Source organism: Schistocerca piceifrons, chromosome 1, assembly GCF_021461385.2.
Source record: "Schistocerca piceifrons isolate TAMUIC-IGC-003096 chromosome 1, iqSchPice1.1, whole genome shotgun sequence".
Taxonomy (NCBI): domain Eukaryota; kingdom Metazoa; phylum Arthropoda; class Insecta; order Orthoptera; family Acrididae; genus Schistocerca; species Schistocerca piceifrons.
This window is the reverse complement of record NC_060138.1, coordinates 1,083,897,332-1,084,185,572: the sequence shown is the minus strand read 5'-3', so window position 1 is coordinate 1,084,185,572 and position 288,241 is coordinate 1,083,897,332. Positions and strand designations below refer to the sequence as shown.

Sequence of the window (288,241 nt, the reverse complement as noted above, 5' to 3'; positions counted from 1 at the left end):
AAGGAACCCAACGGACACACACCTTTGAGTTCTCCAACTTGTGAATGAGTGTGTCAACACTACAGACAGAGACACCCAGTAGAACAACAAGGTCTTTGATTGTGGTTCGTCTTCTTGAATGAGAATCTTTGCACATTCCAGCATCGCAGGAGTCACAACTGTGTGCGGCTGGCCAGGACACTAGAGATCAGACGGGTTTTCGTGCTCATGTTGCAAGAACGATAGAACCATTGCCCAGTGACCCACAGTGCTTTTGTTCACTGCCAGGGCTCTGTAGACATTCTGCAATTGCCTATGAATGTGTGCAATGCTCTGGTTTACCACCAAAAGAAATTGAATGACAGCTCTCTGCTCGGAATGTACATCTGTTACAGATGCCATTTTGAAGGCTACATATAGGACTGCCACCTATCAGAACTTCATGAAACTGTAGGTGCTGAAGCTTGAATATTCCACTATGTCCCACAACCAGTTCCGAATTTTTTCAGCCAAAATTGGCTGAAAAAAAGTGTATTGCGTTACTTATTGTAAGCTGCTTGTAAATCTCTATCAGTTATCACCATTGAAATGTAAGTATTTCTGCTGGTACCTTTTGACTACAAACTTTGATGGGTTGGTATTATACTGCTGAAATAAAAGTAAAATGTTTATGAACTTTTCAGTATGCAGAATGAAAACTTTGACTCTTCTGCTCCTAACCTAAAACAAATAACACAAAAAATACTTACAACATGTTTTATCCCTGACCACTTTAATGTGTTGTACTTTGATCAGGTCAACTTAACACACTTTATAAAATTAATTACAGATGACATTAACTATGAATAGAATTAATTGCGAGAACTCTTTTAATTAATGTTTCAGATGTCTACTCAGTGATTTGTTTCGCACTGTTAGAATACATTTCAAAATACTGAGTGTAAGACTGGCATCATGCTGGGAAAAAAAGTGATATGCAAAATAAGGAAACTGCCACAAAGCTCATTCAAGAAAGAATGATGACTGTTGCCGAGTCATCAGGGTCCTTTAATTTAACGAAGTATCTTGATTTTCCACCTCAAAACAGTCAAACAGTTAGACATTTTTATGTATATGTATTTAAAAAAAGTTTTCATTTACGAAAAGGCTCAATTATTACTCAAAATTTGATAACTATGGCTAATATGTTCTATGACCTTACAAAAAGCCAAGTAATGTCTTTGGTTTATGACTTTGTAATAAAAAGTCATGGATTCCTCTTGAATTGGCCAAAAAAGTGTAGGTAAACAAAGGCTGAAGTTTAAGGCAATAACTATCATGATAAGCTGTCCCTTTGGAAACCTCAAGCAAAAATTTTGCCTTGGGATATTACTTTCAATAAAGAAATTGTGCAGATATCTGTAACAGCTACAAAAAGATCCTTGACTATCATCAATGCCAACAAAATGGCATACAGAATTATGATGGGACAAGATTAAGCTCATATGAGCTTTCAGAAGTCATGGTACCAAAATGCTGAAGGAACTGCACCTGATGAGAAAGGTTTGTGCTGTGACTGCTGCTGGCAGTAAATTCTCAGATCTATTTATTTTTCCCAGGGTAAATTTCATGACTCCCAAGCTAATTGGGACTCCTACAGCATTAACTGGAGCTACCAATTCCTAAAGTTGGTCTAATGCTTCGATTTGTCCTACAAGTTTTCAAATTCCACCATGTGCTTTCTATATCATGGGCAACCATAAAACCTTTGAACAGGATATGCACATTAACTTGGACAAAGCAAATTATGTAACATTATGATCCTCCCTCCCCCTTTCTGCTCCAGCCACAAATTGCAGCCTCTGTACATCTGCGCATTTTTTAATTATTTCTCCATCCCATACACCACACTCCCCAGGTTCCATGAAATATGGCTAATTTAATGTAATATGTGGTTCATACATTTAAAACTTGTGACAACGGGGTTGCAAATAACTTGATGTTTGTTTGTGATTCACATAACAGAACCTTGACACCATCAAAAATAAAATTAAAGGTTTCATGTTACAGATTTTAACTCACTAAATGAGAATATCTTTGCACAAGGTATCTGCCTTCCATAATGAGTTATCAATGGATTAATGATGGAGCGATTGGAAGTAACCAAAGATGTCTCACTGTATGTATTGTCCACTGAGGACACTAGGTGTGGCACAGGAGGATGCATCCATTGGCACCAGCTCACATGTAAAAATATCTGCAGCATATTACATGGTTGCCATGGACCACCACAGTCTCACTTCTTACAAACAATTGATGTTGATGCAACCTCTCTGGTGGGCCTGCGCTAAGTGGTTTTCTCCTCTTCTGTGACCTGGACTTTGTTGGTACCTACCATCGATATTTGGCTATCATATGGAGTTACCTGTGAACCTGATATGTAACTGTCTTCACTCACTGTCCAACAAAAAGTTGTGATCTCAGTGTATGAACTTATGCCATATGGATGCACCAGGAATGTAGTTCATTTTCAAATGCTTCGCAGTCCAGTCTCAAACCTTGCTACTCGCATTTACTACTTTATCAAAATATAATTTTATAATAAACTTCAGAAATTGCTTCTTGCATATGTTTGCATAATGTGTTCTGCCACTGAGAACAAATACAAACACAGGTCAAATTGTTCATAAAATAAAGATTATGATAAAAATTAATTTAGTAATTTTCATTACTTATCTCACTGTCAAAGTTTGATGTATTTTGATGTGTTTGTTAATTCTGTAGATAGAAGTATGATTTCTGTTTGTGGGAGAATATTCAGGTTTTAATTAAAAATATGTATGGGAAATAACTTGTTAGAGCCACTATATCTCCCACACAGATCATTTAATTCTCATCTCTTTGACATATCACAATTTCAACTTTCAGGCAAGTCTCAAACTTAGAATATGAAATGACACAATCCTCACAGGAACTTCTTGCCATCTTCCAGCCAAATTTCCGACTAACTCCTAAGAACAATGAGAATGCACTCACGAAAGAGTCTAATACATATGAAATGGGCTACTTATCAATCACCTTTTCTGGGGTTATTTTGTAAGTCTGTTATAAACAGTTGCAAAGTCACTGTTTTAAAGTGTAAATACAATTGGATAACTTTTTAACCAAATTCTGAACTGAATATATGAAGAAAAAGAAGAACGGAAGAATGGAAAAATGAAAGGGTAGCCCAACAGGCTAATTGGCCATTTTCATAATTGGATAATTTTTTTTACTTTTAATCTTCAACAAAATTTGATAAATTTAACACAACCACAGTGACATTACATACTGTCTACACAGTAGAGCGAGTTGTCAAGAGAAATAATTTCTGTTAATTTTTAAAATTTCATTATCTGCCAATAGATAAAAGAGGTGGTCAATGGTCAAATGTTTTTAAGGTAGCATTTTTGCTCCTTTCTCTACAGGAGAAAGTGCCAAAGTGAGATGAGCAGTGTGAAGATTTAGGCCTTCCTTTCAATGAAACTAATTTTGATAAAGCGGGTTATATTCTCACAAGTTTATCAAGTAAGGAAACATTTAAGGTGAACCAATCTCACAGACAGTGAAATTTGGCTAGGCCATAGTTTTTTTTTGGTTCTCTGCTGTTTTTGTGGAGTTACTTTTGGGGTAATGCACCTAAAATAATATTCAGCAGACGCAAGCAGCAAGAATATTGTGTAAAGTGGATATTGGTGCATCTTACAGGGACATGTATAAGGATCTTGTAATTTTTACACTTACATCTACAATTTAGATCGGAGTTACATAATCTGGTGAAAAAGTATCCAACAAGTTCCCATCTAATGTTAAATAAGAAATGGAATCTCCCTGCTAATTAAAAATAAAATAAGAAAACGTATTTGATTGGCCACTCCTACAAATTGTCTGGTTATCTGCATTCAAGGACTGAAAATCCTATTTGCTGCACAGGAAAGGTAAAGGTGCATGACAAGTAGTACACTGTAAACATACCTTAGTTGTTATAGTCAAGTAAATATTAACCTACCAAGAGAAGAAAGAACTGAGGAAGAAGTAAATTTCTTTTCCTTCGAAGTGGCAACTCGTATTCTAATTTATAATGTTAGAATTGGCCAGCATAGACACAAACAGTATTAAATAATAGAGTTTGGTTTCTTTTGTTAAAGCAGCTTTCCATTGCTTTCCACTTCTTATCATTGGCAGTTCTGCTTCTTGCTATGATTTATGGAACACAATGAATGAATTAAGTCCCTTTTTTGTTACAGGTACAAACAATTTTCTATTAAATATCATTGCATTCATGTAAAATAAATAGATAAACAGTGGCTATTTAATATGACTAAAATGTAGCACCAGTGATTTCTTTCCCCAGAATAGCAGTTCTCCTTTTAATTTACTAGGCTTTATTCATAAATAATATTGAGCATATAGTCAGAGTTCATTGTCCATAATTAAATTCCTAAATGTTTTTCTTTTGTTAAAGCCTTAGCTCATAACCCTGAAGGTCCACATTCTTAATGGGTTCTACAGAATACCATGAATGATTAAATAAAAAGAAGGAAAAGTGACACATTGGAGTTTTAATACAGGTGCAGTACTTATTTACAATAGCATATTTGTTCAACTGGGCATTGTCATGGCAGATTTAATCTTTGCAATGGTATTTAAATATGTAACATCCCAACAAATATGCAACCACTTCATACTACCTAAAATACACCTTATCCTTATCCTATCCATGCTTCTACTTTGAAAGGAATCGCAGCTCATATAATGATTTCTCTCCAACAAGCTCTTATCCTTCTGCTTTATGATGCAGTTTATAGTGACTTGCTGGATACATACTAAAATATGTATATGTGAGTCTGATATTTTGCCCACCCTTGGTTGCATAGAAAAAGTTTACAACAATAGCCACCAATTAATGCAACAAACATATGCATGTGTTCTGTGGTACACACGCCCTTTGCATTGCCATTTGTCAATGATGTGGAAGAAGAGCTTAGATGTTAATCTAACTGCTGCGAAATGTTCACATTACTTGTAATAGGTTCATATGTTACTTTTGTGTATAAGTGTAACACAAAATCACAAGGAATGAAGACTGTCTATAGTTCAAACATAAATCTAATTTTATATAAAATTCTACCTGTGAGAGGTAAAACAGATTATTTTGTGTAGCAATCTAGGTTAAGGTATTGGTACAATGTACAGCTACAAATAAGCCTACTTTCTGTGATCTGTCTAAAACATTTGACTGTGTGAATCACAGTATTCTCCTAGATAAATTGAAGTTCTCTTTGCAGATGACACTATTTTTGTAATAATTCCAAGCATACATACAGAATCAGAAGAAATGGTAAACAATGTTCTTGAAAGTGTCAATGAATCAAGCAATGGAAAATAAATTATGGAATTATGACAATATTATGAACAGGACAGATTGCTACTCACCATATAGTGGAGCTGTTGAGTCACAGAGATTAGATTAGATTAGATTAGATTAGATTAATACTAGTTCCATGGATCATGAATACGATATTTCGTAATGATGTGGAACGAGTCGAATTTTCCAATACATGACATAATTAGGTTAATTTAACAACATACTTAAGTTAATATAACAACTTTATTTTTTACTAAACACTCAAGCTTCCAGGCAGAAGGCTTTCTTCTGAAATAGGCAAAATACACACACACATTCATGGAAACATTGCTCATACACATATGACCATTGTCTCTGGCTGCTGGGGCCAGGCAGCCAGAGACTGATCATGTGTGTGTGAGCTGCTTTTGTGTGAAAGTTTGTATATTTTTAGTCTATTTCAGAAGAAGGCCTTCTGGCCAAAAGCACATGTGTTTAGTAGTCTTTTTGTTGTGCTTGCCTGTGACTCAATATCTCCGCTATATGGTGAGTAGCAATCTATACTTTCCTAAAAGTATCATTGTCTGGTTTTCTGCAAATGGTCTACCCTCAGTTTTAAAAAGACACAGAATATTCAGTTCTGCATATCTATGGGTACTACATCAATCATAAAGAAATAATAAACAGGGTGGAAACTTCAAAATTCTTATGTATTCATACTGATGAGAATTTGAACAGGGAAAAACACATGTTTGAACTCTGAAAACAACTTAGTTAGCAACATTTGTACTTATAATCACTGCAAATCTTGGGGAGAGACAAATCAGTGAGTTGACATGTTTTGCATATTTTCATTCAATATTGTCGAATGGCGTACTATTTTGGTGTAACTCATCTTTAAGAAAGGAAGTCTTCATTGCTCAAAAAGTGCTGTAAGAATAATATGTAGTGATCACTCATGACCATTTTGCGGATATCTGTTTAAGGAGTTGGGTATTCTGACTACTGCCTCACAGTATATCTATACCCTCACAAACTTTGTTGTAAATAGTCCACTAGAGTTCAAAAGGAACAATTATGTACATAACTGCACTACCAGAAGGAAAAACCGGCATTCATTACTTCACATCTAGGTGGTCTTTAGCTCAAAAAGGGGTGCACAAAGCTGCAACAAAAACGTTTGGTCACTTACCAGGTGATATAAAATTTCTAACAGACAGTGAAGTAAAATTTGAAAACAAACTGCAAAAATTGCTCTTTGACAACTCTTTATATTCTGTACAGGAATGTTTTATTAAATCACATCTGTGTGTGTGTGTGTGTGTGTGTGTGTGTGTGTGTGTGTGTGTGTGTCCCTACATTGACAAATTAATTTGCACTGTGAATGTAAAATGCTTTGTTCCACATCACTACCAGTTATCATGCAAAATGATCCATGGAACGTGAAACTAACTAACTAATTAACTAACCAACAATAATTGCATTATTAGTATGTGTAATGTTTCACAGTGCAAACCTTTCATGGGCAGATAAAAAACCCTGATATGTTTGGGCAGATCTGTCAAAAACTATTTTTAGGAGGAGGGTAAGTCACACTCTCTCTTTGAATAAACTAAAAGACCTGTGTATGCAGGGCACCACAGTGAAGTTATATTGCATGTAATGAGACACTAAAATAATGTAGCTGAGCATTTGTGATGTTCATCGATCAGTGTGCACAAATCAAGCTGATGTCGAAGTGGTGGGACAGTTCATTTGTTTTTTGTGTCTGTAGTTGGCAAACAGATCTGAGAGGCAATTGATCTAGTTGTTGGTTATTCTGTGTTTGTGTGAATTCTGAGAATGTATGTGTTGACCGTGCTCTTGACTGGAAAGTGGGTGTGCTTGAGAAGTTTATTGAGGTGAACTGTGTAGGATGTATGTTTTATACCAATGGAGAGATCCATGCTTTTGAAAAATGGAAGAGTTGATTGCAGAACTTCTGAGCAAGCCAAGAAGTGCCTCTTGCCACCAGTAATCTTCAGGTGTTACAAAATGTAAGTCAAGTCTCTAATTTCATTTTCTGCTAGAGATTTAACGCATCTTCATTACAGAATTGTTACTTTGTTATTTTCCACATATCTCCCTCAGCTGAATTAAAAATTAATGTAATTAAATGTTTATTTGTGCTAAAATATAATGTTGCTTGTAAAGCAGATTCTTTTGCCTTTCTGGAGCTAAATGTATTGTATCTTACGTCTTTTGATTTTCTCAATACATTAGGCCTACACTTTTAATCCTCAAATGATTTATTTTTTAAATTGCATGAACAAAATAATGTTTGGGATGGGGAAGGAAGCAAGCCATGTAGCACATATGAAACATTTCCTAAGCAAACTTAATGGATGTACAGCAAAAGAAAGAAATTTGTCAGAGGGGGTTAGAATGAAGTTACAAAAAAGACTACAGCTGCTTAAGATCATACAAATGAGATTTGTTACTGTAGTGTACTTACAACGAATCAAGTAGTTTGTGTTTCTTTTTCTTTTTCTAGGCCTATACTGTGAGAAACTTACTGACCAGAACACGGGAGAAATGCCATTAATTTCCACACAGATGCAGGCTGCCATAGTGGAGCGAACAAAGGGGTTTTGTGAATGGAGGAAATAAAAAAAGGGGGTATTAATCCTTATAGGCAATAAGCTTTAAAGTGCATTACTATGTGGCTCAAGTGTAGATACTAATATACAATAGCTACTAGTAAACACTTTTTCATTAACTAAACTAGATTTATACAGCTGAAATGTACTGTAGATACTGATACATCTATTTGTAACTGAATGTTTGTAATTAGAGTGTCCATGTTTGAAACTTCCATGATCCTGTCTCTATCACCCCAAATTCTTTATGGTGTAACGTAAATTTAAGTGACTGTTTATGACTGTCTGTTGTGTATTGTCTGTTATGTATGTAACTGATTTATCATTATATCAATTAAATTTACAAAACTGTATGCCAATTAGTGTGTGAAAATGCTGTAGCTAAAAAGGGGGGTGGCCAAGATGTTGAGATCACGGATTTACTTCAAACTTTGTACAACTTTAGTATGCCATTAAAACAACATAATGTGCAATTAGTAAGGTGCACTACTGTGGCAATTCCGAGAAAATCACAAGAGAAGTTCTACTTATCTATTATGTAGCTGATGTATCTGTGCACATGTGCCAGAGATTAGAGTTCATGGTAGTCAAGTGGGTTGTGTTCAAGTTTCGTAAAACAAATGGGTATGAGGCAACGGTTCAACTCCCGCTAAAACCTTCATTTTTGGATTACAAGTGTAAATTATTTGATATTCAGAAAATTTGCACCTACACTATTTGTTCTTGCTACCTTAGCAACGTCTCGCTGCTACGTAGGTAAACTGCCAAGAGGGCCTACCTCTGCGTCTGCAGCTTGAAGTGTCAGGGTGCAAAGTACTTCAGATACCTTATCAGATTACATGTATAAGGGATTTTGCAAATCATAACAGGCATACATATTCATGAAAACTCTATGCGATTCTTCAAGAACTTATTGATAGTTATAAATATATTTGTTCTAGTAATTAAATTCAATTAAAAATAGTAAGTAGTCAAATAATATGAAATTTAATAAAACTTCATGCAAATACATGTATTTTTTAAAAATTATATTAACTCTCAAGTGTCATAAATTAAATAATATGACCAGTGATGAAAAAAATATAGATTAAAAATTAAGTTTGAGCGGGAGTTGGACCATCGCCTCATTCATACCCTTATTCACTCGATCACTAACCCCTTTTTTCTTTTTTAATCTCATTTTGTTCTACACTGTTATTTTATTTGTTTGACGCAGACGTCCCATGATACCCATTCAGGTCTTTTGTTGATCTGTTCACTCAGTTTTTTTTTTTTTTTATTACAGAGGGCTGCTATCCCTCTGACCAAACACACTGAGCTACTGTGCTGGCTATCACTTGACCACCATGAACAATGACATTTAGAACCTACACACAGTTACGTCCATTACATACTAGACATGTAAAACTTCCCTGGCAATTTTCTTAGAATTGCCAGAGTAGTGTAACATAATACTTGCACATTATATTTTTTAGTGGCCCACTAAAAGTGTACAAAGTTTGAAGTAAATCTATGATCCCACTTTCATGGCCTCCCACCATACTGTTCGTATCTTTGGGCCACGCTAACTACTTGCACTGAAAAATAAATCATTTCCATTTGTGGATGACTATATGTGGGGGTGATAAGATACACTGGATGGTGTATAGTTGAAAATTGTAGAGGTGGGCTGGCAAGTGGTGGGGCTACCATTGTGCCAGTTTGTGGTGGCACCAGGAGTAGAAGGTAGGAGGTGGGTCATACATTGCAGAGTGTGCCAGTGTTTTGATAAGTTAAACTAGTATAACTTTAGGATATCAAAATAAAACGAATAGTTATCAAGAAACATACTTTAATGTACATCAAATCAAGTTTAATATTGAGTTAAATGCTTAACATTTTATTATGACAATGAGAAAGCTTGAAATTATTAGGAATTATGGTGTCTTAATACAAATCAACCAACTTTAATCACTGTCCACATGCAAAGGATCAGCACAGTTATAATACACATACAATAGTCCACGGATTTCGTTTTTCACGCATATCTTATGAGCCCAATGCTTGCAGTTTGTGCACTGAATCCATTGTGCTCCAGGTTGACTGTTTGAAAAAGGCTTGAGACACCTTAGGCACAGTGAATCTTCATCTTCCTCATCGTCAGCATCATCTTCAGCATTGTCATCTTCCATTGGCTTCTTCTTGCATTTTAGGCCTACTGCAGTTGATTTAGATAATTTCATTCTACCATTGCTCCTACTTTCTTTTTGATAAAGTGCTTTTTTAGCCTGTGATTTAAGTTTTATTTCCAATGCTTTTGCCTTCTTTTCTTTTGCACCTTTTTGTTCTTCCTCGAGGGCTTTTTTTACTGGAGTGTCTGTCACTTTGGCAGAAACTCTTTTCTTTTTCCCTGCTCCCATACTTTTTCTGGGCTCTGCTTTTTCAAAAGGACTGACCTCTTCTGGAGTTGGAAATGGTCTCACGTTTATGTCTGCTTGAGTTGATGGACTGTTTTCAGTGTTTGGGTTTGGCCTATCCAAAGTGTAGGAAGGCATAAAATCACTGTCAGTAAAAATATTTTTGTTAAATGGATTGATCCCAGTTACCTTGAATCCACTGGTTATGTTATTGGGAGTTGCAGCATTTGGCAGTGCTATTCGCACTATAGATGCGATGTCGTAAATAGTCATAGGCCGTTTATTATTGGTAACCCATGCATTACTTGCTGAGTTTACAAACTTTTTAAAAAGCGCATAAACACTTCTGTCTAAATGCTGCAGCTTGTGGCTACAATGCGCTGGAAAAGAGGGAAAGATGATTCCACTATCTTTACAATAATCAAGAACTTCAGAGTCGAGATGTGAGCTGTGATTATCAATCAGAACCAAGCAAGGGCGTTCTTTTGATCAGCGAGCGTGTAGAACAAAACGTTTCATATATTTTGCAACGTAAGTCTCCGTCATCCATCCCGAAGGATGAGCTGTTCCATCACACCCAATCGGGCCGTCACGGATAAAATGAGGCTTGAAGTTGACCCTCGGGAAGATGAAGAATGGAGGCACACCATTACCCAACGCACTAACTGCAAAAGCGATCGTAACAAGTGACCCTCTCTCAGTCAATGTCACTCACCCTATTTGGCGAAAACCTCTTCGAGCGACTACATGATCAGGACACTGGACGGTAGTTACTCCAGTTTCGTCAATGTTCCAGATGTTCGCAGAGGTCACTTTTAATCTTTTTAAAACTATGTCGAGATTATTAAAAAACAGTTCTACATTATGCTTGTTGAAACTGGTGCACTGGGCTAAACTAATTGCTTGAGGAGTCCGAATGGAGAGTTGAGGGTGCCTCTTCAAGAATTCTGTGAACCAATCACTTCCCGCCATTTTGGTCTCAGTCGATGTTTGGGGTGTTTTATTGTTGCATGCAATAGCATATCTATAAGCAAACCGCCTGACTTCTTTCGGGGAAAGACCATAATATATGTCACTTGCCTTCATGAGGTATTGTTCAAGCATATCTTCTTGTCTGCAATTAAATATCTGAAAATAAACAACTCTAGTTAAGTTGCCCATAGAGGCACAGTTTTTCTTTTCATGTGTGTTTGTATGTGTGAGTGTGTGTGTGTGTGTGAGAAAGAGAGAGAGAGAGAGAGAGAGAGAGAGAGAGAGAGAGAGAGAGAGAGAGAGAGAGAAATCAGTAGGCCTACAGTGCACAAAACGACACAGAGATAGACACAATAACAATGGCAGGGATAGAGAAGAAACATTAGAAATAGAAAAATAGCTTTGCAAATAAAAATAATTTTAGTTAATAACATTTCATACCTGAAATCTTTTATCATAACTAAATTTATCCCAAGGCTTCTTTTTGTCATTAAGTATTTGTAGGGCTCCTCCAGGCTGAGGGTTTTGGTCCATGGGTTGAGGTTCAGTTTCAGTTTCCTGAAGTTCAATTGACTGTGCAGGGTGACATGAGGTCTGTTTGTACTTAGCACAGTACCTCCCCAAAGTTTTTCTTGGAATCACAAATACCTCGCTAGTAGCCCTCACAGATCTTCTCTTTTCTTTTACTTCTAAAACTGCTTTTAGCATCGTATCTTCAGAAATCATTCATCTTTCACTTTTTCTTTTATAATTTCGCACTATTTTTGTGTTCCTATAGATAAAACAAATGGATTAACCTAAGGCCATAACTCTGTTGTCCTACAAACAAAGAAATGAACCAGATTCTGACTACTCAGATCACTATTTAAGATTATAACAAAATTTACAGGTTTGTGTTTTCTTTTTAAAACGCTTTTTATCTCGTGAATATGACGATGTTTTGACCTCTGAATCATATAGAAGAGATAGAGAAGATCCAACGGAGAGCAGCGCGCTTCATTACAGGATCATTTAGTAATTGCGAAAGCGTTACGGAGATGATAGATAAACTGCAGTGGAAGACTCTGCAGGAGAGACGCACAGTAGCTCGGTACGGGCTTTTGTTAAAGTTTCGAGAACATACCTTCACCGAAGAGTCCAGCAGCATATTGCTCCCTCCTATGTATATCTCGCGAAGAGACCATGAGGATAAAATCAGAGAGATTATAGCCCACACAGAAGCATACAGACAATCCTTCTTTCCACGAACAATACGAGACTGGAATAGAAGGGAGAACCGATAGGGGTACCCTCCTCAACACACCGTCAGGTGGCTTGCGGAGTATGGATGTAGATGTAGATGTAGATCAAAATATGTTTAACTTCAAAAATTATGTTAATAATTTCATAAATTCAATGAATTATAAATATTATTATCATTAAAAATAACAAATGTTTCATCGAGTTTAAAAAAATATATAGGACAGGGCAGGTTGGCCCGGGTGGCCATCATGCCCCATTGTCTCTGGGCCAACCTGCCCCATCACCATGTGTACAATAAATTCTATTTGTCACAAAACCCGCTGAACCAATTTAGATTGTATGCCATATAGAAATAATCCTTAAACTACGACGTTTAATTATACTACTCACCTCTTGTGCCTAAAGTAAGCAAACATTACATAACACACATTTAACCGACAAGTAGAATTTTACTCACACACGCACAAAAACAGTTAATCAACACAATTTGTTGAAAACTGCTCCTCTGGCAATATTGCTCCTGTAGAGGGAGCAGGACAGTGCTACCAACCTGCTGATTGATTCCCAGCACGATCTAGTGTCTATTGTATGAACTAACTCGACTGGGCCATCCTGCCCCTCTGGCCAACGTGCCCTGGTCTCCCCTATAATTGTTGATAGTCTTATGGTGGAACCAGTTGATGGATGTTCTCAATACGCAATACATTGTGGTGTCAGCCTAATTCCCCATGCACTTATAATCTGTCGGAGAAAGGCGACTTCTTTGTGACAAAGTTGATATTCATGTATTGTGACACCATTGTGAGAGAAGATGTTGAAAACTTGTTTGAAGTGATTGTTGTGTGATTCCCTATTGGATGAAAAAATTAAGATGTCATCTAGGTTGGCATAAGTAACTGGGAGCCTGAAGAGTGGTCCATCAATGAAGTGTTACTAAGTTTGAGCTACATTTTTAAGTTCATATGGCATGAACATAAATTCAAACAGACTGAATGGCATGATTATGGCTGTTTTTTGGGATCAGATTTGTAGATACATCATTTTACAATCAATAACGCCGAAGACAAGTATTAGCCAAATGCTCGGTGAAGTTCTGTATGTTTGGAACAGGGTAGCTCTCTATGATGATGTGAGTATTAAGAATTCTGTAGACCTCACAAAGGCTGTAGAAATATTTTTCTTTGGGACCATTTTTATTGAAGACAAGGAACTGTTGGAGGGGCAGAATATTCCCCTTTGTAAAAGCTCATTCACTGATTCCTTGGCAACCCTTAGTAGGTTGGGTGGCAGTCGATATGGTAGATGACATTCAGGGGAGCCAGGAGTGGTGATGATTTTATGGACTGTTCTGTTTGTAATGGTACACTGTCTGATACATACTGGTGGAGGACCATGCAAAAAATCAGCAGGGATTGAGCAAGCAAGCTGCGCTGCATTAACTTTTGAAGTGTCTGATGGAAGCGATATCATGGGCTTCTTCCTGGATGGCAATAGAGGTGTTGCTTTGGCATGTCATGGGTATGGCTGCAAGGAGGAGGCTATGAGCAGAGACAGTTGATGTAGACAGTCAAGATGCTGCTGTACCCTGAGGAGCTCATGTTTTATGTCTTTAACCTTGTCCCTGATGGCATCATTGTTGTGACATAATTGAAGATTTGTTTCACACATGTCGGAAAAAAGTTGGAAGACGTGTTGCTACTGTTGGATCACACCGATGCACTCCTGAAGTCTCTAATGGTTGTTGAGAGCATCCTTGGGTGGAGGAGATTGGGGTGCAGAGAGGATTGTGCCATTATGCTGAGTTGTTGAAGGGACATGGCCAAAGACACCACAGATAGAGTGGCCACTGGTCATGTGGATGATCCTGTTGCTGGGGAGATCTGGAATCTTGTTGAAGTGTCATAGAAAATTGGCACCAATAACAGGTTCTGCTATGTCATACGTGCAGGAGAATTTTTTAGTGAGGCTGAGGTCAAGTGTGAGAACCTGTGAGCCATAAACATGGATAGTTGAATTGTTCACTGTATGGAGATGAACAGGTGTGTACATGTGCTCATGCTGCCCATAGCACTCAACTCAGAACCTGTGTCTATGAGGTATAGTCAACTGCCGGTGTTGTCATGCCCCGAAAGTTTGTTATTATGGAGTAGACATGATGAATGTGATCTGTCACCACCTCCACGGGTGTTGGAAAGCCATGAATTTAGTTTGGGAAATTGCATGTTTGTCTGCGTTTGCAGTTTGTGGTAGTGTATGTTGCATTATACCAGTAGAAGCAGTTCTGCTTGGGTGTGGTGTGGTCAGCTGCATGTTGTGGCTGTGTGTGTGCATTGTGGTTGGTGGCATTTTGAGCAGATGTGCATGAAGTGAGGTAGATGGCGTGTACACATGGGCATGGTGTGAATGGTAGGCAGGTGGAGGCTTGTTGATGTCGTGAGGAGGTCACTGCTCTGACTGGTCATGGTGATGTCAGAGTTGGTTAGGGTCAAGAGAAGTTGTCTCAGCTCATGGCTGGCAGGCTATTACGAATGCAATCGTAGGAACTGCATGTCAGCCCACTGTCATTGTTGCCTACATGATTCATACAATGTTTCTGAAACATGATTGAATGTATCTGGTCTGCTAGTTTAAGATGAGCATCCAGAAGTCAATGCTGATGGGCAACTATAGCCAGTTGTACTTGCACAGGAAATTTCACAACCCAAAGAGTCCATAGCATGTGGTCCAACGTGAGATGAATGTCAATCTGTGTAGAAAGATGGCTCCATAATTGTGGTGGTGTTTTATCACTAACCACATTGTCATAAATGACATGATGAATTTGTCCTCTGGAAAGTGACTGAAGTGACAAAGTAGAGCAGCTTACAAAGTTTTCATTTTACTGACTGTTGGTGGTACAAGGATGATATCACTTATAGTATCTGTGGTGTCTCCTAAGTGACTTAGGGGCATAACGAACTTGGTGGTATCACGGATTGCTTCATTCAAAGTGGAGATATTGTCCATGATGGTGAACCACAGCACTGGTTGGTCTGGTCTCAAAGGCAATAGTTTGAGATGGATCCTGTAGTTGATGGGTTGCCTTGATGATATTTGCATTGGGATTAAATCAGGGCACATGTTACCTGACCGCAGCACATTAGACAGCGTAAAAAGTGATGCAGCCAGCTGCATGAATTTCAGTGTGGTCTTATTAAAACATGGCACGGTTGACTGTTCAAATGTGTTCATGCATATGTGCAATCAGTTGGGTTGCCTTTATTTGGGTGTGACTTGATTGCCGAAAGGACTGGAGTTCCAAGTGAAATCACAAAGCTCATTGTTTAGCACATTCCATTGTTCAAGTTGTTGTACACTGATGTAGCAGTATCCAAAAGAATGTCACTATCACTTTTTGTCACATGGACTGCATTGCTATCCACACTGGCAGGGACCGTGCATGAAGAGATTTTGTATGTGAGTGAAATCTCAGAGAGTCTCTTGCACCAGTCAAGTTGACTGACAGCGTTCCCATAGTTTCAAGCAATGGAAAATCCAGGATGGAATGTAGCAATATAGAGAAGGGAAGTTGCTACTCACCATATAGCGGAGATGCTGAGTCATGATAGGCACAACAAAAAGATACTTCCACCTATAAACCTTGCCACAGTGACCCCATTCCAGTAATCCAGCAGGATTTCCAGTCACTACTAAAATCCTTAGGCCCATCCCAGGACCTCTCACCAGAGTCCATCTGTGTACTTGCCCCTACCACTCCTCGCACCCCCCACCTTCTACATGTTTCCTAAAGTCCATAAACCCAACCACCCAGGATGACCCATTGTGGCCAGTTACTGGGCCCCAACTGAGAGAATCTCTGCTCTCATAGGCCAATATCTTCAACCTATTACCTGGAACCTATCCTCCTATATAAAAGATACCAACCATTTACTTCACCAACTCTCCACAGTTCCTGTCCCTTTACCACAATGTGCCATGCTAATCACTGTTGATGCCACCTCCCTGTACACTAACATTCCTAGTGCCCATGGCCTTACTGCTATTGAACACTACCTTTACAGACACCCTACGGATTCCAAACCAACACTCTCCTTCCTAGTCGCAATGACCAACTATATCCTCACCCCAATTACTTCTCCTTTTGAAGGCATTACCTACAAACAGATCTGGGTTACAGCTGTGGGCACCCGCATGGCACCATCCTACACCAGCCTATTCATGGGCCATATAGAGGTATCCTTCCTAAAAACCCAGAATCCTAAACCCCTCACCTGGTTCACATTCCTCCAGAACCTCAACAACTTCTCCCCCATTTGCTTCACCTGGCTATACTCAACCCAACAAGCCACCTTCCTAGATGTTGACCTCCACCTCAGAGATGGCTACATCAGTACCTCCATCCATATCAAACCTACTAACCACCAGTAATACCTCCACTTCGACAGCTGCCACCCATTCCATACCAAAAAGTCTCTTCCATACAACCTAGCCACCCATGGTTGTGGCATCTGCAGTGATGAGCAGTCTCTCTCAAAATATACCAAGGGTCTCACTGTCACCTTGTACAAAAACAAATCTCCCATGCCTTATCTATCCAGTCTCCCACCACCTCCCTAAGTTCCACAGTCCGGCCACAGAGGAGCATTCCACTCGTAACTCAGTACCGTCTGGGACTGGAGCAACTGAATTACATTCTCCACCAGGGTTTTGATTACCTCTTGTCATGCCCTGAAATGAGAAATGTCCTGCCCACTATCCTTCCCACCCCTCCTACAGTGGACCTGCATTTGGGAGGATCACGGTTCAATCCCATGTCCAGCCATCCTGATTTAGGTTTTCCGTGATTTCCCTAAATCACTCCAGGCAAATGCTGGGATGGTTCCTCTGAAAGGGCACGGCTGACTTCCTTCCCTGTCCTTCCCTAACCCGATGAGACCAATGACCTCGCTGTCTGGTCTCCTTCCCCAAACAACCCCAACCCTCCTACAGTGGTATTCCGCAGTCCACCGAACCTTCACAATATACTCGTTCATCCTTACACAACCCCTGCTCACAATCCCTTACCTCATGGCTCATACCCCTGTAATAGACCTAGATGCAAGACCTGTCCCATGCATTCTCCTACCACCACCTACTCCAGTCCGGTCACTAACATCACCTATCCCGTCAAAGGCAGGGCTACCTGTGAAACAAGTAATGTGATTTACAACCACTGTGCTTCGTTCTACGTAGGCATGACAACCAACAAGCTCTCTGTTCTCATGAATGGCCACCGACAAACTATGGCCAAAAAACAAGTAGACAATCCTGTTGCTGAACACGCTGCCAAACATGATATCCCTCATCTCAATGACTGCTTCACAGCCTGTGCCATATGGATCCTTCCCACCAACACCAGCTTCTCTGAATTGGACAGGTGGGAACTTTCCCTGCAATACATCCTACATTCCCATAATCCTCCTGGTCTCAGCCTTCATCAGTCACTGTTCTGACCCATCCAGCCCCCTCCCTGTTCCCATTCCAGCCCTACACAGATGTCATTTCACCATCTCACCCAGTCTTTTAATTTCTTTTTATTTCTCTCCTTTCCACTACTTCCTCCCCCCCCCCCCCCCTCCCCACCTTCTCTCCTGCCCTCCATCCCTGCCCCAGCCTCCTCCTTACCCCCACCCAGTCACCACTCCCATCATACACTGGTGCGGCTACTTGCATTGTGGTTTCTGTTCTCTGAGACTGCATATGCGTGTGCAAGTTGCGTTTGTGTGGGAGTGTGTGTGTGCGTGTGTGTTTGTGTGTCTATTGTTGACCAAGGCCTTAATGGCCGAAAGCTATAATTGTGTGAATCTTTTTGTTGTGCCTATCATGACCCAGCATCTCCGCTATATGGTGAATAGCAAATTTCCTTCTCTAAAACTGTTACTCACATAGTTTGACACTTATTGGTGAGACTCATCACACACCCTTCCCTTGTTAAATTTAAATTTCCGATTGGGTAAACTGAACAGTTATTGACCATTTAAAGAAACTTTTCACATTTCATACAACAGAAGGGTAAGATTTCATTTGAAAATATTTCAAATTCATTTTTAGAAAGCCTATTTATTCACCTAAACATGTACAGATAGGAGATGCATTAAGAAATTTTAAAAATAAAAACGAAAGCTAGGATGATACATGCTAAAAATATACAGTTATTTGCCACTTTAGACAGTTATTGGCCACTATAGTTATGGTTCTGGGCCACTATGAGTTTTTCATAACAAATGCATATTCTGATAAAATTTACTGCACCAGGATCTTTGTCACAAGGTTGAACAATTGTGATCGCTCATCATTATCATCATCTTCATCTTTGTCTTGTGCAGTGCTGAAATGTGCCTCTATTTCTCTGGCATTGATGTCATTTGGCCTTACCTTGTAGCAGTCGTGACACAAAATTTCACCTCCATCTTGTCAATCAGGGATGTGTACTTTGTGATGCTCAGGAACACTCTTTTGATGGAAGACTCTCTTATATTTATCACAACATAAGCTGTACTTAACCTTAGCAGCTATAAAACAAGCTGAGCAAGAGTTAACTGTCTGTAATTGTGTGAGTAACTCCCGCTTTGCAGTTTTAGTTGAATAAAATGCTACGTTTGCCATTTATTTTGCTTCAAGTGGCTTTATTTTCCTTTCTTTCAGTTTCTTCTTCCACACTGTGTTTCTCTTGCTTTTTTACTCACATGTATTTTGGTGCATTCCTGATGTTGCAGCATAAGATTGTCTTGGAACTTGCCTTTTCCCTTTGCACTTTGGCATGAAAGTTCACATGAGGAATTCCTTGATAGGCCTCTGTTTGTTAAGCCTACTTGTACTGCTGCTAGTATAGGGCTCAGGACGTAGGCTCAGTATCTAGTAAACCATGTTCATTCTACAATTTCACAGGGAAGTAAATTTTCTCCTATTGGCATGGAAAAGCTGAATACTCTCTCGAACACAGTCACTGTATCCTAAAGTCACTAACACATCTCTGACTTGAATGGTGAGCCATCTGTTCTTTTGAAACGTCTCCCAGAGACAGCAATAAGTAAAAAAAGTCTCCATTGTCATTAATACATCTGATATCCTCTCTGATAATACTATTATTAATTCTTTTGAACCTCTCCACTCTCTTCTTCATGGCAATGCTGACCAATGTGCTGTAGCCATGGGAGCAAGTGCTCCTTCTAGCACTTCTGTCATAGAGGCATCCTTACTATTTGTGCTGGTAGCCATGTTTTCACACATAAATTTAATGTAATCCACAGTATTAGAATTGAGTGGGTACAGACCACATGCCTAGAAGCTACTGACTAACGTTTTGGTAGTATGGTAGGTGCTATTAGTTCTTTAAGGAATGGTGCAAATGATTCCTTCTCTAAAACTTCATCTGGGTGTTTTGTATACCAATCTCTGACTGCTTTGCACCAACCTAGTTTTACTGGCTGAAATACAACTACAACTGCGGGTTGCAGTATCCTTGTTGTGTTTTGATACAGTGCTATGATTTCTTTCTGGAGATCACTGCACAGACCACCTAACTGTATGTGACATGCGATTTATGATCATCAACAAACAGAACCATGGGAAATTTTATTTCTTGAGAAATAAGATATGGGTGGAAAACACTGGCAATGTATTCATTGAATACTTCAGATGTCATCCGTCCTCTGTCACTTTGAGCAAGTCCCCATTCAAATGGAACTGTCTGGGAAATCCTCTCTGGGATTTTTTTTTTATAAATATATACTATCATTGGACAGCATCTGCTGAAAACATAAATATCACTGTTGCATTTTCCTTTGAAATTCCTTTGTCAACAGGGTATACGTTGTTTACCCCTTTTCTTGTGAAGACATGAGCTGTGGATGGAAAAATCTGAAACCTTGTTTTGAGTCCATTATTTATTCATGATGGGTTGTTCAGCACTTCCTCCAAATTTTTCTCTTTGACATAGTCTTGAACTTCACTGAACCATTTCCTAATATTTTCTTGTGAAACACATACACTCGCTGCTGTTATTGCTTCTCTTGTCCTTCCTCATATTTCAGGACGATGCCACAGTAAAGCCTGTGATGAAAGAACACAAACGTACTCACAATTTGCAAGTTGTAATGACAGTAATAGGTTTCTCTAGGCCATATTTCCAAATAGGAGTGCAATGTCTGTATGAAACATAAACAATTTTCTTCTCCTTTACATTCATCCAGTCATCACCAGGTCGATTATTTTTGAATGGGTTTGGTGTAGGTTGCAAAATCAAGAAATTCTGAATGCTTGAAATTACATTTTCTTTCCTCCTCCTGTGAAAACCTAATCTTGCCATCTCTTGTATGCCCCTTCAGTGAAATGCGCACACTCATTAGCAGTGACATAGTCAATACAAAATCAGCTTACAAGGTAGCTCTCCTAGGCAGTAAAGCATGTGGTCGCAACAGGATACAATCTTACCTAATTAATGTCTGCTATTCGTATGTGAGAGAACAGGATTTGGAACGTAAGATCTCTTGTGCTGTGGACTGTTTATTTGAACTGCAGACTTGTCCTTGGGATCATATATTTCGTTGCAGCTGGCCTTAATTATATTCTGGAATTACTTATTTCTTGACTTGCTGCCTCCAAAGTAGCAGAGCCACAAGGAACTCATTTAGGCATTTTGACTGCCTACTGATAATAAGAAATAAGTAAGGTAGTATAGAGCATAGTAATGGGCCGCAGGCCATCTCGTTATCGGCCACCTGGCCAATAACTGCTTACATCACCCACAAAAGATAATATCTAAGATAGATATTTCAGAATAATAAAAGGGTGTAAGAAAATCAATGGTATTCATATCAACACATAGACTGTTACTGGCTGTGGATGGGAAGGGGGGGGGGGAAGGGGGGGAGGGAGGGTCAATAGCTAAATATTCATCATTATCACAGTCAGTTATTGGCCACACACAATCTTACAATGAATCAGTATATAATTACTTGAAATTCATTGTCTACGAATACATACAGCTTCCACTTACATACTAAACTATTCACAGGCCTCCAACAATAAATTTTCAGCTACCAGAAAGATTCAAACTTTTTGTATCCTTAATGATTTAACAAGAATCACAATATCTACAATCAGTGTTATGCACTGGCAGCTATTAAACTTCTCAGAGTAAACAATGCAAAGATAACACGATGAGGCAGTTGGAGGGAAACAATGCACTGCCATCTGGCAGCTGAAATAATAAATTTCAATAAACCACTTCCTTATTTTGAAATGTTATGTGCCAGATGGCAGTAACTGGCAAGTGACTAATAATTGTATGGTTTACCCTAAGTCTTCCTAATTCTTAAACTCACATTTTGTCCTCCAAAAATCTACTGGAAAAGGGTCTCTTCAAAAGATTATCTACAGAATTCGTCATGTTCCTTGCGCAGTACCTTACAAGCACTTTCAGAGAAAAATACTGACCTGGTGCTGTGAGCACTGGAGCACCCTTAGAGCCAGCAACAATGATCTCACATTAGAGCATGTGCAGTCTAAAACAGGCAGCTGTGTTCCTCCTCTGAGATGATTGTAGAAGGCTGATCATCATTTCAGTACTTGACAAAAAAGAAAAAAAAACCCAACAACATAGGGCTGTAGATGAAGATATTGAATGACACACATTTCACTGTCAAGAGAGCAGCACATGAAGCCTTCAGTGATTACTATCAAATGATCTTTCACAAAATCCAAAGAAATTCTGGTTGTACATAAAGAATTTTAGTGGCACCAAAGTTAGCGTCCAGTCACTTTACAAATGAGACAGAAACTGAAACTGAGATCTACAAAACAACAGCAGAAATGCTTAATTCTGTTTTCAGATGTTCAGTTACAAAGGAAAAGCTAGGTGAACTGCTCCAATTTAAGATAAGTGAAATATGTCAGGTCAGTGGCATTGAGTAAGAGCTGAAAATGTTAAACAGAGCAAAGCTCCAGGGCCAAATGGAATCCCTATCAGATCCAATATTGAATTTGCAGCTGAATTAGCCCCTCTTTTAACTATAATCTACCATAGATCCCTTGAGCAAAATACTGTGTCCAGTAGTTGGTACAAAGGTCAGTTCACACCCATCTACAAGAAGGGTAGTAGAAGTGATCCACAAAACTAATGCTAAATAGCCTTGATATCTGTTTGCTGCAGAATGTTTGAACATATTCTGGGTGAGACATAATGTGGTATCGCAAACAGAATGACCTCCTCCATGCCAACTAACATGAATTCTGAAAACATCGATCATGTGAAACTCAGCACATTTTTCACACAGCTGACTGAAAGTTTTGGATTAAGGTATTCAGGTAGATGCAGTATTTATCAATTTCCAAAAAGCATTTGACTCAGTACCAAATCTATGCTTATTGTCAAAAATATGGTCATATGGGGTATCAAGTGAAATTTTTGACTTGATTGAGGACTTTTTGTTAGGGAGATGCAGCATGTTATCTTGGATGATGTAGAGGCAACTTCAGTTGTACTCCAGGGAAATGTGTTGGGACCCTTGCTATTCATGTTATGTATTGATGACTGTGTAGATAATGTTAATAGTAGTCTCAGACTTTTTGCAGACGATAGAGTTATCTACAATGAAGTACTATCTGATAGAAGCTGCAAAAAAAGTCAGTTATATCTTGATAAAATTTCAAAGTGGTGAAAAGATTGTCAATTTGCTTTCTATATCCAGAAATGTAAAATTATACACTTCACAAAACAAAAGAAAAAAAGTACTATACTATGACTATAATGTTAATGAGTCGCAGTGGAATTGGTCAACTCATACAAATACCTGGCTCTAACACTTTGCAGGGGTATGAACTGGAATGATCACATAGGCTCAGCTGTGGTCAGTTTGTTTGTAGAATACTAGGGAAATGCAATCAGTCTACCAAGGAGGCTTCTTACAAATCACAAACATGGTCCATTCTAGAATGTTTCTCAAGTTTGTAAGATCGGTGCTAAATAGAATTAACAGGGGATATTAAATGTCGACAGAGAAGGATAGTACAAATGGTCACAGGTTTGTATGACACATTGGAAATTGCCACAGCGATGTTGAAAGAATGGAACTGCAGATGCTTGAAGATAGATGTAAACTATTTCAGAAAGCATACTGACAAAGTTTTGAGAATTGACTTTGAATGATGAATCTAAGAATAGACCACAACCTCCTATGTATTGCTCCTATAGGGATTGTGAGAACAAGATTATATTAGTTACAGCACACACAGAGGTATTTTAAAAAATCATTCTTTTCACATGACATATGTGAATGGATCAGAAAAATACCCTGATAACTGGTGCAATGGGACATAAGGGTATGCCATCCATTTCACAGTGATTTGCGGAGTGTAGATTTAGACGTAGAATAAATGGAAAATGAATGTGTTACTGCATGACCTTTTGTGATACATGAGTTGCCTTTTGCATTAAATTCTGTTGATCGTTTTTCATAAGACCATTACTTATATTTTATGTAGGACTATTCCATAATATGCATATGAAAGGCACTGCACCAACAACATGTTTTGGAATCAACTTGCTTGTGTGGGACATTTCCTGCAATGGCATTAATCAAGACAAAATATCTGCCTTGACTGCAGCTGAAGTGGATCTGTGAATTGCTGTTTCAGATATACAACCAAAATTTTAAAAACCAACCAAAATATATAAAAAAATGTTTAATGTACTCAAAGAACACTATCTAACTATTATTATTATTGTAACTGATAGCTGCAAAGTTTAGAGAGAAGTAAATCGATATCATGGGCCATTTTTGTGCCAAGTGTGAGATGTGCTAAGGACAGAAAGAAAAGTGTGTGTGTGTGGGGGGGGGGGGGGGGGGGCAAAAAATTATTATTATGTTTCACGAGGGGGGCATGACAGAAAAAGTTGGAGAACCTCTGTCCTATTTCACCCCATTAGGGATGGAATTTTGAAAAATCCCTTCTTAAACGATGCCTACAAAATAGGATCAACACCCTCTCGAATAGTGATTAGTGCTGTGAGATAATGTGCCAGTGAATCAGTCAGGACATTTTCTTTTACATATGGAGATTATAGAGCTGTAATTCTCTGTGATGGGTAGAATGTGTTAATGTTGTTCATGTTTACTATTGTTGCCAGACCCAGTGAGGTATATAAGGGGCGTAAACAGTGATCATTGTGAAAAACACAGAGATGCCACGTGTATTTGCGAGACAATGTTATTGGTATTGGACAGATTTTGAAAGGGGCTTCATTGTGGGTCTCCATTTTGCTGGCTGGTTGAATTGTACAATATTCACTTTGATTTTATCCATACTGGATCAGAGGCCGTGGTTGTGAATGGCAAAGTTAAAAAATATATCATCTCAACCACTTGTTTATAGTGTTAAACACTAAGATTGACGCGTTTCGGAAGTCAAGCTTCCATCATCAGAATAATAAAAAGTTTAAGAACCTGTTAAAACTCGCTAAAATGGAACATGCACCAGGCACAATAAAAATGATAATAAAATTAAAACATCATGGCTACTTCTCTTGTTGCAGCCATGTCTTCCAAGGTGCATCTCCACATAGTCGCCTGGTGCATGTTCCATTTTAGCGAGTTTTAACAGGTTCTTTTACTTTTTATTATTCTGATGATGGAAGCTTGACTTCCGAAATGCGTCAATCTTAGTGTTTTACACTATAAACAAGTGGTTGAGCCGATATATTTTTTAACTTTGTACAATATTCAGATTTTTGTGATTTCAGATGTAACGGTGGCCCGATGTTGGACTATACGAGAACTTGATAGCAGTCGTACCCATTATCAAGATTCTTGCTGACCACATCTAACCACCACAAGGGAGGATCACTGTAGTGTGCATCAGGCACATTGTAACTCCTTTGTGTCTGCGTCTGCCATCCAAGAATAAGTAATGAACTCCCTGCGACATTCAGCCTCACTGTGCACCATTTGTTGATAACTAACTAGCATCCGGATTAGGGAGTTAACATCCTACATGCAGGCTGCCATTAAAGTCAAAACACAAATGGCTGCAGTTGTAATGACACAGTGACCTGGAAGCATGTAGGTCAGGTGAATGGCACTGCATTGTGTTCAGCAATGAATCACTGTTCTGTGATACTGTGGATGACCATCTTCAGTAACCGGGTGAGAGGTCCCATTCTTCCAATGTTTTGGAAAGGCACAGTGGTGTTATTCCTGTTGTCATGGTGTGGGGAGCCATGGGGTATGTCTTCATGGCCTTAACTGGTAGTGATTAAGGGAACTCCAACGGTAAAATAGTATGTTACAGACAGCCTACATCTTCATGAGTTACCTCTCATGTGACAGTATTGTGATGTGATTTTTCAACAGGACTGTGCTCATCCATACAAGATACGTAACTCTGTGAACTGTCTATGTGATGTTAAGGTACTCTTGTGGCCAGCAAGATCCCCAGATCCATCCCTGATAGGACGTGTGTGTGTCAGCTCGGACATCAGTTCTGGCCCACTGCCTAGGAACAGTTACAACAGTTGTGGGCCACTCTGCCTCAGGACAGGATGAAACAGCTTTATAATAACCTTCCAAACTGATTCAGTACATGCATTAAGAGTGCAGAGTGGGTGCAACATCATATTGGTGAGTGGGATCATACTGCCAAGTTCTTTGTAAATTTGTCTTTATTTTGCAGTCAATGAAATAACATTGCATACCCACTCAACCCATAAAGTTTGATTTTGTTTCTTCCTCCCTTTCTGAGCATTTCACTTGTCACACAGTGTACTTTTTGAAGTGGTATACACCTGTGGGCATTTGCATTACTCACATCTAGCTTGTTTGTACCACTGCTTGTTATGGGGTCATGCCAGAGTAGGATCTGCAGCATGTGCCAAAAGCACTGAGAAACTATAATGCCCAACCCTCACAAACAACTCAGAGAATATCACTCAAATGTATGATACCTACAAGATATATGGCTGTCAGGGGCACTGAATGTACTGTATACAAAGAATGACAGCATGCATGCTCACAGGTTTGATTGACCCGTGGGAGAACATCATGGAGATGTTGAAAAACCTGGGCTAACAGAACACGTGGAGACAGACATGAAGTATTCCACAAAAGTTCTGGGAATCAGCATTAACTGAGGAATCTAGTAATGAGCTCAGCCGCCTACACATCACTCTCATAGAAATTGTGAAGAGGCACTTAATCAATCAATCTTCTTGTACTCCACATGCAAATGGAATGGTAAGAAGCTATAATAATTGGCACAATGGGAAGTACTATCTGCCATGCACTTCACAGTAGTTTTTACAACCTAGATGTACTTATAGACTGATCAGAGCTGGGTTCACAGTGTGCAGAATTTGCTCTATGGCGTCCAAGATATTTTCAATGGCAATGTCAATTTGCCCTGGGGCCATGTACTTGGAAGCATTCCGAAAAGTCTGTGGTGTTCCTCAGATCATTCATGAATAAGGCTGATGGAACAGCCTCTTATCCTTATTTACACAAATGTAGCTTGGATCTCAGCACTCAAAGAATTGTATCTCTCCTTACAAGTTACAGGAAACCCTGCACTCCATCTTTGCAAATCCTATACATAACATTAATGTGAAAACAAAAAGTCCATTGTCTACCAATTCCTCTCCAATCTTGGACAGCTTTAGCAGCTATACCAACATACTATTCCCATTTTTTCCCTCACATACCCATCATATTCTATCCCAAGAAAATTCCAATCACTTCCTCTCTGTTGCTAACATAGAACACCAAGCTCACTGTTACCTATCTTCCCAGTTATATTCCTAGCCCCACATCCTCTATTTAGATCAAGGCTCCATTATCGCTTGTAGTCTTCTGACCACTACAGCTCCTTCTTCCCTCCATAACCTTATGACTGTAAGAGCTGTAGACTTTTCAGAAGAAGTTTCTTCATCTACACTGTATCACTTGTGTTTCTGTAGTAATATCCAATAGGTTTAATCTTTTATTCCATATCACTTTAATGATTTTGTTAGTTTGAACTGTATGAACTATGTGAATGTTCTTAATAATGTCACATAGAAGGAGGTGTAATTAGATGAATGACAAACACTAACTTTACTTAATGAAGGTTTATTCAGTACTTGCACATATAACAGCTCAAAGTCAACTGCCTCCAGCCACAACACATATGTATATACAAGGTAGTCCATTGATCGTGAGCGGGCCAAATAACTCACGAAATAAGCATCAAACGAAAAAACTACAAAGAACGAAACTCGTCTAGCTTGAAGGGGGAAACCAGATGGCACTATGGTTGGCACGCTAGATGGCGCTGCCATAGGTCAAACGGATATCAACTGCGTTTTTTTAAAAGTAGGAACCCCCATTTTTTATTACATATTCGTGTAGTACGTAAAGAAATATGAATGTTTTAGTTGGAGCACTTTTTTCACTTTTTGAGATAGATGGCGCTGTAATAGTCACAAAGTATAAGTACGTGGTATCATGTAACATTCCGCCAATTCGGACGGTATTTGCTTTGTGATACATTACCCGTGTTAAAATGGACTGTTTACCAATTGCGGAAAAGGTCAGTATCGTGTTGATGTATGGCTATTGTGATAAAAATGCCCAACAGACTTGTGCTATGTATGCTGCTCGGTATCCTGCGCAACATCATCCAAGTGTCCGGACTGTTCGCCGGATAGTTACGTTGTTTAAGGAAACAGGAAGTTTTCAGCCACATGTGAAATGTCAACCACAACCTGCAACAAATGATGATGCCCAAGTAGGTGTTTTAGCTGATGTCGCGGCTAATCCGAACATCAGTAGCAGACAAATTGCTCGAGAATCGGGAATCTCAAAAACGTCAGTGCTGAGAATGCTACATCACCATCGATTGCACCCGTACCATATTTCTATGCACCCGGAATTGCATGGCGACGACTTTGAATGTCGTGTACAGTTCTGCCATTGGGCACAAGAGAAATTACGGGACGATGACAGATTTTTTGCATTCTATTTAGCGACGAAGCGTCATTCACCAACAGCGTTAACTTAAACTGGCATAATATGTACTATTGGGCAACGGAAAATCCACGATGGCTGCGAGAAGTGGAACATCAGCGACCATGGCGGGTTAATTTATCGTGTGGCATTATGGGAGGAAGGATAATTGGCCTCCATTTTATCGACGGCCATCTAAATGGTGCAATGTATGCTGATTTCCTACGTAATGTTCTACCGATGTTACTACAAGACGTTTCACTGCATGACAGAATGGCGATGTACTTCCAACATGATGGTTGCCTGGCACATAGCTCGCGTGCGGCTGAAGCGGTATTGAATAGCATATTTCATGACAGGTGGATTGGTCGTCGAAGCACAATACCATGGCCCGCACGTTCACCGGATCTGGCGTCCCCGGATTTCTATCTGTGGGGAAAGATGAAGGATATTTGCTATCATGATCCACCGACAACGCCTGACAACATGCGTCAGCGCATTGTCAATGGATGTGCAAACATTACGGAAGGCGAACTACTCGCTGTTAGGTGGAATGTCGTTACACGTATTGCCAAATGCATTGAGGTTGACGGACATAATTTTGAGCATTTATTGCATTAATGTGGTATTTACAGGTAATCACGCTGTAACAGCATGCGTTCTCAGAAATGATAAATTCACAAAGGTACATGTATCACATATGAACAACCGAAATAAAATGTTTAAACGTACCTACGTTCTGTATTTTAATTTAAAAAACCTACCTGTTACCAACTGTTCGTCTGAAATTGTGAGCCATATGTTTGTGACTATTACAGCGCCATCTATCACAAAGCGAAAAATGTGGTCCAACTAAAACATTCATATTTCTTTACGTACTACACGAATATGTAATAAAAATGGGAGTTCCTATTTAAAAAAACGCAGTTGATATCTGTTTGACCTATGGCAGCGCCATAAAGCGGACCAACCATAGTGTCATCTGGTTTCCCCATTCAAACTAGAGCCGCCCGGAGTGGCCGAGCGGTTCTAGGCGCTACAGTCTGGAACCGCGCAACCACTACGGTCGCAGGTTCGAATTCTGCCTCGGGCATGGATGTGTGTGATGTCCTCAGGTTAGTTAGGTTTAAGTAGTTCTAAGTTCTAGGGGACTGATGACCTTAGAAGTTGAGTCCCATAGTGCTCGGAGCCATTTGAACCTTCAAACTAGACAAGTTTTGTTCTTTGTAATTTTTTCGTTTGACGCTTATTTAGTGAGATATTTGGCCCGGTCACGATCAATGGACCACCCTGTATACAGCTACAGAACATTACAGTACAATGATTCTTGCCATTTGTGGATACATCTAGAACATACTCAAACCGAATATAGAACTTAAAATTTTACAGTTTAGGTCAGTTTTGAACTCACGACTCTCAATGCAAGAGTCATGTATTATAGCCACTACACTACAGTGACTGTGCTTCTCAATTTCTTCTGCGACATTGGTGCCTCCTTAAGAGAACAGCGTTTCGGTGTTACATCCTCCTAGTTTACATCTACATCTACATCCATACTCCACAAGCCACCTGATGGTGTGTGGCGGATGGTACCCTGAGTACCTCTATCGGTTCTCCCTTCTATTCCAGTCTCATATTGTTCGTGGAAAGAAGGATTGTCGGTATGCTTCTGTGTGGGCTCTAATCTCTCTGATTTTATGCTCATGGTCTCTTCGTGAGATATACGTAGGAGGGAGCAATTTACTGCTTGACTCTTCGGTGAGGGTATGTTCTCGAAACTTTAACAAAAGCCCGTACCGAGCTACTGAGCGTCTCTCCTGCAGAGTCTTCCACTGGAGTTTATCTGTCATCTCCGTAACGCTTTCACGATTACTAAATGATCCTGTAACAAAGCGCGCTGCTCTCCGTTGGATCTTCTCTATCTCTTTTGTCAACCCTATCTGGTACAGATCCAACACTGTTGAGCAGTATTCAAGCAGTGGGTGAACAAGCGTACTGTAACCTACTTCCTTTGTTTTCGGATTGCATTTCCTTAGGATTCTTCCAATGAATCTCAATCTGGCATCTGCTTTACCGACGATCAACTTTATATGATCATTCCATTTTAACTCACTCCTAATGCGTACTCCCAGATAATTTATGGAATTAACTGCTTCCAGTTGATGACCTGCTATTTTGTAACTAAATGATAAGGGAACTATCTTTCTATGTATTTGCAGCACATTGCACTTGTCTACACTGAGATTCAATTGCCATTCCCTGCACCATGCGTCAGTTCGCTGCAGATCCTCCTGCATTTCAGTACAATTTTCCATTGTTACAACCTCTCGATACAACACAACATCATCTGCAAAAAGCCTCAGTGAACTTCCGATGTCATCCACCAGGTCATTTATGTATATTGTGAATAGCAACGGTCCCATGACACTCCCCTGCAGCACACCCGAAATCACTCTCACTCAGGATCGAGTCATCAGTCCTGTATACTTTGACTCCTGATGACTGATGTTCGCCCTGGCGGTGATCTTCTTAGAACTTCTCTTGCCGCTACGTTCTTCATCACCTTTCTGCTTGTTGTCTGTCGCTGGAGCTTCAAATTTACCCTGGGTTGCAGGATCCTTATAGGACTTCATTCAAAGGACGTAGACCGTATCTCTGACCTTTCGTCATCTTGTGTTGGGGTCGAAATCTTACAGCTTTATAAGGTCCAAGGTAGTGCCTGAGGAGCTTCCTCAGAGAGACCAACGTTCCGAACAGGAGTGAAGATCCAGACGAGGTCACCAGGCTGGTAAACAACAGGGCGGTGGCTCGCGTCATACCTTCGGCGATCGTTTTCTTGAGCCTGCAGCGTGTGGAGTCGAGCTCACTGCTGAGCTTCCTCAACTATGGTTAACACCTGGCTGATGTAGTCATCGTCCATGTCATCAGTATGTACTGGAAGCACAGTGTCCATCGTCGTTGTCACCTCACGCCCATGGACCAGGAAAAATGGCGTAAATCCTGTGGTGTCTTATTTGGCAGTGTTGTAGACAAACGTCACGAAAGGTAGAAACACATCCCAGTTGCTATGCTCAACATGTTGATAGCATGTTGGCCAAGATCTTATTAAGGTGTTCAGTGAGAAAACTAGTGTACAGATGGTAGGGAGTTGTCATGTGATGCGTAATGTTGCACTGACGGTTCATCTCTGTCACAAGATTCGATTGAAAAACTTTCCCTAGATCCGGACTTAATGACCTTGGGGCACCGTGTTTTAATACAATGTCTTCTATGATGAATTTGGCTACCTCGAATGCTTCAGCTGTTTTCATGGCTTTAGTAATGGCACAGCGTGTCAGACAATCAGTGCAAACAATAATCCATCTATTGCCACTAGCAGATGTTGGAAATCGTCCGAGGATGTCAATCCCAACACGCTGGAAAGGCGTTTCGGCTGGTGGAATTCATATGAGTCGGCCAGGTGGTTTCTGAGGAACTGCCTTCTTCCTCTGGCTCTCTCGGCAGTGCGGCACATAGTGACAGACACTCCTAAATAAACCTGGCCAGAAAAATCTCTTGCGGATTCTATCGTATGTCTTAATAAATCCTAAATGTTCGGCCTCAGGTGTGTCATGGAATTTCTGTAGAACATCTAAGCGCACGTGTTTAGAAATCTCTGGTAGCCACATCTTTCCAAATGGATCAAAGTTTTTCTTGCAAAGTAATCCATTAACTACCTTAAATTTTCCTTTCACATCCTCTGACCGATTTGAGGCAAGCATAATTTGAGATATGTTGGCGTCCTTCTTCTGCTCAGCAGAGAGATCCTGGAGTGCAGCGAGACAGTCACTATCTTCATCAAAGTCTTGATGGTAATGCACAGGGTTTCTTGAGAGATAGTCAGCATCTTGGTGTTTTCTTCCACTTTTGTACACTATGGTATTGTCATACTCTTGAAGACATAGTGCGCACCTGGCGAGTCATCCTGTTGGACCCTTAAGACCTGTTAACCAGCAAAGTGAATGATGGTCTGTAACAACTGTAAATGGCCTTCCATACAGATACTGTCGAAATTTGCACATGGCTCAGATCACAGCAAGGCATTCTTTTTCTGTAGTTGAATAGTTTCCCTCGGCTTTTGTAAGTGTCCTAGAGGCATAGTCTATAACCTTCTCCTTTCCATCCGAAGTCTGCACCAGAACAGCACCTATCCCATACCCACTGGCATCTGTGCGTAGTTCTGTAGGTGCTCTCTCATCATACATACCAAGCACACGGTCAGTTGTCAGAGCTTTTCGCAGCACATCGAAAGAATCTTGTTGAGCACCACCCCAGATAAATTTAGCACCGGCTTTAACAACTCCTGGAGTGGCCTTGCGGCGGCGTGGTTCCTTCCGTCCCTTTACGACTAACCTGCACCTACCTGTGAACAATGTCTCAGCATATCATCAGTAGGGAAGCCGAGCGAAACCTACTGTACTTCAACGTGAACAAGGCTGCAATTAAAGTCACTAATTTAAGTTTTGGGAGAAAGTTTTCACATGAAATGAAAGGTTGGAAATTTTGCCCTCAATTAATATATTCTGAAACTTAGGTGAACAAGTATCACTGCCAAGCCTGTGCAAGTCTTAACACAGTCACTCACAATCCCTTTCACTCACGTTAGCAAGTTTTTGGTGTTGCATTTCCCGAAAATGTAATAGCTACAAAAATACTGATTGTTTTTGATTGATAATGCTAGCCAAATATTAAGTTTGTCAGTACCTAATGCAGTCACAGTTTTTAGCCACCGACCTGCTCAATACGCCACGCGGAATATACGTCTTTTCTCGTCACCAAATTCACTTAAAAAATTCCGAAATTTCTACACACCCATCGGAATAATTATGCCGTCACTTCACAACACTTTTGATGTATGAAACACTGCTAGATCCGGCAACTTATCGTTTCCATCGGAACTAGTACTACACACGTCCGAACTGTTTTATGGCTAGGCTCCGACTCTTCCCTAGAATACTCTGTCTTCTCTACCAGCAGAGAAAGGTGCGCGAAGAATATTGCTTTACAATTGGTCAGTTTACTCAACAAACAACATTCTCCCGCGTCAGTCCGCGCTTTTCATCAATAACCAATCGCAAAATAGTAAACCTAACGGCTGCACTTTTTACCCACGTAATTATCTAATATGCGAAGTTTTGCTTATGAATAAAGTTATTTACTATTGTTACTTATACCTGAATTAACTTTCCCTTTACCATAAACTTACTTTACAAATCTATTCTACAAAAATTCCCTTTGTCCATATCCATACTTCTTCGAAATGTTCCCACCACACTACATCCCACTACATAGCTCGTTAAACAATTATCTTCATATTAATCTTAAACCACACTCACGCATCATTCATACTGCTAAAACACATTTATAACATTTTACATACACAAAAGACATAATACCGGTAACACTTTATGAAAATACTAGAACAGTTTATGAAAAACATTCTATTACTTTAATGCACTCTAGTGGGCACAATCGAAACTAAAATCACAGTCCCCCTATCCAATATTGTCCTCTATCGGCTGATACATAAACTACGTGCACGTCCAGTCTCGCGCCACCATGTCACTATCCAGCTCTGAGACACATCTCCCACTTAACCGCCTCCAAGGCAAGACCGGTATGCGGCGCTACGCCTCAGCCTGGCTTTGATACAGAGGTCTTTGATAAAACGACGGTAATAAGAACATAATCCGACGAAGCTTCTCACATATGTAACACTTTTAGGAGTAGGAAACTCCGTTATAGATCTCATCTTTTATGGGTCTTGCAGCACACCTTCGTTTTACACAAGGTGTCCAAGTATTTTGATTTCTTTTGCTCCAAAGAGACACTTTCTTGGTTTAAGTTTCAGTTCGGCTCGTTCGAGACACTTAAGAATGGCCCTCTGTCTTTTTATATGTTCATCAAATGTCTCTGAGAACACTATAATGTCATCTAAATAACAAAGACACATCATCCACTTCAGGTGACTTGGAAGATTGTCCATCATCCGTTTAAAAGTTGCTGGTGCATTACACAAACCAAACGGTATTACCTTAAACTCATACATGCCCTCAGGGGTGATGAATGTAGTTTTCTCACGATCAGCCTCGTCTACTTCGATTTGCCTGTATCCCGAGTACATGTCCATGGTTGAGAAAAACTTAGCCCCCTTCAGGCAATCCAGTGTATCCTCAATTCGTGGAAGAGGGTAAACGTCCTTTTTAGTTATCTTATTAAGCTTCATGTAATCAACGCAAAAGCCCCAACTGCCATCCATCTTCCTGACGAGAATTACTGGAGACGAACATGGGCTCTGCGAAGGCTGAGTGATATCATTCTTCATCATTTTCTCTACCTCGTCGCGAATTATTCGACTTTCCGTTGCTGACACACAGTATACTCTCTGGCTTATTGGTTGGTGGTCTCCAGTGCTAATCCGGTGCTTTACCGTCGATTTGTCTAAGTTGCTCTTCTTCTGTGGATCGAAGCCGTCAGAGAACTCCTGAAGAATGGCAAGTAGCTCCTTCTGTTGTTCCTTAGTGAGATCTGGTGATAGTCGAGCTAGAAGATCTTGTCTTGTAGTGTTAGCGCAAATTTCGCCCATAGACTCGGCAAGGGACGTTTCTATGACCCTCAGATATTCTGCAATTAACGGCTCGACGTTTGCTACGCACATGTGTCTTGGAAGGATCTGAGGTTCTCGGCGGCAGTTAACTATCCACAATTCACAGAATCCGTTCTTAAACGAAGCGACAGAGGCTGGGACGACGAAGTTATTCTTCAGTGGCATGCTTCTCTTACATTCCACTACAAGATCCATGGGTTGACGTATGGCATGGCACATGATAGGTACCTTTCTAGCACTGACTGCAGGAATGATCACTTCATCCAACACACATAGTCTCCACACACTCGGATGAGCATCTTCCTGTCCACAGTATCTCATCTCGTCTGGCATAATCTTCGAGTGACCACAATCTATAACTGCCTGAGAAACTTTCAACAAGTCCCATCCGAGAATGACGTCATGACTACACTCTTGTAAGACGGTGAATTCTAAGGACTGTATATGGCCACTTATACCCACACGAATGACACATCTTCCTGTAGGTGGTCTGCTGCTGAGCTCCATGTTCAACAATGTACGGTAAATGGTGTGTTCCGAAACACTTGTGCGTGCACCAGTAGTGTGTTCTTTCGGCAGACATGCCACAAGTCACAGTCCATCGTGCTTTGCAGTGCGGATAAGCCTCTGAACCACATTATGTGAAGAGTCGTTGATGTCCAGCCATTTAGCTCCTAGTAGTAGTTTCACTGTCCTTCTGCCCCTTCCCTAGGTGCTCACAACAGTAGCGCGTGAACATTCGATCAGCTTCACTGTTTTCAAGGTACTAATTCACAGGCTCTGCGTAACAATAATCTGCGCTTTGTCAAATTCACTTACCTCAATGGATTTCCCAATTTGCATCCCATAGTTTCGTTAGCGTGATACTCTGCTTACATACTTTCGTTACCGCGTCACGTGTCCCCAACGGCACCTGGTGTCATCCAACGTTGCCATTGGCAGTGGTCATAATGTTTTGGCTTATCAGTGTAGAATGGATTACTTCTGCGACGACTGGCGCACTTCACTGTCCCCGGACGTCCCTGTTTTCGCTGTTTACGATACCTGCTATCGGGTTAATTATGAGAGGAAACCGACACGATTTGGCTAGAGCGTTATTACTGTACTCAATACACAAACTGAAAGCTTTGTATTTATTTTGTTTGTTTGTTGTTGTTGTGGTTTTCAGTCTGGGGACTGGTTTGAAGCAGCTGTTCATGCTATTTTATGTGCTGGCCTCTTCATCTACAAATAATCACTGCAACCTGCATCTTGCCGAATCTGCTTACCGTAGTCATCTTCAGATCTCCCTCTAAGATTTTTACCCCCTACCCACACACTCAATTTCGTTCAGTACTAAATTGGTGATCCCTTTATGTCTCAGAATGTATCTTACTTACTGATCTATTCTTTTAGTCAAGTTGTGACACAAATTTCTTGCCTCCCAAATTCTGTTCAGTACCTCCTCATTACTTACGCGTTATATCATCTAAATCTTCAGCATTCTTCTGTAGCACCACATTTCAAAAGCCTCTATTCTCTTCTTATCTAAATCATTTATCGCCCATATTTCACTTTCGTATGTGGCTGAACTCCAGACAGATTCCTTCAGAAAAGAGTTCCTAATACTTAGATCTATACTCAATGTCAAGAAATCTCTCTTCTGCAGAGGCGCTTTTCTTGCCATTGGCGGTCTACATTTTATATCCTTTCTACATTAGCTGTTTACTGTTTCAATAAAAGTAGGCAGTGTACCGACAGAGCAAATCTGACTGTGCGACGAAGAAAGGAGAAAAGCCACAGGGTAGATATTAAAACACTTAGCCTGATCAAAGTAATGGAGGTGCAAACTGAAACTAACGTACTAGTGATGTTGCCGAAGCAACTTAACGCTTCGACTGCCGATCACGTAAACCTCCCCGTTTCTTAGAATACCGGCCGTTTTTATGATTTTTTTCCTACCTGTCCCTCGCAACGCAATGTCGACGTACTTGATTTTGTATTTAACAGCGGAAACAGTCGTACCCTGACAAATGAAGGGATCGGCGGTCTACTGAAATTTTCAGTCGTAGCCTGTCAAATGACTGGATCGACAGTCTCTGAAATTTTCGCGTCCCATCGACTGACGGGATTGGCAGTTCGCGTGTTAAGTAAAGTGGACAGATACAGTAAATCATGGAATAAGAAAGTACTGCAAAGAAAAGATGAGGAAATAAATTTGTCAAGAAATGGCATATCGGAATAAGAGACAGGTTAGTGTGAATATACGATACAGATGAAGGAACTTAGCGTTGGTAAGAACTGTCAACCAGAAAGACAGTGCTGGGGGAATCAAACATTAGAATATGCCGAACAGATTGCCAAAGATATTGGGTATGTAAATGAGAAAAAGGGGAACCAGTCAAAATATTGCTGATTTCTGTAAAAAAAAAAAAAATAAAAGAAAGAGCAGCGAGAGAATTGTGGAGGTCATGGCACTGTGTCACTAAGATTTAACAGTCAGTCTCAGGTTTAAAAATAGCCATCAACTGAGAGACGTACAGTGGAAACAGCATTCTTCCGTCAGCTCAAAGCTGAGATTATACACTCCTGGAAATGGAAAAAAGAACACATTGACACCGGTGTGTCAGACCCACCATACTTGCTCCGGACACTGCGAGAGGGCTGTACAAGCAATGATCACACGCACGGCACAGCGGACACCCCAGGAACCGCGGTGTTGGCCGTCGAATGGCGCTAGCTGCGCAGCATTTGTGCACCGCCGCCGTCTGTGTCAGCCAGTTTGCCGTGGCATACGGAGCTCCATCGCAGTCTTTAACGCTGGTAGCATGCCGCGACAGCGTGGACGTGAACCGTATGTGCAGTTGACGGACTTTGAGCGAGGGCGTATAGTGGGCATGCGGGAGGCCGGGTGGACGTACCGCCGAATTGCTCAACACGTGGGGCGTGAGGTCTCCACAGTACATCGATGTTGTCGCCAGTGGTCGGCGGAAGGTGCACGTGCCCGTCGACCTGGGACCGGACCGCAGCGACGCACGGATGCACGCCAAGACCGTAGGATCCTACGCAGTGCCGTAGGGGACCGCACCGCCACTTCCCAGCAAATTAGGGACACTGTTGCTCCTGGGGTATCGGCGAGGACCATTCGCAACCGTCTCCATGAAGCTGGGCTACGGTCCCGCACACCGTTAGGCCGTCTTCCGCTCACGCCCCAACATCGTGCAGCCCGCCTCCAGTGGTGTCGCGACAGGCGTGAATGGAGGGACGAATGGAGGCGTGTCGTCTTCAGCGATGAGAGTCGCTTCTGCCTTGGTGCCAATGATGGTCGTATGCGTGTTTGGCGCCGTGCAGGTGAGCGCCACAATCAGGACTGCATACGACCGAGGCACACAGGGCCAACACCCGGCATCATGGTGTGGGGAGCGATCTCCTACACTGGCCGTACACCACTGGTGATCGTCGAGGGGACACTGAATAGTGCACGGTACATCCAAACCGTCATCGAACCCATCGTTCTACCATTCCTAGACCGGCAAGGGAACTTGCTGTTCCAACAGGACAATGCACGTCCGCATGTATCCCGTGCCACCCAACGTGCTCTAGAAGGTGTAGGTCAACTACCCTGGCCAGCAAGATCTCCGGATCTGTCCCCCATTGAGCATGTTTGGGACTGGATGAAGCGTCGTCTCACGCGGTCTGCACGTCCAGCACGAACGCTGGTCCAACTGAGGCGCCAGGTGGAAATGGCATGGCAAGCCGTTCCACAGGACTACATCCAGCATCTCTACGATTGTCTCCATGGGAGAATAGCAGCCTGCATTGCTGCGAAAGGTGGATATACACTGTACTAGTGCCGACATTGTGCATGCTCTGTTGCCTGTGTCTATGTGCCTGTGGTTCTGTCAGTGTGATCATGTGATGTATCTGACCCCAGGAATGTGTCAATAAAGTTTCCCCTTCCTGGGACAATGAATTCACGGTGTTCTTATTTCAATTTCCAGGAGTGTATTTCAACACAACGCTTAATAGCGTGTTGCCTTCAATGCTGAAGTATTCTTTGTTGCTAGCAGATATTGTACTTTTGTCTCTGGTTTACCTATTAGACCAGTATGTCTTTGTATGGGAATACTTGATCAAGATCAAATGGTAGTTCGAGTTTCCGTTAGTGTGAGTGATTTGTCCAATTTTTTCTTAACTAAACTACATACATGATAAAATTACGAGATGAAATACAACATAGGCGTATATTATTCTCTTCACTTTCATTTAAAAAAAAATCCAAGTTTTGTTTCCATTGCATTCTCATATACAGGGTGGTCCATTGCTCGTGACCGGGCAAATATCTTACGAAATAAGCGTCAAACGAAAAAACTACAAAGAACGAAACTTGTCCAGCTTGAAGGTGGAAACGAGATGGCGCTATGGTAAGCCCGCTGGATGGTGCTGACATAGGTTAAACGGATATCAACTCCCGTAAGAGTTGGGGCACTGTTTGTGCATCCGCACAGAAGATTGTCAAACGGCCGGTGAGCCTTAACTATATATATGAAGATGGTATCTGTTCTTTCGGACATCTTCGTATGTATAGTATATATTTTCATATCTTCTTCATATATATATATCGTCATAAAAATAGTTAAGTCTCACCGGCCATACGACCATCTTCTGTGTGGAAGCACAAACAGTGCCAGAACTCTTACGGGAATCGGTAAAGCCGCGAGTAAAGAGTGTAATGGGCAGGGGCACTACGAATATAGTGCGGGACAGTAAGTTGGGAATGTGGGTCTCACGGGAGGTTGTAACTGCTCATCTTAAGATATATTGGAAATTTTTGTTGATGAAATTCGTGCTCCTACTAACTAGCGGTAATATTGTCTTATGAGGAACATTACATAAAAAAAATCTGTCCTGCTACACTGTATTTATGCCAAGTGCGTGTCAATGATAGCGATCAGTTCAAATAATTATATGTTCTCCTATGTATGCGAGCACAGCTACACGTAGTTGCACACCAATGGCTATCCTTGTACTAATTATGGCTACAGTCCATGTACGGCTATTGTTTCTCCCTTAAAGTTTTCAGTTTACGCAAGCTTAATAGTTCGAATCGGTACAATAACTGTCTAACGCGGCAAAGACTATTTATGCATGTTGCACTCTGTTATTAATCTATGCCGTCGCACAAATGAATATTTCATAAACACACAATATTAAATGGGTCGAAAGAAATGTCACACAGTAAATCCACTTTACACTGGTTTATTCTATACTATTCGCTTCCTATCATTGTATTAAGGAAGTAACTTTTCCCTAAGCTGGGGGGGGGGGGGGGGGGGGGGAGAGGTGGCGGAATTAGTTACGTAAGTTTCAGTCAAAGAGGTTGTAACAAGATCCAGATTTCATTTGCTACTTTAACGAAACTTCAGTACTTTCTCACAATTCAATACCAATGTTCACTTCCTATGTCGGTAAATTGCTAACAGTCTATTACTTTGGGGTAAAGTTCAGTCTTCCCTGTATGATAATCAATGTAAGACAAGTTCGGATCTTTTCCCCTCTTGGCTTTACGTAATGATATACTCAAGGTTGCTGATCTACCTATTTGAAGTTCAATGATTTCTAGCAGATCGCAAAATTTCCAAAAAGCACAAAAACAGTCTCGTCGCGCCTACGCACAAGAGCATACGTTGAGATATGACCCGATCCAGCAAACGCTAGCAGCACATTAACAACGTATGACTTTTTTCTTCTGTATTACGCAGTGTCCTCAAAGAGTACTCACAGAGTATTCTTTGAGTTCACTCGGTATATTCCGTGATCTATAAGTACACTACTTTGCGATCTACTATTATTTTAATTTGAAACTAATGGATTCTATTTCTTTTCTTTCCCTTCCAAAACATTAAGTCACCTTATACTGGATTTCCTTTCTATAGACTTGCTACTATTCAAGTGATTCTATTCCAGTGGGACTTGAAATTTGGGTCTTGGATTTTGGGGCTTTTGTTGGGTTATGGGTACTGTTTTATATTTCCAATTTTGCGTCCAAAGGAAGCGGCGTTACAAGGCGTGACAGAGATAAGTCCCTGCAGTCGCACTATCGTTTGTGTCCTTGGTGACTTAGATGGATAGAGCATTTGCCATGTAAGTAGGAGCTCCCGAATTCGAGTCCCAGTCGGGGCACACAATTTCAACTGTCCCCGTTGACGTATATCAACGCCTGTATGCAGCTAAGGGTATTCATTTCATTGTATTGATTTAACTGCAATTTCATTTCCTCTTTCTGTTAGTGTGTGAGGGGCGAGTTTTGCATTAAGTTTCCAATTCCCTAAATCTTCTCGTAAAATCTTATGACACACATCACAATTCAAATTAAGTTTTACTGATATCGCATGCACAGTTGCACGACGGACATCTTGCAATAATTGCCTTATATGCTCCACGGTTACATCAGTAAGTGCTGTAGACGGGCGACCAGGTCTGGGATCGTTTTGCACTGAAGCTCTGCCTTCACGAAAATTTTGTCCCACAAAACATCACTTCTTGGAAGTGCCCGCCTGCATATGTTTGCTTAATCAATGTTCATGCTTCACGAGGGGTTTTCCCGAGCTTAATGCAGAACTTCATGTTTACTCTTTGTTCATAATCAGCATCCACTGTTGCCACTGTAACTAATAAGCCAAGAACCCAAACACTGTGTTGCTAAGCACGACCCTGCCACCTACTGAGTTTCTGCGGAAACATGGCCATGTCATTTCAAGGGCGCACACGTACCACATAACTTAAAAACATTTGTTCCTTTTTAGTATTGTAAACTAAGAAACGTCTCGCGGGATTAGCCGAGCGGTCTAGGGCACTGCAGTCATTGACCTTGCAGCTGGTCCCGGCGGAGGTTCGAGTTCTCCCTCGGGCATGGGTGTGTGTGTTTGCCATTAGGATAATTTAGGTTAAGTAGTGTTTAAGCTTAGGGACTGATGACCTTAGCAGTTAAGTCCCATAAGATTTCACACACATTTTTTAAAACTAAGAAATGAAAAAAACTGTCTAGGAACTTTTATGACAAAGTTAAAAAGTCTTTTCACCCAAAAATGAACCTCGCAATAAAATGACGCTAAAAATACTACTTCGCAATGTGACCACTGAATGAGGATAGGTTCGTTTTTGGAACGTGCATTAAGCTCTTAAGGCTGCGACAATGGCTGCCGTTACCTTGCATCATCGTGTTAAGACGATCGACAACGAATATTTACTAGAAGACAGTTAAAATTATTTGAGGACAGGGAATAAATTAAATAATAAGAAGTGAATCAAATAAGTGTTCACGACATTATAATTAAACTCAAACAGTGTATCAGACAGGACACCACCTTTTAATCCATCCGTACAAGCAAGAGGCAAAACGAAAAACAGAGTGAAGACGGTGTTGAGAAACCAGTATTTGTCCTTCAGAACGAAATAAATTTAGACGAAGAAGTTCTATACAGTTTACCATACCTTTGAGATCGGGAAACTGTGTGGATCATGTTAAACGTTGTATTATATGGGAAACGTCCGCCTGCTTAGCTGGGTGGTAACGTGCTCGCCTCCAAAGCAAGCGGGCTCGGTTCGATTCCCGGTCAGATTGGAGATTTTCTCCGCTCGGAGAGTGGGTGTTGTGTTGTCCTCATCGTTTCATCCTCATCACCGGCGCGCAAGGCGCCCAATGTGGCGTAGAATGAGATAAGACTTGCACTTGGCGGCGGAACTCCCCCCGAAGGGGGCCTCCTGGCCAACGATGCCATACACTCATTTCATTTCCATATGGGAAGTGAGCCAAAACACTATTACCGGTCCCAACATGAGGTTGAATGCCGGCTGGTGGCGTCGTGGGCGCTTGACACGGTGATGGAAGTATATAAGCGGAGCAGAGACGATGGGAAATCAAAAATGTACAACCGACCATGGATCTGGCCACGATCAACGACTTATCTTCCGACAATCACCCTCGGGCGCATAACCATACCAACCAGTAGGTACACCAAGGAACGTCATAAAAAAGATGACTCACCAAAACACCCAAAGAAACCTTAAATCTACGATGGAGGACGAAATAATCTATGCAGTCGATTTCCTGACCCAAAAAAGTCATTCGACATACAATTGTCATGTTCCCCGACCAGCTAATAGAAGATCTCCCGCCTCCTCTTCATGAGCTCCGACATAAAAAACTGATTGAGGTGCAGGTGACAAACGTATAGAAACCGCTCCGAAAGGCGCCAGATGCATAGAGTGCAAAGGGAACTGGGCGTCAGGTTTATGGAGTGGAAACGAGGACGAGGGAGGCTTTCCATTTTCAATAAAAACAAGAGAGACATTTGATGAAAGCCATAAGAACACCACGACACGAATACGGAGCAGCAGTAGCTGTTTTATTAAGAAGTACGATGCAACTTTCCTTCGGACATGTAAACATGTCCGAAGGTACAGGCTCTGCTGCGACTACAGCCGCCAAGAAATACACGAAACATATGAACCACTTTCGGATGTATATTATAATGACGACCGTGAAAATTTGTGCCGCACTGGGTATCAAACCCATATTTACCGGCCGGCCGGAGAGGCCGAGCGGTTCTAGGCGCTACAGTCTGGAACCGTGCGACCGCTACGGTCGCAGGTTCGAATCCTGCCTCGGGCCTTAGGTTAGTTAGATTTAAGTAATTCTAAGTTCTAGGGGACTGATGACTTCAGATGTTAAGTTTCATAGTGCTCAGAGCCATTTGAACCCGTTTCACGCGAGCGGACGTCTTAACAACTTCGGCTACACGTGCACGAATCACGGCTAGACCCAAATTCCATACGTCCTCGTCCTTGCGTCAGAGGTCAACGACGTACGGAAGTCGGGGTCTAGCCGTGATTAGTGCACAGATAACCGAGGCGACTGCTCGCAGAAAGCAGGAAATTCGTGTTCGAGTCCCGATCCGTCACCAATTTTCAGTGTCATCATTCTAATATACAGCCGAAGTTGGTACATGTTCGAAACCGCGAATATATTTCCTGTAACTCTACGACAAACAAAGCGAGCCTGAGCATTTGTTCAGAGAGTAGTGTACGAAACTTTCCAGACAGCGTAAAATTTCGATGACACTTGTGAACGGCAAGAACTTTCCCACTGCACGACATAAACGCAGAAGAACGCCTCAAGCAATATAGCACACTCCAATTTGTAGAAGACTCCAGATGACGCCTGTTACCATCTTGAAACGTAAAGGTACAGCTGCAGCTGACATCGACCGCGTCTCCAATGAGCACCTGAAGAACGTTCCGAGGAAACCTCTCGGACTTCTCACCAGAATTTTCATTAAGTGTCTCCAACTGAATTTCTTCCCCCGATAATGGAAGAAGGCAAAAACCATTCCCATACCGAAATCAGTTAAGGATCTTCAAATCCTGGAAGATTACAGGCCCTTCAGCTTGCTCAGCACTATGAGTAAAGTCTTGGAAAAAAGCCTTACTCAACATAATAAAACAACAGCTAACAGCAGATGCATATTCGGCCAGAACAGAATGTCCTCCAAATGATGCTCTTTACAGAAGTGCAGGTGCTTCTTCTGCTGGAGCACGTTCGATCCTTTCGCAGACTTTATTCAACGATTACGTCGACCTACCCTCGAGAACAATGTGAATCTCGCGCAGCACGCAGATGATACTGCGGTTTTTAATAGCGGTAGACAGCTCTTTGAGCCGCACGGGGTAGCCGTGCGGTCTTAGGCGCCCTGCCAGTGTTCGCGTTCGCCCCCCCCCCCCCCCCCCCCCCCCGTCGGAGCATGAGTGTGACAGGTGACAGTTGTCCTTAGCTTAAGTTACTTTACGTTAGATTAAGTTGTGTGTAAGCCTAGGGACCGATGACCTCAACAGTTTGGTCCCATACAACGTACCACAAATTTCCAATTTCTACAGCTCTTTGAACATCTCGCCCGTCTGTAGAAGCAGATGAGACGGCAGTTATGCGTTGTGGATCTAATGTCATCTTAGACGCAAATAAAACTAGGCTGTGTTTTCAAAGAAGCGACCAGGTTTAGAAGTGCAGGGCCTTGGAACTCCATGGTCCCCTTGCGTGAGATACCTCGGGATCGCGTTGGGCACGGGTCTGTTTTTTCATAGCCATATTCAGACAAAACGTCAAAAACTTCATTCGGGTGGCAAAAATCCGCACACCATTCATCCGTGACGAGCTCGAACAGAGAGCAAAAATCCACGTATACCAAGCTATGCCACTTGTGGCTCTTCTCTTCAGCAGCATCGCTTGAGCACCCGTATCCATAAGTTGCAAGTACTCCAGAACAAAGTCATCCGATAGGTTCTCAGGGCGCCTTTCCACTGTTCGCGCGGCTTCCCCGTCGGAAGTTTGAGTCTTCCTTGGGAAAAGTCAACGAAACAGATCTCGTGCGTTCCAAGCAGGTTATCGTTACAAGGTGCCCTTCTATCTTATAAAAATTACCACTAGCAGCAGACAATTACGCTCTTCAACAACGTGAGAACCACCGATGGCGCGATACCGAGGAAGCCTGGTTAGAGGACGTCTGAGGTCCTGCAGCCCTCTGCAGCCCACCTCCCTTTCACTGTCGAAGCCTTCCCCTTACATCTAATGATTAAGACTAATGGAATAAAAAATTTCACCCTAACCTGGTCCACTCATCATGGCAAATGTTACAAGCAATGGGACTGTCACACACCACAAGAAAAAGCAAGAAAAGACAAGGAAATCCCTCTATCGACGACATGGGGCCGCAAAAGTGTATAATCCACTGATATAAGTGACTTTGAAGGAGCAGATTGTTATGGTCTGGTGCCTGGAAACGAGCATGGATAGATTTGTCGGCTGTTCGCGGCTGCGGTTGTAAGCATCTAATGAAAGTCTTTGAAGGACAGTGAAAATTGGAGTACGAAAAAAGGACGTCCACGCCTCATCACTGAACGTAGACGCTGGACGCTTCCCAGCTTTGTAAAGCATGATAGACGACTATCTGTGGTGGATATGACGAACAATATAAAGTTGGTGCAGCCACAAGTGTTTCAGAGCACTCCGTTTAGAGCACATTGTTGGACATGGACTCTGTGGCTGACTATCCCTAAGTGTTACCATTTTGGCCCATGCAACAAAACCCTCTAGGACTCTGTTCAGCGACACCAGGGTATAGTTTATGCATACTGAGGGGTTGTTAAGTAGAGTTATAAAACTACTGTGGACTATCGTAAGTAAGTGTAGATTACAGTAGCTTTCCTAGTAGCTTTGGTCAGTTAAGATCGTAACCGTATTACATGTACAGTAGGTGTGTTGCATACCTGTCAGGCGTTACCTCTTTTCGATAGATTTGTTTGTGTATGTGATCAGCATTCCCCTAGAAAACAGGAAGTGGTGAACTGTCTAGAAAGTAAGTGAATATATAAAGGACCACATAACCTATGGAATATTTTTGTTATACATAGTTATCCTCCTGTCAGTTATTTAAAAAAAACAGTATTCACAGCAAAATATATATTGTCATTATTTAATTCAGGTTTTATTCGAAAATTGTTGATTTATAATGTGAAACACAGGGGTGTTGTAGTAAAAATTAAAAAAAAAAAAATACAGATTTATCATATAGCGCTAGAAAAGGCGGCCGGCCCGTGTGGCCGAGCAGTTCTAGGCGCTACAGTCTGGAACCGCACAGCTGCTACGGTCGCAGGTTCGAATCCTGCCTCGGGCATGGATGTGTGATGTTCTTCAGGTTAGTTAGGTTTTAGTAGTTCTAAGTCCTAGGGGACTGATGACCTCAGAAGTTAAGTCCCATAGTGCTCAGAGCCACTTTTTTTAGAAAACGCGGTTTTCTCGAAAAAGGTAGAAAAGGTAAAATTAAGAAATGCAAAACAAGTACACACAAAACCACTTCAACACTTCTTCGAACTTATACAAAACATGTTTCTGTTACTGCTAAACAACTTTAGCACTTATCAGTTGTAAAAGGAAACTCTTGCCTTTGATCTCTATTAAGTACAAACTCTATTAAGTACAAACTAACTATAAAAATTATATAGATCTTTTTCGTGTTTGTGCATATAAACGGTACACTAAGTAAATTTTTTGGTCATATAACAACACATAACTTACGCGAACATCTAATTTATTTTACTTATAAAATGCAATTTACCGGTATATATTGTAGGATGTAAAATACACAATACACTAATACTGAACAATGTGCAGCTCTAATTATAGGCAAAACAAGCGAACAAACAAAAGAAGATCCTCTCTCACACATTCATTTACGATTGTTTCTCTACCAGTGCTACCAATACTACTGATAATCCTACCATTTACTGCTTCATTTATGTACTGCGCCAAAACCACCGAAACGTTATTTTGGTAGACGCCAACTGCAGTAGTAATCGATTTATCACGATCTCCGCTATCAGACTGGATTTGTGATTTCCTGTTAGAGAGGTCACAGATCGTAGTAATTGACGGAAAGTCATCTAGTAAAACGGAAGTGTTTCTGGCGTTCCCCAAGGTAGTGCTATAGGCCCTTTGCTATTCCTTACCTATACAAACGATTTTGGAGACAATCTGAGCAGCCATCTTTGGTTGTTTGCAGATGACGCTGTCGTTTATCCACTAATTAAGTCATCAGAAGATCCAGATAAACTGCAAAACGATTTAGAAAAGATATCTGAATGTTGCGAAAAGTGGCAATTGACCCTAAATAACGAAAAGTTTGAGGTCATCCTCAAAAGTGCTAAAAGGAACTCGTTAAACAAATAAATGTGTGTGCACAGATGCTACAGCGCACTGTGCTCTTTGTGATGTACGAAAACTGCCCTCACCATCAAGATCACCAGATCTAAGGCCAGTTGAACAGGTATGGAGTAGTAGGGCAAAAAGGACGTCACCCCACTCTGCATTGCTGCCAAATGTATTCAAGATGGCGGATCCAAGATGGAGGCGATAGATATGGCAATGTCGCAATGATGTCAAGGCAGAAAGTTCAAATTTTGGCGGGAAAATAGGTCAATTGGGCTACCTCCACTAACCTAACTCCCTCCCCTCCCCTAGAAAATGGCAGTAAGTTCAAATTACAGCAGGACAACGCAACACACCATGGCTACCTCCACTAACCGAAGAAAATGGCGGGAAAATAGGTCACTTGGACTACCTCCACTAACATAAGTCAACCGACTGAACCATCTTCAGAGGAATTGGCAGGGAAAGGACTCAGTCTGTGCTGGGCTGCTAGATAGGGTCGACATAAGTCTTTATTTTGCATGTCCATATTGGACAGTTTAAAAGTAGTGAGTTTGTTTGCAGAGTGTTATACAAGTATTATATTGACAATTTTCGAGTTTTCTGCATGTCTGCACATCATTGTACTGCATTACTTCGACAGTTTACGAGTAGTTTGCAGGTCTGTAGTTTGTGTACTGCAATATTTCCGTAATTTACGGGTTGTTTGTGTGTCTGTACATCACTGTACTGCATTATTTAGATAATTTATGAGTAGTTTTCAGGTCTGTAGGCTGTGTATTGTCAGAGCATGTGTTTTGTGTCAGTGTAATAAATGAAAACGCGAAATCCACTCCTAAATAAATTGTTCCAAAATAAATAAAGTACAGTCCTTCCTCTCTTCAGCAGCCCAGAACAGGCTGAGTCCTTTTCCTGCGAATTCCTAGGAAGAGGTGGCGGTCAGATGACAGGTTAGTGTTGGTAGCCCAAGTGACCTATTTTCCCGCCAGTTTCTTAGGTTAGTGGAGGTGGCCATGGTGTATTGCATTGTCCTGCTGGAATTTGAACTTCCCGCCATTTTCTGGGGGAGGGGAGGGGGGGTAAGGGAGGGGGTTAGGTTAGTGGAGGTAGCCCAACTGACCTACTTTCCCAGCAAAATTTGAATTTCCCGCCATGAGATCACTGCGACGGTGCCATATCTATCGCCGCCATCTTCGATTCGTCATCTTGAATACATTTGGCAACAAGGCAGAGTGGGTTTACATCCTTGTTGCCCTACTACTGTGTGGGTGGTGATGAAACAGGAACTTGCTCATTCTCGAGGGCTTACAAGAGCCATTGACGAATTGCAACACTATCTACCGCAGGATGTCAGTGTACATCATGGCTACTCTGCAAATCACACTTCAGTGCCTGGTAGAGGATTCGAACCACATTCCTGCAAATTCTCTATTATTCCACTCTCGAATAGTGTGCGGGAAAAAAAGAACACCTGTATCTTACCCTGTGAGCTCTGATTTCCATTATTTTATTATAATTATCGTTTTTCCCTATGCTAATCGGGGCCAAAAAAATATTCTCGCTTACGAAGAAGAAAGATGGTGACTGAAATTTTATGAGAAGATCCCGCCGCGAAGAAAAATGCCCTTGTTTTAATGATTTCCACCAAAAATCCTGTATCATGTATCTGTGGCACTCTCTCATATTTCTCGATAATACAGAACGTGCTGTCTTCTTTGAACTTTCTCGACGTAATCCGTTAATCCTACTTGGTAAGGGTACCACACCGCGCAGCAGTATCTCAAAGATAACGGACAAGCATAGTGCAGGCGGTCTTCTTAGCAGGTCTGTTGCATCTTCTAAGAGTTCTGCCAATAAAACGCTGTCTTTGATTCGCCTTCCCCTCAAAATTTTCTATGTATTCTTTCCAATTTAAATTGTTCGTAATTGTAACTCCTCCGTATTTAGCTGAATTTACGCCCTTTAGATTTGATTGATTTATCGTGTAACCGAAGTTTTGGATGACCTCACAATTTTAATTACTTGCCAATTTTCGCACCATACAGATATCTTATTTAAATCCTTTTGCAATTGAGTTTGAGCTTCTGATGACTTTACTAGACAATAATCGACGGTATTATGTGGAAACAACCTAAGGTGGCTGCTCAATTTGTCTCCTAAATCGTTTATGAATAAACAGTAGAGTGCCTCTAACACTACCTTGGGGAACGCCAGAAAACACTTGTGTTTTACTCAGTGACTTTCCCTCAATTACTACGAAGTGTGACCCCTCTGACAGGAAATCAAAAATCCAGCCTCATAACTGAGACAATATTTCGTAAGCACGCAATTTGTTTATAACCCGCTGTCGAAAGCCTTCCGGAAATCTCAAAATACGGAATCAACTTGAAATCCCTTGTCGACAGCACTTAACACTTCGTGTGAGTAAAGAGCTAGTTGTGTTGCACAAGATCGATGTTTGCTAAATCCGTGTTGCCCATGTGTCAATAGACTGTTCTCTTTGAGGTAATTCACAATTTTCGAACACAATATTTGTTCCAAAATCCTGCTGCATATCGACATTAATGATATGGGCCTGTAATTTAATGGATTGCTGCTACTGGCTTTCTTGAATATTGGTGTGACCTGTGCAACTTTCCAGTCTTTGGGTACAGATCTTTCATCGAGCGACCTGTTTCATATGGTTTTAAGTATGCAACCATTGCATCAGCGTACTCTGAAAGGAACCTAACTGGTATACAGTCTGGACCGGATTTGAATTGCTTCACTACCCTGAGGATATCTACTTCTACGTTACTCATGCTAGCAGCTGTTTCGGTTCGAATTCTGGAATATTTACTTCGTCTTCTTTGGTGATGGCATTTCGCAAATCTGCGTTTAGTAACTCTGATGTAGCAGCACTGTATCGATAGTACTTCCATTGTTATCCATTGCTGTCGGCACTACAACACATGTCTGCCTTGCCGCAGAAGGGGATTCACTGTGTATTGATGAGATATGCTCTGGTGAGCCAAAACATTAGGACCACCTGCTTAAAAACTTGTTTGTCAGTCTTTAGAACGAAATAAATAACTGATACTACGTATCAGAGATGTGACAGTTCGTTGGTAGGCTTGTGGAGGTTGTTGTTGTTGTGGTCTTCAGTCCTGAGACTGGTTTGATGCAGCTCTCCATGCTACTCTATCCTGTGCAAGCTTTTTCATCTCCCAGTACCTACTGCAACCTGCATCCTTCTGAATCTGCTTAGTGTATTCATCTCTTGGTCTCCCTCTACGATTTTTTCCCTCCATGCTGCCCTCCACTGCTAAATTTGTGATCCCTTGATGCCTCAAAACATGTCCTACCAACCGATCCCTTCTTCTAGTCAAGTTGTGCCACAAACTTCTCCCCAATCCTATTCAATACCTCCTCATTAGTTACGTGATCTACCCACCTTATCTTCAGCATTCTTCTGTAGCACCACATTTCGAAAGCTTCTATTCTCTTCTTGTCCAAACTAGTTATCGTCCATGTTTCACTTCCATACATGGCTACACTCCATACAAATACTTTCAGAAACGACTTCCTGACCCTTAAATCTATTCTCGATGTTAACAAATTTCTCTTCTTCAGAAACGATTTCCTTGCCATTGCCAATCTACATTTTATATCCTCTCTACTTCGACCATCATCAGTTATTTTACTCCCTAAATAGCAAAACTCCTTTACTACTTTAAGTGTCTCATTTCCTAATCTAATTCCCTCAGCATCACCCGATTTAATTTGACTACATTCCATTATCCTTGTTTTGCTTTTGTTGATGTTCATCTTATATCCTCCTTTCAAGACACTGTTCATTCCGTTCAACTGCTCTTCCAAGTCCTTTGCTGTCTCTGACAGAATTACAATGTCATCGGCGAACCTCAAAGTTTTTACTTCTTCTCCATGAATTTTAATACCTACTCCGAATTTTTCTTTTGTTTCCTTTACTGCTTGCTCAATATACAGATTGAATAACATCGGGGACAGGCTACAACCCTGTCTCACTCCTTTCCCAACCACTGCTTCCCTTTCATGCCCCTCGACTCTTATAACTGCCATGTGGTTTCTGTACAAATTGTAAATAGCCTTTCGCTCCCTGTATTTTACCCCTGCCACCTTCAGAATTTGAAAGAGAGTATTCCAGTTAACATTGTCAAAAGCTTTCTCTAAGTCTACAAATGCTAGAAACGTGGGTTTGCCTTTTCTTAATCTTTCTTCTAAGATAAGTCGTAAGGTTAGTATTGCCTCACGTGTTCCAACATTTCTACGGAATCCAAACTGATCTTCCCCGAGGTCCGCTTCTACCAGTTTTTCCATTCGTCCGTAAAGAATTCGAGTCAGTATTTTGCAGCTGTGACTTATTAAACTGATAGTTCGGTAATTTTCACATCTGTCAACACCTGCTTTCTTGGGGATTGGAATTATTATATTCTTCTTGAAGTCTGAGGGTATTTCGCCTGTCTCATACATCTTGCTCACCAGATGGTAGAGTTTTGTCGTGACTGGCTCTCCCAAGGCCATCAGTAGTTCTAATGGAATGTTGTCTACACCCGGGGCCTTGTTTCGACTCAGGTCTTTCAGTGCTCTGTCAAACTTTTCACGCAGTATCTTATCTCCCATTTCGTCTTCATCTACATCCTCTTCCATTTCCATAATATTGTCCTCAAGAACATCGCCCTTGTATAGACCCTCTATATACTCCTTCCACCTTTCTGCCTTCCCTTCTTTGCTTAGAACTGGGTTTCCATCTGAGCTCTTGATATTCATACAAGTGCTTCTCTTCTCTCCAAAGGTCTCTTTAATTTTCCTGTAGGCAGTATCTATCTTACCCCTAGTGAGACAAGCCTCTACGTCCTTACATTTGTCCTCTAGCCATCCCTGCTTAGCCATTTTGCACTTCCTGTCGATCTCATTTTTGAGACGTTTGTATTCCTTTTTGCCTGCTTCATTTACTGCATTTTTATATTTTCTCCTTTCATCAATTAAATTCAATATTTCTTCTGTTACCCAAGGATTTCTAATAGCCCTCGTCTTTTTACCTACTTGATCGTCTGCTGCCTTCACTACTTCATCCCTCAGAGCTACCCATTCTTCTTCTACTGTATTTCTTTCCCCCATTCCTGTCAATTGTTCTCTTATGCTCTCCCTCAAACTCTCTACAACCTCTGGTTCTTTTAGTTTATCCAGGTCCCATCTCCTTAAATTCCCACCTTTTTGCAGTTTCTTCAGTTTCAATCTGCAGTTCATAACCAATAGATTGTGGTCAGAATCCACATCTGCCCCTGGAAATGTCTTACAATTTAAAACCTGGTTCCTAAATCTCTGTCTTACCCTTATATAATCTATCTGATACCTTTTAGTGTCTCCAGGATTCTTCCAGGTATACAACCTTCTTGTGGAGGTATGTGGCCTTAAGTGTCTGCTCACAGGTCACGTAATTTGCTTCAATAATGGGCCGCCGATTTGTATACACTGTGACGGCACCCGACAGCGACGAAATTTGGTTCCTAGGATTTACATCAGGTGAATTTGGTCACCGAGACATTAGCGTGAGTTCACTATAAATTTACTCAAACCACTGTAACACGGTTCTGGTTCCGAGACACGGCCAACTGTATTGCTGAAAGATGATATCTCCTTCGGGGAAGACATCTACATCTACATTATTATTCCGCAAGCCACCCAACGGTGTGTGGCGGAGGGTACTTTACGTGCCACTGTCATTACCTCCCTTTCCTGTTCCAGTCGCGTATGGTTCGCGGGAAGAACGACTGCCGGAGAGCCTCCGTGCGCCCTCGAATCTCTCTAATTTTACATTCGTGATCTCCTCGGGAGGTATAAGTAGGGGGAAGCAATATATTCGACACCTCATCCAGGAACGCACGCTCTCGAAACCTGGACAGCAAGTTACACCGCGATGCAGAGCGCCTCTCTTGCAGAGTCTGCAACTTGAGTTTGCTAAACATCTCTGTAACGCTATCACGTTTACCAAATAACCCTGTGACGAAACGCGCCGCTCTTCTTTGGATCTTCTCTGTCACCTCTGTCAACCCGACCTGGTACGGATCCCACACTGATGAGCAATACTCAAGTATAGGTCGAACGAGTGTTTTGTAAGCCACCTTCTTTGCTGATGGACTACATTTTCTAAGGACTCTCCTAATGAATCTCAACCTGGCACCAGCCTTACCAACAATTAATTTTATATGATCATTCCACCTCAAATCGTTCCGCACGCATACTCCCAGATATTTTACAGAAGTAACTGCTACCAGTGTTTGTTCCGCTATCATATAATCATACAACAAAGGATGCTTCTTTCTATGTATTCGCAATACATTACATTTGTCTATGTTAAGGGTCAGTTGCCACTCCCTGCACCAAAAAAAAAAAAAGTGCCTGTCCGCTGCAGATCTTCCTGCATTTCGCTGCAATTTTCTAATGCTGCAACTTCTCTGTATACTACAGCATCATCCGCGAAAAGCCGCATGGAACTTCCGACACCATCTACTAGGTCCCATAACACTCCCCCTGTGGCATGTCTGATGTTACTTTAATGTCTGTAGGCGTCTCTCCACTGAGAACAACATGCTGTGTTCTGTTTGCTAAAAACTCTTCAATCCAGCCACACAGCTGGTCTGATATTCCGTAGGCTCTTACTTTGTATATCAGGCGACAGTGCGGAACTGTATCGAACGCCTTCCGGAAGTCAAGGAAAATGGCTTCTACCTGGGAGCCTGTATCTAATATTTTCTGGGTCTCATGAACAAATAAAGCGAGTTGGGTCTCACACGATCGCTGTTTCCGGAATCCATGTTGATTCCAACAGAGTAGATTCTGGGTTTCCAGAAATGACATGTACGCGAGCAAAAAACTTGTTCTAAAATTCTACAACAGATCAATGTCAGAGAAAATGGTTTTGCACATCTGCTCGACGACCCTTCTTGCGAACTGGAACTATCGTGCTCTTTTCCAATCATTTGGAACCTTTCGTTCCTCTAGAGACTTGCGGCACACGGCTGTTAGAAGGGGGAAGTTAGAAGGGATGTAAGTTGTTCGCAGCTGACAGCGTATCTTCGATTACTACCACAGGTCCCCGTGCAAGCGCAGGAGAATGTCTCCCATAGCATAACACGAGTGCTCCCACCAGCCTGAGTCCGTGGCGCACTGCACGTTTCGTGCCGCCGTTCACATCGGGGACGGCTTCGTGTAGACGACCATCGACATAATGTAGCAAAAATGTGGTTCACCCTAACAGCTGACAGGATTCCATAGACCGACTGTCGATTCCCGATGGTGCTGTGCCCACTGCAATCGTAACTGACAATATCGTTGGGTTAAAATGTGAACATGTAAGGGTGGTCTGCTGTGGATCTCTATGTTCAACAATCTACGATGAACGGTGCGCTCCGAAACACCTTTGCGTGCACCATCATTGTGCTCTTTCGACCGAGATGCCACAGATCATCATCTATCGTACTTCACAAGCCTCCGAACCCCAAGTTCTGTGAAGAGTCGTTGAAGTCCAACCATTTAGCTCATAGTACACTACTGGTCATTAAAATTGCTACACCAAGAAGAAATGCAGATGATAAACGGGTACTCATTGGACAAATATATTATACTAGAACTGACATGTGATTACATTTTCAAGCAATTTGGTGCATAGATCCTGAGAAATCAGTACCCAGAACAACCACATCTGGTCGTAATAACGGCCTTGATACGTCTGGGCATTGAGTCAAACAGAGCTTGGATGGCGTGAACAGGTACAGCTGCCCATGCAGCTTCAACACGATACCACAGTTAATCAAGAGTAGTGACTGGCGTATTGTGACGAGCCAGTTGCTCGGCCAACATTGACCAGACGTTTTCAATTGGTGAGGGATCTGGAGAATGTGCTGGCCAGGCAGCAGTCGAATATTTTCTGTATCCGGAAAGGCCCGTACAGGACCTCCAACATGCGGTCGTGCGTTATCCTGCTGAAATGTAGGGTTTCGCAGGGATCGAATGAAGGGTAGAGCCACGGGTCGTAACACGTCTGAAATATAACGTCCACTGTTCAAAGTGCCGTCAATGCGATCAAGAGGTGACCGAGACGTGTTACCAATGGCACCCCATACCATCACGCCGGGTGATACGCCAGTATGGCGATGACGAATAGACGCTTCCAACGTGAGTTCACCGCGATGCCGGCAAACACGGATGCGACCATCACGATGCTGTAAACAGAACCTGGATTGATCCTAAAAAATGACGTTTTGCCAATCGTGCACCCAGGTTCGTCGTTGAGTACACCATCGCAGGCGCTCCTGTATGTGATGCAGCGTCAAGCGTAGCCGCAGCCATAGTCTCCGAGCTGACAGTCCATGCTGCTGCAAACGTCGTCGAACTGTTCGTGCAGATGGTGGTTGTCTTGCAAACGTCCCCATCTGTTGACTCAGGGATCGAGACGTGGCTGCACGATTCGTTACAGTAATGCGGATAAGATGCCTGTCATCTCGACTGCTAGTGATACGAGGCCGTTGGGATCTAGCACGGCGTTCCGTATCCCACCGCTTCCGTATTCTGCTAACAGTCATAGGATCTAGACCAACGCGAGCAGCAATGTCGCGATACGATAAACCGCAATCGCGATGGGCTACAATCCGACCTTTATCAAAGTCGGAAACGTGATAGTACGCATTTCTCCTCCTCACATGAGGCATGAAAACAACGTATTACCAGGCAACGCCGGTCTGTGTATGAGAAATCGGTTGGAAACTTTCCTCGTGTCAGCACGATGGAGGTGTCGCCACCGGCGCAACCTTCTGTGAATGCTCTGAAAAGCTAATCATTTGCATATCACAGCATCTTCTTCCTGTCGGTTCAATTTCGCGTCTATAACACGTCATCTTCGTGGTGTAGCAATTTTAATGGCCAGTAGTGTAGCTGTTTCATTGTGCTTCTACTTCTTTCCGTAGGTGTTCACGACAGTAGCACGTGAACATTCGACCTGCTCCGCCGTTTCCGAGATTTTACGTTCACAGCTTCTGCATAAATGTGAACAGCTCTTTGTCAAAGTCGCTTATCTCGAAGGATTTCTCCATTTTCAGCCCATATCCTCGCTGTGATGATACACCGTCCGTGTCTGTTCCGCTTACACAGTTCAGTTCCGCGTCAGGTGCCCGCATCGCCGCCGGGAGGCATCGAAAGTCGCGATGGGCAATGGTCTTCGTATTTTGGCTTACCTTTTTGTGTACTCCTACAATCATGAGATATCTGTAATCTTACTTGTCAATGAAATGACCGTTTCTTCATCTACATCTACATCTACATACATACTCCGCAATCCACCATACGGTGCGTGGCGGAGGGTACCTCGTACCACAACTAGCATCTTCTCTCCCTGTTCCAATCCCAAACAGAACGAGGGAAAAATGACTGCCTATATGCTTCTGTACGAGCCCTAATCTCCCTTATCTTATCTTTCTGGTCTTTCCTCTAAATGTAAGTTGGCGGCAGTAAAATTGTACTGCAGTCAGCCTCAAATGCTGGTTCTCTAAATTTCGTCAGTAGCGATGCACGAAAAGAACGCCTCCTTTCCTTTAGAGACTCCCATCCGAGTTCCTGAAGCATTTCCGTAACACTCGCGTGATGATCAAACCTACCAGTAACAAATCTAGCAGCCCGCCTCTGAATTGCTTCGATGTCCTCCCTCAATCCGACCTGACAGGGATCCCAAACGCTCGAGCAGTACTCAAGAATAGGTCGTATTAGTGTTTTATAAGCGGTCTGCCTTACAGATGAACCACATCTTACCAAAATTCTACCAGTGAACCGAAGACGACTATCTGCCTTCCCCACAACTGCCATTACATGCTTGTCCCACTTCACATCGCTCTGCAATGTTACGTCCAAATATTTAATCGACGTGAATGTGTCAAGAGCTACACTACTAATGGAGTATTCAAACATTACCGGATTATTTTTCCTATTCATTTGAATTAATTTAGAGTTAGCTGCCATTCTTTACACCAGTCACAAATCCTGTCCAAGTCATCTTGTATCCTCCTACAGTCACTCAACGACGACACCTTCCCGTACACCACAGCATCATCAGCAAACAGCCGCACATTGCTATCCACCCTATCCAAAAGATCATTTATGTAGATAGAAAACAACAGTGGACCTACCACACTTCCCTGGCGCACTCCAGATGATACCCTCACCTCCGATGAACACTCACCATCGAGGACAACGTACTGGGTTCTATTACTTAAGAAGTCTTCGAGCCACTCACATACTTGGGAACCAATCCCATATGCTCGTACCTTAGTTAGGAGTCTGCAGTGGGGCACCGAGTCAAACGCTTTCCGGAAGTCAAGGGATTTGGCATCCGTCTGATACCCTTTATCAGTGGTTCGCAAGATATCATGTGAAAAAAGGGCGAGTTGTGTTTCGCAGGACCAATGCTTTCTAGAGCTGTGCTGATGCATGGAGAGCAACTTCTCTGACTTTGAGGGTGTTGCTCTTTTCCGGCAGGATATTTGGTGCTACATGCCTCCGGAAGTTTACCAATGACTTGACGAGTCAGTGTCTCACAGAATCACTGCTGTATCGTGTTCCACTGGTGGGTCAACACGCTGCAGCCGCTGATCGTATAGCTTTCGTTCATTTGGATGCAGTTTGCAAGGCCAAAGGAGTAACCGTGCGGTGTATCACTGTCGACAGACTTCACAGTAGAAGGTCAGTGCAGAACGGAGGAAGTCGCACAGTGGTGGCGAGCGGCGAGCGGCAGCGTTCGGCGCGGCCGCTGACCGCAGTGCGTGGCGGCGCTGGCGTCTGCGGCCGACGCGGGGACACCGCGCAGAAGCCCGTCTCTCGCCACTCCGCCGCCTACCGCCATGGCGACCACTGCCGCGATGTGTGCGCCCGCGCTCGTGCTCCTCCTGTTGCTCGTGTTGATGGACGCGCCCGGCGCCGCGGCCCAGAGGCTCGGCTTCGGCAGGTGCCCGTCGCACCGCGGCATGCGGGACTTCGACATCAAGAAGGTCAGTCACGTCTCTTACTTCACTGTCACCCACTCTGATCCCCTCTGGGTGGCTCAAGCCGTCAACAACAAAGCAGCTCTCACATGTCAGTTCTACCGGGCACATGAGAACAGTCAGTCACTACGTGAACAGCACGTACAGGTGCTACCTGCACTGGGAGAAATCTGTCACAGCGGACTGTGGTTTGTAAGCTCGATATTCAGTGAATAACAAAGCACTGTTACGGTTCGCAGTCGCAGCCTGTTCAACCTGTTTCCTTGGGTATGGTTACACTTGTTTGATTCATAATATGAGGTGAAAAAATAGACTGGTGTTAAAAATTATACAGCACTGGTATGAACCAAACAGAAACATTCTCGGAAGTTGTTTCATGGTACGTACTGACGAGGAGAACGCGGCAACACGATTTCCCAGAAACTTCATTGGGTGGAAGAGGGGTCAAAATTATGAACACGGGTTAGCTGTAGAACACGATCGTTACTGAGAAAACGACGCTCAGAGTTCGAGGTACTTTATGTGCCTTTATGCGAATAAACAGATCAACCGAAGCTGTGGCACAGTACCTAGAGTTCGCCGGCACGGTAACTCAGCGTGTTCGGTCACAGGATTAGCTGCCCTCTGTAATAAAAAACTGAGTTAATGGAACAACGACGAACTGAATTGGGTGTCTTGCGACGTCCGCCCCAAGCAGATACAAGAACGAAAACGAACAAAATGAGATTAAAAAAAAAAGAAAAAAGCGTGTTTATAACCCGCTTTTTTTCTTTTATTTTTATCAGTTTGTCTACCTTTGTCTGTAGAAGTTTGTTACACGAATGTTTGCCAGTTCATATTGTAATAACGTTGTCCTTATTCGCTTGTTAATTGTATCTATGGTGAATTCAAAAATGGTTCAAATGGCTCTGAGCACTATGGGACTTCACTTCTGAGCGGTCGCGCGGTTTCAGGCTGTAGCGCATAGAACCGCTCGGCCACCCCGACCGGCTATGGTGAATTAATAAAAAGAACAAAATAAATGAGTGGAAAAATAATTTGGAATTGTTTTCTATGAAATTGATTCAAAATCAACTGCAAGCTTCACTTTTCGGAAAAGTGATCCGTTATGTGTACTTTGCCACGAAATTATTGGCAATACTTGAAATCTTCTGCAATGTTAACGACATTTCTTTCCCGAGTGAGATTCATTCGAAGAAATGTCGCTGTGGCGAACCTGCCTTTGTGCGATGCCGGTGCTATTCGGAATTTCTATGTTCCGAATGTTTCCACGATCGAGATCAGCCATAGGTATGCATCAAGTCTTCGTGGTGAATAAGCATAAAAATAAAATATGTGAATCAAGAATTGATAGAAGAATGAAATAAATGAATACGAGAGTTAAAAAAAAAATCTTGAAATTGCCATAAACACATACATAATAAAATTGTGACACTTATAGTGAAACCCTGTTGTACTTTTACAATTAATATGATGCCCTTGTGTCCCTCAACTTCATAAGAAACATTCTACATGCTTAGATGAACGAAAACAAATAAATAAAAACAAAAAAATGCCTCTGAGCACTATGGGACTTAACTTCTGAGATCACAAGTCCCCTAGAAATTAAAACTACTTAAACCTAACTAACCTAAGGACATCACACACATCCATGCCCGAGGCAGGTTCGAACCTACGACCGTAGCGGAGGAGAAGAGGAGGAGATTAGTGTTTAACGTCCCATCGACAACGAGGTCATTAGAGACGGAGCGCAAGCTCGGGTGAGGGAAGGATGGGGAAGGAAATCAGCCGTGCCCTTTCAAAGGAACCATCCCGGCATTTGCCTGAAGCGATTTAGGGAAATCACGGAAAACCTAAATCAGGATGGCCGGAGACGGGATTGAACCGTCGTCCTCCCGAATGCGAGTCCAGTGTGCTAACCACTGCGCCACCTCGCTCGGTGACCGTAGCGATCGCGCGGTTCCAGACTGTAGCGCCTATAACCGCTCGGCCATCCCGGCTGTTTAAATGAAAACAGTAAAAGGGTTTGGAACACAAGAGACGAAAATGAGAAGTTACCACTATGCCACCAGTTGTACTGCGCTTAGCACGCGGTGAAAGACATCTAAAGTACGTCGAGAACTTTGACGGCAGTTTTCTCAGAAACGGTCTAATATCTACGGATAAGCCGAGACACGTAGTCGCTTAGTGTGATTCCTCTTTCACTGAGAGAAGTTTCTGGGAAATCGGGTTATGGCACTTGCCGTGTTCTCCTCCTCAGCGATTTGATTTGAAGAATCCATGGTGTTCATTGGTTCGTTAGAGTAACCGCATTTCTCGAGAGACAGTGGAGGCAAAGTTGCTTTCCTTGAGAGTCTATCAAATGTTATTCTGGTCTACAGACTCTATACGATTAAAATGTATGTCTGTGATAGATCTTTGACCCTTGTAGTTTCAACACCGGAGACGGGGGTTCGCTTTCATTACACTGTCTTTGGGGAAACAGCTTGGGCAACGACAGGTGCTGGACCTGTTTAATAGTCAGTTCGATCACTAGATTTCACCGATGTGTTTCTTCTTCTGAAGAGCCTAACTAAGGAGAATTGTTGCATGTTATATGCCCAATGTTGACAACATCTGTGCGTTATTCCCTTGGGACACTGGACTCTTTGCAGCACAAAAATACCTGTGCTACACATTTTGATTAATTATTTTAATAAAATACGCCAGTATAGTAGCTGAAAAGGTGTTGTATTGTTTTCATCTCTTCATCATTGTTGATCTGGCGTATCGGATGCAAGCAGCCGTAATATACATGATCTCCCAGTAGGGACCGTGAATGTTTAGCAGTATAACAAGAACGACTATTCGAAGCACAAAAGGTCTGGTATACATATGCTCTAAAAGGCATACCTTAACTGCAATAGGCACTTTTACTTCTTCGATTCTGTGAAACAAATCTCTTTCACTCTTTTCTTTGCTTTCGTTATTTTTGGAAGGGGTGGTATGGAGCAAAACAAGAAAAAATTGGGCTCTAACATTCACATCTTAAGGAATACCAGCACTAGTTCCGTAGAAGAGATGTGTTTCACAGTAGCAAAGATGAAGCAGTGGTAATAGCTCTTAAGATATGAAGTTTAGTGTCAAAGTTTACTAGACTTTTTTTCTTCGAATGATCGTTCCTGTCTTATTCCTGGATACTGATCATTCCCAATAGGACAACCTGTATTTTACTAGAGGTGTGTGAAAGATTATATCCCTCAAATTTCACTTTATTGATTCTGTTTATTCATTGGACATGACCGATTTCCGAATACACGCTCCATCGTCGATATAGATATGATTGGTTTCTCAGATACATCAGACGATTGAATGTGCATTCTGAAACTGATCGTGTATGTTGTACGAATAAGCAACGTTAATAAAGTGGAGTTTGGGGAACTCTGCAATCTTTCATACAACGCAATATTGTATTGTCTTCAGCGAAACTGTGCGTGTTTCGCCCGAAGATAGTTCGATTACTCATGTAACGTTCTTTCTGTTTTGGTTATATGCTGCTATGTACAGGAGATTACAGTCGTGCTAATACAGTGAGCAGCCGATTTGATAAAAAATTGGTTCAAATGGCTCTGAGCACTATGGGACTTAACAGCTGTGGTCATCAGTCCCCTAGAACTTAGAACTACTTAAACCTAACTAACCTAAGGACAGCACACACATCCATGCCCGAGGCAGGATTCGAACCTGCGACCGTAGTAGTCGCGCGGTTCCGGACTGCGCGCCTAGAACCGCGAGACCACCGCGGCCGGCATATAAAATTCTACCTCCCATTATCTGAGAAGTGTTAGCTTTCAAAGACATCAAATTCCAACTACTTCGCAAAGAACCGAGTAATAATTATCTCCGAACACCTTACTACATTTTTACTTGTGTCGTACTAAGGTAGCACTGTGACAGAAATTTGAACTAATGCTTTACAGAAACAAATTAAGCCCGGCGGAGGTTCGAGTCCTCCCTCGGGCATGGGTGTGTGTGTTTGTCCTTAGGATAAATTAGGTTAAGTAGTATGTAAGCTCAGGGACTGAGGACCTTAGCAGTTAAGTCCAATAAGATTTCACACACATCATTATCAGACAAATTAAGCGTAAACGTTGCATTCTTTTCCTCGTGCCCCTACCGAACATTACAGGCTAAAATATTTCATAATCATAACAAGTATATTTCCTGGTGCTGTTTCCAGCCGTGACATATTAATTATAAATGAAGTTACTTCTGGCTACAATATGTTTCATAACTTATTACGGGAACGATTTCAGGAGTTTCATTCCCATCACTCTTGGGCAACAGACTACTGACAGACTAGGCAGTCTTGACCAGCAGTGAAGTGTCGTTTTGGTGTGGTATTGTGTACGTGGACTTGCACACTTGTCTTTCAGTTGACAGACAACTGTGTTTGGGAAAATAAAACCTAACACCGATTAGATGTAATCTGAAGTAGAAGAAATTAATTCTGACCTAAGATTCAAAGGGAGAATTATTACATGAAAATTTATGCCGAGAAATCATTCAAACGTACGTCTTTTTAAATTTCTCAATTTATTTTTAAAGCAGAGAAAAGCAGAATACACTTGAGGTAGCCAAGTATTTCCCCAACATATCTTTATGTGTTCGAGTATATCTACTAGTCCGGGACTAAGCTGCGGAAAACAAGTACTGTTTGAAGCGTACTTAATCCACAACAATGTAGTTACTTAAAAATCTGGAACGCTTCATGCTCCGCAGCTTTAAGATGTTTGTTAAAGAACATCTTCCAAACACCATGAGCTGCACTTGAAATGTTTATTTGCCAAACCGGTGTTCGGGTCAATAACCCATCATCAGTGGCATCTGATACAGAGGGACAAACAACTGTACGTAGAACAGTTTCTACAACATGACGACTGCATATATAATAGCAGAAATATAAACATACTTACATTATGTATATCTGTAGCAACGATATGTGTGTCAGTTATAAATTCTTTGGGATGTTCAGCTTGTTGTGAATCTAGAAATCTGAACATCCTAAATATACATATAAAAAAAAAGTTTTGCATCACCCCGGTTCATAGAACTCCTGAAGACAGACGTTGACTGTGGATATTGTATCACAGACACAGTCCCTTTGACTGTTCAGAGATCTCACTAAACCCGCCCAAGATGTGAACAACCATACATGAGCAGCGCCTATTTGACGGAGGGGGTGCAACAGCCGATCAGTTTCAGTCATTCCACAAGGAAGGAGGTACACGGCTGGTGTTGTCTGTAGTTCAACCATGCCTAGACGGTCAATACCGCGGTTCGATCGCGTACGCATTGTTGCTTAGTACCAGGAAGGGCTCTCAACATGGGAAGTGTCCAGGCGTCTCGGAGTGAACCAAAGCGATGTTGTTCGGACGTGGAAGAGATACAGAGAGACAGGAACTGTCGATGACATGCCTCAGGCCGCCCAAGTACTACTACTACCTTGGATGACCGCTATCTACGGATTATGGCTCGGAAGAAACCTGACAGCAACACCACCATGTTGAATAATGCTTTTCGTGCAGCCAAAGGACGTCGTATTACGACTCAAATTGTGCACAATATGCTGCATGATGCGCAACTTCACTGCCGACGTCCATGGAGAAGTCGATCATTGCAACCACGACATTATGCAGTGCGGTACAGATGGGCCCAACCACACGCCAAACGGACCGCTCAGGATTGGCATCACCTTCTCTTCACCGATGAGTGTCGCATATGCCTTCGACCAGACAATCGTCGGAGACGTGTTTGGAAGCAACCCGGTCAGGCTGAACGCCTTAGACACACTGTCCAGCGAGGGCAGCAAGGTGGAAATTCGCTGCTGTTTTGGGGTGGCATTATGTGAGGCCGAAGTACGCCGCTGGTGGCCATGGAAGGCGCCATAACGGCTGCACGATACGTGAATCCGATCCTCCGACCGATAGTGGAACCATATTGACAGCATATTGGCGAGGCATTCGTCTTCATGGACGACAATTCGCGCCCCCATCGTGCACATCCTGTAAATGACTTCCTTCAGAACAACGACATCGCTAGACTAGAGTGGCCAGCATGTTCTCCAGACATGATCCCTATCGAACATGCCCAGGATGGATTGAAAAGGGCTATTTATGGACGACGTGGCCCACCAACCACTCTGAGGGATCTACGCCGGATCGCTGTTGAGGAGTGGGACAATCTTGACCAACTGTGCCTTGATGAACTTGTGGCTAGTATGCCACGACGAATACAAGCATGCATCAATGCAAGAGGACGTGCTGTTGGGTATTAGAGGTACCGGTGTGTACCACCTCTGAAGGTCTCGCTGTATGGTGGTACAACGTGCAATGTATGGTTTTCGTGAGCAACAAAAAGGGCGAAAATGATGTTTATGTAAATTCTATTCCAATTTTCTTTACGGGTTCCGGAACTCTTGGGAGCGAGGTGATGCAAAACTTTTTTTGATGTTTGTATTTTTCATTGACACTCATGTCATTGCTATAGAGACAGTACAATGTAAGTAGATTTTTACTTCTGGTATTATATATACAATTCTCAGGTTGTTGAAACTGACATACATACAGTTGTTTGTCCCTCTTTATCGGATGCCACGGGCAACGGGTTATAGACCCGGTTACCTGTTTGGCATATACAGTGCAGCTCTTGATGTTTGGATGTCCTTTAAAAAACATAATTATTTTTACCGAAGAGAAATACGTTGGCGACAATATATATTTAAAGTCGGTGACAGACATAAAACTTATCCGACAGAGTACTAAAAGCTTTCTCCTAAAAATATTTCGAACAGTTAATTCAGGAGCCCACTAAAATTGTAAATGGTTGCGAAATCATACTCGACCTCTTAGCAACAAATAATCCAAAGCAAATAAGGAGCATTATGACATACACAGGGATTGGTGACCACAAGGTCATTCCAGCGAGACTGAATACCTTAATATCCAAACACACCAAAAATTACGCAAAATACATCTGTTTAAAAAACGCCTCCGTAAGGGACAGCCTCCATTTTTGTCGAACTAACTATGTAAGTTTAGACCAAACGTGGCTTGAATTCAAAGAAATAGTATCGACTGCAGCGAAGCGATTTATATCGAATAATAAGAGACGGAACTGAACCCCCTATGGTACACAAAACGGGTTTGAACACTGTTGCAGAAGCAATGAGAGAAGCGTGCCAAATTTAAAAGAATGCGTAATCCCCAAGACTGGCGAAGTTTTACAGAAGCTCGAAATTTAGCGCAAACCTCAATGCGAAATGTTTTTACTATTTTCCATGACGTAACTCTGTCTCGAAATCTGGCAGAAGAGATTCTGGTCGTAGTAAACTAATCCAACCGAAAGACACAATCAATACCTTCACTGCCCGAAAACAATCGTGATGTTGCTGATGACAATGCCACTAAAGCTAAGTTACTGAATACGGTTTTCCGAAATTCCTTCACCAAAGGGGACGAAGTGAATATTCCGGAATTCGATTCAAGAATTGCTGCCAACGTAACTTAGAAGCAAACATCCTCGGTCTAGCAAAGCAGATTAAATTTCTTAATAAAGGCTAGTCCTCCGGTCCAGATTGTATATCAGTTAAATTATTTTCAGAGTATACCGATGTAACAGCTCCATACTTAACAGCGTACACAACGCTCGTTTGACTGGAAAGTTGCAGAGGTTACACGAATCCTCAAGAAACGAAATAGGAGTAATTCGATGTATTACAGACCTATATCACTGACGTCAGTTTCCAGTAGGATTTTGGAACATATGCTGCGTTCGAACATTATGAATTACATGGAGGAAAACGATCTGTTGACACAGTCATCACGCATTCAGCAAATTTCGTTCTAATGAAACACTACTACCTTTTTATTCTCACGAAGTAATGAGTGCTATCGGCAGAGGATGTCAAACTGATTCCATATTTCTAGATTTCCAGAACGCTTTTGATACTGTGCTTCACAAGTGAACTTCTAATCAAATTGCGTGCCCTTTGAGTATCGTCTCAGTCGTGCTACTGGATTTATGGCTTCCTGTCAGAATGGCCACAGTTCGTAATAAACTAGCGGAAAGTCATCGAGTAAAGCGCATATGATATCTGGCGCTCTCCAAGGAAATGTCGTAGACCCTCTGCTGTTTCTAAATTATAAACATGATATAAATGATTTAGGAGACACTCTTACTAGCCATCTTAGTTTATTTGCAAATGGTGCTGTCATTCTCTGTATAGTAGAGTTACCAACAGATCAAAATCAATTGTAAAATGATTTAGGAAAGATATTTGTTGGGTGAAAAAAACGACATCTGACCCTAAAAATGAAAAGTGTGCGATCGTTCACATGAGTACTAAAAGGAATCCGCAAAATTTCGGTTACGCGATAAATCACACAAATCTTAAGACTGTCAATTCAGCTAAATGCTTAGGAATTAGAATCACGAACGACTTCAGCTGGAACGATCACATTAATATTGTTGACGGGTTGCAAACTGAAGACTGGAAAACATTTAAAAGATGCAACAAGTCCACTAAAAAGAGACTGCCTACACTACACTCGTCCGTCCTCTGCGAGGGTTTTGCTCTGTGGTATGGGCTCCGTGACAGATGAGATTGACTGAGGACATTGAAAAAGTTCGAAGAAGTGAAGTACTGTATCAAAAAACAGAGGAGAAAGTGTAACGGATATGATACACGAGTTGGGGTGGCAATCATTGAAACAGATTATCATTGCGGCGAGATCTTTTGACCAAATTTCAATCTCTGACGTTCCGAATTCGAAAATATTTTGTTGACACCCACCTACACAGAGAGAAACGATAATTATAGCAAAATAAAGAGATTTCAGAAGTTGCACGAAAGTATGTATGTGTTCGATTTTTCCGTGCGCTATTCGAGAGTGAGACGGTACAGAAACAGTGTGAAAACGGTTCGATACAGCCTCTGCCAGGCGCTCAAAGTGTGAATTGCAGTGTAGTCGTTTAGACGTCGGTGCAGAAATCAGAAAATAACGCTACAAATTACGCCTGTCTCAGAGAGAATGTGAATAATATAGTATCTATGATTATCATTTTGTTGTTTTATGATAACTGGATGAAACGTATTCTTACAGTCGGAACCTACATTATGTTGCGCATGCGTACGTGTTAGTGTTGTAAATGTAGATGTCACCAAAGCAAGTAAGATCTGAGTTTAGGATACTGTCGATGTTATTATAAACGTAATATTAGTTTAAAAGGGGCCGAGGGGGGGAGAGGCCGTAGCAGTGTTAAGTAATTATCCCGGAATTCGCCTTGATTTAGCCAAACCACGTAAAGTCTTAATTACGACAGCCATGCGGGGATCTGAACATTGCTCTTATCAAGCACATTTCCATTACTTTAACAACCATGCAGTCTGCCTCCGTAGTTTAATGGTTGTCATTGTTGATTACCGAAGCTCAGATCCTGGGTTTGACTCTCGGCGGCCACCTCATATGTGATGCAAGTGTCTGTGTAGTGGGTCTACAGTGGCCTTCCAGTAGGAAGGCTTGTTACAGGCTGGGAGCCCCACTGTACCACGTCCATTGCCATTTAAACTCTTCTAGGATGTTTTACTTTTGCTGTCAACAATGTATACATTTTGTCTTCACACAGACATGGTACTCGTATGAACCAACTCATATGGCATATACGCATAATTTCATATTTTCTGTAACGGATAAAAATTGTCACTTTATATCAACTACATCTTTCTTTGTTTCTAAACCCTCGTCCAGTTTTGTGTGTAATACCGCAAACTCACGTGCCAGTGCAATCGTTCTATTCAGAGAAACAAAATTTTCTTGTCTTGAAAAGGAAGCGACTCAGGCAGTATGATCATTAACGAGAAAACTTTGTTCAGCCAGTGAAATTGATTAGTTACGTGACAAAGCCGCTTCTATGAACGCCTGTTACCTCAGCTACTAGCACGGAGCGAGGTTGAGGCACCGGATTCACATTCAGGAGTAGCACTGAAATTCCCCTCCGGTAATTCAGATGCAGGTCCTCCGTAGTTGCCATAAATCGGATAGGTAAATTCCAAACTGGTTACTTTTAAAATATGGCCAGCCGATTTTCTGCCCCATCTTTGTTCCGTCTGAATACGTACTCTAATGACTTAGTCGTCTATGGAACAAAGTGCTCTCAACATTCACACATCTTTGGGAGTCTGGTCAGCATTGTTTCCGTTAGGAAAGAAAAGAGAACAGCAGGTACGTGTACATTAACACATATAACTTAAATTCACTCTGTATGTGAGACAACTCTAATATTCGCGAATGTTTTGTGAGTTTGCCCACATCAAGTAGGTAAAGCTGCCCTCAACTCGAGAATCTTTCTTAGCACCACAGCGCGTTAATAAGCATGGTCCTGTTGGTGGTAGTACGCTTTGGCTTTCCACGGTTCTTTGACGTGACTCACCCAGTCATTTATACGGAAACCTACATTTTAACATAGACTTAAAATACGGTGCAATTTGGCACTTTCCACAGCAATGGGTTCCAGAGCTGAAAGAAGCGATGCGACAGAAAAAAAATCCCTGTATCGTTTGCGAGTCGAATCCTGGCTCATAACAGTTGTAGTCTGGCGTTTACCTTCCGAGCTACCAAGCCACTACACCACCCACTAATAACAAAATGGAAACTATATACCTTTGAAGAAATCCTACGCGTGCGAATATTGAGTTAGAGAAACAAGGAAGATTGAGTTGGTGTCCATGTCAAGCATGATTACATCTATGCTTCGCGTGGTACAAGTAGGGTTGCTTCCAAGTAAACCTCAGGCACCTCACCGGGTAAATAGCCAACGAGTTTAGCTAGGACTAAGGGGGGGGGGGAGGGGACTAATGTTAGCTGACCACTCACAACACATACAAGTTGCAACAGGCATAACTGTAGATATTTTTATATGTGATATCTTAATATGTACGTTCATGAGTGTGTCAGTTGTTTCTTCTCTGTGTCGATCAGTCTTTCGACAAGCACATCACCAACTTTACGACCTGATGTTTTCTGCACGACCATAACTGCAACACTGGAGTGGACTACGCCTGTCAGTATAGACTAACCGTTTTGCGTCCACGCGTCCACACTTCAACCCCTGACCTGCTGCCCAAGGGATAACAGGCGTTAATGGCTTGCTCTTCCCACATATACTTGGAGGTAATAACCAACCTAAACACATACGAATTGTAATGGCTACAATTATTAGTCTCGAAATGACGTAAATACTGATGAAATGTTGTTCGTTATACCGTTCGCAGTCATCCATAGAAATATTTTTACTTATACCAGTTACAGCTTGTATTCTACAAGTGGAAATAACACTGTTAAGGACGAAATATTTATTCCTTGTCAGGGAAATTCCAGTAAAATTTTAATGTCAAGTGTACCTATGCTACTACGATTTTACCATTAGGAAAGCTCAGACAATACCTGCCGTTCGACATCTCGTACAAAACTGCTTTAAAAGAGTAATCTCCGACAAAGTCGCATTTTTGTTTTTCTTGAGCCAAAGGTGCTACTCCACTGTGTGCTTGGTGGCACGTAACGAGGAATCGCTTCGGCCTGATGCACACATGAAATACAGCCATTCGGAGTATTTGATGAGTAAAAGGAACACTATGTATGACGAACGTGCGGTGTATTACAATTGGAATTTCATCTGATTTCATATACAAGTGGTAATCTCGATATGTACATTTGCAGCTAAACGCGTTAATGCTTAATTACTTCAGTATGAGGATGGATAAGCGCTATGTGCGCAGAAACAATAATTTGGCCATTGTCGTAGCGGCTCCCTCTGGTGCATGTGACCCACTTGAAAGGGTTCAGCTTTCTGCCGTATCTCTTGTTCTTTCGAGATGCGAGAGTCTCGCAGTGTGCTAATCAAACATTAAACAAAAAGCTATTTAGAAAATTACTTGCAGTAAACAATATTTTCGCGAGACTCCTTAATTCCATAAACAATATATAACGTGAAATTTGGCAAGAGTCCGTAAATAATTAAGCTTCTGAAATAATAGTATTAGGTTAATGAATTGTATATGTTTCGTAAATGAAGAAAAAACGACTATTCTCATAAATTATACAGCATTCAGATTAGAAAATTTCTCACAATTAATGTTCTTCTCTCCTTATTCGTTTCAAGACAGTTGAAAACGTTGCATCTTTCAACGAGGCCGCAAAATGCACAAAATGGCGTAAAGTACCACCATCACTGAGGACAGAATTCTCGTCTGACATACAACAGATTCTAGTTTAAGACAACTTGCTGCAACCTGTTTGTCAACGAGTTTATGATCATATCGTACACAGAGCCAGGGTTTTGGCTTTACATTGACTTTCCCCAAAAATGTGAGTCCATTAAAGCGTAAGATTTCTGTGTTATATGACATAATGAAACAACAGAACAAAATCATGAAATTTATGGTCCTCGTTCGAGATCACAGTTTTGCTGAATAGTCACAAGGGTTCCTACGTGCCTTCTCAATACTTGTCCAGTGGCATCCCCCAAATAGAATCCTCTCTGCGTATAAGACACGTCGATTCCACTTAAGTCCTTGTGTATCAGCTCCACGTTTGTCAGGAACTAACTTCGTTGGACGCTGACTGGACACAGAGAAACAAAGTCTAAATAGGTGCAGGAGTGATGTCAATGGCGACAACGTGTCACTTGAGGCCATTGGCTTCCGTAGCGCAACAGAAATTCCCATCGTTTCTCGACTCGTCTCCAGAGACTTGCAAGCTATCGGCCTACCTCTGTAGACTCACACACCCTCCTGTCTCGCCCTACAAATGAAACCTTAACTTTAATTGGATTTTTTGCCGATGTTTGACAGTACACGACAAAAATAATATAAAGAATATATTTTTTCTGATCAGCTGAAAAATATAATGTAATAGATAACGAACCGATTTTAGGGAGAGTATTACTTTTTACGTTATATAGAAATCGAATTCTAAAAATCAGTGAACATATGACACAGAATGCCAGCTTTAAACGACAGTTTCCTTCTTCTGCATGTTTCAGTTATGCAAATGTTAGATTATGGTATAGCACTCCGTCTTCAGGCCACAAGTAGCCCATCGGGGCCATCCGTCCGCCGTGTCACCCTCAGTTGAGGATGCGGATAGGAGGGGCGTGCGGTCAGCACACCGCTCTAGATTATGATAGTAAATTAAATTTTATTATTAACTATTTTTGCTAAATGTAATGATTTCTGAGTAACATAAACAACTACTAATTTCCTTTGTCAACACTGCCTATATCATCATTTTACGTATCTTCCATGTAGAGGTATAATAGTGGGAGTAGTCATGACGTCACATACTTGAAGCAGAAGTCCACCATGTCACTTGCCCAAAAAACGACAGCTTGCATCATTTACGGGTGTACTAATCATTCTGACTGTAGCCTCAAGTGTCAAGGAGTCACATTTCATTCGTAAATGCACTCGTTCAACGAAATTTTCTTTTATATTTCTTAGTTCTAGTTGTGTCATTTACTTTTAATGTAATGGTTTTATTTCTGCGATTTGACTATAGATTTCCATCTATCCTATTCGAGAAGCTTTCTGGGTGAACGCTATGAGAAGGGAAGATTGGAAACCGAACAAACAAGTGAAATATGTTAGCAGCATTTTCGGGAAGAGAACATAGGCCGAACATCAGTTTCTTCATTTCGAATTAAGAAGAATGATGAACTAGGGAAACAGCCTTTTGATACCACATTCTTCTCAAAACTGGTTCAAATGGCTCTGAGCACTATGGGACTTAAAATCAGAGGTCATCAGTCCCCTAGACTTAGCTCTACTTAAAACCTAACTAACCTAATGACATCACACACATCCATTCGATCCTGCGACCGTAGCGGTCGCCCGGATCCAGACTGAAGCGCCTAGAACCGCTCGGCCACAGCGGCCGGCCACATTTTTCTCTTTGGTTTTTCGAAACGTATAACAAAAATAAAGTTACGTTAACGAGGCCAAATGCCAGTACTATTGGATCAAGTATGCATTTAAGATCAGAAAAGCGTCTGAAAATGTGTGTTTCTCATATAAGTATTGTAACGATCACTGTTTAAAACGTCTGTTGCGTGCAAATGACAGAAATTAAGAGGCAATCGTAGACGGTAGTCTGCTAATGTTTTGCGACATCTAAGACGGCAACGCCGACTTCGAAGCAACGTACAACTTAAGTCTGTCGCAGCCTCTCCCTTTATATATCTCCATAAACTTCTGTATTCGGAAGTCGCATGTCATTCTATCTGTGGTTGCGACATTCAGTTGTCGCTTGACGATGGCTCAGGATGCTGAAAGCCGGTTCCTAATCAAATGAACAATATTTCAAAGAATATGAGGTATGTGTCTCCCATTTAATGTTAGAAGAAAACTGACCTAACCCCTGCAGTCGCTACTTCGTTTCTGACGATGATGATGATGATGTTGGAAGTGTGGAAAGCTCAGAGATTTTAATGGAACTGGTGTGAACTGAGGACCGAGAAAATTTTATTCTGATCCTTTTCATGTCCTGGAGGAAAGAGTAGCAGGAAGTATTTCCAGGTTGTTGTACGATTTTCCGATTCGATAACGAATGTTATTCATACCCATTGCTGAAGAACATTGCTACGCTAATTGGCAAGCGACCACTTGTAATAAGAAATGTCTCTCTTAGACAAACCTAGCTCATAGGTAGGCCAGGGATGAAGCATAGTCTCTTGTGATAGAGGTCGTCCCGGAATATTCTATTACAAGTGTGACGAAGGAAGGGTATGGCTGAATTATCTACAACACACTCAAGCTGAGATCGATCACGATTCTCACAGTGAATAACAACGAGATCATTATTGATTCCCAGTGGCACCAAACACTCTGTCTTCCACTTCGACTCTTCATAGAGAATTCGTTAAGCTGCTAAAATCGTGCTAGGGCTCATTGGTACGCCTGCAATCATTCTGGACAGCGCTGCAAGTTAGATGTTTGAGATACTCGGAAGTGCCTTTCACTTGCAGGTTGCGCGCAGTGATAGCCCAGTTGGCCTTCAGTTGTTTCTCGGTAGCTAGCTTACTGCAAACTAACTAGCTGCTTCGGTCAGTTCGTTTTCTCCGAAGAAAACGAAGGAGAAAAAGATTGAAGTTCAGACTCATCGAATTAATTAAAGGAACCAAACAGCTGATTGGAGAAGATTAAACGTATTTTAAAGGCGACTGCCAACAGCTGTTAAGGAATGTGTAACACGTAGCTGTCTATACGTCCTCTATTGTCACTAATGGTACTGATTAATAACCATCATCACAGTGTAAAGGTTCATATATTATTTACGCATACTCATATGGTAAGATGTGACATGGAAATAAAATACACTCCTGGAAATGGAAAAAAGAACACATTGACACCGGTGTGTCAGACCCACCATACTTGCTCCGGACTGCGAGAGGGCTGTACAAGCAATAATCACACGCACGGCACAGCGGACACACCAGGAACCGCGGTGTTGGCCGTCGAATGGCGCTAGCTGCGCAGCATTTGTGCACCGCTGCCGTCAGTGTCAGCCAGTTTGCCGTGGCATACGGAGCTCCATCGCAGTCTTTAACACTGGTAGCATGCCGCGACAGCGTGGACGTGAACCGTATGTGCAGTTGACGGACTTTGAGCGAGGGCGTATAGTGGGCATGCGGGAGGCCGGGTGGACGTACCGCCGAATTGCTCAACACGTGGGGCGTGAGGTCTCCACAGCACATCGATGTTGTCGCCAGTGGTCGGCGGAAGGTGCACGTGCCCGTCGACCTGGGACCGGACCGCAGCGACGCACGGATGCACGCCAAGACCGTAGGATCCTACGCAGTGCCGTAGGGGACCGCACCGCCACTTCCCAGCAAATTAGGGACACTGTTGCTCCTGGGGTATCGGCGAGGACCATTCGCAACCGTCTCCATGAAGCTGGGCTACGGTCCCGCACACCGTTAGGCCGTCTTCCGCTCACGCCCCAACATCGTGCAGCCCGCCTCCAGTGGTGTCGCGACAGGCGTGAATGGAGGGACGAATGGAGACGTGTCGTCTTCAGCGATGAGAGTCGCTTCTGCCTTGGTGCCAATGATGGTCGTATGCGTGTTTGGCGCCGTGCAGGTGAGCGCCACAATCAGGACTGCATACGACCGAGGCACACAGGGCCAACACCCGGCATCATGGTGTGGGGAGCGATCTCCTACACTGGCCGTACACCACTGGTGATCGTCGAGGGGACACTGAATAGTGCACGGTACATCCAAACCGTCATCGAACCCATCGTTCTACCATTCCTAGACCGGCAAGGGAACTTGCTGTTCCAACAGGACAATGCACGTCCGCATGTATCCCGTGCCACCCAACGTGCTCTAGAAGGTGTAAGTCAACTACCCTGGCCAGCAAGATCTCCGGATCTGTCCCCCATTGAGCATGTTTGGGACTGGATGAAGCGTCGTCTCACGCGGTCTGCACGTCCAGCACGAACGCTGGTCCAATTGAGGCGCCAGGTGGAAATGGCATGGCAAGCCGTTCCACAGGACTACATCCAGCATCTCTACGATCGTCTCCATGGGAGAATAGCAGCCTGCATTGCTGCGAAAGGTGGATATACACTGTACTAGTGCCGACATTGTGCATGCTCTGTTGCCTGTGTCTATGTGCCTGTGGTTCTGTCAGTGTGATCATGTGATGTATCTGACCCCAGGAATGTGTCAATAAAGTTTCCCCTTCCTGGGACAATGAATTCACGGTGTTCTTATTTCAATTTCCAGGAGTGTATGAAGTTGTGTATAGTGATGATGGTTATTAAGCGAAACAGACAGTGGCGTGACATGTACTTCACAAGTGGAGTATGATGGGGAACGAGGAGCCTGTGGGACGTTTATGAAAATAATCCCAGCAGACTCCTGGAGTGATTTAACGAAACCACAGAAAACCTAAATTAGAAGAGTGTGAAATCCTGAATTCACCACTTATTGTGTTCAGAGACCAACAGAAATCACCAGATCGATAGCTGATCGACTGCTGCAGACTAAAAGCTCTCGAATTTTGTGGCCTAAATTTACACATTCTAAAAGTTGGTTGTGAGGCATTAATGTCAAACTTTTGACTACAGTATATGATTACCCGAAATTTCCTGTTCCTTTTAACATCAAACATGTTACCTGCATTTACTTCGAAAGATGTCGACATTTGACTCAGTTTTTCACTTAGGGGTTCCTTTTTAGAGATCTTGCCTGAAATTTCTAATATATATTAACTTTCAAAACCACCTTCTTTTCTCAGTGAGAAAAAAACCTTTGGAGAACAAATTGCATGAGCTTCTTCTTATATTCTTCTGCTCCCTCAGGTATTAGACGAGCTGGTCCGTTGCAACTTCTTGATTCATCCATTTTCTCTGGGGTCTACCAGTGTTCCTTTTTGCTTTAGGCAAGTACTGTAGCAGTTGTTTTGCGATATGTTCATCGCCTATTCTTTTTACATTTTCTGTTCTTTTCTGGATTCCTTAATCTTTCCATGTAAGTTATACATTCCTACATTCTTCCTAATGGTTTCATTTTTAAATCTCTATCTTCTTGTTGCTCCATGAACTGTTCTCAAATATCTCGTCTCTGCTGCTTGGAGTCTACTCTGTGTTCTGTAGTTCACAGCTCATTTTTTTCCACATGACCCACAGGGAATTGCCATAACTTTAAGAAATTTTAGCATAATGTCCTTTCGTGCTTTTCCCGTGGGCGTTCTTTTGATAGCACCATTCATCATATTCAATCTCTCAATCTTTTTTTAATATCACCTTTGCCGAGATTTGACACGGCACAGCCGAAAATCTGAATGAGTTAACTTCTTCAATAGTTTAGGTTCCCTGTAAGGACTGACATCTTAAAAGTTGTGAGCCGTGGAATGCCGTGGCCTTGGTTTTATTGGTCGATATGCTTCAATTATGTTTATTTGCTATTTTCAAATTCAAATGGTTCAAATGGCTCTAAGCACAATGGGACTTAACTTCTGAGGTCACCAAAAATCAAATGGCTCTGAGCACTATGGGACTTAACATCTGAGGTCATCAGTCCCCTAGAACTTAGAACTACTTAAACATAACTAACCTAAGGACATCACCACACATCCATGCCCGAGGCAGGATTCGAACCTGCGACCGTAGCGGACGAGCGGTTCCAGACTGTAGTCCCTAGAACCGCTCGGCCACCACATCTGGCTACGTGCTATTTTATATAGTTCAAATATCCTCGTCCGAAACTAGAAGACGTCACATGACACCCCTTCAGGCTCATCCTGGAATACTTCACCTCAGCTTTTTATAACAGAGGGCAGCCAACCCTCTGCCTGAACACGCTGAACTACGGTGCCAGCCGCGTGGAGTGGCCGCGCTGTATGAAGCGCCATGCCACGGATTGCGCCGCCCCTCCCGCCTGAGGTTCGAGTCTCCCCTCAGGCATGGGTGTGTGTATTGTTCTTAGCATAAGTTAGTTTAAGCAGTGTGTAAGTCTATGGACCGATGACCTCAGCAGTTTTGTCCCTTAGGAATTCACAGTCATTTTTTAACATTTGAGCTACGCTGCCGCAGAAATGAAGATATATCGTTCCAGAGACATTTATAACGTATATATGTAGAGTGAAGCGACCAAGGCCAGCATTTGAATGCGGATCTGATGCTCATTAGGCAGACGCGCTTATCTCTACTCCATCATGGCACGCAGCTGAGCTATCCAAGTACGAGTCACGAATTGCCGTCACAGCTTCATTTCCTCCAATACCTATCTCATGCCTTCCAAGTCGAGTTCGGCGCACACTTTTTACCTGTCAGGAAGTTTCACACCAGCGCACGCTCCGATGTGGAGTAAAAACCCATTCTGGATAGAATCTGGTCCTCAACAAACAAATAAATTAAAAAGTATAGGTGAAATAAAACACCTTTGTCTCACCCCTTCATTAATATTACGTCCATGAGATGACCGCACCAATTCCGGTAGCAGGAGAAACTGCAACAACAGCCTTGCAGAAAAATGGTTCCATTTAATACCTCTAGTTTATATGAACTGTGGCGTGACTGTTTCATATCACTTTGCGATTTTGTTTCACCTGTGTCACGATTACGCGATAATTAACTGTGTGATCTTAGTACATTTTGCTCGATGTGGCAAGTAGTCCATTCACTGTCAGAAGAGAGTAGATACGGAGAACTATCAGTCCTGTAAGATGGACAGAAGGCATTTCACAGTGTCTCAATAGCAGGGAACGAGCGCCTCCAAGGTGGCGACACTCGTTTTCTTGGAAATGGTCTTGTTTGCCGAAATGCTTGTTGTGGAGAGTTCGTGGTGCTAATTCAACGCTGCTGGTGAGGGTGATTGAAGGTAAAATTTGGCGATTGAAGGTAAAATTTGGGTTTCTGTCTGCATGTCAAAGAGAAGGCCGCCTACCGGTGCTTCCTTGGTGTGAGAAAGTTCGTTGCTTCCCTCGAAAATTACCTACTGTCCATTCCAAAGCAATGCCTCCGCCACCAGACGAGGTGCGTTCCGTACTGAGCAATGGAAAGAGACTGTCTGAAAGCAGTGTGAACCTCATACGACGTAACGATACTTTTCTGGAAGGTTTGGTGGGAAGTTCCTACCATTTTCTCCTTCTTCACATAGAAAAGGATCTTATTCGTCCGTCGCTTCACGGATCTTATCTAGTGCGACGGGTGTCCTCTCACTGTCCTTGAAGAATGTGAGTCTTGCCCGTGCAGTAGTGCAATCCGTCTTCTGAGCAGCTAGCATTTAACTCATTTGGTTATGCATCTAGAATGCTCAGTTGTTTCTGCGAACTGCCAAGATGTGGAAGTATTATTCATTTTGCTCCCTGTTGTCTTCCAACTAAACGTACGCCTCACAAAACTTAGACTCATTTTATTTTAGTTTGCAACAATTATGAGAAGATCGTTCAGTAGGAGTATTACTCATTGTCAGTTGTTGACTTGATTAGAGTAATTAAAAGTTTTATATTCTCAAACTGACTCGCATTTTGAGATCCCTAATGTCCTACAACCTCCCTATGGCTAGGCGACCCTTAAATAACAAAAATAACCAGCTGCATTTCTAGCATGTCTGGTTCACTGTCACGAAGTTAGCGTTGTGAACAATGGGCAGGCAGTATTTTTTGGAGTTATAAGAGATGCAGATGTGGTAACGAGTCTCAAACGCTCGCAGGTTTTCATAGCAGGAATAGTTGGTGCACAAATTATTGAGCCGTATTTCGACCTCTTCCACGCCTATTAATTGTGTCACTATTCATGTCATTTGTGTCATATGTAGAACAGTCTGCATATTTTACGTTTAATTTCCGAAGGCCTTAAATTAGATAATTACATGTCTGCATTATTTCTACAACGGGTAGCAAATTTTCAAGACATTCAGCCGCATAGCTACTTTCGCAGAGACATCATCATTACGACACCATTGCGTTCTCTAGGTTCCCACTGTACGCAAACGTTTCGTAAGGAAGTGTGAGAGAAGATGCTTTGGAGTCTGGGAATGCTTCAGCGCAGGCTGTCTTCCCATTCCTCCTAAGTCCGTTACTCTCCGACAAGCTGTTGTGCGAACATACATTGCACGACACATCACACGTATGTGTGCGAGAAGAGCGTGAGAAGGGAAGAGGAAAGAGAGAAACAGAATGAAGCAGAAGAACACCGGGAAACAGCGTCGACTGGGCGAAAATTTAATTAGGTTCTAAGGCAAGCAATGGATGGACGCCAGGCAGCGGTTCGCCGAGACCGAGTATCTAAGGCGGGTGTAGCTAGCCGTTGCTGCAGCCCCTGGCCTCCTGGTTACATCACAGGCGCCGCCCACTGCCAAGCTTTCTCTGGACTCGCCAAGTTTCGCACGCCGGCGCGAGTACACCCACTCTCCCGTCACCACATGCCGTTAATGTCAGACCTGCGACAACACAACGCTCAAGACTGGTCTTTCAGGAACTACTACTGTCGACACGTCCCCTCAGCCACCGGACACCCTAAATAACTAGTCGTTCCCGAGCCATTATTCAGTGGTTAACTGTCTATACTGACTTCTCACCATTTACACTTCAGCTCCTCATTCAGTGCCAGTGGTTCAGCTGATCAAACCCCGGGAACAATCCAGCAGCGTAGAGAGTTCCCTTGCTGGTGGAACTTATTCATAGATATATAGTACATTTATTACGGGACATTTTTTTTTCAGCCTGCGATCGGGTGCGAAATGGAAACCACAGTAAGAAAAAGACTGTTCCATTAAGTTTCGGGTGTGCAGCCGCAAGAAATCGCCTTCTTCTTCTAATATTTCGGCAGCCGAAATATTTCGGCAGCCGAAATATTAGAAGAAGAAGGAGATTTCTTGCGGCTGCACACCCGAAACTTAATGGAACAGTCTTTGCGCCGCCAAAACCTGAAGATTCACATAAGGAAAAAGACTGTTTTCCAGAATGAGATTTTCACTCTGCAGAGGAGTGTACGCTGATATGAAACTTCCTGGCAGATTAAAATTGTGTGCCGGACCGAGACTCGAACTCGGGACCTTTGCCTTTCGCGGGCAAGTGCTCTACCAAGCTTCTTCTTCTTTTTTTTTTTTAATCTCATTTTGTTCGTTTTCGTTCGTTGTATCTCATGTAGGCGGCCGTCGGAAGACACCCGTTTTAGTTCTTTGTTGATCCATTAACTCAATATTTTTTATTACACAGGGCAGCTGGCCCTCTGACCCAACACTCTGAGCTACCGTGCCGGCGGTCAACTGAGCTACCGAAGCACGACTCACGCCCCGTCCTCACAGCTTTACTTCTGGCAGTACCTCGTCTCCTACCTTCCAAACTTAACAGAAGCTCTCCTGCGAGAGCACTTGCCCGCGAAAGGCAAAGATCCCGAGTTCGAGTCTCGGTCCGGCACACAGTTTTAATCTGCCAGGAAATTTCAAAGACTGTTTTGTTTGTAACATTTAGCTAAACCTTCCAGCTACGGCTTAAACATTTGTCATAGCATGGCACGAACTTCCCAGAACCCACGTCATATAAGGCAGCCATCTGTGATTTCCGCCAATTCCCTATGGTGGTATACAGCTCCTTGCCTGTGCTAAAAAGTTGTCCTGATAGCCAGCGGTTCATGTGAGCGAAGAGATGGACATCAGAGGGACCTAAGTTCCGGCTGAAGAAGGAAAAGCATGACTGTAATGTTATATTGTTGCATTCGATGCATGAAATCAGGCGGAACTCCTCAGCAGGACTTCAGACTTGGTAGGAACGCTATTTATAGGCATCTTTAAGTGCTCACTGGGCGTTCAGAACTGAAAAGCGCGAAGTCATGCGATAGACGGGAATATTAGAAATATTGCACATCACATCTGCGTGTAGCTTCACCGGATTTGCACTATGTTTTAATTTTGTGACTCATCGGAATTTGAAAAAAAAAAATAACGCCCTCGTATGTTGCTAGACACTTTTCTAAGAGACGTGCACTAACTATTCAAAGACAATAAAACATCTCTGATGCGCTTTATTCGCGTTTCAAATTGGAAGCTGTCTACTGAATAATTATATTTTTACGCACTATCACCAGACTCATGTAAGCATTTTGCAAAGCTTGGTACGAGTCTCTTTTTTTTTCCAGTATCGGAGAAGTACGCTACCTGCTCTGAGCACTAGCCGTGCGGTGGTGTAATATAATAAATAATTTCTGGTGTGAGTGTTTCTTGCAATATATTTTGAAAACGTAGAGTCATTTGCGCAACATGTAGTAGGAAATACATCCCTTGACAGCATGTCAAAGCGGCAAAACTTCTACAAGAAGTGACCGTTTCCCATTACCCAGTGACCGTTCTAACTCCAAGTATTTTCTAATATATATACATATATATTTTTTAATGTAGGCGGAAGAAACGTGAAACACTGTTTTCCTCTCCTCCCTTCTCCCCACATAAACAACAGATCTACGGTATAACCCTATAACTTGTTTTTTGTTTGTAACTTCTGATTTAGTTCACATTTCGAAAATAGTAACACGTACACAATGTGTCTCGTTTGCTATCGAATTTGGAACTCTGTGAACAGTTTGAAACATGTCATGTTACCGCCTTAAGCTACTACTCTATAAAGACTGATTTACGATGAAATTTCTATTACGATATGATGTGTCAAATTCATGGTTTTGTCATCTGACTTTAACGATTTTACATTTTGCTAAACATGATGCTGTGTATACTTTTAGGAAACTGTTGATGGTCAGACGATCGAAACCGGTTGAATAAATAAGGAATTTTTCAAATATTTACGAGAAATGGCCCATTTTAGGAGGATTATGTTCAGCATCCAATGAGAAACGAAAATTTTGTGTAGCGTTGCATTTTGTTGTTGAAACATACATCGCCGGTGCACCTTACACTACCTTGCTTCTCGCCCTACTCTGTGGCCTCAGTTTCATTTTGTTACTCTGTGACTTAAATGTTCACGTGAGGTAGTGCATTTCAAAAATAATATACCGATATTCTCTGCAGCAGTGAGTTGGAAAATGTTAGAAAAGTTAGGGTTTAGCTTCCCGTCAACTCTAAGACAATTAGAGGCGAATAACATCCTCCGATTGCAGAAGAAATCAACAGTCTTCTGTTCAAAGCAACCAATTTACCATACGTGAACTAGAAAAACAAAGAAAAATTCTAAATCTGGATGTCCGGACATTTGTAAGTCGAGATCGGAAGCATGTCCGCTTTGTAGAACTTCTATTGGTGGCGATCTGTGGTAGTTCTGATGACACAGTAGATTACTGGTTCAGGCGCAAGTGTTTCGTAGCTCACGGTTCAGCGCACATTTATGAACATGGGGCTCCGCAGCAGATCTTATCTAGTGTTCCCATAGCTACTCAAAGACGTCGTCAGTTACGATTGCCGTGGACACGGGATCGTCGAGAACGGACTGTGAATCAATAGATATGTTTCGCCCAGTGGAACGAATTACGTTTCTTGTTCGTACGCTCGGACGAATCAGGTTTTCTGTAATAAAAGGTTAATGGTTGTGTGTGTCATCCACGCAAATGGCTGCTCGAAACATACTTCATGGCAAGGACGCAGACCGGTAGGGGCAGTGTTATGCTATGGGAGACTTTCTCCTGGGCTTCTATGGGACTTGAGAATGGTAGGGACCATAACAACTGGAGACTACATGAACATTATTGTGGGTCACCTACATCCATTCGTGCTTGATGTTTTCGCTGATAGCGATGGTATCTGCCAGCAGGAATGTCGTCAGTCGTGCTATAGTGGATCGGGGAGCATGATAGTGAGTCCATGGTGATGCCTTTGCCGTTAGATTCATCTAGTATTAACCCGATGGAACACATTTGGGACGGCATCGGACGGCAGCTCCGAGCCCACAAACCAAAGGTCCGCAATTTCTGCGAATTGCGTGAACTGTGCGCAGACGCCTGATGCCACATACCTTCGACAACCTACTAAGGACTTGTCGAATCCGTGTCAAGCCAAATTGTTACTGTACTTCGTTCCAAAAATGGACCAACGAACTACAGAGCAGGTGTTCGCCGGCCGCGGTGGCCGAGCGGTTCAGGCGCATCAGTCCGGAACCGCACGACTGCTATGGTCGCAGGTTCGAATCCTTCCTCGGGCATGGATGTGTGTGATGTCCTTAGATCAGTTAGGTTTAAGTAGTTCTAAGTTCTAGGGGACTGATGACCTTAGATGTTAAGTCCCATAGTGCTCAGAACCATTTGAACCATTTTAGCAGGTGTTCATAATGTTTTGGCTCACCTTAATGGGTTCTCCCGAATTGGATTCCAGTGCCCCATCGACCGCACTCATTCGGAAAGAATTCACACTCAGTGGATGTCTATTATGTCAACAGCAAATTCTCCAGCAGCATGGAGTGAGACGTCTCCCACATTGTACGAAAAATTTCGAAATGAAACATAGTGAATAACCTGCAGGAATGAAGGATTAAGTACTCTCAATTGACGTTTCACCATCATCGAAAACGCTCACTATTACAAAGATCAGGCTACGCGAATAGAAAATACGAGGGGTGTTCAGTAAATAATAAACATAGTTTTTCTGAAAGACGGTTGTTTTTATTCAGGATTCCGATATGCCAATTGGTTTATACTTTTTTGGCTTCCATACTTTTTTTTAACACAGTCTCCGTTCGCTCCGACGACATTGCGGCACCTTATTGGTAGGGCTTGTACGAGGCAAAAGTTCTAAGCAAAGAAGGGAAAGCAGAAAGGTGGAAGGAGTATATAGAGGGTCTGTACAAGGGCGATGTACTTGAGGACAATATTATGGAAATGGAAGAGGATGTAGATGAAGATGAAATGGGAGATACGATACTGCGTGAAGAGTTTGACACAGCACTGAAAGACCTGAGTCGAAACAAGGCCCCCGGAGTAGACAACATTCCATTGGAACTACTGACGGCCCTGGGAGAGCCAGTCCTGACAAAACTCTACCATCTGGTGAGCAAGATGTATGAAACAGGTGAAATATCCTCAGACTTCAAGAAGAATATAATAATTCCAATCCCAAAGAAAGCAGGTGTTGACAGATGTGAAAATTACCGACCTATCAGTTTAATTAGTCACAGCTGCAAAATACTAACACGAATTCTTTACAGACGAATGGAAAAACTAGTAGAAGCCAACCTCGGGGAAGATCAGTTTGGATTCCGTAGAAACACTGGAACACGTGAGGCAATACTGACTTTACGACTTATCTTAGAAGAAAGATTAAGGAAAGGCAAACCTACGTTTCTAGCATTTGTAGACTTAGAGAAAGCTTTTGACAATGTTGACTGGAATACTCTCTTTCAAATTCTAAAGGTGGCAGGGGTAAAATACAGGGAGCGAAAGGCTATTTACAATTTGTACAGAAACCAGATGGCAGTTATAAGAGTCGAGGGACATGAAAGGGAAACAGTGGATGGGAAGGGAGTAAGACAGGGTTGTAGCCTCTCCCCGATGTTGTTCAATCTGTATATTGAGCAAGCAATAAAGGAAACAAAAGAAAAATTCGTAGTAGGTATTAAAATCCATGGGGAAGATATAAAAACTTTGAGGTTCGCCGATGACATTGTAATTCTGTCAGAGACAGCAAAGGACTTGGAAGAGCAGTTGAATGGAATGGACAGTGTCTTGAAAGGAAGATATAAGATGAACATCAACAAAAGCAAAACGAGGATAATAGAATGTAGTCGAATTAAGTCGGGTGATGCTGAGGGAATTAGATTAGGTAACGAGACACTTAAAGTAGTAAAGGAGTTTTGCTATTTGGGGAGCAAAATAATTGATGATGGTCGAAGTAGAGAGGATATAAAATGTAGACTGGCAATGGCAAGGAAAGCGTTTCTGAAGAAGAGAAATTTGTTAACATCGAGTATGGATTTAAGTGTCAGGAAGTCATTTCTGAAAGTATTTGTATGGAGTGTAGCCATGTATGGAAGTGAAACATGGACGATAAATAGTTTGGACAAGAAGAGAATAGAAGCTTTCGAAATGTGGTGCTACAGAAGAATGCTGAAGATTAGATGGGTAGATCACATAACTAATGAAGAGGTATTGAATAGGATTGGGGAGAAGAGAAGTTTGTGGCACAACTTGACCAGATGAAGGGATCGGTTGGTAGGACATGTTCTGAGGCATCAAGGGATCACCAATTTAGTATTGGAGGGCAGCGTGGAGGGTAAAAATCGTAGAGGGAGACCAAGAGATGAATACACTAAGCAGATTCAGAAGGATGTAGGTTGCAGTAGGTACTGGGACATGTAGAAGCTTGCACAGGATAGAGTAGCATGGAGAGCTGCATCAAACCAGTCTCAGGACTGAAGACCACAACAACAACAACACTGTACGAGGTGTGATTTTTAAGTAAGTACCGTTCTGAAATTAAAAAAGACATACTAAGATACACTCCTGGAAATGGAAAAAAGAACACATTGACACCGTTGTGTCAGACCCACCATACTTGCTCCGGACACTGCGAGAGGGCTGTACAAGCAATGATCACACGCACGGCACAGCGGACACACCAGGAACCGCGGTGTTGGCCGTCGAATGGCGCTAGCTGCGCAGCATTTGTGCATCGCCGCCGTCAGTGTCAGCCAGTTTGCCGTGGCATACGGAGCTCCATCGCAGTCTTTAACACTGGTAGCATGCCGCGACAGCGTGGACGTGAACCGTATGTGCAGTTGACGGACTTTGAGCGAGGGCGTATAGTGTGCATGCGGGAGGCCGGGTGGACGTACCGCCGAATTGCTCAACACGTGGGGCGTGAGGTCTCCACAGTACATCGATGTTGTCGCCAGTGGTCGGCGGAAGGTGCACGTGCCCGTCGACCTGGGACCGGACCGCAGCGACGCACGGATGCACGCCAAGACCGTAGGATCCTACGCAGTGCCGTAGGGGACCGCACCGCCACTTCCCAGCAAATTAGGGACACTGTTGCTCCTGGGGTATCGGCGAGGACCATTCGCAACCGTCTCCATGAAGCTGGGCTACGGTCCCGCACACCGTTAGGCCGTCTTCCGCTCACGCCCCAACATCGTGCAGCCCGCCTCCAGTGGTGTCGCGACAGGCGTGAATGGAGGGACGAATGGAGACGTGTCGTCTTCAGCGATGAGAGTCGCTTCTGCCTTGGTGCCAATGATGGTCGTATGCGTGTTTGGCGCCGTGCAGGTGAGCGCCACAATCAGGACTGCATACGACCGAGGCACACAGGGCCAACACCCGGCATCATGGTGTGGGGAGCGATCTCCTACACTGGCCGTACACCACTGGTGATCGTCGAGGGGACACTGAATAGTGCACGGTACATCCAAACCGTCATCGAACCCATCGTTCTACCATTCCTAGACCGGCAAGGGAACTTGCTGTTCCAACAGGACAATGCACGTCCGCATGTATCCCGTGCCACCCAACGTGCTCTAGAAGGTGTAAGTCAACTACCCTGGCCAGTAAGATCTCCGGATCTGTCCCCCATTGAGCATGTTTGGGACTGGATGAAGCGTCGTCTCACGCGGTCTGCACGTCCAGCACGAACGCTGGTCCAACTGAGGCGCCAGGTGGAAATGGCATGGCAAGCCGTTCCACAGGACTACATCCAGCATCTCTACGATCGTCTCCATGGGAGAATAGCAGCCTGCATTGCTGCGTAAGGTGGATATACACTGTACTAGTGCCGACATTGTGCATGCTCTGTTGCCTGTGTCTATGTGCCTGTGGTTCTGTCAGTGTGATCATGTGATGTATCTGACCCCAGGAATGTGTCAATAAGGTTTCCCCTTCCTGGGACAATGAATTCACGGTGTTCTTATTTCAATTTCCAGGAGTGTATATCAATAATTTTATTTTTACATGAAAGCCTGTACCTTAATCTACTTTTCTACATAATTTCCGTCAGTACTGAAGCACGTGTCATAACGTTGTACCAGTTTTTGAATACCCTCCTCATAGAAGTCTGCCGCGTGACTTGTTAACCACTGCATCACAACTGTTTTGACTTCGTCATCGTCTTGAAGACGCTGACCGCCCAGGTGTTTCTTCAAGTGCAGGAACAGATGGTAGTCACTGGGCGCAAGATCGGGGCTGTACGGATGATGATATAGAGTTTCCCATCGAAAAGATGTGATGAGATCTTTGGTTTGATTCGCCACATACGGACGGGCATTGTCTTGCAGCAAAACGATGCCCTTGCTCAACTTCCGTGGACTGTTGCTTTGATTCTAGTGTGACGTAGGCCACCCATGTTTCATCGCCCGTAACAATTTGGCTTAAGCAATCATCACCGTCGTTGTGGTACCGCTCAAGGAAAGTCAATGCACTATCTAAACGTTTGGTTTTGTGCACATCCGTCAACCTTTTCGGTACCCAACGTGCGCACAATTTTCGGTAATTCAAGTGCACGGTCACAATGCCATGCAAAACACTACGACAATCATTAGGAAAGTCATCCCGCAAGGAGGAAATCGTAAAGCGTCTGTTTTCTCTCACCTTATTGTCCACTTCCTGCACCAAAGTTTCATTAATGACCGAAGGACGCCCACTCCGTTGTTTATCATGCACATTTGTGCGGCCATCTTTACACGCTCTCACCCACTTTCTTATTATTTCATCACTCATAATGTTTTCTCCGTAAACTGCACATATCTCACGATGAGTATCGATCGCTTTTAGGCCTTTAGCATTAAGAAATCTTATAACAGCCCGTACTTCACATTGGCGGGACTCACGATTATCGGAGGCATCTTAAACACTCAGTACACAACGTAAACAAGGAAGAATCAGACTGTAATGGCGTCAGTGCGTAGATTAAGGTACAGGCTTTCAAGTAAAAAAAATTATTGAGATATCTTAGCACGTCTTTTTTTAATTTCAAAACGGTACTTACTTAAGAAACACGCCTCGTATATCTGCATGATACCACTCTACTGGTCTATGCCTGAGCCAACGTCTTTCTGCATGAGCAACCTCTCCATCATCCACGTACTGCTTCCCGCGGAATGCATCCTTCATTGGGCTAAACCTGTTGCTGTTCATGGTCTTATGTCAGGCAGCCAGGAACCCAGCGGGTACACACCTTTGAGTACCCAGCTGGTGCTTGACCGTGCCAGAACTGCCGACGGAGACGTCCAGTTAAGCAGCAATGTGTTTGATTGTGAATGAGAGTGTCCGCACGTTCCAAAATTGCTAGAGTCACGGCTGTGTGCGGCTGTCCGGCACGCAGTAGATCGGACAGGTTAGAGCGACTTCGTTGCGACGGTGACACACGTCACGCCCAACGACTCACCGTGCTTTTGTTCACTGTCACGTCTCCATAGACATTTTGAAAGCTCCTATGAATATCTGCGGTTCTCTGCTTCGAACGCACCTCCGTTACACACGTCATTTCGAAGGCTCTGTACAGTGCCGCCACTTATCGGAACTTCCGACGTCCCACAACTAGTTGAGCATTGTTGTGGCCGAAACTGACCGAGAAAAGAAATGTGTTGAATTACTTATTGAACTCCGTACATGCGTGTTTGGGATATGAAGACATATTCGGGGAACGAGTGGCACTTTTACAGCACATCAATTTTATTGATTCAACGTGACACCTGGGTGATTTATAAATTCTTAAAATCCTTATTTCCACTGGTCGAAATCCCAACACGACACATTGAAGAATTTAAAGGGCTGTAGCAATTTTGTGTGGGATATACCAGTACACGACACATTGAATAATTTAAAGGGCTGTAGCAATTTTGTGTGGGATACACCAGCAATGTGTAAGGCCCGACAGGGTAGACGAGAGCGATAATACCCTGCTTCCTGGACTCGGGTAGGCGCGCCGGCCCCGGATTGAATCTTCCCAGCGGATTACCGGCGAGGGCCTGGGTGTGGTTTTTAGGCGGTTTTGCACGTCCCACTAGGTGAATACTGGGCTGGTATCCACGTTCCACCTGAGTTACACAACTCGCAGACATTTGAAAACGTTCGCACAATTACATGGCTTCCACTAGCCGCACTAGCCGCAGACAGCTGGGGTACACTAATTCCATCCCAGGGGGTTCGGAGTGGCGGCAGAAATGGCATCCGGCTACCCTCTGCAACAAACACTGCCAAATCAACAGTAACACGGCTGACCCCCCGTGACGCGGGACAAAGGCCCCAAGAAAGAAAGAAAGAAATACCAGTAATGTGTAAATGACCCTTCATTTTCTTCTGTTCGACAGTGTCATACATCTAGAAGAGTTCTGTTAGGAGTTTCCAAAAAAGAATTGATATATCTTTTCAAGATAACAGAAAACTGTATGTGTTTTTCCATGAATGTGAAATAACCCACATTAATGTCACAGATACTTGCAATCCCATATCTTTCATTAATTATGCGTTTCGTCTCACAAGTGCTACATAATGTTACATTTACATCTTTTTTCGAGGATGGTAAATATGATTTTTGATTATAATAACAGAGTTCTGTTGTTTTGTCAATCATTATAAACCCCTTATTCAATAAGACTGAATGGTGTACCTCCCTTACAGTCTCCTGGAAAGATTTTATTTTAAGAGAAATTGCACATGGTTTTGTACAGGACATATTTGGCACTACCTTAACATCGCAGTACATTTATTTCTTCTACGGACGTGTCATACAGTTCCAGCAGTATCTTGCAACTATGAATCCAAGAGAGAGAAGAGGGTTGATGATGGTCAGTCGAGTGTAGCCCGTAGCCTATTAATAAAAAGGAGGTGTGGCTTGCGCTTTCGTTTCATTTACATTTTTAAGATAACGTTTAATTTTTACTTTCCAGTCCTTTTCTACGCATACACACTCCCTATTTGTATTTCTAAATCCAGTTGTTACTGAATTCCCTGCAGATTTTTATGGAAGCCACAGTCGCACTGAACGAAGGAGTGTTTTTGCTGCGATCCCCTCGGCCACGAGCGTGAAATCCTATTCCTACGCTACCTTCTTCCGCTACACTGTTTTAGCATCTCTGGGTAGTTTTAGGTGTTTTGTTTGGAGATAGCGCGTGAAAGAAACGACCTTATTTATCTCTCAGCTTATGTCCTGACGTGAAAGTTATGCAAGTAGTAATCTTCCTCCACATCGTTTCCGCAGGGCTAAGCTGTACGTCTTATCTTGTGAAAAACAGCATCCTTTCTGCCTGAGCTATAGCCGTTGGTTACAAACACAAAGGTATCGTCCTGTAGTCCCTTTTAAGAACCCTTTTAAAGAGAAAGGAAGAGGTAGGAACGATCCAGAGCGGGGCTCATCTTTATAAGATAACTGCAGTGAAGGGCACCAGAAATTCGATGAGTCCGAACGATACTGGCTGGAAGTGAAGTTAATCGTCCACTCAAATCAGCGTTACCAACACTGAACAGTAGAAGTCGAGTTATTTTGTTACTGAGTGTCAGCAACTGGTATTAAGATTCTCAATAATAAATTGTTGTTTAAGGCATAAAAGGATTAATCATCTTAAACGTAAATTTATACTTCTAAATAATGTGTCCTTGAGTTGTATATTGGCCAGTTTTTGTTAATTGGAGTGTTATGTAGACGATAACGCAAATATGTTTCTATAACAATTAAATAATTGCTGTGCGAAGAACCTTTCTTTTTGGTAAATAGAAATTACGCAAGTAGCAAACTAATTAAAACTTTTTAATAAATATTTAATATTTTTTGGCCAGTACGATGCTTAACCTACACTACACCATCAAGACGAGCCTTTGACGCCAAATCGATTACCTTGGTTGAATGAATATGACATAGCTTCTTAGTTCTCTGCAATGAAAACGTCCTTTAGTTTAGGGTAGGTTTCAGATAAGCTGCGGTACTTGTCGGCTGCTGTTTTCTAAGAGAGTGGTCACTTCTCCGTCAAGTTACTCATCAGATGACCTCACAAGGCTGAATGGGCCCAATTACAGTCCTCTCCCTGACGTCAATTCCTTGGTGGTACCGCGTAGCCGGCCGCTGTGGACGAGCGGTTCTAGGTGCTTCAGTCTGGAACCGCTCTCCTGCAACGGTCGCAGGTTCGAATCCTGCCTCGGGCATGGATATGTGTGATGTCCTTAGGTTGGTTAGGTTTAAGTAGTTCTAAGTCTAGGGCACTGATGACCTCAGATGTTAAGTCCCATAGTGCTTAGAGCCTTTTTTTAATTAATTTTTTTTTTAACACTTGGCGTGTTGCTTCTCGAGACAGGTAAACACGCGCGCCGGAAGTAGAACCGTTGGTATGGTAAACAAGTCAGCACCAGCACGATTTTCAGGAGGTTTTCCTCGTTCGTCTAGGCAAATGGAGGGCAGGTTCCTAATCTCCGACATAGTAAGGGCAATCTGAGTGGTCTTCTGTTGCTGTATTGTACTTCTGCCGACAGCAGATGCTCCACAGACTTTGCACAAGAGTTTGTAAATATTCCCCGCAGTTTCTTTCTCTGCAGTCAGAAATACGACGAAGGGACGTTGCTTGTAACGTACGTCACTTACAGACGCCATTCTGAAACTGTCCTGCAGCTACGCTATCTGTCAGAAGTGACGGAAACCTGGCGCGTTCACTCAGGAGACTTGAAATGAGGAGCACCGGAACAAAACCCGATGTATCCAATTTTGCTGTATTCGCGTGTTTCAGCTGTAGGGGAGAGATACGGGAGTAATAATACATGCTGCCACAAAATAATTTTCAGCACAACGCGACATCAAATGTTTTATGGTGTGTTTCTTCTTTTTATAGCTTCTGGAGCCATTTAGAGATCACTATTTGTTACTTTCTGTATTAACAGCAAATGCCGATTCATCGGTTTTTATTCCGGCGCTCCTCAAGTAATACATACGTAACGTTTCGCATTCGTAGCATTGTTTTCGGCTGAGAAAAGAAATTGCTGTGCATTACTTTTGGGCAACCCTCGTATTTTCTTGTTATGAGTTAGGTCTTTAACTATTTGGTAGGAGTTACTGCCTGCTTGAACTATGTGAGCGATATCTTTGTCTGTAGAAACAGTATCGAGGATATGCATATCCTACTTACAAATATATAAATCTGAAATACTCTCATGCTATGTACAGAAGCGATAGAAAAATTTTGCCGTGCAAATGAAGGTTTTTCACGATTTTTTAATGTAACAGAATTTTCTCGGTATACCAATCGTGTCAATTTCCATGAGGCTTCTGATGAAACGTGGAACACGTTTGGCACAGTGTCTAAGTGGGAAGTGTCCTATTACATATTCAGAGGTGTGGCATTCATTAGTAAATGGTTCAAATGGCTCTGAGCACTATGGGACTTAACTGCTGAGGTCATCAGTCCCCTAGAACTTAGAACTACTTAAACCTAACTAACCTAAGGACATCACACACATCCATGCCCGAGGCAGGATTCGAACCTGTGACCGTAGCGGTCATGCGGTTCCAGACTGTAGCGCCTAGAACCGCTCGTCCACTCCGGCCGGCCATTAGTAAATCCAGTTTTTTCTGTCATGTATTACTTCTATAACATCTGACAGTGATTTGTAGTTGTGAAAAATTCTAAATTACAGGTTTGTTCGAAGTTCGCATTAAACTGTAGATGTCCCTGTAAGCTGGTGGACGTCATCAGTTCAGAGGCGAGAGGGAGGAGAGAGCAAACCACCTCCATTAAGACCGTGCCTAGTAAAACACTGAGGTGTTCAAACAAATATTCCGGTTGAGGAAAGCTTTACATTTACATTCTCACCTCCAATGATCGGAGGCGAGAATGTTTCTCTGCCAAATTTCTCTGACAGCGTACAGACTGACGCAGTTAACTGAAAGAGAAAACTGGGTGAAGGTCTTTCTTAGAGGCGAAGCAAAAAACCCAACGTGATATCCTGGAGAGTGAAGCGACTGCAAACTCCCAAGACTATGACAATATTCCTTAATCTCATGGTTGTTTTTGTGTCCAGTCATAAAGATTTCGATTAGTATGAGAGGTGTGGCTATCTATTGGAGATGGAATAACAGAACCCAAGGTGTTATTACTGTATCCCCATATCGATCTTCACTCCCCACGTCTTCTGGAATTCCATACTTAGTCGCTGTGCTCCACTTATGCCAAAACACAATTAATAGCCACGGCTGCTGTGCGATAAAGATCTTCACACAATGACATAAGTTCCCAGCAACATAATTGAAAGAACTAATAAAGTGCTTCCGGTATATAAACATTTCACGATATGCTAAAGTCATTTTAGTATAGGGCATTACGTTTTAGCAGGGAAATTAGGATGGTGGGGGGACGAACAGTTGTACATTAAAATCTCTGTGATCTTTATGTATTGCTATGTTAGCAGTAAGATTAAAATACCTCGATAGAAGCAAACGCCGATCGGAGGACGGTGTTGATTACAAAATATATCTCTCTCCTGTGAGAAACATCGGCAATTTGCGGAAGCAGGAAACACGTCGGTGAACTATGGTGTAGACTAGCAGAGGGAGCAACGAACGTCAGCCTCTTTTTCGTACCTCAGGAGCAAGAATGGGGAACTCTACGTTTCCGCGATCCTGAGTGAGTTGCAGGAACGCTGCGCCGGCGCTTTAGAAAGCCTCCAAGTGCCGCTAAAGAGGAGTTCCGGCGAACTCGCCAGGCTGCTCGTGACGTGCGACATAACGTAGGTCACCAGCGCGTCACTCAGCACACACACACAGGTCTGTTCTTGCTGTTAAATCGCAGCTACACTCAACACTAATTCTCGCTAAGACGCTAGCGGCAGGTAGACGTGACGCTGTGTACAGGCAACGACGTTTGCTACAACTGACACTACCACATACGTTGTCCAAATCGCATGTACGCATGCGCTCAAAAACGAACACAAAAACAAGTCTACTGATACATACCGCATATCCCTCTAAAGAAATGTCAAGTCTGAACGAAACGCTCACTTTCCAGTACATTTACTCCATAACGGTATTTATTATTAATAATTAAAATGAGTTTTACTTGAAATCCAGAGTAAAAAATATGAAAGTAACTTCGCATGATGTGTCACTGCCAAGTACCACAGCTCGACGGAGTTTGGTCTTACACAGAAAGAACTGCTACACTGCAGGACAGAAGGTAACTGAAAGAAATACGCAATAACACGAACGGAATTTATGTTTTTATTCGAAGACAGTACACGTCTCCGCGATATATGATATTCCCCTGATTATTACACTACTGGCCATTAAAACTGCTACACCAAGAAGAAATGCAGATGATAAACGGGTATTCATTGGACAAATATATTACACTCGAACTGACATGTGATTAGATTTTCACGCAATTTGGGTGCATAGATCTTGAGAAATCAGAACCCAGAAAACCAGCTCTGGCCGTAATAACGGCCCTGATACGCCTGGGCATTGAGTCAAACAGAGCTTGGATGGCGTGTACAGGCACAGCTGTCCATGCAGCTTCAACACGGTACCACAGTTCATCACGAGTAGTGAATGGCGTATTGTGACGCGCCAGTTGCTCGGCCACCATTGACCAGACGTTTTCAATTGGTGAGAGATCTGGAGAATGTGCTGGCCAGGGCAGCAGGGATTGAATGAAGGGTAGAGCCACGGGTCGTAACACATCTGAAATGTAACGTCCACTGTTCAAAGTGCAGTCAATGCGAACAAGAGGTGACCGAGACGTGTAACCAACGGCACCCCATACCATCACGCCGGGTGATACGCCAGTATGGAGATGACAAATACACGCTTCCAATGTGCGTTTACCGCGATGTCGCCAAACACGGATGCGACCATCATGATGCTCTAAACAGAACCTGGATACATTCGAAAAAATGACGTTTTGCCATTGGTGCACCCAGGTTCGTCGTTGAGTACAACATCGCAGGCGCTCCTGTCTGTGATGCAGCGTCAAGGGTAACCGCAGCCATCAAGGTCTCCGAACTGATAGCCCATGCTGCTGCAAACGTCGTCGAACTGTTCGTGCAGATGGTTGTTGTCTTGCAAACGTCCCCATCTGTTGACTCAGGGATCGAGCCGTGGCTGCACGATCCGTCACAGCCATGCGGATAAGATGCCTGTCATCTCGACTGCTAGTGATACGAGGCCGTTGGGATCCAGCACGGCGTTCTGTAACCCACCGCTTCCGTATTCTGCTAACAGTCATAGGATCTAGACCAACGCGAGCAGCAATGTCGCGATACGATAAACCGCAATCGCGATGGGCTACAATCCGACCTTTATCAAAGTCGGAAACGTGATGGTACGCATTTCTCCTCCTCACACGCGGCATCAAAACAACGTTTTACCAGGCAACGCCGGTCTGTGTATGAGAAATCGGTTGGAAACTTTCCTCGTGTCAGCACGTTGGAGGTGTCGCCACCGGCGCAACCTTCTGTGAATGCTCTGAAAAGCTAATCGTTTGTATACCACAGCATCTTCTTCCTGTCGGTTAAATTTCGCGTCTGTAGCACGTCATCTTCGTGGTGAAGCATGGCCAGTAGTGCACATAAATCGGAACACGATTATTAACAGGACGTGTGATCACCACGGACAGCAGTGCATGATCTGCGATGAGCTGCCATGTTGGCCACAGTGATGGTAAGAAGTTCTTGAGGTACAGCGTTCCATTGTCCCACCAGCGCGGTTGACGATTGCTGGTCGTTGACGCGTAATGGACCCCTGAAAAGACACACGCAGGACAGTAGAGTGTCGCAATAATAATGACTTTTAAGTGTAGCGCTTTCAAAGATTTGGAGGTCTGTAAGCCTTCCCACACCTTAATATCTGGACCACAAAAGATCATGTTCGACAATGTTTCTGGGTGAATTACGTGTTCCGATCTCTCGCCGTGAGGGGATAAGTCCAGAATTATTAATTAGACTGAATCTGTTCCCATTCGAGAAGAACACTCTATCCCACTCTTCGTTGGTCCAGTCCCTATGTTCTCAGCTCCACCGCAAACGGTACCGACGATGCGAGGGTATCAACAGAACGTAACGTACGCGTCGTCGGCCGAAGAGATCACCCCCGTGCTCTCGCCGTAGCACTGTGGAGCGCGAGATTGTGTGCGTCGCGTGCTGTGAAATTTGGTTGCACTTTCACTTGCTGTTTGACGTGGGCCCTGGCTTCCCTGTTGCACACTGTAGCTGTCGTTTGCTGCTGTAGTTGACACTGTCGACCACCTTTTCTCCTGCAGCGCCTTTGGTTCGGATCGCTCCACACGAACGTGGAACAGTGTTTTGAGCAATAACAATTTGCGTCCGTCTTCCAGTTGCCCGATGATTCTTCCCCCTGAGAAGTCATCCAAATGTTGTCTCTGGGTCATGTTCTAGTGAAGGACCCCAGGGCAGCGCACCGTAATTCCTCACAGACTGACACACACTGCCTTTTCCTGTTTCTCCAGCTGCCTCGTGAGGCGGGGACAGTCCCACTTTGCGCTATGATCACGCTGACCTCACGTCATGTGACGCCCAGCTTCTGTGCTCGACGGGGAGACCTCTGGCAACATGCTCCCGCGCCTTGATTCATTTCCGCCCGTCCTTAAGTTTTGCAGGGCAGTGTACTATTCACGTAGATCTTGCCTTTCTTTTTAATGTTCAGACAGGGGTGCCAACTTTAGTGTAAAGCTCTTCAACACTCTCCCACCGGAAATAAACAAGAGACTGAGACCGCCAGTAAAGTAAGGAAATAAACAAGAGACTGAGAACACCAGTAAAGTAAGGAACTGAAAAGCATATCTTGATAGTCCAATCCTTCCACATTACGCAAGACCTCACGCAAGTCTGCGCATCCGAGACAAGCTCGCAAAACTTCACTGGACTATCTTTCCTCATTCACCCTACAGCCTGTATCTCGCATCCTTCGACTTCATCTGTTTGGTCCAATGAAGAAAGAACTCTGCGGGAAGCAGTACGTGGATGAAGGGTAGGTTATTGATACAGAAAGACGTTAGCTCCAACGTCGACCAGTGGAGTGACACCAAGCGGGCATGCAGGCCCTCGCAGTAACGTGTTTTAAGGCCGCCGCATTGAACGAAGATTATGTTGGAAAATTGGATTTTTTAGTCAAAAGAGTGGGGAATAAAATGGTGTATTCGAACCCTAAATAAAACCAACCTGCTTTCGTAAGAAATGTACTGCATTACTTATTGCACACTCCTCGTAATTGAAATAAAGAGAGTTGAAGTCATCGCGGCTTATTTGTAGTCCCAGAATCGTGTAAGAAGTCAATATTTCCTCTCCAGTTACTGTTCCATCAAACATCCAAGGCCCTATTACATCACGACAGTCCGCAGCTCGTGGTTGTGCGGTAGCGTTCTCGCTTCTCGCGCCCGGGTTCCCGGGTTCGATTCCCGGCAGGGTCAGAAATTTTCTCTGCCTCGTGATGACTGGGTGTTTTGTGATGTCCTTATGTTAGATAGGTTTAAGTAGTTCTAAGTTCTAGGGGACTGATGACCATAGATGTTAAGTCCCATAGTGCTCAGTGCCATTTGAGCCATTTTGAACATCACGACATGAGATACCACTCCAAACAGTCACCCCACTTTGATTTAAACGTCTTTCAAAAATAATTGTATGGTTCTCTGCTTACCAGTAGGTAAAATTGTGTCTGTTGACAGTGCCTGATAATTTGAGTTGTCTCATCACTCCAAATTATCTTAGAAAAAACTCATTTATATCTTCTTTTTATTCATTTAACTTGTCTCGCAAAATTTAAGTCTACAATCACGATCGTCTTCCTATAACCCATGTATGAGATGCAGTATGTTATGTTTGAATTTGGCCTTGTGTAAAATTCTCCGCACAGAAGTTCTAAAAATATCCTTTCCGACAGATAGCCTACGAGTAGATATTTTAGTGCTCTGAATAGCCGCTTGTAAAACTTTAAACTTAGTTTCATCACTTATCTGTTGATGGCCTATTTGACCTGTGGCAGTCCGCTGCAGATAGACTTTTCCCTAAAGTTTCAGTAAATTGTAGGCAGTCTTACTCGTAGGTTTAACAGTGATGACATTATTTTCCTCTCATTTATTATTAAATTGTAACCACTTTTGAACCACGTTTTTAAAGCAAACGCTTATTCCTCCTTATAAAAAAATATTCATTACAGATTAGAATAAAAAATGAAAAATGTCAGAGATGTTTGACGTAATAGCAGTGCACTCTGGCGTTTGTATCAATAATTATCTGGAAAGAAAATACAGCAGCGCACTTTAGTGTTTATATCTCTAATTATTTTAAGCAAACAAGGCTACCTTACGTTATCAATGGGTTACGACGGGCAGTGACTTTTGGTTCACCCCTGTGTAATACGAGCATAAACGGTTGTAACTGAAATGTGTCCGGTGCCATCAGACTGTGGGACTGTGCGAAATTGTAATAGTCAACAAATGACTGGTTTCACTGAAGAATAATTGTTGAGAATGTTGGTAAAGTTGGATTTTGGAGTCGGTAATCCAGCATTGTAGGGGTTTGCTGACGGAGAAGATGCTTTCGTCGACATAACTGATAGCAACAGCGATGACATAATTCTGTTGGCAGCAGTTCACTGCAAAATTTAACCTAGAGCTAGCAGTACTGTAAGAATTTTTCTTCAGCTGGTATGCCATTACTGCTGCTCCTTCTCAGCTTTCTTATTCTGACTACGTTTGTATCCAGTGCAGAATGTCACAGTGTAGTCCAGCGAGCGTCAAAATGTGGCCGGCGGGCCGCATGTGACGCGAATGAAGTATTCGTGTTGCCCACGGTTCTCAGCTGTATTTTATAATAACATGCATCTATCAGTTCAGAGACGAATCCAAAAACGCCAAATAACGTCAAGAATTTCTTAGGGGTACAATTTTCCTGCTCAGAAAAAAACAAAAATACTTACAAAAACAGTAATGTTTTAATATATGTTTAATTTTAATTGACGCTGATGAATTTGGCCGTGAGCTAAGTAAAGTTGGCTGCTTACCTCAGGGACAGAGGACAAATGGTTCAAATGGCTCTGAGCACTATGTGACTTAACATCTGAGGTCATCAGTCCCCTAGAACTTAGAACTACTTAAACGTAACTAACCTAAGGACATCACATACATTCATGTCCGAGGCAGGATTCGAACCTACGACCGTAGCGGTCGCACGGTTCCAGACTGAAGTGCCTAGAACCGCTCGGCCACAGCGGCCGGCAGGGACAGAGGATAGCGGGGCAACTGCCGTATTAGACAATGTGAGAGGGGGAATGTTTTATTGTCATCCAGTACTGATAACTGGCGTGAATGCGGGACTCGTACCGGTCAGAAGCAATGGTGTTCCGTGGATTTTTACACGTAAGTAACAGAAACTCGTGAATGTACATTAGAGAGGCAGTCATCTTCAAATGCGGTACATATTTATAGCACTGAACATGAAATCAGATTAATGCAACCCAATGAGTAGAAGAAAAATGGCAGTCAAAATATTTTGTAAACATTTGTGACCGTGTCTCATATTGCATAGTGTTTTTAAATATAGGTACAGTTATTAACCAACTTATTACTTGCTCATTCAGACAACACAACAACACTCAAATATTTTGGTAATATGTTTGGAAAACCAGCGATCATATTATCTATATAAAATCAACGAAAAAATCGTTTTGATCGCGACGGTTGTTTTATTAAAATGACCTGTTTCGCCCTAGCCTTAGGCCATCTCCAGACAGCACCACCAGCTGACGTTGACGGTGTGTGGAACAGCCAGTTGAAAAAAAAATGGCTCTGAGCACTTTGCCACTTAACTTCTGAGGTTATCAGTCGCCTAGAACTTAGAACTATTTAAACCTAACTACCCTAAGGACATCACACACATCCATGCCCGAGGATTCGAAGCAGCGACCGTAGCGACCGCTCGGTTCCAGACTGTAGCGCCTAGAACCGCTCGGCCACTCCGGCCGGCCAGCCAGTTGACCTCTGTCGCTAAAACTGAAGTGTTATAGGCCCTCCATTGTTACTGATCTATATTAACAACATAGGAGACAATCCGAATAGCCCCATTAGATTATTTGCAGAAGATGCTGTCATTTGCCGTCTTGTAAAGTCATCAGTTGACCAAAACGAACTGCAAAATGATTCAGATAAGATATCTGTATGGTGCGAAAAGTGGCAGCTGACCCTGAATAAAGAAAAGTATGAAGTTATTCACATGAGTAATAAAAGAAATCCGGTAAATTTCCATTGCGCCACAAGTGACACAGATCTGAAGGCTGAAATTCAAGTAAACACTTAGGGACTACAATTACAAATCACCTAAATTGGAACGACTACATAGATAATGTTGTGGGTAGAACAAAGCACAGACAGCGATTCATTGGCGGAACTCTCGGAAGGGGCAACAGGTCTACTAAAGAGACTGCTTACACCACGCTTGTCCGCCATAATCTGGAGTATTGCTGTGCGGCGTAGGATCCGCATCAGGTGGGACTCATGGATGACATCGAAAAAGTTGAAAGAAGGGCGGCTCGTTTTCGACTATCGCGAAATAGGGGAGATAGTGCCACAGATATAATACGTGAATTGGAGTGGCAATCATTAAAACAAAAGCGCTTTCGCTGCGACGGGATCTTCTCATGAAATTTCAATCACCAGTTTTCTCCTCAGATTGAAAACATTCTGTTGGTACCCACGTACAGAGGGAGAAATGATCATCACGATAAAATAAGAGAAATCAGGGCTCACACAGAAAAAAATTAAGTGCTCGTTTTTCCTCGCGCGACCTTAGAGAGTGGAACGGTAGAGAGGCAGCATGAAGGTGGTTTATTGAACCCTCTGCCAGGCACTTTATTGTGAATAGCAGAGTAATCACGTAGATGTAGATGTAGATGTACGTTACCAATTAATAATAAGATCAATATTTTCGGCCCGGAATGCCAATCCACAACATCAGTATTGGCTCTTGTGCAAAAGAATTTGACGACTGCTGATGTAATCGACGCTCCGAATGTTAAAAGGTCCGTAGTCTGAGTGATTGTCAACGTGTGTACATAATCGTTTTCTTGGTAATATACCTGTAGTACAATGCTTTCATTCATCATAAATGTGTAACTTTAAGTGTTGGATGGTCTTCAGTTTAAGCAGTTGTGTGAATCCTCTAGTAAGCAGCTTTCAAGAAATAAGCAACTCATGTGTTACGTGAAGACTAAGGTAATATCGCTCATCCGCAGGTATTGTCTTCACATTACTGCCTCTGCAGAATGAGAGGAATGAAGTCGGAAGAGATCAGCAGTAATGCGCTATTGTTTTGACGCTGCTGCGTCTCCTCTTACATCACGCCACACCAACGTGCGTCACAAGTCGGAGTAAAGTGATAAGACTGAAAACAAAACATCAGCTTCCGTGTTCTGTCAACGATCTCGGCCGGAGAGCGGGGTAAACGCGTCATGTCTTCTGTTCGGCTGCCTGTCACGCTGCTGGAAGGACCGTGGCCTACTGCTTCTGTGGAATACAACATCTTCCCGCGTAAAGATGCTGCGATCCAGGCAAGGCCACGGAAAAACGTCAGCGGCGACCTGCTTCTGACCGCGAAGCGCAGACCGCAATTCACGTGAAAGTCACTTGCAGTTAGACGCCGTCCTATTCTGGTTACGCGAAACGGAAGATGGCTAGCCGCCACCGTTTTCCTGGGGTAGAAAACCTGCAGCGCTCTAAATTAACACTTACACCACAGATGCAACTGAGGTCAGGGTAAATGTAACCGAAGAGTTTAGTTAGTTTCGTATGCTATAAAGTCATATATAACAGAATGTATTGATGCATTTCGTTACTTTCAATAATATTCTAAATGAAAAGCACTGATTGTGTATGTTCTACAGTATTAATTTATTTTGTTAACCAGTTTTCGGCTTACAAGGCATCGTCAGACTTTAACTGAATATGTCGTCAGAAAGGATACAATAGTGGTGAACACACAGAAAGTGAGATACAAATACAGAGTAAATGTTATCTTTTACGGGGCAATAGTAACGTAACAAACGTATTAAGCAGTAAAGAAACGTAAGGCGAAACTCTGTGTGTGTGTGTGTGTGTGTGTGTGTGTGTGCGCGCGCGCGTGTGTGTGTGTGTGTGTGTGTGGTGTGTGTGTTACCACACAGTTACGCTGAAGAGAAAACGTACATGTTGTAAAACAACCTAATAATATATATAACTGATTAAAATTAAATTAACACTCACAAAGAAATAAAATAAAATAAAATTTACACAAAAGTACTTGTGTTAAAGAATAATTTGAAATGGTATTAAGTATGGAAGAACAGGAGAAATATTAAGATTAACTGTAATTTGAGCGAAGGGAAGTATTGAGGTGTGTTTTATCATTTAATATTATGCAAAAGAATTGACAGGTGCTTTTATCTTGGGTTCTTTAGACGTATGTACTCTTAACGTACATGACAAAAAAGTGAAATTAAACCAAATGTAAGACTAAATATACGAAAGTACTTATCATTATAAAAAAATAAATGTTTATGTTTCCTCCTTCTCGAATGTTGCAAGCACTCAACTATGAAATACTATGAAATAAACTGCCCCACAACATCAAAAATAAATTAATGCCTTTATTTTTGATACAATTTTAGCTGTGCCTTTATTTCCTATTGTATTTCCGCATCCTGCCATTTGGAGTCTTTTTTTCACTCTAAGTCTTAGACAAATTATACGTATTCCCTTCTTAAATTCTACTCTTCCACTTTCCACTTTTTACTATTCGACTGCAGTGTTCTCAAGTATTGAAATACACCCATTGCGTTGCTATTAACTTTTGCGTGATAAGTATGTACATCTATCAAGTAATCTGTTGCGATATTAGAAAATACCAGAATGCTTAAACGAGGGCACGACAAATTACACAGTATGCAAAATAAATAAATAAATCAAGCACAAAAATGGGGAACAAACCGCATCTATACCATTTTATTGTGTGTGTACGATGTTTATAAAGTTGTAGTAAAACAGTGTACCTACCTGAGTATTTACACAAACAGGGGCATGATGTTAAGTCATGCAGCTTGTACTGTCGAGCTTTGTACGAAGTTCATGTTCAATGTGCCCATTTTCTGCTTCATTTATGAACTATAATGTTATTCCAATTTTGTAATGACGTATGCTGATAACCACATAATTGTTTCAAATATTTTGCACCTAAACAGCGATCTCCTCCTCTGAGTGGCAAGAAGATGATTAGTATATCCTTTTAGAGGTTTCCAATTTACTCAAGAGCTTGTGAAGTACATGAAGTGATTGCATTTACAAATCAATAGTGCAAGGTACCAGGTTTCGAATCACGCTGAAACACCCATATTAGTACTTGGTGTAGCCTCCACGAGCGGCAATGTAGACGCTGACATTCACATCCAATCGATCGTACAGCAGGCGAATGCTCTGTTGGGATACGTTATGACACCCCTGCTCGAACGACTTCTTAGAGTTGTTGGCTGATGAGTCACACGACTTGCTTCTCGTCCCATCATATCAAAAACGGGTCAAATGGCTCTGAGCACTATTGGACTTAACATCTGAGATCAACAGTCCTCTAGACTTAGAACTACTTAAACCTAACTAACCCAAGGACATCACACACATCCACGCCCAGCGCGGTTCCAGACTGAAGCGCCTAGAACCACTCGGTCACAGAGGCCGGCCCCATCATATCCCACACGTACTCGATTGAAGACAAGTCAGGAGAGTGTGCTGCTCAGAGAAGTTGGTGTACGTCTTGCAGAGCACGTCGAGTTTCACGGGCAGTGTATGGGCGACCATTATCCTGTTGGAAAAACACATCACCCTCCTTTTGCAAGAAGGGCAAAATAATGGTTCTAACAACAATCTGCACATTCTGAGCGCTGGCTAGCTTCCCCTCCCAAAACACCAATGGTTTATGAGAGTTGTAGTTTATCACACCCCAGGCTGTGTCTTTGCACTCTGCGAGATGGCAGTAACCAGGCCTAAGTCGTACATGCAGATGACCATCACTTGCGTGCAGGCAGAATCCGCTTTCACCGCTGAAGACCACGGGTGCCATTCCATCTCCCATGTGATGCCCTGATGACACCAGTCTAGCTGTGCACGTCGATGTTGTGGTGAAAATAGAAGACGGGCTAGACATGTGTGTACACCACCATGGACCCACTGCTAATAACTGGTTAGCAACAGATTGTGTTGACACGTCTGGCTCACAGGCCCTCTATCTGTCGTATGGTAGCCGTACGACCTGCCACTGCCGCCCCACAAATACGACGATCCTGTAGGGCGTCTTCGTGGACATCCAGAATCTTGTCTTCGAGTGTGAGAACGTTCGCGTGACCACTGATACCAGCATTGTTGGACAGCTGGCGCACCACGTCGAACTTGTTGGGCAATTATACGGAAGGAAAATCCCTTCACTCAGAAAGCCACAATTTGAACCCTTTCAAATTCGCTCAGTTGGCTGTAGGAAGCACAAGTGCCTCTCCGTGGCATGGTTGGCTGCTTTCTTCACACGTTTGCACCATGCCGAGCCTTCTGGCTGTGAGCATTCCACATTAAAGGGTAGACTGAGATGGAGCGTTGATAGCTATGCCACTACCCTATCTGTTGGCGGACGACGTTGAAACCATTTTCAGTAGATCTGTGATCCCCCAGCTGGCATATGGCGTCATCGGATCGAGATCGACCTCGTCTTTCCAGGTGCACTAATTTTTTTTTCCAATATATACATTGAAGCATCAAAGAAACTGGTATAGGCATGCATATTCAAATACAGAGATATGTAAACAGGCAGAATACGGCGCTGCGGTCGGTAACTCGTATATAAGACAAGTGTCTGGCGCAGTTGCTAGATCGGTTACTGCTGCTACAATGGCAGGTTATCACGATTTAAGTGAGTTTGAACGTGGTGTCATAGTCAGCGCACGAACGATGGGACACAGCATTTCCGAGGTAGTGGTGAAGTGGGGATTTTCCCGTACGACCATTTCATGAGTGTATCGTGAAATTCAGGAATCCGGTAAAACATCAAATCCCCGACATCGCTGCTGTCGTAGAAAGATCCTGCGAAAACGGGACCAACGACGACTGAAGAGAATCCTTCAACGTGACAGAAGTGCAATCCTTCAGCAAATTGCTGCAGATTTCAATCAACAAGTGTCAGCGTGCTAACCAGTCAACGAAACATCATAGATATGGGCTTTCGGAGCTGAAGGCCCACTCGTGTAGCCTTAATGACTGCATCACACAAAGCTTTTCGCCTCACCTGGGCCCATCAACACCGACATTGGACTGTTGATGCCTGGAAACATGATGCCTAATCGGACGACTCTCAGATTGTATCGAGTTGATGGACGTGTACGGGTATGGACGCAATCTCATGACTCAATGGGCCCTGCATGACAGCAGAGGACTGGTCACTCTGGTAGAGGCTCTGTAATGGTGTGTGGCGTGTGCAGTTCGAGTGACATGGGACCCCTGATACCTCTGATACGTCTCTGACAGGTGACACGTACGTAAGCATCTTGTCTGATTACCTGCTTCCATTCATGTCCATTGCGCATTCCGATGGACTTGGGTAATTCCAGCAGGACAATGCGACACCCCACACGTCCAGAATTGCTACAGAGTGGCTCCATGAGCGCTCTTCTGAGTTTAAACACTTCCGCTGGCCTTATTGAGCATAACTGAGATGCCTTGCAACGTGCTTTTCAGAAGAGATCTCAACCCCGACGTATTTTTATGGATTGATGGATAGCCCTGCAGGATTCATGGAGTCAATTCCCTTTAGGACTACTTCAGACATTAGTCGAGACCATGGCACCATGGCACGTTGTGTTGCAGCCCTTTTGTGTGCTCGTATATATATATATATATATTAGTACACCTGGAAACGCGGTTTATTTCGATCCGATTTTTCTCGCCTAGATTAAAGTTGTTACTTCGAAAAACGCACGTTTTAATTGGTAATGAGCATCTGAACAAGTGGTAACTCACGGACACACATATGTCTATGCGTTACCGCATTTTAGCGCGTCCAAGTGCTTGAATATACGATCCCAATACCTGATGGGCTAACATCAATGCCAAACAAGTCGGAAACGGCGTGACGTATCGAATTTTTTTCTTAACAGATTTTCCTCAGTACATCTCCTCTGCAACACCCTTGCGTACTTTTCAGACTGTTTCTGCCGAATAACTGCTAAGAAAAAATCGATACGCCACGCCGTTTCCGAGTTGCTTATCACTGATATTAGCTCATCAGGTAGTTGGGCCCGCAGATTCAATCGCTTACACACGCTAAAATGCGGTAATGCACAGACATCTGTAGATCCGTGCATTACCACTTGTTAAAATGCTCATTATCAGTTAAAATGTGCGTTTTTCGAAGTAATAACTTTAAGCCAGGCGTGCAAATCTACGTTTGTTCAGTCTGAGGAAACCAAAGGAACAGGTTTGGCGAGACTGTCTCTGGAAGACTGCTTAATTTGCCCACGCATCGACCTGATTGGCTAACTTTAGCGTCAAATAACTCAGAAACGGTACAACGTATCGAATATTTTTATGAACCGTTACTTCGCATCACAGCCTCCCCAACAGACCTCTACAAGCTTTTCAAACCTCCCTGTGTATATATACGGAGTGTAACGGTATAAGTGCAGATATTTGTATTTATGACTGAGGGCAGTGTACTGAACAACATTACGTCAGTACTTACATTATTTTCAGACTAATAATTATAGTTACCACATATCATTTGTTTTTGGGTTGGATAGAATCTCCAAGTGCATGTGACAAGAACAAGCCATTAATGCTTATTTTCCCCTTGGGCAGAAGATCATATTTTTAAGTGCGGACATGTGGACGCAAAACGGTTAGTCTGAACTGACTCTGCAAAAAACATCAGGTCGTAATGTTTGTGACGTGTTTCTGACAAGATTGTTCGACTCAGAGAAAATACAACGAATGCAATGATGTGCGTACATATCAAGGTACCACAAGTAAAAGTATTTGCACTTTACCCGCTACGTACTGTGTATGTCAGTTTTTAATTTAAACTGTTATCGGCTCTTTTGAACTATAAAGCTTGAGAAGGATTGAGTGGGAACATGTTAGCCAATACTCGTAGAATCAGAGCTTGCTGCGGAATAGCTCCAGCTTTAGACAGTTTTTAATTTCCGTGTAACAAGAGGCTTTCACTCTGTCGAAATGTCATGTGCGACGTACTTGTAATTTCCGCTGATAGGAGCCATTCATATAAGCGAGCATCTACTCGAATCGTGCATTTCTAATTTCCGCGAAGTTGCCGATTTCTGTAGATGTTCATACGAAAGTTCCATCTCCCCACAGCCCGCGGCTCGTGGTCTTGCGGTAGCGTTCTCGCTTCCTGCACACGGGGTCCCGGGTTCGTTTCTCCGTGGAGTTAGGGATTTTCTCTGCCTCCTGATGACTGCGTGTTGTGTGTCTTTCATCATCATTTCAACCTCATTCACTCGCAAGTCGCCGTAGTGGCGTTAAAGAACTTGTGGAGCGGCGGCCGAACCACCCCTCGAGGGGTCTCCCGGCCACCAATGCCATACGCTCATTATTATTATCTCCCCACATGTAAGTTTTAAATATCTGCTCCGTCAGCCTGTCTTTCTGTTGATAATGCATCGGCCCTCGGTCAACAGAAAAAAAATTTATGCAGTTGGTCGCTTGAATAAATATAGAAGCTAAACTAAAAGCTGTTTGCGAGAAATTAAGAGTACGTTGAAGCCCAAGATTTGGACCTGCTTTTCGTGGGTATTTCCCCAAACACGTCTCAACAACGGATCAACTGATTTATTCTCTTACCTTTATGTGCTGTACGTTCTTCTCAAATTTCACAAAGATTTCCTCGTACTCTGTAGAACAGATACAGCCGAGACATTGAATTCAGTACAGCACATCTGTTGGAAATTACATGATTATATTTCTATCATCGGCAGAATTTATGTTATGTTTTTCTTAAAAAATATTTGGTGACTTTGGAAAATTAATGCTAGTACAAAGTAAAACATAATTTGGATAACATATGCAATAATGTAATACTGTTACGTCTTATATCGCTGACATATTTCGTCGAGTGGAGTGAATACGACTGTCATCTCATGGGTGATTATGTGGTAGTTTGTGAACTAAAATGCTGTTTTACGAGTACGAGTGAGTATAAAAATCTGCCATCGATTTTTCTGCATGGATTATAATGAGATCGCGTATATTTGAGGACTTACGTGGGTACCAAAGCATTTTTTAGCGGGTTCAGATTTCTTGTGCAAGGCAGCTGCAACTCAGCTGCATGATGTAACAACGCCCGTACTCGTAGCGTAGCATGTTGTTTGCAGACCAACGAGTATATTTGACAACAACAGACTGTACTTTTCTTCCAAATATCACCCTCGCTGATTTTTGCCATGATTTCTCTTAAGTCAAAACGCTGCAGTTGTAGAAAGTGGCAACTCTGACAGAAGGTCTTAGTACAGACACTGAGACAACGAACGATTGACTCCCCGAAATTTCGTTTAAAACTCAATTGTTTCCCTGCATTTGTTGTGCTGCGTGCCTTTTACTGAAACAGCTCTTGCTAACGGAGTATCATAGCTCTTGACAAAACGTGACGTGCCGAACGGAGAAACTATGGCAGGGCTGCTCTGGACCTACTGAACGGATACAAGCAAAAAGAAGTGGCGTCCAATCTGTTTCCGTTGTGGGTTTCCAATTATTCTATGGATATATTTACGTGAAAGTTGTCCGTTTGTATGTCAGGTTCACATAGTATAGTCATACGTAATATGTAGCTTTCACATCTGTGACTCTGAAATAGGTGAAGAGATAATCTAACCGTTGCGCAGGGGCGTTATTCCTGTATGTAGTTGGAGTAAGGACTTTATTATGATAATTTGAAATTGTGAAATAAAAAGTAAATGCATAAATAATGGAATTTGGAAGGAACTTTAATTTAGTGATGGAATATGCTAAGACGACTAACAACTGCATTACAGTAAAGAATTGCTAGTCCTGGACTTGGCTCTGTGTTGAAAATATGCACAGAGTAGACAGTTCTTGTGCTCAATCCCATAGCCACAAATCAATGTCTTTCGAAATTCCAAGGAGAGATAATTTAACCAATTATACACACGTGCTCTTTTACACTGAGAAAACCATGAAATATATCGAACAGAAATGGGTTTTGCTTTCATAAATCTTCGGCAATTTTATTGTCAGATACGTTTTGTAATTCCTGTATCACGTTGAATAATCTGTGAATTATCGCTGTTTGTAGTACATTGAGAAAATGTCCACACCTTTTTTTCACACGTATCTAAGATAAATCTAGAAAAAAAGGGAAGTGATTTAATAGTCATCCAAAAACATAGGTGGCGATCTGATGAATCTTACCCAAAATACAAATCACGTGACTATATATATATATATGAAAACAAAGTTCCAGACAACGTGATTACGTCGCAATATAGAATATGTTTCGAGTATTAAAATGCTGTTAGTACTTGCAATAGATAAAAGGAACTTGGCAATTTCGTATAGTACGAATAAAGTCAGTAATGAGTGTTATTTCTTCAAATAGCAATACAACACATGAAGTGCTCAGTGGTTTTGTTAATGTCTCTGTCTGATGTGAATGGCATTCTTCTTCCAAAGTTTTTCTCAGTAGGGATAAGTGTAGGAGGGAGAATGCGAGCTGCAACAAGTTATCGAGGAACGACCCAAACATTACGTGTGGCATTAAGGTCGAGAAATTGTGGTGGCGAATTCATATCCTGAATAGTTTGAAACTTAAGCCATTCGTCGTTGGGACGAATCCTGTGTGGTCTGTTGTTATCTTGTAGGAATAAATAAATACATACTGAAATAACACAAGGTCACACATCCGTTATTCTGAACACTCACAGTTCCACGTGCATAGACATGGAGGTCGGTGCGAAACTCTTCTATTTATTTACTTGTGTCAGTATAAACATGATTAGTATGTTGATATGTTTCTGCATGATAACATAGGGCACGTGTACGAGGGAGCAAATGCAAAAACAGATAAATTAATAAAATGAATACATACAGAAATTATACTGTTAAGTAGATATTTTCGAATAAGAGAGATTGTAACTCTGAGAGAGAGGCATCTCTTAAAGTTCATTAGATCAGTATTTAATATGTTCTTGGCGATTTGGTGTTTCCTTAACTAGGTACTCCATGATGCACAGTAGAGTATTTTAGCCATCGTTTGTTGTTCGCGCCCTTGTAAAGAGTCGTCTGTCAAGGAAGCCACAATCCTCGATATTTTACTTGCTTCTTCTAATTGCAGTCTTAATACTGTTAAGGATTTTCGCCGCGCGGTCTGAGGCGTCTTGTCACGGTCCGAGCGGCTCCTCCCGTCGGAGGTTCGAGTCCTCCCTCGGGCATGGGTGTGTGTATTGTGCTTAGTGTAAGTTAGTTTAAATTAGATTAAGTAGTGCATAAGCTTAGGGACCGATAACTTCAGCAGTTTGGTCCCGTAAAACCATACCACAAATTCCAAGGATTTTCACATGGGCCATGCTTCAAATCCTGACCGGAGGATTTTCAGTTTATCTCTGGAGTGGTGGGGAATCACATTACGGTCGGTGCCCCAGTCTCAGAAACTCATTAACAATCTCAATGAATCCGTTTCACGCATTTTCGATGAGCACAGGCTGTTCGTATGTATTACACACTGCAAATTATAGTTGCTTGGCTTGTCAAATTAATTCCCTCTTGAATACAGTTTTATAGAGAAGAGTTAAAAACTAGCAATACCAGTATCTTCCAGTACATGTGAATGCACATGGTTCTGTTTACATCACAGATATATTTACGCTCACAAACAAATGAATTAGAGACAGCTAGATTGTAGCGTCATGACAGCGACGACAAGTCGCTGGAGGGGCTCCACGAAACATCGAAAACGTGATGCATAGCTACTCAACTGTCACCCACAACTCTCGCTCTGTGGGCTCGCAGAGGCGCTCAGGGGACTGTGGTCAGATAACCAGGAAACTTGAGTGCTATTTGTAGATGTGGGCACTGTTATGTCCATGGAGAGGTCCTCAAACCATTCCGACAGAATTCAGAAACCCTCCTGTTTCATTTGTCCAGCATTGAGATAATAACCGGTTAGCTGCAGTGAACCCGTCTAACCAGTAGTGCAACCGCGGCAGTTAGTTATTTGCATGTTCCTTGGACCATAATTAAGGCATCTCGCTGTGATGTTATACGACCCAGTTACGACCCACGGTACATTTTCCCCGCAAAATATATGGGGTTGAGTAAAGGACAGTGTAAATAATGCAACTTCTAGTATTACACTAATGAGTGTTATTGTTGTTTTCAGATTATGATTGATTGTTGACGACAAACGTCATGAGGCAGTAAACATACTTTGTAAAAGAGGTTCTTTGAAATTGATTGTCTCCCCTCTTTAAACATTTTAAACCACCTTCAAACTGTGGTGTAGGGAAGAAAAGACTCTCCACAGGCCTCCTGTAACATTGTATAGGCCTCAGCTGAAGATTTGCTGAGATGAAAGCAGAATTTCAAAGATGCATATTGTTCCTCTCGTGTTACCTCCATTGCAGTGGTAGTCGATACTGACCATGTCTTCATTTGCCTGCCTCTCACAGGCGGGAACCAGGAGTCCTTACAATGAAAGTAGCACGGCGTGTTTGTTGCACATTAAGCTAACAGAATATCATAAGATTAAATTTTAGTGCGAGAAATTTTGGCCACTAAAACATTATGACCATTTCTTATAGAACTGCCCTCGTACATACCTGGTATTATTCAGATTATATACTGACTGAGCATTTGATACATGGAATACATGAATTTTTGCTTTACATGAAGAATACGCTTATACCTATAAATTTTGTTAGTAGAAACGGAATGTAGTTCATTGCTACTTGAGTGCAATTTTCCTTAAATAACGTAATACATTACATTTTTAGTTTTATACATAGTTTATACAGAAAATACATTTGCTGTATAAAATATCTTGATTGTAGCTTTACTTAGGGAAGGGAATATACTTCGGTCTACAATAATAAGATGAATAATACATTACTGGATTGTGTGCAGTATTCTTTAAACAGTATGCCACGTGTCGTGGGGGATGTGGAGCGTCGGAATAAAAGTTCTTCGAGCCTTCTCCTCCCAAATGTTACTTTATTGCTAGGATCTTAGTGCGAGGTGTCACTTCTTGTGTCGGTGTTTGTTTATTTGATAATTGTTACTGCCTGTTGTGTTGTTTGTAACTGTTCAAATGGTTCAAATGGCTCTGAGCACTATGGGACTTAACTTCTGTGGTCATCAGTCCCCTAGAACTTAGAACTACTTAAACCTAACTAACCTAAGGACATCACACACATCCATGCCCGAGGCAGGATTCGAACCTGCGACCATAGCAGTCGCGCGGTTCCGGACTGAGCGCCTTAACCGCGAGACCACCGCGGCCAGCTTTGTGACTGTTTTATGGCATGAAGTGACGTGTTTTGTTGGTTTGGGTCCCTTATGTGACGATCACTTTTGAGTCATCTTCACTTAGTGTGTTGGTTCCTTCCTCGGTTTCGGAATCTGCGGTCAGGCTTGGGTCCTCGCAGGTGGTTTGTTGTGCTGCTCGTGTTTGTCTCCGCCTCCTTCCATTTGGGTTTTGGCGCTTGTATTCTTCGTGCAGAGTGTTCGATGCAATAGCGGCTACACTATTTTTTGTGTTCCAATCATCGGGATTACGTATTATTTTGGCAATGCCATTGTCGTTCCGTATGGGTCTCACACGTGCTAGAGTGTTGCATAGCAGTGTGACTTCTTCTGGTGTCCCAGTTTCTCCGCAAATGCATATTCCATTGTTAGTCAGTCGCATGCGGTTTAAGTGAATCGGATACGGCCCGTGGCCTGTCAGGAAATGAGCCATCCCCCGGCTTGGGTCCACATGTTTTAGTTGTAATCTTTCGCGTACGTCAGGAAATAAAGTGCGTACTCGGCGACACTTGTCGGAAGCCTCCCACTCTCTCTGCCGCGTTTCAGTCCGCCATTGTTTTATTTGTGTTCTGTTTATAGTGTTGGTTCCTGTAATTTCGATGACTGTATCGAGCATGTTCCTCTTAGGTCTGTAAAGTGCAGCTCTATGTCTATGGGGCAGGTCTCCATTACAACGCGAAGTGCCTCTAGTGATGTGGTGTTGAAGGCTTCGCTCATTCTCAGGAGTACACTACGCTGACCTCGTCTTGCAATTGTCGCGTTAGTCTTTATATTCATTCACTCTGTTAACCTAAGCACTTGCTGTGAAGCATGCGATGGATTCAAATTTCGCAATGTGGTGGGTCCTTATCGTCTTAATAGGTAATTCGTACTGAGTTGTGTGGAGTCTTGTTAGTTTGTGCATAGTTTTGGAGGATTTTTGAACTGTCAGTTTGATATGGTAGTTGAAAGTCTTTTTCGTCAAGATGCAGTTCTAGATAACGTGTGGCTTGCTTCCTCTGTTTGCTAGTATTGTCTAATTTTAGAATTGGGTCCCTCTGAGCAGTAAATATACAGTTTCGTTGGGTGCTATTTTTAAGTTATTTTCTTTGCACTAGTTGTTCATTTTCTGAAGCAGTTGCGTACCTTTTGTCTCTAATGTTCCTCTCGAGTTGGCTGACGCCAGTACGAGCAGGTGATCTGCGTATGCCATCACACCTCTTACTCCATCGTCACCGCCCAGGGTGTTCAGCAAGCAACCCTTTGTTGTTTTCTTGACAATCTTGGGTGCACTAACCCTCCTCCCGCGCGGTTAGCCCTGCGGTCTAACGCACGCTTTCCGGATTGGGAGCGCCTGGTCCCCGACCGACTTGTGTCGAGATCCGGTGAGCCGGCCAGTCTGTGGATGGTATTTAGGCGGTTTTCCATCTGCCTCGGCGAATGCGGGCTGGTTCCCCTTATTCCGCCTCAGCTACACTATGGCAGCGATTGCTGCGTAAACAAGTTCTCCACGTACGTGTACACCACCATTACTCTACCACACAAACATAGGGGTTACACTTGTCTGGTGTGAGGCGTTCCCTAGGAGTGAGGATGGGGGGGGGGGGGGGGGAGGGGACGTCCGACCCGCACAATAATCCTGAATGCCACTGACCGGTGTGACCGAGCGGTTCTAGGAGCTTCAGTTCGGAAACATGCTGGTGCTATGGTCGCAGGGTCGAATCCTGCCTCGGGCATGGAAGTGTGTGATATCCTTAGGTTAGTTAGGTTTAAGTAGTTCTAAGTCTAGGGGACTGATGACCTCAGATGTTAAGTCCCATAGTGCTTAGAGCCATTTGAACCAACCCTGAAGGAGTGGTTCGGTGTGGGGCGGCGGAGGAGTGAAGTGGACTGCGGTAGTCGTCGTGGGGTTGTGGACCACTGTAGCTGCGGCGGGGACGGAACCTCTGCTGTTGTAGAGGCTGTTGTAGAGGGAAGAGGCTGTTGTAGAGGGAAGCTGATAGCCGCACTTCCCTTAACCTGGTGAAGAAGGAAGGCTACCACAGGTTGTCAAGAGCACCTGGTCCAGGCAAAATACTTTCAGAGACATTAAAACACACAGTGACACAGATAATGCCTTTTCTTACGATGATGTTCAACGAGGCACCAATAACAGACAGAATTTCAAACCTCTGGAAAACTGCTAATGTAATAATAATCAGGAATTCAAAAGACAAAGAGCCAACAGACCCCAAAACGTACCGTCTTGTCTGCCTTTTAAACACTCTACCCAAGGTACAGGAAAGACTCTTGTGCAAGCGCCGACAATCACACAGGCACCTCCTCGGCCTAATGCCCCATCAATTCGGCATCAGGGAAGGTAGAGCAATAGAAGACGCCGCCAACCAGCACTGACTGTAACAAATACCATCAGCGACAAATACGAGTACTTTCCCGCCATACTAATAGACATAGCCGAACTGAAGAGAGTTGGGACGACTGAAAAATGCTACACCGCAATACTAAATGAAATGTCTCGCTGTATCGAGTACTTCCGAGAAGCACTGTGCAACGCCGAGACGGTCGGGGTCTCGTATCGCTCACTGCTCGCACACCCGGGTAGCGTGCGGTTTGGCACGCCGTGGCTTGTCTGCCCTACAGCTACCAAACTGCGTGGATACTGATTGCTGCCTTTCGCATGCGCTTCGAAATATTCACAGACAATTTCTAAGGGATCAAGCGGGCCAGTCAATGTGCAATAGAATGCTTGAGTATTCGTCAAATGAGGAAGTTACGCAGGTAACCATGTGAACATAGTCGTTGTCATACTGGAAAACACACAGTTCACTTATCATCAATATGTGGAAGAAAGGGGAACACTCGGTCACCAGGAATGTTAAGATAAACGTCTTGTTTCTTATTAATGGTAACATGAAAGGGCGAAAATAGTGATACGGATAACAGCACCAAAAATCACACCACCACCGGCTGCCCCCAACTACAGCTGCCAAGCAATGCTCATCAAATCCCTCATTTGGGCAGTCGGTGCTCTTTACGCCTTGCAACATTTGGAAAGAGACATCATCGTAACCACAGTGCATACACGACACTCAATAAGTTTGGAAACACCTAGTAATTATAGACAATGGAAAGGAAATACAGTATAAAAATGCATTTTGTTGTTTTCCAAATGTTTATTAAGCTCAAATAATACACAGGAAGATGCAACAATTAAATTTTCGATTCCTCAAAATAGCCACCCTTTGCTTTCATCACTGCCTTGCACACTCTCGGCATACGTTGCGTCAGTTTTGCCAATGTTTCAGTTGGAATTAATCTCCATTCTTGTTGCAGGACCTCCCACAATTGTGACCCACTCATGATGTCTCGTTTTCGGGTCCTCCTGTCCAATTCATCCCATAGCAGCTCGATTGGGCAACAATCAGGGGATTGGGGCGGCCATTCCTTTTTTTCTTTCAATATTTTACGAACTTCTAGAGAATTCACAGAGTTCTGACACAAGCGAGACGTATGTTTCGGGTCGTTGTCTTGCTGCAAGACAAACCCTTTCCCAATGAGACGCAAACCAGATGTCTTAGCATGTCGCTGGAGAATGCCATGATAAGCCTTTTGTTTAATTTTCCGATCTATTTTCATCAAATCTCCGACTTTATTGCCTCCAGAGGATCCCCATACCATCACAGAACCCCCTCCAGTTGGAATTACGCACTGAGGATTCAAGCGTTCATGGGGTAAACGGCGTACAAATTGACGGCGTTTGCTTCCAAATATTTCGAACTTGGATTCATCAGTGAATAAGACTCTTTCCCAATCCCCGTGCCACCCGGGGTGGCCGAGCGGTTCTAGGTTCTACAGTCTGGAACCGCACGACCGCTACGGCACGGATGAGTGTGATGTCCTTAGGTTAGGTTTAAGTAGTTCTAAGTTCTAGGGGACTGATGACCTTAGAAGTTAAGTCCCATATTGCTCGGAGCCATTTGAACCAAACCAAATCCCCCGCTGTCCAATGTTGGTGTGTTTTAGCCCACTGAAGCCTTTTCTTCTTGTTAACAGGGCGCAACAGTGGTTTCCTTGTTGCTACACAACCTCGGAGGTTTTTGTCTGCCAAACGTCGTCTCGCTGTTGACTCACTCGCCGGTGTATCCCTCGTTGCGTTTAGTTCAGCAGCCAATTCACGGACACTTTTTAATCTGTTACGTTTACTGGTATGACCCGTGGTCTAGGGGTAGCGTCTCTGATTCATAACCAAAACGTCTTCGGTCCCGGGTTCGATCCACGCCACTGCTTAAATTTTGATAAATAATCAGCATTGGCGGCCGAAGACTTCCGGCATAAGAAGTCGGCCTCATTCTGCCAACGGCCTTGTCAAAGAGGGCGGAGGAGCGGATAGAGGTTGAGGGCACTCTCTTGTAAAAAATAGGGGTGGGAAACTGCCCCTAAAGGCGGAAGAATCAGCAATGATCAACGACATGAGGATGCAGAAGGCAATGGAAACCACTGCATTAAAGACACGTAACGTGTATCCACAGGACGTGTGGCCTGTAATTGAAGAAGTGTCATGATGATCTCTCCATTGGCAAAAGATTCCGGAATAGTCCCCCATTCGGATCTCCGGGAGGCGACTGCCAAGGGGGCGGTTACCATGAGAAAAAGATTGAATAATCAACGAAAGGATAACGTTCTACGAGTCGGGGCGTGGAATGTCAGAAGCTTGAACGTGGTAGGGAAACTAGAAAATCTGAAAAGGGAAATGCAAAGGCTCAATCTAGATATAGTAGGGGTCAGTGAAGTGAAGTGGAAGGAAGACAAGGATTTCTGGTCATATGAGTATCGGGTAATATCAACAGCAGCAGAAAATGGTATAACAGGTGTAGGATTCGTTATGAATAGGAAGGTAGGGCAGAGGGTGTGTTACTGTGAACAGTTCAGTGACCGGGTTGTTCTAATCAGAATCGACAGCAGACCCACACCGACAACGATAGTTCAGGTATACATGCTGACGTCGCAATCTGAAGATGAACAGATAGAGAAAGTGCATGAGGATATTGAAAGGGTAATGCAGTATGTAAAGGGGGACGAAAATCTAATAGTCATGGGCGACTGGAATGCAGTTGTAGGGGAAGGAGTAGAATATGGGCTTGGGACAAGGAATGAAAGAGGAGAAAGACTAATTGAGTTCTGTAACAAGTTTCAGCTAGTAATAGCGAATACCCTGTTCAAGAATCACAAGAGGAGGAGGTATACTTGGAAAAGGCCGGGAGATACGGGAAGATTTCAATTAGATTACATCATGGTCAGACAGAGATTCCGAAATCGGATACTGGATTGTAAGGCGTATCCAGGAGCAGATATAGACTCAGATCACAATATAGTAGTGATGAAGAGTAGGCTGAAGTTCAAGACATTAGTCAGGAAGAATCAATACGCAAAGAAGTGGGATACGGAAGTACTAAGCAATGACGAGATTCGTTTGAAGTTCTCTAACGCTATAGATACAGCAATAAGGAATAGCGCAGTAGGCAGTACAGTTGAAGAGGAATGGACATCTCTAAAAAGGGCCATCACAGAAGTTGGGAAGGAAAACATAGGTACAAAGAAGGTAGCTTCGAAGAAACCATGGGTAACAGAAGAAATACTTCAGTTGATTGATGAAAGGAGGAAGTACAAACATGTTCCGGGAAAATCAGGAATACAGAAATACAAGTCGCTGAGGAATGAAATAAATAGGAAGTGCAGGGAACCTAAGACGAAATTGCTGCAGGAAAAATGTGAAGACATCGAAAAAGATATGATTGTCGGAAGGACAGACTCAGCATACAGGACAGTCAAAACAACCTGTGGTGACCTTAAAAGCAACGGTGGTAACATTAAGAGTGCAACGGGAATTCCACTGTTAAATGCAGAGGAGAGAGCAGATAGGTGGAAAGAATACATTGAAAGCCTCTATGAGGGTGAAGATTTGTCTGATGTGATAGAAGAAGAAACATGAGTCGATTTAGAAGAGATAGAGGATCCAGTATTAGAAACGGAATTTAAAAGAGCTTTGGAGGACTTACGGTCAAATAAGGCAGAAGGGATAGATAACATTCCATCAGAATTTCTAAAATCATTGGGGGAAGTGGCACCAAAACGACTGTTCAAGTTGGTGTGTAAAATATATGAGTCTGGCGACATACCATCTGACTTTCGGAAAAGGATCATCCACACAATTCCGAAGACGGCAAGAGCTGACAAGTGCGAGAAGTATCGCACAATCAGCTTAACAGCTCATGCATCGAAGCTGCTTACAAGAATAATATACAGAAGAATGGAAAAGAAAATTGAGAATGCGCAAGGTGACGATCAGTTTGGCTTTAGGAAAAGTAAAGGGACGAGAGAGGCAATTCTGACGTTACGGCTAATAATGGAAGCAAGGCTAAAGAAAAATCAGGACACTTTCATGGGATTTGTCGACCTGGAAAAAGCGTTCGACAATATAAAATGATGCAAGCTGTTCGAGATTCTGAAAAAAGTAGGGGTAAGCTATAGGGAGAGACGGGACATATACAATATGTACAACAAGCAAGAGGGAATAATAAGAGTGGACGATCAAGAACGAAGTGCTCGTATTAAGAAGGGTGTAAGACAAGGCTGTAGCCTTTCGCCCCTACTCTTCAATCTGTAAATCGAGGAAGCAATGATGGAAATAAAAGAAAGGTTCAGGAGTGGAATTAAAATACAAGATGAAAGGATATCAATGATACGATTCGCTGATGACATTGCTATCCTGAGTGAAAGTGAAGAAGAATTAAATGATCTGCTGAACGGAATGAACAGTCTAATGAGTACACAGTATGGTTTGAGAGTAAATCGGAGAAAGACGAAGGTAATGAGAAGTAGTAGAAATGAGAACAGCGAGAAACTTAACATCAGGATTGATGGTCACGAAGTCAATGAAGTTAAGGAATTCCGCTACCTAGGCAGTAAAATAACCAATGACGGACGGAGCAAGGAGGACATCAAAAGCAGACTCACTATGGCAAAAAAGGCATTTCTGGCCAAGAGAAGTCTACTAATATCAAATACCGGCCTTAATTTGAGGAAGAAGTTTCTGAGGATGTACGTCTGGAGTACAGCATTGTATGGTAGTGAAACATGGACTGTGGAAAACCGGAACAGAAGAGAATCGAAGCATTTGAGATGTGGTGCTATAGACGAATGTTGAAAATTAGGTGGACTGATAAGGTAAGGAATGAGGAGGTTCTACGCAGAATCGGAGAGGAAAGGAATATGTGGAAAACACTGATAAGGAGAAGGGACAGGATGATGGGACATCTTCTAAGACATGAGGGAATGACTTCCATGGTACTAGAGGGAGCTGTAGAGGGCAAAAACTATAGAGGAAGACAGAGATTGGAATACGTCAAGCAAATAATTGAGGACGTAGGTTGCAAGTGCTACTCTGAGATGAAGAGGTTAGCACAGAAAAGGAATTCGTGGCGGGCCGCATCAAACCAGTCAGTCTTGCTACTTGTCGGACACTATTGCCTTTTTGTAGAAAAGGGATTGCCATTACCCGTGATTCATAAGGAATCTTGCACTTTAGGGCCATTTTCATTTACTTTCGCGGCGCGTTATACCTTTATGCAAACGCAACTACAAGTGAACAGAAATGTAAACAACGTAGCTCTACAAAGCCATGCGGTCTACTCGCGCCACCTGGCGTGTTTAGTAGAACTGCTTGGACAGGTAACGTCGGTTTACACAAAACGGAGCAATACTAGTATACTCCAATATGTATGTATACATACAATAATTAAGTGTACAATACTGTACGTGCCATTATTAACCGTTATTTGAGCTTGCTTTTCCGTATTCTAACCAATAACTCACACAGATCACTTCCATCTTGCTCCGTTGTAATACGAAACAGGGTGTTTCCAAACTTATGGAGGGCAGTGTACCTCCAGTCGGTTACAGTCCAGTAATTTTGTGACTGTGAGCAGTGGCCTTTCGCCAGGTACCCGCCTTCAGATGCCGCTGCTTTCAGTTCCTTTCGCAATATTCGCACAGAAATCGGTTGAGATGGGGTGCTATTCAGAGACAGCAGCAATTCCTGTCGGATTTGAAACTGACTGTCGTTTTCACGAAGCGTTGGACTTGTCATCGGTTCCTGTTGGTTAGAACCCTTTACGATCACTGTTGTTATGCCGTGCTACATAGCTGCAAGCGGTGCACTATGCCTTGCAAACCCGTTGCGCAGTCCCAGTAAATAGGGTAACTTCATTCACGGTGTGGTCATAGGCACGTACAAACTCAATACCTCCATTCTGCCAGTGTGTCCCGTCTCCATGTCCAGACGCTTTACTGAACTGATTCCATACAACTGACTGGCACTGCTGCTACGTCAACACTGGAGGATCATGTGATCGCGAGTACCAGTTCTACGGCATCTATAGCGCTTCAATGCTACCTGTATGCTTCCTTTAAGGGGGCGACGACTAATATTTGGTCTCTGTTGATCCACGGTGGACATGGGATAGCGACTGGTCAAATATTTCACAATGAAATTCGCCAAACAGCCGTGCAATTGAGAAGTTATTTTACTTTATTTTCGCTGCCAGCTTCGGCAGTTCATTATGCCATCTTCAGTCGCCACGTGCACCTTTCAAAAATAATCGATATTGACATACTGAGACCACATGTTTCTGGATGTTGTGAATTCTCAAGTGGTTCCTTGCAGTGAGTCTTCGAAGGAAGCACTTGAGAACTCACGGCATCCAGAAACAGTGGCCCCTGTATGCCAATATCCGTTATTTTTTAGAGGTGCATATGGGGCCTGAAGGTGGCGTAATGAAATGCCGAAACTGGTAGCGAAAATAAAATAACTTCTCAATTACACGGCTTGTTTGGTGAATTTCATTGTTAAATATTTGGTCTGGTGAGCTTATTGGTCGTTTATTGCTCAGCGGCGTAGATTCGTCAGAAGAGTTATATTTTTACACTATTGTGAGGGTGTGTATGTGTTATTATTGTGTATGACTGAAGAACTGAAAGGTGAAGTGGACAATGACACACTCCGTCGCCACTCGGCCTACTCTAGTTTGACAGCATAATCGGGATTCCCGTGCCTAATCTACCCAACCGTCCAACAGAGAAATCAATGAACTTTCGGGTTCGTACCCGGTTCTAGATCCGCAAGGTTTTACGCATGCAGTCCAGTGATGAGCTCTACAACAAAAAATGACAGTGAACGAGGTCACGCTTTTGTTAAGACACGGGACTTGCATTCGGGAGGATCGGGCTCATGTTATCGTCCGATCGCGTAGATAGTTTTCTCTTGCTTTCCGTTATTTACTTAATGTTCCTGCGAAAAGGACGCAAGCGGTATACTTCACCATCCTTGTCCACTCGAGCATGTGCCCTTTCTCTAGTGACTGCGCCGTCAGTGGAACCTCGCCTTGAGGCCTGTCTTCTTTCCTTCCTAATGCCGGGAGCGTTTCCTTGGAATTAAGCCGAATCCTTATGAAGCATGTAATAAGTGGTACACCATCTAAGATTGCGACTCTGGTCGTGTGAAAGATAATTTGCTTTTACGCAAGACGGAAGACTAATAATTACCTGTCAGTATAGCGAGGTGGTAAAATACTTTTTCCTCTCCTTCACCAAGTGCCCACGAAAATTTAGGTACGTATTAGCCCATCTAGTTACTTTACTAAAGAGGCAAGTAGCAAAATCCTAAGGAGATCTCCTTGATGTTAACTTGTTGCTCTTACTGTTGCAGTTAACAGTGTTTTTAAAGGTCCGAGTTCTTCAGTATGTTTATTAAAATATTAATAATCTGACTCTTATGTAAATGAACTTACAGATCTTGCTTTTCATTGATATTCCAGATTTATTCGATATCATAAAAGAAATCACTTTCACAGAAGCAGACCGACTGCGCAGAACACTAATCATTACTGTCTGAACTGAGACTGACTTTGCAAAACATTTTTAAGTAAACTCTAAACATGACTGACTGTAGGACGGTACACAGACCTTACTTAAAGGTTGACATAGGTAAGGTTTTACGAAATATTGATATGTAGGGTGTGAAAGACATGTAACTAAACATTCAGTGAAATGTTCTACTTTTGGGGACTCAAGTTTTAGTGTATAAGATCTTCCCTGTTAAAGCCTGTAAAGATTTTTCTCGAAACAAAACTTTACTGTTGAGATACTCCGTTCAACGTGTATAATAAGACTGTAATTTTGAAAAGATAACATATTAAGATTATAACATTCTGGAATTCAAATAACAATAATGCTGATTAAAGACATTTCCTAAAACTTACATAGGTCTCGGAGAAAAAATGTTGCTAATGAGGAGGGAACTGAGCGATTTCAAATAAACTGTGTGGGTCTAGACAAAGAATTATTAGCAAGATCGAGTTGTTATGACAATGAAGAATACACAAGTGAAAGTCTATAACAGATTTTGTTGGTATCTCATACATAGTTGTACCCATTTTACGTAGGAAACACTTGTTTATTTTAGTACTAGAATGAAGTGGTTACGGCGAACAAGGATTTATCGAATTACAAATCCTATGCAATATACACAGATTTACACAACATTGTTTATGAGCCTTTTGCTAACGTCTATGGAAAACTTTACTTCCCGGTAACTTAGATGATGCGATTACGTAGCAAGGCCTACATAGAGGTAACAACACACGCATGCACTAGCAGTGCGTATTAAAAATTCACTGGTTTACTCGTCTTTTACAAGACAATCAAATACACTATTGCTAAATACACTACGGCTATCGTTCATGATTACAATAACTTCTACATATTATCTTTTGCATTCTGGAACTCAATTGTCTAGGAAGGTGTGGAAATACTTGAGGTAGATCTCATTACTATGGAAATAAGATTTCTGCCTGGATAGATTCAGTCTTTCTCTCTCTTTTTCTCCGAAAACAGACATCATAATGTCACTAGGTTAATCTACTACGAAATATCTGTGTTGAGCACGTAGAGTAATTGAAGGTAATGCAGCTTTGTAAGAGACCGGCGCACGTTTTAGGTTTTTCAGTGTTCATTAAAACTTGCATCATTTAAAATGTGTGGCTGATGCATGTTCTCGCTGTCAGAGTTAAAAGATAACATCCGGAAATGTGCACAGTAATTTCTCATACTTACTCTGAAGTTAAAATGCAAGGCTCATAGCTGATATATGTATTAGCAGAATAAATCAATTAAGACTGCTTGCAGATGCGAAATTTTGTTGATAATTTGTGTAAAGTGTCTCGTTGGCTCGGAACACAAGGAAATTGTCCTTAGTAATAATTCTGAGCATAGTGTTTCTCAGATTCACATTACATATCTTTGTTGAACGCATATTTTTTTCAATATTATAAAGATCTTCCATGCGACGTGCAAAGTGTTACCATATCCAATAGTGACGTATTTTTGGTGTTTAAACTAGCGAACTAATGTTGCTGTTGTGTATCACCACTCACAGCGAAACTGAGCAAGATCGTCACGTCTGAAAAGATGAGACTGTTCTCCCGGCACAGTCAAGTAGGCCGCTGAAACACTGTCAAGTTGGTTTAATCATCTAGCAGCAAACCTAAGTAGAACGTAAACACTAGCCAGTGAAAACCAACGTAGTGACATGGAATTTACATTTATGTTTGTGTTTTTATTCTTCGTGTTGTAATAATTTCTGCCCTGTCGCTTCTTTGTTAAAAAAATTCTCCCGACACGCACACTTTAGAAATGTACGTAGCCAATAGTCACATGTTACTGAAGCACGGGTTATCAGCTGCTAGTAGGACATTCTTGCTATTTTGTTTTCATCCGAACAAACTTGAGCGCGTTCTGTTCTTGTAATTCTCTGCTTTGAAGTCATCTTATCATGTCGTTAATTATAACTGATTAATGATGGGCGGGTAGCAGCTAATTAATAACGACGTATTACATTCCACCGATGACATCTATAGTGTCAACAAACACTGTAAGTTTTTTGGTGATAAACTTAGAGTGAGCGAGAGGGTTATCTTAGGTCGATAAAAATGGGACTGCGCTTTGTAGAAGACCGACGGATGCAAAACGTTTATCACTGGTACGATTGTCGACTTGAGGAACTGTGGCATCCATCTTCTGGCGTCGTAGCAGTTAGTAGGTTAAATGGTAGGGCAAAGCTGCTCAGCTGACGGCGCTAAATATCGGCTCCATCATTCCTGTTATTTACAAGGACAAGGACATGGCCAGAGCTAAAACAGTCGTGCATTCATGTCCTCTTTCCCAAAGAAAAGGAAGTTACGCAATGAATCTAATAAACTGAACTCACAGGACATACTACGAGTTTCTCAACGGAGATCACTTGCTGATTTTCAGTTTTGGATCATAAATTAAGCAAAGCGTGTCTTATAAAATTCAGACATGATGTTTTACGACAGATGCTGTGAATCACAAATAGTTTGAGGGGTGGCCCACAATTAGTGTGAATGTTATTCCCAAATGTAGCACAGTTCAGGAATAATCTTACTATGTCAAACATTTTCAAATAGGTAAAATTTATTTTTAACTCAAGTTTGACAGCCGTTTAGAATTTGATTGTAAATTTATGTGTATTCTCCTGTGAAAAGGGAACAAGGAATGACAGCGCTACAACTGGAAGTTAGTGAACTGAACGGAATGAAACGTCAAAACAAGCTAAAATGCAGATTTTCCAAGAAGAAAGTTTTCACGTGGACATCATCTGGTTAATCAGTTCTTCCGTGTTGTATGGCCGTGGCCCATGGAACTCTTCTATCTCTATCGGCCATACAACCCGGAAGAATTCTCAGCAGCTGAAACATCCGGTCGTGGAAGCCTTCATTGTATGATAACCAATTCTCTCCGCATCCACTTTTGTGATAGTAGTGGATTTTGCGCCTTTGGGTCTTCTTGATATTCATGTTATTGGCTGCAGTGTTTTCGTGACACACTGAGAAAGCTGCAGAAGGACTTGATATTTTTCCTGCCAATATTCTTGCACAAAATTGAAAAAAAATGTATCAAAACGTTAATGGGAAATTGCATAAAAAAGTAAAAAATGCTATGTACCAGCTCCTAAAATTTTTTTGTTGTGTTTATGCATACGTATTTTATACACGATAGATGTTGATCGCTTTCATAACACGCTTCATATCTCTTTTTAATTTGCAGCAGCTGTGTAAAATTTAGTGTACGCCCCTTATCAAGAACATTCGTGCTGTAGTTTCATTTGGCCATTAATAAATTCTGCTACCATTGCTAGTTTTTTATTGATGATACTAGATTACGACTTTCCTGAGATGGGCGGTTTCTCTTAACCCCACTTTCACCATTCAGTGCAGGGCTGAGCAACGTGAGGTTACATTGATGTTGTGTCTAGTGTGAACACAGCACAATTTGACGTTGACATTTCGTTCAGTGACGAAGCGTTGGCGTCGAGTGGAAATCGACCTTTACACAGATAGACCTATTGACAGAGGTCGCAACTTAGGAAGCTGTATTCAGTGATCCTCCCCTACCAGGTGTGTTATTTGTGGACAGGATGCACTGAAAATGCCTACGAAGATTGCATCTATTTTGTCGGTCCACTGGGAACACCTGCCGCGCTTGGGCAGTCACGTATGAAGTAGTGGTCAGGTGACTGACAAAGAACTTTGGCCTCAATGACCGCCTTGCACATTCCTGGGCAACAGGGATCTCCAAACAATTTCAGACAGTAAACTTGTTAGACAGTAAACGTGCTTCATGAAGAGCTTCAGTGTTTTGTTTACAGCTATGCACATTGCGCTTATACATGAGAAATGTCCATTGCCCCCCAGCACTCTGATAGCTGCTTGGCCGACGTAAATACGTAAAGTTGTTTCAGACTTAATCGGCCTCCTCTCTCTGTCCAGAATATAATACACTCCTCCTGCTTGATGTTACTAGCAGGTGGTTACGCTGCTTTCATTGTGATTACTACTGTGTGAATTATCTTATTCTGCTTTATAATATAATAAAATAATGGAATTGATGATAATAAAATGTTGAACTGCGTGGCTTTTTAAAATGTATTGAATTATTGAGATTAATGTTTTGGCACGAATGACAAGCATAATTAGCTGAGCTATGCCTGGAAATAAGTTCGTATTAGTTCATATTATTTTGCAGGAGGAAGTAGTTTCTTTCTCCGCTGTATATTTGTGCTTACCTTTCTTTATAATGCTACGTTTGGTCACCGTGTTCACCTTCGAAGTCTTGACCGTGTTTCCATTGAGCTTATCGGATCTTCATAATTTTCCAAAGTACACAGGTGGGTTTCATTTCTTGTAATTATCGTACTATTTGAAAGAACAACTCACACGACCTTTTTGTTAATAAAACAATACTGTATTTTCTAAACGGTGCACATATGAAATACATAATGGCGGTCTACAATTACTCGCTTAAAATGGCGTGCTTCTCACTCGTTCACTAACTGAGCGCGAATCCCTCCTTCCTCCTACTGGTACAAGAAAAACTCCTCTCTTTTTTAACAACTGAAAATCAAAAATAGCTGACGGTAGGCATAGGCTCTATGGTGGGCTACCGCTTCATCTTTTCTCTTTGCCTTTAAAGAAGAAGGAAACATAAAAGAAATGCAAAAGGATTATCACAGCTTGCGGTGTTATTTCGTTTGGTAGAATCAGCTTTTATCCTTTGATAACTTCATTCACATTTTTGACATGCGCGGCTACAAAGTGGATGCTTTAACACAGAAGGTATTCTGGGTGAGTTTCAACTCAATATCTTCCCCCGTATACATCATTTAAAGTTTGCCGTGTTAATCCCCCCAACCTCCTTCACCGTTTAACATCTTGCTAGGCATCAGGAATATTCATCGTCAGAAGAATTAAGGAATTTTTACCTACACAAAACGGGTCGATGCCAGAGACTTAAAAAATGCAGGCGTCAGATTATTAACATATAATAAATTAAATTTAATTATTTATTTTTATAACTCGCCCTCCACCTGTCAAAAAATCTTAGCAACTGTGAATCCAGATTCAAAGAAAATCAATTTAATTAAGTAAGCCGGCAGTGTGGCCGAGCGGTTCTAGGCGCTTCAGTCTGGAACCGCGCGACCGCTACGTTCGCAGGTTCGAATCCTGCCTCGGGCATGGATGTGTGTGATGTCCTTAGGTTAGTTAGGTTTAAGTAGTTCTAAGTTCTAGGGGACTGATGACCTCAGATGTTAAGTCCCACAGTGCTCAGAGCCATTTCCACCATTTTTAATTAAGTAACTTAACAGTCTTGAGAGGGTTGAGGGAATTGCGACCACAATTTACCACAACTGCTGAGGAAAGCAAAAAGGGCGCTCATACTGTGAAAAGAGACAAACGCAGAGGAGAGTAAGAACTAGAAAATTTCACTCCAGAAATGTCGTAAGACATGTGTGTATTTTTATGCACATTGTCACTTTTAGGGTCGTTGGTTGTTTCACGAATAATAAATTGTAAAATGAATGAGTGACTCTTCAAACTGGTGTTGCTCTACGCTGCGTCAGTCAAACGGGCAGCTGTTCGGAAACAATAAATCAGATTCAGTGTTTCTATAAATTACCCTTACAGAATCATAGGTCTTGTACACTCCGAACGGTCGCATTCACCTTAGTCACAAAAATGTTGCCTCTTCGTTTTCATTCAGTAGGTCGTGAGGGTAAAAGGGTACCCTAATACAATGTGCACAGATGCCCCGTCTGTTAACATAATTGCCTTCCATAGTACTAACAAATTTCGAATGGCAATTAATGAATTAAGGGATGTGAAATACGGACATGAAAAGTCCAAATGGTAATACTGCTTTAGGGATGCATGCAAACACTTTCAGAATGCGTCCAAGAAGTTCCGTATATATATGAGAGCTTCATTTTTTCTTCACGAAGCAAAGCAGTAGCTAATATTTTGTGAATTCAGCACGATATGAAACACTCCACCAACCTCAGGAGTAGTTATTTCGTCGTTTCTAGGCACGTTAGGAGTGAAGTTACAGTAGCACGTTTGTCACGTTAAAATTCAGAAACTAAATCGGGGCTAAAATTTAAGCTATTGTTGAGCTACGGAAACCTGTCCAAGTGAAAAGTCTTTTTTAGGCATATGGAAACTAAAATCACAATTCATTTCTGTGGACTGTAGTGTCTGAAACTGCTTGCTGCTTTATTGGTTACTCATTACAGTTCACAGCTACCTGCGCTGCACATGCCACTTTAGTGTTCTCTTTTATACTGCTCAATAACATTGTCGCACTTTTAATCTTACCTTTCTAAATGAAAGGAATCTGTCTTGAATAAAGGATACCAACATTGCAGAAGAGTTTATGGCAATAAACGTTTGAAGCAAAGGGATGCCTTGTGGTGGGAACCATGGAAAGACTATGATGCAACGGAACTTTGTGAAGGAGCTGAATGTCCGAGGGGTTCGCATTTGTTTTTCCAGGTGAACAACGCTCGAGAAGCGGCACTTCAAAACTATAGTTGAAAATGCTTAAATTTATCATGCATGATTTCCAACATATATCAGTGAAACACAGGTTGGCTAGGAATACCGAAAAATGTGGGCTCTCTTTGGTCCGTACATCATCACGAGTGATTATTTTATAAATTGTGACTGTCTCATTTTTCAACATTACTGACCTGTTTTCATAGTGGAGTGAAGCGTATGTCACCATGGTGATCCCACAAACAGGTGTTTTGCATCTTCTCGTACATGGTCCATTGCGGTAGCAAATGATAATGTCCACGGGGTTCAAAACAGTTTCGCATTCCCCTTATGTCTCACGCTTGGCTCCAAGTCACTTTCTCTGTTTCGTGACCTCAAAACATAACTTTAAAGAAAGAAATTTGCGTCTAACGAAATCTATTGTAAATGAGTATTGCACAGAGTCGGAAATGAGAACGATGTAGTTGCTTTGGATCAACTGCGTTGCACTTAATGGAGATAACATTGAGAAATGAAATGTTATTTACTACGTTAAAATGAATATAAACAGTTACTACAGCAATAAATCTTTTTCCTCGTTGTTTGCAAGATGTGTCAATCTATAATTTCTTTACATGCTAAGATAATAAGACCATGGGATATTTTTCGGGCCTGAATACTGCTTGTTAACGGGAATTTTAAAAAGGACATTTTTGAGTCATTGCTCGTCTGACTACTTTGATCCGGCCCGCCACGATCTCATCTCCGTGCTAACCTCTTCACCTCAGAGTAGCACTTGCAGCTTACTTTCTCAATTATTTGTTGGACGCAATCAAATCTCTGTCTTCCCCTACAGTTTTCACCCTCTACAGTTCCATCTAGTACAATAGATGTTATTGCCCAATGCCTGTGCCTTCTTGTCAGCCTTCTCCATATGTTCCTTCGCCAAATCTGCGGAGAACCTCCTCAAACGTTATTTTAACAGTTCGCCTGGTTTTCAACATTCTTCTATAGCACTACATCTGAAAAGTTTCGATTCTCTTCTGTTCCGATAAAATGCATAACACGGATCTAAACTATCTAAACTGAAGCAAGTTTTGGTGAAACTTCTTCGCGTCATTAGAGAACGACCGAAGAACATTGACCTTCGGCGGGCGGGCGTCTCGCTACGAACGATGCAGCTGACTTGTTTCTGTCGTCTTGATAGACGTTGCCTGAGTCAAGTTGGTTTCGCAAGCCCCTTATCCGGTTTCTGCTTGTCTGCCGTATGGATACTGACGCAAATGGCTGCTGCTACGAAGTTCACGATGCCTGTGACGTCTGCTCTCCAAGCGGGATTGTAACTCTGCAGACATTGGCAGAATGTGAGGGAACAGATAACCAAACAATGGAACCAACCTACACAAGCGCAGCCATAGGCACGATGGTAAAAACTTTCAGACACGAAAGAGAGGGAGATGATGCGCTGAAAATGTATGGATGAGAGAGAGACGGTGGTTCTGAAAAGACTTCACAAGATGCATGAGATGTTTCCTTAACAATTGTTCTAGGTGGAGTCGCCCAGCTTCACTGCGACATAATATCGTCGCACTAAGTTCCGTCGTACCCGTTCGAACAACTTCAGCATTTGAACAGCGTCACAGAAGAATCTCTTCAGTCCCTACAGGTATCTGGTTGGGTTGGGGGGGTTGGGTTGTTTGGGGAAGGAGACCAGACAGTGAGGTCATCAGTCTCATCGGATTAGGGAAGGATGGGGAAGGAAGTCGGCCGTGCCCTTTCAGTGGAACCATCCCGGCATTTGCCTGGAGTGATTTAGGGAAATCACGGAAAACCTAAATCAGGATGGCCGGACGCGGGATTGAACCGTCGTCCTCCCGAATGCGAGTCCAGTGTCTAACCAATGCGCCACCTCGCTCGGTATAGGTATCTGGTATACAGTGTTTTTCACAAGAGTGCACAAAAGGGAGCCAAGTGAGGTCATAAAAAGCGACCAAGCTGCTCAATCGACCTGACCTCCTCTTCTTATTCACGTTTCAAGGAATGTCTAAAGGAAGTTAACAAGAACGAGGTGTGTGGAGTCAGTTGCGAATCCATCATATTGGAATCGCATGGGTACACGAAAATCGAGAGGGTCTTTTTAAAACGGGGGATCTTCAAGAAACACAGCGTACAATGGTTTAAGTAAGCAGTGATGAAGCAGATATAGGTCTATTATTTATTAATCATACTAGAACATAGGTTCACTCCATATCTTTGTTGACGGCTCTTCACACAATAACTGTAGCTTGAGGATTATCAGCGCTCTCTGCCTGCCTATTGCGGCTGTTGGACATTCTATCTCTGCAGAAATAGGCTTCATCCGAGCAAAGTGGAGAGAGACAATACAGCATCCACAGGAGCCGAAGTCATCATGAATTACAGCTTCCTCTTTCTGTGAACGGTAACGCTGTTTCTGGTTTACTTTGCACATAGCACCATTTTACGTATAATAGGCCGACTGGGCATTTAAGGCGACTTCTTCGAAGTGGGGAGTCCGTCATGTTAGTTGTCCGCCTCGTTATTCGACTTGCTGTGTTTCCCTTAACCGTTTGAACAGACTTGGTGCGCGTCTTCTCTGTCATGTCCGGTAATTTCTAACAGGGTACAACGCCACTTCACTAGGGCTGGTCTACCGTAACCTACAACTCGTTAAGATGTTAACAAGCAAACAGGGCATACACTCACCATCTGCAGTGCATTAGTGGAGCTTCCATTTCTCATTTCTCTTGATGTACGCCTACATATTGGTAGGGCTTCTCTAACCTACAGCCACATACGCAATAAATCAATTTTTTACGTTGTGTCGTAGGTTCTCCAGTTTCATTGGTAAAGTTGTCACATAACACATTTGGCTTCATAACTTTCGAATTAACCTTCTTTGGAACAAGTTTGCTCATGTCAAATTTATAGCCCATCTCCACCATCCCTGAAACCTTGCATTATCATCATCATCGCCAAAACTCTGCATTTTTGAATAGGGTACTGATAGAGGGCAGAGGAGGAGAAGGAGGATATTAGTGTTTAACGTCCCGTCGACAACGAGGTCATTAGAGACGGAGTGCAAGCTCGGGTGAGGGAAAGATGGGGAAGGAAATCGGCCGTGCCCTTTCAAAGGAACCATCCCGGCATTTGCCTGAAGCGATTTAGGGAAATCACGGAAAACCTAAATCAGTATGGCCGGAGACGGGATTGAACCGTCGTCCTCCCGAATGCGAGTCCAGTGTGCTATCCACTGCGCCACCTCGCTCGGTCGATAGAGGGCAGAGAAGACAATAATGGGTAATGTCATATTGTGGAAAGAGTAGCAACCAAGTACCGAATGTGAAATCGCCGACATCAGAATAAGTGTATTTTACTTTCTGAAAGCGTGTACTGTTGTTACCACAATTGCACTATGGTAGCAAAGACTGTAGATATACTATTACAGCGCCAGTGAGCTCAGTTCGTACAGTTCACTAAATTTTTAAGTGAGGGGTGGTGTGAGCTTGCTAGAGGCTACAGCTTCCGAAGAAATGTTCAACAAGCCAGACAAGAGATTTCAGAAGCTTATCAGATTTTATGTCGATGCTCGAATATAGGCATGCACGCATGTCGTCTTGGTCCCAGAAGGCAGATTCATCCAAATCCATCATTGTTGTTGTTGTTGTGGTCTTCAGTCCTGAGACTGGTTTGATGTAGCTCTCCATGCTACTCTATCCTGTGCAAGCTTCTTTATCTCCCAGTACCTACTGCAACCTACAACCTTCTGAATCTGTTTAGTGTATTCATCTCTTGGTCTCCCTCTACGATTTTTACCCTCCACACTGCCCTCCAATACTAAATTGGTGATCCCTTGATGCCTCAGAATATGCACCACCAACCGAACCCTTCTCCTAGTCAAGTTGTGCCACAAATTTCTCTTCTCTCCAATTCTATTCAATACCTCCTCATTAGTTATGTGATCTACCCATCTAATCTTCAGCATTCTTCTGTAGCACCACATTTCGAAAGCTTCTATTCTCTTCTTGTCTAAATTATTTATCGTCCACGTTTCACTTCCATACATGGCTACTCTCCATACAAATACTTTTAGAAACGACTTCCTGACACTTAAATCTATCCTCGATGTTAACAAATTTTTCTTCTTCAGAAACGTTTTCCTTGCCATTGAAAGTCTACATTTTATATCCTCTCGACCATCATCAATTATTTTGCTCCCCAAATAGCAAAAATCATTTATTCCTTTAAGCGTCTCATTTCCTAATCTAATTCCCGCAGCATCACCCGATTTAATTTGACTACATTCCATTATCCTCGTTTTGCTTTTGTTGATGTTCATCTTATATCTTCCTTTCAAGACACTGTCCATTCCGTTCAACTGCTCTTCCAAGTCCTTTGCTGTCTCTGACAGAATTACAATGTCATCGGCGAACCTCAAAGTTTTTATTTCTTCTCCATGGATTTTAATTGCTACTCCGAATTTTTCTGTTTTCTGTACAAATTGTAAATAGCCTTTCGCTCCCTGTATTTTACCCCTGCTACCTTCAGAATTTGAAAGAGAGTATTCCAGTCAACGTTGTCAAAAGCTTTCTCTAAGTCTACAAATGCTAGAAACGTAGATTTGCCTTTCCTTAATCTATTTTCTAAGATAACTCGTAGGGTCAGTATTGCCTCACGTGTTTCAACATTTCTACGGAATCCAAACTGATCTTCCCCGAGGTCGGCTTCTATCAGTTTTTCCATTCGTCTGTAAAGAATTCGTGTTAGTATTTTCCACCATTAAGTCTCCGAATCTAGCACCATCACACGGTGACAGCAGCGTCAATTAACGCCCATTTCGCACGCAGAACCGTTTTCTCGAAGCAGTGGTAATAGCAAGATCGAAGTATGATGGACACCCCATCACCGGCATCCCGCCTGTGAAAGTGTAGCGACAGATCCAACTGGTAGGCTCAATGGCACAATATTTAGTGATGAAAACAGATTTAGCTTTAACGGCAGTCATAGTCCTTTATAACAGCAGCTTCGACCAAGCGATCAGCTATTATAAAAGACAGCGGCTCCAGACGTCATAATACAGGAAACCTGAGCCGACGAGGGCTAGGTGAGATAACACTGAACAGTGAAGAATACATCCAGCCTACTCTGTTGTCCTTTCAGTAACGTCCAGGATGTGTGATCTTCCAGCAGGAAAACGTCCGTGCACAAATTTTTCCCGTGAACCTTCATGCTTTCCAAGACAGTCATCGGCTGCATCGGCCTGCATGATCAAAAGACTTGTTCCCCATTGCCCATGTGTGGCACGCTATAGGACGGCGTCTGTCTGCCTCCCTTTGTCAGCAACATAATTTGACCAACCGTGATGAGAGACGTAACAAGCGTGTATGAATGCCGCTCAGAACGAACTGTATACAAAAGTGAGCATTTCTACGCATTGCTGCAGCACTGCCATGTACTTAGCTACTGAAACTGTTTTCCAACACGATCAGTGATAGTGATGAAACACGCATTGGACAACTCGTATAACATGTAAATATCGCTTCATGCTTGTGGCAACGCCTTTAGACATCCAGTTTTGGGGTTCGATTAGTGAATAAGGGAGTTTCTGCCTGTATTGCATGGTATTCGTGTACATAATTTTTTAACACATCCAAATGTACAACTAAAATTCATAGAACTATCCTTTAAGAATTTCAGTTAGCTCTGTTGATCGCTGGAATTGCTGTTCTAAATTGGCATCTTACATTATATGAAAGGAGAAAGTAACGGACAAACGGCAACAAATTACTGAACTTTTATTTTAATATTATACCGGATGGTTATAATTAAGGTGCAGCTACTCACGGAGGTCCAATGTTTGCAGTAGTTATTATATGATAGTGAAACTTGGTAGACATGCTGATGCGTTGAAGCGGAACCGTTTAAAAAAAAATGCAAGGTGTTCAAATTTGCTTCCGCCGTTTGTCGATAGGTGGCGAATACGGTAAGTAGCGGTCGAAAGAAACAGATCGCAGATGTGAGACAGCTAGCTTGGACCCCGGTCAACATAAACTCATTCAAAAATTAGTCAATTTGTGTCTGCATCATAAAACTGTTCTTGATTAAAAATGTCAATTTACGAACTTAATTCTCGTCATTTGCGGGTGGTACTACTGTTTTGTTTCAGTATGAAGAAAACAACGGCTGAGTCTCATCGAATGCTCTCAAGTGCGTATGGTAAGGACGATATTAGTGAAAGAACGTGTCGTGAATGGTTTCAACGCTTCAAGAACAGTGATTTTAACGTCGTAGACCGGCATAGTGCTGGAAGAGAGAATGTTCTCGAAGATGCAGAATTGGAGACGTTGCTGAGTGAAGACTCGCGTCAAACTCAAGAATATTTGGCACGATTAGTGGGAGTGACACAGCAAGCCATTTCAAAACGTCTCAAGGCTATGGGCATGATTCAGAAAGATGGAAGTTGGGTCTCGTGTGAGCTGAAACCAAGAGACGTTGAATGGCGTTTGTGTGTTTGTGCACAGATGCTTCAGAGGCAAAAACGGAAGGGATTTCTGCATCGCATTGTGACCAAGGACGAAAAATTGGTTCATTACGATAACCCTAAATGCAAAAAATCGTGAGGACATCCCGGCAATGCTTCCACGTCGACCGCCAAATCGAATATTCACAACTCCAAGATCACGCTCTGCATTTGGTGGGACCAGCTCGGCGTCGTGTACTAAGATGTGTTAAATCCAAATGAAAAAATCACAGGTGCTCGTCATCGAACGCAATTAATGCGTTTGAGCAGATCATTAAAAGACAAACGGCCTCAATACAGCGAGAGCCACGATAAAGTGATTTTGCAGCACGACAGCGCTTGACCCCACGTTGCAAAAGAGGTCAAAACGTACTTGGAAACGTTAAAATGGGAAGTCCTACCCCAACTGCCGTATTCTCCAGACATTTCTCCCTCTGTCACCTGTTTAGAAGAATTCACAGATTGGATCGATTCGTGGATCGCTCTAAAAGATGAACAATTTTTTCGATGCTGGATTCGTACACTGCCCGAAAGATGGGAGAAAGTAGTGGCCAGCGGTGGAAAATACTTTGAATGTTACATATGTAAGCAATTTGTTTCATTAAAACCTCAAATGATGGAGAAAAAACGGTGGAAGCGAAGTTGCACACCTTGTAGTTTAAATTTTGGCCACCACATGCAGATCTGGATCTGTACAGGATCTCGACGGCGTCTCTGGTGCTCATATGGAACAAATTGTATATGCGGCAGTTAGTAATGTAATCAACATCATGCTTTTCTCACTTGTTTGACCTTCACTGTCCACGTCCCATTCCTAGCCCATTAAATATCAAAATATTTTTATATGTCTTTCTTGCGTTTACATTGCCAAGTATGCACCTTATGGCCAAAATTGGAACTATTTGTTTTTCAGCTTAAATCGGTTCCGCGTTAAGGTATTAGAATATCTACTAAGCTTCGCTGTCATACGATAATTACAGCCCACACTGGACATCCGTGAACTGCTACACTTTAATTACAGCCACCCAGTACTTGGTGTCCTCTCCAACACTACTTCTTTTATCTCTGGTGGCAATTGATAAACAGCTCATTTAGCTACATATCCGTTATTTATTTTTATATATAAACTAGATGTGAAAACTTACGGGCTCGCACAGCATTTGCACAAAAAGTTCTACCTAAAAAAACATTTATTTAAAAAGTGGGGTTGAAAGCCCCCTCGATATCGAGGTCACTGCAGCGAACCTGTAAGGGTACAGGTTTTGCGAGAGTAAGGTATCTGGCATGGCCTTATCGAGGGATCCTTCAGGTATAAGGAAAAAGTAACTTAGGGTTACGACAGAAAATTAAAATCAGCGTGACTGGATTTGAATTTGTAGCTCATCACCCTTCAATATAAGTCATTATCTTAGTTATTGCTTGCAATCGATATATGGTGGCGAGAAACACATGGACCGAACCTTTCTAAGCAACAAAATCTAACATGGATGTTAGAGAAAGCTTTAAACACCTGTTTGGCAAATAACTCGTGTTTTCCGCCTCGCGTAACGTCACAGCACAAGTAGCAGCAATAAACATAGCGTTGTTTACGGACTGATGGTGTTTCAAAAATATTACAGACTTGGCGTCACCTGAAATCAGAAGAAATAACATTCTTTTTTAGATACAGTGGAGTGACGTAAAAATTCTATCTTAAAAACCAGTAATAACGCAGTTGTGTGACGTCAATGAATCTTCTTCAGCGAACATGTTAATATTTTACGCAAGCGTCGAATAATTTGCTAATGTAACACTGAACGCACTCGTAAACATGTGTGGAGATAACGCGTTAACTTTATAGATGTTGTAACTGCAAGTATTGCGTAGTTATATAGCAACACTAGGTCTGGAAGCAATGACATCATCGTTTCGGTCGCAGTTTCTAGAGATTAAGATAGGTTTTCAACTGACACTATTTGCTAAGGCCAGTCGTATCTCCGCGTTAGGATGTTGGTTACTAACAAAGAGGATCTCTTGTTCCTGTAAAGAAATTTGATTCAAAAGTAATGAATGTACTTAATTCCTTCAAACAATAATTGTTACGAGCCTTGACACGTCACAGTGACGACAACAGTAGCAGAATATGGGAACATATTGTCTAAGAAGTTTTATTCTGATCAAATTCACCTGCTTTTGGCTAAAATAAAATTCTCCCGTTACTTAATTTCGTAGCGGTCAGATTCAGAGTCTTAGTTGGGCTGCAGATAAGCTTGGTGACGGCGGATCGTGGTAATTGAAATTTAAGTTTTGCGTTATACAAAAGACATTGATCAGACTTACTGACAAGAAATTAAAAATCCGACTTATATAGAAAGTAATTCTGCGTATAAAGACGCGCGGGTAGGGCGTAAATCACATGTCATCAAACCAATCGCTTCCCAGTATAATTAGAAACTGAAATAGAGAAAAATTCTGGACATATCATTACTAACAGAATCTATATTGGGCTAGTATAAAATCAAAAAATGCATCTGAATACCATTATTATTATTATTTGTAATAGCATCAGTAACAAGAAAATGCATCCTTACATGCAGTCGGACAGTAGAAGAAAGACGATGATATTCCGGAAGCTATGTGTTTCTCATTAATTTGTTTTAAATTGAGTAACGAAAATCATAGCAACGATAGCTGTAGAGTAATACAGATAAAAGGTACAATTTTATCTTTGAAGTACAAGAGCAGATTGATTTATGACATGAAGTTAAGGGCTGTCGGGCTTGGCTGGCACTTGGATGGGTGACCATCCGGATCTGCCGCGTTCCGTTGGCAAGCAGAGTGCACTCAGCCCTTATGAGACCAAATGTGGAGCTACTTGACTGAGAAGTGGCGGCTCCGGACGCTAAAACTGGTAACGGCCGGGAGGATGGTGTACTGTTCACATGCCCCTCCGTATCGGCATCCAGTGACGCCTATCCGCAGAACATGACACGGCGGCACGTCAGTACCGTTTGGCCTTCCCAGGTCTGTTCGTAAGGAGTCAGTTATCACATACTGGTCCTCTTTAAACCTAGTATCAGTTCGTTTATAGGATTCCTATACCTTGAGTACAAAATAAACAGATGGAAAAGAATACCCTGACACGAGGAACTTTCACATTAGCAACTTACATGTTTTAACAACAGCTTAAACTCATAGCAAATCTTCAAAGCCGCAGTGCACGCCCTTCAACAGCATTTAAAATTTAGCCACTGAACCATCCCCTGATCGAATCCGCCTCGCAGATTAAAACGAGGCCTGGTATGCCGGCTAGCCTGGGTGTGGTTTTCAGGCGGTTTCTCACTTCCAAATAGGTAAATACCCACGCCCCACCTGAGATACAGAATACGCAGACACAGAAAACGTATCATGCTTGAACGTGATATGTGCTCCAGACGCACAGACGGATGAGGTACATAGATTGAGCATTCTACCATTCAGTCCTTCCACAGTTTTTAAATCGAGTTTCAAACTGCGACGACTTCATCCAGCCACATCGCAAAGAAACCACCGTAGACACATAATATACAATTGTATATTGGTTTTAAGTTAGTGCCATCAACGTGGATGAAAACACGTAAGTGGTTTACAAATGCGTACCTCACAAACATTACTTGTTCAATATGTCGAACAGCTTGAAAGTTTCGCTTCACACAATTACATCCTTACAAGTACCTAGTTTAGGATCTCTTTAAAACACTAAAAATCTGGGACACCCTGTAGCGCTACTCATAGTACTTCACTTAGCGAAGAATAAGGATGTATAGGCCCTCATCGAATCCGACAAGCTAGCAAGAATTGCCCAGATGGTACACTGACTGTGGTCTCTCACGTTTCCTCGGCGTACCTCATGGTCTACAAGTTTTTGGATTGGCAGGCGAGATGTCACTTTCTGTTTACACGGTATTTCAACAACGTTCCTAGTTGTCTCTGTCATTTTTCGAGAGCAGATTTATTTGCTTGCTGTTTGGACTCTGACCAAACTGTGGTTGGCTGGAATCCAAACGGCAAGCAAATAAATCTGCTCTCGACACTTGACGAACTAATGAACTTGTTCAATATTGGGTTAAAAGGAAACGACAACTCTGTCACAAAGTTAATAAACTCGTAGACTAGTACACCAACCTGCAGAAAAGATCGGGCTGGTTTATTTACACTTCAAATACGCTCTATCCAACTCTCCCGTAGTCGACTGAGTTGGGTGCATAATTTCTCTCCCCAAGCCTCTCCATCGCACCAGTCACACGCACGCGCACACACACACACAAACACATACACATTAAAGGGTGTCCGTCTTCGCATGTGCAGGCAGAGGCTTATGTCATTGAGGAGATAAGGCCAACTGGTCACAGACAAGGAAGTGCCAAATCCGTGATGAGGAAACTTCCGTTTCTGTTTTCTCTCGTAGTTCCAGCAAATCATACACTGTGTGTGTTTTGCATTCGAATAGCCAGCTTGTGTTTTCAATTCCGCCAATCAAGCTATTAGTAAACAAATTGATATTCTACATTTTCTACAGTTTTCTCTGCAAGTGTCTCACAGCGAAATTCAGTCACCAAAATTCTGATGCAGGTTAAAACACTTCAACATAGGTGCTGGAACAAGGCCTTAAAGTGTACAGCAGGGCTGTTTGGATATTGCAGTTACTGCACTTTGAATCTTGTCTGCCAATAGCCGACAATGAGTGTCTACTGTTCCACGGAACATGAGGCTATTGAAGTGTTCCAGCTATGTTTGAGTTGAAACTGGCTATCGCATATGTTCACTATTTTTATCCATGTGTGTCTTGGATACTAGTGATCCCTTTTACTCCTCCCGCATTTGCACACGCAAATCCTGCCACAGATTGTAAGTAGGCTGTTTATGTTTTCTTTATGTAAGTAGGCTGTTTAGGTTCTTATATTGGTAACGCCGCCGCCACGTAGCGCTCTCTGTATGAAAATGAAATCACTGGCTGTGCTGTGTGCAGTCTGTGGCTAGTTTGCATTGTTGTCTGCCATTGTAGAGGGGCAGCTGGATGTTAACAGCGCGTAGCGTTGCGCAGTTGGAGGTGAGCCGCCAGCAGTGGTGGATGTGGGGAGAGAGATGGCGGAGTTTTGAAATTTGTCATGAACTGCTATATTTATATATGATGATATCAAGGTAAATACATTGTTTGTTCTCTATTAATATCTTTCATTTGCTAACTATCCCTATCAGTAGTTAGTGCCTTCCATAGTTTGAATCTTTTATTTAGCTGGCAGTAGTGGCGCTCGCTGTATTGCAGTAGCTTGAGCAGCGAAGATTTTTGTGAGGTAAGTGATTTGTGAAAGGTATAGTTTAATGTTAGTCAGGGCCATTCTTTTGTAGGGAATTTTGAAAGTCAGATTGCGTTGCGCTAAAAATATTGTGTGTCAGTTTAAGCACAGTCATGTAGAAATTTTTCTAAGGGGACGTTTCATATGTCGACCCTTAGCCGAGGATACCTCACTGGAATCTTCTGATTTTTTCTTGTAGTTTGTGTAATTAGTGTAGCTATTGTTTATTGCTAGCGCGTAATTGTAGAGAAAATCTCCTTTGTAGTTGCAGTCTTTCATTGTTGTACAGTAAAACAGTTGTGGCATGCATGTAGATTTGCACCAAGTATTTCGCAGCTGCAATTAACTAGATATTATTTTCAGTGCTATGTTAATGTGTTCTCTTATTTTTGATCTTCAAATTGTGTTTTTCTGTGTTGTCGTGTGAAATACTGTGACAATAATGGCGTGTGAAAAACGTAATACTAGGCTCCAAAGTAAACTGAGAAATGACAGTGAAAATGAAAGCAGTGTGTTAGCGCCACCGAGTAATGAATTAACTGATGTTCAAAGTAGTAATTTGGTAACTGTGCATAGGGAAATGGAGCGGGCGGCAAATAATGGTGTAGACAGTGAAACAGGTAGTGAACAGGGAAGCATTATCGATCGATCGGTCGGCAACAGCTCGCCTCAGGAATCCGAAATGACAGGACACAATTTTACAAATACTGTAGATTCAGGTTTTGCGTCCTCACCGTTTTCTCAAATAAGTCAAGACACATTTTCAGCTTGTCAAAATGTGAATGTTGCCGGTGCAAATGCACTGCCGAAAAGAGTAGAGGAACAGATTCCAGACACTAATGCATTGTTATTACAACTAATGCAACAAATGGAACAAAATCAGAGACAAACACAGCAACAGTTAGACACAATGGGACAAAATCTTCAAAAGTTAGACACAATGGAACAAAATCAGAGACAAACACAGCAAAAGCTGCAAAAGTTAGACACAATGGAACAAAATCTTCGGAAGTTAGACACTACACTTGAACAAACACGTGAAGATTTAACTACTGAGTTACATAACATTGAATCGAAATGTCAAAAAGTCTGTAATGACGTAAAAACACAAATTTGTGAGCATTTTCAGCCTATTTTTTCGCGGCATGAAAATGCATTACAGAATCACGAAGCAGCCATAAAAGAACTGCAAACTATTGTTCATGAAAATCATGAGACCTTGCAAGCTAAAATGGACTCAGTTGCATCTACCGATTCGGTTACGCAACTTGCAAAAACTCAGGAAAACTTAAAGGACACAGTAGATACTCTGAAAATTGGTTCAGAAAGACACATGGAGGAAATTAGTTCATTATCAGAGAAAGTAGTTGAACTTTCGGATCAGCTAAATAATTTATCTGCGAAGGTAGATGATAATCTGAATGACACAAAACCGGTAGTGTTTAATGACACAGAAGAGTGCGAACAAATTAGGAAACTGAAACAAAATCTGAATCAAATTAATACGCAACACCAAAGAGAAATCCGGGAAGTACAAGATCAGCTGACATAGGTAATACAAGAATTACATATTTCAGAGGACACTCGGGAAGAGGAACTTAGAAATACGGAAAAGCCACAAAATAATAACACAGGGCATTTCGGTAATTATGAAAGAAATTGGCAAGGTACACCGAATTTTGAGATGGAACCGCCGACACGACGTAACAATGACCGATATGCTACTCGTCGACACGATGATTTTGACTATAAGCTGTTCATTACTACACGTAAATTCAAAACATTTAAGAATTCTGGCAACAACATTCATCCACAAGCATGGCTCCATCAATTCTCTCATTGTTTTCCTCCCAACTGGTCGTTAGAACACAGATTAGAATTTATGTGTGGCTACTTAGAGAATGAACCAGCTGTAAGAATGCGATCGGTCATTCACGATTGCCACAGTGAAGGAGAATTTTACCATGCCTTCCTCTCAGCATATTGGTCTCAAGCCACACAAGACCGAGTAAAACATGGCATCATAATGATGAAACATTTCGAACAATCTGAATTCTCCAGTCTTGTGAAATATTTTGAAGACATGTTGCATAAGAATCAATATCTTTCAAACCCATACAGCCCTTCAGAACTCATCCGCATTTGCTTAATGAAATTGCCTGAACATTTACGACATATTATTTTAGCAGGACGTTGCAAAGACGACATTGAAGCTTTTCAGGGACTGTTACAAGAATTAGAAATCGACACAGACAGTCGCGGGATGCAAAAACAGGAAAACAATCACTACAGGTCACATCCGTCACAATTTCGTGATGACAGAAACAATAACTGGACACGACAAGTCTATTCTTACAAAGCAAATCGTGACCAAAACAGACGCCACCCATATGACAACCACTGGCACAGTAATAACAGTTACAGAGAAAGATCGTATTTCTGTAGTAATGAATATGACAGAAATTACCATAGAAACAGACAATATGGGAACCAAAATAATTATTATCAAGGGAGACAGATTAACTTTAGATGCAATGGTCCAGCGCACAGTTACGATTCAGGGAGAAATTCTCCACCACATGACCGACAAACAAGAAACTATGTAAATTACCGACAAAACGACAGACGTGAATTTCATCAGAACTGGCGGGATTCTAACAGAGCTGGGCCCGCTCGCCAAGGCGAATTTGTAGAAGTTAGGTCTCCTAATCCCAATAACGACGCACGCCAACAAAGAGACAGACAATGACTCGCACAGCAGGCAGCCGCGTGCTCCAGCTGGCTCAGGGAAAAATAACATAGACGCTAACCTTGAGAAAAATTCCAGTATTCTTTACCGATGTATACCACTTGATAATTGCGTTAAAGTTGAAACTCTGCATAGTAGGAAGAGCAAAGGGTTACACCACATTTCTCATGTAAAACCATTTATTGTGAGATAATCTGCTTTTAACTTTGTCTTTGCCATAAAACTTTTCACTTCACATTTCTAGTATGCTTTGTCAGACTTAAGAAACTGTTAACATGCAACAATGTTTGAAGTTAAATATCCAGTCAAGAACCAAGAGAACTTATTTAAACAGAAATTACGAATGCATTGTTATAGTGAACAGACGACACAGTGTTGTTATTTGTACATTCTTGCTTGTTAGTTGCACGATTACGTAACGACTATCAGGCTTACATACTTAGGACACATACTGGTACTGCTAATGAGATTTTAATGCAACATTTTGGTTTACTTGAAAATACATTCTGGGTTTAAAGTACTTTCTGTGAGATACCAGAGGACACAGTGGTTAGTTTATGTGACAGCTACACGATGTTATCATGATGCTACTAATGAGTGACAATTTACAATGTTGCTTTTGCGGTGTTTCTGTTTTATATCTGCACAGTTTTTCTGTATTATTCTGGAAAGTAAAACTTGTTTTAGTAGTAACTTTTGTGGTATAGCTACAAGGAGACAGCCTTTTCTGTAGCACAACAATATGTTACAGCACAGTACTTTCTTCATCACGGCAATAAGTGCAATAAGTATGATATCTATACATAAAGCATTTCACTTTGTTTATCATGAGGTCAGTACATTGACTTCTACAGAACTTAGCTTTTGGAGGACGATAACTACGACACTTCCACAAAGATTATCTTACAGCAAGACGCACATTTAGCACTACAGTACACGTATTTGAGTGATTAATTTTGTACTTAAAACATTTATTTTTAAAGATTTTTGAATTACAAAGAAAGTTTTCCGTGATACATTTCATTCCATTGCTGTAATCTGTAACACCTGAGGGTATAATTACATTAATCCTCAGGGGGGTACACACTTACTTTGTGTACCATGTGTGTGGCAACCACAAGGAACCCTAGCTAATATGGTATTTGCTTATACAACTTTACACATTGGTACCATATTTCTCTAACACACAAATTACACAGCTATCTGATCATGTAACTGAGAGATAAACTTTTTTTTATTACATCAGTGACAGATGTTTACGCAATTACACAGTTGGATAACTTCACACTTATGAAATTGTATTTTGTCTGTACTGTGTGAACTGTTCATATTTTTTCGGACCCATTGTGATACTATGAGAGCTTTGAATGATGTATTTGGTATGAGATCATGATTTTTAAAGTACGTTTGAGGCAGATGACATTATTTACATGAGCAGAGAATTTTTTTTAGGTTTTGAAATTATTGGAGGAAGCTACGACGATTTTGAGAGTTGACTAAGATGTTATGATATTATTACGACGACGATGTGTATTATACTGTTGAGGTATGTTTATGATTAATAAGATGATGATACCATATATGAGGAGTTTGATTATGCTACGTATTTCTTATGATGAAATACTGAAGGAGTGTCGACGAATAAGGTAAGGAATAATGAGTAGTGTTTAGGGACTCTGGTTTGTGAAAAAGGTTGTTGGAAACCAAGATTCGTACTTTAAGAGTTATGAAATGTGTGTAAATGCGTGAATGTATCACAATGCTGGCGAAAATTTCTTGAACGCTGTTATATTTACAGGATTTTGTTTCTACACATTTGTAATGCAAATTTTCGACCTGTGAAATTTTTATATGAGACTGTCACTGTAGCGAAAACTGCTGTCGTAAATATTTCCATAAGAAAGTTAAGTGACCACCTGCACGTAATGCGTCGTGGGCACGCAGCTGTGTCAGACGCCGGGAGAACAAGTCATTAGTGAGTGCCTCATCAGAAGCACAGGTAGAAAAAAAAGAAAGGGGAGGCCATTGTCCTCGCTATTGACATTTCCTTGTTGAAAGCATACTGTGGAGCTCGTAATTTATGATATTTACTAAAATGTCTAATGAAATGATTAGAAACATTTTACATCTATTGTCTTTGTAGTTAAGAGATTGCTCATTTTGTTTAATATCTGGTTTCCAGCTGTGTTGCAGCATTGGTTTTATAAAATAAACTTAAATGCATCTGCTAATGTGAACACTTTCTGTCAACAGATTTATTAAATAATTATTTTCTGATCCACATTCTTCGAAAAGGGAGCTCTTGGAATGGAGAGAACAATAAGAAGGGACTAATAACAGTAACTGCATTTATAATTTTCTTTTCAAGTACTTGGTAATTTCTTTTGTAGAATAATTTGTGGTGCACCACTTTAATTACATAGACATTAAGATGTGAATAGACATTTCCCTTTTCTGCATTGTTGTGTTTACTGTAATATTTTTTCTGCTTGAGATTTGTCATGTTTGCTGCTGCTAAATTTAACTTTGTATTACTCTGTTAAGCTTTTCTTGTTGCTGCACATTGGCTCATATTAGTTGTAATTTTGCATTTTTTCTGTTAATTTAGATTTACTGCTGCTTGCTTTGCAAATTGGCAATTTTTGTCACTGCTGTTTGTGTTGATTTGTTGTATGCTGCTGCATTGCCTCGTCCCTTAGTTTAGCATCTGAGCTCAGTAGATTTAAGTTAGCTTAAGAGGGGGTAGACTATATAAGAAACTAACTATGATGAATTTATAAGAAATGCATTGAGAAGCTATCAGAAAATGGTCTGGCAAAAAAAAAAAGGATACTGTACAGTGGAGAAAAACTATTTTTGACAGAGGATGTGAACAGAATACAGAAAGCAGGCTTAGATAGGACTTTTTGGGAATAATGATGAACGAAGGGAGATCTCCATGCAAAATACTGCAGTAAAACAAACCCTGTCCTTTTCTTTTGTGTTATCCCACTATGTGTTTGTGTACCCTTGTGTAGTTGTTTTCTTCCTGTCTCTGTGTAGTTTCATAGAATTTTTTCTTCTTTTAATATTAAGCTACATTCACTATGATGAGGAATACTGTTATCCTCAAATATAAGTTGCATTAATAATATGTTATTTTCTTTGTAAAGTTGTTTACAATTCTGTTCTGTTTCAATGTTCATGTGTGAAATTAATGTTTCGAAAACTATTCTCATTATTTTATATATTTACTTATGTCATAATTCCTGTAACTCTGATGGATATGTTATTTCGATTCTTTTGTAAAGCCTGTACTGCAAATGTTATCTGTATTGTTATGTTCTTTAATGATGTATTTTGTACCTTTGTAATTTTATTTTCATGTTGTAAATTTATAATTGTATAGACACCAGTTCTTCAAATTAAGTTGCATTTCATTGCACACGTTTCTGTTGGTCATAGTATATGGACAATATGTGAGAAGTAGGGACTGTTAGTGTTTGCACGTGTGTTAAAAATTCAGCAAGGGACTGGATAACAGCATTGCTGGTTCTAAGGACATTTCAAAAAAATCTTTTTGTGAGTGGACAAGTGGTGGTTTATGGACTTGCTATATTCTCCGCAAGACTCTTCAATGGTGACTGTGCACCTGCACAGTCGCAACAGATGGCTGCTGGCCGTCTCTACATGGACTACAGTGGGTCTGCACCTTCGGTGGCCCACCAATACCATTATTTCTACAAGGACTACAGTGGGTCTGCATCTTTGATGGCCCACCAATACCATTATTTCTACAAGGACTACAGTGGGTCTGCATCTTTGATGGCCCACCAATACCGTAATCTCTACAAGGACTACAGTGGGTCTACTCTGTGATGACCTACCTACCAATATTCTTCCAAACTTCGACTGACTCTGCTGTGGGTTTGCTCTGTTGTGGCCCATTACTTGTCTGCCTGTCAAGAGTCAGCACTGTCTTTCCGTTGGAAGGACAACACTACTTCTTCAAGACTGCATGGAAATCCACTACTTCTGTGTGCAATTTCTTTTACTAATGAGAAACTGTAATTACTATTATGATGAATGATCAGGACTATCTTTATGGACTGTGAGAAAATTTTAGCTTTTGACCAACATTGTATCAATAAGTGTGTGCATTTTATATCTTTGTTACTGTAATTGTGAAAAATTTTTGTCAAATCTGTATTGGCCAGTGCCCAACACCATTTGTAAAAATTTTTTGTGGGGAGCATGGGGGCTATGTAAGTAGGCTGTTTATGTTTTCTTTATGTAAGTAGGCTGTTTAGGTTCTTATATTGGTAACGCCGCCGCCACGTAGCGCTCTCTGTATGAAAATGAAATCACTGGCTGTGCTGTGTGCAGTCTGTGGCTAGTTTGCATTGTTGTCTGCCATTGTAGAGGGGCAGCTGGATGTTAACAGCGCGTAGCGTTGCGCAGTTGGAGGTGAGCCGCCAGCAGTGGTGGATGTGGGGAGAGAGATGGCGGAGTTTTGAAATTTGTCATGAACTGCTATATTTATATATGATGATATCAAGGTAAATACATTGTTTATTCTCTATTAATATCTTTCATTTGCTAACTATCCCTATCAGTAGTTAGTGCCTTCCATAGTTTGAATCTTTTATTTAGCTGGCAGTAGTGGCGCTCGCTGTATTGCAGTAGCTTGAGCAGCGAAGATTTTTGTGAGGTAAGTGATTTGTGAAAGGTATAGTTTAATGTTAGTCAGGGCCATTCTTTTGTAGGGAATTTTGAAAGTCAGATTGCGTTGCGCTAAAAATATTGTGTGTCAGTTTAAGCACAGTCGTGTATAATTGTTGAAAGGGGACGTTTCAAGATGACGTTACTTCACCAGACCAAAATTGTATATCAGACACACATCAGTTCTGGCAGTTAACCTTGTTGGTGAAGACTGAACGACTCCACAAGCTCGTTTCAAATCAAATTTGAAGTGATTTGCAAACCGATCACATTTTATACAAGCATGCTACGGCCCAAAGGTACCAAAACGAAAGCCATATGTGTTCGTAGAATTTCTTCTCTCAAGGAGCTTACTGACAATTTTTTCCGAATAACTCTACAGATGACAGCGAAACTGAAAATGAAAAACTATTCCAGACGTCAGCTTCCAGTTAATGAGGAGGGGAAACACTATATAATGAAGGACATACTATAATATAGAATGCCAGACCATGGACGAGCGCTGCGACATGTGCAAAATTCCGACGCCGTGGGTTCACTGTCGTCGATCATCCTCCATAAAGTCTCGACTTGGCCCCATCCGAATTTCATTTGTTTCCAAAAGTTTAAGAACACCTTCGAAGACTTTACTTTGATAGCGATGAAGTGGTGCCGTCAAAAAAAGTCAGACATACCACAATGACAGCATCAACTGATCTCTCGTTGGAAGAAATTTGTTCACCACCAGGGCAACAATGTTGAGAAATAAATTTGTAGACATGAAGAATAAAGATGAACAACGTTAACATTTCTTTTATTTAAAAAGCATTGAGATTTTTCACATTAAGAAATAGGAGGCATTACTTTTCAGCACACCCACATGTAAGGGGTAGTCATAAAGTTTTATTTATCACCTTAAAAAAGATTGTCTGCATATTGTTGTTTCGGGAGATGGGGGATTTAAATCGTATCAGCACTGCACATCAACACCTACAAAGAACCAAAAGAATAAATAAATAAGTGTATCATATTCTAAGCGATAATTTAAACTTTATGACTACCTCTCTAACTAAATACTCATCCTTTGGGTTTGAAACCTTGACAGCAGCCGTGTTTGCATGTAAAATTATGGGAATTCATGACCGCATATTATGCAAACCATTCTTTTTAGCGTCAAGTATGTTTCGGCACATTTGTGCCCTCATCAGTGGGTACATGTATTCTGGTCTGTAAAATGTAAGGCCGGCCGCTGTGGCCGAGCAGTTCTAGGCGTTTCAGTCCGGAACCGCGCTGCTGCTAAGGTCGCAGGACATGGATGTGTCAGATCTCCTTAGGTTAGTTAGATTTACGTAGTTCTAAGTTCTAGGGGACTGATGACCTCAGATGTTAAGTCCCATAGTGCTTAGAGCCATTTGAACCATTTTGTAAACTGTAAACATGTTTTATTGGAATTTAAATTAGACCTGAAAACATTTATGTCTAATTCGATTGGTAAGATAGTCTTATTAAGTAATTTAGTCTCCAACGAAAAGTTATTCTGTGGTTAGTTGAAGAAAAAACAAAAAATTTTAAATTTGTGGTAAGTTCCTATGAGACCAAACTGCTAAGATCATCGATCCCTAGGCTTACACACTACTTAATCTGACTTACGCTAAGGACAACACACACACCCATGCCCGAGGGAGGACTCGAACCTCCGACGGCTGTAGCCGCGCGAACCATGGCAAGACGCCTCAACCGCACGACTACCCCGCGCGGCGAAGAAATAACAAGTCACTTTATCTATAACCGCGATGCTGCTGAGCGAAAGTATTTCCCTACTATATTTTGTGGTTACTTTCAGTTATTATTGTGGTTTCTGTCAAAAATGGTTCAAATGGCTCTGAGCACTATGGGACTTAACATCTGAGGTCATCAGTCCCCTAGATTTAGAACTACTTAAACCTAACTAACCTAAGGACATCACACACATCCATGCCCGAGGCAGGATTCGAACTTGCGACCCTAGCAGCAGTACGATTCCGGACTGAAGCGCCTAGAAAACGGCCTGCAAGGTATCTGTCCCCATCTGCATGTTCATGTGTTATAGAAATTCGCGAAGAAACGCGGGTGTGTTTTTAATTTAAAATACTCGCAAGTTGTTCCTGCTGTGTGCTTCGTCCTTGGAAATCCTATAATATCAATAAATATGCTGTGAAACAAAAATTTTGTGCGTTTTTGATTAAATGATCATTGTCATATGACGAAGATACGGCAATAAACTGTCAGCCTCTCGTGTCGGACAGTCTTTTGCCCGGAATAATGCAGCAGCTCGACGTGGCGTGGACCCAGCAAGTCTTTGGAAGTCCTCTGCAGAAATATTGATCCATGATGCCTCTATAGGAGTCCATAATTGCAAAAGTTTTGCCGGTGCAAGATTTTGTACACGAATTCACTTTTCGATAACGTCGGATAAATGTTCTGTGGGATCCATGTCGGGCGATCTGGCTGGCCAAACCATTCGCTCGAATTGTCCAGAATGTTCTTCAGACCAGTCGCGAACAACTGTGACCCGGTGACGTGGCACATTTCATCCATAAAAATTCGATCGCTGTTTCGGAACACGACGTCCGCGATGGCTGCAAATGATCTTCAAACAGCTGAACATCCAGAGAACGTAGCCCATTCCAGGTAAACACAGCCCACGCCATTACGGAACCACAAGCAGAATGCACGTGTCTTGTTCACAACTTTGGTCTATGGATTCGTGAGGTCTGAGCCACGTATGAAGTCTACCATCAGCTCTTACCGACTGAAATCGGAACTCATCTGACCACTTTCCAAATGGTTCAAATGGCTCTAAGCACTATGGGACTTAACATATGAGGTCATCAGTCCCCTAGATTTAGAACTATATACTTCTTGCATCTCCACTTCTCTGGGAACAGCTCCTTGGAGCGTAATATCATGGCTGAATGGCTGACTAAGCCAGAAATATTACAGTAGCCCATTAACCCCAAATTTCATCACACCGTTCTAACGGTGTTGCTTCTCTGTTAGCACTCACAACCCTACTCAAACACCGCTGATCTCTACAGGGCGTTACAAAAAGGTATGGCCAAACTTTCAGGAAACATTCCTCACACACAAAGAAAGAAAATATGTTATGTGGACATGTGTCCGGAAACACTTACTTTCCATGGTAGACTTCTCTTCAAATCACATTAATCATGGAATGGAAACACACAGCAACAGAACGTACCAGCGTGACTTCAAACACTTTGTTACAGGAAATGTTCAAAATGTCCTCCGTTAGCGAGGCTACATGCATCCACCCTCCGCCGCATGGAATCCCTGATGCGCTGATGCAGCCCTGGAGAATGGCGTATTGTATCACAGCCGTCCACAATACGAGCACGAAGAGTCTCTACATTTGGTACCGGGGTTCCGTAGACAAGAGCTTTCAAATGCCCCCATAAATGAAAGTCAAGAAGGTTGAGGTCAGGAGAGCGTGGAGGCCAGGGAATTGGTCCGGCTCTACCAATCCATCGGTCACCGAATCTGTTGTTGAGAAGCGTACGAACACTTCGACTGAAATGTGCAGGAGCTCCATCGTGCAGGAACCACATGTTGTGTCGTACTTGTAAAGGCACATGTTCTAGCATCATAGGTAGAGTATCTCGTATGAAATCATGATAACGTGCTCCATTGAGCGTAAGTGGAAGAACATGGGGCCCAATCAAGACATCACCAACAATGCCTGCCCAAACGTTCACAGAAAATCTGTGTTGATGACGTGATTTGCACAACTGCGTGCGGATTCTCGTCAGCTCACACATGTTGATTGTGAATATTTACAATTTGATCACGTTGGAATGAAGCCTCATCCGTAAAGAGAACATTTGCACTGAAATGAGGATTGACACATTGTTGGATGAACCATTCGCAGAAGTGTACCCGTGGAGGCCAATCAGCTGCTGATAGTGCCTGCACACTCTGTACATGGTACGGAAACAACTGTTTCTCCCGTAGCACTCCCCATACAGTGACGTGGTCAACGTTACCTTGTACAGCAGCAACTTCTCTGACGCTGACATTAGGGTTATCGTCAACTGCACGAAGAATTGCCTCGTCCATTGCAGGTGTCCTCGTCGTTCTAGGTCTTCCCCAGTCGCGAGTCATAGGCTGGAATGTTCCATGCTCCCTAAGACGCCGATCAGTTGCTTCGAACGTCTTCCCGTCGGGACACCTTCGTTCCGGAAATCTGTCTCGATACAAACGTACCGCGCCACGGCTATTTCCCCGTGCTAATCCATACATATAATGGACATCTCATCTGCCAACTCCGCATTTGTAAACATTGCACTGACTGCAAAACCACGTTCGTGGTGAACACTAACCTATTGATGCTACGTACTGATGTGCTTGGTGCTAGTACTGTAGAGCAATGAGTCGCATGTCAACACAAGCACCGAAGTCAACATTACCTTCCTTCAATTGGGCCAACTGGCGGTGAGTCGAGGAAGTACAGTGCATACTGACGAAACTAAAATGAGCTCTAACATGGAAATTAAGCGTTTCCGGACACATGTCCACATAACATCTTTTCTTTATTTGTGTGTGAGGAATGTTTCCTGAAAGTTTAGCCGTACCTTTTTGTAACACCCTGTATAAGTGAAGCCCGTCGGCCATTGCATTGGCCGTGATGAGAGGTAATGCCTGCAATTTGGTATTTTCAGCACACTCTTGACACTGTGGATCTCAGAGTATTGAATTCCCCAACGATTTCTGAAATGGAATGTTTCATGGTCTGCCCCAACTACCATTTCAAGTTAATTCCGGTCGTGCAACACAATCACATCGGAAACCTTTCCACATGAATCATCTGAGTACCAATGACAGCTCCGCCAATGCACTACCCTTTTATACCTTGTGTATGAGATATTACCGCCATCTGTATGTGTACATATTGCTGTCCCATGACTTTTGTCAACTCAGTGTACTACTGATGTCGCGAACGCACTGCCTATCAAGAATCGTGGTGGCTGGTTCCTCGAGCTCGCGGGTACGGTGTGCGCTCACTACCTCCCTGTTTTGGCGCCGCCTTTGAGCGTCCTTAGCGAGACGAGTCCTTGGGAGAGCGGCGACCTTGCCCTTGTATGTCGCGAGTGCTCCACATAGGCGGCTCAGTTACACAGGCCGGAAACGTCGCAGGCCTACCACGCGACGCTCCCGCCAGAGCCTACTTTCGTTTCAGAGCCTGACGCACGTTGATGCGCACCGACCGGGATGCCTACACCTCAGCCGTGCGGCGTCGCCGGGAACCGCAGAAGAGAAAGTAGGCATTCTTCCCTTGTTTCACACCGAGCTAATTGCAAAATCGTTGGGCGGGTCAGTATTTAGTCAAATGAAGCTGATTCTGAGGAAAAGCCGTCGGCGAGCGCTTAATGGAATGAGTCGGTAGTAACGTGGCAGCAAACGAAGAATATCTACCGGGTGATAAAAAAGTCAGTATAAATTTGAAAACAATAAACCACGGAATAATGTAGATAGAGAGAGAGAGGTAAAAATTGACACACATGCTTGGAATGACATGGGGTTTTATTAGAATAAAAAAAAACAACGTTCACAAAATGTTCGACAGATGGCGCTGGACAGCTACCGTAACGGGTGAGAGGTACGCCGATATGTTACAGAATCGCATCATCCCCAGCCTGGCTGATAAACATCTACTGGAACGTACAATGTTTATGCAGTATAGCGCTCCACCCCTTATTGCTAGGCGCGTGAAAGATCTCTTGCGCGCGTCGTTTGGTGATGATCGTGTGCTCAGCCGCCACTTTCGTCATGCTTGGCCTCCCAGGTCCCCAGACATCAGTCCGTCCAATTATTGGCTTTGGGGTTACCTGAAGTCGCAAGTGTATCGTCAACGACCGACATCTCCCGGGATGCTGAAAGACAACATCCGACGCCAATGCCTCACCATAACTCCGGACATGCTTTACAGTGCTGTTCACAACATTATTCCTCGACTACAGCTATTGTTGAGGAATGATGGTGGACATATTGAGCAATTCCTCTAAAGAACATCATCTTTGCTTTGTCTTACTTTGTTACGTTAATTATTGCTATTCTGATCAGATGAAGCGCCATCTGTCAGACTTTTTTGAACTTTCGTATTTTTTTGGTTCTAATAAAGCCCCATGTCATCCCAAGCACGTGTGTCAATTTGTACCTCTCCTTCTACATTATTCCGTGATTTATTCAGTATTCAAATTTATACTGACTTTTTGATCACCCGGTACATTTCCTGACGCTATTCCACAGTTCGAAATTCACACGTAACAACCAAGTTCAAAAATGGTTCAAATGGCTCTAGGCACTATGGGACTTAACATCTGCCGGCCGCGGTGGCCGAGCGGTTCTACGCGCTACAGTCTGGAACCGCGCGACGGCTACGGTGGCAGGTTCGACTCCTGCCTCGGGCTTGGATGTGTGTGATGTCCTAAAGTTAGTTAGGTTTAAGTAGTTCTAAGTTCTAGGGGACCGATGACCTCAGAAGTTAAGTCCCATAGTGCTCAGAGCCATTTGAACATATGAACTTAACATCTGAGATCATCAGTCCTCTAGACTTAGACCTACTTAAACCTAACTAACCTAAGGACATCACACACACACCCATGCCCGAGGCAGGATTCGAACCTGCGACCGTAGCAGCAGCGCGGTTCCGGACTGAAGCGACTAGAAACGATCGACCACAGCGGCCGGCAACAACCAAGTGAACTTCTTGGGTTTAAGATTATCATATTTAGGAGGTCAGTAACCTTTATCGCCACAGTGACCCAATATTGGAGAAAGTGACATGCAAGCCACACACAGCGTACCCAAACATTGTGCGACAATATTATACAGATGATAAAAGATAATAAACAGATTTCTTTCACACAAGGAACTAACGGTCGAAAACTAACATTTGTTTTTGGTAAATAAAGCAACCACCCACAAATACTTTTAAAATGGTTTATTTCAGACCCACAACCGATTTTGGGCATTCATAGCCGCGCGGGATTAGCCGGGCGGTCTGGGGCGCTGCAGTCATGGACTGTGCGGCTGATCCCGGCGGAGGTTCGAGTCCTCCCTCGAGCGTAGGTGTGTGTGTTTGTCCTTAGGATAATTTAGGTTAAGTAGTGTGTAAGCTTAGGGACTGATGACCTTAGCAATTGAGTCCCATAAGATTTCCCACACATTTGCAACATTTTTGGGCATTCATACCCATCAATAGATGACCCGCTCGGATAGCTGTGCTCGTTAAAGCGCTGATTCCGCGGCGGGGAGGTGGGCTGGCCGCAGATCTACGCGGCGGGTTAACTACAAGAGCCGGTCTGCCGGCCAGTCTGGATGTGGTTTTAGGGCGGTTAACGTAAAAAACAAATCAAACTATGTGGGCCACAGACCTTTTCAAGTCTCAATCATCTCTGATGTACATATGAAGATTGAAGGATTTTCATTCGTCGCTTCAGTCTGCATATATACATCATAGATGTTTGAGACTTGAAACGGTCTCTGGAACCATATAGTTTCATTTGATTAAAGCGATTTTGTCTAGGTTTCAGGTAGGACGCCGCCCCCCATTCCGCTCGATGGTGAGATTCTATTCCAATACGGTTGGGGAGCCTTTACAATGCTGTTAGAGTTTAGGGGACATCAACTGTGCTTCCGCTTGAACGGGAATTTCGATTGAGAAGGGAGGCGTGCTAGATTAGAGCGTGCGGTTGTGAAAAGCTACTGTGCCAGGGTGGCGTAGTGAACACGAGACCTAGGTTCGAATCCCAGTGTGGTACAAGTTTTCAGTCTGCACATTTACGCTTAGAAAAACTACACGCGATTGGGGTACACATGTTCCGTCCCAGTGGTTAAAAGGGTGTCGCCCGGCCAACCCTTAAATTAACCATGCCTCGCCCATTAGTAACTGTGGTATCAACGTTCGATACCCCACTTGTTAGTGGTTGCAGTTATCGACCGCGGTCCATATTAGTATCGTTGGACCCGCGAGTCGCGACCAGCGCCGCTAGCGCAGCTCCGCGGCTTATATCAAGTTTCTAGCGAGCTCTCGTCCACTCTTGCTCGGGACGTCAAGTAGTAAAGTAGCATAGCCTTCAGCTGATAGGAACCAACCTCTAACAAGGCGCTTAGTAACGTATGGCCTAAGTGAGGCCTCAATAGTTATCTGTTTATAATTATATGTATGCGGCCAAGAAGAATCCTGCACAACCAATTTAAGTCCAATATATATCATTTTCTATCAAAGACTTCTAATTATTTTAGTCGTTGCAGATCCAGACCATGCAGCCAGCACCTTATCGAAGTTACTGACAAACCTGCTGTGATTTATATGTTTCTATTTAGTATTGGCCGCCAGTCAACTTCGACGACGACTCGTTCGTCGTCATCTAACAGTAACGACACCAACACTGCACCGATGCAGGACAAAAGCACAAGAAAAAGAAGAAGAACCAGACGCCCATCTTCAGATGGCTAAATGTTTTAATCACACAATGTTTTCATCAGTGGGATGTGTTCAGCTCTAGTAACATGTTCCAGTGGACGGCACTTCATCTAGCCATGGCCCCTTTGCTCTTTCAGGACAAGATACAAGATGTTCGACTGTAAACAGTACAAATATTCTAAAAAAGTCACTGTGACACGTAAAACACACTACATAATATTATTCATGCCAGTTTGAGCTTGACATTTGCTTTGCACTTGAACATAGAGTGTAACGCACAATATAGCTGAAAAAGATAAGTGCAGCGCCTCCAAAAATTAAATTTACGGTAGAACTCGAAAAAGAGGATAGCACTGATTTTTTTTTATTTGGAGTGTCCAGAAAACCGACGAACACAGATACAATTATAAATGGTGACTCTACCCATCCAGATACACCGGGTGATCAAAAAGTCAGTATAAATTTGAAAACTGAATGAATCACGGAATAATGTAGATAGAGATGTACAAATTGACACACATGCTTGGAATGACATGGGGTTTATTAGAACAAAAAAAAAATACAAAATATCAAACAATGTCTGACAGATGGCGCTTATCTGATCAGAATAGCAATAATTAGCATAACAAAGTAAGACAAAGCAAAGATGATGTTCTTTACAGGAAATGCTCAGTATGTCCACCATCATTCCTCAACAATGCAGGTAGTTGTAGTCGAGGAATAATGTTGTGAACAGCACTGTAAAGCATGTCCGGAGTTATGGTGAGGCATTGGCGTCGGATGTTGTCTTTCAGCATCCCTGGAGATGTCGGTCGTTGACGATACACTTGCGAATCCAGGTAACCCCAAAGCCAATAATCGCACGGACTGAGGTCTGGGGACCTGGGAGGCCAAGCATGACGAAAGTGGCGGCTGAGCACACGATCATCACCAAACGACGCGCGCAAGAGATCTTTCATGCGTCTAGCAATTTTTTTTTCTTCTAATAAAACCCCATTTCATTCTAAGCATGTTTGTCAATTTTTACCTCTCTATCTACATAATTCCGTGGTTTATTAAGTTTTCAAATTCATACTGACTTTTCGGTCACCCGGTATATATAAATGGGCATATTTTAAATCAGAGACATAAGTTACACTGTGCTCCTCCTGTAAGACTTTTAATGCCATACGCTAAACCGTTTAACAACAACACCGTCCATTTTATTTTTATAGATTACTTTTACGAGATGTATGTATGCTTTTTTTTTTTTTACAAAATGGCTGTATGCTACATTTTCGTGTGAAAAGACTGTGTGTTCTGTTTGTAAACTTTAACTTGAATTGACAGTTGCAGCGCATTATATTTATAGCTTATTTGTGAAATGATTGTAAGCTTAATTTTTTGACGTTAATTTGAACTGTAGTTGACAAAACCGATTGCATTTAACGCCATCTAATGGTCACAAATTGGTGCATGAGTTAGTTCCTTCACTAAACACCATTAGTCAAGGTACAAGCACACAGAATAAAATATCGTGTGACTACGGCCTCCCGTCGGGTAGACCGTCGGCGGGTGCTAGTCTTTCAATTTGACGCCACTTCGGCGACTTGCGCGTCGATTTGGATGAAATGATGATTAGAACAACACAACACCCAGTCCCTGAGCGGAGAAAATCTCCGACCCAATCGGGAATCGAACCCGGATTGACATTCTATCGCGCTGACCACTCTGCTACCGGGGGGGGGGGGGGGGGGGGGGACAATTTAACAGTTTACAGAAGAACTGACCAGATAAAATCGAGGTTTCAAATGTGGCATAGCTGCGTTTTAGTCTGTATATATATTACTTGTCATTTGTTGTGTTTATCTGGCAGATTCTGATGATGGCTGCGGTCGGAACCAGTAAAGGTGTACATTTAAAAAAAATTAAAATATAAGTAGCGATTTAGATGGAAAATTATATTGACATCTGAAAAATGGCATCAATGTTGAAACCGATTATGGCTCTGAAATAATAGCACTTCAAAAGTATTTGTGACTGGTTGCGTTATTCGCCAACAATGATTAACCGTTGTGAAGATTGCGCATTGATAAAATAATACTGATGAACATTTAGTTTTTTGGATTGACAACTAACACCTTATAGCAACAACGTAAGGTCTTAGAAACTATGCAAATTGACGACTGCCAGTCTGAATGCGTGCGTTACAATGGTGTGTAAAAATTACTGTCATCCTCAGATTTCCCTGCTGTCTGTTGTACAAGAAGATAAGCAGTTACTGCCATTCCAATCAGTTCCTCTTCCGTTTCTACTTGTGTTTTATACGTCTAAGACTTTATGTAACCCCATTCCTGGAGCCACTCTGTAGCAACTCTGGATGTTTGGGGTGTCGCATTATCCTGCTGGAATTGCCCACGTCCGTCGGAATGCACAATGGACATGAATGGATGCTGGTGATCAGAGAGGATGCCTACGTACATGTCACCTGTCAGAGGCTAATCTAAACGGAGCAGGGATCCCACATCACTCCAACAGCACACGCCCGCCGGCAGCGGTGGCCGAGTTAGGTTTAAGTAGTTCTAAGTTCTAGGGGACTGATGACCTCAGATGTTAAGTCCCATAGTGCTCAGAGCCATTTGAACCATTTCTTGCACACGCCCCACACCGTTACAGAGCCTCCACCAGCTTGAACAGTCCCCTGCTGACATGCAGGGTCCGTGGATTCATGAGGTAGTCTCCATACCGGTACATGTCCATCCGCAGGATACAATTTGATACGAAAGTCATCCGACCAGGCAACATGTTTCCAGTCATCAGTAGTGCAATGTTCGTGTTGACGGGCCCAGGAGAGGCGTGAAGCTTTGTGTCGTGCAGTCATCAAGGGTACACGAAAGCCCATATCGATGATATTCCGTTGAAAGGTTTGCACTCTAAAGCTTGCTGATTGCCCAGCAGTGAAAGCCGCAACAATTTGCGGAAGGGTTGCATTTCTGTTACGTTGAACGATTCTCTTCAGTCGTCGCTGGTCCCGCACTTGCAGGATATTTTTCCGGCCCCAGCGATGTCGGAGATTTGATGTTCTACCGGATTCCTGATATTCACGGTACACTCGTGAAATGGTCGAAAGGGAAAATCCCCGCCTCATCGCTACCTGGGAGATGCCGTGTCCCATCGCTCGTGAGTCGACTGTAATACCAAGTTCAAACTCACTTAAATCTTGATAACCTGCCATTGTAGCGTAGTAACCGATCTAACAACTGCCTTATGTAGGCCTCGCTGACCGCAGGGCTATATTCTGTCTGGACGTATCTCTGTATTTGAATAAGCTTGCCTATACTAGTTTCTTTGGCGCTTCAATGTAATTTTGGCATGATTGACGTACAAAAAGGAATATTTGATGGATATGAATGCCTGTTTGATGACTTTCGGAGCGCCGATGAGAAAAACTGTACTCATTTAGACTGCCAGTTCGGCGCCGGTCTGGTGTAAACACTATTTCCGAGTGACATGGCGACGGAAATGAACTGTTGATGTTCACCCATGCTGGAGCGTAGCGTCATCTTGCAGATGGCGGCTCTCCGAAAATAAGTTAAGCAGGGCAGGGAAAGAGGCCCAGAGCTGACTCCACGCGAAACGTAACGATCCTGCAGTAATTTTAAATGCGGCACACTTTGCGCTCGAAGAGTAGCTAAATATACTGCCGGGGAGATTTCGTGCTCTCTGCGCTCGATTTAAAATCGCGTGATCAGCCTAAAGAACGGAGCACAAGCAGCGATTTACTAGCTTGTAAAATTTCTCGTGCGCTCTGTGCTCATAATCGTATCTTTTACTGACTTAATGTTTCATTGAAAGTAGGCCTATTATTCTTTCAAATTTAATGTTTAATTTTATAGACAGCGAAAGTATTCTCAGAGCTTTCATACGGCGTCTGGATGCTTGAGCACACAGTCTCAGGAAATAGAATTTATAACTTTGGTATTTGTGTACTGGGTCGCGCAAAAAATATTTTTGAAATATGCAGTTTAACTTTTTAACAAGACGTCGGACTTTGAGGTGGAAAAGTGGAGAAGGGGGTGGAGCTCGGATCAGAAGCTTTGGGTGTCCTGTGGTTTCATTGACAAATCGCGGTCACTGCAGGTGTCTACTCTTTTTCCAAATGAGCTACAGACGCGTCTCTAACCGCCTCGAATTCAACGAAATGTTAATCTTCCCGCGTTTCTCCTACATGTTACCGCTCGCGATTACTATTGTAACCCGAAATCCGAGGTGCCTATCTCTCTCGAAACAAAGGTTGCTTCAAAACAGAAAACACTTTGTTTTATATATCAGAAATCTCTAATAAACATAGGTTTAACTGTTACAAGAATAACTTGCATTTCAAATTTTCTGGATTTTTTTATTTTTCAACCAGCTTGTCCTGTTGAAAAATTGCATCACAATATTGTCGCCTAAGAGATAACACGTGATGACGCACGAAAAGAAAAGATTTTCACTCCAAGAGACTGTAAAGATGTGTCAGGCGGGTTATAGTGAGTAGACGAGTGTAGCAGTATGCAGAAGATAAAATTAGTCTGGCAATAACTAGCAAAGAGGCATATGAGGAGCAAAGTTTTTGACACTCTATCTGTGGATAGTATGGAAAAAACTATAATATAAGGTGCAATAGAAAGCACCCCCCCCCCCCCCTCCTGTCATGCATTTAACAGTCAATTACAGTACATAAATACACACTGCCTGACCAGAAAGAAGGGAAGCACCCAGACACGTACACTGCGTCTGCGGGTGTGTAAATGATTATAGATTTTCAATTCTCTGTGACGAGTAGAACGACCACCATGTTGCGTTACTGTTGTTCGTGTTTAGTGTTGTTGTCAGACGAGTTAGGATATTTAAGAAGCACGAACAGCGTCAGATGTTGAGTGAACACTGTTAAGGACACAGACATGCCGCGTACTCGAATGAACACCTGACACCATTTGAACGGGGCGTCACTGTCGGTCTGCAGTTGGGTGGCTGGTCGAATCGTGCAGTACCCACATTTTTGGAGCATTCGTGAGTGACAGTGGCTCGATGCTGGGTGCGTGGGAGCGTGAGGGCAGACATTGTTTAACTCGACGTCAAGGTTCCAATTACCCACGTCTGACCGCAACAAGAATGAATCACCGTGTTGTGCACCAAACACACGTAACCTCTTCGCATCTGCTCCTTCCTTCCGATAACAAGTAATGGTCTCTCTGTAACATTCTACGTCTTCCCGTAGCATTGGTCAGAGACTAGCACTATCCAGATTAGGAAATTACCGTCCCTTGCGTGGGCAGTCGTGAGTGCTGCCGTGACTGGGAAGCATGGACTGCTGGTGGATGGCGTCACATGATGTTCAGCTATGAATCGTGGTTCAACACTACCCAGTATGACCATCGTCGGCGGATACGGCTGTGTTATTCCTCGTGTTATGCTGTGGCGAGCCATCGTCACGTCGTGTTGTCTGACAGCACAACAGTACGTCACGAACATCGTGCGTCATCACGTGTTATCTCTTAGGCGACAATATTGTGATGCAATTTTTCAACAGGACAATGCTCGTCCACACATGGGACGCGTTTCTGTGAATTTTGTGCATGGTGTTGAGGTACTCGCGCTGCTAGCAAGATCCCCGAATATGTCCCTGATTGAGTGTGTGTGGGACCACCTCGGCTGACAACTGCGTCCAGGATATCAAGAATCAGCTGCAACAGTGGCGGACTGGCTTGGTTCAGGTGAGGCTGCAACGGCTTCATGACACCCTTACCATCGGAATCACTGAATGCTTCCTCGTCAGAGGGGGCGCTGTGTCATACTGATAAAGGGACTCATACTGACAATTTCATTGTAAATTTGATTCGATTCTACAATCGCTGATAAAACATTGCACACCTTCTCAATCCGTGAGGTTTGATTTCGTTTCCTCCCCCTCTTCTGGGTGCTTAACTTTTTTTGTCTGGCAGTCGAGATATGAAGAAAGGTCAATGAATTTATTATCGGCAAGAGGTGTAGGAAGACTTTGTTTCCGTGCTGACGAAATATTGACTATATTGCCACGGTAAGTCCACTTCGTAATGTTCGGGTACGGTTCTAGCATTTATAAACCAGGCGCAATGCACTGTGTAGTTAACCATTATCATCGTGCCTGTACATACACTGAAGAGCCAAAGAAATTGGTGGAACTGCCCAAAATCATGCAGGCCCCCGTGATCACGCAGAAGTGCCGCAACACGACGTGGCATGGACTCGACTAATGTCTGAATTACTTCTGGAGGAAACTGAGATCTTGAATCCTGCCGGGTCGTCCATAAATCAGTATGAGCACGAGGGAGTGGAGATCTCTTCTGAGCAGCACGCTGCAAGGCATCCCAGATATGCGGGATACACAACGGAAACGAATGGATGCAGGTGGTCAGACAGGATGCTTACGTATGCGTCGCCTGTCAGAGTCGTATCTACACGTATCAGGGGTTCCCTGTCACTCCAACTGCACATGTCCCATACCGTTACAGAGCCTCCACCAGCTTGAACAGTCCCCTGCTGACATGCAGGGTCCGTGGGTTCATGAGGTTGTCTCCATACCCGTACACGTCCACCAGCTCGATACAATTTGAAACGAGACTCGTCCGACCAGACAACATGTTTCCAGTCACCAATAACCCACGTGTCCCATCGCTCGTGCGCGGACTAAAACACCGCGTTTAAACTCACTTGAATCTTGATAACCTGACATTGCACCAGCCTTATCCGATCTAACAACTGCGTCAGACACCCGTTGTTTTATATAGGCGTTGCCGACCGCAGTGCCGGATTCTGCCTGTTTACATATCTCTGTATTTGGGTACGCATGCGTGTACCGGTTTCAAATGGTTCAAGTGGCTCTGAGCACTATGGGACTTAACTTCTGAGGTCATCAGTCCCCTAGAACTTAGAACTACTTAAACCTAACTAACCTAAGGACATCACACACATCCATGCCCGAGGCAGGATTCGAACCTGCGACCGTAGCAGTCGCGTGGTTTGGGTGACTACGCCTACATGAAGCACTACTATGCGTTCCTCACGTTCGTTTATATTTCGTATCTAGTCTCCCATTTTTAATGTACTTCAGAACTACATTATCTTGCCAGTGAGCACATAAAGTGCAATTTGTGATAGTCTCAGACGAATAAACCTGATACAAGAATCCAAATATTTTTTGACGTAAATGCAAACAAAAATGTCCTTGCACTTAGGTGAGTTAACTGCCAGCTCTCCGGTATGCATTTTGTAGCTGTTTCAGTTCTAACGCTGCACTTTACAAATTGACGAAATAACCAAGCAAACTCAACGTCGTGGTGGCTAAAACCAATTCTAATACTTTATCTTTTATTTAGTTTTCTGTCACAGTTGCACATAATTTTTAACGGTGATTATCTTCGAACGATTACGTTCATTTTCAAAGCATACCTGCGTCTCTAATATTTGACTGTAACATAATTTCAATGGAACATCCGGAAGACTTGTTAATACGCCAGGTCTACATAACATATGTAAATCTGATGTATGAACAAGTCTTTCGAATGTTTCACTGGAATTATGTTGCCACTTTGAAAATCAACACAATCGTTATGTGCAGCTGTGGCAGACAACTAAAGAAAGAAAATGAATTACTAGTTCTCTATGTCGACGCAGTGTTGAAACTGCACAAATTCTAATATTTTTTAACAAAGAATATTTTGGGTTGGAAATCATCCGTACAACTGGAACGGTTGGCACGTGAAGCAGAGAATAGTATGCCGTGTGCATAGGAGGATAACTCATTGCTATGTACTTCATTGCCATTATTGCGCATTTGTCCACCAGTGTTGTCATATCATATTTAATGTACAATGGTCATCTACAAAATTGAGAACCATACGCAACTTGCGAGTAAATTAGATATTGGATGTAGTTCTGAGTTTAGATTTGTGTATCTCATATCTGATTCATAGTGAAATGCTATTTATGGTTCAGTGCAAATCTGCTAGTCAATGATATGCTCCTTTTAAATGCTACAAGTATCATCCTTGCTGAATATATCGAACTGTTTTTTTTTTTTTTTTTTTTTGAAGTCTTATGGGACTTAACTGATAAGGTCATCAGTCCCTAAGCTTACACACTACTTAATCTAAATTATCCTAAGTACAAACACACACACCCGTGCCCGAGGGAGGACTCGAACCTCCGCTGGGACCAGCCGCACAGTCTATGACTGCAGCGCCACAGACCGCTCGGCTAATCCCGCGCGGCTATCGAACTGTTGAGACATAGCGTAAATAGTATGGCGTAGCAACTCTGACCTGCTCGTACTCACAGTGATGCCTCCTGAAAACACAGAAAGATAATTATAACAGCTGAACTCTAATTAACGGACATATTTTGTCAATTACTCTAGAAAAGTTCCATTTTTGGAATAGTAATTTATTTTTAATGATGCCACAGGGAGGATGTGAGATGTTTCAGTGTTGATACGAAAAATAACTTTTGCTAATGAAATGACTCCGTAACTTCTACTAAGTTGCCGTAAAATACAGGTAACACCTTGAATCTTGCAGGGCTGTCCACAAATCAGTAAAAGCACGAGGGGGTGGAGATCTCTTCAGAGCAGCACGTTGCAAGGCATCCCAGATATGCGGAATGCACAACGGAAACGAATGGATGCAGGTGATCAGACAGCTACAATTTCCAGTCCCATTTTTGTTGCAATTAGTCAACTTGTGTGTTCATCCCAACAATTCCCACATTGAATGTTACTCTATTTGTCGGCAGCTGTGACCGAGCGGTTCTAGGCGCTTCAGCACTGCTGCTACGATCGCAGGTTCGAATCCTGACTCGGGCTTGGATGGGTGTGATGTCCTTTTGTTAGTTTGGTTTAAGTTCAAATGGCTCTGAGCACTATGGGACCTAACTTCTGAGGTCATCAGTCCCGTAGAACTTGGAATTACTTAAACCTAACTAACCCAAGGACGTCACACACATCCATGCCCGAGGCAGGATTTGAGCCTGCGACCGTAGCGGTCGCGCGGTTCCAGACTGTAGCGCCTAGAACCGCTCGGCCACTTCGGCCGGCTTGGTTTAAGTAGTTCTAAGTCTAGTGGACTGATGACTTCAGATGTTAAGTCCCATAGTACTCAGAACCTACAGCCTTACTCTACTGCTAATTTCGACACGTATCACAGAACTGTGAAGAATGTTTCAAAATGGAGTAACGGCAAGAGAAAGAGCTTACCACAGGCTACAGAAAGAAGTAACATTGCAACTTTAGAAGATAAATTTTGTCTTGTGAAATGCTTGTACGCACCCACACTACGGCTTCAGGCCACGAGTGGTCTACCGGGACCATCCGACCGCCGTGTCATCCTCGGTGCAGGATGCGGATAGGAGGGGCGTGGGGTCAGCACACTGCTCTCCCGATTGTTATTATGGTATTCTTGGCCGAAGCCGCTACTATTCGGTCGAGTGGCTACTCAATTGGCATCACGAGGCTGAGTGCACCCCGAAAAATGGCAACAGCGTATGGCGGCCTGGATGATCACCCATCGAAGTGCACAGAACCTTATTAAAGAAGAAAGGGATGCGCAGCACGTTGATTAATTGCAAAATCACTGACACGATAATAAACCCGATTTGTTTATGGTAAAATCTGAACTTGAAATACTAGTTCCACCGCTTTGTGCAACACTTCTTGGAAGATGGCAATTACTAGAAAGACTGCAGAAAAGGGCACACCCGTTTAGCTTCTAGTTGGTCTTACGACTTTGAGAGCAACCAGTTCCAGATCTTCCTTTCTGTTAAAAGAAGTGTTGATCTATTGCACTGGCAGTGGGACAGGGGACCGGCTCGACAGCAGTGTCTGCGACGGAAAGGCTACACACTGCATTGTGTTCGTCACAATGGTTTTGCACAATCTGCGTCTGGTTTTGAGCGGCGGTCATTTATATTTACAGTAGTAATTAAGAAACAGTAATGCGATTCGTTTAGCGAGCTGCTCTGAACGAAGCAGGAAGTGAACCAGGGTTTTTCCCGCACATATCAGCGCGGCGTCAGCCACTCTCGCAGCTGTTTCGAGACGTGCCTGCAGCCTGCAAAAGCTGCCGCCGCTCGCCGCCGCCGCGGCGCGAAACTCGATACGGGCGAGATCAGAGAGCGATCAGCAGATAGGCGTTTTCCAACTTCTCCCTCCACCTGAGGTCGTACGTGGACAAGTGTGAGTCCAAATACGCAACTAAGGGCATTCTGGATGCCCTGTGAGGCACTCCTGCTGAGTAGGCAAGTATTCACATTGCTGTCCTCGAGTGTATGCGATACATTCTTCCTTGCTTTTGTTTGATTATTGTAACGTCAACTAGCATCCATGATTATTGTGATTTAAACAATGAAAGAAATAACTGTAACAATCGCAAAACTGGTACCTATGAGATGTAGGCAACATTAGGATGGAAATGGTTCGGAATTTCACGCTTCCTGGCAAGTGTAATAGATACTGTAAGTAGGCTGTTTAGGTTTTTACGTTGGTAACGCCATGTAACGCTCTATGTGAAAATCACTGACTGTACTGTGTGCAGCCTGTGGCTGGTTTGCATTGTTGGAATTTGCTATTGTAGTGTTGAGCAGTTGGATGTTAACAGCGCGTAGCTGTTAACTTCCAAGTGCCTAACAGTTGCTAAAAAACCTCTCATCACGAATATTACACAGATTTCACAGACACCAAATGTCACAGTAGTAGTGCAGCAAAACACAGAAAAAAATCGTGGGACGAGCAACACGCTGAACGGGGCAAGGCTGGAGAATGAAAGCGGTCATGGCAACATTAAGTAAGATTTCAATTATTCACATATAGTGATTTAGGGAAACCAAGTGAAACCTAAATTAGATTGGCCGTATTGCAATTTGAATCACCTCATCCCGAACGCAAGTCAGAGCATAAATTTGTATGATGGTGATGATTATTGTCACTTATTATTTGCGAGCCCATAAGGATGAATTTTCTTGGCAGTAAATTGCCTCATCTGCAATTTCATTCTGAAACTGCGTTAAGTGTAGCACGAAATATAGCCGCGGCACAGGTGTAATCTTCAACTCACTGAGTTAGCAGCAGGCATTTCCACAGCTAATCTGTGCCAGAAATGCGTCTAAGAGCCGCTTAGCTGATAAGCTTCTATTTTTTCTGGCATACACTTTGGAAAGGAGGGGCTTTACTTAATTTGCATAGTGAATTAGGTTTGGGAGGAGGGTTGGGGTCAGTGCACTCGGGCTGCGAAGGAAAGAGTTTCCGGGCTAGCGTAAGTTTGTAGAAAGTTTTCCATTACGCCACGATAACTTGTTCTCGTGTGGTCGCTAGAATGCAAACTAATGTAGCGAGAGGGCTTGCCAGGAAGCAACACACACCGTTGGGTCGCAGTTGGCGAATAGATGGCAGAGCCAGTGAGAATACCCGTGACTGATGCAAAACGTAACCAATCTGTAATCACGTGCAGTCTGGATAAAAGGCCTAATTCTCAACAGTTTTCGAGAACTGTTTAGAACTCGTCAAATCGGGAAGTCTCTCAGTAACTCTCATGTAGTATGAACGAAGGAAACGTCCTTTGGGACACAGGAAAGACAAGACATGTTTTTGGAAGTTGATGTGTGATTAACTTTCCTAGTAGACGAATTCTCTGACTCAAAATCACGCAGCTACATAGTTAAGCATTTTTAACAACCCAAATATTGCACAGGAACTGGTTGTAAAACAGAAATTTCGTAAGTATCTGAGTGACTGTTCACCACGAAACTCTGAAAAGCTGTTATTTCTTTGGTAACAGAGCGTAATGTCCACTTTTCGAAATCCCGTAACCGTCTCCCATTATGAAACAGAAGTTTCAAATTTGGCTCAAAGCTGACAACAATCTCCCTCTGCTATGGTGAAAGGGCGTGGCCTCCTTCGACATCACGCTCGGGCTCGACAACGTTTCAAACATCAAGATATCGACACGTGCGAAAAAAGGCCAGAAGTTTATGTGAGGTGTAAGGTGGGTTAATGATGTCACTTGACGCCTTCCTGAGAGACAATCTGCACTCATTCCAAATTAACAATATAAGTGTAAACCAGATGTGGCTTAAATTCAAAGAAATAGTATCGACAGCAATTGAGAGATTTATACGAAATAAATTAACAAACGACGGAGCTGATCCTCCTTGGTACACAAAACTGGTTACAACACTGCTGCAGAAACAACGAAACAAACGTGCCAAATTTAAACAGACGCAAAATCCCCAAGATTGGCGATCTTTTACAGAAGCTCGAAATTTAGCGCGGACTTCAATGTGAGATGCTTATAACAGTTTCCACAACGAAACTTTGTCTCGAAACCTGGCAGAAAATCCAAAGCGATTCTGGTCGTATGTGAAGTATGTTAACGGCAAGAAACAATCAACGCCTTCTCTGCGAGATAGCAACGGAGATATGGAAGACAGTGCTGCCAAAGCAGAGTTACTAAACACAGCCTTCCGAAATGCCTTCACAAAAGAAGACGAAGTAAATATTCCAGAACTCGAATCGAGAACAGCTGCCAACATGTGTAGCGTAGAAGCAAATATCCTTGGAGTAGTGAAGCAACTTAAATCACTTAATAAAAGCAAGTCTTCTGGTCCAGACTGTATACTTCCTTTCGGAGTATGCTGATGCATTAGCTCCATACTTAACAATCATATACAACCGTTTGCTCGACGAAAGATCCGTACCCAAAGACTGGAAAGTTGCACAGGTTACACCAATATTCAAGAAAGGTAGTAGGAGTAATCCACTAAATTACAGGCCCATATCGTTCACGTCGATATGCAGCAGGATACTGGAACATATATTGAGTTCGAACATTATGAATTACCTAGAAGAAAACAGTCTATTGACACACAGTCAACATGGGTTTAGAAAACATCGTTCCTGTGAAACACAACTACTTCTTTATTCACATGAAGTGCTGAGGGCTATTGACAAGGGATTTCAGATCCATTCCGTATTCCTGGATTTCCGGAAGGCTTTTGACACTATACCACACAAGGGACTCGTAGTAAAATTGCGTGCTTATGAAATATCGTCTCAGTTATGTGACTGGATTTGTGATTTCCTGTCAGAGAGGTTCAAATGGTTCTGAGCACTATGCGACTTAACTTCTGAGGTCATCAGTCGCCTAGAACTTATAGATAATTAAACCATAACCTAAGGACATCACACACATCCATGCCCGAGGCAGGATTCGAACCTGCGACAGTAGCGGCCGCTCGGCTCCAGACTGCAGCGCCTAGAACCGCACGGCCACTCAGGTCGGCCCTGTCAGATAGGTCCCAGTTTGTAGTAATTGACGCAAAGTCATCGAGTAAAACAGAAGTGATTTCTGGCGTTCCTCAAGGTAGTGTTATAGGCCCTTTGCTGTTCCTTATCCATATAAACGATCTGGGAGACAATCTGAGCAGCCGTCTTAGGTTGTTTGCAGATGACGCTATCGTTTATCGACTAATTGTCATCTGAAGACAAAACAAATTGCTAAACGATTTAGAAAAGATATCTGAATGGTGCGAAAAGTGGCAGTTGACCCTAAATAGCGAAATGTGTGATGTCATCCACATGACTGCTTAAAGGAATCCGTTAACTTCAGTTACACGGTAAATCAGTCTAATCTAAAAGCCGTAAATTCAACTAAATACCTAGGTATTACAATTATGAACATCTTAAATTGGAAGGAACACATAGAAAATGTTGTGGGGAAGGCTAACCAAAGACTGCGTTTTATTGGCAGGACACTTAGAAAATGTAACAGTCTGCATGTAGATGTAGATTGTCGCACATGTCACTACAATTGTGGCCAACGCGACTGTGGACGTGTCATACCATGGGAAGGCCGTCTCATCCTCTCTTACCCACAGTTCATCCTTTATCTTGACGCCCGTGCGATGGGTGGTCAGAACCGCGACGCCTCAAGATGAAAACACGCAGTTTCCTTATGGGTGGCCGAGGAAAACACTTCAGAGACATAGCTGCTCAGAATTGATACGAAAAGGTGTCAGTGGACGGCCAAAAGGGCGATAATAAAACTATTCCTTCCCTTGGGGCGTCGATTCCCACACATTTCGCTGTTGGAAAGGACAGTTCGCTGTGCGATGAGCAAGAGGGCGACGTTCTTGACAACCTTTGACACTGCTGAGACCCCCTGGACGAGTCAACCCTTCTCTACGGACGTCGTAGACCTGCAACAGCATCGAATGTTGTTACGCTCATTTGGAGTGTAACAGGGCCGCTAATTTTGCTCTGGAATACAGTGTGGAACCGCTACGAACAGTTGTAAACCATTCGACGAAATTTGAACGTAATCTGAAGCAGCAAAGGATGTTCACGCTTTTTTTAGTACTCATGGCACACTGCTGTGACGTGGTCACAGGTAGCGGGGTGGAGGACGGGGTTAAAACTGCGCTTTGATACGTGCGTGAATAAAACGGGGAAAAGACGCCCCAGTTCGCGGCAACACCATAGGTGTCATGCGTGTACCCCTGTTGGGCACTTCAAAATGTTCCTGCACAGAGACAGCCAGTCACTGATTCCTAGGAACTGGCATGACAGGCATCCTTCCCTCCGCCCCCCCCCCCCCCCCCCCCCCCCCCCCGTCCCCCTCAGAATTGGCATGCGACCAGCAGGCTATAATTCAGACACGTAGCGCCACTCAGCTGAGGTATGTCGATGTCGAAATTGTTGCTTGTTACACTAGTGCTACGAATCAGTGAATGGCTGGCTCTGTACATGACCATTTTTAAAATGCTCAACAAAGGAGCATTGTAGTCACCGGAGGGTGTTGTTCAGTTGTGGAGAGTTTTAGAGGGACCTTTCGTAGTTCCACTCACACATGTGTCAATGTCGCGCCCCGCCCCATGATCACACCACAGCAGATCGCGAAACAAGAGTGCTGAAAAAGCATGTACACCCTTTACTGCTTTAGATCACGTTCAGATTTCGTCAACGGGTTTTGAACGGTCTCTAGTGGTTCCATCGCTAGTGATTCCATCCTCTATTCGAGAGAAAAAATTGCAATCACAGAACATTCCAAAGAGGTGAGATCACGTTTAATGTGGTTTCAGGCACACGAAGTCCTTAGTGAAGAGTTGCATCGTCTGTGGGGGTCAGCAGCATCAAAGATGGCCAATAACGCCGTCCTGTTGGCTCACCGCATTGCGAACTGTAGTTTCCGACGGCGAAATGTGAGGGAATGAACGCCTCAACAGAAGGTGTTGTTTCGTTGTTGTTCTTTAATGCCACTTTCGGAGACACTTAAGTGTCTGTTCTGAACGGCGGTGTGTGAAATGTTTTGCCCGGACACCTAAAAGAAATCGCGTCATTTCGTCATTTCAATACTGGGATCCGCGTTTCTATCTTCATCGCAGAGGCATCAAGAGAAGGGATGAAATGTGGCTAAGAGGAGGGGGGGGAGGGGTGTCGACCTCTTCCCATCGTGTGACACGTCCAAGTGTGACGTCACTAAGCCAACACCTCACACGAATTTCTATATTTCTATCTCTTTTTTCGCACGTGTCGACAGCTTGCTGTTTGAGGCCTCGCCGAGCCAAAGAGTGGCGTTGCAGGGAACTACGAACTACGCCTTTGCATAATTACAGAGGAAGGTTGTAGGCACCTGTGAGCCAAATTTAAAACTACTGCGGCGCAATGGGAGACAATTACGGGGTTTAAAAAGAAAGTGAGCATTTAAGTGTGTTGCACAATGTCGTTGGAATAGGCCTTGGTGTCTTGCCAGCACGAGCAGTATGACCACATGAAAATAGTGTGCAAGGTTGAAGTTAGTATGACTATTCGTTTATTAAACAACAGTGGAACGATTGACACACATGTACGTCTTAGCAACGTACATCGATGCTATAGACTATGACAACTACAATCTTATCTGCAGTATAATACGTCAAACAATTTGTGTGGCTAAACATATTATCAGTGAAAACTGGGTGGCAATTTATTTTCAACTATTACCCTTTGCCTTGCTGCAGTACTAGACAAAAAAAGCATCATGCTGGAAGGACATATTTTCGATTTGACACTAGAATGCTTCCTGCTGGAACGATGCTGTACTTGGCGTAATTTTTAATTCATTATTACAGCTTCTATCCTTATCGACGATTAAGCTGATACTCAATGTGTCTCCAAGAAAATTTAATTTCATCAGATGCTGTACTTGATACAAAGGTCCTTTCAGCAAGACGAAAACCTATACGCTCTGTTATTTAGGTGAGAGACGTGGTCCCTATTGATGGGCAGAGTTACCTTTCAAGTGTGGAGAGAATGTGAAATCTTTGTTAATTTCTTTCGCTGTACGTGAAGTTTTATCGGGAATTCTGAAGCTTCGAAAGGTGAGTGAGTAGTGACACAGCTCACAAGACCCTTCCCTTAGATAGGTAAGCTAAGAGCATACCACACAAGATTTTTTTCGAAGAACCGAACTCGGTGAGGTTTGATTGAACTGGATAAACGGCGTTTTCTAAGGAAACCAACTAGTTTTACTTTTCAGTAACGGAGTTTCAATGCTTTCAACGACACATTTTCTTTTCTGGGCTTCCAAGGACATAGCGAGCAACTCACTGGGCGGTAAGTGTAGACTTTGGGCCAGTAGTTTTTCGTCCGGTGGTCGGGTATTGGATTGAGAGCCCAAGCGCGGGACGGTAATTCCCTAGTGCCGCTGCTCCTACTCTCCGACCAATAGTGTTGGCTACACAAGACATGGAAGCGGGTCCATTGCTCCATCTCGGATGGTAGGCGCAGATGTGAATGTGCTACGATGTGCTTGGAGCGGTATACGGTTATCCGCCCTTGTGGTGGGCAGATGTGGTAGACCTTAACTTTAACGTCCAGTATGCCTGTCCTCATGTTCCAGTGCGGTCCAAAATCTGTCACATCCGGATCACCCACAAATCTAGATATTACCTTATTCAACCAGCCCTCTATATGAGGATCCACAAGGAGGCGTCTTTCAAACTTACTCAGTTGATGATAACACTGTCTCACACGAGTATGCGGCATCAGATCACTTAACGTCTGACGCTGTTCACACTCCTGTTATACCCTTGGTAACAATGCAAACCACGAACAACAATAATGCATTCTGCTGGCCGTCCTACTTGTCACAGAGACTTGCAACTCTATAGTTCAATTCTTTTATCTTGGCGGTTCGCGCATGCCCGCTCAGACGCGGGAGATAGCTGCGTTGCCAGTGGCACGCGCCAAGCAAACTTAGTTGGGGGGGGGGGGGGGGGGGGGGGAGCGCGCAGTTTATGAAGTAAAGCCACCACGGACGCATCAACCCTTTCGCTGCTACAGAGACGTGCTCCCCGCATTCCGCGCTGTGCGCGATTTTGTCATCACTGCACTGCTCGCCTGTGCAGACACTGGTGTTCTGACTGCTTTGACACACTTATCATTCGATTTCACAAAAACTATTTGGCCCAAAAATTTGATTTTTACACATCTTCTTGACTGATACCTTCCCCCCATAAATGACTTAATTTTGTTTCGATGTTCAACGCAGTTATTGTGCATCATTAAATGTAGTAAACCACTGCACGAAATTTTGAAGAGTTTGCAGAGGTTAAAGTCCAGAGCGTCTACTTTCCGTATGGTTAATTTCAGTTGCCACTAGAAATTTCTAAAAATTACATTCAAACGAATAAAATTCATGAACTAAGACACTTCGATATTGTTTATAAATAAAGAAAGTATTAAGTACAGATTAAGGTTTGAACTCGGAACCTTTCACATAGTAACCAAACACTTTAACCATTACGCTAACGCAGCTCATCATTCAATATAGTTCCTGGAGTACTTTAAACTAGGACGCAAAATACCGACAAACACGGTTGGTATGACTATGAATTACTCACGTTTCGTCGAAGAACAATAGGAAATAAACGATTACCGCTGTTCTTTATTGCAAAAAAGCGGTTAGTGAGAATGATACAAACACCTTTCCTTGCTATCGCCTGAAGTAGGAGGCTTATTGCTTGTTTGGTTTAATTAATTAATAGAATATGAAGCAATTGGTATAAAGAATGCTTTTTCCAAACTTTCTATAAAAGAAATTTGGCTATCAAGACATTGCTTTCGTTCAGTTACTTTATTTATGACTGAACGTTTCTAAAACTGAAGACACAGTGTCCGTGCTCTGCACTGCAGTCGAGCTCTGGCAACGTCGTTCTCTGTTCATTGGCTGACTGTGTTTTGTGACGTCAAATGCGCAGAACGAACCTAAACTCGGCCACCGTCATAAATGACGCGCACTTTAGTCATTGTCACACCTGTCGACGTTTTGTTCGTGAACGTAGTTTCACTGACATCCGACCATGTCGTCTGGATGCGTCTCTTTTCTTGTCAAGTAGTAAAGTACGAGCCTGAACTGCAGTAACGAACCGAGACCGGCAAGGTAGTGCGCGCTCGGACTCTGCGATGATCCTGTCACGCAACTATCGTGGTTTTGCTCGTTACTCGGGATCGGCGTTCGCAGTCAGCTGGCGGCCCCAGCGAGGGAAAGCGGCTTCTCCGTGCCCTTCCGGAGAAACCCGCGCGGCCGCCGCCTCTGCCTCGGCAGTAGGAGTGGCTGTTTCAGCACACGCGGTTCCCGCGAGCCGCACCGCTTCGCGTCTCGCCGACCAGCGCCAAGCACTCCATTGTCACCGGCCTCCGCGGGTCTCCGCTTGCGATATAATTAACTAGACCGTGTCCGTGTCCGCGGCGTGTTTCACTGCGTTACCTAACATTACGTAAGAGACAGAACTGCACGGAGGAGGTCTGACAGCAGTCGACGAAACACTATTCGTCAATCAAAGTTCTAGAGATGCTTTAGGTCACGATCAACAGTTCATCGACCATGTGTGCTGGTAACATATGCCTCTGGTAAAAAATACTTATTAATATTTACGCTACTGTTCATTAAAATTGCTACACCAAGAAGATATGCAGATGATAAACGGGTATTCATGAGACAAATATATCATACTAGAACTGACATGTGATTACATTTTCACCCAATTTCGGTGCATAGATCCTCAGAAATCAGTACCCAGAACAACCAACTCTAGCCGTAATAACGGCCTTGATACGCCTGGGCATTGACTCAAACAGAGCTTGGATGGCGTGTACAGGTACAGTTGCCCATGCAGCTTCAAAACGATATCACAGTTCATCAAGAGTATTGGCTGGCGTATTGTGACGAGCCAGTTGCTCGGCCACCATTGACCGAGATCTGGAGAATGTGCTGGCCAGGGCAGCAGTCGAAAATTTTCTGTATCCGGAAAGGCCCGTACAGGACCTGCAACACGCGGTCGTGCATTACCCTGCTGAAATGTAGGGTTTCGCAGGGATCGAATGAAGGGTAGAGCCACGGGTCGTAACACATCTGAAATGTAACGTCCATTGTTCAAAGTGCCGTCAGTGCGAACAAGAGGTGACCTAGACGTGTAACTAATGGCACCCCATACCATTACGCTGGATGATACTCCAGTATAGCGATGACGAATACACGCTTCCAATGTGCGTTCACCGCGATGTCGCCAAACACGTATGCGACCATCATGATGCTGTAAACAGAACTGGATAAGATGCCTGTCATCTCGGCTGCTAGTGATACTAGGCCGTTGGATCCAGCACGGCGTTCAGTATTACCCTCCTGAACCCACCGATACCATATTCTGCTAACAGTCATTGAATCTCGACCAACGCGATCAGCAATGTCGCGATACGATAAACCGCAATCGCGATAGTCTACAATCCGACCTTTATCAAAGTCGGAAACGTGATGGTACGCATTTCTCCTCCTTACACGAGGTATCACAACAACGTTTCACCAGGCAGCGCCAGTCAACTGCCATTTGTGTATGAGAAATTGGTTGGAAACTTTCCTCATGTCAGCACGTTGTAGGTGTCGCCACCGGCGCCGACCTTGTGTGAATGCTCTGAGAAGCTAATCATTTGCATATCACAGCACCTTTTCCTGTCGATTAAATTTCGCGTCTGTAGCACGTCATGTTCGTGGTGTAGCAATTTTAATGGCCAGTAGTGTAAATCGCTCGGATTTGCGTATTCAATTTAGAGAACAAATAGAGAAATGCGTTATATTCGCCCGCATCTCGTGGTCGTGCGGTAGCGTTCTCGCTTCCCACGCCCGGGTTCCCGGGTTCGATTCCCTGCGGGGTCAGGGGTTTTCTCTGCCTCGTGATGGCTGGGTGTTGTGTGCTGTCCTTAGGTTAGTTAGGTTTAAGTAGTTCTAAGTTCTAGGGGACTGATGACCATAGATGTTAACTCCCATAGTGCTCAGAGCCATTTGAACCATTCTTGCGTTATATTCATTGCCGTTTATTAAAACTGCAGTTCAAATAAAGAAAGAAAGTAACGAAATTTTAATGTTGTAACTTTTATTGGAACCTTTATTTCGCAAGATCGCAATCTAGGAAACAGTAAATATTAGTTTCAAGCGCTTAAACGCCCATCTTCATATCTAGAAATAGTTATACAGGACCACAAATGATTTTCGTACAACAATAGGCTTAACAAAAGTACTTTTGCAAAAGTAGTTAGGAGTGTATAGCGGGATGCAAACATGTAATGTCTAAATCAAGAGAATAGAAACTTTGTCATTATAATGTTAACATCCTTTAGAAAATGTCACCTGTAAGACAAAATAGAATACAATTAGATGGATACGTTCCTAAGGCAGTGTCCGAAGCTGTGTACAAAAAAATTGCGGTCGGTACCATACAGTAGCATTTACTTTATACGTACGCGATTCGTTTTGTACAACCACAGTTGTAGTAATTTGAATCTGACCTTTAATAAAGCACGAAGCCCTTTTACAGTGTTGTCAAAGTTAACCAGATCAAGGTAGCAAACAGACTGACTGGCATTGTGTACATGAGTTCAAATATGGTTGAAATGGGACTAAGCACTATGGGACTTAACATCTGAGGTAATCAATCCCCTAGACTTAGAACTACGTAAACCTAACTGACCTAAGGATATCACACACATCTGTGGCGAGGCAGGATTCGAACATGCTACCGTAGCAGCAGCGCGGTTCCGGACTGAAGCGCCTAGAACCGCTCTGTCACAGCGGCTGGCGTACATGGGTTCACAGAACCTGTTGGTATCCTGGTATGACCTCATAACAGCTTTTGCATAATTATCCTTGTTAATGCTATTGTATTCTGAAAATTTTTTGTGGCCTTGTGCAACTATTGGATTGGTGCATAAGTTCTTAGCATTTCCGTAAGTTTAATAAACACAACAGATACAGATAAGGAGACTGTAGTCATCAATAATATATTCTCCTTCCCTGTTTACAACAGTCTGCCAACGCTGCGGTAACTGTTCGATTTCTCGACTGTAGAAATCACGCGGTTTTGAGGCGAAGAACTCACGAGCCATGTTCGGAGCACATTTTCATCCGGAAAGGAAGTTCCTCGAAGGCTGTTCGACTGAGAGCGGAAACGTGAAAATCCGAGCGCGCAAGATCAGGTGAATGGGTTGGGTGCGGAATGAGATCCCATTCTAACTCCTGTATAGTGATTTTTGTAAGTCTAGTAGCATGGTCGTTTCTCTTGGAGTGCGTAAGCAGCACGTCTCAGTTATTGACAGTAAATGTCAAATGGTTGAAATGGCTCTAAGCACTATGGGACTTAACATCTGAGGTCATCAGAACTACTTAAACCTAACTAACCTAAGGACATCACACACATCCATGCCCTAGGCAGGATTCGAACCTGCCACCGTAGCAGCCGCGTGGTTCCGGACTGAAGCGCCTAGAACCGCTCGACCACAGCGACCAGCAGTAAATGTCAGCAGTGATGGTTATGCACAGCGTTATGTTTTGTGGACGTGCGCAGGTCTTTTTACGGGGAGTTGCTGGGCTGGTTTGTTTTGGCTCAGCCATTCCTTTCTTTTCCGTATGACAGCATCAAGATACCCTCTTTCGTCACCAGTAAAGGTACAGGATAGGAATGGTCAGTGTTGTTCACGAGCCAATTGATGATGAGCAAGCAGAGATGCACACATGGGCACCCGCTATTTTTATGACTTTGGCTTAGAGCGTGCGGTACACATACATCCAACTTATGAATCATCCCAATCGCATGCAAACGTCACATGATGGTGAAATAATCACAGCTCATCACATTTGCCAGTTCTCGAGTGCACTAACCTGGATCATTGCGGATTAATGGGTTTAAACAATCTTCATCAAATCCCGAAAGTCTTTCTGAGCGGAGAGTCACTAACGTCAAGACGGTCCGTGCTCTCTCCAGTTATATTATCCCCATACACGGCGCTAATGTTTCTGGTTGCCTCTTCTGCAGTCAACCCTCTATTGAACTCAAAGTGAAGAATACGTCCAAAAAGTTTCCGATTTCCCCACTTGGCACTCTTTTCTGTAGCGTCCACAACTCCACTCACTACCACTAAATGAGTAAATGACACTATGTAAACTCAAATAGCAATTTTGAACAACAAATAAAAACCGACAATCGATAAATAAACCCACAGCAACCAGAATACCAACATGCGAAATAAGAACGCATAGAACTTATGCACCAACGTAATATTTCCAGATCTGAAGACGCCCGTTCAAGCAGTTGAAACTAATAATCGATGTTTTCCACATAATCATCTTGGCCAAATAAAGACTCTTTATATAACTTCCACCAGTCAAGTGAGCAGATCGCTGTCTCCATTCTATGTCAGGTAATTATAACGAAATTTTAATTATTATGTGTAAACAGTGTAGTAGGAAGAATACGTTATAAAATTTGTAGGTAATTTGTGGATATACAGACTGCATAATTTATTACACAGAAATGCCTCCTCTAGCAGCGACAATGTCTAAAACTGCGGCTGAGCATCGAGTCAAACTAAACTTGGATGACACATTAAGGATACACCAGCCCATGCTGCTTCAGCTCTGTACCAGAATTCATTTATTATAATGACTGGCATCTCTATCACTCGGCAACTCATGAACACGTGTTTTCAGTATTTCAGAGATCTAGAGGACTTGCTGAACAGTACACGGGTCTAACACACCCTCTGTATTGAGCTAGGTTCAAATGGTTCAAATGGCTCTGAGCACTATGGGACTTAACTTCTAAGGTCATCAATCCCCTAGAACTTAGAACTACTTAAACCTAACTAACCTAAGGACATCACACACATCCATGCCCGAGGCAGGATTCGAACCTGCGACCGTAGCGGTCACGCGGTTCCAGACTGTAGCGCCTTGAACCGCTTGGCCACACCGGCCAGCGTGTATTGAGTTAGGTCAGAACAACACAAGCAACACGAGGTTTTTCTGCTAACTTGTTGATAGTCATGGAGGCCTCCAAGATAGGCCAGACCACAGTCACTGGCCTTGAAATGTAACGGCCACTGTACAAATTACCAGCTGAGGTACACGGAGGTGATCGTGTTGTGTATCCAGTGGTGCCTCATTCCATCTTGCCAGGTGCTGAGTTCGTGTGACCAGGACAAATGCAACATGGCAAAATCTGTTCCCCTCGGAGCTCTATTACTGGACAGTTTTCCCCAAAACTGTTCTGTAACTTAATTAATAAACCTAGACTACCAAGTCAAATCAAATTACAAGCGATGCATGAAAATATACACATAACTGAAACGAACAAAAATGATCGGGAATTTCTATATGATGGTGAAAACTGTGAGCTGAGTCCATTGTCTGATTGTGAGAGTGTGAGGACCACAGCAAGCGAATCATAGAACTGTTTTCCGTTAAAAGCCAGAGTTTGTGGCTGGTAGGAACTGGGTGACAGATGCTGTTTGTGATGGTGCTTGGTGCCCCGTGGTGGCCCCAACAGGGATCAGGGATCAGTTCTTAACTGCCATTGGGAGACGCAGCGAGAAGGGCGCTTTCATAAAAGACAGGATCCTGTAAGGCGATGGAAAGACATATGACACTCAGAGAGGGATATGCTGGATTCAAAGGAGGTCAGCAGTAACTGATGCAAAAGTTTTGTAAGGGAGTCCAGTACTGGCCCGCCAAAATTACTTCTGTGGCAGGGATGAGAACTCACGAGTGTCTGTGTACAGTTCGCATCATTGAGCAAAACGTGAAACCATCCTCATGGAGAGAATTCTAATTCCTGCCCCACTCTAAAAGAGAAATGTGCGTTACTGGTCAGTCACGGCAGGAGGGAGATTACTGGTATTTTTATGGATTTATTTATTGCATGGAACTCGGAAGGCACAGAGAGGTTTCGTAAAGAGAACCTGGTGTTAGCAGAACCAACAAAATTTTGACAAGAGGAGCATATAGGTACTTGGTACTGGAGGTCTGCGGGGAGGACACTTCGTCTTAGAGCTTCAGAGAGGGAGAACTTCCCCTTTGTCTGCACCTCCTGACGGTCTCTGCCTCAGAGCCAATCATAGATACTGGGACCAAACTTGTAACTTTCAGCAACCTCTGCAGCACTCTCTGCAGTCCAGTTTTAGAATGATGGTAAGCTTTTGCAGTTATAGCAAAATGTGTGAAAAGGCAGATACAAAGTTATTTATTTGGAGTTAGGGTTTTTGCTTTTTTGAGGTACTCACTCACTCAGCTAGTGAGTTCAAGGCAAGGGAACCGGTGCTCATATGTACTTTTCTGGGCCTTTCTTTTAATTTCTTGGCTTATTACGCAATAATTGGCGTTTTTTGTGGACACAGCAAATTGTACATCATCATTATCATTTCATTTTCTAATCCAGCCACGTGTGACAAGATATTTCCGCCTATGTTTCTAATCCATTTGAACCATTGTGCACTTAGTAATTACTTTTATCTGCGTATTCAATATTTGAGGTCAAGTTCATGCGTTTCAGCAGTACACAGGACTGTATTTTGACCCTCGTTCAGTAATTAGATGTAACTTTTTCTTTTTTTCCCACATTTCATGTTTAGTTGGGGCACCCCTGTCCAAATTCAGATGTTGAATAGTACCCATCATGTGACCTTGTCTTAACACTCCACGTAATGTTACGGAACGCAGTATGTTCACTGTACAGGCCATCGGATTCAGATCTTGGTGCCATTACAGGATATGCGTAGAGCTCAACTATAGTCCCAGAACACCATAGACATATACGTCTATTGTAGCGCTGCACGCACAACCAGGACTCTGAAAAGATGACATGGTGCCACTACTGCGTCCAGCCTTGTCTTGGTTCAAATGGTTCAAATGCCTCTGAGCACTATGGGACTTAACATCTGGGGTCATCAGTCCCCTAGACTTAGAACTACTTAAACGTAACTACCCTAAGCACATCACACACATCCATGCCCGAGGCAGGATTCGAACCTGCGACCGCAGCAGCAGCAGCGCGATTACTGACTGAAGCACCTAGAACCGCTCGGTCACAGGGGCCGGCCCTTGTCGTGGGCCCATGGCTCTCTTCTACTGTGTCAAGATAATGGTCACTGCGCTGAACATCCCTGGTTTTCCAAATGTCATGCACTGCCCGTTTGTTTATGTACTTATCTTGCTGCAACCTGACGAATTTCCTGATTCAAGGTACTTGACGTGGCTGTACGATCATGCTCAACCGAGCGAAGAATATGTCTCTTCTCTTGTGAGCTAGCGACGGGGGGGCCGTTCGGATCCCGTATTGCATTATAGCTCTCTGAAATTTGTAGGTTGAACATTCGCATTCTTGAGATGCCGACTGACACGAACAGAGACATTTTAGAATGGTAAACAATCTCGATACGCCATAATCCGCCGCTGTCCATCTCCTTGATCCTGGTGTTGTCGAATTCCGACATGTGCTGGTAGATGTTTAGTCTTCGCATACTAGGCATAATACGATTTTCTTACAAACAGCGGTGGCCGTGCGGTTCTGGCGCTGCAGTCCGGAACCGCGGGACTGCTACGGTCGCAGGTTCGAATCCTGCCACGGGCATGGGTGTGTGTGATGTCCTTAGGTTAGTTAGGTTTAAGTAGTTCTAAGTTCTAGGGGACTTATGACCTAAGATGTTGAGTCCCATAGTGCTCAGAGCCATTTTTTTTCTTACAAACAACCAACAATCAAATGCAATTTCTGAATGAGAAGCCTGTTGCGTAACCGTTCCTTTTATGAAGAATGTAGGTGATGTTGTTCGTATTTACTTTATGAGGTTTCGCTGAGATGCTAATCATTTGCATATCTATTTTAAAAATGTTAGTTTTCATGTTTCGATACTTGTTCCCGTATTGTGCCTATAAATTTGACGGCTTCCTTTACCCGTAAAAGTACACATTCCGTTACTCTCAGTACTGTGACTCTTTTCTGATTCGCCAACCACCGACATATGATTCTTTTTCTCATAGTCTTTGTACCAAAGATCTATCGCCCTCTAGCACTTGACTAAGACAAGACTGTTGACTCTGAGGAGTTTGTAATGTGGAACCGGGACGAGAACCAGATGTTTTCGAAACGGCTCGTGTGATGCCCCTCGTAAGGTACAGTGGGAGAACCTTCAGCAGAGCCCTTGCTATCGGACGCCATTTCAGTAGCAATGGCGCTGTGGATGGTAGAGCATAGTATATTTGCGTATGATGCGTATGTGTGAAGTTTTGAGCCTGTCACAGCAGTGCAGCGGCATTCTCGCTACATTTAAACCGTAGATGCCGGAGTACCGTTCCCAGCTGCAGTACGACAGGAAGCATCGTAAACAAGAAACCACCTGGTCCTAATAAGATTGCAAGGACGCCGGAAAACATCGAGATGGTGCGACAGGCTTTGATTCGGAGCCCAGAGCGGTCTGCACGACGATACGAGTTCAGGTTAAGTGAACTGGTGCGCACTATTTGAAAAAAAATGACTTAAACATTTCACCCATACAATATGTATATTGTTTGAGGTAACTGATTATGAGCAACGAGAGGACTTTGATCGTTCGAACGCATGTGTTGGTTGAAGACAATGAAACTGCGATACTCATCATGAGGGATGAGGCTCATTTTCGTTTGAGTGGGGAGATAAACAAGCAAAGTTTCCGTTTCTGGGCTTCTGAGAACCCGCGAATAATTTACCGCTCCATGCACAGCGTTTAATGGTGTGGTTCGCGATTAACAACTTCGGCATCACTGGTCCGTATTTTTTAGAAGAAGAAAATAGTCCCCTGTGACCGTCAACAGCAAACGTTACAGTCATATGCTTAAAGCTGTCTGACGTCCACAGCTTCAACGGCAACGTCGACATAACAAGAGTAACGTCCATGTTCAACAAGATGGTGCTACCCCTGACATTGCATGTGGGTCAGTGGACGTGGTTTGTCGCACGTTTTTAGGAAGGGTTATTTCCCGTTTCGGTGACGTCCCGTGACCTCCAAGGTCCCCAGATTTCAGCACTTGCGACTTTTTTTTTGTGGAGATAACTAATTTCACTGATGTATTCCAACAAATCCCGCGACTTCGTTGATCTGTTGGAGGCAGTCGTGAAGGAAGTAGAAGCAATCGGATGTCAAAAGTTGGACGGTGCTTAATTGATTTTCAGCACAGGCTTGAAAACTGCACCTGAGAAAGTGAACACCACTTACCGGACTTACGTGTCATTCATAATATGCATCTCAAATGGCATATGATTACAAAGATGTTGTTACAATAAATTCACTATTGCGTTACCAGTTAGGAGCATACTGTTCATTTTAAAACCTCTCGTTTCCTATCTGTCACCCCGTACTTGTTTCCTAATTCCTGCTGCGAGAGCTGGCCCACATCTCTTCCACGTTCCATTTACGAAAGTAAATCGAACATAGAAGGCGTCTCAGTTTTAGAAATGAAAACATTTTCCGCCTGGACTATTATTACGTGTATTGAATAACAGTATACATTTATTTGGGAGGAATACTGTAACACCTCAATTACAGAAACCATTACAAACAACCCCTTCTTGTAAAAGAAGTAGGAAAATTAGTCATCCTCACAGTGACGGCAGCTACTGACGACAAATTTTACACTTGTGATAATTTGATCAATAGGAATGTCATGTGAATAATAATATTTATCATGAAATAGGGACTGAATGAAAGAATCTGATACGATACGCAACAAAAACATCAAAGTGAGAATTGCAAAATAATTGATAGCGAAGGTTAAAGCCCAGATTGTAAATTGGCCAAAGATAACATTTACCATAGAAGAGATTTATGGCCGCATCGAAAAGTTCGATGTGACTACAATGTAGCCCGGAAATGGAAATGTTAGCTTCAGTTGCTATCTAGTTGCTCTTTAGTACTATAGCGATCGTAGGATACATGTAAGCGCTACTAGATTGTTTTAAGCTAATCGCAAGTGCGAACGTTTTTCGATATAGACTGAAGCATTATTCAGAAATCATACTAAAGCAAAGTCATCTTTACCGTTAGCAAGATAACGGGATACGGAGATTCGCGACGAAGTTAGTGTGAGATTTGTGATGGGACTTTGCCTTCGTGATACTGAATAAGCACGAACATTCAAGGACATTGAAAAAGAAAGATCGCCGACAGAAAAACAATTACTAGTCTCGCGTAGGTAACATACAATCGCCAACACGAAGAACATACAATTGCGCCGAGTTGTTAGAAGTTGTCGTCAACGACAGGATTACTGATGCAAACGGAAGCAATTCCCTGAGTAAGAAATCGGTGTGCGTGCTCAGCGTAGGGACAATTAATTACAAGGAACAGCAAAATTGGATTCAAACTTTAGTTCTTCGTATCGTCTACATAATTGAATAGATATTATCACGTGCATTATTGAAAATTAATTGATTATTAGAATATTATGAAGTGAAAAGTGAGTTCATGATTATTTAACAGTGAACAATCATCGATTTGTCCCAAGATTACGACGCATTCTGAACATTGTTTAAGTATATGTTATCTCTGGAATTACTTCGTGTGGTTATTGAACACGCGACGTAGCGACGTCTTGACGACGGAATAACAATTTATCAACTTAACATCCTCGCATTTCCATAATGTGGCCACGACTTGGGTGATGGATTAAAGATTCAAGACTCTATATTATTAATATTCAACATCCATTATCTAACCGGGCATAATAAAAAGAAGAACTACAGTTAACCAGTTTGCGCAAGCTGAGAAGTCGGTCGCGGAATCACAACAAAAGAAAACCGGTAGTCATCATTTTAGGTCAAGAGAGTCATCGCGTCAACGAGTGGTGCAATTGCCGCGTTTAATCAGTGAAGAAGCAAGAGCGGCTTACACATTCTGAAGCTTTACTCTATCGAAATATGACATTAATCACGAAAAACGGTATCTGAAATATGACCAAAGCACGCGAGGAGTTTGTGTTTTTCTCGTAGTTACAGGGTGGCGTTGTCGTGAGCGACAGACGCCGTTCCACGTCATACTGATTGGGACAACCATCACCAACGAGTCGTGTCAACTCTAAGGAGATCCAGACGCCACAATACCTTCTTATACAAGACACCATTTTGTAGCTTTGTTTTCACCCAGATATGTTTCAGCACATTTTCTGTTATCTTCAGCGGATTTATTTGTTTATTTCCTGAGTGAAAATGAAAGTATGAAACAGTGGCTTGTTTAAGGCGGAGTTCCTCTCCAATTTCGCAACAAGCTCGGAATAAAGAAAAGCTGTTTAACAAGTGCTGAAACTACGGCGTGGCAGTAGGCCGCGAGCGTAAATAAATGAGAACTTACATCACCCGAGGGGAGGGGAGAGCAGCAGTTCAGGCCTCTCGCAGGGCTAGCAGCCAAATCCGCGATTTCTGGTTCTGAAAAAGCAGAACTAACCAATAGTCATACGGACTGCTGACTCCTTCTGGTATTGTGAAAATCGTACTCTGACTCTGTGATGAACCACTATTAGCTTCTTCACTCATTTCAAAATAAGACTAGAAAGCAACGAACAACGCACAAAAAAGCAAAGCAGAAAAAAACAAAGGATTTGGTAACGCCTACCGCCCAATACTTGCTGAGGTTAGAAGTGTCGCAAAACTCTACCGGTATCTTATGCACTCATAGTTCAAAACACCCACCACCTAATACATTCACGTATGTGGAAATGTTGTCATTTCTAAAATACTACGGGACTGAGTACGGAAGTAAACAGGAAACAATAATCTTGACATGTCATGATGGGCCATAACGAACTCGCTCTCTTTATCACTTTTCTTCTAGAAAACTAGAGCCGGTGTCAAATCAGTCTGAAACAGACGCAGGATACACAATCAACAAATGGTTGCGCAAACTCATTTGACCTCTTAGCAATAAATAATCCAAAGCAAATAGGGAGCGTCACGACGAATACAGCGATTAGTGACTACAAAGTCGTTGTAGCGAGACTGAATATTGTAACATCCATATACATTTCTAAAATATCAGATAAAAAATTCGCTCTACACCTTCCTAAGAGACAGTCTCCACGCCTTCCAAATTAACTGTGTAAGCGTAGACCTCATTTGGCTTAAATTCAAAGAAGTATCGACGGCAAGTGAGTGATTTACGCCAAATGAATTAAGAAGAGATGGAACCGATCCAGCGTGGTACACAAAACAGGTCAGAACACTATTGCAGAAGGAACGAAAAAAGCGAGCAAAGTTTAAAGAACGCAAAATCTCCAAGATCGGCGATGTTTTCCTCAAACACTAAATTCAGTGTGGAGTTCAGTGCGATATGCTTTTAATAGTTTCCACAACGAAATCTGGCAGAAAATCCAAAGAGATTCTGGTCGTATGTAAAGTACACCAGCCCCGAGACACAGTCGATACCTTTACTGCGCTATAGCGACGGCAATGTTACCGATGACAGTACTACTAAAGCGGAGTTACTAAATACTGTTTTCCGAAATTCCTCCACCAAAGAAGACTAAGTAAATATTCCAGAATTAGATTCAAGAACTGCAGCAAATAGAAGTAACTTATGGTTGATATCCTCGGTGTAGTGAAGCAACCCAAATTACTTCATAAAGGCAAATCTTGTAGCCCAGATTTCAAACCAGTTAAGTTCATTTCAGAGTACGCTGATGTAAAAGCTCCATATTCACCGACCATATACAACTGCTCTCTCGACGAAATATCCGCTCCTTAAGACTAGAATATTGATCAGGTCACACCAATACTAAAGAAAGGAAACAGGAGTAATGCCCTGAATTAAATACCCGTATCAGTGATGGCGATTTGCAGAAGGATTCTGGAACATATATTGTGTTTGCGACAGGGAATCTCGATTCAATATTTCCGGATTTCCAGGAGCTTTTGATACCGTTCGTCACTAGCGACTTCTATTTGTATTGCGTGCCTATGAAGTATCGTCTCAGTTAAGCTAATGGATTCGTGATTTCCAGTCAGTAAGGTGACAGTCCGTAGTAACTGAAGGGGAATCGTAGAAAAACAGAAGCAATCTGGCGTCTTATAGGCCCTCTACTGTTCATAACGTATAAATGATTTAGGAGACAATCTGAGAAGCCATCTTAGATTGTTTGCAGATGATACTGTTATTTACGGTCTAATAAAGTCATCATATAAAAACCAATTGCAAAATGATTTAGATAAGATATCTGTACGGTGCGGAAATTAGCAGTTGACCCTAAATAATGAGAAGTGCAGCTAATTACCTAGAGAGAACAGTTACAAGGAACTTGAATTGGAACGATCACATAGATAATGTTGTGGGGAAGGCGAACCGAAGACTCCGTTTCATTGGCGAAACGCTTAGCGGTTGCAACAGATCCACTAAAGAGACTGCTTACACTAAGTTTGTCCGTCCTCGTCCTCTCCTTAAGTACTGCTGTGCAGTATGGGTCCGTTGTCAGATAGGATTGACGATGGACATCGAAAAATTTCGAAGGAAGACAGCTCGTTTTGTATTATCGCGAAATACGGGATAGAGTGTCAGGGTTATGATACGCAAGTTGGGGTGGCAATCATTAAAACAAAAGCGTTCTTCTTTACGGCGAGATCCCTTCACGAATTTTCAATCTCCATCTTTCTCCTCCGACTGTGAAGATACTTTGTTGACGCGCACCTGTCCCCTGTAAAGGGGACCGCTTATAAAATACTAATACGACCTATTCTTGAGTACTGCTCGAGCGTTTGGGTTCCCTATCAGGTCGGATTGAGGGAGGACATAGGAGCAATTCAGAGGCGGGCTGCTAGATTTGCTACTGGTAGGTTTGATCATCACGCGAGTGTTACGGAAATGCTGCAGGAACTCGGGTAGGAGTCTCCAGAGGAAAGGTGGCGTTCTCTTCGTGAATCGCTGCTGAGGAAATTTAGAGGACCAACATTTCAGGCTGACTGCAGTATAATTTTAATGCCGCCAACTTAATTTTGCGGGAAGACCACAAAGGTAAGATAAGAGAGATTAGGGCTCGTACAGAAGCATATAGGCAGTCATTTTTCCCTCGTTCTGTTTGGAAGTACCCTCCGCCACGCATCGTATGGTGGATTGCGGAGTATGTATGTAGATGTAGACCGACATAGGGAGAAATGATCATTTGAAGACCGTGCGGTCCAGAACAAAAAGCTTGTAAGGGTGCTGCAAGGTAGGCCGTGCTGACAATAATAATTTTTAAGAAAAAAATTCGATACATTGTGCCGTTCCCCAGTTAATTAGCGTTGAAGTTAGCAAATCAGGCTGTTGAGAGCGCAAATTCAAGCAGACCGTCAGAGAAAGTGTCGCCAAACGTGATGTTCGTTTGCTTTCTTAAAAGCGAACAAGAGAGCAATACGTAAATTGGACATGGGACGGTAGTAAGGATCGAAACAGAGCCAAAAGCTGAGCAGTCTCGTGCGCTATCGTCTACGCTATGAGAGCAACTGACACTAACTGTACGAGGCGGGCCGGTACAATTTACGAGCGCAGCAGCCTGATTGGCTAACTTGAACGCTAATAAACGTCGACGGCACAACATATTGAGTTTTTTCATGAACAATTGTTTCTTAGCACAACTCACTCTGCAACACCCTTACAAGGTTTTCAGACTGGTTCTAACTGCCCTGTACCGGAACTTCCTGGCAGATAAAAACTGTGTGCCGGACCGAGTCTCGAACTCGGGACCTTTGCCTTTCCGTGCAAGTACTCCACCATTTGCGATGCAGAGTGAAAATTTCGTTCCTACCCCGTATCGGAATCGCACAAGGGTTGTGTATATACTGCAGCAACGTCTTCAAATGGAAACTTTTTGATCGCCCCGTGTAAAACAAGGGAAATCATATCTCGTACGGAAAGTTCTAAGTGTACGTTTTTCCCGCGCGTTGTTCGAGAGTGGAGTAGTAGAGAACTAGTGCAAAAGTGTTTGGATGACCTCTCTGCCAGGTACTTAAATGTGAATTTCAGATTTATCGTAGATACAGATGAATCCCATTCACCAGAGCTGTTGGAGTCTCAACAACTGGCGCTGATTTAATACTTAATGTGGCGAGATACCAACTGCATGAAAGCTTGCAATTTCTTTTCGCGGAAAGTGGACAGTGCATGTGTCAGTTTTCTGGACCATTGTCCTGAATCGAATGTCTCTGTTTTCTTTGAGATACACAATGGCATCCATAAATTTTTTATAATGTCTGAGACCAAGTCAGAAACAATGCTGTCAGAGTTTTTGCAGCTCGGCTGTAAGCATAAAATCAGCGAATGGGCTATTATTTTCTTCCATGTGAATACCTCCCGTTTTAAGTATCGAATCACTGAAGTCAATGTAGGCGTGGGCTTCCGCGGCCGTTGTCACAGTCAATAAAATTCTTCTGGGTTTGGGATCGCATTGTCAACTATAAAATTCCGACGTTTCCTCAGAGTGAATTGCTATCTCGACGTTACGTTTCACTTCCATACAATATTGTGCTTCAGACGTACACTTTCAGCAACTTTTTCCTTTTTTCTTTTATCAGAGATAGCTTTTGTCGCCTGTACTAATTGACTTTCCATATCTTCCTGAATAGGAGAACTTTTTCATGTCTTCTATTACTATGTCCTTCACAATTTTGATGTTATATAAAGAGGTATTCTCCTTTCTGCTACTCCTTAGCACTTTCGTCTTCGCTTGGTTTATCCTTATGCCAACCTCCTATTTTCCAATGATGAGGCCTATTCTCCAAGTTCACAAGGCTGCTCACAAGTGCGTGTTGGGATTGGTCATTGGCACCTTGATGATTTACTTAATGACCGATACAATCCCTGTTGTGGCTAACTGCCTGAAACTCTTGTGTAAGCCAATAGAAAATACAGCGTGAGCACTAAGTCTTTACCTCAATACAAAAATTTATTTCTGAGGGGCTATGCTAGATATAGCTAAGCGGTTTCTTGCAGATGGTAGCGTAACTCATGACTTTTCTTTTTTGTTTTTTATACACTTCAACATGTGGTAAGACACATCAGTAAAAGGAATTACTACCATCTTTCCACAAGATGGTGCACGAACATACTTGAGGTTATTTGTTTGCCAGCTCTTAGATGAAACCATTCCGGACAGGTGAATCAGGAGAGACAGGCCAACATCAGGGCTACCACATTCACCAGGCATAATCCCTCTTGACTTTCTTTGTGGGGTTACGTTAAAGTTAACTGTTCAGATCACCACTTCCTGCCGTGGATACGAGATGCTGTAGAGGCGGTGATGGAAGAGATGTTGGCAACGACATGGAGAGTTATATAGCATATATATTCTACGGACAACAAGCGGAACAGATGTTGAAGGGTATCCATAAAACATTTTGCGAGCTAAGCTACCATTTGCGACAAACCGCATAGCTGTATCTAGCATAGTTCCTTAGAAATAAACTTTTGTAATCAGGGAAGTACTTTGTGCTCAGCCTGTATAAAGGGTGGTCAGAAACAATCCTGAAAAGCTGTGCTGAGAAATAATTGTTAAGACAAATTTCGATACGTTGCGACGTTTACGAGTTACTTAGCACTGAAGTAAGCCTCTGAGCGAAAATTCAAGCACTTGCACATGCTAGAATGCCAGTAATGAGCTGAAGTCTGTGGGTCGTTGAATTATGAATTGCTCAACTGCTCATTACCAGCCGAAATGTACCTTTTTCGGGAGTGATAATTTCAGTTATGTGAGCAACAGATATGTTTGTTTTGAGGAACTCAGATGAAGAACAGATTTGGCGACACTGTCTCTGGTAGACTGCTTCTATTTGCTCGCGCGACTACCTGAATTGCCAACTTCAATTGTAAATAGCTCAGAAGTGGCGCTACTATCGAATTTTTTCGTAACCTCCCCTGCAATACCCTTACCAAGCTTGTCAAACTGTTCCTGGCTATCCTTTGTCGTATGCTACATGTTTGTAACAGTACTTAAGGATGTGTCACCAACATAACGATTCTCCCTCTATTTTGTGTTCATTGAATGTAAACTGTTATTCCTCTAAAAAATGTCATAAGCTAGCACATATACTTTGAAACCAAAGTGTGACTCCTCAACTTGGCATTTCGCAAACCATTTAATAAATTGAAGAAATTAGCAAATCATTCATTAATTATGCTTGCAGTCGTAGGAGAAATAAGAATCCGAATGTGAACTGTGGTTTATCATCGTAGACATCCTCAGCCAATTGACATCAACTGCTAGATACAAGTGTCCTTCAAACTTCTCAACGTTACAGCGATATGAATCCACGTTGCTCCTGTATGGTTTCTAGTCTTCTACGTCCCTGCCCAGGGTAGTTCCGTTCTTGAAATACTGCAAAGAACTTGCTTCGTCCATCTGTCATATATTTTTCTGACCAAAAGTCGCGCCCAACTAGATTTTCTTTTCATTGCAGTCATCGTTACGTCATCGTTACGTTTTCCATTCCAGTCTGTCTCCTGATCCATTTGTCTGTTTTCTTACGTCTTGCACTAATTCTAAAGATGCATCTTTCTAATGCTCACTGAGCACCCCTCTGCATTGGAATGGTTTCCGCATTAAAAGTCCATTTAATATAAAATTATTTTTCGCTACTATTAAATAATCGATGTGTCAGTGACAGTTACCTGACACTGATACCTCCACTCGCCTGCATATTTGCGGAATCCTACTCTGTCCTCTGAACATGTTGGCAGCGGCCGGGTCAGGTGCAAAGTTCTGTATTTCCCAACAGCCAACGGCCGCCAGTTCGCTACACCCACGACAGGTTACCATGTGAAACAGGTGGCGCGCCATCTGTAAGGTGGGTCACGTACCACAGCGAATACAGCCAAAATGCAATGCTCATTACCCAGGTATTGCTGCTTCCCACAGCTCCACTAATAACAGCAATCAGTGGCTAAAAATATTACACCCGCGGCCAAGTCGAATATTTGTAAGGCCATACAGTGACTCACATATGCTCCTCCCAGATGCTTAAGAATTACTAGCGAGTCTTTCGCTGAAGTCATGGTAATGCAAATTGACGACACCTGTCGGCAGTTTTAAAGCCTGTTTTTTAAAGATTTTTCAGTGTTCCATTGTCGCACATACAACACCGACAGTGTTGAAGAAGCAGGGAGTTATATTAGCAACTGATCTGATACACTCGTAGCAATGGTTAACCAACAGTTTTTTTTTTTCAGAAGTAAATTGTCCCCAGTGTTTGGAATAAACCAAATATCACCCGGATGTACAAACAACAAACATACAGAACCTATTAATAAAAATTAAAATCTTCTATGTGGAAACCAGCATAGATTTTATTACAAAACTACCATACTAAATGCATTTCACGCTCTCTATACATGATTTCCTAAAAGCTATTGAAAAGATAATATGGTGGATCGGCGGTTCTCATCTTTCAATAAGTTTTGACGAAATACACTCACTTGCGATTTCTAATAACATCTGCGACTGGAGCGTGGATTTATTTATGAAAAGAAAGCAGAACATTATTACGGGCAGAAATAATATCAGATGACACTTAATGAAGCGTGAAAGGCACACTTATGAAAATATTGAACATATTAACTATTGCAAGGTAATAGTGTTACTCTGTTGGATTCAACCTGTAGGATGAGGTGTTTTTTGAAGAGACGCAAAGGGAAACCTACCGCATATCAACCCAGTCTTCACGAGATTTCATTGTGGTCAAAATACTGGCTGCTCTCTCTCTCTCTCTCTCTCTCTCTCTCTCTCTCTCTGGGTGTACAGAAAATGTGAACTTTGCTCTTCATACCAGGCAAAAAGCGTTCTAGCTAATGTTTACGGGATTAATGAAATCACACTGGAGAATGAACAATGGAAGCAGATATTAATCTTAAAGATGCGATATATGTCGGTCTGTCAAGCCTGACGTGTACAAATGAGCTATTGCATGAAACAGTGAAATGCAAATAATACCAATAAAAAAGCAAAACAGAAACAACAAAACGCTGAGCTTTTACTGCGAAAAACCTGTGTTCGAGTACCGTGTTGTTCCAGTTGCAATTATATCTAATTTGTATTGTTCCTCTAAATCACTCCAAGCCAAAACTGCGAAAAAGGAGGAGAGTGACAATTCTTATTAACTGGTCGAGTAGCGTAAATCTAAAACGACGACAGGTTCGTTCCTAGACGATTTACCAATCTGGGCTTGTATTCACACTGTAACGGTATAGCTATCAGCAGAGAATAAATAACCATTTCCTTTTCTGAAATGATAATTAAATCAAGACCCTGAGCTGTCGACAGGCGTTGATATACATCAACGGAGCAGTTGAAAATGTGTGCAACGATCGGGACTCGAACCCGGGATCTCCTGATTACATGACAGACGCTCTATCCGTCTGAGCCACCAGGGGCACAGAGGATAGTGCGACATGTTCGAAAGAACAGATACCATCTTCACATATTTCCTTTTCTTGTCAGGTCCTAATATACTGCTGACAACGATATTATTAAATGCCGCCCACTATATTAAGAATAATAACGAAAGTAATGGACGTTACTGAGACAAAAATCTAGAAGAGTCGGCGAAATATGTGAGACTGAGACACACCTCTCAAACAAGGCCCCACTATTTTATTAATACATCATCGCTGTAGATAAAAAAACTGAAAAAAGAATGAAGCACACCGAGAAAAGTAGAACTGAATTCCATCAGTTGTAAATGTTTCGTAATAGCACACTGGACTGATGACAAGCTAAACAATGTAAAATTAAGTATCTTGTAATAAAAGGCTACCCAGAAGATTAAACGCATGTACAATGGCAAAGGTCAGAAGGCGTTTATCTGCTTTATGCATTTGTGTCAAATGTGTATGTTTCAATGACTAGATTGACGCAATACCAAAATGATGGACTTCGATCAAACAGAAGGACAATTTATGGCATTTTGTCTTAAAACCGGAGGAAATAAAACAAGAGTAACACCATTATTTCGTCAATGGATTATCACTACATCCGTCCCTATTAATAGGTCCCACAATGAAACTGGGCAATGCAAACATGAAAATCAATCGAGCGCTGTCTTTATCTTGAGAATGTTGTCTCGCTGCGTAATTAGCCTCACATATATCACATGCGGAAAAGAATATTCGACCTCACTATCAGGAGCGAAATAATTTGACATATTTATAGGCGTTGTGCAGACGTCACAGTACGATGCCGGAAGTCTGAATGATAAGAGCTTCTTGGAACTCAACATTTAGGCTCGACAAAGGATTGCCAATAATTCTGAAAGCAGCTCCGTGGTGACTGTGCTACATACTGTATTTATACGCCGTATAGGAAATTATGAAACAAAAATCTTTTTGTAGGCTACTGCATCTACTTGCTCTGAAAGACGTACAGTGGCATTTACGTCTTTATCATTACGAATCTACCTCATTATCATTATGAACTACTGCGGATAAAATTGATTTGAAATTGTGAAAGAACTTCTTTTAAGATAACTCATAAAAGCAAGCAAATAACATTTTAAAGACATTCTTATGGCGCTGAAACAGTTTCCATATTTTTTAGATTTATTGCTGTTTCTATTTTCTGAAGAAGTAAAATGTCAAAGTGCGTATAATTTGGAATTGAGCTATTTTATTTTGCACAGCTGGTGATGCAACCACTTCATTGCACGTCTGTACTTGGATTATTTTACAGTTTCTGCGGGTGCAAAAGCAAAACGCTAAAATCGTTTGCTTTTCAGGTAATAACTAGACTCACTTGTCATAGACGCCAGTCTTTCGTGTTACGACTCTTAGGGTGAAAGAGTATAGAAGTTATTCTTCAAATGGTTTAAAATGGTTCTGAGCACTATGAGACTTAACATCTGAGGTCATCAGTCCCTTAGAACTTAGAACTACTTAAACCTAACTAACCTAAGGACATCACACACATCCATGCCCGAGGCAGGATTCGAACCTGAGACCGTAGCGGTCGCGCGGTTCCAGACTGATGCGCCTAGAACCGCTCGGCCACAACAGCAGGCAGTTGTTCTTCAACGACCCCTATCGGCCCTCCGAATAAACTTTATCTCCGCGGACAATAATCCGCTGAACTTTACTAAAATCCGTCGGAGGGTAATAATGCAAATGGTTAAATATCTTCTAATTCGGCGAGGCTGTTTTCCAGATGAGAACGTCGTACACTGTTGATTAGCTGGTCATTTAATACGCCAGAGGACATAAAAAAGTTATATGCATGTTTACCTCGAAATTTCTAGACGTTATATAGAATAGTTGGTTTACTGAACCGGGATTTCATTGAGGACCCCTGGTGAAAAAAAATCACACACATTGCTGTCCATATGTTCCCATATCAAGGAAATAAGGAATCCAAAATCAAAGGCGTATCCACATGACTGAATACGCAGCATTCTGATTCTCCTCAGTCGAACCAAACTTTCAACTCCGCAGCTGAATTTTCAGTTTTGGGAAGAGCAGGTAGCTCATAGGTGATAAATATGAAGAATAAGATAGACACTACAGCGCTGCGACTTGCTTTTCAGCAAGAAGCTGGCAATTCACTGCTGCCTTCGTACACCAGTTTAATAGCTTCGAGACAGAGCTGATACCGGGCAGGCGCCAGCACGTGTTACTGTTCTGATCGCAGTGCTGTGGATTGCATGTAAAAGTGTTGAGAAACGATTGTCTAAGGTAAATGTGAATCAATAGTCAAGCATGAAATATTTTATTTTAATCAACCAACAAATTCGACACTGGAGGACACCTGCAGTAATTGTTGGGTATGTGCTTGTGGGAGGCGTCTTTGCCCTAAAGGAGTGAAGGCCGGAGTGGCCGAGCGGTTCTAGGAGCTACAGTCTGGAACCGCGCGATCGCTACGGTCACAGGTTCGAATCCTGCCTCGGGAATGGATGTGTGTGATGTCCTTAGGTTAGTTAGGTTTAAGTAGTTCTAAGTGCTAGGGGACTGATGACCTCAGAAGTTAAGTCCTATAGTGCTCAGAGACATTTGAACCCTAAAGGAGTGATAATACTGTATCACTTCTGAAAACAGAGACGAAAAACAGCACTTAGTGGACATGTTCCATGAATACTGATGCTGCCTGTTCCACCCATCATCATTGAACCACGACGTCATCAAAATCATAAACAACTCATCGGCAAACCACTCATCGAAATCCAATGTGCATAAAACAGGGGCTATAACAAGAATTTAAGTTGTTTTTCACGTCTTATTCGTTGGCTTCGCCAAGTTACAAAGTATCACCTTTCATCCAGACATATGCATTGGGGTACACTATAAATCCATATGTCTCTATAGCTCAGATTTCGTATTCACGTTCATTGGCTCCGCCAGCACAAACTTATAACTCGAGCTACGCTGCAGACGGGTCTGTCACCACAGCACAAATTCCAGAAAATTATATAGACACAAAATAAATGCTGTCAGTTTTCTGTTCGATTTCGATTTGCGTACTATGACGTCACACACACAGGACGTCAGATGGTAGACCATCATTACGTCACAAATCAAATGTGACGTCCATTATCTGTAGGTTCAATCCACCTCATGTTCTTTGCTTCCCTAAGAGATGAGAGAAGAGCACTACAATGCTCTTTTCGACAGCAGATCGTACAGAAGTGAGTTAAGATTGTCATCACGTTCTGTTAACACTAGCGGTATGCTGAGAAGATAAATGCGAGCAGGTTGCGAGGTCGGGAAACGGTCATGCACAGAGCTTATGAGATCGTGTAGTAACGTTTATCTGGTTAATGGGTTGTGCGTTGTGCGCGAAGACAGACATTCACAGAACTACGGAGCCGGACTGAGCAGTCAGCTTCGGGACCAGAAATGGTTAAAATGGCTCTGAGCACTATGGGACTTAACATCTGAGGTCATCAGTCCCCTGGACTTAGAACTACTTAAACCTAACTAACCGAAGGACATCACACACATCCATGCCCGAGGCAGGATTCGAACCTGCGACCGTAGCTAAAGCGCTGTTCCGGACTGAAGCGCCTAGAACCGCTCGGCCACAACGGCCGACTAGCTTCGCGACCGTGGATCACGAGGAGCTATCGTGGATCCTCGATATTTTCGGGACTCGACATGACTTTGAGAAACGTGGGGATAAACTATAGAGAAATACGGGTAATATACAAAATTTACGAGAACCAGGAGAGAACAGGAAGACTGGAAGACCGAGAACGAGAGAGCTGCAGTTAAAAAGGGTGTAACACAGCGATTTAGTGTTGCACATCTGCTGTTCAATCTATACATCGAAGAGGCAATGAGGGGAAGTAAAAGACTTTTTCAAGAGTGGGAGCAAAATTCAAGGTGAAAGGGTATCAGTGATAAGATTCGCTAATGACATTGCTATAGGCATTGAGAGTGAAGAAGAATTACAGAATCTGTTGAAAGGAATGAACAGTCTAATGAGTACAGAATATGGATTGAGAATAAATCGAAGACAAGTGGAAAAAATGAGGAGTAGCGGAAATGAGAACAGCGAGAAACTTAACATTAGAATTGGGGATCACGAATTCGATGGTGTTAAGGGATTCTGCTACCTAGGCGGCAAAATAACCCGCGACGGGTGGAACAAGGAAGACATAAAAAGCAAACTTGCACTGGCAAAGAAGGAATTCCTGGCAATGAAAAGTCTGCTAGTATCAAATATAGGTCTTAATTTGAGGAAGAAATTTCTCAGAATGTAGATTTGGAGCACAGCATTCTATGGTAGTGAAACATGGCCTGTTGGGAAGCCGGAACAGAAGAGAATCGAAGCATTTGAGATGTTACTTATAATCCGTCTTGATTGCAAAATGTTTATTCATATGACCGGTTTCGATTCATCTAGAACCATCTTCAGATCTGATGTTTCGGTTACAGGAGTAACCCGTCCAAATACAGCAACTTTCACATGCTGCGTCACATAAAATTGGTTGGCAGAATGCACGTCATTTATATTAATTATAACGCTATTAGCGACAGGTGGCGTCTGGTACATTTGTTACATCATATATGCACTTACTGTATTCAGTAGATTTTTGTGATTAACTTTTATCTCCAAAAATAATTAAAATCTGTAGATGGCAAGGTTAAAATCTGTACTTATCAAAATTTAAAAAAAAAACACATAAAATTATCATTTTTATACGATCTAAAAACATAGGAGGATTTACAGGGTGTTTCAAAAATGACCGGTATATTTGAAACGGCAATAAAAACTAAACGAGCAGCGATAGAAATACACGGTTTGTTGCAATATGCTTGGGACAACAGTACATTTTCAGGCAGACAAACTTTCGAAATTACAGTAGTTACAATTTTCAACAACAGATGGCGCTGCGGTCTGGGAAACTCTATAGTACGATATTTTCCACATTATCCACCATGCGTAGCAATAATATGGCGTAGTCTCTGAATGAAATTACCCGAAACCTTTGACAACGTGTCTGGCGGAATGGCTTCACATGCAGATGAGATGTACTGCTTCAGCTGTTCAATTGTTTCTGGATTCTGGCGGTACACCTGGTCTTTCAAGTGTCCCCACAGAAAGAAGTCACAGGGGTTCATGTCTGGCGAATAGGGAGGCCAATCCACGCCGCCTCCTGTATGTTTTGGATGGCCCAAAGCAATCACACGATCATCGAAATATTCATTCAGGAAATTAAAGACGTCGGCCGTGCCATGTGGCCGGGCACCATCTTGCATAAACCACGAGGTGTTCGCAGTGTCGTCTAAGGCAGTTTGTACCGCCACAAATTCACGAAGAATGTCCAGATAGCGTGATGCAGTAATCGTTTCGGATCTGGAAAATGGGCCAATGATTCCTTTGGAAGAAATGGCGGCCCAGACCAGTACTTTTTGAGGATGCAGGGACGATGGGACTGCAACATGGGGCTTTTCGGTTCCCCATATGCGCCAGTTCTGTTTATTGACGAAGCCGTCCAGGTAAAAATAAGCTTCGTCAGTAAACCAAATGCTGCCCACATGCATATCGCCGTCATCAATCCTGTGCACTATATCGTTAGCGAATGTCTCTCGTGCAGCAATGGTAGTGGCGCTGAGGGGTTGCCGCGTTTGAATTTTGTGTGGATAGAGGTGTAAACTCTGGCGCATGAGACGATACATGGACGTTGGCGTCATTTGGACCGCAGCTGCAACACGGCGAACGGAAACCCGAGGTCGCTGTTGGATCACTTGCTGCACTAGCTGTGCGTTGCCCTCTGTGGTTGCCGTACGCGGTCACCCTACCTTTCCAGCACGTTCATCCGTCACGTTCCCAGTCCGTTGAAATTTTTCAAACAGATCCTTTATTGTATCGCTTTTCGGTCCTTTGGTTACATTAAACCTCCGTTGAAAACTTCGTCTTGTTGCAACAACACTGTGTTCTAGGTGGTGGAATCCCAACACCAGAAAAATCCTCTGTTCTAAGGAATAAACCATGTTGTCTACAGCACACTTGCACGTTGTGAACAGCACACGCTTACAGCAGAAAGACGATGTACAGAATGGCGCACCCACAGACTGCGTTGTCTTCTATATCGTTCATATCACTTGCAGCGCCATCTGTTGTTGAAAATTGTAACTACTGTAATTTCGAAAGTTTGTCCGCCTGAAAACGTACTGTTGTCCCAAGCATATTGCAACAAACGGTGTATTTCTATCGCTGCTCGTTTAGTTTTTATTGCCGTTTCAAATATACCGGTCATTTTTGAAACACCCTGTATATTATATGAATAAATATTCTGCAATCAAGACGGATTATAAGTAACATTGTAAAATCGCTGATTGCGGCTATCCTATCAGACGTTATGTCTGTTTTTGCAAAACATTTGAGATGTGGTGCTACAGGGGAATATTGAAAATTAGGTGGACTGATAATGTAAGGTAAGAGGAGTTTCTACGGAGAATCGTCAAGGAAATGAAATAAGGAAAACATTGACGAGAAAAAGGGACAGGATGATAGGACATCTTCTAAGACATCAGGAACAAACTTCCGTGGCAATAGAGCCTGCTGATGAGGGGGAAAATTATAGAGTAAGACCGAGATTGGAATGCTTGCAGTGAATAATTAAGGACGTGGGCTGCAATTGCTACTCTGAGATGAACAGTCTGGCACGAGTGAGGAATTCGTAGCGGGCCGCATCAAGCCATTCAGAGGACTGATGATCCCATAAAAAAATGTGATGTCTGATAGAGTAATGAAATTTTCTATCAACGACTGACTCTGCGATTACTTCTAGGAACGAATCCGTCATTTCGCCAGGGCTGAAAAAAGGTTAATAAACAGACAGTATTAGGCAGGGTTGTAATCTGCGTTTTTTGGATTATTTAACTGGTACTTTCTCACTCGCCTGATCTTTCTCACTGTAATTAACTATGAACGCTCGCGCGTTTGTGTGTGTGCTGGGTGTGTATGAGTGAGAGAGAGAGAGAGAGTGACTAAGAGGAGGGGGTGGGGGGGAGAGAAAGTAGTTGTTATGCTTCTACGTCGCTGACTCACGTAACAATGTGAGCGGCGTGGTAGTTAACAGGAGTGGACTAGCACAGCGGTTAAGTCACACCGTGTCTAACTGTTGACTCGCAGTGGCTGTTGGCCAGGCGGTCGCCGGATCAAACCGGCGCTGCAACGTGCAAATTTCTCGGCGCGTCCGGAACGCGCACAGGCGGGGAGGCGGAGGTGGGTCTCTATTTGTGGTGACCGCCCTCGCTGGCCGTCGCGACCGGCCGCTGGCGCTCGACAGGAATACTCCTCCAACTGCACTCACTGCCGTCCCTGCTTGCCCTGCCGCTGGGCAGCAGTGGGATCAAAAAACACATCGAAAGATTACGTCACTATCCGAGGGGATCGGTACTACCTTACAGGCTGTCAAATTGAGTGAAAACTGGGTTAGATGGTAAGCTCACCGGACAAAATGTTACACGTCACCTCAAAAAAAGCACAGTTATCGCTTTGACCACTGTATTTGGCGTAGAACTGGTTTCAGGCTGTCGTATGACTCTCCACTGCTAACCAAAGTAATGACAGTAAATAGAAATGCATAACCAGTCGGTTGTACAGAATCAGCGTAGTAAAATGTATCGATGTGAAGAAATGAGCTACAGCGTTTGACTGTGTGATAACTAAGGCTCGGATTTTATGTAATATCCAATCAAGAAAAAAAAGGTCGCACCACGAAAGAGGTATCCGGTTGGAACGGAAATTGGTAGATGTGATGTACATGTACAGACAAAAAAATGATTACAATATCTGTAAAACTGGACGATTTATTCAGGAGAAAGAGCTTCACAAATTGGGCAAGTCAATAACGCGTTGCTCCACTTCTGGCCCTTATGCAAGCAGCTGTCAGGCTTGGCATTGACTGATACGTGTTGGATGCCCTCGTGAGGGATATCGTGCCAAATTCAGTCCAATTGGCGCATTAGATCGTCAAAAACCAGAGCTGGTTGGAGGGCTCTGTCCATAACGTTCGAGTCTTAATTGCGGGGAAACCCGGCGCTCTTGCTGGCCAAGATAACGTTTGGCAAGCATGAAAACAAGCTGCCGTGAGCGAGGGGGCATTATCCGGCTGAAATGTAAGCCCAGGATGGCTTAGCATGAAGGCAACAAAACGTGTGATAGAATGTCGTCTACTTACCTCTGTGCTGTAAGGAAGCAGCGGATGAAGACTAAAGGGGACCTGGTATGAAAAGAAATGGCACCCCAGACCACGGCTCCTGGTTTTCAGGTCGTACGGCGGGCAACAGTCATACTGTGTCTCAACACTGTCCGGGGCGGGCCGGCCGGGGTGGCCGAGCGGTTCTAGGCGCCACAGTCTGGAGCCGCGCACCCGCTACGGTCGCAGGTTCGATCCTGCCTTGGGCATGGATGTGTGTGATGTCTTTATGTTAGTTAGGATTAAGTAGTTCTAAGTTCTAGGGGACTGATGACCTCTGAAGTTAAAACCCATAGTGCTCAGAGCCATTTTTTTTTTTTTTTTCGGGGCCTCTCTGGTGGTCATTGGAGCTCATTTCGGAGCAGCACTCATCATAGAAGACATTTCTACTCCAGTCAGTGAGATCCCAGGCCGAAGACGTGTCTAGAGACGCTCTGGACAGCGGTGGCAACTTGGCTTCCGCCCGCCATACAGACAGATAAACAGGAGTGAAGCTGTGGGGTGCCATTAACTTTGACAGCAGGACCGCTTTGGTCGTCTTTGCCGCACCTTGACAGCGTACTTCAGTCCTTGACACTGCCTTTTTACGGACAAGCACCAGAGGGTTATCAAGTAACATAGTCTCTGCAGTAATTCGCAATATCTAACCAGATACTGTTGGACCTTTACTTCTTCGAACCGTGCGGGAATCCAAGGTCAGCAGAGATTACTGCAAGCGCGGGCCGTATCTAACATTAGCGCAACTGTCTACTGAACTTGGCTCCTTTAGTAACGCCTTGTTTGTGTGCAGCTGTGTTACCTGTAGAATTTCCTTCACGAAAATGAAAATGATCGGTGCGCAGACCAGTTAGCTTTCCTTTCATGGGGCGTCTGCAGAGTATATTTTGAATGTATTTTCTACCGTAGACCCCAGTCTACTAACTACAGGTTCGAGGTTCGATCTCCAGTTGGTCCTGGAATTTTTTTCCATCAGGTAGCCTCTGCTACGTTTACTTACGTGAAAAACTCAGAGCTCTGCCACGGTTTTTATTCCTCTACCCCTAAATTGCCCCTAAAGTTCATGACGCGCAATCGACTCAGAACTGACGGGATCGACAGATAATTGAAAATTGAATAGTTTTCAGCAACATATACGGGTACCCAAATCCATATTTTCCTAAAAATCGAGGAGAGAAACTTCTTCGAGTGCCGCTTATGTACCCATAATGCATGCGCCGTTACAGCACCGCTGTCCTAGCTACCAAAGTATATGGCTGCAAAGCAGAGAATCTGTGATCGATTCGCCGTTGGAGTCTGCAGTTTGTTTCATTTGCTTTTTTTTCGGATCAAAGCTGACAGAAATAGGAGGGTAAGTAAATCAGTAAAGAATAGGAACTATGTAGGGAAATAAATTTCTCAAACGATTGGATTAGTAAAGAATTAAAATTTTAAGCCTCGTTGTATGAATAAAATTCTGAGTCAGTTTGCTGCGGAGAGAGCATGCGAGGCACGTTGTCACATAAGGAAAAAAACAAATTGTTGTCGCAGTTGGCAGTGAACATAAAATAACCCATTCCTGCTCTGTCCGATATTCCATCACAGCTTCTGCAAAACTGTTGCCTAAAGTTTTCCCGTGCTTATAAGAATCGGTCTTCAGGATGTAGAACAGGTCAGTCGTTCAACCGACTCATTGAATATGTTTTTCTTCCCTTGGTCCAAATCTGAGTAAATAGAAGAAATCTATTTACAGAGAAGGTCTTGAGAACACGCCATGGTAACCGAGAGAGCTAATGCGCTGCTTCCTGGACTCGGGTAGGCACGCTGGCCCCAGATCGAATGCGCCCTGTGGACTAACGACGAGGGCCGGTGTGCCAGCCAGCCAGCCTGGATGTGGTTTTTAGGCGGTTTTCCACATCCTGCTAGGTTATTACCGGGCCGGTCCCCACGTTCCGCCTCAGTTCCACGACTCGCAGACATTTGTAACATGTTCACACTATTCCATGGATTACACTAGATGCAGACAGTTGGGAACCACACATTGCGTCCTGGGGGAGTACAGGGTGGCGACAAGACGGGTATCCGACCACCCGTAAAACTAACACGCCAAATCCGATTAACCATAACAGCAGACCCTGCAAGTCGGGATAAATGATTGGAAAGAGAGAGAAAGTAGATCTTGAGAACGTTTTAAAACCGTATGTTGCTGATAACAATTTTTGTCTGATACCGAATTCCTGGTGTGGTCAAACTAACACTGTTGTGTGTGACAGCATGTTTACAGGTGACAAGGGCCGCTACACCAGCTGCACTTTCGTTGAATAGCGCATAACTTACGGGTACCTAAGTGGCAGTCGAAAAAGTTTCTTTCCTCGATTTCTAGGTAAATGTGGACCCGCTTTAGATGTTGTTGAAGAAGGTTCAGTTTCCAGTTATCAGTCGACCCTGACAATTTTGAGTCGATTTTACATCATGAACTTTAGGATTTATTTTTCCAAAAACGGAGGTGTCTTGCGCCAAAATATCTTGGAGTTTTTCGGTTTAGGTTGAACACAAGCGACCTGCCAGATATGAGGCGAATCGGTTGGCCGTGTCTGAGGCCTTCTCCTTGTAAGTTCAAAAGTTAAAGGAAGGCAACGGCACGCCACAGTACATAAAGCCCCGTGACCACCATGGCATTAAAATCACACTTCTTGCCGTAGACTCTCCATTCCTTTATTTTTTTCAGACTCAGCACTAAAACAAAGTGCCAGCTGACAAAAATTTGTCAAGCATGATACCACTAGTTTCACGCCGCCTGCACCGACTCAGCACTGAACACATTAAGGTTGTACACCTACCTTCTCTTAACGAGCTTGACTGTCCTCATAACGGTTTCCTGCACGAAACAAATCGAAACATCATAATACGGTAGCCCCATATTCAGTGTTTCAATTTTCCATGCTCTTCTCTGCCATCCAAAAAATGGTTCAAATGGCTCTGAGCACTATGGGACTCAAAATCTTAGGCCGTAAGTCCTCTAGAACTTAGAACGACTTAAACCTAACTAACCTAAGGACATCACACACACCCATGCCCGAGGCAGGATTTGAACCTGCGACCGTAGCGGTCCCGCGGTTCCGGACTGCAGCGCCAGAACCGCACGGCCACCGCGGCCGGCTCTCTGCCATCCACTTATATTCATTTACCATCACAGACCACAGTACCAAAGTAATGGTGTCTGCCATCCACATAGTAATTGTGTTGTCCTATCTATTGAGGAGTTATTTTATTCTTTGAGAGTCTTGTAAGTCGTGTCACAAATTTCAGTAAATAGCTGTTGTTGCAATAGATTTTTATCGTTTAAAAAAAAATTCATGTCGTGTTAGTAATGCGAACTTTTGAAGGCAAGTTTTCTCACTTTTTCTGCTTCATACAATTTAAACAATTTTGAAATCTACTGAGCACTCTTTTAGAATTTAAAGTTAATCTCCGGATCCATAGCGAAGGAAATTACATAGAACTAACCACTGAAATTCCTTACAGTGCACTTAAAAGTTTCCATTTCTTTCCTTTCTTCTTGCTAGGTTAAGGTTCTAAATTTGTCAATTTTTAGACGTGTAATACATTACGATATTTATCGCAATATGATCCCACTGGGTAGGTGTAAAGAAAGTGTAGCTTGATACGTTAGTTGTCGGTAGAGAGAAGGAACAGTTTTAAAAGCAGAGAAAGTAGTGGTTTCTCAGTAACATCAGTCGTGCTGACCTCTGAGTCATTGTTTACCTGGCTGATCCCCAGCAACATGGAACTTAGTGTCTGCATTTAAAATAACCGTCAATTCTTCGACCGGCACGCTCTCTTCTATGAACTTGTCCGTCCAGCTTCCTGAAGCACTGTTGTTTATGCAAAAGATGGATGTTACTGTGTTACCTGAAATTCCGTCTCAATGTGGCAAAGATATTTCAAAATAACGCTCAGAAAATTCTCTATGGTGAAGCGTGAATATTCCACACATATTTTAATGTCGAGAACTCCTTAATAGCTGTACTGTCGAGGGAGTCAAATGTGGGTTATCAGCATGAATCGAGGATGCACAGCCGACTGCTGTGGCCGAGCGATTCTAGGCGCTTCAGTCGCAGGTTCGAATCCTGCCTCGGGCATGGATGTGTGTGATATCCTTAGGTTAGTTACGTTTAAGTAGTTCTAAGTTTAGGGAACTGATGACCTCAGGTATTAAGTCCCATAGTGCTCAGAGCCATTTGAACCATTTTTTTTTCGAGGATGTACAAGCATAAATATGACCCTGAAAAATGAACAAATCTATGAACAGAAAAGAAATTACACGAAATACACATTGAAGAGAGCCTACCAGCAAGCATGGGAGAACTACATTAGTAATATAGTGGTTGAGTCACTATTGCCACCTAGAATAGCTCCGAAAGAATGACAGAAGCTGAAATGTTTGTGGGACAAATGTTGCATGGGACAACGGGGGCCATAATATGACGTTGGTTTCTTGTTGCTAGGTGGGGTCGCGTCAGAGATATGAAGATCAACTTCGTTTTTTAAATGGGATGCTATAGTTTGGTACTTATTTTCTGAGAGCGGCTATCGAGACAAATCCAATGACATATAACAGAAATGACTTTGAAGGTCAACGAAGGTCAGTAAGGTGGCATGAACGTCCATTTACAGAAGGTGTTCGAAGTGATGACCATTGGTATCAATGCAGTGCTGGAATCTTCTTATTATGGATTGAGTGGTATTCCTTATCACTTCGGCACTTACCGAAGGACATACTCTGACGGTTCTCTCTCGTATATCGTGCAAATAGTAAATATTTGCCGAATACGGCGAATCCATCTAACGTGCCATTGACATGTAAACACCATTCGATGGTTTTGCAATACAATACAAATACGAAAGGTAAGACTAGTATAGTACAATCAAGCGAATCTGAATGATGTATTCCTTCGAAGAACAAGTCGATATGCTTCTCATTTACGGAGAATGCCAACGAAATTCGATGACAGCTAGAGACCTATATGCTGAAAGATATCTTCAACGTACACACCCTACACGTCGTACATTTAAATATGTGTAAGTTAAATTGAGAACAACTGGATCTTTAAAGCATCGGAAACATATCCGGCAAGGGAAAGTTACTAACGAGGAAACGGAAATTGATACTCTTGCCACTGTGGTTCGAGATCCTTGTGTTAGTTCGCGTCATATCGCTAGGGAATCTGGCATGGGCCAGAGTAGTGTTGCTCGTGTTCTGCATCGCCATAAATAACATCTTTACCATATCAGTCTCCACCAAGAGTTAACTGGTACGAGTTGTATGCGTCGCTTTGAATTCTGCCGATGTGCTCAGCTTCAGATTCAGAGGGCTGACACATTTATTAATTTGAATTTATTTACTGATGAGGCTAAGTTCACGAGCCATGGACATGTTAATGTGCATAACATGCATTATTGGACAACTGAAGATCCATGTTGGCTGCGGCAAGTTGCACACCAAAAACCGTGGTCGGTGAACGTATGGTGTGAGATTGTGGAGGACAGAATTATAGGCCCCTATTTCATCGAAAGAAATCTTAATGGTAGAAAGTACACCACATTGCTGCAAGGAACATTAGGTCTATTATTCGAAGAAATACCTTTAGGTACAAGGAATAGAATGTGGTATCAACACGATGGGTGTTCGGCACATTTTTCGCTGATGGCTAAAAGTTAGTTGCAGAGTCAATTTCCAAATCGTTGGATTGGACGTAGAGGAGACGTGTCGTGGCCGGCTCGTTCGCCAGACTTGAGGCCTCTGGATTTTTTCTTGAGGGGATTCTTAAGAGACATTGTTTATAAGGACGTTCCAGCTACACCTGAAAATATGCGACAGAAAATTGTCAGAGCATGTGCTTCGATAAGTGCCGAAGCCATGAAGAATACCACTCAAACTATGATGAGAAGATTTCAGCACTGCATTGATACCAATGGTCATCACTTCGAACACCTTCTGTAAATGGACGTTCATGCCACCTTTGTGACCTTCGTTCGCCGGCCGTGTGGCCGAGCGGTTCTAGGCACTTCAGTCTGGAACCGCGCGACCGCTACGGTCGCAGGTTCGAATCCTGCCTCGGGCATGGGTGTGTGTGATGTCCTTAGGTTAGTTAGGTTTAAGTAGTTCTACGTTCTGAGGGACTGATGACCTCAGATGTTAAGTCCTATAGTGCTCAGAGCCATTTTGACCATCGTTCACCTTCAAAGATATTACTGTTACACATCCTTGGATTCGTCGCGATAGCCGCTATCAGAAAATGAGTACCAAACTATAGCATCCCATTTAAAAAAAGCAAAGTTGACCTTCATATCTCTGATGCGACCCCACGTAGCAACAAAAAACCTACGTCATATTATGGCCTCCGTTGCCTCATGCAACTTTTGTCCCACAAACTTTTCAGATCCTATCATACTTTCAGAGTTCTTCTTGGTGGCATTAGTTAGTGACTCACCCTGTAGGACAAGATATTCACGGCTGTCAGCAGGTAGCATATAAGGCTTTGAAAACAGTAAATGAAACAGAAAAGAATAAAACTCATTTTAGTAATATTGCGAAAGAAGGGTGGATTAAATACTACAAAAAACTTATGGTATGGTGTTAATATGGAAGCGTAGAAAGAAAAAAAGATCTGTAAATAAAAGTGAAAGGCCTAGATGACCTAACAATAAAAGAAGTCACAGCAGCCTTGAAAACCACAAAAAGTCGAAAAACAACACATTTAGACGGCATTAATTCAGAGTTAATTAAATATGGAGGATTGTCACTACACTTTAAGTTGTTGCGTCTGTTAGTACGTGCTGGTCGAAAACAAAATTAATGTCCATCAAAACTACAAAGGGACAAGCCTGCTTGACACCGCATGTAAACTTTATGCGAGAATTTTAAACAAAAAGCTAAAAAAATAGCAGAATGTTTGCAAGTGGGGGAACAGGTCGAATTTAGAGAGGGACGATCAACAACTGATGCAGTTTTTATTTTACGACAGCTTATTGAAAAACAAAGCATTTATCAAAGAGACACCTATTGTTTTAATAAGTTTTGAGAAAGCAATTGACAATGTGGCTAGAGAAAAGTTGTGGACAATAATGGAGCACAGAGGCATATATCAGCTTCAAAACTCTGTATAAAGAAACATTCGTAATTTTAGATATAGAAGGCCTGTATTCAGAAACGATACAAATAAATAAAGGAATGAGACAAGGTTGTAGTTTATACCATACGCTGTTCAATATTTGCACTGACGATGCAGTTCGCAGGTGAAATCCTATGATAAACAGAGGGCTGCGACCAGACAATTCGGTAAAGCTCAAATCACTTCTATATGGTGAAGACCTTAAATTGCTTTTTTCAAGAGAAGACGGTTTCGTGAAAGGAATTTATGAACTAAATAAAATACGTCCGGAATATAATATGAAGGCACCTTCCAGTAAATCTAAGTCAGTGGCATTTTGTGCAAATTATTCAATGAGAATTAAGATAGTAGTTAATGAGAAAACAATAAAATAGGTATATTGTTTTAACTATCTTGGATGTAAAATACCGAATGAACATGATGAAGATGTGCAGGTTAGTTGAATAGATTTGTATCTGTGAAACAATTAACAGAACTTTAAAGGATAAAACATGGAAAGAAACACGATTGAAATTTTATAAAACAGTCGCATTGCGAACCTTATCATATGGAAGCGAATTGTGGGTATTGAATAAGAACGGAAAACAAACACAAGGAGTAGAAATGAGGTTTCTTAGAACAGTGGGGGAATATAAAATTAAGATAATATACGAAATGAAGATACTCGAAAGGAACTGGAAATCTGGATATGAAAGAAAAATTGTATGAGAGCAGAAAGAAATGGCATGAACGTCTACAAAGAATGGATCCAGAGAACTATCACGTCAGATCCTTGCAGACCGAGTAAAAAATTGGAACCGTAACAGACCACAACTGGCCTAATACGGAAAGTGCAGAAGAAGAAAAAGCAAGCACATTAGGTGTGCAGCGAGATCTATGAAGACTCTAATGATGAACTGGACTTCAATTTCAAGTAGAACCTTGAAAATGGTGGCGGTCACCTGGAACGTATGAAGAGAAGTATCTACTAAATAAATAATAAATAATTCTCGACTGTAAATGTTATAAAAATATTTCCAGTCCTCGTGCGTTTTGTCACCTTGTTCTTAAAGATACTGGACTAAGCATTAACCCCGCCATGTTAGTAAAACTGCAGGGGGGGGGGGGGAGGGGGGAAGGTGGCAGATGGCAGAGAAGTAGTGCTTAAATAAGTTCATCTCACTTCATACTGTGTCTTACGAGACATCTGTCTGTTGCCAATGCCTCTATCGGCAGTATCTAACAAGTTAAATTGATATTTTCTTGCAGTCTTGCCATCTGTATAAGATGTGTTGGTAACAGGAAATTTCGCTGTCAGTATTATCTCTGGACGTCCATTACCGAAGAGTGCTCTACAAACAAACATGGAGTTGTCACGAGTTTTGCTTCCGCTGTGACTTAAATTGTGTAGCTGAGGAGGTCAGCAGAAATGAATCACAAAGTCAGCTGGACTCAGATGGAGAAAAGATAATTTGCGACCTTAATAAAGGAATCATTCTAGCACTCATCTGATGTTGTTTGTGGAAGTTAAAAGCTAACAGAAGTCGGGTAGGTTGGATTCAGATCTAACAAGGATCAAGGGACCTATGGTACTTTATGCCTAAATTGGGAGCCTCGAACGGAAAACTATGCCTAGAAGTTAGAACACAGCCCTCTACAGGAAGGGCAGCAGAATTAATCTACAAAAATATAACGCATTATTATTGATTTTCATCTGTTGTAGTGTCCTGGAACAAATTCTGAGTTCAATTATAATGAGGCATCGCGAACAGAGTGACCTCTTCCATGCCAACCAGCATGAATTTCGGAAAAATTGGTAATGCAACACCGAACACGTACTTTTCCACATGACATCTTAAAAGTCATTAATGAAGTTAATCTGTTGGGTACACTGTTCCGACGACCGTTGTGGCCGAGCGGTTCTAGGCGCTTCAGTCCGGAACCGCGCTGCTGCTACGGTTGCAGGTTCGAATCCTGCCTCGAACATAGATGTGTGTGATGTCCTTAGGTTACTTAGGTTTAAGTAGTTCTAAATTTAGGGGACTGATGACCTCAGATGTTAAGTGCCATAGTGCTTAGAGCCATTTGGTACAGTGTTCCTTGACTTTCGAAGAACATTTGAATCGCTACTACACCAATTTTTCTTGTGAAAGTTCTGTCCTGGGCGGCACCAAACAAAATTTGTAATTGTATTGAGGATTCGTTGGTAAAAAGGATGTAGTATGCCGTCGTGAATGGAGAACAATCGACAGAACTAGAAATAACTACAGACATTCTGTCGGAAAGTGTATTGTGATCCTTGATATTCATGCTGTGTATTAATGACTTGGTAGATAATATTAATAGTAGCCTCATAATATTTGCAGATAACAAAATAATATGTTCGCAACTCGTGGTCTAGTGGCTAGCGTTGCCGCCTTTGATTCGCAGGGTCCCGGGTTCGATTCCCGGCCAGGTTGGGGATTTTCTCTGCCAGGGAACTGGATGTTTGTGTTGTCTTCATCATTATCATCATTCGTGATAGTGGCTAGATCGGACTGCTTAAAACGTTGGAGTGTGAAAAGGTTGGGACTTCGTACGGGCGCTGACGACTGCGCAGTTGAGGGCCCCACAAACCAAACATCATCATCCACAAAATAGTACCTGAAAAGCAGCACAAACATCCACTCAGATACTGATAAGATTTGCACTTTTGCAAGATTGTCAACTTGCTTTAGATGTGCTGAGATGTAAAACTGCGCATATTGCAATACGCAGAAAAGTGTGAGTTTAGTTTGAAAAGTTGGCGGAATTACTGCCAGATGTCAGCGCTGGTACAACGAGGTACCCGCGTAATAATAGGCCATACTTTATGAGTAAATGCGTGACGTGTCATTGCTGGGCCTAGAGATCTGTGGTGCGGACGTCTCTGTTGTTGTTCCCAAATACTGATCTGTGAAGATGGAAAAAAATCGAGATACGAGCAGTGATTTACTACTCCGTAAAGAAATATATAAAACCAAAGGAAATTCACGCCGACTTTCAGAACACGCGGGCAGACGGCTACTTCATGTTCAACTATTGCCAAGTGGACAAACGAGTTTAAATATGGCCGAGACAGCTTAATGGTTATCCGCGTAGTGAACAGGCAAGATGTACCACTACCCCGGAAATTATTGCAAAAGTGCATAAAATGGTCATGGAAGATCGGCGACTGAAAGTGCGAGAAACTACTGAAGCTGTGGGGATGTGATCTGAACGGGCATATCACATTTTAACGGTGGAACTGGATACGAGAAAATTATCTACTGGAGGATACCACGACTCTTTAACGCAGGACCAGAAACGCGTTACAATGGAAATGCCCGAACCAAGTTTAACCTATTTTCAGAGCAACTAACAAAAGTTTTGCACCGGGTTATGACTATAAATGAGATCTGTATACACTGCTATACCCCAGAGAGAAAACGACATTGAAAGCAGGGGAAACCTGTTGATGCACTACCACCAAAGAAAATAAAGACTATAGTGTCGGCCGGCAAGGTAATGTCACCAGTTTTCTGGGACAAGGAAACGATTCTGCTGGTATGTTATCTTCTCACCGATCAAAAAATTACGTAATAATGTTAAGTTACCCTCACGGACCATCTACAGCAAAAGATACGCGAAAAAGAGGACAGGTCTGGCAAGGAAAAAAGTCGTTTTTAGTCAGGACGATGCACGTCCACATTCAAGTGTCTTTGCCATGACAAAACTGCATGAACTAAGACACGAACTGTTGCCACACCCACCTTATTCGTGTGATTGGGTTCCATCAGTCCTCTATCTCTTCCCTGAGCTTAAAACTTTCCTGAATGGACGGAGATTCTCCCCAAATGAAGAACTGATACCCGACGTTGAGGGGTATTTTGCATGCCCGGAGGGATCGAATTTTCGATATGGGAACAAGGCATCGGAACACGACTGGACGAAGTGCGTTAATGTACACGGAGACTACAGTGAAAATAGAAAAGTTTCACGGAGGTAAGTTATTTCTTTCTATTCCATTCCGAAAACTTTTCAGACTACCGTCGTATTAGTGTATGATTGCGAGTCATAATCCGCATCGGTCAACTCATAAAAATACCTGGGTGTACAGTTTGTATAAACATGAAATGGAATGATCATATAGGTTCATTCGTAGGTAAAGCAAGTGGCAGACTTCGGATCATTGGTAGCAAACTGAGAAACTGCAGTCGGTCTACAAAGGTAGCTGCTTACAGAACACTTTTCCGTCTCAGAATATTGCTCAAGTGTGCAGCACTCAGACCAAAGGGCTAACAGAGGAGACCGAATGCATTCAAACAAGGACAACATGTTCGACTCACGGGTGAGTGTCACGCAAAAAAAGAAAAACCTGAATTGGTAGACGCTTGAAGATAGACCCCCAGCACCTCGTGAAAGCCTGTTCATAAAATGTGGTGAACCAGAATTAAGTGATGAATCTAGAAATACGCAGGGTGAAGTACCTAACACTTGCGCGCAAATATTGCGAAAATGGAAAGTTCTGTTGACGTGCGGTTTTCACAGAATGGGCTCGAATTGTCAGCCAATAATTATATTGTAGTAATACTTAGCGGATTTTTTGCAGACGTGCAACTTTTTAAATGGAAAAATACCTATTGACATTAAAAAGCTAAAAATAGGGTAAGTCAGAATGTTGGTGGTGTTTGTTGCAGGAGTCTACTGCTAGTCTTTTACGAGATGTATTTTGAAAAGTTCCCACTCCGACACTAGTACAATACCTGTGCTAGCACACACTAAAGAACAACACAAGTACATACATTACTTACGTAGATTCTGACCAGTAGCGAGACACTTGACCATGACAAGTCGTGTTCAAAATGTCCACCAACAGCGGTAGTACACGCTTCCAGTCTGGCACGGAATGACTGCTGTACACGAGCTAGAATTTCAGCCGAGATGTCCGAACAAGCTGTAGTAATACGTCGTTGCTTATCATCGGTTATAGTTGGTGAGTCCTTGTAGACAGCGTCTACAGGAGTGAAATCCTGGAACGGTCCTCCGTGTACAAACCAGCGATTTGGAAACACTTCGTGACGACATGCTGTAGTACTTCTTACGCTATGGGCTGGACAGCCATCATGTTGGTACCACAGGTTCCTCCGAGACTGCAGAGGACAATCTGCTAGCATCTTTGAACGTTGTCCGCCAGGACGCTGCGATAATTGTGCGCGTTCAGTGTTTCATCTATGTAAAACGGGCCTGTGAGGTGGTGGTTCACTATCCCACACCACACGTTTGCACTCTATAGACGCTGACGTTTCACCAGACGAAGCCAATGGGGTTTGGCAACAGATCAATAGTGCAGGTTTCGGTAGTTTACCTGTCCTTGATTTGAAAATGTGGCTTCACCACTAACCAAGATACATGATACATCTGGAGTATTCTGTCTTAGTGCCCATTTGCAGGGGTTAACACAACTCTCATAACGGTTACCGGCCAGTTCTTGATGGCAAGAGATGTGATAGGGATGGAACCTATGTGGATGGAGGCTCCGTAGGACACTTGCTTGACTAATGCCGCTGCCACTTGCGGTTGCGTTGGAGCTAACGTGCGGATCAACGGCAAGAGCAGCAAGGACACTTATTTCTTCCTTTTCTGTCGTCACTTGTTTCCTTCTGTTACGTTGTCTAGGTGTTACGCTACCACTTTCACGTATCTGATTGAAGAAGCCGGTAAATAATTGCCGAGGTGGTTGAAGTCTGTTGGTATGTCTTACCACGTACACCGTACAAGAACGAACTGCATTCTTCCTACTCTCTCCATACACCATGAGCATGTCGGCGTTTCCTGGATTGGTAAATTCCATCGACAACTCACGTCCTACTGGACTGTCATACACTAGCTAACTAGCAAGACTCAGTGCATTCAAGGAACACCCAATCACACCGTAAGCGGCCGCGGTGGTCTAGCGGTTCTAGGCGCTCAGTCCGGTACCGCGGGACTGCTACGGTCGCGGGTTCGAATCCTGCCTCGGGCATGGATGTGTGTGATGTCCTTAGGTTAGTTAGGTTTAAGTAGTTCTAAGTTCTAGGGGACTGATGACCACAAATGTTAAGTCCCATAGTGCTCAGAGCCATTTGAACCACACCGTAAGCAAACATAACAGCGTACCTATCAACTACGCAGGCTGAAGGTCACAAGTGTCGATGTGGAAACTTTTCAAAATGATATCTCATAAATTACTCTGACTAGAATCCTGCAACAAACACCATTGAAATTTAAATTTTGCACTATTTTTCGTCTCTTAACATCGATAGGCAATTTTTCCATTTAAAAATGTATGTTTGCACAAAAATAGACTTTCTAAAAATTATTACATCTGTGTTTTGGCTAATAATACAAGCCTCTGACTACCAATCCAGTCTGTGATAACCTCACATCAATAGTACTTTCTATTTACACAATATTTGCAGACTAAGTCTTAGGTGATTCACCCTGTTTTCAACCCCTACCTATCGCCCCAGTAGTCCCTTCGAAGACAAGAGTGGGCAACTTATAGAGCCCATGGAGGCATTTAAGCAGTCGTTCTTGCCGCATTCCATACACGAATCGAATAGAAAGAAACCCTCGCCAGTAGTACAACGCTAAATGCCCTTTTCACGCACTTCATAGTGGTTTGCAGAGTGTGTATATTGATGTAGATATGGGTAGTGTTCGCTTCTATATGTTCCTGTTTATCAACGCTAACGTTCTAGGAAGCAAAATTTACGTAGTTAGTGAATACAAGGTCATTTTTACCTTCTTTTTCTGAATCTTCCCGAAACCAAATACCATATCACCCTGGTGCCTGAAGTCATAGACAAAAAGTGAAACCGTCGTTGCAGTTACACATGTCTGAAAATATGGACTACAGCAACAATGTATGAATAAATTAAACACAGAAAAACCGAAGGAGGAGTATTATTATCTTTCTGTGAAAGTTAAGCAAGAAGATGTATGTGCCATTAAGCTCAAAATAATGATAAAAAACACGCACTCGTGAATACCTCAGGTCAAAGGCATGCAAGGTATTGAAGGATGGAGGCGAAACTGTAGTCAATGACCGAGCGAGATAGCGCACTGTTTAAATCACTGGATCCGGAGTCATGAGTAGCGGTGTTCAAATCCTTGTTAAACCATAATTCTCCATCCCAAGCTTGTGCTCCGTCTTTAATGACACCGTCGTCAGCCGGTCATTAAAGATTTGTCCCTTTTACTGGTGAGCCTGACATACAGTTGCCCTGTTACGCCCCTCCTGATGTTAACTACAGGCTGCTTGCGACGAAATGTTTAATAGATACGGAGTTTTAATTCTGGTATGGGTGCTGTCGTGACCAAGTGTCGCCACGCCGCAGATGCAAATCGTAGTCTGGGCAGAAATTCGACGAACTCGCATCGATCTTCATCAAATTAAAATCTTCTATTAAATTCTAATCTTCAGTAGCAGATCCTTTTCGCTAACAAGGAGACTCAGGGATAATTTTGGGTGTAGAATGTTGAATCCCTTTCTTAAATAAAAGTTGTCAATTTTGTGAAACTAACGAAGTATCAGTCAATCGATATTCACACGGTTTGGCAATCTCTGGTTGTAATGTCTTCTTTCATGTACATTTAGAATGAAAGTTTCTTTTGATAAGCGTTTTTAGCGTCCATATGCGTCTGCATAACTGCCTGCAATTTGATATAGCTGAGCTTCATTAACTTAGGTTAAATACCTATGTTCACTTGCGAATGGCAACCAGAGATAACACTCTCACTAAGAACTGGGATAATGCGTGCTAATATATCAGATAACAATCACAATCAAGTCGTATAAGTTCTTTACCAGAGCCTAACTGCCCTTAATAAGCCAGTGCAAATCACTTGTCATGGCTCACATGCACTGAATTCGTAATTCCGTAAAATAGTTCTACACCTACATCCGCATCCATACTCCTCAAGCCACCTGACGGTGTGTGGCGGAGGGTACCTTGAGTACCTCTATCGGTTCTCACTTCTATTCCAGTCTCGTATTGGTCGTAGAAAGAAAGATTGTCGGCATGCCTCTGTGTGGGCTCTAATCTCTCTGATTTTATCCTCATGGTCTCTTCGCGAGGTGTAATTAGGAGGGAGCAGCGTACTGCTTGACTCCTCGGTGCCAGCCGTGGTGGCCGAGCGGTTCTAGGCGCTACAGACTAAGACCGCGTGACCGCTACGGTCGCAGGTTCGAATCCTGCCTCGGGCATGGATGTATGTGATGTCCTTAGGTTAGTTAGGTTTAAGTAGTTCTAAGTTCTAGGAGAATGATGACCTCAGAAGGTAAGTCCCATAGTGCTCAGAGCCATTTGAACCATTTTTTTTTTTTTTTACTCCTCGGTGAAGGTATGTTCTCTGAACTTCAACAAAAGCCCGTACCGAGCTACTGAGCGTCTCTCTTGCAGAGTCTTCCACTGGAGTTTATCTGTCATCTCCGTAACGCTTTCGCGATTACTAAATGATCCTGTAACGAAGCGCGCTGCTCTCCGTTGGATCTTCTCTATTCTTCTATCAACCCTATCTGGCACGGATCCCACACCGGTGAGCAGTATTCAAGCAGTGGGCGAACAAGTGTACTGCAACCTACTTCCTTTGTTTTCGGACTGCATTTCCTTAGGATTCATCCAGTGAATCACAGTCTGGCATCTGCTTTACCGGCGATTAATTTTATATGGTCATTCCATTTTAAATCACTCCTAATGCCTACTCCCACATAATTTACGGAATTAATTGCTTCCAGTTGCTGACCTGCTATTTTGTAGCTAAATGATAAAGAATCTTTCTTTCTACTTATTCACAGCACATTACACTTTGGTGCATTTTAACCAGTAATCCACTGTTAATGACAGCTACATGAGATGCTTCAGTTCAGGAAACGTCTTTTAAAGTTCCTACGAACCATGTGAATCTCCACCAAAGTTGCTTACCGAATCTTCCTGCAAAGAGAAACCCTCAAAATGAAATATCCTCGTATGTTGTACCTATCCTATCACGGACATGGTTATACTTCTTCTCAGGAACTCTCATGTTCATTGAATCACTAACAGACACACATCTGATAGAACATAGCTTTTTAATGTTCACTATTAAACATCAGATACAACAGTGGTTACAATTTCAACATTCTATTTATTTAGAAAGATAATTTAATAATCAAATTAAGTCTCGACAGTGTCTTCCAGGTCGTCTGCTGCCCGCTAGCCGTCGGATGGACTCCAATAGCGCTCGATTTACCCATTGCCGCGCTGTCAGAACAGAACTGGAACATCATGCCTGGACTCGATCGTTGAGAATGAAATACGGAACAAACATAGCATTTTGAGACAATGATTCGTGTAACATTTATAAAACAAAATTATAACACCAATTTATACTTGCCCGCAGAACATATCAGTGTTTATCACGATTTATCGTTAACACTGCATAATAGCAAGAGAGTTTTTCATGGAGACCTTATATGACAGGCACGCTAAAGACTGAAAGGAGTATCATTTCACTTCCTATTTTCTTTACGCACACAGTACATGTTTCCACGATACCAGAAACAGTCAAGTTGTTAATTATCCCTTCATTGTAGTGTTGTGCGCCTTCTACAGACTCTTTGCACGTTGTGGATCTGACATTCGTATCTATGCCCAGATGTGCTTTCTCATGCGACGATGTCACTTCAGTCCCGCATGGGGAGGAAAGTCCTATGCACAAGATCTCTGCGGTTTGTATAAAACGTTTGCGTCTTATGTATTTGAGGCGGAGACGCGTAAAACCACACAGACCAACACTAAGACAGGCCGGTGTGACAGGTCGATGGACGTAAAACAGCATGAAGATTCCACCTTGATCTGCTACTCATCTGTGTATCGCAAGTTACTGCTCTACATCAGGTCACTGACCCGGCGGACCAGCAGTGTAGCCGGCCGGAGTGGCCTAGCAGTTCTAGCCGCTACAGTCTGGAACCGCGCGACCGCTGCGGTCGCAGGTTCGAATCCTGCCTCGGGCATGGATGTGTGTGATGTCCCTAGGTTAGTTAGGTTTAAGTAGTTCTGAGTCCTAGGGGACTGATGACCACAGAAGTTAAGTCCCATAGTGCTCAGAGCCATTTGAACGATTTTGAACCAGCAGTGTAACTTCTTAGCATGACACGATGTACGACTCGGAATAGAGTGAGAAAGCAGAGTTCGTTACCCGCTATTGTGTTAAGGAAGCGAGCTTCCCGAGGGCGGCTTACCAGAGCTTGTCGCCAGGCTCCTTCGCAACCGCGGACTGTCGCCTTAACGTCATCAGTCGCCCACACGCACTGAGTCGCTAGAGCGAAAGTCCGCCTCAGCTGGCCCGTCCTTCCTAGAATTACGCTAATCAGGTTACCACTTCATTCATAATAGCCTGCTATTAAAGTGAAACCTTTACCCAGAAGTTTCTTTCATTGCAGCTGGAACATCCGCGTTTTTTCTGCTAGTGACGGAATGGATCTCACGCTGTATTTCCACAACTTTTCTCACGAATGTAAACTATAGTTAATGTGAGACATTTACTGAATCGTGCTTTAAACTACCAGCATCTGAAATTCTACTTTTAATTGACATCTTGCACTGGAAAAAGAGATTTAAAAAAAACGCATGTAGGCATCTGACCCAACACGTATAAACGAAAGATGACCACATTTTAACTATGTGAATATTTGACGATCAATTTTATTGCGTTCGGGAATGAATGTCACTATTAAAACATACGAAGTACTCCCAGTATTTCCATAAGTCTTGTACTTCTTGTGCTTGTGTCCATCATCAACAGCGGCCATTTTACTTCCACTTCTGGCTAAAGGTGTCGTGTAGGCTTTTACATACCTTAAGATCTTCAAATGCAGGCATCCATGTATGTTTTATAATAACCGCTATCCAACTTTCGTTAAGTCTTGTTGCTTTGATAAACTTAACAAAATGTCACCGCTTTGATGAGAATGCAGTCGTCTGCTGGTTTAAAGCAGCTTGAAATCATCGAGTAACGCCGCCCATGGTCTGATAATAGAGTTCATTTCTTAATTTCTTATTCGTTACTTGTTTTTAAATTCCTGATTGTGCGACTTGCACATACGGAAATGTAGTTACACCATAAAACATCAGCCCGATATTTATCAAACTTCGTTCATCACATGTTGTTGCTGTCGCTGTTGTTGTTGTTGTGGTCCTCAGTCCGAAGGTTGGTTTGATACACCTCTCCGTCCTGTGCAAGTCTTCCTGTAAAAGACTCTTCATCTCCGAATAACTGCTGCGACTTGCATCCTCCTGAATCTGTTTACTGTTTCATATCTTGGTCTCCCTCTACAATTGTCAACTCTCACACTTTCCTCCAATACTAAACCAGTGATCCCTTGATGTCTCAGAATCGGTTCTATCTACCGAACCATTCTTCTGTTCAGGTTGTGCCACAAATTTTTTTCTATCCAATTCCGTTCAATACCTCCTCATTAGTTATGTGATCTATCCAACTAATCTACAGAATTCGTCTGTCCTACCATATTTAAAAAGCTTCTATTCTCTTCTTGTCTAAACTATTTATAATCCATGTTTCACTTTCATACGTAGCTACATTCCATACAGATGCGACCATTACGTATTGGGTATTGATTTCTTGAACTTTCATTCCGTTCTGGACTGATTTCCATCGACAGCATCAATATGAGAGTGATCCGTATAGGCACGAATACGCTCCTATACTCGTTGTCATGATGCCATGCAAGGAAACAGCCTCCTAATGCCATCTTGAGGAATTCTTGCCACGAATGAAACACATTCTGTGGCCGTTCTTGAAGACTGGTGGTTAGCTACACATTTTCCCGTCGCATGCCAAACATTCTCTACAGGTGACAAATCTGTGGACCGGGCAGGCCAGTTACCTATTCGTATATTCGTCAGTGCGTCTGCTCTCTGAGCTGTAGTGCAGTATATTGCGTTATCTTGCTGGAATACGCCAACTCTTACGCCGGATTTGAAGGGTACTACATATTGGCGAGCATTCTGTCTCCCTTCAACAATTACCAACTCAGTCTTGTTTTCATATCCAATAGCTCCCCTCTCCAGGAGTTGGGAGATATGGATGGCTCTTGAGAATCCCTGCTTCCTGAAATTAAATTAAATGAAATGATCATATGGCATTGTTGGCCGGGAGGCCCCATTCGGGGAAGTTCGGCCGCCGAGTGCAAGTCTTATTTCAGTCGACGCCACAATGCCCGACTTGCGTGCCGGTGATAAGGATGAAGTGATGATGAGGACAACGCAATACCCAGTCCACGAGCAGATAAAATCTCCAACCCGGCCGGGAATGGAACCCGGGCCCGCTGCATGGGAGGCAAGCACATTACCACTCACCTAAGCAGGCAGACGCCATGCTGCCTGATACCTTTCAACTGTTCCTGTACGCTCTCACTGTAGTCGATCTGACCGCTACAAACAGAAGCGAGACTCATTTCCAAGCACTATAGAATGTCACTCACTGTTTTGAGCAGTCGTTTTGGAAGGACCAGTAGTTGCTCTCCTTGCTAGGTTATTGTCCTAAGTCCGCCTTGTCATCACTCGTTGCTCAGTTACTGCACTACAGCTAACTATCTGTGCAACCTGCTAATACTATGATCTTGTACCTATCGTTCCAGTCATTCGACCTTTCTTAAACGCCAAACGATGGTGGTAAGTAGCACTTACACACCATCTGGTCATGCTGTGTTGTGATCCCTCATTAAAAGTTAAAGAATCCATAGATACACCCAACAACCATCATGCATTCACCTCATTTTTCATTTGTAGGAATGACTTTTTTATGTATTGAAAATAAGCTCGCATAAGAATGAAATTTTAGTTATTCCACAAGCATGGGAATACTCGAGTAAAAGTTTGGTAGCATTGAGTCAAGGTTTTCACGATGTGGTACGTCAATGTCGTGAACAGCGATGTCGCCGAACGAATTCATGAAAATCGTGGACTGGTATCTCTTAAACATTTTTTTAAAACCCTGCTGATGTTAATACAGGAGAGACAATGACAGGCTATGCTAGTAACAGTTGTAACGACTTCGTTGAAACTCGATCTCCTGCCACACGCTCTAAGCCATCATTGCTGTGTATAGTTACAGCGTCTCGATAAATGGCACGTAAGTTTACATTAGATAAACAAGTGCAGTAGACCCTTCTTTTGCAATTCCTTACAGAAATGTATCCAACTAGAATAAGATCCGATAGAAATGGTGCTTGTCTCGAATCAGCTGATTATAAAAATTCATCATTAAGGAGTGTATGAACTTGGTGCATTTTGGGGCGACTCATGCTAGAAATTGTGAAACAAAGTTTTGACGTGATACAGATCACCATGCGTTAGAAAAAGAAAAGTTTAATTAAGTCAATATTTATTCTAAATACCATACAGCACTGTGTTTTCATTTTCGTGTCAACCACAATGAAGACTACTTCCTCCTGAACTGCAGACATCGTTTCTCTATACAAATGAAGAGAATAGTTACATTTCCCTTTGTATTTTCGCACGGATGTGCTTCCGTGGTATCACTATTACTCTTCAGGTATGGGAACTCGAGCACAGCAAAAATAATGGCTTCAAATATCTGAGTCCTTTGATAGGTACCATAAAGAACATTGTACATACTAAAATGCAAAAACATTTTGTTGTTGCGAACTTTTCTATACCTAATCGGAGCTTTTATCCCGGCACTCGTACAGGTTTGATGGTTACGTTACGCTAATACGGTTTTATCTGCAGAGAATCAAAAAAGTCAATTAGATGGAGTCCTAAAAATGTAAATACATTAAACGTATTCGCAATTGCGATTATGGGCAACCATCAGCTGTAGAATGGAATGACGAAGATGAAAATTTGTGCCAGATAGGAACACAAACCCCTATTTCCCGATTATCGCGAGCTTATCGCGATCAGCGGGAAATCCGGGTTTGTGTCCCGGTCTGGCACAAATTTTCATCTTCGTCATTCCATTCTACAGCTGATGGTTGCCCATAATCGCAATTGCGAATACGTTTAATGTATTTCATAACAGCTGTAGTCACCGCAGTGCCCGTTCCTTTGGACAAGCATGAATGTCCAAAGCAACTTTACATCGTAATCAGAATAACACAGGCACTGCAATATCTTAAAAATATAAAACTTCGCCGCTATATTATAAAGCGAACCACAAAGTTAACAAAACAGGATGTGGTCGCCTGTAGAAAATGGAAGATATTCTGAAACCACCAAATCCGCTTTTGTAACCTAAACGGCACATTTTGGTGGCCGCTATACTCGAGAGTACCACATTCTGAGCGGTAATACACTGATCTTAAAACTCTATTTAGAAGGAACTGATTTCCAGACAAAACCTCAACATTTGTTACGTCGTTTGGTTATAGAAGAAGATGTTGCAGTGAAATAGTACATCCAGGAATGACGCAAAGATTGTTCTATAATGAGGGCCACAAATCTCTCACTACGTTTACATGATGTTCTCAAATACAGTTTTAGGAAACCTGTTTCCCAGTATCTGTTTCGGCCGCCTGCGTAAACACTCGATTCTGGAAGTAAGGTTATAACAGCCCAATTTCTTCTTCTACAACTGATATTCGCTCACTTGGAAATTCTCTGTCGTTTTGGAAATGAGTTTGGGATGTCAGGCTCGTACTTGCTTCTAAAAATATTGGCTAATTTAGACAGAGATCTTGTGCAACGAAGAAAAAGAAATATTAGACTGAGTAAGGAAATATTCACCTTTAACTGATGAGAAACAGCTTTCGTGTTGATTGAATCGGAAACCACAACAACTGATTTCCAGATGTCATTCGTGTAAAACGTCTGACGATAGGGAAACCGATATTTTACCGGTCTAGTAAAATCGATTCCGATGTTAGCAAGTAAACTCGTCAAGGAAAACTCGGTTTCCTACCTTCGGTTTTCGTATTTCGGACGTTATGTTGCAAGCAAACGAAGCAACTATCAACGGTCAACATTCCTTTAGGAAAATCACGAGAGATTGACGCAAGCTGGATGGGTGTCAGAGAGGAGCTACGCTAACGCAACTGGTCAGCTGGTTACGACAGCCAGGCTGTTTTGAAAAACGTCTGCTGGTGAGAACTAGCTTATTATCGCTCCAGATGTGGAAACAATAAAAATCCCGAGTGATTTGAACATGCGAGTACGAAATGTGTGAAGTAAGAGACAATTGGTTTGCTGTTCTAATACCAGGTAACATTCCAAGAGGTGACTTGTGATCACCACGGTTCGCAATCTCTTATAACGAAATAGAAAAGGTACAATTAATCCTTTTAGGGTTCCGTAGCTCAGGCGTTAAAAAAGAGACGCTTGTAGTATCAATTTGTTGTCTGCGTGTCTGATTGTCCGTCTGTCTGTTAAGACCCCTTTTTCTCAGGAATGGACACAGCTATCAAGTTGAAATTAATGTCGGTTACTAAGGTCTACGTTAAAAAAAATGGTTCAAATGGCTCTGAGCACTATGGGACTTAACTTATGAGGTCATTAGTCCCCTAGAACTTAGAACTACTTAAGCCTAACTAACCTAAGGACATCACACACATCCATGCCCGAGGAAGGATTCGAACTTGCGACCGTAGCGGTCGCGCCGTTCCAGACTGTAGCGCCTAGAACCGCTCGGCCACTCCGGCCGGCAGTCTACGTTCACCTGGCGGTGTAAAACATTTGAACTTCTAAGTCAATACAGTTAAAAGATAGGACCATTTACGTCACACATTTCGATACTCGCAAACTCTCTCGTCAAAACCTATAGAATACTACCCGTTGAGCAACAACCGTGAAATTCGAAATTGACGATACGCAAGGTTTCACAGTGCAAGTAAAGGAAAAGAATCTGAAAATTGTTAATTTGTAATTATTTATTTACATTTTATGGCCTTCATTGTACCACTCTAGCCAACTTTATACAAAGAATTTTCCAGTTTTATGTCAGCCCAGTACTTCTTCATTCTCTCGGATCTTATCCTTCTTTCTTCATCGGAAATCACCCTTCCTATTGTCTGTTTGTTGATTCTCGTTTGCAGTCTGGTTTGTTTGTCCGTGAGTTTCCTTGTTTTGTCAGTTTTGTTCCTTAGGTCTTCCAATGTAATCTGCAGCTCATCCATATCTTCTTTAATTTCGGTAATCCACTTAAAGTTGTCCTTACTATTCCAAATTTTTTCTATTATTCTCCTGATGAACCTGTTCTCTGGTGTTCTAATTAGATGTCCGAAAAATGAAATGTGTTTCTTCCTGATTGTACTCATTACCGGTTCTATTTCCTCGTAGACTGTTTCATTTGTAACTACTCTCCAGTGTCCATCTTTCTGGTACGATTTGTTGATGCACGTTCTGATGTTTCTTCTCTCTATTTTGAGTATTTAGTCTATTTGTGCAGCGTTAGTTGTTTTGAAAATGGTTTCACTTGCGTATGTTATTTCTGGTTGAATGACTGTTTTGTAGTGTTTTAATTTTGTTGCTATTGACAGGATCTTTTTGTTGTAGGTGTTTTAGGTGATATATTGTGCTCTAGTAAATTTGTTTATTCTGTTATGCCATGTTGGCTTTTGATTGAGGTTATATGTTATGATTTGTCCCAGATATTTAAATTTATCTACAATTTTGATTTCTTGGTTTCCTATGGTAATTTTGTTTATGAGTGGTGGGTCAGTTAACATGATGACTGTTTTTTCAAACGATGTACAGGGCGTTTCAAAAAGAAAGAGCAGATTTCAAACATTTATTTCTCAAAAACTACAAATGATAGAAACACAATTCCAACGGTCCTTCACTCAATATGAGTACCAAATGTTACACAACAAATATCAAAACTGTACCTCAATATGAGCACCATTTGTTACACGACAAATATCAAACCGGTATCTCATTTCTTGCCACACACGACGCAACTGGTCTTTAGTTACCGAATTCACGGCCGCAACAATTCGATGTCGTACCTCTTGAAGAGTAGCGGGCATAGGTGGGACATAAACACAGTCCTTTATGCACGTTGCACACCAACAATGGACTCTAACTTTGCAAATTGCAGCACACAAAATGATCGTTCCTGTGGTGTCGTCGCCATTTTCCTACAAACAAACGCCAGCGCCACTGCGGATTTGCATGGAACTTCTGCGCGGACCATTGAAAAACTTTGAACCTTTCTCTGACAAGAAACGTTTGAATTGTGTTTCTATCATTTGTAGTTTTTGAGAAATAAATGTTTGAAATCTGCTCTTTCTTTTTGAAACGCCCTGTATAATTTTTTATTATATCACATAAAAATTCTTTTTGACATTTATTGTCCGCATGTCTGACAGTCCGTCTGTTACGATCCATTTCTCTCAGGAACGGGTAGAGATATGAAGTTGAAATTATGTCAGGCACTAAGATCTATGGTAACTTGACGGTGCAAAATTTTTAAGCTTCTAAGTCAGTAAATCAAAAGATACGGCCATCTGTAAAGGTGCATTTTTTTTTCAGGAACGTGCACAGGTATCAAGTTAAAATGCATGTCAAATACCAGCGTCTACTGTCCTTTTACGGTGTAAAACAATGAAGCTTCTAAGTCAATGCAGTCAAAAGATGCGGCCACATAAGTCACATATTTTGATACTCGCAAATTCGCTCATGTTCCCATACATCTCGGATCTGATGATTTCGAGGTAAAAAGCACGCATGGGAACTGAGAGGTCGCGGGATTGAATCTCGGTCAGACCACGGGTTTTTCAGTCTCGGTTTTAACCTAGCCTTCACCTCTCTGTGATGTGAGGAATCGCTAGAAACAACACGCGGTTCGAATTCCATGTTAAACTGTAGGTCCCCGTTCCCCAGTTGGATAACTGGGCTAGCTTCCAATACAAAGGCTTCCACCAAGTCATTGACCCACACGAAATTGTTATTATTATTATTATTATTTTATTATTATTATTATTATCTATATACGAGGGTTGGAACTTAAATAGTGGCAACAATTTATTCACAACCGATACAAAAGAGTTACATGTTTGCATTTGTTACTGTCCTTCAAAGTAGTCACCAGCGATGTGTAGAACCCGTTGCCAGCGATGTGGAAGGCATAGTACATCGTCAGCAGAGCCTGTTCTGCTGATGCTGTGAATGGGGCGGTCTACTGCCTGACGAATCTCTGGAACAGTTCTGATGCGAATGCCACGAAGTGGTTCCTTCATCTTCAGAATCAAATCAAAGTCACAAGGACCTAAGTCCGGGGAGTATCGTGGATGGTACAGTACCGGTACTTCTCATTTCCATCGACCGAAGAGAGCAGCCGCAGCTTGCGCTGTATGTGTCCGCGCATTATCATGCAAAATGATAGCTTGGTTGCGCAGAGTGTGTCGCCGCTTCTTTCGCAAAGCTGGTCGCAGTTGATGCTCCAAAAACGAACAGTAATACTGTGCACTGACGGTCTGCCGTGGAGGAACATAATGCGTTAGGATAACACCATCACAGTCGTACACGTGAATCACCATAACTTTAGACCGCTCCATTCGCATCATCAACAGAACAAGCTCTGCCAACCGTATACTACGCCTTCCACATCGCTGGTGACTATTGTGAAGGACAGTAACAGGTGCAAACATGTAACTCTTTTGTATCGGTTGTGAATAAATAGTTGCCACTATTCAAGTTCCAACCCTCGTACATAACTAAGTTTGTATGGAACCCTCAGAGCGTGAGGTCTACTCGCACTTACCGTTTTTTTTATTTTTTATTTTTTTATTGCATTATAGCTTTAGAGCTAGATGTCCGACTCTTCCAAAAATGTACCAAAGGCCATCTAGTCTGCCGTGCTTAGTTGCCGGAGCACTGTCGTACAGAATGTGTCCACTAATAAGCAGACTTCCGTAAATCGCTTGCAGCAGCTATTTCCGCAATGTATGACGTGGAAACACTCCTAGCAAGTCGACTTCCGCTCAGTTTTCTTGAACTTGCAGAAGCAACTTCCACAAATTAGTGAAAACAGTAATTTCTTGCATCCTACTACAAGTACATGTCGAATTTTTCAGCTGCTAGATGTCTTCCTCAAATTTTCAGAAGTTTGGTGGTTAAATACCTGTACGAAAATGTCAATGTCGCAAAGAAGAACGGTGCAAGGACAGATGGGCCAAAACAGATGCTCATATGGAACTCCTATACCTCGTAACCGAGGTGATGCAAAACTTTTTTTGATGTGTGTAGAAGAACTAAGCGTCACAAGAAGTTTATCTGCCCTTGCCAGCCAAAGGTACTTCCAGTTCCTTGAGCACATTTTGAGGAGTCAAGGGATACTTTAGACAAGATCACCGTGCAAGGCAAAATCGAAGGCGGAAGACCACGAGGAAGAGCAGCAAGTGTATAGTTGGAGCAAGCGAAGAAGATTACCGGAGTCCCTCTTCACATTACATTAACAAGAGCTGAATGTAGCTGTAGAAGAAGCAGTTATTTAAGAAATGAAAGAAGAAATTAGTTACGGCACTCAGTGATCAGTTAACCGAATAATGATGGTGATTATTCCATTGCTTGCATTCTATACAGATTGTAATCGTAACCTGCTATGAATCTCTTGTTACGTGTGAGGGCCTGCAGGCTCTAGTCTGGCCAGTAGAAACAAATGCATAAATAAACACACACTACGAAAAAATAAGCGGCGCACCACAAAAGAATTATGCAAAAGGGACGGAAATCGGTAGATGTGGTGCACATCTACATTTACATCTACATCTACATATACTTCTACATCTACGAGGATGCTCTGCAAAGCACATTTAAGTGCCTGGCAGAGGTTACATCGTACTACCTTCACAATTCTCTATTATTCCAATCTCGTATAACGCTTGGAGAAAACGAGCACGTATATCTTTCCGTGCGAGCTCTGATTTCCCTTACTTTATTACGATGATGTCCGCCCCCGGCAGCTGAGTGGTCAGCGCGACAGAATGTCAGTCCTAAGGGCCTGGGTTCGACTCCCGGCTGGGTCGGAAATTTTCTCCGCGGAGGGACTGGGTGTTGTGTTGTTCTCATCTTCATCATTTCATCCCCATCGACGCGCAAGTACTGAAGTGGCGTCAAATCTAAAGACTTGACCCGGCGAGCGGTCTAACCGACGGAAGGCCCTAGTCACACAACATTATGATGATCGTTTCTCTCTATGTAGGTCGGCGACAGACAAACGATTACAACTTCAGAAAAACTGGATGAGTTATTCAAGAGAAAAAGCTTCACAAACCAAGCAATTAATATCACGTTGGTCAACCTTTGGCCCTTTGCAAGCAGTTATTCGGCTTTGCATTGATTGGCAGAGCTATTGAATGTCCTCCTGATGGATATCGTGGCAAATTATGTCCAATTGGTGCTTTAGATCATCAAAGTCCTGAGCTGGCTGCTCCAAACGTTGTCAATTGGGTAGAGATCCAGCTACCTGACTGGCCAACATGGGATTTGGTAAACACGAAGATACGCAGTAGAAACTCTCTCAGTGTGTGAGCGAGTATTATCTTGCTGATATATTAGCCCAGGATGGATACCATGATGGAAAAAAAAACGGGGCGTGGAATATAGTCGACGAACCGCTGTGCTGAAAGGCTGCCGCGTATGGTGCTGCGGATGACAACCAAAGTGGTCTTGCTATGAAAAGTAATTGCACCCCAGACCACCACTCCTGGTTGTCGGGCCGTTTGACGGGAAACAGTCAGGTTGGTATCCCACCACTGTCCACGGCGTCTCTAGACACGTCTTCGGCCTGGAGTTTTGTAGAATTGCCTTCAGTGATGAGTCTGGCTTCGAAAGACGTGTCTCGAGACGTCACGGACTATGAAAGGATACCAACCTTAATGTCGCCCACCATTCAGCCCGACACACAGGAGTGATGGTCAAAGGTGGCATTTCTTTCCATAGCAGGACTCTTTTGGCTGTCATCCGTGGCACCTTTATATCACAGTGGTACGTCAATGATATTCTACGCCTCGTTTTGTTGCCCTTCATGACGAGCCATCCTGGGCTTGTATTTCAGCAGGATAATACCCATCTGCCAACGTCGAGAGTTCTTACCGCTTGTCTTCGTGCTTTCCAAACCCCGCCTTGACCAACAAAGTCCACGGATCTCTCCCAAATTGAGAATGTTTGGAGCATTAAGGGCGGGCCCTCAACCCAGCTCAGGACTTTAATCATCTGACGCGTCAATTGGACAAAATTTGGCATGGCATCCCTCACGATGACGTCCAACCCCATCAAACAATTGTAAGTAGGCTGTTTAGGTTTTTATGTTGGTAACGCCACGTAGCGCTCTGTATGAAAATCACTGACTGTGCTATGTGCAGTCTGTGGCTGCTTGGCATTGTTGCAATATTCGCTATTGTAGTGTTGGGCAGTTGGATGTGAACAGTGCGTAGCGTTGCGCAGTTGGAGGTGAGCCGCCAGCAGTGGTGGATGTGGGGAGAGAGATGGCAGCGTTTTGAGAGCGGACGATCTGGACGTGTGTCCATCAGAAAAAGGAAATTTGTAAGACTGGATGTCATAAATTTATATATATATATATATATATATATATATATATATATATATATATATATATATATATATACATATATATATGTTACAAAAAGGTACGGCCAAACTTTCAGGAAACATTCCTCACACACAAATAAAGAAAAGATGTTATGTGGACATGAGTCCGGAAACGCTTAATTGCCATGTTAGAACTCATTTTAGTTTCGTTCTTCCACCTACGCTGAATGGAGCACGTTATCATAATTTCATACGGGATACTCTACCTGTGCTGCTAGAACATGTGCCTTTACAAGTACGACACGACACGTGGTTCATGCACGATGGAGCTCCTGCACATTTCAGTCAAAGTGCTCGTACGCTTCTCAACAACAGATTAGGTGACCGATGGATTGGTAGAGGCGAACCAATTCCATGGCCTGCACGCTCTCCTGACCTCAAACCTCTTGACTTTCATTTATGGGGGCATTTGGAAGCTCTTGTCTACGCAACCCCGGTACCAAATGTAGAGACTCATCGTGCTCGTATTGTGGACGGCTGTGATACAATACGCCATTCTCCAGGGCTGCATCAGCGCATCAGGGATTCCATGCGGCGGAGGGTGGATGCATGTAGCCTCGCTAACGGAGGACATTTTGAACATTTCCTGTAACAAAGTGTTTGAAGTCACGCTGTTACTTTCTGTGGCTGTGTGTTTCCGTTACATGATTAATGTGATTTGAAGAGAAGTAATAAAATGAGCTCTAACATGGAAAGTAAGCGTTTCCGAACACATGTCCCCATAACATATTTTCTTTCTTTGTGTGTGAGGAATGTTTCCTGAAAGTTTGGCCGTACCTTTATATATATATATATATATATATATATATATATATATATATATATATATATATAAAAATGAGTTTAGGACACTATTAAGGTAAATGCATTGTTTATTCTCTACCAAAATCTTTCATTTGCTAACTGTGCCTATCAGTAGTTAGTGCCTTCAGTAGTTAGAATCTTTCATTTAGCTGGACGTATTGGCGCTCGCTGTATTGCAGTAGTTCGAGTAACGAAGATTTTTGTGAGGTAAGTGATTGATGAAAGGTATAGGTTATTGTTAGTCAGGGCCATTCTTTTGTGTGGATTATTGAAAGTCAGAGTGCGTTGCGCTAAAAAAGTGATGATCAGAATAAGTAAAGAGAGAAATGTCTGAGTATGTTCAGTTTTGCTCAGCTGTTTGAAAATCAAATAACGTAAGAGGTTTACCAGCACTGTCATTCTTAATTTTTCTAAGGGGATGTTTCACAATGTCAAGCCGAAAAACAGCTTGTATAAGAGCTAGAGGTGGACCGATGTAGCACTTTCCCCTGAAATTTCAATTACTTCTGTATCAGTACATGTACATCACATCTATCGATTTCAGTCCCATTCGGATAATTCCTCCGAGGTGCGTCTTTTTTTTTGTCTTAAAGGCGATGTCGAGGATTAGTAAAGATAGGTATGATTTCGGACCGATTAGCTGTATACGGAAGCGCTTCTCTGATGAGGCGGTACGGGCTGATCGCGAGCGGCAGTAGCGCAGGCGCCGGCAGTGCTGACTCAGACGTCGTGCATACCGTTCGAGGCGAACCCCTGCCGCCATTGAGCGACGCCGTGCAGCCTTTGCGCCGCCTTGGCACCCACACCCAATAGCTGCGCCAGGCCTTGACGCGAATTAAACACAGAGCTGTTTATACGTTGCCAACTTACTGTTGTGGTCCCAAACGCCTAAAGTGTCTCATCTGTCCAAGTCAGTAGAGTAATCTGATGTAATCCGGAGTCCCTATTTTTACTAACTTTTTTTTCGTTACTGGGAGTACACCATTTTCACAGACCTGCTAATGATGAAACTGAGATATCTCTTTAAAAGAGGTGAGAAGAGATGGATAAGTATGGAAAATTTACACTACTGGCTATTAAAATTGTTACACCGAGAAGAGTTGCAGATGATAAACGGTATTCATTGGACAAATATATTATACTAGAACTGACAAGTGATTACATTTTCACGCATTTTTGGTGCATAGATTCTGAGAAATCAGTACCTGGAACAACCACGTAATAACGGCCTTGATACGCCTGGGCATTGAATCAAACAGACCTTGGGTGGCGTGTACAGGTAAAGCTTCCCATGCAGCTTTAACACGATACCACACTTCTCATCACGAGTAGTGACTGGCGTATTGTGACGACCCAGTTGATCGGCCACCATTGAACAGACGTTTTCAGTTGGTGAGAGATCCGGAGAATGTGCTGGCCAGGGCAGCAGTTGAACATTTTCTGTATCCAGAAAGGCCCGTACACGACCTGCAACATGCGGTCGTCCATTATCCTGCTGAAATGTAGCGTTTCGCGGGGATCGAATGAATTGTAGAGCCACGGGTCGTAACACATCTGAAATGTAACGTCCACTGTTCAAAGTGCCTTCAATGCGAACAAGAGGTGACCGAGACGTGTAACCAATGGCACCCCATACCATCACGCCGGGTGATACGCCAGTATGGCGATGACAAATACAGACGTCCAATGTGCGTTCACCGCGATGTCGCCATACACGTATGCGACCATCATGATTCTGTAAAAAGAACCTGGATTCATCCGAAAAAATGACGTTTTGCCATTGGTGCACCCAGGTTCGTCGTTGAGTACACCATCGCAGGCGCTCCTGTCTGTGATGCAGCGTCAAGGGTAACCGCAGCCACGATCTCCGAGCTGGTAGTCCATGTTGCTGCAAACGTCATTGAACTGTTCGTGCAGATGGTTGTTGTCTTGCAAACGTCCCCATCTGTTGACTCAGGGATCGAGACGTGGCTGCACGATCCGTTACAGCCATGCGGATAAGATGCCCGTCATCTCGACTGCTAGTGATACGAGGCCGTTGGGATCCAGCACGGCGTTCCGTATTACCCTCCTGGACCCACCGATTCCGTATTCTGCTAACAGTCATTGGATCTCGACCAACGCCAGCAGCAATGCGATACGATAAACCGCAATCTCGATAGGCTGCAATCCGACCTTTATCAAAGTCGGAAACGTGATGGTACGCATTTCTCCTCCTTACACGAGACATCACAACAACGTTTCACCAGGCAACGCCGGTCAACTGCTGTTTGTGTATGAGAAATCGGTTGGAAACTTTCCTCATGTCAGCACGTTGTAGGTGTCACCACCGGCGCCAACCTCGTGTGAATGCACTGAACAGATAATAATTTGCATATCACAGCATCTTCTTCCTGTCGGATAAATTTCGCGTCTGTAGCACGTCATCTTCGTGGTGTAGCAATTTTATTGGCCATTAGTGTATGTGAGGGAATCGAAATTTCGTTGAACTGCACGAATACTGTTAAGCATGATGCTTGTTACGGGTTAGGTAAAGGCTTCAAAAATGGTTTAAATGGCTCTGAGCACTATGGGACTTAACATCTATGGTCATCAGTCCCCTAGAACTTAGAACTACTTAAACCTAACTAACCTAAGGACAGCACACAACACCCAGTCATCACGACGCAGAGAAAATCCCTGACCCCGCCGGGAATCGAACCCGGGAACCCGGGCATTGGAAGCGAGAACGCTACCGCACGACCACGAGCTGCGGACGTAAAAGCTTCAGACGGATTCTACCTGCATTTGCTAGTTGACAATGTCTCAAGTGGTTAGTGTAGTTTGGCTTAGAAGAGGAGAAACAGTTTCATTTTGTTATGATTTATTTTCGTTTGAAGGTTTCGTAAGCTGAAAAAAATGGTTCAAATGGCTCTGAGCACTATGGGACTTAACTGCTGAGGTCATTAGCCCCCTAGAACTCAGGACTACTTAAACCTAACTAACCTAAGGACATCACACACATCCATGCCCGAGGCAGGATTCGAACCTGCGACCGTAGCGGTCTCGCGGTTCCAGACTGTAGCGCCTAGAACCGCACGGCCACTCTGGCCGGCTCGTAAGCTGAGACGATCAAAGACGCGTTTGAGTAAATACGTACACGCAGACTCCGTACCCGCATTCAGGTCTATAAAAATCAATACATTTTTATTTCCATATTAATTATAAATTATTCCGACACAGGGTGAACAACAGCTTGCTGTAAGAGCTATTATGATAGGCACGCAAGAAAGTGCTCCTTCGCCAGTAAACTCCTGACACACCGCAACAGCAGTAATAGGGTAGACATTGCATTAATTGCGATTAGAATTATTCCCTCACCTTCGTTATTTTTCAGATTTAATCAGATTTACTTTCGCCCTCTAATTTAAAAAATTTGGTTTGATGAGGAGCAATTTTTATCAAAGTAAGAAGTCATGTCCTCCATTTCTACAGCTACATTTGTACTACATAAGTCATTCCGCAGTGCATGGCGGAGGGTACTCTGTTTCAGTATTAACGATTTGTCAAGTTCAGTTTGCGTGTTGAGTGAGAGAGAAAGGACTCTCTGTATGCCTCTGAACGTGCAGTAATCTCTCTTATTTTGTCATCTTGATCCACAACGTGAAATGTATGACTTTGGTAGCAAAGTGGTCGCATAATCTTCTTCGAATATCGATTCTCTAAATCTACCTATCAGACTTTCGTGAGAACTACAAGGATTCACACTGAAGTTAGCCGAACATTTTTGTTACACTTTCGCTTGGACCCTATTTTGTCCTGTTATCATACCAGTGGCGCGTCTCCGAAATGTGGGGATCGAACGAAAATGTGGAAACACCGTGAGAACTGTTTAGTTGAATATCAACCCAGATGCTAGCCACACCTGCAGTTTGCGCTGTTGCGTTTAACCACTAACGGCACCTGTGCAATGTTCTCAACACGTCAGTCGTGGTCACAACAATACTCTATGTAGTTGTGAGTGCATTACATCGGGCCGGCCGGTGTGGCCGTGCGGTTAAAGGCGCTTCAGTCTGGAACAGCGTGACCGCTGCGGTCGCAGGTTCGAATCCTGCCTCGGGCATGGATGTGTGTGATGTCCTTAGGTTAGTTAGGTTTAATTAGTTCTAAGTTCTAGGCGACTGATGACCTCAGAAGTTAATTCGCATAGTGCTCAGAGCCATTTTTTGCATTACATCGGAGCTACGTGAAGCAATTTGTTGGTGTCCCTATAGTGGGTGATTCCGGAACCAAGGTACCAGAACTGCTTGGTGTTTCAAGATAAGCCGTATCGAAGATTTGTACGACGTAAAGGGAAAGCGGAAGAACAATATCCGCTAAGTCACTACCAGGACGAAAGAATGTGGAAGTGATCGTGACAGACGTTGAGCGAAGAGGATTGTGACAAAAAAAAAAAAAAAATGAGAGAACGGCAGCTGCAAAATCATTGCAGACTTGAATGTCGTACATCTACATCTACATTTATACTCCGAAAGCCACCCAACGGTGTGTGGCGGATGGCACATTACGTGCCACTGTTATTACCTCCCTTTCCTGTTCCAGTCGCGTATGGCTCGCGGGAAGAACGACTGCCGGAAAGCCTCCGTGCACGCTCAAATCTCTCTAATTTTACGTCCGTGATCTCCTCGGGAGGTATAAGTAGGGGGAAGCAATGTATTCGATACCTTGTCCAGAAACGCACCCTCTCGAAACCTGAACAGCAAGCTACACCGCGATGCAAAGCGTCTCTCTTGCAGAGTCTGCCACTTGAGTTTGCTAAACATCTCCGTAACGCTATCACGCTTACCGAATAACCCTGTAACGAAACGCGCCGCTCTTCTTTGAATCTTCTCTATCTCCTCTGTCAACTCGACCTGGTACGGATCTCACATTGATGAGCAATACTCAAGTATAGGTCGAACGAGTGTTTTGTAGGCCTCCTCCTTTGTTGATGGACTACATTTTCAAAGGACTCTCCCAATCAATCTCAACCTGGTACCCGCCTCACCAACAATTAATTTTATATGATAGTTCCACTTCAAATCGTTCCGTACGCATACTCCCTGATATTTTACAGATGTAACTGCTACCAGTGTTTGCTCTGCTATCATATAATCATACAATAAAGGATCCTTCTTTCTATGTATTCGCAATACATTACATTTGTCTATGTTAAGGGTCAGTTGCCACTCCCTATCCGCTGCAAATCTTCCTGCATTTCGCTGCAATTTTCTAATGCTGAAACTTCTCTGTATACCACAGCATCATTCGCGAAGAGCCGCATGGAACTTCCGACACTATCTGCTACGTCATTTATATATATATTGTGAAAAGCAATGGTCCCATAACACTCCCCTGTGGCACGCCAGAGGTTACTTTAACGTCTGTAGACGTCTCTCCATTGAGAACAACATGCTGTGTTCTGTTTGCTAAAAACTCTTCAATCTAGCCACACAGCTAGTCTGATATTCCGTAGGTTCTTACTTTGTTTATCATGCGACAGTGCGGAACTGTATCGAACGCCTTCCGGAAGTCAAGGAAAATGGCACTACCTGTCAGCACCAAAACAACAGGAAGAGATCTCGATAAGCGGTGAACTGCAGGGCAAGCTGGACCTCCAAACCCACTCACCTGTGATGAGGAAGCCATAAAACTTGGGTTATGGAGCAGTGGAAGAAAGTCGTTTGGTCAGATAAGTCTTGTTGCTCACAGTTTCCAACTTAGGGCCAAGTTTATGTCTCAAGAGTGAAGCATGGCTTTTGGTGATGATTTGAGCAGACATATCGTGGCAGTTACTCTACAATGTCGCATTACTGCAGGGGATTATGTGAGCATTTTGGCTGAACAGGTGCATCCCATGGTACGATGTTTGTTTCCGAGTGACAATGCTGTGTTACAAGCCGACAGGGCTCCTTTTTACACAGTTCACCTCGTCTAGAATAGGTTTTGAAAGCACGAGGTTGAATTGTCGCATCTCCCCTTGCCATCACAGTCACCAGGTCTCAGTATTACTAAGCCTCTAGGATGGGGGCAACAGCTCCATTTATTGGACTGGAACCTGTCTTGACAATCACCACGGCTATGATCAAATTAGAACTACGGAACTGGCTTAGGAAACGGCACGTATGATATCGGACCAAGGTCCATAAACAAAAACATGGTAAGTTAATGATGCCCAAGCCATGTTTTAAAAGAAGCTCTGTAATCCTGCGATTGAACAGGAAAGAGATCAAACTCATGACTGGACTGATGACCGGCCATGGGAACTTCAAAAAACACCTACACGCAATGGGTACAATGGAAGAGGACCCTAAGTGTAGGATCTTTGATGAGGGTGAAGAAACTGCATCACACCTAATCTTTGAATGCATGACATTGGAGAGTAAAAGATACAGAATCTTCGGGACAACTAGACCTGAAGAAATTGTGTCTAACAAAAAACTGGTAGAGGGACTCCTTGCACTATTCAAGGGCACTGGTTGGCTTTACTAGATATACAGGGAGCGATACCGCACAATAAAACTAGTTTCGTTGCGGGCAGTGGCGGGTTAGACCTAAGCTGTTTTAGATCTCCTGTTAAAATCAAATCAAATCACGTATGTGATCTGCTTTAGAGGGAAGGATGGGTGGGTGATCGCCGTCCACCAGCGTACAGCGTCATCGTTGCCTGAACTTGCCACTATTGTGCATGATGAATGCTATGAGATTCCCTTGAAAACGATACTGGACATATATGTATCCATACCGTGGCGACTGCAAGCTGTTCTGAATGCCAACAGGTTTTCTGTAACGTATTAGATATAGTAATGTGTTGCGTTTTTAGCGTTTACGTACTTTTGTGTACGTTCTGTCGTTCGATGTCTTTTGTTAAGCATGGTTGATAAGAACTTTAAAAGCTTGTACAGTATTGTGGAACTGGTCGCACTATCGTCTTGTACGCGGTATCTTTAACAGAAACATTGGACTTTCCCAGAACACTACCAACAAATTTACATCTTCCATCTACAATCATTCGCACTGGTTTTAAGGCCGGCCGCGGTGGTCTAGCGGTTCTAGGCGCTCAGTCCGGAACCGCGCGACTGCTACGGTCGCAGGTTCGAATCCTGCCTCGGGCATTGATGTGTGTGATGTCCTTAGGTTAGTTAGGTTTAAGTAGTTCTAAGTTCTAGGGGACTGATGACCACAGATGTTAAGTCCCATAGTGCTCAGAGCCATTTGAACTGGTTTTATGTGATGGTCCCATTTCATACTTCTTATTAGGTGTTACCTCCAAATACTTATACATTGTGATGTGCTCTAAATGTTCACCGCTAACCTTATAATCCGATACTACCGGTTTCATTTTCTTTACGGTAGGTATTATCTTGCATTTATCCACATTTAAGGACAGCTACTATTCATTACATGAAGTGCAGATTTGGCTCAACTCTATTTAATTTTTCTTTACGATTGTCCATCTATGATACATTCCTATAAACAGTTTCATCGTCATGATGCCATCTGATAAATGGTTTATTTGTATTCAGAACTTGAGACCCTTACGCTTCGTTAGGGTACACCCAACACCCATTTCATTTCTGTATTCGGGGTATTCTGCAAAGTTTTATAAAATGTATATCCTCGATGAGAAGAGGAATTGAAATCGCGCTTACAATACAGTAAAATGTGGTGACGATTCTCGTTACTTATTCCCATTTTTATATGTACCTAGAACATAAAATGTGTTGCAAAATCCAAGATTCCATACATGCGTTCTATGTGTGTGATCTAGAAAAACACCAGCCAGTCGGGCTGAGGACGTGCGGAAAAATAAGCGAAAACTACTTCACTGGTAATCTGCAGAGTAATGCCGATTCAGCTCAGTCGCAAATCTTCCGTTCAAAAAAAGTGTCATTATGCTAGCAAGCTTGGTCACCTCTGTGTCGCCAGCGAGAAATGTGTGTCTCCTACCTGACAAATTTTATCAATGAGCCCTTTTCTGATGAGGAGGATGCAATATTTTCTGTCTTCGGGGATACTGAAAGCGATCATAATCCCTAAATTTCCTCACATTCAGATGTATACTGCAGAATTCTTGGACATATTTTCAGATCAACTATAATGAATTTCCTTAAGACGGAAGAGCATCTGTTCACAAATCAGCATCGCTCGTGCGAAACCCAGCTTGCCCTTTTCTCTCATAGCCGGTGAACAATGGATGAATGGCAGCAGCAGTCTCATAATCCTAGATTTCCGAAACGCGTTTGACACGGTGCCCAACTGCAGACTGTTAACGAACGTAAGAGCACGCGGAATAAGTTCCCAAAGACTTCGTAAGTGAGATGATGATGATGATGATGATGATGATGATGATGATGAGGTCCCATACTCCGAGGAGCTTAGGGTACGATGCGGGAGACCCGCACCGCCGTACTAGGCAAGGTCCTAGTGGAGGTGGTTTGCCATTGCCTTCCTCCGACCGTAATGGGGACGAATGATGACGATACAACACCCAGTCATCTCAAGGCAGGAAAAAAATCACTGAAACTGACGGGAATCGAACCCGGGACCCCATGCGAGAGAAGCGACAGCGCTACCGCAAGACCATACGTTAATACGTATTTAAATCAATTACGTTGCTCTTGAAGGCGAGTGTTCATCAGAAACAAGAGTAGCGTCAGGAGTGACCCAGAGAAGTTGACAGGCCGGCTATTGCTCTGTATATATACACTCCTGGAAACTGAAATAAGAACACCGTGAATTCATTGTCCCAGGAAGGGGAAACTTTATTGACACATTCCTGGGGTCAGATACATCACATGATCACACTGACAGAACCACAGGCACATAGACACAGAAAACAGAGCATGCACAATGTCGGCACTAGTACAGTGTATATCCACCTTTCGCAGCAATGCAGGCTGCTATTCTCCCATGGAGACGATCGTAGAGATGCTGGATGTAGTCCTGTGGAACGGCTTGCCATGCCATTTCCACCTGGCGCCTCAGTTGGACCAGCGTTCGTGCTGGACTTGCAGACCGCGTGAGACGACGGTTCATCCAGTCCCAAACATGCTCAATGGGGGACAGATCCGGAGATCTTGCTCGCCAGGGTAATTGACTTACACCTTCTAGAGCACGTTGGGTGGCACGAGATACGTGCGGACGTGCATTGTCCTGTTGGAACAGCAAGTTCCCTTGCCGGTCTAGGAATGGTAGAACGATGGGTTCGATGACGGTTTGGATGTACCGTGCACTATTCAGTGTCCCCTCGACGATCACCAGTGGTGTACGGCCAGTGTAGGAGATCGCTCCCCACACCATGATGCCGGGTGTTGGCCCTGTGTGCCTCGGTCGTATGCAGTCCTGATTGTGGCGCTCACCTGCACGGCGCCAAACACGCATACGACCATCATTGGCACCAAGGCAGAAGCGACTCTCATCGCTGAAGACGACACGTCTCCATTCGTCCCTCCATTCACGCCTGTCGCGACACCACTGGAGGCGGGCTGCACGATGTTGGGGCGTGAGCCCCGGCCTAACGGTGTGCGGGACCGTAGCCCAGCTTCATGGAGACGGTTGCGAATGGTCCTCGCCGATACCCCCAGGAGCAACAGTGTCCCTAATTTGCTGGGAAGTAAAAACACGCACGACTGCTAAAAGTATTCCGTCTAAAATATTTTAGAATACATCATTGTTTGCCAACATTTCTCGAAGAACCTGAAAAACTTCGTATCCTATAAGATCGTAAAAAGCTCTATGATGTTCTGATAGAGCTCTGTGTCATCCATTGCGTGCCATCACTGACCTACACATCAACAACAATCGCGAAGTCGCTCCCGTAGCTACAGTGCCACCCGTGTCTCCGGTCTTTTCTGTCCTCAGGCTTCCCGTTGTATAGACACACCACAGCTGTATTTACTTAAAAATAGCAAATTTGTTGGAACAAAGCTGGTAATTCCCTCATTATTGTGTTGTTCGACTAACAGTCGGCCACCTCAGACCAGTCTCGTGTTTAAAATCCTTTAGTCAGAGTTAATAATGAGACCATTACAAACGGGGAACATAAATAGGTTGTAGGAGGATAGGACAAAAATCGATTGCTTTAATGGACGAACACTTCCGTCATTTGCCTAAAATGCTACGTGCCAGATACCCTAAAATGGGATTTCAGTTTCAACACTGCACCTCCAGAACACATTTTCTTATCGTTACTACTGCTCCATTTCGCTAGAAGTTTGCAAACAATCGTTCAAAACAGAGCAAAAAAAATTTAAAGAACAGCCAAATGAATTTTGTCTTTGCAGGGGAGTGTACACTAATTTGAAATTACATGACAGATTAAAACTGTGTTTCAGACCGTGACTCGAAGCCGGGACTTTTGCCTTTGGCAAGCCAGTGTTCTACGAACTTTTACTTTTTAAAGATCTTTTTTCTTCATTTTGTTCTTTATTGTTCGTGACATCTGGTCTGGGTGGACGCCACATGACATCCGTGTAAGTTAATCGTTTATTGCTTCACTCAGGGTTTTCTTTATTATTATTATTGTTATTACAGAGCACAGCTGGCCCTCTGACCAAACACGCTGAGCTACCGTGCAGGCCTGAGCTGATGGAGCATGACTTAACCGCGTTCTAAAAAACGTGACACACAGGAAATTGCTTTCCTTCTAAGTTGCAGCACTGTTGCGATTCGTTACAGAATGGACGCATAGAGAGCGTGACAATCTGCACTGTTGCGTACATAGTGTAGCACTCAAATTTCGCAGCAATGATTGGGACGAAATATGTACAGGATTTTCTGCTCTAAAGTCATCTACAAATCCACGAAAGTGTTCAGCTCGGGAGACTGGGTGGACCAGGATAATTGGTGATAATTATTCCTTTCCTCATTGAAAAACAGATTTTTTCATTCTTTGTTCTCAATTCGATAATTTATAGATTTAATACATTCATTATAGCGAGCACGCATAACAGATATCATCACTGTCACTGTGAACTTGTCTACTTAGTGGAAGCTAGTTCATTCACTTTCATTAATTACGAATGGATCATTCAATCTTCCACCGATGGTAGTTTAATGCAGTTTTCCTGTTCAGCGCATGCTGCAATAGATTTCAACAACACCAGTTTTGCAACGAGACACACAAAATGAAACAGGTTCCTTTTAGCTGACCAAAATGATTAGATGCACATGTATTACATTCTCAGTGATCTACTTCACACAGATTACCAGTATTGTCAAACCAAATGTCTCTGAATACACCTGCTACTAGTCAGTAACCATCACATGTTTTGGCTTTCTTTCAACTCAAGCTGTTCTGATATATCCGTTCTGTTTGGCTGGGTATTTCTTTTTCCAATGGAGGTTGAGGGTTGAAGGTTGAGCGTGTGGGGCTGGGCGGCTGCACTCCCCTCCCCCCTCACCCTATCCAGCAATCCTTGAAGTTTAGTCAGTATATCCCACTAATTTGGGTGATCTTTCATTAATGTGGCCATATCTATGTTTAAGACTCTGGTAGTATCTTATACTCACTAATCGGTTGACATTTGAACAGTATCGTTCGACAGAATTCCTACACTGTCTCAAATATTGCATTCACATGTACTCATCTCAATTCGCTAAACTATTTCTGCGCTGCCTCAGTGTTTATACTTTACAATGCCTTTTCAGACATTAATGTAAACACGTATACGCACTATAAAAAGTTCCGAAACAAAATAAACAGCTGTCTAATGTCAATCACGCACCACGCGGGCAAAGTTTCAACAACGTTAGAAGTGTCATCTTGAAAACACATGGCGCTGCTAGAAATCAGTAGCTGGGTCCCGAACTGGTCTCAGACATCTGAAACGACAGTAGAATTTTCGGCTTTTAGTCGTGCATCATGATATGCACTGACAAGAGTCATGGGATATCTCCTCATATGGTTTCGGACATCCTTTTGCCAGGAGTAGTGAAGCATCTCGACGTGGCATGGACTCGTTGAAAGTCCTCTGCAGAAATTTCGAGCCATGCTGCCTCTATACCTGTCCACAACTGTGAAAGTGTTGTCGGTGCCAAGGATGTTGTGCAAGAACTGACCTCTCGATTGTGTCCCATAAGTGTTCTGTGGGATTCATGTCGGGTGATCTGGATCGCCAAATCATTCTCTGGAATTGTCCAGAATGCCCTTCAATCGCAAGCAGTCACTGCCCGGTAACATGACATCACTGTCTGGGAAGATGAAGTCCACGAATGGCTGCAAATGGTCTCCAAGTAGCCGAACACGACCATTTCCAGTCAAAAATCAGTCCAGTTGGACCAGAGGACACAGTCTATCCCATGTAAATACAGCCCACACCATTATGGAGCCACCACCAGCTTCCGCCGTGCCTTGTTAACAACTTGGGTCCACAGCTTCGTGGAATGTGCGCCACACTTAAACCCTACCATCTACATCTACATCCACGTGATTACTCTGCTATTCACAATAAAGTGCTTGGCAGAGGGTTCAATGAACCACCTTCATGCTGTCTCTCTACCGTTCCACTCTCGAACGGCACGCGGGAAAAACGAGCACTTAAATTTTTCCGTGCGAGCCCTGATTTCTCTTATTTTATGGTGATGATCATTTCTCCCTATGTAAGTGGGTGCCAACAGAATGTTTTCGAAATCGGAGGAGAAAACTGGTGACTGAAATTTCATGAGAAGATCCCGTCGCAACGAGAAACGCCTTTGTTTTAATGATTGCCACTCCAATTCACGTGTCATGTCTGTGACGCTATCTCCCCTATTTCGCGATAATACAAAACGAGCTGCCCTTCTTTGTACTTTTTCGATGTCATCCGTCAGTCCCACCTGATGCAGTACTCCAGAACAGGGCAGACAACAGTAGTGTAAGCAGTCTTTTTAGTAGACCTGTTGCACCTTCTAAATGTTCTGCCAATGAATCGATGTCTTTGGTTTGCTCTAGCCACAATATTATCTATGTGATCGTTCCAATTTAGGTTGTTTGTAATTGTAATCCCTAAGTATTTAGTTGAATTTACAGCCCTCAGATTTGTGTGACTTATCGCGTAATCGAAATTTAGCTAATTTCTTTTAGTTTTCATGTGAATAACTTTGCACTTTTCTTTATCCAGGGTCAACTGCCTCTTTTCACACCATACAGCTATCTTATCTAAATCATTTTGCAAGTCGTTTTGAACATCTGATGACTTTACAAGACGGTAAATAACAGCATCGTCTGCAAACAATCCAAGACGGCTACTCAGATTGTCTCCTATGTCGTTAATATAGATCAGGAACAGTAGAGGGTCTATAACACTTCCTTGGGGAACGCCGGATATTACTTGTGTTTTCCTCGATGACTTTCCGTCTATTACTACGAACTGTGACCTTTCTGACAGGAAATCACGAATCCAGTCGCACAACTGAGGCGATACTCCGTAGGCACGCAGTTTGATTAGAAGACGCTTGTGAGGAACGATGTCGAAAGCCTTCTGGAAATCTGAAAATATGGAATCAATTTGACATCCCCTGTCGATAGCACTTATTACTTCATGAGTTTCACAAGAACGATATTTTCTGAATCCATGTTGACTATATGTCAATAAATCCTTTTCTTCGAGGTACTTCATAATGTTCGCATACAGTATATGTTCTAAAACCCTACAGCAAATCGACTTTAGTGATATAGGTCTGTAATTCAGTGGATTACTCCTACTTCCCTTTTTGGGTCTTGGTGTGACTTGAACAATTTCCCAGTCTTTAGGTACGTATCTTTCTGTGAGCGAGTGGTTGTATATAATTGCTAAACATGGAGCTATTTTATCAGCATACTCTGAGAGTAACCTGACTGGTATACAATCTGGACCGGAGGCTTTGCCTTTATTAAGTGATTTAAGCTGCTTTGTTACACCGAGGATATCTACTTCTATGTTTCTCATCTTGGCAGTTGTTCTTGATCGTTCCTTTGGTGAAGGAGTTTCGGAAAACAGTGTTTAATAACTCTGATTTAGTGGCACTGTCACCAGTGACTTCACCTTTGTTATCGCGCAGTGAAGGTATTGATTGCTCAGCTGTTACCAACCGAAATCTGGAGCCATTCGATGAGGCCACAGTTTTCCAATCCTCTAGGGTCCAACGTATATGGTCACGAGCCTAGGAAAGGTGCTGCAAGCGATATCTTGCTGTTAACAAAGGCACTCGCATCGGACGTCTGCTGCCACAGCCCATGAACGCCAAATTTTGCCACACTGTCCTAACTGGTAAGTTCGTCGTACATCACACATTGATTATTGCGGTTATTTCACGCAGTGCTGCTTGCCTCTTAGCGTTGGCAACTCTACGCAAACGCTGCCGCAATACTGACTTCTCTAATGATTCCCGAAATAAATTGTCCCATGCGTCATTCCGCGTTCAAAGGCTGTTGATTCTCGCCTTCGGCCACAACCATGCCGGAAACCTTTTCACCTGAGAGCAAATGACACCTTCGCCAACGCACAGCCATTTTATACCTTGTGTACGCGATACTACAGCAATCTTTATTTGTGGATAATGCTATCCCATGACTTTGTCACATAAGTGTGTAGTAGGACCATGCTAGTCACTTCCAAATTTCAGAGTACTGAATAGCCAGTTCATTGAATAGGCTTCACCGACAGTCCTGTCATACATAAAACGCTACTTGTTACTGGAAACAATATGGAAGAATGGCCACATCGAAGCATAGTACTCTCCACCAATAACAGTTCATTGGGGAGCAGAGTGGTTAAAGTCTCCATCTCGGCAGATACGTACAACTTCTCTGTAATTTTTCTTCGTCACTTTAGACAGTTTCCAGGTTGATTAAAGCCACACCTGATTTTCTGCCACCCCTTTGTTCAGTCCGAGCTTGTGCTCCATCTCTCAAGTGTACCTTAAAGGCTGCCCAAGATGTTCAAATGTGAGTGAATTCCTAAGGGACCAAATTGCTTAGGTCATCGGTCCCTGGACTTACACACTACTTAAACTAACTTACGCTAAGAACAACACATACACCCATGTCCGAGGGAGGAGTCGAACGATTAGCCGAGCGGTCTAAGGCGCTTCAGTCATGGACTGTGCGGCTGGTCCCGGCGGAGGTTCGAGTCCTCCCTCGGGCATGGGTTTGTGTGTTTGTCATGAGGATAATTTAGGTTAAGTAGTGTGTACGCTTAGGGACTGATGACCTTAGCAGTTAAGTCCCATAAGATTTCACACACATTTGAACATTTTTTGAGGAGTCAAACCTCCGGCGGGAGGGGCTGCGCAGTCCGTGACGTAACGCCTCAAACCGCGCGGTAAAGGCTGCACATTCTGCGCCTATTTCCGGTATTACAGGTATACTTTTCGCTAGGACAGATAAAGTAATGCTAATAAGTGCTTGTTACACGCCATATTCTTAATGTGTTCTTACTGAAAAATGTAACTACCTCTTTAACATTCCCACTTTGCCTAAAACCTCAGCCGGCCGGAGTGGCCGAGCGGTTCTACGCTCTTCAGTCTGGAACCGCGCGACCGCTACGGTCGCAGGTTCTAATCCTGCCTCGGGCATGGATTTGTGTGAAGCTCTTAGGTTAGTTAGGTTTAAGTAGTTCTAAGTTCTAGGGGACTGATGGCCTCAGAACTTAAGTCCCATTGTGCTCAGAGCCATTTGAACCATATTTGAACCTAAAACCTCTCGCTATAGTCTGTGATGCTACAGCAGCGAGTGGTAGCGCTGTGGATATAGTAAGTGGGATCAGGCGTAATGGGAATGTTAGAGCGGTCTTTACGTTTTTCAGTAAGTATAGATTTTGAAAAAGATGTGCAGCAGGCATTTATTAGCATTATTTTTCTCCAGTTCTATTGTTCTATTGAAAACGGTAATCGTACTGCCGGAAGCAGGCGCAGAGTAGGCAACCTTGAGCTACACTCATATCTGGCTGCATTCGTCGTAAAGAATGCGGCATCGTGCTTTTCTGCGAACGTTTGTTTTCACACTCTAAGCTCCTTGCCCGCACGTCTTGAATCAACGTCCGAGACGTGGTCCACAGATTATACGTACCAAAGTATAACGGAACTTACAAACTCCAAAGGGCAGACATTTGCAGCGGCCTGGTTGCAATGAGGGCCACGGGGAGGTGGAGGAGAGATTCTTCTGGTTGTCAGGATGACATTCGGCTCTCCCATCTGGACATTGTGGGTTCGATGGATTGGTGGGGGCCATACGAAACTCTCGGAGGAGAAAGACAGACGGCAGCAAAACAGACGGTGTTTAGGGAATTCTTTATTGTTGCGACAAGCTTCAGGGGTTACAGGTGCGCGTCTTAATCCGATGGTGCAGCATGGCATCGACTCACGACGTCCATGATCTGCTAGTGTGGTTAGGCTACAGCTGCGAGTTATAGCTTTGTGGATAGAGGGCAGCTGCATACTCGATCAAACCTCGGGAAGACTGCACACGGACATTCTAATTTGGCATTCAGTACCAAGAAGAATTCAAAACGCCTAATTTCATACATTTCTTAGTAAAAACATCCTAGGATGTCTTTTTAGAATGCAATACAACATCTGGGACAGGTCTGAGCAGTCGATGTTCTTTCGGTAGCTCCATTTCACTGTAATTACACTACTGGCCATTAAAATTGCTACACCACGAAGATGACGTGCTACAGACGCGAAATTTAACCGACAGGAAGAAGGTGCTGTGATATGCAAATGATTAGCTTTTCAGAGCATTCACACAAGGTTGGCGCCGGTGGCGACACCTACAACGTGCTGACATGAGGAAAGTTTCCAACCGGTTTCTCATACACAAAGAGCAGTTGACCGGCGTTGCCTGGTGAAACGTTGTTGTGATGTCTCGTGTAAGGAGGAGAAATGCGTACTATCACGTTTCCGACTTTGATAAAGGTCGGATTGTGGCCTATCGCGACTGCGGTTTATCGTATCGCGACATTGCTGCTCGCGTTGGTCGAGATCCAATGACTGTTAGTAGAATATGGAATCGGTGGGTTCAGGAGGGTAACAAAGAACGCCGTGCTGGATCCCAACGGCCTCGTATGACAGGCATCTTATCCTCATGGCTGTAACGGATCGTTCAGCCACGTCTCGATCCCTGAGTCAACAGATGGGGACGTTTGCAAGACAACAACCATCTGCACCAACAGTTCGAGGACGTTTGCAGCAGCATGGACTATCAGCTCGGAGACCATGGCTGCGGTTACCCTTGACGCTGCATCACAGACAGGAGCGCCTGCGATGGTGTACTCAACGACGAACCTGGGTGCACGAATAGCAAAACGTCATTTTTCCGGATGAATCCAGGTTCTGTTTACAGCATCATGATGGTTGCATCCGTGTTTGGCGACATCGCGGTGAACGCACATAGGAAGCGTGTATTCGTCATCGCCATACTGGCGTATCACCCGGCGTGATGGTGTGGGGTGCCATTGGTTACACGTCTCGGTCACCTCTTGTTCGCATTGACGGCACTTTGAACAGTGGACGTTACATTTCAGATGTGTTACGACCCGTGGCTCTACCCTTACTTCGAACCCTGCGAAACCCTACATTTCATCAGGATAATGCACTACCGCATGTTGCAGGTCCTGTACGGGCCTTTCTGGATACAGAAAATGTTCGACTGCTGCCCTGGCCAGCACATTCTCCAGATCTTTTATCAATGGAAAACGTCTGGTCGATGGTGGCCGAGCAACTGGCTCGTCACAATATACCAGTCACTACTCTTGATGAACTGTGGTATCGTGTTGACGTTGCATGGGCAGCTGTACCTATACACGACATCCAAGCTCTGTTTGACTCAAAGCCCAGGGGTATCAAGGCCGTTATTACGGCCAGATGTGGTTGTTCTGGGTACTGATTTCTCAGGATATATGCACCCAAATTGCGTGTAAATGTAATCACATGTCAGTTCTAGTATATTTGTCCAATTAATACCCGTTTATCATCTGCATTTCTTCTTGGTGTAGCAATTTTAATGGCCAGTAGTGTATCTCATATCTTCCTCTTGCCATTGTTGACACGTGGGAGTAGTTAGGTCGTTGGCCGAAAGCTCGTTACATCTCTTCGTCCGCGGAATAAAGAAAAGGAAGCATAGACGTCCCGCGAGGAACAAAACTGTTGTTTGAGATATCTTCAAATAGGATGTACAACTATCTGCACTTTGAAGGTTAACGTTTGTGCTAGCTTTACAGTTGCAGGACGACCTCGGCTTCTCTTTGTGCGAGCCTCCTCTGTGTGTATCGCGCCACACGTCTCCCTGACCCCGCGGTCTATCTCGGGGTCAGCCTGCGTGCGACACCGCCAGATGCAGAGGCGGAGCGCGTGTGACGTCGGTGATAACCCAGCCGCAGAGGTCTGGCCGGGCTCTGTTGACACCGCAGTGAGCAGGCACGGGCGCCCGCACCAATGTGCAAGGGGGCCCGCGGGGGCAAGGTTCAGTCCGCACCAGCGCCGAGAGACTGGTCCGCACATGAATCACGTGTTCCATTTTTCCACATGTTCAAATGGTTCAAATGGCTCTGAGCACTATGGGACTCAACTCCCGAGGTCATCAGTCCCCTAGAACTTAGCCTAAGGACGTCACACACATCCATGCCCGAGGAAGGATTGGAACCTGCGACCGTAGCGATCGCGCGGTTCCAGACTGTAGCGCCTAGAACCACTCGCCACTCCGGCCGGCTTTTCCACATGTAAATATCCTTCAGTACCATACTACTCGGTCGCATTAATGTGAACAACTGTCAGAAACTCGAACAACCACCTTTTGCAGCACTGACCACAGCAGAATGAGCAGAAGGAGATTCAGTGAGGTTCTCGTAGGTACCGACAGGGATGTGAAACCTCGTCGACTCCAGTGCTGTGGCCAACTGCACAAGGTTTCTCGTCTAAGGATCCACGGCGCCGATCGAGGTGGTCCCACAGATTATCTATTACGTTTAATTAGTTGGTTTAGTGGTCAGGGGAGTACAGTAGCTAATTCTAATCACGCAAGTACACTGTGACCTGAAACTTCGCAGGAGAGCTTCTGTAAAGTTTGGAAAGTAGGAGACGAGGTACTGGCGGAAGTAAAGCTGAGAGGACGGCACCTGAGTCGTGCTTGGGTAGCTCTGATGGTAGAGCACTTGCCCGCGAAAGGGAAAGGTCCCGAGTTCGAGTCTCGGTCCGGCACACAGTTTTAATCTGCCATGAAGTTTCATATCAGCGCACTCTCCGCTGCAGAGGGAAAATCTCATTCTGGAAACATCCCCCAGGCTGTGGCTAAGCCATGTCTCCGCAATATCCTTTCTTCCAGGAGTGCTAGTTCTGCAAGCTTCGTAGGAGACCTTCTGTGAAGTTTGGAAAGTAGGAGACGAGGTACTAGCGGAAGTAAAGCTGAGAGTACGGTGCCTGAGTCGTGGTTGGGTAGTTCAGATGGTAGAGCAATGGCCCGCGAAAGGGAAAGGTCCCGAGTTCGAGTCTCGGTCCGGCACACAGTTTTAATCTGCCAGGAAGTTTCATATCAGCGTACTCTCCGCTGCAGAGTGAAAATCTCATTCTGGACACTGTGACCTGTGTGACACATTGCATTGTCCTGCTGGTAGAGGACGACGGTTCAATCCCGCATCCGGCCATCCTGATTTAGGCTTTCCGTGATTTCCCTAAATCGCTCCAGGCAAATGCCGGGATGGTTCCTTTGAAAGTGCACGGCAGACTTCCTTCCCCGTCCTTCCCTAATCCGATGAAACCGATGACCTCGCTGTCTGGTCTCCTTCCCCAAGCAACCCAACCCAACCCCCTGCTGGTTGACGCCTTTGTGCCGAAGAGTAACGAACTGCATTTAGGGATGAACATGACCCCCAATGATAGATGCATACTTGTGTTGATCCATTGTGCCTCCCAGACTGATGAGATCATCCAAGCAATGTCACTAAACATTCCCCAGACTATAACTGCTGCAGGATGTTTGGTTTCAGACGTTTCATTCCGTACACACCAACGGCCATCTCTCCGATGGAGCATAAAACGTGAGTCTGCTGTAAAGGCAACATGTCGCCACTCAGTTGAGGTCCGGTTGCCGTACTGGCGTGGAAATTCCAGCATTCGTCGCCGATGAAAAGCAGTCAGCATGGGTGCACGAACTAGGCATCCACTGTGGAGGCCCACATGCAGCAATGTTCACTGAACGGTGGTTTGGGAGACACTGTTGGTAGACCACTGGTTCATCTGTGTGGTCAGTAGCTCAACAGCACCAGGTCTGTTCGCCCGTACACATCTTCGCTGCCGTCGTTCACACTTGTCATCTATGGACGTGGTGCACAATAGTTGCCCCGGCGCCGGATTTGTATAACAGTATAGCGTCGTTTTTCCCTGCACGTTAAACTTTAACTGCGGAAGCACGCGAACATTTTACAAACTTTACTATTTCGGAAAGCCAATGATCATACTCTTCTGGACGCCGCATAAATCGTGACGTCTCCACTTTATAACTATTGCATTGTTTTCCGCGTTCCCCTGACACGCTTTATATACCCTCCACCGCTAGTGCTGCCGTCTGCCAGCCGGCCGCTGTGGCCGCGCGCGTTTCTAGCCCCTTCAGTCCGGAACCACGCGGCTGCTACGGTCGCAGGTTCGAATCTGCCTCGGGCAGGGATATCTGTGATATCCTTAGGTTAGTTAGGTTTAAGTAGTTCTAAGTCTAGGGTCTGATGACCACAGATATTAAGTTCCATAGTGCTTAGAGCCATTTGAACCATTTGAGCCGTCTGCCGTCTGTGAGTGGTTAGTACAGTTGACGTGGAACATAGGCTATAGTCACGTTAATGTAGCTGGACCGTGTAGTATCAGGTTCTTCTACGTCTACATCTACATACATACTCCGCAAACCACCGTATGATGCATGGGGGAGGTTACCTTGTGGCTCTACAAATCATTTCCTTTACTGTTGCATTCGCAAATGGAGCAAGGGAAAAGCTGCTGTCTATATGCCTCCGTACAAGTCCAGATTTATCTTATCTTCGTGGTCCTTACGCGAAGTGTAAGCTAGCAGCAGTAGAATCGTTCTGCAGTCAAATTCAATTGCTGGTACTCTAGATGCTCTCAATAGAGCTTCTCGAAATGAACGTCGTTTTCCCTCCCGGGATTCTTATTTGAGTTCACGAAGCATCTCCGTAATACTTGTGTGCTGATTGAACCTACCGATAATAAATCTAGCAGCAAACCTCTGAATTGTTTCGATGACTTTCTTTAATCCGACCTTGTGGGGATCCTGGACACTCGAGTAGTATCAAGAATGGCTCGCACAAATGATCTATACGCAGTCTCCTTTATAGATGTGCTTCGCTTTCCTAAAATTCTTCAAATAAACTAAAGTCGACCACACGCCTTCCTTACTACCGACTTTAAGGGCTCATTCCATTTCATATCGTTTTGCAACATTATGCCTATATATTTAATCGATGTAAGTGTGCCAAGCAGCACGCTACTAATGCTGTATTCGAACATTACAGGATTGTTTTTCCTACTCATCTGCATTAAGTTACATTTTTCTACATTTGGAGAAAGCTCCCATTCGCCATACCAACTAGAAATTCTGTCCAAGTCGACTTGTTTCCTCCTAGTCACTTAGCGACGGTACCTTTCCGTACAACGTAGCGTCATCAGCAAACAGTTGCAAATAACTGCTTTCCCTGTTCGTCACTTGCCACAGTGGATACACCGGTTTCCGTGAGATCACCGAAGTTAAGCGCTGTCGGGCGTGGCCGGCATTTCGATGGGTGACCATCCAGCCGCCATGCGCTGTTGCCATTTTTCGGGGTGCACTCAGCCTCGTGTTGCCAATTGAGGAGCTACTCGACCGAATAGTAGCGGCTCCGGTCAAAGCAACGCATCATAACGACCAGGAGAGCGGTGTGCTGACCACACGCCCCTCCTATCCGCATCCTCAACTTGAGGATGACACGGCGGTCGGATGGTCCCGATGGGTCACTTGTGGCCTGAAGACGGAGTGCTGTTCGTCATGTCTTCTACGTATAGAGAATAACAGCAGTCCTCTCACACTTTCCTGGGGCACTCGTGACGATACTCTTGTCTCTGACGAAACTTGCCATCGAGTACAACGCACTGCGTTCTAGTACTTAAGAAGTCTTCGAGCTACTCACGTGTCTGAGAACCTAGTCCTTATGCTCGTACTTTCGTTAACAGTTTTCAGCGGGTTACGTAAACAGTCTGCAGCTGGGAACCGTGTCAAACGCTTTCTAGAAATCTCTGTGCTGTCTGAAAGAACACATATTACAGTCATTGTGATGGTCAAGCTATAGGTACACCTGTTAGTCCTATACTAGCTGAGATTTTCATTTACAGTTCATCCCAAATTTTCCTACAGAAAGAGTCACTGAAATGCAAAATTAAATACTGGTTCAGATATGTGGGTGATGTGCTGTGTTTATGGACCGATTCCACTAGACAGTTAAATATATTTCTACAACACTGAAACTTCCAACATAAGAAAATTCAGTACAAAGAAGGGCTGGAAGGCTCTTCTATACATTTCTTAGATATTAACACAAGGATAAGCTTATTTAGCATTTACACAAAACCCACATCTACACACGCGGTAATCCGTACAAGCTCCAGACACCCACACAGCCACAGACATTTGAATCTACCTCTCGAGCAGAACTACAGACCTTCAAACATACCACTTCCAGCAAAGGCTCATGCTTTGCTATGCCTGATAATGTACTACGAAAAAAGAAAATGGCTAAAATTACACCACGCTGTATGCTGGCCAACACGAACAAGTCAGTTGTTACAAAAACTGGTGCATTATCCTGTAGACTGGCAAAATTTCAGTTGATCTCGCGAAAAAATTAGTCTCGCAGACCTGCATTTAATGATACCAACAGCATATCAAAACTTTTATTCATTAGTAAAGACAAGGTGTAATCCTTGACAGAGAAAGATGTGTATAAAATCACATTCAAGCACTGAGGAAAAGTATATATTGGTCAATCAGACAAAATTGTGGCAGTTAGGTTATCAACTTTTAAAAGAAAACCACTCACGAGTTGTAGAAAGTAAAGTTTTACGTTCTGTTACGAAAATAAAAAAGATGAACCTACTGGAAATACCGGATATCAATAGAGAGATAAACCGAAACCAGCTTAGTACTAAATGATCCAACTCAGTTTCCTTTTTCCCACTTGTTAAATTAAGTTTTAGTTACAAGTACTAGAGTAAAAATTTACATTCAACTTTATTTTTCATCAGTTGTTAAATGTACCTCCACATAAAAAGATTTGTTTCCTTTTTTAGTTAATGTAACTATTCTGCGTGAGAAAAAGTGTAATGTTCTATGTAAATACTCTACAAGTGATTTTTGTATCTACAAGTGATTTTTGTTCATTCCTCATTACTAGAAGGGCATTCTGTTAGCAAAAAGGTGAATGGCCTTTCAGATCATGATGCACAAATTTTATCTTTAAAAGATTTTTGTGCTGCAACACGTGTTAAATATAGTCATCAGCTCTTCAGGAAAGCTCATCCAGTTGCTGTAGAGACCTTTGTAAACCTTATAAAGGAACAAGAGTGGCAAGATACAGTAGACGATAAATATAATGCTTTTCTCAAGACTTTTCTCATGCTCTTTGAATGTTGCTTTCCGTTAGAACGTTTAAAACAGAGTACTAGCACAACCAGGCAGCCTGGGTGGCTGACTAGAGGGATAAGAATATCTTATAGAACAAAGTGGCAATTATATCAAAACGTCAGAAACAGTCAAAATCTAAATGCAGCAGCCCATTACAAACAGTATTGTAAGGTGCTTAAAAATGTTATTAGGAAGGCAAAAAGTATGTGATATGCAGATAGGATAGCTAAGTCTCAGGATAAAATTAAAACCATATGGTCAGTCGTAAAGGAAGTTGCTGGTCTGCAGAGACAGGTCGAGGACATAGAATCAGTGCGTAGTGGGAATGTCCGTGTTACTGATAAGTCGCATATATGTACAGTATTTAATAATCACTTTCTGAATATAGCAGGTGAACTAAATAGAAACCTAGTCCCAACAGGGAATCATATAGCGCTCTTAGAAAAAAGTGTTCCGAGACCGTTACCTGAAATGCTCCTCCATGATACTGACAAAAGGGAGATTGAGTTAATAATTAAATCACTAAAGACAAAGAACTCTCATGGATATGACGGGGTATCTAGCAGAATACTGAAGTGTTGTTCTATGTATGTTAGCCCAGTTCTCAGCCATATCTGTAACTTTTCCTTTAGGAGTGGTCGGTTTCCTGACCGATTAAAGTACTCGGTAGTGAAGCCACTTTATAAAAAGGGGGACATTGATAATGTTGACAATTTTAGACCTATTTCTATGCCATCGGTGTTTGATAAAGTTATCGGGAAGGTTGTATATACAAGGTTACTGGAGCATTTAAATTCACATAATTTGCTGTCAAATGTTCAGTTTGGTTTTAGAAATGGTTTAACAACTGAAAATGCTATATTCTCTTTTTTCTGCGAGGTTTTGGACGGATTAAATAAAAAGTTGCAAACGCTGGGTGTTTTCTTTGATTTAACGAAGGCTTTTGACTGTGATGACCACAAATATTACTGCAGAAGTTGGACCATTATGGAGTAAGGGGAGTAGCTTACAATTGGTTCGCTTCTTACTTTAAGAACAGAAAGCAGAGGGTAATTCTCCGCAATATTGAGAGTGGTAGTGATGTTCAGTCCCGATGGTGCACTGTTAAGTGGGGCGTTCCCCAAGGGTCGGTGCTGGGGCCACTGCTGCTTCTTATTTAAATAAATGATATGCCTTCTAGTATTACAGGTGATTCAAAAATATTTCTGTTTGCTGATGACACCAGCTTGATAGTGAAGGATCTTGTGTGTAATATTGAAACAGTAACAAATAATTTAGTTCATGAAATAAGTTTGTGGCTTGTGGGAAATAATTTGATGCTAAATCACAGTAAGACTCAGTTTTTACAGTTTCTAACTCACAATTCGACAAGAACCGATATTTTGATCAGACAGAATAGGCATATTATAAGCGAGACAGAACAGTTCAAGTTCCTAGGCGTTCGGATAGATAGTAAGCTGTTGTGGAAAGCCCATGTCCAGGATCTTGTTCAGAAGCTAAATGCTGCTTTATTTACCATTAGAACAGTATCTGAAATAAGTGACACTTCAACACGAAAAGTAGTCTACTTCGCATATTTTCATACGCTTATGTCGTATGGCATTATTTTTTGGGGTAATTCTTCTGATTCAAAAAGGGTATTTTTGGCTCAAAAACGGACTGTTCGAGCTATATGTGGTGTAAGTTCGAAAACCTCTTGTCGACCCCTATTCAAAAATCTGGGAATTCTGACATTGCCCTCACAGTATATATTTTCTTTAATGTGGTTTGTTGTTAGCAATATTAGCCTATTCCCAAGAGTTAGCAGCTTTCACTCAGTTAATACTAGGCAGAAATCAAATCTGCATGTAGAATGCACTTCCTTGACTCTTGTACAGAAAGGAGTGCAGTATTCTGCTGCATCCATTTTCAATAAGCTACCACAAGAACTCAAAAATCTTAGCAGTAGCCCAGACTCTTTTAAGTCTAAACTGAAGAGTTTCCTCATGGATCACTCCTTCTATTCTGTCGAGGAGCTCCTGGAAGAGCTAAAAAATTAAGCAAATTCCAGTGTTACATGTTGATTTTCTTCATTTAAACTTACGACTTGTCACCAGAATATGGTTTTTTATATTTCATTTTATCTGTTTCTAATATCGTGTTATAATTTCATGTATTAACTCGTTCCATGACCATGGAGACTTCTCCTTAATTTGGTCCCACGGAATAATAAATAAATAAATAAATAAATAAAATAATACGTATGTAAGTCACACGTCTTTTTATCGGTATGTACGACATTCATCTGTCACCAGTGATGGTCTAAGAAGCCGAAAGCCGGTTTGTGACCGATTAAATACAGTTTTGCAAAACATTAGGAAATGTTTACTACTTAATATCAAAACGTAAGTGTCGTTTGAGAGCCATTAGGATCTAATTTATGCCACATTTGACGGGAAATGCATCCCCGTTCATTCCTCATCTTCCAGATAATTCTCTTTACTTGCAGCTCACCTTAGAGCTCAACGACTAGCATGGGTCCTGGCCTCCCACACCCGCAATTTTTCTTAAGCCAATATCGAGGTCGTAATCTGCTTTGTCGATATGAACTCTCAAAAATAATCACTCGACCATGGAACCATGCTAGCGTATAGTATGATCCAGCGAAGCCTAGATGCAATTGCATCGAGATGGTTTGGCGTGAGAGTGTGACTACAGAGTGAAACTATAAATCTGGCGTGTCAACAGGGTTGTGTCCAGGTAGCTGGTGGTTCAGCTATGGTCTGGATCGTGTTCATTTGATCATCATTAGGTCCCTCTGTCCGGATGAAACGGGCAGTGACAAGTTCACGTTATGTGGACATTCTTGCAGACCATCTGCACTTCTTTCTGGGATTAGAATATCCACGTTTCATCATGACAATGCAGCAAGTCACTGTTCTTTGACTGTATGCAGATGAATTCACCACGAGCGCTCAAGTGAATTCACCACGATGGCTTCCCCTCTTCCGCCAGACCACCAGATGTCAATCCAGTCATGCATTTCCAGAATTCTGTCGACACCCATGTATGCTCAGTGAACACGGCTCAAACAACACAAGAACAGTTGTGAGTAGCACAGCAAATTGCCGCACCGAAAAACGCCTTTCTTTCAATGAAGTACAACTGGCTTATCATATTCGTAACACTCTCACCCCTATTTCGCTATAACAGAAAACGATCTGCCCTTCTTTGAACTTTTTAGATGTATTCCATTAATCCTATCTGGTAAGGATCCCTTACTACATAGCAGTACTCTAGGAGATGACGGCAAGCGTAGTGTAGGGAGTCTCTTTAGTAAGACTAGACCTGTAGCATCATCTAAATGTTCTGCCAATAAAACACAGTCTTTGGTTTGCTTCCCCACAACATTGTCTGTGTTATCATTCCAACTGAATTTTTTTATAACTGTAATTCCTAGGTATTTAGATGAATTGACTACGATGGATTTTTATGATTTATCGGGTAATCGATATATTCAGAGACAATTGCCTTTTTCACACCATATATATATTCTGTCTAAATCATTTTGCAATTAATTTTCATCATCTGATTACTTGACGAGACGGCAAATGGTGACATCAACTGCATACAATCTGAGAGCGCTGTTCAGATTGCCTCCTACTTCATTTGTATTGATTAGGAACAACAGAGAGCCCATGACACGTCCTTGGAGAACGCTGAGTATCACTTCTGTTTTGACTCGATTTTCCGTCAGTTACTACTTACTACCTTTCTGACAGGCGATCATGAAGCCAGTAGCACAACTGAATCGATACTCCAAAGTCGCGCAGTTTGATTATAAGTCGCCTGTGAGAAACGGTGTCAAAATCCATCTGGAAATATAGAAATATGGAAACAGTTTGACATCTCCTGCCGGCAGCATTCATTACTTCGTGCGTATAAAGAGCTAGTTGTGTTTCACAAGAATATTTTCTGAACCTCTACCGACTATGTGTGTATAGACCATTACCTTCAACGGGTTATTGCATTTTTAAGTGCTCATTGAAGAGCGACTCGCTATTAATATCATATAAAGGGCCTTTCCATTTTTGGCCACTCAGTGCGCATCTGTCCGGCCACTGCTCAAAATTGGCTCTAAGCACTATGGGACTTAACATCTGAGGTCATCAGTCCCCTAGACTTAGATCTACTTAAACCTAACTAACCGAAGGACATCACACACATCCATGCCCGAGGCAGGATTCGAACCTGCGACTGTAGCAGCCGCGTGGTTGCGGACTGAAGCGACTAGAACCGCTCGGTCACAACGGCCGGCCCGGCCGCTGCACGGGATGTACATCAGTCTGCAGACAAAGACAGAGGTACAACATGTGCATTAAAGATGTAACAAAAGCGAGCAACGAAGCCGATCTCGAAAATTGATTACACGGATAGAAGCAAATAGACTGTATATGGTCTAACGTGATTCACGTACGCTAAATTCATACTGTGCACCCAAGCAGTCGATGTAAATTACTGACACAAGTCTCGTGTCACTCGAGGCAGAGCTGGCTGGTTAGAATCACGATGATGGAGAAATTTTTATCGTCAAAATGTAATTGGAAAGGGGAGTATGAGTCTTATGTACAATTTCTCAATTACTATACTGTGTGGTAGATCCGTGATTAGATTCCAAAACTTCCCACAGTGGCTCATGGGATGATGGCATGTGACACTATCGATGGTGATCCGTGCGTTGGATGTGGACCTGAAATTCGATGCCCATCTTCTGTTCCACGGGAGTAAGTCATGTGTCAGTAATGTGTTTCATTCTTTCTGTCTATTTAATGTCATACTCATCCTTCATAACGCAAACATATTACACCACACAAGTACCCATCACATCTACATCTACGTGATTACTCTGCTATTCACAATAAAGTGCCTGGCAGAGGGTTCAATGAACCACCTTCAAGCCACCTCTCTACCGTTCCAATCTCGAACGGCGTGCGGGAAAAACGAGCACTTATTTTTTTTTTTTTTTGTTGCGAGCCCTGATTTCTCTTATTTTATCGTGACAATCATTTCTCTCCACGTAGGTGGGTGCCAACAGACTTTTTTCGGAATCGAAGGAGAAAACTGATGATTGAAATTTTATGAGAAGATCCCGTCGCAATGAAAAATGCCTTTGTTTTAATGATTGCCACTCCAATTCACGTATAATGCCTGTGGCACTGTTTCCCCTATTTCGCGATAATACAAAACGAGCTGCCCTTCTTTGTGCTTTTTCGACGTCATCCGTCAGTCCCACCTGATGCGGATGCCACACCGCACAGCAATGTTCCAGAGCCGGCCGGAGTGGCCGAGCGGTTCTAGGCGCTTCAGTCTGGAACCGCGCGACCGCTACGGTCGCAGGTTAAAATCCTGCTTCGGGCATGGGTGTGTGTGATGTACTTAGGTTAGTTAGGTTTAATTAGTTCTAAGTTCTAGGGGACTGATGACCTCAGATGTTAAGTCCCATAGTGCTCAGAGCCATTTGAACCAATATTTCAGAATAGCGCGGACAAGCCTGGTGTAAGCTGTCTCTTTAGTAGACCTGCTGCACCTTCACAGTCATTTACATATTGTAGTCTCACATTTCGTGCTTCATTAAAGGTCGAAGAAAAGCCTCCGTGAGTATCTTGTACAGGACAGCAATGAGAGGTTCCCATACTAGACAACGGGCGCGAACCAAAATCTAGTGTGACATGAAAAGTTTATCACGTCGATTAAGGACGGCCGTAGATCACCTGATATTTAACATCGAAACCGACGTAGTGGGTACTTTTCTGCTCATCACAGATCGATATTTTCTGCACCGATCAACCTGGTTTATTTTTTTCAGTGATATCTCTACCTCACCTAAGGCGAATCACGGGACGATTTATCCCTTCCTCCCCTGGATTAACTTATCAAGGCCCTGATATCGCTGTGACACCAACGACTGATCGAGGCAACGTAATTTTAGAAGACAGCTGTAATTCTTTAGTAAACTTAGCAGTAACGTAACAAGCAATGCACGTTAAAAGAAAAACGACCGTATCACTTGGCATGAAGAACGGAAATATTTCGAATTTGTTTTTCTTTCGATGAAGGGCGATGTGCGCCTCCTTTTTTGTTTTGCTTCTCATGCTTCAGTACTCTATACGCTTGTCACAAACATTCGGAGCGTTAGTCCACTACAGTAAAGAGAGTAGAGAGGAGTGTAAAGAAAAGTATCACACTTTGTCATGCAGTGATTCGTCGTTACATGTAACAATATTACATTTCGGAGACTCTAAAAACTGGCACACATATTTTACGGTTCGCTCGCAGCGGCCCTAATGTCGCAACTTGATTTGTGGCGGTGACGTGTCGCAGGAGGGGGACCCCGACTGGGAGAGTTACTTCCTTGATTCGTCGGGGGGGGCCACAATTGCGACCAATTGGCTCCCAGCGGCAAAAACACACGTTGACCCTCGCAGTCATCTTGTTGCATGCGTGAAATTTATTCTTTTCTCTTTGGAATTTTCCACTTTGAACTTTATTGGGACGATAGAAACCTGTTTGCTTCAAGCCACATGCAACAATTTAGTTTCATATGTGTGGTACTCTTGAATTTCGGAACAGTTGAACAAGATCCCTTAATCGAAACCGGGGGAGCAATGGTTCAAATCCGCGACCGACCATCTTGAATTCGGTTTTTCGTGATTGCCCTAAATCGCTTGAGGCAAATACTAGGATTGTTCCTCTGAAATGGCATGACCGATTTCCTTCACCATCCTTCCTTAATCCGAGCTTGTTCTCCGTCTCTGATGACCTTGTCTTCGACGTGGAGTTAAACACTAATATTCCTTCCTTCTTTCTTTATTCGAGCTTCATACATTAATCCATTCGCACATCATGTTACATAAATTTCTCAGTGAAAGAATGTTTTCAGTGATGTGAAACGAGTCAAATTATATATTAATTGGTAAAAGATGCTACTGCAGGCTACTTCTGTAAAGTAGGCATATACTAACGCGAAATTATAACTACCAATCTACTCATATTGATAGTTATACGAAATACGTCTTCATTACTTCGGGGAATGACAAAGAAAAGTTAGATTGAATAGGAATGAGGGAAAAGAGGTAAGGTCAGTTGAGGTATCTGGGCCGATGGGGTAACTGATTCATGGTTTTTTTCCAAAGAAATTGTGAGAGTAATTTCACTTAAAGTGACTGGAAGCACTAAAGAACGACGGCATTTCTCTTCAACATTACGTTTCTTCTTTCTACGTGTTGCGGCTTTCGTGTCGCATTTTCTTCGATTTTGTAGTACTAGACTTCATAGTAACGTAGTGCCATCTTGAATTGACAAAATATCTACAGGTTCGCTATAAGCATTATCAGTGTTACAAGAAATTTAGCATAAAGCAGAATCATAATGAACATTTTAGTTGTTCTTCTTCAGGTTACAAACTTGAGGGGGCGACACAGTTACCCCCAAAATTTTTCTAAAGTGGTATAAGCAGGCAGATGCTTGGGATACTTTGACCTGCATCAGACAATTTATTTACGAAACCAGAAGAGTCCAACGTTGCCAAAAAAGAAATAGTAAGAAAGCTGTCAAAGCCCCTTAAAAGCAGCTGTAGGGGGTACTGAGGACAAAAGTAGCAGTTTCCATATTTTTTTTTTTTTTTTACCTCCCTATAAACTTTTGAAACAAAAGGAACTAATGTGCGTGTTCTCTGAAGCTATCCTAACACAAATGAGTTTAGTTTCCACAAAATTATATATATTTGGTATTTGTAAAACTAATTTTAAGGCATCAGTGTACCTGTTACTTTTGTCCCCATTATTGGGGACGATAGTAACACAGGTAGGCTACGAAAGTAACATAATGAGTTAAACCACATTTTACTACCTAAAGGACTTATACAGTAACTTAAAGTACATCACCAATATAAAACATTAATTAAACATCAATAAATTTCGATTCTCATTCGTTTAAAATTATTATATTAATTGAAATAGAATTAATAGCACTGAACGAATTCAGGCTTTATAAGTAAATGTTCAGTGAGTCAGTAAAAGAGAAAAGTAATGCATATCTTAGTCCCATTCAGATTCACAATTGTGGCACATGTAAATACCACCCCCCCCCTTTGGTACAAGCAATATGAGACCAACACTTACATTCCCAACACTTTAATCCACTTCTCTTTGGGACGACTGTAGAGGAAAGACTCGACACATACTAGTCAGTAGCTATCATTGTCTTCCGATGATGATTCTTCAGGTTTTTTCTGCTTTCGCGCTCTTGGCCAGCTGCTTTTTAAGTTTAGCTTCTTTGCCACTTTTCGCCTGGGGACGGACGTTTAGCTCTTCTTCTATAGCCAGTTCCTCTGGAGTGTCGGTCAAAATTGCAGACTTTCTCCTTTTTCTTCCTTTTCTTGTTTGTTGCCTTGGACCTGCTTCTGGTAATGGACGAACACCTTCGAGTGAAAATGCTGCGCGAACTGAAGAAGATGATTGTAAACCACTAGGTCCTGCATCACAGGCTATGACATTTGAAAGTGTTTTCCAGCATATTGCTTCTGGATCCGGATTAGATGTCATCCCAGTTCCAGGTGGGTCACTAGAAATCGCTAATGATTCTGCTAAGGACATAGTTTGCTTTCCATAATTGGAAGCTTGTGCTGGGCGATAGTGACAAAAGATGGTGTAAAATCGATTTCACTGAACGCATTCCTATTAAATGGTACTATGCCTATGCAGTGAAATCCTGCTGCAATGTTTTTGGGAGTTACAGCAAGTGGACATGCTTCCCTTACAATTGAAGGGATGTCATAAATTGACATGCTGTTTCTCGGATGATTCTTGATCCAGTTTTCAGCAAAAGCAATCACCATCTTTTTAAATGGACCATAAACTGCATGGTCTAGAGGCTGCATCCTGTGTGTACAGTGTGGTGGGAATGACAGCCTAACAATCCCCGTGCTTTTGCAAAAATTCTGGCTTCTTATGGATATATGATATTCGTGACTGTCGAGATGCAGTAATCACTTGTGCTTAGGAGTTGGTTTAGCAAATTTTACGAAATGGTGCAAGAATAACAAAAATTCTTCCTCTTGCATCCAGCCACTCTCATTTCCTGCTCCAGTGCAACCAATAGGACTGTCTCAAGCGAGGGAATACAAAGAGAGGTGGTGTACTGTGTCCCTGAGCGTTGATGGCAATAGCAACAGTGACAAGATTGCCTCTTTCAGCCGACGTGGTAGCTCCTACATGCTTTATTCCCCATTTAGCAACAATCCTGTTTGGTTTCTGAACAGTGGTTACTCCTGTCTCGTCCATATTCCAGATGTCCATGGGCTCTAACTTTTATCTCTCCATAACGCTAGCCAGGTTGTTGAAAAAGGCATTCACATTTGTTGGACTAAATCTCGTTACTCGAGCAAGACTTGTGGGTTGAGGCAACCGATTAGACAACTGGGGATACCTCTTCATGAATGCTGAAAACCAGTCTGGACCAGCAGTTTGATTGTCCACCCAAGTTGATGGAATTGATATATTGTTTGTCGCTGCCAATTCGCGAGCTAATTTATGGATATCCTTAAGGCAAAGTCTGTAAAATATCTCCAACACTCTAATCACATATTCAGTTATAATTTTTTCTTGTTCATCAGAGAACACTCATTTTACACTTCTACATCCAACACGAGGCATTGGTGTGCTGCTATCACTCATACGTTTCTCTTTCTTTTAATGTACCGATGCAATGTCACATGGCATACATTGTGTTTCTTCTCTGCTGCTCTAATACTTATATTATAATTTGCAACATCATCTGCCGCAGTTTGATATACAGTAGTAGGAGTTAGTCCTCATGTAGTCGTCCTAACCCGTGTTCGTGGTATAATTCCCTGTAACGAAATAACTAAGTAAATAACGAGTCTGTTCAGTAAGAACGAGTTTGTTCAGCAAGACACTGCTACTCCTAACACTAATATACCTAAACTGAAAGTTTCACGTAGTTAAATTATTACAGTAGACTTACGTTGACAGCGTAATACCACCATTATCACAAAACTAAGAAAATAGAGAGAACTTGGTGAGACACTGAAAAAACATTTTACTGCACCACACTCAACAGAGACTCTCCAATACTGGCCAACAATTGGTAGGCAGTTGTTTGAATCACGTGATTTTCGGAGCTGCATGCGAAGGTAGGGGAGGTATGTTACTTTCATACCCTGTTACTTTTGTCCCCAGTCTCCCCTAGTAGATTCAAATATATGATTAGCTTCACTGATGACTTAAGTGACTTACTGAACATTTATTAATATTTTGTTAACTGCACAGATTGTGTGTTCGTAAATATTCGTACCTGAAATTAGAATTTTTGTTTACTTTTAATTTTGACTGTTGTTCTCTAATAAAAGTTGGTGTTATTTGAAAATTTGATTTAATTTCATACTTAATCACTGTGTAGGAGTAATCTTACATTGTACAACTATAGCACAACTCACAATCAATAATATCATGTGTAATAACTGCAGGAGGCAGCACAGACATGTCTGTCTTCAGTACTTTAATGAAAGCCATGTAAATGTAAGAACCATTAAGAGAAGTCCCATGATGTTCAACAACAGTAGATAAAATAATGAAATTACATCTACTTAGGAAATGACATGAAAAAAATAAGAGTTTAGTATAAAGTTCGTTGGTTTAGCCATGTGAAGCAATCTGACATGGGACACATATGCTGACTGTCTGAGATGTAAGCAATCTAAGAATACATTTGCAGTCAGTATGATTAGCAAGTTTTGAAAAGATACTGTTATCCTAAAAGCTGCATACTTAAACTACAGAATAGAAATTTGGTGAGCACTACCAAAGAAAATCCAAATAAGGTACTGATTCCTCAAAAAAAAAAAAAATGGCCATAAGAATCATCTGTGGTTCTGAATATAAGGAATCATACATTGGCTTTTTTCCAAACACTTCATGTTGAGCATAGTAAATGCATATATTGTAAAAGTCTTATTGCTCGTTAAAAGACTGCATCCCAATATATACTCTGATTTGCATCAGTAGAATACCAGAAATAAGGAAAAAATTACACCAGCAGACAAAGAAAATTCCTCTATGTAAAGGATCCATAATATGCAGGATTAAAGTTAGCCAATGCGATGCCCGGTATACTTATGACTCTTTTCACAGAGAAGCTTAAGTTTCAGCTTCAAAAATTTCTTTCGCAGAACCCTTTATAAACGTTATAAGAATATCATATTCATATGCAGTGCTAAGCAAACAATTTGTTTGTCATGTCATTATATGTTAATCAATGCCATAGTCAGAAGAAAATACTTTTCGTTAAATCTTAATATTTGTACCCGTTTCGGTTTTTGTATGTATGCAATGAAGTATTTGATGCTGAAGAAATTATTCTATAATAATAATTATTATTAACATTATTGTTATTATTTTTAATTAAGTAAAATGGCATGGTAGTAAAATGTTCAGCTTTTATACAATTTATTTTGGGTGAATGGTCAACCCTGCAGACCTGATTTCTACATTTACACTTCCTAAATAAAGTAAATATCATCTCTAATGTCATGTATGTGAGATGTCTGAAACTCTTAAAAGAAGTGGTTCTTTTTTTTACAGCTGTCCATCAGTTTTTGCAGATTTGAAATTTGAAGTTAAACACTTATCTCAATACATGTCAAATCTACACTTATGCTTGCCAAGTATGCAGGAATCGCATGTTAGTTTCTGTGCATATACCTTTCTAATGTAACTATGAGAAGATCCGTCTGCTCCTCTGGCACATTCTCTTGTGAGTCTCCAAGCTAAAGATTATGTGAATGTTCTGGAGACATTCAAACACCTGGGTGTTAGCCAAAAATGCGTGCTAATTTGTCTGTCTGAAAGTGTCCCTTCACTGCTAAATTAGAATTACATTCATGATTTTTTTATTGATAAATGTTGACATTTGTTTTTCTTGTTTTACAGTTTGAAGGGAAGTGGTACGAAGTTGAGCGCTCGTTCTACTTGTATGAGATCATCAGCAGCTGTACTTCAATCTACTTCTCACCAAAGCCTTCTGGAAATGTGAAAGTGGCTATTAAGACTGTAAACAGATTGTAAGTATTGACGGTTCAGTTTATGGAATGAATTATGTCTCTGAGATTTTTGTGAAAGGGGGTGGAATGGCAGAAACAAAGCAGAACTTCTGACATAACAAAACTCAAAACTCTTGAAAACTCCTGTTAATAAAGATCAAACATCCTAATGCTGCCACTTTAAACATGAAAATACTTTCTATATTTTGTTTCATAGTTTTAGCTGCTGTAGTAGCTGGTAACAAGAAAAAGAAAAATCATGATTTAAGGGTACAAAGCTACCTGAAGCTTTTAGAACTCAAAGCAATCTAGCATTCACATTTATAAGCAAAATAACACTGAATCCTAGATGGCATCTGTTATGTTGGTGCTGTCATCAAACTGATACTGAATTGATGTGTGTGTGTGTGTGTGTGTGTGTGTGTGTGTGTGTGTGTGTGTGTCAGATGGTGCATGATGCCAGTCCAGTTTTCAAAGATCATTTTTTCCTAATATTTGGGGTAGACATCCCTCCCCTTGCTGATAATGGTCTTGATTTGTTGTGTAAACCTACATGGTGGATTCACAGACTGACAAGTAATACTCCAGAGTTCGTTGAACAAGGTTTTGTAACTACTTTTTCCATGGATGAATTACATTATTCCATACCTGAGGCTACTGTTATCATTGAGATGTTAAAGTTTAACCTTCCATCATAGCTTAATTAAGATGAAGTTAAGAGTAGTGAGACTTATAAAATTTACGAGAAATTGTTTGTGAAGTCCTGCAAGGTAGCATAACAATGAAAAGCTAGTGCATTACATTTATTCTTTAGTTGTCCCAATAATATTTTTGTTGCCTTTACACCACCTTAAAATTGGTGTGGATATCAAGTTTCACAAACCTAATTGATATAGTAGCATACACATTGCTGAAAATCTTGTTCAAAAGATTCTGATTCTGATCTCATTAGCTTTCATTCTGGTATTTCACCTACTTGCTGTAACCCCATTGCATAGTGCCATTTTAAAATGAATAGGACTGTACTGCTAATTTGGATGAAGCCATCTAGTGGATCAGTAAATGCATTTAAAATGTTCCTGTTAATGAGTAAAAACACATTCATGAACTCAAGTCAAAGTGTATTACACACTGTTAACCATTCATAATAAATGGAAATCATTCAGAGGACGATGCAATGATATTAGTGTGGTAAGTGCTTACAGTACTAATAGAAATGGATGTGTTTGCCAAGTAGAGTAGGTCCTACTGGTATTGCAAACCAATGACAAGGCTGAATCATTACTTAATGAGTCAATGTTCTGCGAAGTTCAATTGGGAATTACTCTTGCTGTGTGATATTATTATTACTGGCATACCAAGACAGCAAAATTAATTTCTAAAATGCCTTGATGTCCTTCTTACAGAAGACAGCATCAGCTATCATAGTGAAATAATTGTAAGTCCCATTTCACAATACATAATGAAAATCCTTCAATCCAGTTGTCAGTGGAAATAATTGCAGCCCTTACTCAACATCATGACACTGTGATGGCTGCATAAAGCTAATAAACTTTATCAAACAATCTAAAGTAATTCCTGTTTTCAAAAAAGATGATAATAAAGACATGAACAACTATAGGCCTATCACAATTTTATCATGTTTCTCTAAAGCATTTGAAAAAATTATTTGAAAAAACTGATGGGCATCATAAATACAAAAGGTTTACTGAGAATGTACCAACATAAGTTTAGAAACAATAAATCTATGGAAAAGGCAGTGTATAACTTTATGAATATGATTCTAGATGTGTTAGATACAAAGCAACTCATGCTAGACATATTTCTAGATCTTTCAAAGATTTTTTGATACATTGGGTCACAAAATATTGCTCGAAAAATTGAACAGTATGGTGTCAGAGGACTTGCAAATGAATGGACTGCATCACCCCTAAGCAACTACATACAGAGAGTCAGCATGAAGTACACTATCAAACAACTCAGTTGAATAACTGAAATCCAGTCTAGTAGTAAAACTGTTAAACTATTGCATAAGGCGTTCCCCAGGGCTCAGTATTGGGACCTCTACTATTCCTCCTACATATCAACAATTTGAGCCTGTATGTAGATGCTCATATAACCACAATGTTCAATGTAACTGTACTCTTCAAAGAGGAGAACATAAACACAATTCAGAAAGCTGTGAACATGGCTTCTGAACAACTCAGCAGCTGGGCAACAGTCAACAGATTAACCAACAATACTAAAAATACAGTTTGACAGTTTCCATGAACTTTCACATCACACAAGATGCAAACCCCTCTCAACCAACTGAACAGTAAATAATAAACCAATAGTTACCAATGCAGGTCTGTGGGTACAATATAACCTGAAATGGAATAAGCATACTAAAAAGGTAAATGCCAGAATAAGTACTAGCTGCTGTGTGCTGAAATAATGTATTAGCCAGAAAACAGTGTGCACTACACATACATACAGGCTTATGTAAAATATTTTGTGATATTCTGGGAAAAATCCACTTTCAAAATCCAGAACAAAGCCATGAGTATCATATGTGAAAGCATGCCTAGAGATTACTGAAAACCCATCTTCAGGGAGTTAGAGATCCTAACACTGCCTTGTCTGTACATGTTCCTGACTGTAAAATTTTTAAAGAAGCACATAGTACTGACGGAATCCAGACTAAAACAAATATTGAAGTACACAATACAATACCAGAATAAACACAGATCTGTATAAGTTATGTGCAAACACTCAACTTTGTAAAAGGAGCATTTCACATGGGCCTCCAGCTGTTCAACACATTTCTCACATGTATTGTGTGTGTTGAAGACAACATACAGTTTAGTAAAGCTTTGGAGTCCTATTTGCTGTATCATTGTTTTTACATTGTAAAAGAATACCTAGAAAAGTAATCCCACTGATTATGTTTAAGTGCATATCATGAACTATTCAGTGAAGCTAACTTATTCACTCTGTTGCCATGTATTATGATACCATAGTCTATCCATAATATATGTTAACAAATTTTATCTGGTATCTGTTACAAACTGTGTACTGTCAGGTCACCTTGATTAAATGAATCAAACTGAGGCTACGCTTAACAAACTGTTATGGGAACAGCTCTAGTATCTGTTTACTATATACCTTCACTGCACAGAGCTCAACAGTTTCCAAATGTCAGCTTCATATTACAGCATTCCTACAAGTTTCATGACTGACGATTCTGCTGAGCCAGCAGAACCATCGCTCCCACAGCTAGCAAGAGTGTTGTAATATGCTATATTAGATAGTTGTCTCATAGTGGAAAAACCAGAAGTTATCTTTTTCTTTACAGTTTAGATCAGATGTACTGCCAGTTGCATACAGCATATCAACCAAAATGTTTACAGCTTATATCTTCTCTTGTTTCTTCACAAAGCCCCCCTTATCACCTAAAAGGAGAATCAGCCACAATTATCTTTCCCCAAATCTGTGTAAGCACAAAATTTCTAAACACCATAATATGTCTCACAATTCAGATATTCAAATTAACAAAAAGTACACAGCATAATTTTATAACAAACTTCACACTGATGTGCTCACTGCACAGGACTACACTGCTTTACCACCTTAATTCTAGCAGCAATTACTTACAGTTAACTAGTTCTTTTTTTTTTTTTTTTTTTTTTTTTATGTAAATACATGCAAACAATAGCAAGGGATACAGTTTAATACTGTTTACTTGCTTAAACAAATATTCACATTTACATGAATAGTAATGGTTTTTGAAGCACATTTGTATTGATGAATATATTCAGGATGTTTATCTGAGTCATAATTATCTACATCAGCCTCAGATTCCTACAAATCATGCTTTAAAAGCATTTTCCTGGCATGAACACTGCATGCATTGCTACTACTATTGATAGCCTTGTATTTTGGTACATAGCACTCTACCATACACACATCCTGACAATGTTGCCATCTGTGAGAATCTGAAGTTGGAGATAGAGCTGCTGTTTCGTGGTTTATCGTGGAACTATAAACTAATATGAATAATGTGCATCATTCACCATGTTCTGCTTGCAATAACTCTATTTCTCACTGACTGTCCCTTATCATTGTTACAGCCAAGGTGTTAATATATGATAAATAATATCTAGTGATTTCTTCTATCTTAAAAGTAAGGCTTATACCAAAATTAAGTATTTGTTACTCTACTGTTTGATATTGTGCCTGCTTTCAAGTTTCCAACTTGAAGATCCGAGCAGGGTACTATTTTGCTTCCAGATATTGATTTAACATATGAGGAAGCCATATTTGGCTTATAAAATGGTGACTGAATTATGCAGGAATAACAGTGTATGATGGTATTCAATTTTTGTCTCCTGTTTAGTAATGTGAAGCCCTATGCAATTAATTTTTTTTTCAAGTACAGTGCATGAATTATTGTTTCTTTGATAATAAGAGTTTGAGGATTTACTGAACTGTTTCAGTGTAGCGTCAGTGAGTGTATAAGTGAAATAGAAATTACGTGGCTTGCTCAATGGACTGAATTTTTTGTAATGTTATTTTATTTATTTTTTTCTCAAGTTCATGTTTTGTTGAACATTTTTTTGTCATATTTTCCACCTATGTCTGCACCTTCATCATACATATTATTGCTACCAGTTTTCCAAAAACATGCTCACCAAATATGTGAAAAGTATATTGTAACATGAAAAAAAAATTACTGTGTTACAAAAGTGGACAAATGTAAACTTATATCAAATTCTTTCTTACAGAACAGGCAGCATGAGTACAAGCCTTGGCTCAGCCAACCCACTCTATGAAGGTTCTGCAACTCTTAACTACAGAGTGAACACAAGGCTTCCTTCAGCAGTTGCAAGGATGATGCCTGGTGTTGGCTTGTACACAATTCTACATACAGATTATGACAACTATGCAATTCTGTGGTCTTGCTCCGATCTCGCTGTTATGCATGCAGGTAATTTTAAACCACTGTCTTAAAAATTCCTTGCTAACACTAGAACTAAAGCTATATTTGAGGAGCTATATGTAAATGCACATTGAATTGTAAAAACAATTCCAAGAATTCTTTCCATTTAGTTTAAGGTCAACTACATAGATTTTAAAATTTTGAAATACTGGTAGAAAACTGTGTGCAAAATTCAACTAGAAAAATGTATTTACTATGCTTCTGTACACATTCTTTCCTATTTCAGTGGGAGTTTACATGCTAAGTACCTAACAATACTGATTAGTCTGTCCAGAAACAAGTAAATTTCATTGTACTGATGCATTAAGTTTCTCTTTCCGACACTGTTGCTCAGAGATGTAACATGCTGCTGTCAAATTACTTATCAAAAACTGGTTTCATTAAGTCTCTGGGTATGTTACATTTTTCAAATTGGGGAATGCAGCTTAAAGCATTACTGACCTGTTTTGGCAAAGATGGATTTACAATAATGATGTTTGTGTAAAAACTGAAACTGATGACTAGTTATTCACTGTGTTTTGGTGTATACATTTTGACTACCAGGCACTGAATGACTGCTGCTGTGTACGTGATACCTATTTATGGATGCAGGTATTACATAAATTACAAAATGGGAAAATACGGTACTACTACATTTTATTAACATAAAATATCAACAAAGATAATCAATTTTTGAAAGTATAAGTAACTGAATAGATAAAATATCAACTCAGCAAGCAGTGGCAGGAGAACACACAAATAACAGGTAGTACAGGGAGCTAGCTTTTTTAGCTGCTGCCTCCTTCTTCTGGCAGAAGGGTTGAATGGGAAGGTAGAGGGATGAAAGAAAAGGTCTGGTGAGGTTTACGAAAAGGGGTAGAGTTTGGAAAAGTCACCCTTAACCTCGAGTCAGGGGACTCTTACCAGACAGGATGAGAAGTAATGGGCAATTGTTGGAGACTCCCCAACATTCGGTCTTTGCCTCTCATCCCATCCAGTAAGTCTCCCCTGACCTGGGGCTCTAAATGACTTTCCTGCACTCTATCCCTTTTCCTAAACCTCACCAGCCCTTTTTGTTTAGCCCCCTTCCTTTCCCTTGAACTATAACTATGAGTTATTGTGATCATTTCTCAGGTTTGGTTACTGATAATAACTTAATACCAGTGCCTATGAGTTTATTTTGTACACCACAGCACTGAAGATGATCACTATATGATGGAAAATCGATTTTGCTATGAATAAACCATCAATATTACAGCAAACTCTGACCTTCCTTTTAATTTTGACCTCCTCCACAACTTGTCTCAACCTGGAGCAAGCTCGACACTGAAACTCATAACTGTGGGAAATTCCCCATCCAGCATGGCCATTTCCAACATATCCAGAGAGACCTGGTGGGGCCACTCCCAGATTCAAATGGATACAAGTACATCTTGTCTGCCACAACAGGACAACTCAGTGGGTGAAGGCCACACCTCTGACTCATAGCTTGGCAAACACTGTCACCTGAGCTTCCATCACACTGTCGATTGCATGCTTCAGCTGACTCGAGTCCCTGACACCTGACTGGGGCCAGCAGTTTGAGTCAGTCCTGTTCACTGAGCTCTGCCACCTCATTGTGTGCCACCCATCTCACATGAAGGACTACCATCCTCAATCCAATGGACTTGTGGAAAGGTGGACTGAGGAGTTCGGGCTGTAGTACCACGCCAATCACCCAGTCACTTACATCAGCCATTATAACCACATGGGCGTCTGGTGATGGGTGGTGCTCTGAGTGAGCTCGACTTTGATGTTCTCGAAAGCTGCTTGCATATGAGGAGTTCAAGTGAGCTTACATTTGCCCAGCATGTTCATTCTGTGGAGTGAAGTAGCAGAAGAAGCGTTTCTGCAGCATGGGGGATGTGTTGTTGGTAAAAATTAATTGCCCCAATAAAACGATGCAACTCTTGATATTCCATTGGAGGTGGTAAGTTAAGGATTTGGTCTACCTTTTCTGGGGTGGGGTGGATGCCCACAGCACTGACAAAGTGGCCTATGAATGTTACACATTTTTGTCGGAGTTGGCATTTGTCCTCATTGACCATAACACCATGCACTGCAAGTTTGTTGAATACCACCTGAAGGTGTTTCTCATGATCTTGAGATGTTTGTGAAAAGATGATTATATCGTCCAAGTAACAATAACAAAAGGGCATGGTAAAAAGACAAGCCATTAATGAATTGTTGCCAAGTCTGGGCTGCATTCTTTAGTCTTAAGGGCATAAAGAGGAATTCAAAAAGGCCAAACGGTGTAATTATTGCCGTCTTTGAGATGTCCTCCATGGCTGTTGGGATCTGCAAATAAGCTCTTTTGTAGTCAGTCACGCTAAAGATGGTTGCCACAGCCAGTTTCTGGGAGAAATCCTGAATACTGGGCACGGGTAACTATCTGTGATGGTGTGGGCATTCAAATGTCTATAGTTCCTGCATGGGTGCCACATTTTATCTTTTTTCATTCTCATAGTTATCAGTGAGGCTCATGCACTGTCTGATGGCCTGATGGTTTCCTCACATAACATTTCACAGTTGCAGCCCTGGCCATCTTTAGTTTGTGATGGCTAGGCAGAGGGGCTGGCATTGGACTGGTGGACTGAGGGTAGTGTTAATTCTGCCATGTTGTTTGAGGCACCATGTCACGGATTGCATGGCCTCTCCCGCCTAAGGTTTGAGTTCTCCCTCAGGCATGGGTGTGTGTGTGTTGTTCTTAGCATAAGTTAATTTAAGTTAGATTAAGTAGTGTGTAAGTCTAGGGTCTGATGACCTCAGAAGTTTGGTCCCTTAGGATTTCACACACACACGAAAAACATCCAAGGGCCAGGGGTGTGGTTGTCCAGTTGAACTGTGGTAGAGGCCATGCCTATCACAAGAATCACTGAGTCGTTCACAGTGTGTAATTGTATAGCAGATGGAGTACATTTTCCAGGTGCCAGCTGAGATGGCAGCATGCTAATGTCAGTGCCCATGTCAACTAGGAAGTGCTCTCTAAGATAGTTGTCATAGACGAAGAGCCGTGTGACATTAGAATGTATACCAAAGACATGACGAGTATTGTCATGTTTTGCAGCAAGGCGGCTGAAGCAGGGCAGTGACCTGATGTGCCTGTGTCAGGCTGCTGTACTAGTTTGGGTAGCTGCAGGTGAATGACAGTGGGGCATCGGTACCGAAGCATGCTTGGAACCAGCTGGAGCAGTGTGGACAAGCAGGCACAGTGTCATTGCTGGGTGAGTTGTTGTGACAGTTACACATGGGTCAACAGCCAGGCATAAATGCAGCAGGTGGTTGTTAACATTCTGCTACAAATTTGGCTCCTGGGTCCGTCATTGTATTTTATTGTTGGTACCTCACTGCAGCAGCGTCTTGTGAGGCTGCTGCGGGCACAGCATCCAAGGGTTCAGCTGTGATTGGACCAGCTTGGCAACTCTTGGTTGACTGGGCACTGCACAGTGAGTACTGCATGGTGGTCACCATGGGTGTAGCTGGTGTGCAGGTTGGCTCGAGCTGGCTGTAGATGCAACCGGTGTTGACGTTGGTGCCGGAGCCAATGTGGGTGTTCATCAAGGCGTGATGCGTGATGGCAAGCATCTGGTTGGCAAGGCATAACTGGGTTACCAACAGTTTGTCCTCATGCATTAGTATGGCCGCGTGTAGATTTTCAGGCAGCTTGAGAAGCCATAGTGGCCAGAGAGTATGATCTGGTAAGAGGTTTGTGTCAATTCGGAGTCATAACCTGTGCCAGAGTACTGACTGGATCTTGTGGCCCAGCGACAGCTTGGTGATGGCTAGGTGGAGATGTTGTTCCAGTGAAAGCAACAGGCACTATAGTGTGAGCTTCTTCACGGTCTTGTATCAGTCAGTGGTTGGTGCGTGCAATAGGAGGTCACTGATAAGATCATTGTTGGTGTGGAGGTGGTTCAAAAGCACTGAAAACTTGTCCCGATCATATGTGATCCCAGCTGACAAAATCGTGCACTCGCAGAGTGCAGATCATACTTGCGGAGAATCAACTTGTAGCGGTGGCAGATAGAACTTTGTGTGTGGCTGCTGGTAATATGCCTGGTGGCAAGGGGCCAGTACCAGTATGAGGTTGTTGTAATCAAGTGAAGTATATGGTGGAGGTTTGTGAACACCATCTGGTGGCACTGATAGAAGCATCAGCTGGCATCGTGGTGTGGTTGTCATGGAAGGTGTGTCGGGAATGCGAGTGTCATAACCGATTATCACAGGACACAGCATGAGTGTCACAGCTGGTGCATTGGCATAATGGAGGATGGCATCATAATAGGGTACCGAGGAATGTGCATGGTGGTTGAGTCCTAGCTGGTGGCAATCAAGGCAGATGGTACATCGGTGTAGGTCACCCAAAGTGGCGGCTGTTGTAGGCACTCCTTGTGTTACCATAGTGTGTGAGTCATAGTTGCGGTCAGGCTTGCTGTATTGATATGTTGTGGTCATGAGGTGTGAAAAGCCTGCACAGTTGCAGGTAGACACGGTGTGGCTGTTTGTTGAGTGATGGCAAATGGCAGGTGTGGACCAGAGCTTGGTGCAGATTTGTCGGTGTGACATTGTTGTGATGACATGATGCAGGTCACGGCATGGCTGTAACAACTGTGACATCACCCAGGTGATGTACAGTATCACACAGAACATAAAGTTCAGATGTAGGCCATGGAAAAACATGGTCTGGCACATGAAGGGCACAGTAACCCGTAAATATTGGTTCTCTGCAGTGGAAGGCAGTCATATATGGTGGCAATTGTTTGTCAACAACTGTGATGCTCTGGAGGAAGTCCATAATTTAGTACATTGCACATGGAATGTCGATACGAACTGAGTCATTAGAATGAAAACGAGTGTGGTGTAGTTCATAAACACTGTCACTGATCAGTATATTAGTAACACTGGTCAGTCGGTAGGTGTGGATGGTGGCAGGCAGTCATTGTTCACCATGTGTGGTCACTGTTGATGTAACACAGTTAATTAAGGGAATGGCAGGCTTTGTCTTGCCACCTTCACTGATAACATCATACTTTGCAATTTAATGTGTTCGCCTGTTCAGCGAGTGCTAATGATGCCCTGGCTGGGCAGTTGTTGAAACTATGGAAACATTGTCAACTGTTCGAGAATCACAGTTGCATAGGTTATATCATCTGGGAATTGACAGAACACCAAATAGATGCACAAATAAATCATCTGTGAAGATTCCGGGTGATGAAGCACCATTGTGGGGTGTATTCTTCATTGCGTGAAGTTTGTATCCCATAGCGATTGGCAGCATGCCAATGCGAGTATAGCTCAGTATTTCATGACACAGTTGAAAAGAAAATAATGGGATCACCGGTGTAGGCAGTGGGGAGTGGGCATGGTAATTCTGATGATAAATAATCATTCGCACTCCCATCAATTACTAGGAATGCTTTTATTCTTGCAGCTTATATGCAATTTGTGTAGCATAGAACACGTGCTGCAGAGAACTGGTCTGGCAAAGACATAGTTGTTCTTTCTGCAGTAGGGCAGCGAGCGATATTATTGGGAAGGGTGGGGGGAGTCAGTGCCTCTATGTCCCCACATGTATTTTACATGAATGACATGGCCAGAAATCTAATTAGCTATCTTAAAGTAACAGAAAAACATAAAATTGTGTCTGTACACAATATCTCAAAATTTTTTGATAAAGACAAGAAGTAACTTGTGACTGCTTTGAAAAAAGATGGGCTGTGCAAAATGGCAAGTAGAATTTATGAGGAAGAGATTAATGTAAATAGTGTGAGTATTAAGGATAGTATGTTGGCAAAGGAGAAATGATATTGTACCCTTGGACACATATATCTGAATGATCTGGATACATTGTGTAAACATCAGTTAACAGATGGATTTCGAACAAAGTTAGCATCAGTTTGTGAAGTGTAAAGTTTGTATTGAAAGTAAAATGAACCTGTAGGGTACAAGGATGAAAGGGGCAGAGTTTATTAGTTATTTAGGGCATTATATGGCTTGAAAGAAAGTCCTTGAGCATAGTATGATTGAGTGATGAGTTTTAAGAAGTAAACTTGATTATTGCCTTTACATACTGAACTGCAAATTGTGTGATCTATACAACTGTGAGGCCTGAGTTTCTCCCAGTCTACATGACATTCCAGCAACTTACGGGAATGAAACTGAGTAACATCATTGACAACTGTCAATATTTTGAAAGGTGACCACCCACAAGTAAGAACTGTGCAAGGGAATTTAAAACCTCAGTTTACAAAGCAATTCGGAAAAGATAACACACACACACACACACACACACACACACACACACACACACACACACTCTCTGTCAACAGCAGTGTCACCATAACCAAAGGTGGCCAATGTCAGCAGTTCCTGATAGTCAAAATTACTGAAAAATTAACATTAAGGTGAGGTAACATTAAGATTGTTTCCATCAAAAAACAGAGGGGCAAAGTTAATGCTACCTCATCTGTTGTTTAGTAATTTTCACTATCGATAGTCACCTGTTGACATGTTGATGGTTGTTGACAATTTTATCTTGCTGCATTCCCCTAAGTTATTTGAAACTATATAATTGTGTTTGTTGATGGTTTTCTAATTTGTGGTAAAAGTAAGAGGAAAATGCAAGAAATCACTCTCTTCTTCAAGTGATTTCAAATGAGCTCTTGGGATAAATATGACTATATTTATGCAGAGAAAGTAATGATTCTTAGTTAGGAAAGCTATGATGAATCTCTAGCTATGAAATATCAGATTGAACACTCAAAGGTTTACAGTGTACCAATGGTAGATAATTTGAAACTACAACCAGCACAAGGTGCAAGTCATGATATTAAATGCAGAAACTTGATAGGTGCTCTCCCACACATTGGCTCAAGAACATGACCAGATATAAGCTACAGTGTAAACTATTTGAATAATTTCAAAATGATGATTACTGAAAGTGAATGCTGAAATATTTGTATTAAACAAAATCTTTGAAGTTAACTTATGGAAGGGCTGAAAATATTGATCTCTTATGTTGTTTTGTAGATACAAATTAGGCATGTGGTTGTCTAGATTGTAAGTCTACATCAGTGTAAGTAGTTAGATACAGACATACAAATGATTAGAGTTTCAGGAAAACAGGATGATTTATTCAAGAGAAAGAGCTTCACATATTGAACAAATCAATAATGTGTGGTCCATCCCTGGCCACTATAAAAGCAGCTATTTGGCTTCACATTGATTGATAGAGCAATTAAAAATCATCCTGAGGACTATCATGCCAGATTCTGCCAATTGGTGTGTTAGATAATTAAAGCCCTGAGCTGGTTGTAGGGCATGTTTTCGACTGTGGAGAGACAGTAGTGTTTGGCAAGCATGTAGACAAACAGTAGAAACTTATGCGGGTGTACATTATGTTGTTGAAATGTAAGTTCAGGATGGCTTGCCATGAAGGACAACAAAACAGGGCATAGAATATCATTGACATTCTGATGTGCTGTAAGGCTGCTGTAGGTACAACCAGAGAGGTCCTGCTGTGAAATGAAATGGCGCCTGAGACATCACTCCTGGTTGTTGGATCCTTAGGTGGGTGACAGTCAGGTTGGTATCCCATCTCTGTCAGGGGTGTCTCCAGACACATCTTCACTTCTCACTGGGGCTCAGCTCAAAGCAGGACTCAACACTGAAGATAAATCTGCTCCAGTCAATGAGATTCCAGGCCAAATGTGCCAAACACCACATGAAATGGGCTATTTAGTGTACAGCGGTCAATTGTAGTTGGTGCAAGGGACACTGTGATCTCAGTCTCCCTTTCTGTGAGCCACCAATTAATGTCCTTGTGATTACTGAAACATGAATTACACATTGGACTAATGATAATGATAAACTCAGGGCTCTGAGTGCCTCTTTGACAATTGCTCAGTTGACATGTCCCCAGTTTACTATCCTTACCAGCTGCACAATGAAACTGCTTGCAATGTCACACATTCATCCATTGATCACCAAAGTCTACAACTTTGCATTTTCCATTGATACCTGAATGAACATAAATTTGTAACCAGTTTGCATAACTCCTCATTTCTTCCTTCTTCTTCTTTCTTTTTCTCTTTGAGTGTATTTTGGATTTCTAAGAAACAAGGAAGTGTTACAAAATCTTCTACTTTCCCTGAGTATGAAGCATTGTCAAACACTGTCACTGAGATTAATTAATACTAAATATTTTTATGCAAATTGTGATGAGGTTGTTAAAGTATATGAAGAAAACTCAGTGGCAGTCATTATTCCTAGCTATCATAACTTTAAAAAATTCAAAGTAGGCTGAAGTACACTACCATTTTGTGAGTGAATGTTATAGGAACAGAATTATCAACATTTGTAAAGTATTCCAGAAAACAAAGTAGCAGACATTTTGCCCAGTCTTTGATTAAAGATAAATCTGTAATATTTTGAGAGATGTTGAATGTAATTTGACTGTGATATAAAGGTAAGGAGGTCTGTTGAAATGTGGTAAGTTTATATTGATGACATCAATAGTGTTGAAGGCTCTCAATGAAATGTGTATATGTATGTACAATAGCTAGTGCCATACTCTGAATGTGTTCACTGTGTAAAGAGAGATGTAAATTGTATTTAACTTTTTGTTAATAAATTTTGTTAGCGGTTGAAAATATTGTTCACCTCTAAACTTAGCATAACTTACAGAGTCAAAACTAGTTTCCTGAGTGCCATTTGATCACTAATGACTATGAAAATGAATTACTAACACTACAATTCTCAGTATCCATGCATCCAAGTACAACTGGTGCCACTGAACAAAGTCATTGAGAGTGTTGCAGTTTTTTCCTCGGCAATGTATTTGAATCACTTCCATTTGTCCAATTTCTCTGAAATCTTACATATTGTACCTGTGTAGTCCCAGTGATGATGCAGTTACCTGATGCAAGAACTATAAGCTGATGCTGGAGGCAGGATTATCCAGCTTGGCCGCTCACTGCCACCCCGCACATCTATAGTGCCTGCTGCCATGGCCCTTTCTGCCCCCCTCATGCTGAACCACAGTTTCAAATAAACTAGGTCACTCTTAAAAACAATAGTTTTTTAGCATGTGTCTGTCAATGAATTGATGGTTCTGTTTTTTTTTTTTTTTTTGGTGAGCAGTAGTCTTTACTCCGAAAGTATTTACATTCTTTAAATAAAGTGTATCCATATGGATTAAATATACTGTTGTCATGAGAAGTTGATAAACTATACTGTGAATAATTAAATTTAATGAAATACTACATGAACGAGAATTTGGCAATTTTGTATACACATGGTACATGCATTACTTCTAGGTATACTGGAAAAGGAATATTTGCATAGGATTATAACAGCTGGAGTCATATCATCTCGCTACGCCTCAGGTCATATCTCACAATATAGTAAAAGTTCTTTTAATGATTCACAACAGTTGATTGCTTGTGTCAGTTTAGAAGCTGAAAGCAGCTCTTTAAATTAGCTTTTATTCAATTACAATACATTATATTCTGGTGTCCATACATCTATATGCTTGTTTGCAAAAGCACTGCGAAGTGTTACTTAAAGATCTCATCACTTTTATTAAAAAAAAAAAAAAAAAAAAAAAAAAAAAAAAAAAAAAAAAAAAAAAAACACTAAATTTTCAACATTTGTCCAACTGTAAGAATTGAAGTTTCTTATCTTAGTACTCAAGGGAGGTGTGACGAGAGTGTGTAAAAACTATAGGAATTACAATTACATAATTTTTCAAAACAAATTATTGTGACACTACAAACTGAAGGCACAGAAAGCAAAAGTTACTAAATCCAAAAACAACAATGTAGGAAAAGATATATTGCTACTTAATGTAAAGATGACACATTAACTTGCAGACAGGCACAATTAACACACTTACACATAAGTTTTCCGACGCAGCCTTCATCAGAAAAAGAAAGACGAATACACACCATTCATTCACAGAAGTAAGTACACCTTACACACACATGATCAGCAGCTCTGGCAGCTTGGACTACAAACAAGCAGTCAAAAGAATGTTAAAATTACACCTTTTCAAATTGTTTAAAATTCTAGTGTTCTTCTGATTCATGCTTATTTCTTGTCTCACAAACTTTTTTATCTTTTTCTGGCCTAAAGATCTGTTTATTCTGTTTGTTGCTATCCCTCAAACAATAGTTATTGTCATATCATCCTGTAAACAGTCACTTATGAATGGACGAATTGTGAAAAGTCCAGGGTGGTCAAAAAGTAAATGTTCCAAGGATAAGACATCATTGATCTTTATGAAATGCTGAGTTCATGCAGGTGCAGAAAAGAATACATCTGTGTAGTATCAAGCTTTCATGTTCAGATCAGCATGATCACAGACACAGCTTCAGGGCCACAACAGAAAGTTGATGATAAATTTAAATGTCATGTGACTAGCCCTCCTGTTGGGTAGACCGTTCGCCGTGTGCAAGTCTTTCAATTTGACACCACTTCAGCGACTTGCACATCGATGTTGATTAGGACAACACAACACCCAGTCCCTGAGTGGAGAAAAATCTCCAACCCAGCCGGGAATCGAACCCAGGCCCTTAGGATTCACAGTCTGTCGCTCTGACCACTCAACTACTGGGGGCGGACAAGTTGACGATAACTACTAAGGATTCATTTGTTCAGTCATGTACTTTTTATATTCTGTGAATGTCATCATGATGGAGAGTAATTAGGGATGTGAATGGTTCAAGATCTATGTTAACAAAGAGAAGCAATTGTTAGAAACTAATTCTGTATAATTTGTTTATAGTTAACTATCATGGAATTGTTATTTATTGTTTGTACTGTTTTAAAGAGTGAGAAGAGAGGAAAGGTGCAAGGAGAGAGGGATAGGAAGAAATCACAGAAAGCTCCAGTAATCAATGAGGACCAGAACAAACCTATATGCAAGATCATGTAGACAGAGTTGCAGGATATGGAGGGTGAACTAGAAGAGAATTGTTTGTTGCCCTGCTAAGCAGTATATTTACGCCTGTTGAGAGCTTGTAATATTACTTGTACATCTAGATAAGAACTGAATAGACATTGGGATTATTTGTCTATAAGCCCTGTGATTGTAAGAAGAGCTTTTTGGTGTAGAATATGTTCTTGAAGTGAAAGTACCATTAGTGGTTGTCTGATTGAGAAAAACATATTCTGAAACCACCAGAAATAGTCAGATCAATTTTGAGGCTGGTGTACTGTAAAGTAGAAGAGATCCCTGTGTCCTCTTCTGCATTCCTCACATTCTGAAACCACCAGAAATAATTAAATCAGTGTTGAGGGTGGTGTACTTTAAAGTATAGGAGATCCCTGTGCCCTCTTTTGCTCTCCTCAGTGTACAATCTAGATCACTACTTATGTTCCTGACATCAGTGTCTCAGTTTGAAATAACTAATGTTCTGTGAACTTAGTAATAACTGAATTATATATAGTCAATTAAGATCTGACAATTGTTTTTACATTGATATGGCTTTTGGCTCCAGTCTACACACAGTTAGCAAGAGTTAGTCTTTAATGCTGTTTTCCAGTCATATTATTAAAGTACTTCTATATTTTTCAGATTTGGTTTGGGTGCTGGGAAGGAAGAAAGAACTTCCAGTGGAAGTCCGAGCCCAAGTGTACAACAAACTCGTTGAACTTGGTATTGATACTGAAAGGCTCACACTATCACGTCAAAGAAATTGCCCTGTCTTTTAACTGCTTGGTGTTCTCCCTCAAGGACTGAGAATGTACAGCAGATAACTCATACAGACATTGCCCAAGTGAAACATTGAGAAGTGGTACATGTAGCCAAGTAAAAACCCACGAAATGGCCTCTAGAGATGTTACTCCAAAACTCTAAGATGAAATGCAGGATCTTTATGATCACAACACTAATATGGAGTGACAAGGCAGTGATGTGAACTTACACAATTGGCATATGGACTTCTTTCCATCAACATAAATTCATTTCCATAGTGCACATTCATTTTCAAAATGTGTTTAACTTGAACGTTCTCATTGCACAAACTTACTCTGTTAGTGACATTAAAAATATTTTATTTATTTAAGTAACTCAAGGCTTATAGTTGATGTCAACAGTACTTCTGTATGAAGAGACTGTGCTTGGATCAAGAGGTTCATCTCTTTTATATACTTAATACTTTCCTTTGTGTCAGTGTTGTAAAAGTGACAGCCTGTTATATTTTAATGATGTGTAATTCATCAGTGTATGATGAAATGCCTCATCTGAGTAAAATGTAAATCATTTTTTGATATTAAAAAATAAAAATTAATTACTGAAATGTTGTTGTTGTTGTGGTCTTCAGTCCTGAGACTGGTTTGATGCAGCTCTCCATGCTACTCTATCCTGTGCAAGCTTTTTCATCTCCTAGTACCAACTGCAACCTACATCCTTCTGAATCTGCTTAGTGTATTCATCTCTTGGTCTCCCTCTACGATTTTTACCCTCCACGCTGCCCTCCAATACTAAATTGGTGATCCCTTGATGCCTCAGAACATGTCCTACCAACCGATCCCTTCTTCTGGTCAAGTTGTGCCACAAACTTCTCTTCTCCCCAATCCTATTCAATACTTCCTCATTAGTTATGTGATCTACCCATCTAATCTTCAGCATTCTTCTGTAGCACCACATTTTGAAAGCTTCTATTCTCTTCTTGTCCAAACTATTTATTGTCCATGTTTCACTTCCATACATGGCTACACTCCATACGAATACTTTCAGAAATGACTTCCTGACACTTAAATCAATACTGGATGTTAACAGATTTCTCTTCTTCAGAAACGCTTTCCTTGCCATTGCCAGCCTACATTTTATATCCTCTCTACTTTGACCATCATCAGTTATTTTGCTCCCCAAATAGCAAAACTCCTTTACCACTTTAAGTGCCTCATTTCCTAATCTAATTCCCTCAGCATCACCCGACCTAATTTGACTACATTCCATTATCCTTGTTTTGCTTTTGTTGATGTTCATCTTATATCCTCCTTTCAAGACACTGTCCATTCCATTCAACTGCTCTTCCAAGTCCTTTGCTGTCTCTGACAGAATTACAATGTCATCGGCGAACCTCAAAGTTTTTATTTCTTCTCCATGAATTTTAATACCTACTCCGAATTTTTCTTTTGTTTCCTTTACTGCTTGCTCAATATACAGATTGAACAACATCGGGGAGAGGCTACAACCCTGTCTTACTCCCTTCCCAACCACTGCTTCCCTTTCATGTCCCTCGACTCTTATAACTGCCATCTGGTTTCTGTACAAATTGTAAATAGCCTTTCGCTCCCTGTATTTTACCCCTGCCACCTTTAGAATTTGAAAGAGAGTATTCCAGTCAACATTGTCAAAAGCTTTCTCCAAGTCTACAAATGCTAGAAACGTAGGTTTGCCTTTCCTTAATCTTTCTTCTAAGATAAGTCGTAAGGTCAGTATTGTCTCACGTGTTCCAGTGTTTCTACGGAATCCAAACTGATCTTCCCCGAGGTTGGCTTCTACTAGTTTTTCCATTCGTCTGTAAAGAATTCGTGTTAGTATTTTGCAGCTGTGACTTATTAAGCTGATAGTTCGGTAATTTTCACATCTGTCAACACCTGCTTTCTTTGGGATTGGAATTATTATATTCTTCTTGAAGTCTGAGGGTATTTCGCCTGTTTCATACATCTTGCTCACTAGATGGTAGAGTTTTGTCAGGACTGGCTCTCCCACGGCCGTCAGTAGTTCCAATGGAATATTGTCTACTCCGGGGGCCTTGTTTCGACTCAGGTCTTTCAGTGCTCTGTCAAACTCTTCACGCAGTATCATATCTCCCATTTCATCTTCATCTACATCCTCTTCCATTTCCATAATATTGTCCTCAAGTACATCGCCCTTGTATAGACCCTCTATATACTCCTTCCACCTTTCTGCTTTCCCTTCTTTGCTTAGAACTGGGTTTCCATCTGAGCTCTTGATATTCATACAAGTCATTCTCTTATCTCCAAAGGTCTCTTTAATTTTCCTGCAGGCGGTATCTATCTTACCCCTAGTGAGATAGGCCTCTACATCCTTACATTTGTCCTCTAGCCATCCCTGCTTAGCCATTTTGCACTTCCTGTCGATCTCATTTTTGAGACGTTTGTATTCCTTTTTGCCTGCTTCATTTACTGCATTTTTATATTTTCTCCTTTCATCAATTAAATTCAATATTTCTTCTGTTACCCAAGGATTTCTACTAGCCCTCGTCTTTTTACCTACTTGATCCTCTGCTGCCTTCACTACTTCATCCCTCAAAGCTAACCATTCTTCTTCTACTGTATTTATTTCCCCCATTCCTGTCAGTTGCTCCCTTATGCTCTCCCTGAATCTCTGTACAACCTCTGGTTCTTTTAGTTTATCCAGGTCCCATCTCCTTAAATTCCCACCTTTTTGCAGTTTCTTCAGTTTTAATCTACAGGTCATAACCAATAGATTGTGGTCAGAGTCCACATCTGCCCCTGGAAATGTCTTACAATTTAAAACCTGGTTCCTAAATCTCTGTCTTACCATTATATAATCTATCTGATACCTTTTAGTATCTCCAGGGTTCTTCCATGTATACAACCTTCTTTCATGATTCTTAAACCAAGTGTTAGTTATGATTATGTTGTGCTCTGTGCAAAATTCTACCAGGCGGCTTCCTCTTTCATTTCTGTCC

General features: G+C 42.4%; 1 protein-coding gene across 1 annotated transcript; it reads left to right on the top strand.

The window, feature by feature from the left end:
- The first annotated feature begins 58,870 nt into the window (after positions 1-58,870).
- Positions 58,871-285,853, top strand: LOC124798069 (apolipoprotein D-like). Its single transcript, XM_047261308.1, has 4 exons — positions 58,871-59,048; positions 268,443-268,573; positions 273,319-273,521; positions 285,130-285,853. The coding sequence occupies exons 1-4, from the start codon at positions 58,902-58,904 to the stop codon at positions 285,264-285,266; spliced, it is 618 nt and encodes a 205-aa protein (XP_047117264.1). The 5' UTR covers positions 58,871-58,901; the 3' UTR covers positions 285,267-285,853.
- The last annotated feature ends 2,388 nt before the right edge of the window (positions 285,854-288,241 follow it).

Excerpts from the sequence above, each read along its gene's own strand:
- LOC124798069 (XM_047261308.1), top strand. The coding sequence starts at position 58,902 with ATGGCGACCACTGCCGCGATGTGTGCGCCCGCGCTCGTGCTCCTCCTG. Across the intron at positions 59,049-268,442 it reads GGGACTTCGACATCAAGAAG|TTTGAAGGGAAGTGGTACGA; the intron begins GTCAGTCACGTC and ends CTTGTTTTACAG. Across the intron at positions 268,574-273,318 it reads ATTAAGACTGTAAACAGATT|AACAGGCAGCATGAGTACAA; the intron begins GTAAGTATTGAC and ends TCTTTCTTACAG.